The following is a 266,360-nucleotide window of genomic DNA, read 5'->3' on the forward strand; positions in this document are numbered from 1 at the left end:
GGAGATTAAAGCATGAAAAGTATAGAATCTGACTCCCAGAATTTCTGGTGCGTCATAGAAGGTACAAATTGTTTCATGGCTTGGGAAGGTACCGAGGCGTTGAGAAGCGAGCCCAGAGTCAGCCCTCTAAGAAGGTTTTCTAGAAAGGCTGATGAGCTGTTTCTGAAAGTACACAATGAAACGGAATGGGGTGAAAGTCCAGCGTGTGAGGAGAGGGGCATATATGGGACATACATACCTGGGCCTTTGTGGACAGCAAAGGACGTCAGCTTGAGAGTCCTTACTGACTGTCATCTTGAGTGACATTTCTCCCAAGAGTGCAGCCTGGGGTGGATCTCAGAAGATGAGGAGCGAAGAGAGCACGGAGCTTGCTGTCTTTGCCAGGTTCCCCTTCCTGTGCCTGTGACAGTCACGGAAATGCAGAGGGGACAAAGATTTCCCGGTTGTTCTGTGCTGCAGCAAGGCAGCCGTACTAAGCAGAGTGATTTTTGACTTATGCACATTCTCCAGTTTCCTCTCAGTGAGACACATTCTCTTTGAGTTTTGGCAGGTTTTCTTTTTGTAATTTGAAGTTGGTTTTTACAGGTTTTCTCTATGATTTTTCTTGTTTTGTATGTGCAACCAGTTATGTGCAAGTTTTCTGTCCAAACCAAATAAGTGCACGCTGGCAGAATGATTGGTTCTTCCCTGTTTGATTCCTGACCTGGAACTCTTCAAAATCTACCTTTTTGCTTCACTGACTTTCCCCCTTCCTTGGCAATGAAAATACGAGCATTGGCTCATTTGTTTCTTTGCACCTCCCTCATCTTTCTGCGCTTACGGTACCGGGTCTTCCACAGGAAGTATCTGACGGGGCCAGCTGTTTGCAAAGCTGTGCCTTGTGTATCTGATAAAAGGCAGAGTCTGTGTGGGATGAGATTATGCATTTTCCTGTCCGAAGAGGGCTTTTGCCTGAAAAGACTCAGGGCACTGAGCATTAAGACGTTTTTAAACCCAGCAATAACTTCTACTATGCTAGATTATATCTGTTTTTACCAACTCTGGTGCCATTTAGACTCACTCACCAATATGGTGTAGAATCAAGCTTATAACTGAACTGCAGTTAACATTTTTGTCAACTGATGGTCTCTACGTTTTTCACTTGCACGTGTGCCAAGTTCCACTGGGCAGTGCTGGACACAATGTTTTTTATTGAGTGTTTGTCCAGGCTTGAGTTTGTCGTATGGGATAATCACCTCTAACAGTCAAGTACTTTTAGCTTTCTCTATTGGGTACAGATGTTACGTAATCTAATTTATACAAAGAGCACATTAGAATGTATATACTAGGCATTGCCAGATTTGGACATGCTAATATTTAAAGATTAACATTATTAAAATGTATGATGCAAAAATCTGTGTAATATTTCTAATAAATCTTTGTCTGTTTCTGATGTTTGTTGTAATGTTTCAAGTATCTACGTACAAAACAGATTCTTCTGCAGTCTGCTGGGAAGCAGGGCTCCCAGGAGAGTTTTTAAAAGATACTCATGGTTCATTGAGTCTCCTAAGCTGGTAGCAAAGAAAATTTGGTCAGAATCTTCTTTTCATAAATACATCAAGTTCCATTTTTTAAGTAACTTAGATGCATTTGGATGCCTTTCAGGAGATTGTCTTGGGGATAAAGGAGTGCAAGAGATCTCTCAGTTTCTAAAACAATAGTATTGAAGAGACAGTAGGAAATCATCCTAGTGCAAAGGCAAGGAAAGAACACAGAAGAGACCAATTATGTCTCTACATTAGGAGCTCTTAAATGACTAGAGGATTAAGAAAGATGTAGTCACAAAGTGGAAGCAAGGACTCGTGTCTGAAGTATAAAAATAAGTCCCCAAGTAAGCTGAGAGGCAAGAGGAGTTACAGCTCACGGAGTACAGCCCACAGATAGCAACAGGCTGTTAGACGTGATGCAGAGGATGAGCACAGTATGTGATAGTGCTAGAAAGATCTTCCTCTGCTCTTCTGTGAAACAAACCATACACACGTAAGGTACTGAAATCCTGCGGGCGTGCTGGTGACCAGGCCTGGCACTGTTCTGTTTCCCGCTACGGAGAGGACTAGCAGTTGCTGATCTTTTGAAAAGAAGCCAGAGCATCCTGATTGAGTCCACATCTTGCAGACTGAGCATCACCATCCGACCAGTGACACTGCCAGGGAAAATGAAGTTTGTGTTGGAATGTCAGGTCAGGCTGAGTTATGGAAAAGAGGGCAAGAATAATGACTCCCTCTCAAAACCAGAACGCCAAGCAGTGGCGCTCATGGTGACATTTATTATAAACACTCTCCATGGAGTAAAGGAGGACTTCCTAAATTCTAGACTGTATCCCTGGATAGAATTCCTTTTTCCAGCCAGCACAAAGAGGGCTGTGGAGCCCTGCCTCAGTGCTGAGGAATTCAGCCCCGTGGATGCTGTGCTCCAGCCCCTATCCAGTCTATGTACAGAGCTTTCAAAGATGCTGAGATCAAATTCCAGAATACTTTCACAGAGGCTGCTTTATGTTGTGATGGTAGTGGCAACAGCAGAACAATCAAAATTGCTGAAGAAAACAAGAAGATAAAAGAAATGGGCGTTTGAATCTCTTCAAGCCTCTCAGGTATGTTTGTGTCCAGCTGCGTAGATGAAACCTTATGGGAAAAAGTTCTCATTTACATAATCCAAACTAGTTTGCCTTTCCCCACCTAAGTATCTTGTTTCAGCCCTGGATTTTTAATGCTGGGCTGATCCTTCTTTGTGGCAATGTCACAGGCAAAGCAATGTTCTTTTGATGATTTGTCTGATCTGGGCAGCTTTATCTCCTGGACAAAGTATGACCGCATGAAATGGCAAACTAGAGTTCCTTATTTTTTCAAGCTGCCACTGCACTTTATGTTGCAGGTTTGCTGTAGCTCACTTAGAAAGCACTAGACTCAATATTTGCACCTCAATTGCCTTCTGCAAAGGAATTCTCAGAACCAGCCCTGTCTTGCTATCTGGAAATCTCACCATCACCAGGAATGCAGGCTCGTATTGCGCTTAAAATGTAACGGCAGGACTCTGAATACTTAAGTTCGTTGGTTGTGTGACCTTGGAATAAGGCAGTGCATGTCTATCTGTCCATATTCCCAATCCTTCGTTGATCTATTTTCTCTACCCTTTTACCTGTCCTTGTCTTTTTTAGCTATAGAACCTTTAGGGCAACAGCGGTATTTGATAGGTGTTTGTACAGCCTCCAACCACAAGCTAGAGTTTATATGCAGCATTATAATAGAATTAATTAATAATCAGACCACATTGGTTCTGTAATGCTGTTTAGTCTTGGTGGGGTGAAATCTGGGCTGTCTAGCCCTGCTCAGGGAAGCTGTGATCTAGCCAGATTCCCCACCTGTATTTGTGACACAAATAGAAATGATCATGTAACGTGAGCTGGTTACAGGCTGGCATTCAAAGCTCTGTGGGACTGACTGCCTCGCTTCCATCTTCCTGCGACCCGGCCAGATCTTGGCTGAGAAATGAAGTTGGTAATTTCTGTCTGTGTGTTACAGTAACTGCAATAAGTGAGGTTTTCAGTTTTGTTTTGTTTTTTTTTCCCCCGAATCAAAGTGTTAGGTATGCTTGTAAGACGTTATCCTTCACGTCTGGTAGCACCCAGCAATTTTTTGATGGGGATGGATAGACTCTTGAGTCCTGGGATGTTGAAAGGCAAAAATCCTTTCTGCCTTACAGACCAGCGAGCAAAAACTGCACGTGATGAGTCTCAGTCCCATTCTCTGTCTGTAAAGAGATATGAATCTCCTGAGACATTGCTGTCAATCTGTTCTTTGTACAGTATGGAGTGGGTAGCACGATACCTGTTACTGCAGCTACTTTGGTTCATGTTTGCTTTGGTTTTAAACAAATGATCAAACAAGATATCTCTGTTTGTTGGCTCTTGAAAAACATGTGCCCATAATCCTTGCTTGAACTGTAATTGCTACAAAACACCAAGTCACAGACTGTGACTCAAAGCTTCAGCCAAACAACCACTCATAAAAAATATTCACGTTAAAATGGATCCACTGCTCTGCTGCTTGATTTCAGCAGGTTACCTAAGCTGTGCCGGTGCCTTTGCCACGGTAAGCATAGGCCGGGAGGCCAGCAAAAATTAACAGCCCAGCAATCAGGATCCACAGTTGGAAAGGATGTAAGACAGGTCTTATTTTTGTCAGAATTTGCTATATTCAGCTATTTGCAAGTATTAATGCTTGTGAATTTCCTTGTTATCTTTCTGAAGATAGGTTCTGCTCAGGAACAATTGATTCCAAAGCCCTGCTGCCTCTTACTGCCGGACTTGGTGTTTCCACTACTGAAGTAAGCTGTTTGTTAGATGCTTACAGGCTGTGCTGTCTCAACTCTTTTCAGAATATACTCCAGATGCTTTGATTTATTGGTTGGAAAAAGCTGGATTCTCTGTGGAGATTGTCAGTGAGTAATATATGCTGATATGCTTGCAAGTGGTTCAGCAAGAGTCCAAAAATGAGAGCTGAGGCCAATATTTCCCCAGGATTATTTGTGGCTGGGTGTAGATGGGGTGAGATGACAGGATTCAGGACTGCTTTGCTGCTGAGTTTGGTTTCATTGCCAAGTGTCTCCTAATGCTTAGAGAACATAGATTGGGGTGGAAAGAATAATTTCCCTTCCTGACTGGTGCACATTCTCTTGTTTGAGATGGAGAGGTTTGTGTTTGTATCACCACAGTGCCTCTGACCCCATCATGAACCAAGACCTCTCTGTGAACACGGAGCTGCTCCAAACATGGATTGCAGCATTTTGAGGTTCATGTTCAATTGGAGGCCCCTGGCAGAGACAGATGAAAGTGAAGTGCCATGACCTGGTCTATATTTGAAGCTGAAGACAGCGCAGACACTGTAGTCTAAAGTTTAAAGCCCAGAATGAGCACTGGGAGTCTTGCATTCCCAAACTGGTCAGAGACCTTCCCTGGGAACAGAGGCAGGTGTGCTAGTCACAAACGTGGTTTCAATCTATGTGAACCCATTTGTGGTTCCATGAGATGTGATGAAAGGGAAATTCTTGGTTTCAGGAAAAGCTTATTAACATATTTTTCAGCCTCCCCCATCTCTGAGCCAATCCTTTCATGTATCACCTTAGTCATTAATAATGCTCATTTTACCCCAAATTTCCAGGCTCCTGCTACCTAAATGGACGGGACCTCAGATCATGGTTCTATTCTAAGTTCTGAACTACCCTGCTTGCCTACTTTGAATGGCCATTCTGACTCCCAGCAGGTCTTCCTAGAGACACTGGGCTTCAAAATCTGTAGAGACATCATGCTTTCCAGAGACCACCTCCACCAGAAATTTTCCTGGAAGAGCAGAAGTTTCTGTAGTGCTGTAATTCAGAATGGCCGTGTTTTCAATTCGGCTTTTTAAAGAGCATGTGGCTCGGGAGAAAGGAAAAGGGACGCAAGCTGCAGTATGCAGGAAGCGGTTCCTTCCTGACCCCTGTATTGACCGGCTTCCAGAGCCAGGAAAGTGTCTTACCCCATCTTGTTGGGCTGTCCAACTACCAGTGTCAGCAGTGTATATACTATAAAGACTTTATCTCTCCTGGTTTTAGGCTGTAATAGCTGTAGGGATGTTTGGACAGGAAGTCAGTGTGGGTGAGCATTAATTGAGAAGTTGTCCTGGTTATCCATCTGCTTGAAAGATAAAAGCCACAATAGGTGGTAGAGAAGCATAAGCAATACGAGTAGAACAAGAAGTCTTCCAGATGGAGACCTGATGGGCTGCAAAGGCCAGAACCAGGTGGCTGAAGTCTCACAGGTATAGTGTTTCATAATTTGATGCTGGAAAACTACAGACACAAACTCTGGGTAGCAGGACCCTGAAGTAAATGTCACCCAGGAAAGATGGCAGTCAGATTATGGGGGCAATCAGCGGTTTTTATTGAGCATAGCAGGAAGAAAATGAAAGCTGTAAAATACCAATGTGGGTAAACATTATTCACATATCTAGAATGTGAACTGCTCTCCCTTCTTAAGTACATAGCAATGACCGAGGTTTTATCCTTACCCACACATCGTGAGTTTAAGCTGGTTAAAGAGAAAGAAACAAGATTAGAGAATTAACATGGGAACAAGTGCTTTTCCTAACCTGCTCCACACAGACAGCTGTACACCTTCTGTGGAAAGCTCCACCTTACCACTTCTCTTGGCTTAAAAAAAGAAAGAATATATAGCAGTTCAAACCCTTGTTCCACCTGGATGTGCTGTAATTTTTGTCTTCTCAGACAGCTCATCCTTTCTCTCTCATAGTAAGCCACTCCCATACGCTAATCAAGGAAGGGAACGAACTCCTCAGGTTAGCGATTCAGCAGGACGTACCAAACATTCTTCCAACAGGATCAAGCTCCTGGGAAGCGAGGCTACCCCCATTGCTCTGCTTGGCTTTTTCAGTTATGGAATGTCTCTTATTTTCCTTGCCAAAATAAAAATTACAGCCAGGGCAGTTAAGTGAAAGCAGTGAGCGTGGCCTCTTTCTTATTTGTAATGCAGCTACTAGTATTCTGTTCAGACAACCCAACATATCTGAATAGCACAGCAATGACAATAGTAATAATAATAATAATAATAATAACAATATCATATGCATAGCTCAGCCCTTGAGAGCAATTGTACTGCCAAGGCCCTGGAGAGCCATTCTGTAAAGGGAGAGTTCAGTCTGAAGCTTGCAAAGGGGCTAGTAATATTAATAATAAATAACATGCTATAGGATAGTGTGGTCCGGGTTCCAGGTTCTTCCCCTTCAGCTGTGATTAAGACACTGCTTTCCTAGCGACTGAGCCAGGAGGGTTTCTGAAAAAGTCTTGCAAGGATGGAAACCTCACTAACCAAGCTCTTGGGCTTTAACGGTGTTTAGCACCAGGTTTGCACAGCACTTTTGCCAGTAGTTACGGAGACTGGACAAAACCATAAGAATCTCATGGCTTTGTGATGGAGCAATAGAATAGGGGCTGCACTAATATTCAAACAGATTGTGAGCACAAATTCAGTATTTGCTGGCAGCTGAGTGGGGAGCCAGAGCGGGACAGGAAGGCTGTCCCTTCCTCTGCATTGGCTGACTTGAATTTTTTGTGTGTGTTCTGCAGTTTTCCCTTTGCCACAGCTGAGCTGCCCTTTAACCCCTTAGTGACCTGCGTGCATCTGCCCGTGAAGGGAGGTTAGCTATTAGAAGTTGAGGATGCTTTTCAGGGCTCTAGCTGGGACCTAGGACACCACAGGTCCATGGCTTCTCTGTGCGCTATAGCTCTCCTCTGGCAGTTGGAGATAATCATAATGACAGTAATAACAGATACTTACAAATCTTGGTTCCATCTTGCACAGCGAAAACAGGCTGAAGGCTTTGAATTAAACCTAGCTTTTCTCTAGAATTTGAGCATAAGGCTGTATTCGGAGCAGTTGTGTTGCACTAATTCAAATCTTCTCATCGTATTCATTTGGAGCTCCAGATGTCACATTTTTGCGTAAAGCAGAACGGCTTTGACCCCTTGGGATAAGAGCGCATTTCCCTGCACTGTCAGGGTTTGGCAGGGAGCAGAATCACTTCTCCTTATTGTTGCTGTGAAGTGTTGATTGGGAGTGAAGCTCTGAGTCACACCGGAGGAGCAGGCACTTGGCAAGTTTGTTTTCTCAGGGGCATGAAGTTGTGGAGGTTTCGCCCAGGAAGCAGCTCTAGCTGTGAATGAAGCAATCGCAGGTTGTTTGAATTGCAAAGGGCATCACTGCCTGTCCAGCTTCGCCCTGGGCTTTCCACTACTGAGGTTGGCCTGGAAACGTAACAACGCTGCCCATCGATGTCTCTGGGGAAATTGGCTGTACCAGCTCCACCAACATAAACGAGGCAACTGGGCCCAGTACCGGCCGGGAGCCCTGTGCAGGAGAGACCTTCCAGCCGGGGCGCAGCACTGGAGGGCTTCATACGCTCTTAGCTTGAGCTGCAGCTTTCATTTAAAAATCCTGCTGGAAAGAGGTACTTGGCTTTTCATCATAGAAGGTGGTTAGTAAATAAAATCAGAGAGATAAATTAAAAATGTCTTCAAAATGGTATCCTCGTACCCTTGCCTCTGCTCAGCCAAAATCCTTCCTTTTTAATTTCGCCGCTGTTTATCATTTCTTTTTTTTTTTCAGTCTTGTGGTGACTTTTTTGTTTTCTAATGAAAGGTGTAAGACATAACCCACAGTTTATAAAGAATTCACACACCTGCATTGTTACAAGGTGAGCTCTTGCAGATAATTTAAGCACCGGTTTTAAATTCCAGGATAATATACATTTATTATCTGGCAACGGCCCTGGGTACTAGGAAAATCCAAGTTTGTTGATCTGCAGTTTACGATCTTACCATAATTATTCTGTTCTGTTTTCCAAGGATTTTGCAGATTGACTGAAGTCTCCAGTATGGAAATAGTTTTCTCTGGAATGTCACTCTCCGCTTTCCTTTCCCAGTCTCTTCCAGAAAAAACGCCTACAGCGATACAGTGGCAAACCTCACCTTTGGCCATTCACCTCCATCATTGTTTACTTCAGAGCTCATCTGGAATCTTTGACATGCTAATGTTCAGCACAGCAATGCAGGCAATAAATATTCAGGCAGAGCTGGGTGCTTGTTTCACCTGCCTGCATACCACGTTAGCCTCAAAAACTGTGTTCCCTTCACCTAGCTTGCTTGGCTGCGTGTTGTAGTTCAGCCCGTCATTGGCAGCACCACTTTGAAGAGGGCTTTTGGACCTGCTGCGTGGTTTACAGGTTATATTGTGTCTTGGGAATCCTTTCTTGGAGTCAGGTTCAGGACAAGCTATGTCTTGTCCTGCAAAACAGCTCAGAAGTACTAGTGAAGACTTGAGTGGTAATGGGGATTCGGTTGACGAGGCAGTGCTAGCTCGGCTAGGCTGATGGCTCCTGTTTAGCAAGTTGTGGCTGAGGTCTGTTGCCCTGGCAGTCAGGCATGGCCACAGGACAGACACGAGCTGGTTCTCAGTCCAGCTCCTCACGTCCACCTTGCGAATCCCTGCCATCACCCCTCTCACTAGCCATTCCCTTCGCCAACAGTCCTCGCAGAGGAGACAAGTAGTGAGAAGAGGTTAGAAGTGCGAGTGCCTCCCGGGGACACACGTGTGTGGAGGCTTGTACTGAGGTGTACTGGTGAGGTCCGGAGGAAGAGAGAACCTCTGAGCCTCCATGGACAGAGAAGGGCACATGGCACGGGACTGTGCCACAGCCTATACTCCAAAACAGGGCTTGTTCGGAAAGCCCTGGGGACTGCCCGTCTCCTCCTCATTTCCCAGTCTCCCCTCCCTATGGGCAGTTTTGGGATGGAGCTGCCTCTTCGCAGGAGGGGATGGCTGGCAACTGCTTTGCTTGCGAAGCCACGAGGTGCAGGGCTAATGCCCTCTACCCACCAAGAGCCAGTTCCGCTCAATACCGCAGCGCTCTCGGTTGGATGAAGGGTTGCCAAAGTCAGTACGATGGATGTGCCTGTAGCAGCAAAACAGGCGAACTTTCTGTCTGGCATCCACCTTTTTTTGTTTTCCCCCTCTTTTGGATATCCAGAAGGTGCCTTGTCCCTTTGAAGCAGAGACACTCCCACTTCTGTGCTTGTTACTCCTCCCTGTGTTTAGTGAGGGAAGAAGAGCTGTCAGGGTCATTGTCTCAGGAGTGTCTGAGATGGCAAATCTGGCCGCAGGACCAGCAAGAACATCTCAGCTGTCACTCACTCAGGAGCTTTTCTTTGTGTTTCTAGACTTGACCCGAGGGCTGTCTGGCCCCCCTTGTCCGCTGCCTACGGAGAGATGTGTGTTAGTGGGGCTCCTCACCCATTCTTTGTGGCTGGGCCAAGAGCACTGAAGGTGTCAAGACAGAGATTGCTGGGGAAGTCCTCAGTGAAGCCCGGGAATGCGCAGAGGCACAGAGGCCTCACACAAAAGAGATCACAGAGGGCTGCAGGAAACGCACGGCCTCCGAAGCGGCAGCTCTGCTCCCCGGGGACTGCAGCGACAGAAGGAACAGCACGTACGAGGTTGGTGGGCTTCTGCCAAACCACAGAGACACGGGCTATGGCCACACCAGGGCGCTGATCCTGTCTCCCACTGCATCGCCATTCATAACGTGGGATCTGTTCAAATCAGTTTCCCTCTGAACAAAAGAGCCAGATGAGTTCTTACACTTGAAAGAAGCAGATCAGGGCTGGTGCTGTTTCCTACATGAGTCTTGAGAGGCAAATCCCTAGAGTAAAATAGAATCCAGGAAAATAATGGTAATGGTGATTCATTTGTCTCTGACATCTCAGCATCCAACTCCAGTGACCTGTTGCCATGTTACTATTACGCTCCGGTTCTTGAATGGATTCCACAAGCTGCAAGCTTTGGGCTATATTTACCTTGCTAATCGTGTGACTTCCTTGCTCCTTTACAGACTCCAGTATATAAATATGCACATTAGCACCTGCGGATTCATCATCCTCAGAGCCCCAAGAACTGCAGCGTTTCACACTGCCTGCTCAGATGATTACTTTACAAGGCCAGCACATTCGGTTGGTATTTAATGGTAGGGTGTACAGTGCCATATATTTTAAAACAGGGCTCGAAGAATGCGGCTGGAGGGCAGGGTCGGTATCTCTAGCTGGGAATGGGCTCATCCTAATCTTACTGCCAGCGGGATTTAACCACGCTTGGTACAACGGAGCTGAGCATGCTTGTCCTTGGCTCCGCTTGCCGCTAAGTTGCATTCGGAATAAGTTCAGTTGCATCAGTTGATGCCAGAATAAACCACTGGACCTTGGCAAAGGCTTCACTGCTTTGGAGAGCCATGAATCTCCGTGTAATGCAAAATCCATGATATTCACAGTGCCTCACTACCTGTCGCACGGAGGGCCCTTGCCCAGAACAACCTATTCATCAGAATCTGAAATAATGGTTCCTCTGTCCATGTCTGACTTGATAAACCACAATTTCCCTCAGATTAGCTTGTAGAAAGTACTTCCATGATCACAAAAGCAGATCCTTTTCTAATGAAATGTATCCACTGCAAAAAGTTAATTCTCATTTCACTGAAGTGCTATAAAGCAGCAGAAGGCTTCTGCTGGCACATGTTTTAGAACTAGGAAAATAATGTGTGTAAAAACCCTGATGTAAATCCATTGCTTTGGGGGAAAAGCGCTTTTCCATGATAGTTTACCGTCGTTTACATGATTATAACAAGCTCTGCACGAGGGAAGCTACGCTCATCCCAAAATAATAAATAAACCAAACCAGTGTAGGCAAGTTCAGGATCCAGCCAGTGCTGAGAAAGATGGAGCAGCCTGACACGGGAGGGCTGCGTACCGGCAGCCTTGAGCTCTCCTCAGAACGCTGTCGTTCCTTTCAGCGCAGTCCCAGGCGGACGCCGAAGTTTGAGTCCCAGACATCTGTGCTTGCCTTTAGTGCCGTCGTGAGAACCGCTCCTTTCTTTGTGCTGGCAAAGTGCTCGGAGGATACGAAGTGCAAAGGTGTTAGGGGGAGGGCAAGGGGCAGCGACACTCCCAGACGCAGACCCTTTTGTCTAAAAGGAGCAAGGGCACCTTGCTGTACGTCCCCATCAAATTAAATACACCGCAGGCACGGCTTGCCTTCCGCATCCTAGTCATCCTGAAGCATTCTGTTCCTGAGATGTCCACCTTGGAAAAAAATGCCTTCGTTCAACATGAATTAGGAGTTCCCCCTCATATCTGTCTGGTCCAAAGCATCTCTAGTCAATGAGAGTGTTTCCATTTACGCCACGGCCGTAGAAATCATTTTGAGCCTATTTTTCCCATGTGTTTTTGCTCTGCTTTAACTTCGGAGCCCCAGAAAGCCTTCCCTTCCACAGGATTTAATTTCCAACTGTGTTTGAAAAAAGCAATGGCAATTTCTTTTACTTTCTGTTTGCTACAGAAAGGTTTATTTTGCTTAATTGTTTGGATTTTTTTCTAGTTTCTGTCCTGGATTATTTAGTACTGCTGAATGCTACAAACCGGTGTGAAGTTCAACCTCTGATCTGGTTGTGTTTTGATGGTGAACGCAATACAAAGCATGAAAGCCGTGATGAATAGGTAAGCAGTTATTATATTTATCTTCATATTCTCTGCTGGTTTTAAGATCCACCAGTGCAGCCAACCCCTTTCTTTGGTGACTGCATCAGGTTTTATTTTTTTCCGAGCTCCTTAGACCTAATCTCGACTACTGTAGCCCTGTGAGTAACAGCATTTGCTAATCCGTGGTATTTTGCCATTTTCTTGCATCAGGCAATGTCATGCTGCGTGATAACTGTCCGCAGCCCGAGTGCTGTCAGGATTTTTATGAAATCTCTTACTTTCGGCCCGCGCACTGCTGGTGGGGGTTTTTCTCCCTGTGGCAATCCCCCCGGCGGTGTCCCAACCGGCTGTAGCAATACCGGAGTCGCGTTGGGGGAAAGCGTGGGCCGAAACCCTGCGGGGAACTTTTCACCCACCCTTCGGCAAAGCGGCCCTGGGGGGGCTGCAGCCCCCCCCCGCCCCGAGAACACCCAGGGCCAGCACCCAGCCCGGCCACCGCGCCCGGGGCAGCGGCGGGGGGGGGGCGGCCGGGGCCGGGGGGTGCCGGGGCCGGGGTCGGGGGGGGCCGGGGCCGGGCGGTGCGGGGGGGCTCGGGGGATGCCGGGGTCGGGGGGGTCCGGGGGGTGCCGGGGCCAGGCGGTGCAGGGGGGCTCGGGGGATGCCGGGGCCGGGGTCGGGGGGGTCCGGGGGGTGCCGGGGCCGGGCGGTGCGGGGGGGCTCGGGGGATGCCGGGGCCGGGGTCGGGGGGGTCCGGGGGGTGCCGGGGCCGGGCGATGCGGGGGGTCCGGGGGGTGCCGGGGCCGGGCGGTGCGGGGGTGCCGTCGCGGGCCCCGCCGGTTCTCGGCCAATCGTCTCGGCGCCGCGCACTCCCCGCCCCGCTGGCCCCATGTGCAGAAATAGCCCCGCCGCGGCCGGCAGCCGCTTTCCGCGGGGCGAGCGGGCGGCGGCGGAGCATCCCCGGGCGGAGCGGCGGCGGGGACGCCCCGTCCCGCCCCGTCCCGTCCCGTCCCGTCCCGCGGCCCGAGGTGCCGGCGGATGGCCCCGCGGCGGGCGCAGCGGCCGGGCCCGGCGGCGGGCGGGCGGTGAGCGGTGCCCCGCGGGAGCGCAGCCGCGGATGCCCCCCGGGGCCCGGGCGGTGCGGGCAGCGGGGGGCCGCGGCCCGGGGCTCGCCGCACCCCTGCGGCCCCCCACGCCCCGGCGGCCGGGCGGGAGGCGGCGGTGAGCCCGGAGATGGGTGTTTCTCTCCGGGAAGCGCTGCCCCGTGGCCTGTTGGTACCTGCGGACGGGCGCCCGGTGGAAAGTACCTTTTTCTCATGAACGGTTCCAGCTCCTCGCCCTGGGCTCTCGCCATGGACACGATGAAAACCACCTACATCGTGCTGGAGCTGATCATCGCTGTGCTGTCCATCGCCGGCAACGTCCTGGTCTGCTGGGCCGTGGCCATCAACAGCACCTTGAAGAACGCCACCAACTATTTCCTGGTGTCCCTGGCAGTGGCTGATATCGCCGTGGGTCTGTTAGCCATCCCCTTCGCCATCACCATCAGCATCGGGTTCCAGGTGGATTTTCACAGCTGCCTCTTCTTCGCCTGCTTCGTGCTGGTGCTGACCCAAAGCTCCATTTTCAGCTTGCTGGCGGTGGCCATCGACAGGTACCTGGCTATTAAGATCCCACTGAGGTAAGAGACTGGCGTGGACGCAGGTAGCCACGGTCCCTGTCAGCCCGGGCTGGGACCTTCCTTGCCTTAGCGTGCAGGACCTTCTAGTCTCCGGTCTTGCCCTAAGAGGTTTGCTGCTCGCAGGTGGTGATGAAAATAACAGAGCTTTTGCACTCGCTCGCTGCAGGACTGGGATCAGGTGTTCGGTATCCTGCCTCTTACTCCAAAATATACTTGGGAGCTCAGTTTCTTGAGGATGTTTGTCTTGGGAGGGTCAGTGGCTTCTTGGGGGGGCTATGCAGTGATGTAGTAGGGTGCTTGGGACAGTTGTAGCTAATCTATGTAGGTATTTATACAGCCCCCATTATTGTGGTGTCTCGGCGTCTCCCAGGCAATTTAATATAAGAGCGTCCACTCTTTTTCCCACTTCCAGCCTATTAGAGAAGCAGTTTTGCAGGCTGTTCTGTAAGAGTTCTTGTCTCTTCCTGAGCTCAGGACACAATGCTTTCAGAAAGCCTGAAAGTCATCTTAAATACATCTTAATATGACTTTGTACATGCCTCATGTTTTCAGCTAGGGCTAGAGTCTAACTAGGCTGTCTTCCAGTTTTTAGAGGGATATAAGGAATGGACCGAAAGCCCCATTTGTTGCATCTACAAATGCTGAAACCGTATTTCAGTGCTTGCATACATACCTTTTCCTTCTGAAAGCTTACAGCGAGTGAGTGTATAGATGAGCAAATGTCAGAAGATGTCGGCTCTGTACATACGCTGTGAAAGGAGAAGGGGGAAGGAGAAGGATTCATACTGCAGTCTCCAGAATTTTACAGTTTCGGTTTTCATCTAAGTGCAGTATCATAGAATTGTGTAGGTTGGAGAAGACCTTTAAGATCATCAGGTCCAACCATAAACTGTATCAAAGGCATAAACTGTTTTCCTTCTAATTCACGGGGCAGTGCAATATAGTGGGGCAAAATGTATTGAATATAATTTACAGGCACTTCACCAGTGGGTTGGTGCAGCAGCTTCCTTAAGCTTCAGTGCACCAAACCCCCGGCTTTGCATTGCAAATGACCCGAGTCCGTCAGTCTCAGCCTCTTTCATGTCTCTGTTGTCCCTCCCTGAGAATAAGACACGGATGGAGCCTCGCTGGGGAGTCCAGGACTGCTCAGGGGACTGGTCAGAAGTGGAGGCTGGGGGAAGCAGGGCAGATCTGGCGTAGGGACCTCAGCTGAACTGTGTAAGCTGCAGCTTTCCTAGATTCTGCTTGTCTCTGGTATCTCCCTTGCCTGAGCGATGAATTCACCCTAAAATGACTTAAAAAATCCTCCCTTCACCCTGTTCTGGCACCTTGCATTGGAGAACTCCCATACATTGGGCGAATATTACTTAATCATCAGGCAGATGATAAAAACTGGTAGTGGAAAGGCATGTATGCTGAGCAACTGCGTGTGTCATCACAGCACGGAGCATGGAAATTCCACGGGGTGTGGAGTTAGCGGGAGCCGAGCCGCAGCAGGCTGGGAGGGAGCCGGGGCAGAGCAGCTCAGGCTGCTGCCAGCATCCCTGGCACCGGCTGCTCACCTGCCCAGCCGCCCGCCTGGACCCAGAGGCGCACGCTGCCTCCGGATAACGCTTTCGTGCCTTTTCCATTCCTTCGCTTGGGGCTTTCTCGGGATGGGGGCTAGCGGCACAGCAGCAGCTATGGATTTTTTAAGTTTCAGTTTAATCACGCCACTCACCGCAAGGAAGCTGTTCAAGCATGGGCTGTTAATTATAACTCTTTTCCTTTGGACCACAAGTGCTTTTTGCAGTGCTTGGCTGAAGAAGTTGAATCTTGTGAGATCAGTTTCTACTCCGCTGGAATCCGAGATGAGAGTAGCAGATCAGGAATGCTCTGAGGGGATCGTTTCAATGTTTGCAGAAGGGAAGTGGTTTTGCTAACTGACAAAATAGCAAGTAGTTCCTCCGCTCTCTTTGTTTTTTTCACAATCCCGGTCTCTAGCAGGTTTGCTCGACTCTCCATGAAGTCAGTCTATACACCTGTGTGGGAAGAAATCCCAGGGCAGTTTGGCCTTGCTTCGGGATCCTTTCCCAACATTGCTTTTTCACCCCATCTTAGGCCAAATCTTTTATTCCATTTGCACAAACATCTTTATTCTGATGAGCGTGTCCTAGCTGGACACATACAGTAAAGGGAGATCCAGGAGTGCCATCCCAGGCTGGTCTGAAGTGTGAAGTTTGGGTTAAACTTGGTCTTGGCATTGAGGCCCATTTCATTGCTCTTAGAGGTGACTAGTGAATAAAACCCTTTAAAGGACGGGGGTTTCTCACTGCCCAGAGCGCAGGGCAATGGACAGGTCATTGCTTCGGCAACGGGAGATTTAGGGACTGGTACTGAAAGGCTGTTTTTATTTGTACAGCCAACATCAAAAGAGGATAGAGGAGCTTATAAAACTACGCTGGCAAAACACTTCTCTACGGCACTAGGGTTTTCCAACCAAGGCTTAGTTAGAGCTGTCTCGTCAGCATCATTATTCCCGAGATGCTCCACAGTGCTGCCGGCGGCGAGGAACTGGTCCAGCCGCCCGCTCTAGGTAGATGCACACACCGTTTCTGAAGGAGGTTTGTGCTGCGGAAAGGGAGAGCTGGTCATCAATTTGTAGGAACGGCGACCTTAGGAAAAGTTTCTTTCTCACTAAAACACTCGTTCTGGAGACCAGTGCAGAGGCTGATAACAGGCCATGAAGTATTAAACGTTTAAGAAAATGATTTGTACCGAGCCCTGTCTAGCAATTACAGTAAGTAACGCGGTTGTTGCAGAGCGGACGAGCGTGCCTGTCGCATCCACCGGCTCCCCGTGGAAACCTCTGCAGGGACACTGAGAACTGCGTGCGCCGTATTATTTGATGCTATTTCAGGGCTTTTCAAGCCCACTGAGAGGCTGGGCAGGCCTGCAGGCTGGGGGTGCGCAGGAGAAGTTTGCATTACAGCCAGGCTAATAATGGATTTTTCAGTTCTGTGGCTGAACCAAAAAATCCCATGGGGAAGAGGAAAATTGTTTCAGTCAAACTGAAACAGTGATGTTTGGATGTTTCAGTGAAACAAAGTGATCCTGACCAACCTGGCAGATTTTTGTTTGAGTTGCTTAACCCTTCTGATGTTGCTGTGCCGCTTTTTGAAGCGGAGGCATCCTCGCTGGAAAGGAACTAACAAATTCTCATCTAGACAATTGCAGAACAAAAATCTTATAACGTTTAAAAATGGTGTTTTAGAACCCTCCCTCTTCTGGCTAAAAATATTTGCTGAATTTGACCTGAAGCCACGAATTCCTTCTGTCCCTTGAAACTCTTATTTTGTTTGTTTGTTTTTGACAAATTTACTGTTTGTGGAGGAGCCCCCACCCGCGCTGCCCACTTTGTGCAGCTGCAGCTCTGAGCCCTTTCCCGGGTCCCTTCTCCCCTGGCCGGCGCACCAGGACACAGCTCCTCGTCTTCAGACACGCTCTGGCCCTGCCTGGCTTCCCACACCCCTCCTGCACCCCAGTGCTTCCCACCGGGCTGCCTGCGTGTGCCCGTCCCTGCGTGTGCCCGTCCCTGCACCGCCCCGGGTGCATGGCACTGTCCCTGCTCTCCTCTGCCAACCTGACCCCCCCTGCCCGAACGCTCGCTCCCCCGCCGCGCAGAATATTCCCAGCAGAATATGAAAACCAGGCATCCGAGCATCCTTCGGCAGCAGTAACTCCATCCGGCAGAGCGTTTGGCACAAGAGCGGTGCTAGGCTTTTGCTCTCTGGCTTTCTCCAGGGCTGGATTTCACCCCACAGTCCCATAGCTGCGAGCCAGAGAAGATTTGTAGGTGGAATAAAATCTGTCCCTTTTATTTGCATTAACCAAAATCCTTTGGTGTGGCTAATAATTGTAGGTACGGATAGATGCCTGGAACGAATGTGTCAGGAATTAGGGAGGGAGAAGAGTATCTGGATTTAGAGAGCAAAAGGAGAATGAAACACCGTACAACACCACGCTATGTGTGCCCTTGTCCGGCTGGTAATCTGCAGGACGGTGAATGTTAACTGCTGCTGCCTACCCGGCAAACACCCCAGCTGAGACCTGCCGAGGGAAAATTGGCCCCAGCTCCCTGGGGTTTGAGCTGATCCGGTGCTTGTTGCTCCTCCCTGGATTTCCTTCTCTCCCGTCTTCAGTTTTATCCCTAGCAGAAGTGCAGGACTGATGTTCCCACCGCACAGCTTTGCCCTGAGCTGGAAAAGGGTGTCCCTGACCATGCCCTCTCCCTTTCTGCGCCTTGCTGAGCCCTCGCTGCGCCCCGGCAGCCAGAGCATCCTCGCTTGGGTGAGGATCCGTCGATGGTGGTGTGCTGTTCTGCTCCGGGTGCTGCCAGCCTCCCCCATGAGCTGCTGTCCCTCTTATCTTTGACATGATGAAGACAACAGTCCGGCTCTTTTCTGCTCTCCTCGTGGGGACAAATTCCATTCGGATCGTGGTTGCTCTTATCTGATCCTTTCAGCTGTGCAGTGTGCTTTCCTGAGGTGGGTTGGCTGATGCTTTACGGCTGCCTGCCCTCGCTGTGTCCTGCTGCTGCAGGGGAGGGGGGTCCCTCTGTGTTCTCCAGCAAATAAGTGTTCCTGGATTCCTTTCAATTCCCAGCTTGTCCCTCCACAAAGCAAACTGGTGGGTATTTACAGCAGGTGGGAGGGCCGGAGCCACTGGGGAGGAGAGAAAATCCTCTTCAGAGCCTTGGTCTTCACCTGCCGTTTTCCGTGTGCCATCCTGGCTTCAATGACACGCAGAATTGCAGCTGCTCTTCCTTCTGCCCTTGCTTCATTTCCTTTCTGAAGGGAAATCCTTGCGTCGCCCTTCATCTGAACTCCCAGGCGTGTTCTGCCATTCATGTGTGGCTCGCACGCGCTGTGCCCGATCCTGAGATCCGAGCAGCACGGGAGGCATCATTATTCCGGAGCAGTGGATGCTCTGCCTTCCCCTGTCCGTCCCATGGCCGTGCCTGGCCAAGGTTACCATCAGTTAATAAACTTAACGCACAACAAACCTGGCTAACGGGCTGAGTGCTGCGGGCGGGAGCGCTGGCGTGTTCGCTTGAGCAACAGAGCTGTGACGTCTTTAAGGAAGTTCGTGTCAGCTGAGCTCGACTCAGGCAGAACGTGGGGGGTTTGGTGCTGCAGCCGGGGGCCGGCAGCGCCCGCTCGCCTGGTCGTGGGTCTCGCAAGGCTGCCGCTCGCTCCGGGCTTCGGATGCAGCCGACCCTGGATATGGAAGCACAATAAACCACTCAAGAATAATTGCCTGTGCCTTCATGGCCATAAACCGGAGGGGGGAAATCACAGCTATTTTTAGTTGTGAGCAGCCTGGTTTCCTTAAAATGCGTGTCCCAAATTTTTATATCCCCCCCCCCCCCCCCCCGCCCCAGGGTCACTTCCCTCCGAAAAAGCAAAAATCCTGACAGGAAGGGAATTAATTGTCTTTGAGACCTCTGCCCTGACGCAGCTCCCGCAGAAGCTGGGGATGGCAGGGATGTCAGCGAGCGGTGGCTGAAAGCCTCATTTCCAGGCTGTTGGCTCAGGGCACCGACCTCTGGGCTGAGCCAGAACCCAGAGCTTTGGGTTTAGGAGCTTTCTTCCGTTTTGGCCACCTCAATCTATAGAAAATACAGGTTAATTTTTAGATGAGAAAAAGCAGCTTTTGCAATCTGGCAGAATTTTGCTTCAGAAGACCTGTTGAACCTCTCTGCAAAAAATGTATTAAACCAAAATGTTTTGACAGCAAACTGTTTTATTTTGCAGTTAAAAGTTTTTGCTTCGCTAATTAACAGGCTTGTTCTTGGGGGTTTATGGATTTGCTGTTTGTCATAGCAATGAGCACAGACCGCACAGCTGAGTCTTTTTAGGAGTGTTGTGCCCCGGCCCGTGGCTGCGCCGGGCAGTCACTCGGGGGGCGTTGGGGCTCCTGTTGCTGTGGTACAGGCAGCTTTGGTCCGCAGGATGCCAGGAATCGGTGGCACCAGCTGTCCCTGCAGATGTGTCAGTCGTCTCCCCTCCCCACCGTCTCCCGCGGCTTTGTGAAGTCCGACGTCGGGCTCAGGGAATTTGTACGTGCCACAGAGCGGATTATCGCCTAATCCTATGGATGACATCAGGCCTGGGCATGAGCCACAAATAACCTGCGAGTACCTCAGTGGGTGTGTGTCCGTGCCCTTACACTCACCCTTCGGTGCCATGTGGGCTCCGGCGTGGCGCTGGGAAAGCAGACGGTCACCGAGCACCGTGACCAGAGCTGCTGGACCCGCCAGGGACAGGGACAGAGCACAGCCCCTTCAGGAGCAGCCGTGCGGGCGGACCAGTGCCACCGTGGCTGGGGCTCTGCCTGTACCCCCTTCACGACGCACTGTGCATCAGCACCCATCACTCCGTGCCCCGGCGCCCACCTCCTCCCTCCCTCCCAAACCCCAGTACCAGGCTCCCCGGGAGCGCGGTGCTGCAGGGGCGGCTGTTGGCCACATCCTCCCTCTCCCGTGCTCAGACCTGTCGGTCTTTTCCACGGGATTTGCCTGTCGTGTTGCATCGGCGTAGCTGGCACGCAAGGGCTGGACGCTGTGTCGCCAGCTGGTTCGAACCCGGCTGTGCCTGGGCAGGGAGGCGAGGACAGGACGGGCTCCTCGGGCTGCCGGAGCACGCTGGGACAGGGTGCGGGTGGGTGAGCGGTGCCGGGCTCGGTGCTGACCACACAAGATCCACCAACCCTTGGGAAGGTCGGTCAGGGCTCTGCAGGGAAGGCAGATGAGTAGCAACTTGCTGGGGCTGGTGGATGGAAAGGTCAGCGGTTTGGGGCCTTTGGGAAGGGCTTTAGCACCCGTTTCATTACAGAAAGAGTGATGCAGCAGAGATCTGCCATCTCCTCACCGTTATCTGTTATCTGAGGGAGCAGGGCAGCGGGTGCCTGGGAGGGGTAGCGGTCACACCGCTGCTCTACATACAGGATCACACCCAAACAGCTTGCTGTGAATCATAGCTCCTATCTCACCTCTACCAGCCGCCTTCAACTCAGCCGCTGCTCCGCATCTGAGGTCTGACTGCTCTGGGAGGTTTGGAATGACAAAAATTCTCAGCCCCAGGCACCCTCAGGCAGATAACGTGGGGCTTCAGAGCCCTGGAGGGAGGGTGGTGCTGAGGAAGAGCTCGGGAGTGCTGAAGGCTCGTTAGGCTCCTCTCAGCCCTGCGGTCTGGAGTCGGGACAACCAGGTTTTTGTGCTCCGGGACTCAGAAACACCCTATGGAGCACAAAGGGCGGGCAGGTATCGCACGCTCCCGCTTGCACATGGGCGTCTTGAGGCGGCTGCTTGTGTTTTGATGTCACCAGTTGTTGGGGTGTGAGAGCTGGCGTGCGGAGCCCTGAGCTCATTTCCTTCCTGTGCCGCAGGGGCTCTGCGCACCTCTAGCAGTCCCCCAGCATCCGTCGTGGTCACAGGAGCGTGGGGTTGCCCAGCGTGGGCAGGGAGCCCACAGCCCGCCTTGCACCCCGCTCGTACCCCGTGTGTCTTAGTTCAGTTTTCAGTCACCTTTTCTCACCCCGTCAGGGGGACAGCTGGCCCGGGTCGGCTTCCGCAGACAGAAACCAGGGGAGCGAATGCAAATTCTTGCCCGGCCGCGGGCTGCTGTGAAAGCGTGTCTGTGAGAAAAATACTTACACATCCACATCGCAGGTGCTGTTGGTGTTCAACAAGTGCACAGCTCTGCGGCCCCTTCCCATCGCTCCCCACCCCACAGCAGCCCGAGCTGCAGTTTCCCTTCTTATTCCCTTCTCAATCCTCCAGGTTACTCAAATGTGTGCTGTTTGCAGGGTGCTTTGGGCCAAAACTGCTCTCTCCTGCATTTGTCCTTCCCACATTCCTGGTGCTGCAAACCCTTCAGCCCGTCCCCTGCCCTGAGCCCTGAGCCGGTGCTGCGCTGGCCGTGGCAGGGCTGAGGTGTCAGCCCGGGGAGGGGGGTGTGGGGATAAACCGGGGTGAGGCGGGAGCTGGGGGATGTAAAGGGCAGCCTGCGCTCTCCCAGCTGCTCGGCCTCCACCCCGGGGAAAGGAGAGGTACCGGAGGGATAAGCACATGGGTATGGGTATCTTGCTGCGAGGGTTTTAAGCCTGTAGGCACTCGATAGTCCACGCTCACAGGCTGCAGGACCTGGCGTGGTTGTAGCCTGTATGGGGTAGGCTGGGGCACAAACCGGCACCTGGGGCAGAGAACACTCCCCTCCATATGCCTGGCTCATCCCAAGAGGCATTGCCATGGCCGAGGGTGGAGCACAAGTGGGTTTTGTCCATTTTTGTCCTAGGAATTGTAATTTGGAGGCTTCCTAACTGGGGAGCAGTTAACCTGGGGGTGCAAACAGCTTTGCTTCTGACTGGCAGGCATCCCCCATCCCCGCCTTCCTCCAGGAGCAGCAGCAGATGGCCAGTGTCCACCCAAGGGCTCATCTTCAGCCAGGACGGCTTCATCCTGGTCTCCGTGCTGCTCTTTGCGCCTTTCTCTGCCTCACGTCTCTGTGACTCTGCTCCCAGGCGGAATTGCTTCCCAGCGAGCAAGCACGGCAGGTCTGGAGCAGCCCCAGCCCCTGACAGCCTCCGATCACACCCTGGGCTTGTCTTCTTCTCCTATTAGTTCAAAAGCATCTAGCTTTTATTTCAGACTAAGACTGAAAATGCTGTATAACATGAGCAAAGCAAGCCCTGGAGCAAGTTAAAGCCTTCCAGCCTTTAACTGCTGTGTAGCGATCCTCCAAATCTAAAAATGAAGTGTTGCAGCCTGTGACCGTGCTGGTTAGCTGCCTCAAGCAGGAATGGAAGCCTAACAGCCCCGGGAGGCGAGCAGCCGGTGGTTCCTCCTCACTCTGTGAGGATGGGAGCCACGTCACGGCTGGGTGCCCCAAACATCCAGGCTCAAAGCTCAGAGCAGCACCCCCAGACCGGCCTCCCTTTTGAGGAGCAGCAGCCTGCAGCCGGGCTCTGTGTTGCGAGGGCCGGGTGTTCTCACTGGCATGTCACTACCCAGATTTGCACAACAGCGGGGCCGCCTGCGGCGTGGGGTGCTGCCCGGTGGGTGGGGGTGCTGCCCGGTGGGTGCATGCTCTTGGCACTGGGAGCTGGGGAGGGCTGTCGCCCTGGGAGTGCTCGCTTCTTCCCGTTCAGTTTTTCCTGACAGGTTAAGGCTGGCCGTGAGCCAGCATCTTACGGCGCATTCAGGGCTGTCTCCAACCCCTGGAGAGTGGGTGCGCAGGGGCTGAGCTGCTGCAGCTGCCCAGGCTTCCCGTGAAAGCACCAGGCGGTGGGAGCGGTGCTCCCGGCAGCCAGAGGTGGAGGGTGCTGAGCGATGAGATGGAGGGTGCTGAGCGATGCCTCCTGCCCCTCCAAGTAACCCCGGCGTGCTCACCTGAGCTGTGGGTGCTGGCGTGTTTGCAGTCACCCCTCCAGCGGAAGGCCGGGAGTGCGAGCGGGGGACGCTGCTGCTGTCCCCTGCACACAATAGGGACAGATGCGGGAGGAAGTGATTTGTCTACAACTGGACATGGACAGACGCAGATGTTCTGCTTCCTCGGCTGCTACCATAATCGCTAATCAGATTTCTCACTCTCACCGCCAACTCCTTCCTGGTTAAAAAGCACAGCTTTTTCTTTTCTTCTTCCCCCCCCACCCTCTAAGGTACAATTTGTGATTCATTTAAAATGTCCTGCCAGGGTGTTTCAGCTGGTGTGTGATTTCCATTCCATGGCTGTGCACGGCGCAAACAGAAGAGCAGCAATGGTGCTTATTTCATGCTGTTATAGCTCAAAAAAAAAAAAAAAAGAGCAGCAAGATGCAAAGTACAGCTGCAAATAGATGACAAGGATACAATGCTTGGCAGCCAAACTGCTCTCTCCCCTTGTGAATGGAGGTGTCTGTGTATTTTCCTTCACGCTTAAAATAGAAACATATAAATTAGCATTGCTTGTTTGTATCAGAGCACCTGTGTAGTCCGCGTTCTGCAGACTCTCCATCTGCTCACCTCCCTGCATCCGGCAGCCGTATCAGCCACCGTCAGACTCCACCAAGCACCAGGAGAGCCGGTGTGTGGCACCGCAACGTTTTGAGTTGTTCACCCCTCTGGGCTGTTCAGGGGTGGCGGGGGATTCTCCCCCATTCCTGCTCTCCGAGGATAAATATGTGGCAGTAATAGTCCCCTGCCAGACTCCAGGCTGTTGCTGCCTTCCGGCCCACGTCTAATGGCCCCAAATGCCGACTGACCCCTTGGCTGCTGCTGGACGCTCCTCCTTAGGCGGGAGCTCAGGGGCAGCAGTGCCTCTGCTTGGGTGATCTCCGTGGGGTCGCTGCAGGGGTTGGCGAGGAGATGCCAGGTACGTGCAGGACATGACTCAGTTCCTGCCAGTCGGGAGCCAAACTCCTGCGCGGGAGAGGCTGGGCTGGCTGCAGGCTGGCAGCGCGTCCCGCTCTGCTCCAGCTGTGCTCAGCAATGCCTGCCTGGGTGTCTTGGCTGGTATCCAGCGCTAGTAAATAGCAGTAGAAATGCGATGAGACCTGTTGGAAAAAAACCCTCACCCTGACCATCCTACCAACCAGAGGCACAGTGCCTGGAGAGTGCAGAGAGCCTTCCCACACCCTGCGCTAATGTACGACTCTGTCGCTTTGGTGGTGGCCACGATGCTCTTCCCAGAAAAGCTGTGCACCTTGCTGAGCCGTCACAGAAGTGGAGGGGCCGCAGGTGACAGCGATGTCTGCTGCGTGAAGGACACCATCCCCAGTCCGCGGGCCAGCTCAGGGGACGTCTCCTCCAGCCTCAGCGGCAGAGCGGTTGCTCGCTCCCCGGCACGGCGGCTGGGCAGAGCTGTGTTGTGCCCTGGCTGAAGCCTCTGCGCTGGCCCGTTTTGGTGACGGCACTGCAGGTACAGACCCAACAGCCTGGCACTTGTACCCGATCACACCGGTGGGTCAGAGCCACGTTGTAAAAGCAGCTGAACTTTTCTTAAAGTATTTGACCTGCTGCAACCCGGGCTGTGACACTGGTGCCTGTGACGCTGGTGGCAAACCTATAGTTAGGTATGGCAGAAGAACGGAAACCCGAATCGCTCCACGATGGCGGCACAGTGGGGATGGCATCGGGGCTTCTGCAGCATGTCCACGGCGGGGGCACTGGTGGGAGCTGAGATAATTAGCTGCTTGATGATGACTACGCCAGTAAAGAGACTTTGCCTGGCAATGTGAAAGGAACTAATGCATTGCCAGGTTATTTAATCTCAATAAATCATTTTAAAATATTCAGCTGTTATTTACATTAAAGCAACATTTGATGCCTCTGGGCAGAAACCTAGAGGAGATTCAATATTTGTTATACATTAATTGAGCAGACTTAGGTGAGTAAATTTACTTTAATAGTTTTTTGCCTAATAATATTAAGCCTAAAAGAGAATGAAGGAGGGGTTTGCTGGGCCATTCAGAGCTGTGAAAATCTGTTGGTTCCTCGCTGCCTGATGATGTGTTAGAGAGCTTAGGAAAAACGTTGAGTCTCAGTTGTCTCACAGCCCGTGCCTGCTTTTCTTGATGGTGGGTTGTAACAGGGGTTGCAGTTGTGTGCAGCGGCTCACTGACGAGACTCTTTGTGCCTCGATCCGGTAATAGTCATGCACTTCTTTATTTTCAAGCACATGCTTAACTTCTGTTAACTTAAGGCAGTGTCCCACCAAATAAGTGTATTAAAGTAATAGGAAGGTAATTAGTGCACAGTTTTAGAACGCTGAACTCCAGTTTCTCCTTGGCCTCTTCTGGCTGGTAGCTCAGTGACCAGCTGTGACCCTTCTTGGTAGTCACAGCAGCGACCGTCATCGCTACCTGGGATCAGTCCACTGAACGGAGAGATGTTGGGAGGAATTTGCAATGCATCCCTGCGAAAATAAAGAGCTAATCTAAGGAGTGCGCAGTGAATAGCTATCTCCACTTTAGTGAGCACCATCGCTTCCCTGCGGGACAGGCCTGCAGCCCTCTCCATCGCTCAGCTCTGGCTCTTGCAGACCCGGAGCGCAGCACGTTTTTCCATCTCCTCCTCCTCGCAGAAGGGGCCCCCGCTTAAACGTGATCCTGGCTGCAGCTCTGCTGCGTGTGCGAGGGAAGAGTGAGCAACACTAAAATAAACATGCCACCATTACAGCCACTGGAAAATGAAGTAACTTCTTAACTGGTTTTGTAAACCTCTAAGCCAAGCCTTATCCTTGCAGAAGAGGTCAGGAGAGGAGCAGATGGAAGAAGCCTTATTTGGGACCATGTGTTTTCAGCAAGAGGCAGCACCCAATGTCACCAGCCTGGAGCGGCGCGATGGACACTGGTCTCAGCACGGCGCGCTGAGCCGCCGCGGCTTTTCCTTGTGTTCCTGTGCGCAGCCTGATTCAGACACACAAAGCTCTTGACCCGTCAGTTTCTCTTTCTGAACAACGGTCCCTTTTGCATTTTTCTGGTCTCACTACAATAGTTCTCGGGATGTGACATGACCAAGGCAGCAGAGGAGCAACTGAAGTGATCAGCTAACCGTGAACAGCACAAGCCAAGGAGCCCCGGTTTTCTCTCCCCACGTGCAGAGCTGTAGGTCCGCAGCAGCTCTTGGTGCTCCTGCAGCACTGACTAAGCTTGGCCAATGTTGTAGCTTGATACTCGGGCTTTGCCAAGAGATCGGATTTCTGGGAACTTGCTCTGAATCGAATCTTAACATTTTCAGCTCCTACAACCCCAGACCAGCTCCGGCTCGTGAAAAATTAAGAGAGGGTTTTGAGAGCAATGGGCTTGGCCTCACTGACACCCCATCTGATAATTCCTCATCTTCTGAAGCAGCGAGACTTAGTAATAATGAGAGAAAAGTGCAGGAGAAACCCCTCAGTGCCTGGACCTGCCCTTTAGACGTCTACCCCGTGGAGCGTGTTCACAGTTCAGCGTCGCCGAAATGTGGCTGCGGCTCCCACATCCTCCCGGCCGGCCCCGGCCATGCCCGAAGCGAGCCCTGCTCGCAGCGGCCGCGCAGAAGGAGCCGAGGGCTCCCCCCAGCCCCTCTTTGCCGCCCGGTTCGTGCTGGCAGACCCGCCACTTACCCTCCTGTCTTTGTAGCTTGCAGGAGGAGAGGGACAGACGGCTCGCACGGAGGTGACCGCAGCGTGATTCACAGGCACAGCTGCGGTTCTGTGGGAATAAAACCCTCCCCTGCCTCACGGGCCGGAAGAAAATCAGAACAAACGTTCTTAGGAAAGGAGGAGCAGGGTATCCAAGCCAGAGTAAACAAGCACTGAGAGAAGGGTGTGGGAAGGGGGGGACATGTGTCAGCCAGCAGACGCTAAATGGCTGTGGAGAGGACAGTAATGGGTTTCTCATGTTGTCTTTCTGGCAGTCGCCGAGTTCTTCCTATCTCCAAAGAGTGATGTGACGGATGCTTTGATGGTGGCATCTGTTCTGGTTGCACCCAAACCAGCTCGACTTGCGCTGTTTTAGGTTCCAGCTCCGTTTGTGTCTCTGAGCAGCTGGGGGCTGGAGGGTCACCTTTGTTTTCTTGGCCATGAAGGCACCCAGTCCGCGGGATTTGGAAAGGTGTGGAGCAGCGCATGTCCCTGGGCCACTGCGGAGCTTCTTTGTAACGCATGTGAGAGTAGCAGGTGCCCAAGGAAGGTGTTTGCTTAAAAATCTGGATCTTTACAGCCAGTTTTGGTGGGTCAGCAGTGCACAAGCATCGTTTGACAGCAGCAGCCATGCACGGCTGTGTGGTTTAACCGCACTGACAGCTTCAGCAGCTGCAGGTCCGAGTCTGTGTGTGGCTACAGGACATCCCGATGGTGCGTCCTACAGAATCGGCACGTCACACACCTGAGCGGTGGAGGCCAACACCAGCCCTGGGAGCCAGGCGAAGCAGCCCACATCAGCACTGTTGATGGAGGATGCACAAAGAAGGGACATCGAATGGGGGGAGAAGAGCCCGGTGTTCCTGGCTCCCAGGTCCGTTCCTGGCTCCCAGGTCCGTGCCTGGATGCAAGACTCTGAATGGAGACACAGACCCTAACTTGTAACTCTCCAAAGCAATCCGTCGTTAGCAGTTGCTTTCAGATGCTGGCTCAGAAAAGTCTTTCAGGGTATTTGTTATCCAGCCACAACAAGCTCGCGTGGGCTGCAGTCTGGCATGTGTAAACCAGCAATTGCAATGTTTGGGAAACTGGTAGGATCCCTGGTTTCCACACACATAAGGTGTACTTCCCACCTTAGTGTATGAGGTAGCATGGGAAGGGACAGCACATTACGGGATTGCTGCAATCTCCAGTGAAAGCCAGCATTGCTGCAGGCATAAGAGCAGCCCAAGTTGAAGCAAGTTGGCTGTGGTATAAAGGCTGTAAGTGTGTGGTGATGCTGGTGAAGTCTTCAGCTACCCATTACAGTGTAGAATTGAGAGCCAGCATTGTCTCAGCTGTAATAAGTCAGCCCAGAAGTTCATGGAGCCCAGCAACATGCCCTGGCGTGCCCAGTAATGGATGCTTAGAGCAAGAGAGTAAGTTGGTGGTTACAGAGTGAGCCTTCCCCCTGTTCTTGCCCTCCTTGTAGTTGGTGGTTTAGGCTCGTGCAATGATAAAGCCTTTTTTAAGACTCCAAGTCCTTACCTCCTATTCGAGGATGTTCGCGGGCAGGGGCAGTGCTTGGCACCTCTCAGGAATAGTAAGTGTATCACCTCCCCAAATCACTTTGCGTAGGCATAGAGCACAGGTGAGATTTTTTACCCCTCCGGTGATCACAGAGGTGAGGTTCCTGCGTGGGTGTGGGTGGGGCTTTTGTGGCATTAGCCAAAATGCTGATGACTTTAACTGCAGGGAAGTCACGAGTGCTTATTTATATAATGGTTCTATCTTGGTTTTGTTCTTGATACTGTAGGTATAATAGTCTGGTGACTGGCAAGCGGGCAAGAGGACTCATTGCTGTGCTGTGGCTCCTGTCCTTTGGAATTGGACTGACTCCGCTTATGGGCTGGAATAAAGCCATGAGCGGTTGTCCCAATGCCACCAACGAGACAGGGACTGACAGCGGGACAGAGCACCATGGCTGCTTCATCTCATGCCTCTTTGAGAATGTGGTAACGATGAGCTACATGGTGTACTTCAACTTCTTCGGCTGCGTGCTGCTGCCGCTCGTTATCATGCTGGGAATCTACATTAAGATATTCATGGTCGCCTGCAAACAGTTGCATCAGATCGAGCTGATGGGCAACTCCAGGACCACACTGCAGAAGGAAGTCCACGCAGCCAAGTCTCTGGCCATCATCGTAGGACTTTTTGCCTTCTGTTGGCTGCCCCTGCATATCTTGAACTGCATCACTCACTTCCACGAGGAGTTCTCCAAATCCAAGCCTGAGTGGGTGATGTATATGGCCATCATCCTCTCCCATGCCAACTCTGTCATCAATCCCATCATCTATGCCTACAGGATCAGGGACTTCCGCTACACCTTCCGCAAGATCATTTCCAAGATCCTCTGCAAGACAGATGACTTCCCCAAGTGCACCACTGACAACAACCAGCACCTGACTGTCACCAACGTTCACTCTGCAGTAGCCTCTGTGACCATATGACCGTGCACGTCCTGCTCCTAGGATTTTGCAGTCGGTCCCCGACACTACGCTCCCCTGTGCCTATGTGAACAGTTACAGCTAACTCCTAGAGGAGTGCTCAGAGATGACCACTATGCAGTTATGCAGCTGTATTTTTTTTATTTTTGTAATTAACATAGTGCCTCTTAGAGGAATAACCTGATGGGGGAGACTGAGTGCAGTTCACCCTCGACTGTAAACCCAGGTTGCGTGAGTGCTGGTGACCGTATTGTATGTCCTTTCCAGGTCAGACATTGACTGTGGAAGACCCACCTGCTGGGGGTGTTTCCCTAATTGTGCTGCTCATGTCAAGTCCTAGGACCTTTATTTTAATTATTATTATTATTATTATTTTTTAATCTTTTGATTCATTTAGGAATAGTAATTTTGTGTCTGGTTTTGGGTTGTTCTCTAAGTCCGTACTTGACAGCACTTTGGTAATGCCCTAATTATTCCATCAATTGTTTGATGCAGCTAGTATTCTCTGATGGGAAAAAGTCTTACTTAGCCCAGTTGCTGGTGTGAAACTGAATCTGCGTTCCAGTCTCTGAGGGACGTGACCGTGTTGATGGGAAAACAAGATCAGAACTGGCCAGCTATTTTTGGCCCCAGTATGGAAGCCCTACTTACTGAAAAATTTCAGGAAAGAGTTGACTGAAGTTGTAGGACAGCAGTTTTATTGCCTTTAAATCACTTTGGTCTACAGGATTGTGCAGAGCAATGCTTCAGGTTTGATTTCAAATCTGTTTCTGGCTCTCAAAATGCAGAAGGCAGATCAGAAGGTCTGATCCAGAGTCACTGAGGTTAGTGCAAACACTCCCTTGGTGACATGATCTCTACAATCAGATTTTTGCTCCCAAGTCAAAACTTGACAGCCTTGCAGTTCTTCCAGAAGTGCAGGTTTTAGCTGTGATAGCTGGACACTGCAGCTCGCCTGATTCCTAAAACTTGGTCTTGCTGGGGTTCCTCTGTAGCCCAGTAACCCCCAGAAGCTGAGAGTGCTTTTTTTTCTAATAGTGATTTTTATTTTCTTATTTTATTAAAATCCTGACCTGCATCAGTAGCAAAAGGGACTGGAAGGGCGCTTATTTGCTTGAGATGCTAGAATGCCTTGACTTGTGACCTGATTTTTGGCCAAGCTCTTTGGGGAAGAAGCTGACCTCGCAGAGTGCCGCAGGGGCCTGCCCCTTTGTAAGTACAAAGCCCACTCAACAGCGGAGCAGTCTTAATTTGTACTGCACGTTAATAACTCCCTGCAACCACAGCTCAGTAATTACTGCACCTGATTTCACATGTGGCTGTGATATGTAAAACTGGACCAAGGTAGAAAGAACAGTGCATTAATTTCTGAAGTACGAGCTCCACTTCTCCAGACTGCGTGACGGCACGTGCACTGCTGTAAACGAACCAGTGTTTCTGGCCTGTCCTTTATTTTGCAGGGCAGTTTCATTCCACAATGGAGAGGAATAGGGAGGGGAGTCAGAAAAACACCCAACAGCCTCCCTCCTTCATGCCCAAAAGCCGATTGTGGTACAGAGACAGCTGTTCTTGACTAGCTCAGACCTGCTATCGCCTTCTGGCCCCCTTACAAACAGGAGTCTTGCCTGAAGGTCCCTGCATGGTAAAGAGGTACCAGCTCTCCCCAAAGCACTCAATGCCAGCAGCATCACCATGCGACCGGTGAGAAGCTGGAGTGCAAGGATGGGTATTAAATGTGGTTTTCAGTGGTAACTCATGCAGGGAGGCAGAGATAGGGAGCAAGCCTGTTAGAGCCAGGTGGCAGGGAAGGACGTTTAAACACAGCCAGTTCCTGAAGAACGGGTCCAGTGGACAGACTGTGATGCCTGGAGTAGTTCGTCCCTGATAAATTGTACTTGAATCATATAGAAATCAGCTTTGTGGGTTTTTAAACTGCATTGCACTAAAAGGGCGGGTAATACAAGACCCCAAGAGTTTCATTTCTCTGGTGTATGTAATGACAAATATGGTGTAAAATCAGCTGAAAAGCTGATCTGAAGAAATCCTGTTCCTGCAGCATCGGCTGTGCCAGCTGGTGTGACCCGCAGGCAGCAGCTGCAGGTATGACTTAGGGCCCACCACGCAGAGGACGGTTCACTAGGAGCGATGGATTTCGCTACTGTGTGTGTAGCAGCTCAGTTGTAAGAGCCAGCCCCAAACCTTGGTGAATCCCCAGTAAGCTCTGAATGTGTTTGTCCATGTTTATGCAATGTCCAAATTTAGCTACAGCTCGGTATCTCAGATACTGGCATTTCCAAGACGAAGCTGAATAGTTAAAAGTTACTGTCCCACGTGTTTCTCCTTTAACAGCCCCATTCAGCTTTGCTGCATCTGCCTTGGTCATAGTCCAGCTAACACATGTAGCCACCTCCTGCCATTTGGGCAGGGTTTGACTCTCTCCTCCTTTCATTCCTTCCCTTCTGTATTATCTTTGGCTGTGTTCCTTCTGTTAATCATGGCTGGAAACAAGCAGGGTTTCACCTGCAGGTTTGGCAGTGTTGCGAAGTGGTTGCGAGCCACATTTATCCTTACAACAAAGAATGTAATCTCTCCCCTCCTCCTGGCTGAAAACTCTGGACAGCACGAACAGACTGAAACACGCAGCGCTGCAATACAGAGAGAGATGGTCCCAGAACACTTGCTCATATGTGACAGCTTGCACTGCAGCTCGGCATCCACTACTGCTACCTTTCATACGCCTCTTATGAGCCAGAATTCCTGTAGGCGGATGTGGTGTTTCCTTAGTATGACTGTGCCTTCGGGTTGTTAGCCCTTATTAACTATGGCCCGGGTCACCACGGTCTTTAGGCACATTAAGTGCCTTTGTGGATCTGAGCCAAAGTCATTTTAAGGCAAAATAAAAATAGGACACCTCCCTCGCCCCCCTCAAAATAAAGCTCTGAAGGTTTCTATAAAAATGTGAAGTGAAAATGGCAGAGGAACTTTCTGTAGCGAGTGCAGCTGTAGCTATTCAGCTATCACTCATTACTGCTCTGATGTACATAGGTTGGATGTGTTTTCCTCATGTTGCTCAGATTTTGTATTTGCAGTACCTGTTATTTACATACAGAACGCTTAATTTACCACCTACACAACCTGGCTCAGCCTGTGCCCCATTATTTCTTGCGGTGTTGTGTTCACACGGTGTATCATACGAGGCCACGCTGTACTCGAGGAGGAGCCCAATCTCAGAGCACGGGCAGGGAGCCACAGAGCTGGAAGGAGCTGGCTCCCAGCTCACCGGCTGGTGCGTGGAATGGGGGAGCAGCAGCCTCCTTTCCCCCGTGGCTGACGTGGACAGCCTTGCCTTTGCCTGCCAGCATGAGGTGGTCAGCTTGTCTGACATGGGTCAGTTTAAAAGCACAGCAGTCAGGGTGATGCTTCCAAAGATCCTGTATTACAGTAAGCACAGCAGAAGCCCAGACCTGTCACCAGTCTCGAGGTGCTGAGGGGTCTCTGCCCTAGTCCCTATTACAGGTTTACCAGTGATGAATCAGAAACTGCTCCGAGCAGCCAGCTGCAAAGAGCCACTGCAGCATCACTCTGTCAAAGGCCACCTCCACAAAGCCATGCAGGCACTGGAAGGGCGGTGGGGATAGTCAAAGCATGAGCAGAGTTAATAGGTTTTAACAGATCACTAAGAGAGCTGCTGGACTGTTCGTATCCCCACATCACAAGCACGCAATATTACAGATTAGTTCAAACATTTTCAGCAATCCCAAGAACAGCCTAAATAAGTGAAACTGAAGTCAACACAGGCTTCTTAACATTTATTAATTAATCCATCAGTGCAAGGCTGCTAATTAATGTCACGCTTGGCTGCAGCACAGGAAGAAACCTACCAGCCACAATGAACATTTGACAGCCTTGTAGATATGAAAAATGCCAACTACACAGCCGGGAGGGTACACAGAAAACACATCCACCTGTGATTCAAATCCTTCATCCTTCATCCTCTTCCTCAGCCAGTAAGATGCTTGTCAGCTGCTCCTCAGAGACAGATAGTTCCTGGCAGGCTCCCATGGCCTGACTGAGGTAGACGGCAAGTATATGTTTGCACTGCAAATAAGAGCGCAGCCAAGTTAACAGCAGGAGCAACGCAGGAATGTCATGCTCTATCTGGAAGCCACAAAATCCATCCTGGCCAGAATGGGTCCAATGAAGCGCTCACCCCTCCCAGGAACATGGTTCCCTCATGGCACACCAAGCCTTGGCACAGGCTGGCGCTCCAGTTGCCCCAGGCGAGTTCTGCCATCAGGATAATGTAATACAGGGATCTGACACACAGCAAAGCATTACTGGCTCCTGATGCCCTCCCCACAATTGCAGACCAATTGGTTACCCTGAGCCCTTCCTCACTGGCACCAGGTGAACTGCACCACTTCATCAGCCAGACTCCATGTGGCAGTCCCTTTAGTGGCAGTAGCCCTTGTTCCAAAAGACCAGGGATTATTCATCTCTTGAAAGTCAGAAGAGTAATGTGTAATTAAGAACAAAAGCCCTCCCTAGCCCTTGTAAGGCCTAGCTCCACCCAAATACCGCGACTCCCAGAGGCCAGATTATGCAGTGGGTCAGGCACAGACTGCGTGGCCAACTCAACACTTGTGTTTGCTCCCTTGGCAACTTCAGGCTGCTCAAATTCAAGAAGCAGAGCACAGCCTTCTCCCCTGCTCCCTGTCCCGGCCCCAAGTTAAAGCAGAAAACTTACCAGAAGGCTCTCGCTTTTCTGCAATACAGTAAAATCAAAAGCAGGGCACGTGCAGAAGTGGCAGGAACTGTAGCAGGTGTAGAGTTTGCCTGAGCTCCCAAGGACCTGAAACAAAGGCAGCCGGAGGGGGCCGGAGTCAGAGACAGCATTCACTTTTGATTTCTCTAACTCAGCCTGTATCTGGCCTGATGTCCTCTCCACAGTGACTCACAGCGTGCAACTGGCGAGCAGGTGCCACAATACAAAAGCGTTCCCAAACACTGCAGCGACGCATCTAAGCTTGAAGCTCCCCAGCTTTCTCACAGCCTCTACACACTTCTCTCTCTACAGGCGAGGAAGCACTCCTGTACGTACACCCCTGCCTGCAGCAGACCTCAGCTCCAGTGACTTGGCTGCTGCTAAGCGATCAGGAAAAGGGTAGTGGCACCAAGCACAGAGCCTCTTCCCCTGCTCTCCCAAAGCTGGCAGCACAGTGAGCTGCCAGCCCCTCCAGCGAGCTTCCTCCCCTAGTACTGGCAGACACAGGATAGCTGAAGATGACGAAGACTCTCTTGTCACAAAAAGCCCATTTGTGAATCCAAAGCCACCACGGGCCTGGGGATGGAAGGAGAGCAGCCGCGAGCACTTGCAGTGAGGCCTTTTCTAACCAGCTCCAGTGGCTGAAGGCTGCAAAGGCTCTTGCTGTGCTGCTCCCAAAACCAGCTGCAGCTATTGGAATCCAGTTTTGTCTGAATAAATGAAGTTGAAGTCTCCAGAGAAGAAGCCTCCCTGCCCCATCTCTGGTTTGGGAACAGCACTGCCTCCTTTTCCCACATGCTGTTCCACTACAAGGCTGGTACTGAGGCATATTCCCTCTGCACCATGGGCACAGGATGCAGGCAGCCAGGTGAGGGAAGCATGTTTCCAGCATGGAGAAGCTGACAGGCAAACAGTGAGCTGCTGGAGCTGACTGCATGGTATAGAAAAGCCAACCTATGGATTATTTCTCTTTTGCTTTCTTCAAGACTGGAAAATAGCTTTTAGAAAGCTACTTTAAGAGCCAACTGCTCTGCCTGCTCCTATTGCAAGGGAAGGGTCTGCAGGAGCAGAATGCACTCGCAGACTTTAAGCAGAAACCTGCACTCAATAGCATGGACTTCACTAATGCTCTGAGGCCTGACCTGCGTGCACCCCACGGCCAAAACACTATTACCACAGAGTATTTGCCATGATGTGTCTCGTATCTGCCACAGCGAGAGCAAGCACTTTGTGTCAGCCCTGTGGCCTCGACAGCTGGCACTAACTCTTCCTGGATATTCCGGAGAATGGTGGGGATTTACATGGGTGTAATCACCCAGGCAGAAGAGTGCCCTCTTCTGCACACAAGCCCCTGGGCTCTGACAGCACACCACACTCTTCTCCCATACCAGGCTTTAGAGTCTGTTTGGGTTTGTGGTACGCATACACCTAAATCCAAAAAAAAAACCACAAAAAAGTGAAAAGACAGTGGAGCTGTGCAGAGTGCTGCTCCCCTTCAGGATGCCCCTGGCACTCCTAAGTCCCTCCAGGGCAACATCGTCCCTCCCGGTCCAGAGCTGCACTTGCAAGGGGAGCCTTCCCCTGTCCCCTGAAGCTCTCTCTGCACCCCTTGCCCGACAGGTAATGTCCACAAGTTTAAGCTCTTCCACAGAAGCATCTATGCCTCATAATCCCCCACACTCCCAGCAGATTCAGGACACAAGACATTCCCATTTCAGGGCAAACCATTATTTTTTCAGTCTGGCCTTTACCCTGGGCCCTTCTTATACTCCAGGCTGAGTTTGTTTCACTTGTGATAAGTTTGTTTTTCTCTAGCCCCTTTGATTGTTTTTTCCAAGATGAAGTATTCCAATGGTGCCTTTCCTTCAGAAGTGTTTTCCTTTGAGGAGGGGGGGAAGACACAGACACTGCCAGATTTGGGCTGAGTTTAGCGTTCCCCCATCCTGACCTAGATGGCAAGAATGCAGCTTCTGCCTAATAAGGCAGAATCTAAAATCTAAAGACCAAGAGAAAAAGGTGCCTCTGTTTCTGGCTGGCTGCAGCCAAGCCAGGCACAGGGGTGCTCTCTTGGCCCTGAGATGCTGTGAGATTTCCTTCCGCTGCCCTCATCTCCAGGCACTTGCTGGCGAGGAAAAATCACCTTGGTGGTGGTGTCCCTGCCAGCGTGTGGGGATGCAGGAGGGCCAGCTGTGGCACCATGGCAGCTGCTGCTGCCACCAGCATACAGCTAGGCAGCACCACAGCCTGTGCCAGGACCTGATGCTCAAATCCTTCACGGTGGGGCAAGCTGCCATGCAGTTCTAGGAAATTAATTAAAAAAGACATAAAAAAGAAGAATCCAATAAAAGTGCAGGATGTGAGCAATGCAAGCAACAGTCGGCAGGAGGGCTAAAGCACTGCCTCTCCCCCTGCTAACTGGCTTCACTCCCACAGCTCACAGCATTTCTGCAACTCAGGCATAGCTAAAAGGTGCCCCAACTGCCGCCTGCTCACCACCTTACACTTCTGCCAAATCCAGCACAGCTCCACCATCAGCAAGCATCCACCATCTCTGCAGTAGGTAAGACCTATTTATCCCTGACCTGGAGTTACAAGGCTTGGCTTTAGTCTGCAGCGTAGGCAGGTATTATACAAGCTCTTCTGGGATGATTAACAATTCTGAGGTAACATCAGCCCTTGAATACCCCATCAGTGCTACTCCTCTATTAAGTAGCAAGGGCATTAATGCCCAGGCATTAAATGACACATCATAGCTTTCACTTGACTGAGGGCTCTTTCTTCTCCCATCTCAGTTCCTGAGGGCAAAAGCTGCCTACATTACAGGCTGCAGTCCTAGGGCCTGTCTGAGCAGAGCCATATTCCCCTGAAGCAGTACCTAAGGTGTGCTGGGTGATATAGAACGCAAACAGCATTTCAGCCTGTGAAGTATCAACATCTCAGATTTGGCTATGACGACCCAAAGGAGTTTCACAATAGGACCAGCCTCATGGCCTCAAAGAGAACAGTTCTCCAGATCCAGCTGCAAGTGAAAGCACCACCTCACATTCCAGCTCAACCACATCTGGGTGCAAATGGCAGAGCTGACTTTCTGGGAAATAAGTGAAAGGGATGACTGTGCATGTGTCCAGGCAGCCACGGATGCCCCCCCCCCCCCCACTGCACTGGGCCCGCTTCTGTGCTGAGGGAGAAGGGCACACAGCTGGGATATGTGTCTACATCGCATGCACACATGAATGAAGAGCCAGTGACACTACCCAGCTACTCGTAAGTGCAGTATCCCACTCAGTGTTTCAGGTTGCTATGGCCCCAGATTGTCTTCCTGTCGCTGCTCCAGCCAGTGGCCTCAGGGGAGGTTCTGCTCTTTGTTTCTGCATCTCAGACAGCTGTGCTGAGGAAGAATTTCACAATGGGACCAGCCTCACACCCCCAGAGAAAATATCTCTTCAGATTCCTCTGTTAATGAACTCATCAGCATGGCCTTAATCAGCAATCAAGCTCCACTAAAGAGGAATGCTGCTCAGAAGCACACACCTGCAGGCAGGCACTGCTTCCTGTAGGCTGCCTGTCAGCTGGGAGGACACAGGCACAGACCCTGGGTGGTGGAAAGGCCCACTCACATCATACCCATCAGCTACAAAGTCCCTGGCTGAAGGCTGGGCTTGTCCTACATTAACTCCTGGTGATCAGCCCTGATCTACCTGTCTAGGGGTTCCTTCCCCGCAGGGGAACCGGTGGCTCCCTGTACCTGCAGCGGCAGGAGGAGAGCAGTTCTGACACTTGCTCTTTTTCAATGGGCACCAGTTGAGCCGACTGGTGGGGCCATCAGCAGATACTAATCAGTCAGCTCCCATTCAGCTCCCATTCGGTGACTGCAGGACTGCCTCCAGCAGGAATTTTTCGCCTCTCAGTTCAGTGGGAAGAGGGCTGGGCAGTGTGGAGGGGTGCCTGCCTTGCTGCAGCACACGCAGTTTGATGCAGCACTGTCCAGCAATGACCCTGCCCAGACCAGAACAGGGTGTCAGGGCAGAACCCAGCACATCAAAGCCCTCTCACCATCATTCTCTGAACTCCTCCATGTCTCATGAGGCTTCCTGCATCTAAGAGATACAGATAACTCCACTATGCTGCAGAAAAGCTGTGAGCAAGTGAGCACGCATTTAGGCTCCCTGGGAAGACAGCAGTTCCCCTCATCCTTTACACAAAAGGGTGCTAAGTGAAGACTGCGCATCCCACCCTGCAAAACTCTGCCTTAGCCTGCATGGCCCGACAAAGCTCTGCAAGGAGAACATGACCATTCTCTGCCCAGTGGCATATTCAGCTGAGCAACAGCAGAAAAGGAAAAGCCTTTAAGCATTCAATTAGTGAGGCAGCTGCTGTCTAAGGGTCCTGGAAGCAGTGCTTCTTAGGCTTTACCAAATATCCACAGGCAAGGCCTCAACTAAAATCAAAGGCTGTGTTCCTGAGCCCTGTATGTTTATGAATCGTGCCTCTCTGGAGGGGCCGATGTCCTCTCCAAGGCCCCAGAAGCGATAAAGACTCCATGTGCAAATCAAGCAACGCAAGCTCTGAACACGTGAAGAACGTTTGTGTCATTACTCAGGCCTAGCTTCACAGCTCTTCTCTTACCCTAGATGACCCCAAAGCATCTCAGCACCTCCAGTGAAGGAGGGAAGGCCCTTTGCAGGGAGGATATTTGGAAATATTCCTCTTGGCTGCTACAACAGTGAGCAAAGAGATTCCCCCTTCTCTGGTGTGTGAAAAAGCACAGCACGAGGTTCAGCAATGGAGGGGGCTGTGGTATCTGAGGGGTTTAGTAGTGCTAAGTAGACGGAATTGAGTGCTTCTTCACCAAAATCTTATGGGCACAGGGTCCCTCTGCCTTAGCTAGGACACAGCACACAGTGTCTCTCTGACTCTGTGACCCCATGGGCTGGATGCAGCTCATCAACAGCTCACAGAACGGCCAGACTGTCCCCATAAGAGATGCCACCGGTGCTGTGGCACAGTAGAGCAAGGGAATTGTCCATACCACAGGAAAGTCAGAAAGAAGTGCCAATGGCTCCTCTCTTCACCTAATGAGCCTCAGCTCCATCTCCGGTCCTTGTGCTGTAAGAGGAGTTGGATCTTTAGGGCTAAGGTGAGCACTTCTCCCTAAAATGCCAGTTTATGAAGATGTTTTTGTGATTCGCAGACTTGGCTACAGCGAACTAGAATGAAACCCACGGATTTGGCCTGTATTGCTTCCTCCCAGGCAGCTAGGATCCTATCACCAAGTAGAGGTCAAGAATGTTTAGGACACTGAGGATTTGGAGTGCAACAGGGAAAGAAATGCACTGATGGCAGATAACACTCCATGTGTACAGTTTGTCAAGAGGAAGAACTGCCTTTGCTAGATAGGATGAAAGTAATAAAGCAAAATTAGCAATCCCTGGAAAACTTCCTTCTGACCATGATACCCACAAACACATAAGAAATTGTCTCTGACTGGCTAGGAGCCACAAAGAAAATGGTAGTGTACCATGCTGTTCTAATTCTAGTCCGTGGCTACTGCTCTCCAGTATCACTTTAGGAGTTTGTAAAACACTGATATTCTCTCTGTGTTTATCCAAGTGCCCTTCCATGTTCTGCAAGTTAGGAAAATACTGGCTCACGTGTCAGCTGGAAACCATCAGAAAGTAAGAGTGAAGAGGAGAAAAACAGTGTGTACCTGGTATGCAGTTCTTCCGCTGGGGGACATGACTCGGGTGACAGAACGCTGATCCACCAAATCCAAAGCTGGGACAGCAGATGGGCCAAATATGAACTTCAGCCTGAAAGAGAACGTGTCTCCAGTTAGGTCACACCACAAAAAGATACCACCTGGCTTAGCCTTAATCCATGCGATTTAGCCCTGTGGAGTCCAGAAGGCCTGGAGCCAAAAGTTCCCATTGCATCTCAAAATCCCACCAGTTACAGCTCCATTAATTATGCTACCAAGCAATGAAGTGCATTTGTCATTCTCAGCTTTGCTGGCTTTCACCAAGTGACCACCAATCCCTGCCTTGTCCCTCTGAGAAAATCCTAGGACTCAGTCCTTAAGGACAGCCTCCACGCTGCCAGCTATTCGGAGCTGGTTTTTTATATTCTTAAGAGAACTTCCAAATTTCCAAGCTGCTCCCAAACAGTCCCACATTTTTTTGCAAAATCCCACTCAGATTTAATTACAAGGCATTTTAAAGATTTTTCTTACAGAGGACATTACAGCTTATGTGTTTCTTCTTCAGCACTATGACCCAAACACTATTCTGGCTGCCTGCTGCACAAACAGGGCATGAAGTGGTTCCTGTCCTGAACTAAAATGAGACAAAGTGCACCAGAGGCACAGAAGTGAGATGTTTTAGTCAGTCCCTACGACTGTGAGACAGTGTTAGCCATGTAGGTAAGGAGTTATCTTTGAGCAGCATTTCTGGCTTGACAGTCCCTTTACAGATCACAGATTATTGCAAAGGGAGTGTAGGTGAAGCAAGAGACACAGGTTGTCTTTACAGTGATCTGATCAGCCTTTTTGTTAGTATTGCCATAGTTCTTCCGCTACAGACTCTGTGTAGACAGAGCACTGGGACTTAACCAGTTTAGACTCTAAAGCTGGAAATTTTGCTTCTGCCAAGCACCCTAAATACGCTAGGTCTTCTTCAGGGGAAATTGCACCTCTGGCAGCAAAAGCAAGATAGGCTGGCAAAGAGAAGATGCAGGAAGAAAATCCTGGGGGATGCACAGTGCTGAGGATCCAACAGAGGTTACAGGCAACAGGCAGTGTCACACATGCAGCCCAGTTATCCTTGTTGCAGTAAACCATGAAACTGTCACACGAGCACAATGAACATAGACAGGGATTTTAGTGGGGGCAGCACCAGGTAAACAAGAGCACATGGAAGCAGACTTGCTAATGCTAAGGGGAAAAGGGGTTCGTGCTCTGGGACACCTTAGTTGTACATACAGGCTGTCCTGGATGAGTTGCCCTGGATCAGATTATTGATCAGTTGGTCTTGAATCCCACCTCCAGTCATGGCCCACACACCATGCCTCAGAGCAAGGAGAGAGCAACGATGATAAATAGCTCCTTGAGCAATAGGAAACGCAGCAGTAGGGCTCCTTCCTCATCCCAGGGAAACTGGTTTAAACCCTGGAGAATGAATGAGTCATTTTGTAGTGATCGCATCTCCTCTATCACACTCACAACGGAAGTATAAATTATTCTTTCTCTACCCACCAAACTGCATCAATAGGAAGCTAAAGACCATAAGGGAAATACATAAGACAGTCCACTGCACGTGGAGCCACGAGATAACAGTAGTTTTACATCTGTAATCCAGCTACCAGCAGGGCTCAGAGACAGCACATTTATTCCAGATGAACACCCAGGGACAGCACATGCCTTATGTCACTCCACTCTCCCTAAAACCCTTTCCCTTTCCTTTCCTTCCAAGCAGGACTCATTGTCATGCAGGGATGCACCACTGCACAGCATTTACGTATCAGAGAGTGCCTGGGATGGGGTAAAGATGAAGTTAGCCAGGTTTGCTCAGGTACATATTTGCTTCCTGCAAAACATGGCCTCTACACAACTCCCTCCTTGACCTTGGTCCTGTGAGGCAGCACCATGGAGGCACATGCTGGTGTCTGGCCGCTGCTGTGCTCAGTGCTGTAAAATTCCACACCAGCAAGTGGAAAAATAAAGAGCTGTGAGTCCTGAAGGCACAGTGATTTCCACCTACATACTCACTGTCTGCACATCCCCTGCTATACAAGGGTATATGATAAGCTGTATGTCAAGTATGGACATCTGTACCTTTAGCTCATAGGCTTAAAAGTTATTCTAGACCTGTATATCCAGCTGCTCTGAATGTGTCCCAAAGAGCTCAGGGGCAACTCAGTTAACTTTACAGACCTTTTATCCACTGAGAAGAATCTTTGTAGTCGAGATTAGTTACAAGGGTAAACAACAAGAAGATCAGCAGTGATGAAAAGATAGTACAAAACATAAGCAGAACAGGAGAAAGCAGAGGAACATTCCCAACTCCAGTGAAGACACAAAGAGCCAAGGCAGAGCCCTGGCGTCTCAGCAGCATGGCTGACCTATGTGTCTGAGTCAACCTCATTGATAACAAGCCAAGCAGACAGACTTATTCCAGGAAGACCAAAACTTCAGTTGCACAAACTCAAGGCAATAAGGATTAGCTTCATCTGAGGACTAAGAGGAGGTGGGTGGGGGAACACTCAACGTAAGACATTCCTTAATGATTAGGTTGGGGACTATAAGAGGTCGGAGTTTAATGACTTTCAGTAACGCTTTCAAATTTGGGGAATTCTTTTTACATGTATATAATTCGATCAATCTAACAGGAAATAAGTAAGGGGAATGCCCAAAGGAAACTCAAGGACTTCAGAGATTTGGAAGAGATTCAGAAACTAAATCAGAATACTCTGAGCCGCTGGTCACAAGGAATTGCTGGAAGTCTGACTGCCAAGAGTTACCACCCAACCGTTATTAAACTTAACAAGGGAATTTCTTTCCTCCTCTTTTCTTTTATGACAAGAAGGAAACAAAAAGCTACGAGCCTTGTCAAATATAATCCCACCCTTCAAAGGCCATTGTGGTCCCAGAAGAGGGAGCCAGCATGCATACCCTTCACAAGTGTTATGTTAGATAACTTTAGACCCAAAGACATTAAGGCCTGAAGGCTTCCTCGTGATCTCCTGTCCTGGCTAAATTACAGGCAGGCAGGAATACAAAGTTAAAGACTAATCTGAAAAGCCTCTCTCTCTGTGATGGCGCCTCTTCTCTACCTTCAACACCAATTAGTGAGGGCTGCAGAAGTTGTGAAGCTTGGATCTCTTAGGAGACTGCTTGAGAATGGCTGACATATTCACAGGCTTCAATCAATGAGAGGATGATGAAGCTGACCTGAGGCTTCTTCTAAATAGAAGAAAACTCTCAGGGTAATCTGCAAGTTAACAATCCCCTTGTGCAGAGAGATGATACATTCACTTCTCCCTTCCTATCACACACGCCCATGACTCAAACAGAAGAAGGGATCTCAGGATGCTGCTGTGCTCACAATGATATGAACGCAGCAGAGATACAGCACTTCAGTGGCATGAATCACTCTGAAACACAGTCCGCTCTCACAGAAAACTCATTCCAGATCTGAGGGTGGACTCAGAGCTCAGGTTAAACATTCTGGGTTTCTGCATGTTTAATCCACCCAAATTAGAGCAAGTCATCACAGGAGATTCAGTGATACAGAGATAATTTCATGAATCTCTGGAAAAATCCTTGAGATCGTCTCTTTGGACCTTCATTTCCACCACCAGCAAAAACACGTAGCAAGTGTGCATGAGGAACATGTACTGGTCAAACACAGGAAAAAAATAGCGGTACGATGATGAGAGCAGATTATCAACTGCCCTTTAGCAGGACACTTGGGACAAGAACTGAAGCAAAAGATACTTACCCCAGCAGCAGGTCATCGGGGACTGCAACAAAAAGAAAACAAAGCGTGATTTTGCTGAACTTCCCCACTGTGAGAGACATCAACATCACAGGGAGGCTAGTGTCTCCCTGATGGACCCCCAGAGGCCACACAGGACTGCAGTGCTCTAGCCATCCTTTCTAGCCACCAAAAAGCAACAAGGAGCAGCAAAATGATCTGCTATTGTAGTGCTAAGGCACTTATCAAGTACAGCAATTAAATATACATTCAGAACCACAGGGATTAATTTTAAAAGGAAATGCAGAAGCCCAAATATACTTACTTTTATAATAGCCTACTTTTAAAAGCATGCAACAAAAGGCATGCGGCCTCAACATCTTACTCTGTCACTTTAAGAAGTCGGTTAAAAATATATATATTGGTTTCCCTGAAACTCTCTTGGCATGAGTTGAAAACTCTGGCATCAAAACTTTAAAAATGTTGTTCTTTTCCCAGCATAGTCTTGCAGGGCGCCACTAGTTTATAGCTTTTAATACAGCACACAGAAACATAATGTCTTCACTTATTAGAACTTCTTGTTAAGATGGAAAATTACACTTAAGAAAATTAGCCTGTTTGTTGTAGCTAACAGCTTATGCTCTGGTCACCCAATCTGATCTTTCTGTTATCACTAATGGGACACAGTGTACTACATCTCTGTATTCCACTGGAAGATCGGTACTTTTGACTTTAAAATCCTTTGTCCCAACAATTCAAAATATTCTCTATGACTTACACTGTTGGTTTGACTTTTCCAACTTTATTCTAATTTAATTCTCCAAAGTGATTGATCAATTTCTTTCTGCAGTTATGACCCAGTGTACTATTTTGGTGCTTTAAGGAGAAGTATACCTTAAAAGGAACATTGACTTTTTTGTTCTAGTTTACAACAGGATTTATAAAGCTCTTTTAAACAGTCACATGTAGATTTTGGATCTACTCTAACCTGACAGGAGCCATACTGCAAGTATGCCAAAAAGCTGTCAATGTAGTCACTCTGGCAGTTTAGACATGAAGTCTCTGCCCATTCCGCACTCAAATGTAGTGCTCAAACAGACTTCTCTGAATGTTTATTTGGTTGGTTTTAGTGCAGTTATAAACATTCCTTAAATAGACACTTTCCTTAGGAAGAACCATTCTGCGCTACTTATCAAGTAAACACAAACAGTAATATTCTTTCAGCACAGATTACAGAACTACATTAGTAATCCAAAGTGCAATGAAGGTAATTGTTCTTAACTAGCTGCTAGAATTGGCCAAGATTTAACCGTTGGCTTATGTTTGCTTCCTTCAAGCAACTGGAAAGTTGTTCTTTGCCCTGGGATCACTAACACAACACCCTCTGCCGGTCAGTGATAAAACATGATCGTTTTTATGAAGATTTCCCTTTCAGCTCTAGTTTTTAAATGAGTGGGTCTATAAAAACAGCAGTACAGTAGGCACAACAAAATGCCTACCTAGAAGTATGTAAATTATCATCCCTCAAGTGCAACCACTTACGCTACAAGCTCTAAGCAAGCAGCACCGCCCTAGGTCCACGTTCAAAAAAGCGTCCAACCTGGTCTAATTTTTGGAAGGGCCTGACTTTTAGAAGGTTACACATTACGTGTGCTTCAAACCCCTTTGTATCCAGACAAGTTGTATCAAGTACAGCAATTAAATATACATTCAGAACCACAGGGATTAATTTTAAAAAGAAAAGAGGAAGCTCAAATAGACGTACTTTTATAAGTAATAGCCTGCTTCTAAAAGCATGCAAGAAAAACCATATGGCCTCAACATCTTACTCTGCCACTCCTGAAAGGGAAGGCCACCCCTTATGTGACAGAGTCTGCAGAAGATGCAAACAAGGGGAGGCCCACAACCCTCATTGCTACCTGAAGGCTTGACAGTGCCAGTATTACTGGCTCACTGCCTGCTGGGATGGTTCTGTCTTTCCTTTACGTACCGTGTGAGGTCTCCTGAAAAGCCTTTTTGATCTCTTTCAAAAGCTCTTCTGCTACTGCGGGCAAGGTACTCTCCATCTCATTGGGACTGGCCTCACGACTGGAAGCAAGACAGACAAGAACAGGAGACAGTGGGAAATCAATAAGGTCACTGCAGATGCTATACACCGCGACAGTTTATCTGGGCAGTACTCTATTTCAACCCTGCATGAAGCCAAGGAAAGGGCATCCTCAGCACCTTTTGAAATGTGTTTTTTACACTTTCTCAGAACAAAGGGTTTCTCAAAAATGTACGGGTGCCTCTCAGATACCCCCACGTATAAACAGATCCCGTGGAAGGACGGGTGGAGGGGTGATACAGCCGGCAAGAGGAAGAGGCTCTGGCCTGGAGCGTCTCGGCGCTGGGCCAAGGCGGTTCCTGGCAGAGGAGAACGCACAGCCCACCCGCCGCCGCCCGCGACCCTGCGGCAGGAGGGCCTGGCTGCCCCCGGGGCCCGCGAGCCGCACTGGGGGTCTCTCAAGGAAGGGCCGGCGGCTGCCAGGCCCCGGCAGCGGGAGCTGCGCCAGCGCCGCCCCGCACGGCGGCTGCTCTCTGCTGCGGTCCCCGGGGGCTCCCTCGGCACGGTGGAGCCGCGTCGGAGCTATTTAGAGCCGCCGGTCCTGGGACGGCGACCCCGGGGCCGGGGCCGGGGCTGGGCCTACCTGTGGCCGCGCAGCCATGAGGGCGCGTCTCCATAGCAACAGGCGCCCTTTGCCCCGGGTGACGCACCGGCCCGCATCACGTGGCGAGGGCGAGCTCTTAAAGGGCCCGCGGAGGAGGATGCTGGCGGCAGGGCTGCCGCGGGCCCTGTGCCGCCTGGCCGCCCGGCGCTGCCCCGCGGGGCTCCCGCCGCCCCGGACCGCCTGGCGCGGCGGGGCCCGCGGGGCGGAGGGCGGCGGGCCGAGTTTCGCGCAGCGGCGGCGGTGGGCGCGGCCTGTCGGGGGTACCCTGGCCCTCCTGGGAGGTGAGGCGGGCCGCGGGCCGGGGCGGCTCGAGGCGGGGCGGGCGGCGGTCGCCGGTGACCCTCGCCCCGCAGCCCTCTCCCTCTTCCCCAGGGACGCCGAGGAGGACGGCGAGGACGCCATTATCCTCCTGCTGAAGAGAGCCAAGGTGAGGCGCCGTCCCCTGCGGGGCCGCGGACATGGCGGCCGGGAGCCCGTCACGCGTGGGCCCTGGCGGGTGACGGGCCCCTCGGCTTTCCCCTCTCTCGCTGCAGCTCAGCGTCATGAAGGGTGAGCTGCGGGAGGCCGAGCACATTCTGCACCAAGCCCTGCGGCTGTCGCAGCAGTCGGATAACAGGAAAGCCATCGTCTACACCTACAGCATGGTAAGGCTCCGGGGGCGGGGGGGTGTGACCTGGCCGCCCTCCTGCTCAGGGCTGTCCCGTGTCGTGTCTGGCCCAGCTAGAAGTCGCCGTGGGGCTGCAGTTCCCTTCGGGGGTGGGGGGTGTAGTGCCATATGCTGGGGCTGCGGTGGAGCCGGAGGTAGAAGGAAAAGCAGTTGTGTCATGGCTGGTCCCTGCAGCCTTTGTGGAGCCTCAGCATTGTCTGTCTCTTCCAGATGGCAAACGTGGCCTTTATGCAGGGACAGCTGGACAATGTGAGTAACTCTGGTTTTTTCCCCTCTGAATTTTAAGAGGCTGACATCTTGTGCAAGGTCTTGTCATGTCCAAGATAATCAAGGTGTGACAGACTGCATGCTGAGAGTTGTGAGGCAGAGATCGTGCAGTCCAAAGCAGAATAATTTGCCTTAGGACTGCAGTCCCATGGAGCACATGCTGCTAAGAAAGATGCTTTCAGAGTTAAACTTTGAGCTCCAACATGGTGTGCAAGGGAAGGAATACTTCTTACTGTCAAATGCCACAGCCAAGCATTTAGCTGGCTGTCCCAAGGAGCATCCGTGAAAGCCCTAAAAGTACACAGATGTGGTAAACTCATGGCTGGTGTAGCAGTCCTAAAGTAGAAGTTGAACAGACCCTACTAGTGAGCTCTGGTTAGCTTTTCACTTCTAACTGGTCTTGACATACAATGTAAATGCCACAAATTGTGAGACCAGTTTCTCCCAGGAGCCTGCCTTGGTAAAGGGTAGAGATCTTTTGTTTTACATGCCATCCTTGCTCAGTATTCTCTTCAAAATTCTCATTTCAGGCAGAAAAGCTCTACAAAGCAAGTATGAGCTATTTGCTTGCAGGGGACACGAAAGAGGTATGTTCTGATAAAGGCTTTCAGCTGCAAGTATTCACAGTGTGGTGCACAACTCTTTAGTCTATTTCTTGTGCTGTAATACCTCCTACTGGAAACTGGCAATATTAGCTATGAGCTTCCCAGCTTCTCAAGAACTTCCTTTAATGGATAACAGCTCTGGAGACAACAGGATGGGGATTTTTAAGGTCTAAACTTGTTCTCTGACAAAATAATGTTTCTATTGGGGAGATGCAAGAAGAGTAACAGTTGCATTGTGTGTCCTCCTGGCAGGATGACAATGCAATCCTTGAGATGTCCCTCAAGCTGGCCAGTATCTATGCTGCTCAGAAACAGTGAGTTCCCTGCTAAAGGCATCTTTTGCTTTCACCTCAGCTCCACAGTGGTGGTAGTGGCCAAGCAGAGGCTCTTTAAGGATAGAGTGCCTGAGAAAGCTTTGATGTGACAAGATACCATCAACATAAAGGTTCTCACAGGCGTGATATTTGCCTACCCACTGTCATGCAGCGCAGTGATTGCTGTTATGACCTGCCCAGCTTAGGGCAGAAGTAGCCATAGAGGACATAGCTCTTTAGTCTTAAATCCATACCTTGCAGGACAGAAGGCTTTTGAAGCAGTTAGTGGCTGGTAACTTCATTTTTTCAGTGGAGCATTGGCATGGGTTGCCTTAGCTGGCCTTGTCTGGTGGGAGAGGGGGCCCTCTCCACCTCTTAGATTCCTTTGCCCATGGGGTCAAGAGAAGGGCCCAGGCCATGATCATGAAGAGAGCACTGAGGGCAAGAAGGGTCTGGTGAAGGGGAAAAGTTGTCTTACAGGCCCTTTAGAATGAGGGATTGAAGGTGTTCACATCCATCCCTTCAGGGATGGAAGAAGCCTTGCTTTGCTGACTTGTTGTACTTTGCAGGCACAAATTAGCCCTGGCTGGCTATGAGTTCTGCGTCCTGACCTTAGAGGAGAAGATTGCCAAACAAAAGGACTTGCCTGAGGATGTCTTACCAGGTGGGACTGCCTTGTCTGCCAAAGGCTTCTTTCATTATCTTTTATCCATTTCTCTGTCCTTGATGTTGCTTTCCATATTGTCTAAGCACCATCTTCATGTCAATCCATTGTCTTCACATTGCATGAGTTTCCTACTCTTGGAGGATGGAGACTCATGCTTGATCTTGTAAAAGTGATCACTTCCACTCCTCTCTCTATTTGCAGCTGAAGAAAAGGCCAACACCCGTCTCTTGCTTGGGATGAGCTTAGACTCGTATGCTCGCTATCTCCTAAACATTAACCAGCTCCCAGTGGCCCAAAAAATGTATGAGAAGGCTCTGCAGATATCAAATGATGTTCAGGGAGAGACTCATCCACAGGTGACGTGTACAATGGTAGTAGGACTACTAGGGAAAGAAAGGCTAATCTTCTAGGGAATAAGGCAGCCTTAAAAGCAGCTTTGCTGACCTCAAATGTACACAGCACTAAATTAGGTTCTGTTTTCCTGCCAGGAAGAATGAGCATGTGGCATGCTGATATACAAAGACACTTTCTTACTGAAAATTTCTCTGGGAAATACTACTTTTACTAGTGTGATGGGGTATGAATGCAGTGGTCCTGCTGCCCCAGATGTTTACATAAGTCTTGCTCTGAGGCTTCCTTTTCTGTCCTCGTGCAGACTGTGGTCCTGATGAATGACTTAGCAACTGTACTGGATGCCCAGGGGCACTATGATGAGGCATACTCCTATGTGAAGAGGGCAGCTGAGCTGGCGAAGGAGACTCAACACCCTGAGGAGCACATGGTGCTGAATAACCTGGCAGCAATTCTGATGCACAAAGGTAAGTAAATAAATGTCCAGCCTATGTCACTGTGCTTGTGCTGACTGCAGATACCTGTATTGTAGGATTGAACTATAGCATTATTTTTTGTTAATATTTTTAGTTTAAGCAGTAGGTCTGCTGACTTTGAGTAGGCAACCTGTGTTGTTCAAATTGAATTCAGCTGCTGAAGGATCCTTTCCAAGATAAATGCAGTACTGGTGCATCTGACTAAAAAGGTTGCCAGGGAATCTAGTTTCCCTTGTCCTGTACATACAGTAACTGGTTCCAAAAGGACAGAAGACATGGTTGAGACTTGTTTCTATGAGATTTTAATGCTGAAGCAGCACCTTGTCCCATCATCACTGTTGCTGTCTAGCTCTCATAGTTGGCACCCTATGTTGGATATTTTCTGAACCTCCCTAGTTCTTGAAGCATTCCAAGTAGTCCTTGCTTGTCCTCTGCATGCGGTCAGCTTCAGGAGGGGACTCTGAAAATGGGTGATGTAATTGGCTAGCCATACCACTTTTTCCTCTTGACAGAAGACTTTCTGCAAGCAAAGCAAGTGTACAAAGAAGCTCTCAAGCAGGCACAACAGAAGGGAGATGTTGCTTCTGTCCAGCATATCCAGGAAGAACTAGCTGAGCTGGCCAAGAGGAGAAAGGGCTTTAAATGAGTTTGGCCACAGAGTCCACCCTTGAGGTGGCTGACAGCAGCAAGGGTTGGTCAGTAGAAGCAGCCTGGGAACAGTTTGGTGCAATTCTCCAGGGGAAGAGCAATGAGGAGTTTTAAGGACTGCTTAACAAGAAGGGCTGTTATTGCCAAACAACTTAGCCCGAAATAAAGTTGTGAAATCTTAACTATGTAAATTTGTGGTGTAGTCTATGGTTAGAGTAACCTACAGTGCTAATAATTTAGCTTTGTCTTGACTGCCAGTGAAGTGCAAGTCTAGCCTGGTATTAATACTTGTAGTTAAGTCAAGGAGTAGTCATTTGCTACTCCTGACTGTTGACAGAAGTATTCTGTTTCAGAACATGGCTATACTAAAGTTAAGTCAGGAAAAAGAGAACAGGCAGGAATTGTCTCACTCTTCACATGCTGGCTAGCACAACAGGGTGTACTTTTGTCAGTGCTACAGTTTGGTATGTATTAACTTCAACAGAGCATTCCCCAGACTATACCCATACTATGACAGAGCTGTAGCTCCATGTCCTTTTCAAACAGGTTGCCTGAAGATCAAGTGTTTTTCTTCACAGCATTTAGTATCCAAATATAGAATATGCCCTCTCACAGGCGGGGTGAGATGATGTTACCAAAACAGAGCTGTTGTCAGAAATAAAACACTCCACTACCTTACCCCAGTCAAGAGCACACTAAGTGCCAAAGCTGTCCTCTGTTCTTGAATAGGTCAGTGCTAGAATGCTGAGGCTTCCTGTTGGAAAAGACAGTATGTACATACCATCAGGTTTGTAAGGTACATGCCTTCATGTGAATCTAGTATGAACAGCCTGCTTATACAGAATTTTTCAGTTCTGCCCTCCAGGGAAGCCTAATGTTAAAGACAAAGGAGAATTAAACCAGAAGTTATCAAATCCATATAGAACTAACTGTAATTCTGTCACTAACCAAGCATCATTTTAACCTCCCATTTGTAAGAACTTCAGCTGCTTGATACAACCCTTAATGTTAATTGCATCATTATTAGTTTACTTACAGTAGTATTAGTGGCTTCAGCTCTGCTTAACTTTGAGCTAAGAAGAGGCACGCAGGTTTTCTAGAGTAGATGTTCATTGAAGCTGGAAAAACTCAAGTCACATATACAGCTTTGTTCTCAGCAAGCTAGGAAGTAAAAATATGGCTGTTACAGGCATGCTTGTACTAACAGAAAGACTCTAACACATTAGAGCTAATCTTCTTTAAAGTTCTGGTTTTTAGTTTTTAAGTGGCAGACCTTAGACACTCCAGCAGTGTTAACTGGGAACCCTGCAGCACCCCTAAGGGAAGTGTTTTGCCTGTTCTCATGAACATAGCTTGATGCTGCAAAACAAGAGGGAGACACAGGAAAAGCAAATGGAGAACTGATCCCCTTTATTGATTGGTCTGAATCCAGAAGTCACTGTCTACTGAAGACATTGTGTGGAAAAAAAAGTTGAGTTTTATGATGCATGGGTTTTTCAAGTCTTAAATGATTTCATATCAGAATCACGAAACATATCAAGATGAAAGCATTGTGAAAGCGCTGATCAGAAATCAGTTAAAATTTGTAGTAAACTACACTTTGTAAACATGATTTACAAACACCTTCCTGTTTGAAACAGGTCAGATGTAATTCCATACTTGAAGATCACTGGAATTGTGGTAAACCCTAACTTAGGCTCTGGAGAGGTTTTTACACTGGAGAAGTTAGAACTCAGATAACAAACAAAAAAGCAGCAACATTTTATGTGCAAATGCCACTCAAGCTGTATCTTCGGAGAAAGTGACTATCCTACTGAGGATATCTTGCTGCTGCAGCAGCAATAACATGAAGCTTTGCAATGAACATGCTATACTTACTGTACAGTTAGCAAAGACATTTGTCTGTACATGCCTCTTTCACGTTGTATTTGTTACACTAAGAAAGTGAGAACAAGTGAATTTTAGAATGGAACTTAACCCTCCACTCCAAATTTAAATCTACAAAAAGGGCAGATCAACTTGTTTTCCAGTATATGTTGCTGTGGGAACAAAAAAGTTAAAATAAGAGCACAGGTCTACAAACAGGATGAAAAATTTACCACTTTAAGCCAGAAGGGTAAAGGATGGGAGGGTGAGAAAAATCTTTCTTAGAGAAAGACTGGAAGGAGATTTAAGACTGCCAACTGATCTACTCTGATGCAGTGTTTAAAAAAGTAGCAAAGTAATTCTGTACTTGCAATGCAGTGTCATGTTTCCAAATGAGTTCCTCTGGATTTTTTTTTCTTTCCCACACTTAGGGCAAAAAGGCTTTCCTCTGAAGTACTCAAAGTAAATTTGCTATCGATAAATAGTTCTGTACTTCTTCCTGTTTGTAACTGGACCATTACAGTCCTTCCATAAGATGTAGAGCTTACATGGCTTAAGGTTACACAGCTACATTATACCTTCCATACAATGTATCGCAAATACAGTGTTAAATTAAAAATATTTTGACTGGAAAATAACTTCAAGGCAAAGACTCTGTTCATCAGTGAGATGCAAAAGCAGTCTGGAATCTGACAGACCATGCCACCCCCCAATTCAGTGCTATCTGTAAATCAGTCCTTCTACCCCAGAAGATTTAAATTCACTTCCTGAGGTCAGTGCAGCAAAAAATAAGATGCTCTTGAAGATGGATGTCAGGACACCCTGTGATATCACTAACCAGATGTATGTATATATGAGCTACAAGCATATCATAGCAGGCATTGGCATTGATAGATGAATGATTAAGACGACTCTTCTAGTACCATATACAATTTAAAAAAAAAAAATCACCCTAACAAGTATTGCACACTTTAGGAGTTAAACCAAGCATTTGTAAGGACTTCCACCAAAAGCTTGCTTACAGGGCTAGGGTTTGGGATGCAGACTTTAAAATAATTACTACATAACAGTTTTAAAATCAGACTGGAGGAAGGTAAAAATCACAGTACCTATTTCAAACTGGTTGTAACAGAAGCCAAGTAGTTGAGTCGTGTGTTGCTCAATTATTCTATAAAAGCATTTTGTTTTATTTAAACTTGGGATGTAGAGGTTTTTCTTCTTAAAGGATTTATCAACCCACCCAGAGCCTCTGTTCAGATAAGCCATTTGCTGTGGTTAAATGTGACAGTAAAATTTAGTAGCCTGTTTTGACTGCATACAATGCAGAAACAGAAAACACTAAGATAGGCTTTTGGGGCACAGTTAAAATTCCCAGTGTGCATAACAGTGAGGTACGCCTCCAGAAGCTGTTCTTTTTGTTTTTATCCTTTTAAAAATGAACCATAACATACCCATGCAATAATATTTCTGCAGTGCTGCTAAATAAAACCAACTGCACCAAAAATTTACAGTGTGGCAGAATTTAAAATTCAAAGAAATATATCATCTTATTCCAGCGAACTGGACTATGTTAATGTACAGAATCCATTAAGGGGTCAGTCTTAAAAATCAACATTTTCACAAGAGCTTGAACACCACTGAGAAAGTGTGTCTAGGGAAAAAAAATTATATAAAAGCACAATGCCTGCAAGAATTGGCACGGCATTAAATGGGCAATGACGCTAGGCTGGCTGGGAGGCTAGGGTTATGGTTAGGCTAGGCTGGTAGGGAGGCTAGGGTTATGAAGAGTACTCTACACTGGAGAAAATGCTTTAAAAAAAATTACAAAATGACCCCCAAAGTTTAGGCAATGATTTGAACATAAGTACACCAGATACTATAGCAAGGGAAAAAACACTGCAAAAAGTACTCTCTATTTACAGAAGAATGATTTAAAGACATTATGGTTTTCTTTACAAATAGATGTAGAACAGGAATAGTCCACATTTTTAAAAACTCTTTACATATTTATCTTTAGTAAGTCAACCTTCTTGATCACGATCCTCCAACACACGGCCTGTGCAGAAGGCATTTAACGGACTCTGCATCAATTCTTCATTGTGTGGCCCTTGCTCTCTTGGAAAGTCTCTATGGGCACAAGTCAAAAATAGATTTCTTTTTTTTGACCTGCAAATTAAAAAAAAAAAAAAAGAAAATCTGCATAGTTCAGTCATCACTGTCAGACAGAGTCTCATATTGTGCTGAAAGCAGTGGTGCAGGCTCTCGCTCCCATATCCTGTTCTGTTGGTGAGTGGTTGCTTGGCTCATGGACGGTGGGGCACACGCAATGGATGTCGGCGGCGTACTGCTGAGCATCCTCATCGTCAATGGGTTGTAAGGAAACTGTGTTGAACCTGAATCAAAGAGAGTTTCTCCAAGTCAAAAACATGAGCTGTTCTAAGAGATCTGTATCTGAAAGATAGTCTGGTTTTAGTTGTGACAACTAGCAGAAAATCTGTTTCAGAAAATCCTTATATGCTGTAATCTAGATGCTGTAATCTTTTGACCAATATACCAGTGTTACAGTATGTCTACATCTGGCCTTTCTAAAAATACCACATCTGGTTTGTTAAGTTTGAAAGAAACCCAGTTCTCACCTGTTGATGAAGGCCTATCTTCCCAGGCCCACACTGGAGTCTGTCTGTGGTAGTCCCCTTCTGAATGTACAGATGAGACAGAAGAAGGTCTTTCGGTTCCCAAATATCCCTGTCCAGGAATCGGAGACTTTGACTTCCTACTATTTGACTTGCCGATTAGCTTCTGCTTGCTGACTCCCCCTCCTGGAAACAAAAAGGACAGATTTTACAAGAATGTTACACTACATTTTGGCCTCTGTTTTTTCTATAAATTATCACGTAGCAGCAAACAGGAGTTTCACACTGGTGCCTTCTGGCATGCTGATTTACTACAATTAGTGACCGTAGAAGGCTAGTCTTCTAACACACTACTGCTAGAAAAATCCCTGTTCTTATCACAGTGGAGTTATATTTCCATTTTTAGGAAGGGAGATGTTTTCAGGTCAAGCTAGTTCCCACTGTCACGTGTTCTTTATAGGTGATGTACTACACATGCATTTTCATCAAACCACTGAGAAGCTTCAGGTATCTAATACACCCTGTTACTTCCTCCCTGTTTCATCAGTGTTGTCATTCTCCAAGAAATACTGGCTAATGCTCCTGAAGTCACCAGCACCATTGTGAAAGCCAGGGCCACTAGAGGGAATGGAAACACCATCTCTGTGACTTCCAGAGGAAAGGCAGCGATTTTCAGTGACACCAAATTTATTCAAACCTTTAATTTATCTTTTTTCTTTAAGACCATGAAATATTTAGGAGCTGCAATACCTCACCTGAATTTGGTGATGGATTAGCTTCTTCCCTACGCGTCTCATTACTTGCTGATACTGCAGCACTGGAACTGCCAGGTGCTACCGCAATGGACTGTGACATTACAACTCCATGTTCCTCACTCTTGTCATCAAAGTTTCCCATCAATGCTTTCCTAATAATGTCTTCCAGACCCAGATTACTGGCAGGATCTGCAAAGGAATGACCCCTAGAACTGACTGCACCTGGGAGAGAAAAGAAAACATACAGGAAAAGGTGGGAGGGGAGGTAAAAAACATCTCTCAGAGAAATTACAAAGGGATGTGGGAAGAGATTTGTGAGAGAAGTAGAAAGGTGGGAAAAAACCCCAAAGATAGGATTTTTTTTTTTTAAATGCAAAGCTACAAGCTCCAAAGTAGCTCACAATGGTACAAGTTAAACATGCCAGCAAACACTGAAGAGCTACATCATTAGTGCCACTAAGTGTCAGACTGTTTGCAAGAGGGTAAATTTTACTTTTTTTTTTCATAGCAAAGGAAGCTGAGCATGCCGATTGTGATAGCATATTAAGTAAAATCTGCAGCTATTATTCAGTTGTAAGAGAAGAGACCAGAAGAATACTTCTCTCGTTAATGATCCATACTAATTTGTCTTATGAAGTGTGATACACGGCAAAAATTTATTCCAAAAGCTTGTCTTCCATGTAAATTAATGGAGATTGGTACTTTCTCCATAAAAGAGACAGAAGCACTGTACCAGAAGGGGCAGCGACTGGCCAAAATCATGTAAAGTCAATCTGTGGTACAACTCAAGATTCAGCTTTGGCAGTTCTTATCTCCCACATTTCAGTTCAATTCTCTGCCTCACTCACCTCTTCAACACAGTAAAATTATGGGTTATGTTTAATTTCCCCGTCTCATAGAAAGTTGTTTCTTTTACTGAAAATCTTACCTGAGGTAGTGACTGCTGGCAAATTGAATATTTCAGTCCCTGGCTGAGCAGTTGCTGCAATTAAAGCACAACATTTCATTGAGTTTTCTGGTCCTGATGATCATTACAAGTGATCACCACTAGTCCTAATGCACAAGGTAAAATTACTTTGAACTATTTGCAATGTTCTCTGTTTTTTCCTTCTCCATCTTCTAAGATGAATGTGCATCTATGTCTTCTCAGGAAAATGATCTATACCAGGGTAAATGTATCTTCTATGATCATGGCTAGCCTTCTTTTAAAGATACTACTTCAGGAAGCAGACTGACTTTTTGAAGTTTCACAGTCTATGTACTTTAAAATGCAAAGCTACCTTTGATTCGCTAAATATGTATTTTAACATATGAACCTTACATGCTGAATATTTGTATGTATTAAAAAAAAAGACAACTTTGGAGTGGCTAAACACCACACCACCACCCCCCCCCCCCCATTAACAATATTATGTCCAATTTGAGAATAAAGATTTTCAACCATAACACTGAATTCAATATATAAATGAAAATAGTATTGGCAGCAATGGAAAGTGTGTTTGTATGCCAAGCATGCACACAAAATTTTCAACAGAGCAATATCTACCATGCACACAATGGAGATCAAATAAAAAGAATACTGCAACTCTTACTGACACAGCCTTTTAATCTCAGAATGAGATTAATTTGTTGCTCAATGCAAATAAACACTTTCTATTAGGTACTGAGTTCACAAACAGCTTAAGCTCTTACTACTGATAATTTTGACACAAGTTCTGTTAAGGTTTCTAGGAGAAAAACAAGAATACAGTTCTAGTATCATATTCTACCATGTCAGTATCCATTACTAAAACCTATATTAAACCATGTCTTTTTAACAGCCATAATCGTAAGGGCCAAGAAAACACAAACAACCAGTTTGTAAGACATCTTTCCAAAAAAGAAAATGTGTAATAGTTAATGTTGATACAAAGTAAACTACAGACACAAAGTTAACTAGAATGGCAGGTTTCAACAACTCATTAATTATGCATTTTTTCTGTAGTTTTCAGAAACCATTTCCATCTCTCAAACATTAAAAAGCCTAAATGTGTCAGTCCTACAAACACCAGCAATAATAATAAATAATAAATAATAATAATAAATAATAATATCTGACAATATTCCAGTTCTTTGGTCATAAATTATTATATATGTGTTTTATATTCATAGATTATATTCATTGACATGTGATTTGAAACATATTTAGGTTAGGACATCTGTGGATGGCAGTCACATAAAGCTTAAGCTGGAAAAAGTCAGTGAAAAGGCAAGTCCTGCATACCCATGTCAGAGTCACCTCCACCAGATGAGTTCAGCTTTCGAAATATCTCCTGTTTCTTGGATTTTACCATTGGTGAAGTGTTCTCAAGTTTGGTGAAAAACGAAGGCAGGTAGCTTATACTACCTGGAGAGCGAGAGTCAGTCCTGCCAAGACCAACATGTGTCAAAGAGAGAGATTATTTTTCAAGATGTACATTCAAATCTTTCCAAAAGCAGTCAGACGGAAATCGCCAACATTCATACAAGTGTTAAGACTCTTTCCTCAGCCTGTTTTCTGGGGACTAGACGAGTCTAGTGACTCTCCAAGAACATCTGCTTTATCCAGGTAACAGGGTTTAAGATTCTACAGCTCACAGAAAAAGTGACCACGTCATTGTCTGTGCTGGAGGGTGGTACGGAGGTGACGCTCTTGCAAATTATCTCAGGGGTACCTACTTCTGCCTTGCAACCTGCACTCTGGCTGAAGTTTGCACTGCAAACATTTCATCGTAGGTGACGAAATGTTTAAGCTAGAAGCCCAAATATTCGTCCTAGCTACTCCTCTTATTTACAGTCTTCTTCTCACTCTTGTCCCCAGTATGCCACTATAAAGGATGTATTTCTTTTTAAGTCTGCTCACCCACCCTGCCACATGTGGTCCAGGCAAATAAGCATTCTTAGAAACCAAGTAAAATAACCTTATGGACTGGAATCTGGCTCTAGAGCTGCCAGTTAGCCATCCTTGCTCTATGGCACAAGTTCAGACTGGGATCCACGTTTTGTATTTCATACCCTTTATCAGTTATACGTTCACAGTAGCTGGCACACTTTCTGTACATAATTTCTGTCACATTAGCGTAAAAACACTGCTGAAGTAAATGTCAAACTGAGAAGGGGTGCATTTTATCTTCAGATCTGAAAATATGCAAGTTTTAGGCTGTTTATAAAGATGATAAAAACACTAGTATTCCAATTACAGAGTTTTAAGAAAAAAACCACAACCCCAAAGCATGAAGAAATTCAGGTGAAAAATCTAAGCTAATACCAGGGTCATGAACAACTTGCACTGTTTTCAAAAATGAATAAAAATTATCAACTGTAAGTTATGTTCACTGTGGCTCTTAGAATACTTGAGTTAGTTTAAGCAGCAGCAATCCGGCAAATCAGTTTTAATTAAAAAAAACAAACAAAACCACCCCATACTTAAGTTCAAAAAAATCATCTAAAAATAAAGTAAAAAAGGCAAAGACTCTAGGTTTCCTAGGCCAAGATCCTTAAAATTCTAAAAAGTGCAACATTCCCTGCTATGTTCCTGAAAATCCCTTCACATCTAGCTAATATCCACCATGGACTGCAAAAACCCTGCCAGCAACTGCAGAATGGAGGGAAAAAAAAAGAAGAATCAATTTCACCAGGACGAGCCTTAAATAAGTACATGGTAAGCACGTTGGCTGCTATTCCTTCTTCAGCAGGCAGCAAAGCAAATGACAGAAGCATTCATTCCAATGTGCATCTGCCAGACGTTTGAAGACACCAGCACTGATACAGTCTGCCAGGGATCCCATGTAGTTTTATGTTGAAGATCTGGCAGACAGACAAATAGCTCTGGGAACCAGGGCTGCCCAACGTATGGACGTCCTGACACCCCACCTTCACACCTCCTGGAAATTAAGCTCCTTAGCTTAGCAATATTTCACATGATAAACTGCTCTAGAATCATGAGTGTTGGAAGTCTGGGTTCCTCCACACTTCACCAGGACAGTATCCGGAAACCAATCAGGCACGAGAAGCCTGAATCATTTTATAAAAATTGTAGAAAGCAGACCTTTCCCAAAAACCACTTCATTTTTATAGAACTGGCACCCATGAGGAGTTTTGTTATAACGTTTTCCATGAGATATGACATAGAACACACTGTTTGCACCAAGAAACTTAAGACAGAACACGTACAGATGACATTTCACTCAGGCTTCCCAAACCATCTCCCAAGTAAGATGTTTTGAATGCTAGTGCAAAAAGATCAACAGTGATTAACAACTTGCCTGTGGTACCAGAGGAAGATCATTAAAACTGCCCTTTATTAAAGATACTGTTTGCAGCACAAAGATCCAGAATAATGTTTTTAAAATTCAGTTTTACACATACCTCTGTTCAGTAGGCTCAGTTCTTTGGGAAAGCAAAAGAACACTTTCCTGTTTCTCATGTACAATCGGGACCTGAGGTGGCGAGATTGGCTCATAGGGCTCTGAAGAGACATGACTCCTCTCTGGAGATTTTCCAGGTCTACATCCATAATTCAGAGACAGATAAGTACTCTTAATGCATGTAAAGCAGTAGTTAACACATGTAATTGCATTGCAGTTGATGCATAACTACTTCTGTCTAGTTATGTATGTTACATGCTTTAGTACGCTTGGCGATCTCAGAAAGATTACTTTGAATTGTCCATAATGACTCTGATAAGTTCTAAGTAATTAAACATCTTCACCCCTCTAAAGACTGCAAATTAAGCATAAGAAGTGAAGGAAAAAACAGTTGTAAGCTACGTTATGAAGCCAAGCAATTGTCAAAAACAGCGCAAGACAGATGTTGCCTAAAAAAACCCCACCAAAAGATACCTCTACTTCTGATCTACATCAAGATTACTGTGCTGTTTTTTATAAATATCATATTTGGGCATTAATTAAATTTGCAGTTAAACTGAATACATGAATTACCTTGCCCTGGACTTGTCAGACAGATTTTCAGGTGACACTCTAGCACCTGGCCGCTGATGGTGGACAGACTGCGACTGTGACTCAGGGCTGTAGCGATTTGATGTCTTTGCCCGGGTAGAAACAGGTGTTGGGGCAGGGGTGGAATTCTGGAATGTAGTGGTGGGAGGCTGCAAAGAGGCCTGAGAAGCTGCTTGGTTTCTAGCAAAGTCTTGTGTAATAATTTGCTGATTGTGGCCAAAAAAATAGAAAAGAGATCTTGGTCAGACATTGGCCAGAGCATACGTATTCATGAACTAGGTGAATATGAGACTGATTGCATCAAATGAGATGATTTTAAGTTCAGACACATTATTGTATAATATCCTCAGGTAAAACTAATAATTACAGAATTGGTATTATGTTCCAAAACATGTGTTTTCATCATCAAAATATAACTTTGCACATCTGAAAAGATGCATGCAAATAAACCTACACAGATGTGATCAGCAAGGGTGATAAGTCGATGGGTCCTGGGCACATGTGCCATCCCTTCTGCTTGGGAAGAGGGAGGTGGAGGTTGTTGGGGTGAAGGGGGTTCCTGTTGTGTCCTATATCGGTGAATCGGCCCCTCATATTGCCTGTTTGGGTCATCTAGTTGAAGAAGAAAAGGTCAGTCTGTTAAGATGATATTACTGAGGCTTCAAGGTTTGAAAGTTTGTGCTTACAAATTTAAAAAGATGAGGTGTTTCTGCATTAGATTTTAGGTATCATGTGTGATAACCACCTTTTCCCCTGCTGTATATAGGGCCTACAATTTAGAATAGATAAATAAAGCTTCACTCCACAATGCAGATGAATTTCAGCTCATTTCTCACCTGCAAACTGAACTGTAATAGTTTGAGCTTTACTAGTAGATAAAAAAATTGTGGGCATCAACACTAATATGCAGTAATTTTAAAGAATATATTGAAAATAATTTTCTTATTAAATCAGCTACACTGTAACGTAAAGGAGCTCTGTTTAATGCCAAGTGTCAGTTCCAATACATTTACTCTAGTTTTTCCACAGATCACTGCAACCACATACTTCCAACAAAAGCTTCTGAAGAGTTAAGAGTGTGGTAAACAGTCACTTAAAAAGACTCCTGAGATACTTTAACTTTATTATGAGTTCATAGAGCCGGTAAATATAAGCAAGATAATTGTGAGAATATTGGCATATGCAGATAAACTTACTCTCTGCCTGACTTGGTTTAGGTGTCTCTTGTTGATAGGGCTGTAGCTTTTCTTGAGTAGGTACAGGTGAATTTGCAGGGCTGATCACCTCAATGGCATCTCCAGGAGCTTCATACCGGTGGGAGGATACTGAATATCAAGCAAAGGTTGTGGAATAAGGTGTAAATACCATAGAAGATTTTTGTTGCCTATACACAGCAACGCTAGTGCTTCCATTAAAATGACACGAGTGAAATGAAAGTCAAAACACTGTCTTTTTCTCACAATAACCATGGTGAAACAAATATTTCCATAAAACAGTGTTCCAGTGTAAACAAAATAATTTTAGGTTTCCTGACTTCTAATGATGGTAGTTTTATTATTCTGCATTTCATGTTGTAGCGTAGAATCTGAACAAAGCAAACAACTCTGATTTTGCAAGAATCTTGAGTCACTATATGCAAAAACTGTATTTGCTTATGAAGTGTCTCTACTGTGCAGAGCTGAATATTTTATCATTAAACATCAGAATCATTTCACAGCTTGTTATCTCCCTAAAGGGCTATGACAGACAGTAAAGAAGTAGATAGTTACTAAGATACGTACAACTACTGGAAGAATCTGAACTTTGAGAGCCCCTATCTCGTGCATCCTTGTCTGAAGCAATCTGTCGAGTGATGATCACATCTATGAAGTTAGCAGCAGTAATTGTGGTCTTTCCTCGAGTTCTCAGCTCTTCCTCGTACCTGGATTTAGGAGGAGGTCCTTTCTCTTTACCAGCCTCTGAATAGACTACTGATGAAGACTGTCCCTGGGACTTGCCACCAGAAAAGTTTGCAGATGTATAGGGGCACTGGACAGGCCTCTTTTCTACCTCCAGTGTCTTCTGTTCCATCTGCTGCTGTTCAGTAACCACAGCTGACCGGCGTGCCATATTCTCTTCTATCCTGGTACCTTCGTGCTTGTTCTCTTTTGCTTTGGCAACTTCCATCTGAGGAGCAGAGGCTGCAGCATCTACTAGTGCTGCAAGGGCATCAGCAGCAGTATTATAACGGGAAGCTGGCAACCCTTGAGTAATAGAGGGAGCTCCAGGGGTGAGCTGCCTGTTGGCAAACATTGAATATTCTGAATTATATCACATGAAAAAAAGAACTAGAGCCATACCATGTGTACAACAAAGTGAAGCTTTTGTGACACTAATTTCTATCCAAACTGGACTGGGTGAAAATGCATTAGATCATTCCTGATAAATTCAAGAGCAATCAGATAGAGGTTATCCTCATTTTGCAGTATTTTCCTCAGGCTAAATATACATTTTAATAAGCTCAAATATTAGAACAGATATCTCTACAACAGTAAGTTAAGAAACATACATGATACGTAGCTGAGCAGCAGGATCCAAAGGTGTGATTACACTTGTCCCATTGGTTCCTTGAAAAATACTAGGCCTTTGCTGCAGTATGTTTTCCTGGCTTCTAACTGAAGGAGATGGGGACCGAACATATCCATGACTGCCAGGTCTGCCAGGCTGCTCTGTACCTGCAGAACATAGAGTGGAGGGGAACAAAGAAAAAAATACATATAGATCACTCTTATAACAATGCAGAACTATGTATCACTGCTGACTCCTCCACATCTCTTCCCAGTTGTCTCCACCACTCTAGATGGGACTGTATGTATTAAAGGTTTAAATGGTAGCGTTCTGTTTATGATGCTCTAAATGACATGCAAGTTGTGCTAACGATAACTGGGATTCACACCATTCCCTAGGTACTACATTGCTGTGAGAGAAAGATCAAGAAGCCTGGTACTTGCTGGAGTTGCAATTATGACCAGAACTGCTAGGTAATAGGAACCTGCCTTAAGTGCAGACTAAAACCAGACTGTGTAGTATGTTGTTAATAAGCTGCATGTTGCTAACAGTGGCTATAGAAAACGAGCAGTTACAGTCTACAAGACAACTGATCCAAATGTAGCAATCTGCACTCACCTGGTCGAAGATAAAGTTCAGCAGGGACTGAAGCTATTCTCTCCCTCTCTCGTTCTCGTTCTCTTTCCCGCTCTCTCTCGCGTTCCCTCTCCCTTTCCCGTTCCTTCTCCCTCTCCCTTTCCCGTTCCCTTTCAGCATTTGCAGCTGCAGAAGCTGCCAGATGTGTAGGGTGTCCTGGAAGGTCCACAAGATAAAATGAAGTAGCAAAAAGAGATACTCAAGTTAAGCATAATTTGATTTAAACACTTGCCAATATATTCTGCCATCCACTTACAGCAAAATTTCCCAAATACATTTTCATTCCACTCAAGACTATCCACTTATCTAGGAAGACAAAAGCTTAACATACAGCGACAGTGGAAGGCTCAACATCTTTTTACTAAAGTGGTTTCTATACAGTTAGAAACTAGACAGCTTATAGACCCAAATTCCACCCTTCAACACATGTAATATGAGGTTAGTGAAATCATAATCAAATGACTATAAAGACCTGACAGAATGAGGCAAATTCTGAATTTGTCAGCGCTCCTTCAGCTGCTAACGTAACTATAAAGGATATCATTAAGAAAACCTTTGCTATCCGAGTGAGAAGTGCATGCAAAAAGCATCACCTGAGAAAACATCAAAACATGACATTAATGAAAGCTAAATAAAGATGGTCAATTATCTCAGCATGTCAGACGATTAGAGACATCACCAAATCATAAGAGGTCTTACCAGGTGACAGAGAAGCAGGATTGTAAGGCCTGGGAGGGAACGTAAGCTGGGTACCAGGGATATATGTGATTCTTTCCATGGGTGGTGTGCTTGTTCCTCCAGGATGAGGCACTAAGATAGTGGGAGCCATATTGTTCAGGTCAATAATTCCTGTTAGGAGATGACACACATGAAAATGGCCATTCAAGGACAGACCAATGGTCCACGAATTATATACTCTGTTCATTGATAACGGTCAGCAGTGAATGTTTAGTGGAAAAAATAGAAGAACAAGGCAAGTGCAGAACTACATTCCAGCTGGTTATATTCTCTCAGATCTGGCAATCAGCAATTTAGGAACATATTAAGTCAGAATTTGCATTTCTAGCACTCCCTTTAATTCCCCTTCGGAAAAACACACTTCACCTCTACGCAATAATCCCATCTTTTAGCAAAATAGTATTTCCTGACATCATTCACTCCCTTTTCCAGACCTTTTATATTCATAAAATGAAACGAAACGTTGAAATGCACAGGTCCCACTGGAACTCCAATATATAACTTCCCCTACTACAAAAACCACTTACCCTTTCTTTTCCAACCAATTAAAACACTACAAGTTCTTATATCTTATCCCCAAGATAATTAGTCTAATAACCAGCTTAATTCCCTCACATTTACTATCTTCCATTCTACCAATAACTGTCAAAACCGATTGAATCAACAGATTATCATATCCAGTAACCACGCTGGCAGATTGCTATTTCCTGTTAAGTTTGTAACTCCTGGGAGAATGCCATATAACTCCAAGAGTTATATTTTACACTTTTCCGAGATGTCTTTTTACTTTTAATAGCTCCTTCCTGCTGCTGTTAAATATCCAGACTGATTTAGGCTTTTCCCCACCCTGCAACAGGTCACACACATTTGCTAACTCTCTAACATGACATCTTTAAACAATCGCCATGTTCTTCACAAACCTTACCCTTTTAGCTGTTGCTTTTATTTTCATTTTGAAGAAGCTCTCATTTTGATATAATTCTCTTTTCTGAAGTTTGAAGATGAGTTAAATATGCTTCTGAATATCAATTTAACCTAGCATAAAACAGTCTAGCTTCTTGAGCACTAAGACTTACAGCCTTCCCTTTAACGATATTGATTACATACAGTTTTCCTTTGTATCCACAAAAGCCAGTTAGATGTATGACAACTCAATTGCAAACACATCTATACATATACACTTGTATGCCTGCATGCATCCATCCAAACATGTATATTTACAAGCAGCAACAACACAAACAAACCAATCAACCAAACCACACTGCATATCCAAAACACACTTTAAAGAACATCAGAAAAAACACAGGCATACCTCTTGCTCCTGCATACGGGAGAGCTAAAGTTTGCTCTCTAGGAGATAACCCTCTTGTTACATCAGGACGTAAATTCACTTGCATCTGCTGTGAGGTAATGTAGTCATTCAGGATTGTCTGTCGTGTATTCTCCATTGCGTAAAGCTGATACTGACTTGGGTAGCCTGGGGTGGGCGAGAGCTGCCTTTGGAACAGGTAAGCAGCAGCAGCTGAGGGTGAAGGAGGGGAAAAATAAAAGATTTAGGAAGCAGTATGGGTGATATTGAATGAAAGTTTCAGATGTTTATATAGCCTCAATGAGAAGTGCTATCAATTGTCTCTAGCCAGTACCAAATGAATTAAAATAGCATTTTAATACTTATGCTTTATTGAATTTATGCACTGTATGCGGACAGAAAAAGCTAAATAATCCAGATTGGAGATACGCGTTAGAGAAGATACTTGATTAAAAATATAAATCCTGAAGTTCTGAAGATGTAAAGGGCTGAAATACCTAAAGAAGGTTAAAATACCTCACAGAAGTGGACTGATGGATAGGTTAAAAGGAAATCTACTGTATTTAATATCACCAGGGATAAGCTGATAATCCCTCAATAAGAGTGAATCACAGTCCTGAACAGAGGTGTCCTGATTACACATTAATTCTACAGCATCTTCCACATCCTTCTTTGCGTAGCTTTCCTGAAAGCTTTTACTATATTTCACAAATACTTTCTTAAAAATACTGCCTGAACTTTTTAACAAAACAGAAGCAACCTGGCAGTTTCTAGAAGAGAGTTACAGTATTAAACAATAATATTTTAATACGTTTCTTGGTTAGATATTACCCCCCCCCCCCCAACTGAAATCAAACCACAACAGTGTATATATAATCTCTTACAAATTATATCTGGCCATTGATAATGCTTTTTAAAGGTATCTTTTCTGTGCATCAAAGCATACAATATTTCTAAAACTAAAAAACACAATACAAACATATTTACCAGGATCCAGTGCCCTGTGAAATGGCATTGCAGGATCTAAATGAGGAGGAAGGTGACTCCTATAGACTTCAGGAGTTGCTCCTCTGTGATGAGGGTCAAAAGGACTGTGAGTCACTACAGGATCAACCCCTGGGACTGGAGATTTTGCTGGCACGCTCTCCCTCTGTGTCGGAGTAAGTGTGTTTTTCCTTTCGTGATTTGCTGACTTCCCAGAAGATATTCCAGCTAAACCAAATGAAAAACCCAAATTAATAAAATGCATATTTTTCAATAGAAAATTCAGCTGTAAGTATACACTGGCTCCCAAGGAACGTTCTAGAGGACCCTGCAATCTGATAAAATAAATCACAGAGAATATTTGATGTCCAAACTATTTCTGGTGAAAAATCTAAATCCTAAAACTAAGATTGCTTGCACTTCACCATATTATCTTCCTCATCTAGATACCACTATAATTCATGAATAGCTTCTGCCCTCAAAACATTACCCTTGTAGGTAACACTTTCCATGTGCTCCATAATCAAATGCAAATTGAGATTGAATTGCCTTCCCACCTCCATGTTACAGTACTTATTTTATTTTCTTATTCAGTTAACAGCTTACAGCCTTCTAGAATTCCTTCTAGCTGCCCTCCAAATTGAGCGAAGCCATTAGAATTAAAAACAAGTAGAATGGATTACAGAAACCATTTTAAAAGTAAGTTTAAAATTAAATTATTAAAACTTCTTGTCTTACTCTGGATAGGAATAACATACCCTCACTAACTCTATTCATCATAGGTGAACTCCTGGACATTGGACTCTGATAGTTCACAGGTGTCCTCCGAGCATTGGTATCATCATAAATCCCAGGGCTCAGCTGTGATTTGGGAGTTTCATGAAGAGTTGACCTGAGAACAGAGGGACCAGAGCTGACTACTGACGTGTGACGGGAACGTACTGCATCCCCGGTCTTCACATCTTCGTATTTTCCTCGCTCCACCACCTTCACGTTTTCTGGCACCATTTCCAGCTGAGGCATTCCACGGGGTAGCTTGCTTGGTCCAGTGATTAAAGATTTTACATTGTGTTTGATGGCAGACTGGCCAGAGTTGCTTTCATATTTTATGGGTGTGCCCTGAAAAGGAGAAAAAGATCAGGTAAGTTTATCCTGCCAGTGTTTCACTTGTGCTAAAAAACTCACATTGCTGATATCGTAGTTCATTGCTTCTATCACATTAGCACAGAATACAACTTAGTGATTGTTACTTGTCAGTTCTCTTGCTTGCAAGTGTGTTCCCTACAGGCGAAGTGTCAGGTTTTTTCTAACACACAGAAAATATTTTTAAGCTTTTTAAGTTGATAGCTTTCTTAAAACAAAACACCCCACCCCCCCATTCGTCATTATTCAAATATCCTGAATTGATTCACTACTGAGTCTGTAAGCAACTGTATGAGTCTAGTAGTGCTTTTTGTATTTACCTGAGATATGGAGCCTTCTATGATTGGCCTGGTCGTCTGCACCATTTCAGGAGTCTTGCGACTCTCCTGGCTTAACAGGTCCTGTCTTGGGATTTCATGGATGGAACGACCCATTTCTTTTATAGTAGTGACTCCATCATATGGTTTCCCCTTAGTAATGGCTCCTTCAAATGTCCTTATGGGAGGTGACTCTCTCTTAATCTGTTTAGGGTATTTCAAGCCTTCTTCAAAACTTTCAGCTGTTGCTCTTGGTGTGCCTTTTATAGAAAGAAAGAGTCACATTACTAGTATTAATAATTACTAAGTCTCTTTTTTTCATAAACTGAGTAACTAACTACATGTCATAATACTGGAACTTTGGCTTGCTACAGTCCGTGATAAAATATTCTGAAGACTAAAAAAATGCCACAAAAATAACACCGAACAAATATTCGATATATTACTGAAAGCATCCCAAGTTATTTCAGATGCTGAAATAAAGGCAGTAGCATACATCCTCAGAGGTCTGGGGAATTGTTAGTGTTGATTAAAAAAGTGCTATTTACCAAGTATTCATATTAAAAACAGTCTATTTTCCAAAAAGAAAAAAAATGCTATGTTTACACACTAGCTTTGTATACAGCATATCAGAAAGCTGCTGATTGATGCTCTGAAAACATGTTTAATAAAGTAAGCTCCACCTTTAACACAGCTACCATTGTTAATAACAGTTTTAAGGTTCAGAAATCCAGATTTTTGAGGATGTAATTAACGTTTGCCTTCCAAACTTGTGATACTTTACCTTGCATTATAGAGCCAGACAACACTGTTCTCTCTTTTAGTTCAGCATGTGGGCTACCCCTAGGCAGTGCACGGCATATTAAACCTAAAATTAAAATGAACATAATTTAGAGAATTAAACAAGTGTTCAAAAAAAACAACCCAAAACAATCCTAAACCAACAAAACCCCTCCTCCGTCTTACACACATTAACAGATAGTATCTGTATCATGGTAGTGCCCAGAGGGACTAGCCTCAGTATGCTAGGCACTGTATCAACATGTTATAAACACCATCCTGCCTTACAAAAAAAGGTATCTTTCAGTTCAAGTATTCATGCTATTACATTGTTGCAAGTTTTAACATATTCAGAAAACACAAGGTATTTTTTATAATTAAGCCTAACTCTTGTCCCAAAAGCAGTCCCTCTTCTCTTACACTCCAATTCAGTTTCCTTACCTAGTAAATAAAGGTGTTCATGATGGGAAGTGGAACAAAAAGAAAAAAACACCCCAAAATATACCTCAGCATCCTACAAATTAATCGAAGTTCATATTGAATCATCTGGGAAGAGCTGAATTTACTGTTCCTGTAGCAGGAATCTAAATCAACCCCCCAAAGAGCTCATAATTTTCCACAGTTTGAGGACAGAAAATGTGTCAGAGTGATGAGACACAGCATAAAAGTATCAGAGCAGCTTCTCATATGCCAGAAGAGTCTGAAGACGAACCAAATGCATCAGCAACTTAAAGGCAACACTGAATTTCTATATACAGTCTATAAACCTCTTATTCATATTGTTCCATCTGATGAAAATGTACACAAAATAGCCTTTAAGGGCTACCCAAAGATAGGACAAAATGTACTTAAGAAGTAAGACTCCAGAGCTTAGGCATGAAACATTTCCTTGCATTTTTATTTTTAAAAAAGGAATCAGAAAAGTTATATAGTGGCCTGACTTGACCTTTGCAGTCTTAGTTTGATCACAGTTTACTAAATCAAAATTTTACTAGGGATGCCGTGAAGCAGGATACGGCAGCTGTGCAAGTCTTCTGCTCGGCATAATCAAAGAGGTTTATTGCAGGAATGCAAAAAGTCACGCCAATGTGTTACCAAGTTACTGTGCCATGGCTGAGACCAGTATTTAACTGAATGGGTGTGTCCATGGAGTCCCTGCTAGTACCACTCCGTGGTGTTTCAGCTCTGCGACAACCCGCTGGGACTATGAAGAGTCAGTTACATGCGTCAGATCTACCGAGAGGAGTAAGTGCTACCTGAACTACCTGCAGTTACGGTAACACACCAGCAAAACAGAAAGGAAAACTAGTATCTACTCCAGCCATATTCCCAGCAGGCTTTAATTGTAGTGGTTATTACGTGGATCTGGTTAGTAGTGTAAGATTTAAATGTATTTTCTCTTTTGGTCTGCTGCATAAAATAACTCTAAATACTTCTACATCAATGCAAAAGGTTTGGATAAGGCACAAAACACCTTGGAAGCAGCTGTTTTTACCTTCCAGCGGTGCAGACACTGGAGACTCCCGCATTGACATTCCTTGCTTTATATTTCCTTCCATTGTATCATAGCTTCTCTTTAAACCAATTTCATGAGCAGTTCTTGGACTCCTTGTTCCTTCACGAACATTTTTAATAGCTGGCAAAATTTACAAGAGTGTGGTTAGGAAACGTGGACAATAAAAAAAAGACACGAGCATTACATTTAATGAGACCACAGGTCATTAATACTTTAACAACACAACTTCAACATAATATTGTAACATTAAATCTCAACCTTAAAAAGATCTTTCGTGGTTTGTTAAAAAATATATTTGTTCAAACAGTTACTAATTTATCAGTATTTCAACTGAAGGTCAAAGTTAAATGATACACTTCTTTTGATTTTAATACAGATCATTTTAAACTGGGTTGTTTAACCTTTCAAAATAAAAATATTCCATGACAAATTGGAAATAAATGGCACTGAAATTAAATAGTTTAACTATATTTTAAATACACAGTACAGGAGACTCTTCAGAATGCAGGTACAATTTCTGGATCACTTTAATTCTCATACCCTCAAAAACACATGCAGGTCAATACTTCTCCCAGTGCCTGAGGTTTATACCCATACACTTGGAAGCAGATATACTTCAGCTATGAATTATAAAAGCAGAACCTGCAGCAGCCTTGACTTTGATCAGATAGAATATACAAATACTCACTGTCATAAGATAAAATATGCCCACTTTTGCCTTCATAAATAACATGGCCTTTGGCTGAAGCTTCCTCTCGGCACTTTTCTGGGCTGCTGTCTTCTGTAGCTAGTCGGGTGATAGTTCCCTTCAATAACGCATCAGCTGCTATGCCAGACTGGGACAGAGCAGGTGTACCCTGCGTTTAAATCAATCAAATAAATAAATACACATGTTCTGAATTATAAGAGAACAGGAAGCAGTGAAGGGGGAAAGAAAAAAAAAACAACATACCCCACATTTTTAGATCTAGAAAACCAATTACTGTATCAAGCAGTAAGGCTTAAACTTCTGCCTCTATTATTAGTCATTTAACCTAATTATTAGTAAGATTATTTGTAGGCAATTTGCTACCTTGTTAAAAAAAATACAGGAAGAAGAATAGGGAGTACCATATTACAAAAGTATTTATAATGACCTAGAACATTTACCCCATAATACCATTTTGGGGGAAGATAACATACACTACATACTTAATGGTGCCATTAGGTTTTATTTCTATCCGAAGTAATGAAACCTACCCTTCTCAGAGGAGAATTGTTACTACTGCTCTCCATAACTAGAGATCCCAAATCAACCAAAACATTTTAAAAAATGATGAGACAAGCGGGCTTAATTTACCTTTCTGGCTTTAAATAGAATCAACTGTAACCAGTCTTGTGCAGATGCTAATATCTGAACTCAGGTGTGTTTTTTCATGCCATTTTCATGGAAGTTGCTAATAAGCCTTCAGCTAGGTATACCAAAGGCTCTGGTGATTTTATTTAAAAGTTTAAAGACTCACATACATGAAGATGAAATCATGGTAATGCTGACTTCAGTAACAGTGGGATTTGACCATCTGATTGTATTAAAATTTCTTTTTTCAAGGCAGTTCCTACTTTATGATATAAATTTACTTTTTGAGAAATGTGAATACATTCATGGTGATAGTTTAAACATGCTGTTTTGCTACAGCCTTCTCAGTAAGGGGAAAAATACCTGAGTTATGGAGCCTCTCAAAGAAGGAATGGTCTCAACAGAAACTTTATTGGTTGGAGTTCCTCGCGTTATACTTCCCTCCTGTATCGTTGTGGTACCTGATTTGAAAAAAAACCACAACATCCTGATAAATAAGAGAATTAAAAAAAAAAGTAGGTACTCGATTTGAAATAATTAAAAACTCTAGTGAGAACTGTTAGTTTACACTAAAATACAGGGAAAATTTCAGTTTAACAGCATGCATTTAAGGCAGTTAGATTATTTCCTCTTTTAACACAGTCTTTTACAGACTAGAAGTCTTTTACAGCATTAATCCATGGTATTTTCTTTTCTTTTGTTGTATTTGGGTATTGCACTGTATTGCTCTGCATATGCTCTAGTGAACAACTTAACTTTGAAATTGGCATGCCTTGAAACAAATGTTTTTAAATGAGACATGGAGGCAGGAGAAGCTAGCTACAAATACACATGCCTCAAAAAACAGGGAGCAGATTAATCATATAATACTTAAAAATAACACTTCAGCAGTTTGAGTTCTAGAAGTTAATACTCTCAGTTTTCTCAGGCGGTGACAAAGTTTCTTAATCTGTATGACTTTCTTTACCTCGAACCACACTTTCATGTTGTGCCCTGACCAGGAGTCCCTCAGGTTGGGAATTCTGACTTCTGGGAGAGAATTCTTCTTGTTTGATATAAGGCAGGGAAGCTATTCAGAAGAAGAAAAAGCAAAAGTTTGGGGTTTTTTCCTTTAATTATAAGTCATTAAATAGTCTAAAAGAAATGTCAGCTTTTCTTTTCTTACCAGATTTGGCTGACTCCTGCTGCCTTGGCAGCCCAAGAGATATAGAACCCACTGATGGCTTTGCAGTTTCTTGGGTGTAGGAGGCTTGACTATGGGATGTTAAGTAAGTGCCAGGTGTTCCCTGAAACAACAGATGTATTATATGTTAATTCTTGTTTCTGGAATGAAGATTCACATATATGTTTAAAGAAGAATGCTAATACTACTATGATCCTGTATGCTACAGTGCACCACTGCAAAGCATCAAAGTGAGTAACACCAGGAGTGTAGCGTCACTGTTAGTTTGGAGATGCAGTTCACCTAAACTGGACATCCTCAACCATGCTACTAAATGTAAATAACTGCATCATGTTCTATTTTCTAAGGCACCTGTAATTCCCGGACTTTTAGAGGTGGCATGTATAGGTTTTAAGCGTTAATGCTGTGAACACATAACCCAGTACAAGATGTTGAAGGTCAGTGCAAGGGCAGAAAATTGATGTAAGCACAGATTTTCAAATAATAATTCTCTTACTTGTGAGATTGAGCCTCCCATGATGAAGGAAGGTTTTTCTGATGGCACACTTGTTTTGGAGGATGGAATGAGTGGCGGTGGTGGTCTGGTGGGTCTGGTTGTTGGAAGGCGGACTCCTTCAGGTATATTGGTTATTACTTGGTGAGGTGCTGGCTGGAGAACTTGGGGGGAAAAATTGTATATTAAACATTACAGTCTGTTTCTGCTCTACTAGTTGTTAGAGAGACAAGAAGAACAGAAATAGCACAGTTCATCTGACAATTTGTCATGGGAATTGCCTCAATACCCCAAAGTTATCTAGCTGTATTTACAACTCTGAAATTCACTATGTCCAAGTGTATGTTATGCACAGAAACTGAATGGAGAATATCTAACCTTGCATCAAAGTTCAAAAAGAAATGGCAAAAGCTGCACTGTAGAATTGCAGAGTCTGAAAACTAAGCTTTTAAAAACAGCAGTCCAGAGGACATTCAAGTTTCATGTTGTTCTCCTGTTTTTAAAGAAAGTTCTTATTCTTTCAATAGAATGCAACTGAGAAGTATAATTTAAGCTTCCCCAATTTTGCTTTTTCTTAGCATGACATTACACTCTGAAGGGAAAAGCAAGAATTAAGATTTGCCAGTTATTTCACTGTTTTATACAACATTCAGACTATAATATTAAGCAATTACAGTCAGAAACTAATGCCAAAGATAGCAGCTTTCCCTCTTCCTCAACTCCCCCTTCATAAGAAAGGCCACCCATGAACATGATGGTCCTTGTATTAAGCTGAAAAACTCTTGATGACTTTGTCTCTATGCTGTTCTAACACTTTTCAGATCATCCTATTTGCTTAATAAAATACATGTTACGCAGCTGAGGCAGCAATAAAGAACAAAACCACAACCTCACTGGACATACAAAAATACCAAGCACCTATTTACATGCACACACAGAAATCAATCTATTTTCTTTTTTTGTTAATTCACGAAGTGGTTAGACAATAATTTGATACTACATCAAGTCACAGAAGTCCAGCTTCCAAAGGAAGACTACGTATCGCTATGACACGTAACAAATTATTTACCTGGCGGGACACTATAGCGAGCTGCATTCATATCAGGCTGGGGAGATGCTTTATTGACTTCTCTTGGGGATAGCCTGTATGGTGATGCTGACCTTGTTGCTGTATTTTGCACTTGTGCTTCCTGTTCTATTGCTCGCTTGACCTCAGCATAAGGCATATAGGCCACTGGTTTTCCTGTGAAGGTTAAAGTTATCAGAAAGAAAAGAACCCTGGATTAGAAATTGGAGTCAAAAGGTCCAGTTTACATCACAATTTTAATAAAGGGCCTACTCCAATGTCAGATGTACTTATCAGGTACAAATGTTTCAATTAAGAAGTAGTATTAAGGTACAGCTTAATTTAATTTGTTCTTATGTCTATACTTCTATATCCCAAGCTTTGAAAAAAAACTTTCTCATACTTTCTATATGTGAAAAACAGTATCTGGATCCTTTAGGTCCTTTAAGTGAAAGCTCTACTATTGAAAAAGATTTCATTTAAAGCAGATTACTTTCCAAATCCTGTGCATCAGCCAGGTTTACATGCAAGTTCAGCCAGACTTACATGCCAATCCCACCAGACAAAAAGCCTCCCTTCCTTGCTTGCTCAGAGAAGTTACAAATCAAATTTCAAATACCAATATTGCCCATCAATGGTGTTTAAAGGGAAAATACATTTTTATCAAATTTAGGAAATGAAAAATCCAGTAGCAGAATTTCAGAAATTCCTTTTCTTTGGCAAAGGACAATTTAAGTATTCATAATTACGAGCCAGAACAAGTCTACTGCAGCTGTAAAGTTATATCTTTAACCTCCATAGTCAAAGAAAGATGGCACTAATCATCCCATAATAGCTTTCTAAAAGATCTTTACTATTTTATTTCACAGTAAAGTATTGTGTAGGTTGTCATAGGCCAATTCAACAACAGGCACTTTAGTTTGACAAGATGCCCCACAACACAGGCAGTGTTCTGATGTATGTAACCAATACAAGGTTTTTAAACAGTCCGTGGGCTCTCTGCTGCACGCAGCAGTTGGTGCACAAGCTTCATAAGCACAGTATATCTTAGGAAGTAGCTGTTGTAATGATCTCGGCCCCTTCTAGTTTTCAGATTAAGGTGTCCAGGCTTGTAGAGCCCATTTACATTAACCATGTTATCCCTCCCTCTCTGTCTGCCTCAATAACCACCTTGATTTTTGCTGGCAGAGACTTCACCCCAGAACTTTCCCACACCTCATAAAACCATACTGCCAATGCCAAGAGTTATTCAGGTAGTATTTCAGTTAAATGGTACTTCCAAGCAACCCCAGACGTTCCACCTAAAGAAGCAACTTCCAAAACCCACAATCCTACCCTCCCCTCCACAAATCTACAAGCTCCCTTCTCACTGTTTTAACAGGCAAAAAAATGGTTATGTTTCTTTCATTTTACTTAGGTAAAAGTAATTAAGGTGAAACATTTTCATAACATAATTTAAAATTGTTATGCATATTGAATACAGAATACTCAAGTTTCAAAGAACATGATAGTTTATGTTGCTAGTACTGTGGAGACAACAGAAACAATGCACGAGAATATAAAAGCTAAAAATGCAGAATTATGCAACTGTGATGATATCTCTAACATTGTAACATTCAGCACATTAATCTCACTCGGTTTATTTCCCTGTTACAATGTACAGTTTGTGAACCTACTCCTTTTCTAGTAAAGAAAGCTGAGGTAAAAGTTACACACTTAGTACAGAACTGGGCCTCCCATAGGGTATGCTTTTCATGCACAAAAAGAAAAAGCAATCTTCTGCTGAGCTGTTTGCAATTTGCAAGCTGTTGATAGAATTAAAATAATTTCAGTTCAAAGAATGAAAATGTAGCCAATATACACAGAGAGAAAGCATAATACAAATGTCTAATGAAAGCTAATAAATGCATCTTTTGGCTCTCACACAGCAATGTGGATGATGTAACATATACACTGTCCATCTGAATCGCTTTCCTGTAACCAGCAATGGTAACAGACACATCCTTATTTAGTCACCCTGACAGATTCTGTGAGCAGTTTTAGCCTTGCTCTGTACTGAAGATCACACTAAGAGTCACATTCAGGAAACATAGGTCCAGATCCCAGAGCTGAGTTCAAACCCTGCTTCCAAGTATCCTCTATATATACAAAAGCAACCAACCATCATAGTCCCACAAGAAAGAACCTTTCACACAGCCCTTCTGCAGCCAGACAGCCTAAAGCATGACAGTTCTACCATATTTTTGTGCCCTACTCCAGGGCTCAATGTCCACGTACGTACTCCAGTGCAGTAAATCATTCCTCTTAGTTGTGCTCATAGTCCTTTTGCAATTCTCTCCCATCTTTACCTTAAGCTTCTGAAAGGGGCTCCTCCAGAACACGCAGATGTCTGGGTCCTCTCACCTGCACGTTTAATCTTTCTGAAGCTTTCTGTGTAGGAACAACTCATTTTTGGATTTCACCCAAATGAAGCCAGTTTTTCTGCCTTATCTAAGTGGGCTACAATGTGGTTCTCCCAACACTGTAACTGCTGCAGGATCTGCAGAGTAGACAGGTTCCTTCAATCAAGTGCCATCAGAAGGCAATAGTTTGTTATCAGTACTCTAAACTTTCATTCTTAAATGAGGCATCAGTGTAACAGGTGGACATAAAATGCAGTGTTATTTCCATGGCCTACCTTCCCACTCAACATTAGGGCTCTTGGAAGTGCCACAAGGGCTTACAGCACTTCGATACTCCATATCCAGCTGCTCTTGCCTCTGGCGTTGCTCCTCCAGCAGTGCTGACTCATGCATTGCTTTAATGTGCCGTTGATAGAGTGCATAACCACTCACCGGCGTTCCAACAGGAACAGTACAGGGACTGCAAGAAACCTACAGGGAGGGGAAGGTGTTAACATCAGGTACGTTAATGCAGGTACTTACTAAAGTAACTATCTTGCTCAATGCCTCCACTGCAGCAACTGTAATCCATGTATGAGTGTTTCAAACGGTCCACGCCTTTTTTTAAGCTATTACTTGCATATCGGTTTGTACTTAATCTACTTTCCCCCTCAAAAGTATTATGATAACAAAGCAAATATATTTTTCTTCATTCGTTTCACAATTTTTTGCTGCTTTAGTGTTGCGACTAGTTTTAGGGACAACAGACACTCCTTCAAACTTAAAACACCCCATACCATAGGTGGTATGACAGCAGCTCGGTGGTGAAGCTGTTGCAGGTCCATCTGCCCTTGCTTTATCGTGGATGATACCAGTATTGACCCAGTGGGATTTAACAGTGAGGGCTTTGAATCCCTGCTGAAGATACTGGAAAAAAAAAAAAAGAAGATGTAGAAGGAAGGGAAATATATCACCAAAAAGACCAAGATTAAACATCTTTAAAAATTTACAGGCAAAAGTATGCCTCTCAACTTCAAAAAAGCAACACATTTAACACACTGAACAAATAGCTGAAAAATCAAAATCATGTTGTGTTTTGTCCCACAGCACATCTGGTAGAATAGGCAACAGATGCTGCTGTATTTTTATAATACACAAAATACCAGAAGCGTTCCGAATCTCCAATACCAGAAACGTATGTATGCTGTTTCTATATGCACAGTACTGCAAGAATTCAGCCTTCTTTATAAAGAATGCTTTGAAAAAAATAGATAGGAAACACTAGATATATTTAGTCCACAGGAAACAAATAAACAGTGGTATACAAGAGACTGCTTTCACATGGTGGGTTAATACATTTGTGAAGTGGAAAGATGATGTCTGAAGAGACAAGAAAGTGCACAAACACTGTCAACTGCACTCTTCAAGGAGCACATGCAGAACAATGATACTGGATACTTTTGACATTTAACATCTATCCTTGGTACTGCGTGTATATTAAGACTAGTAGGAGGGAGGCGGCATTGGCTCCGATGCTACGCTATGGTCATATAGGAATTGCACCAACAGAACACTAAAAAGACTTCAAATATCATCACTGGTATCAGCCATCCCCCAAAACATAAAATGGTTCCAAAGACATGCAGCATTGTCCATTTAAAGCCCTGTATACTCATGTGGGTTATCCACAGTGTTTAGGGCCAAGTTCCCAGGGACTAGTATTTGCATGAAGACATCATACACTTTGGAGAAAGAGATCATCCATTTCTCTAGGACACTTGCCCGTTAGTTTACGGACACTGACTGATAAGAGTGAGAAATACTTCCATTACTCTGTTACTAATAGCCTTCAAGAGATACAGTTCTACCGATTGATAGAACATGGTTCAATGACAGTAATTGGGTACAGGAGACTAAAGGTTATACAAGCAAGTAAACATGAAATGTTAAAAGGTAACTAAAATACCTATCTTTTGTGCCCCTAGATTATTATTTTTTTAAAGCAAGTTTCATCTCCTAAAAATATATTCAGGCTGTTTTCCCTATCAAATTCAAGGAGTTTTGGATGCATTCTGCCAAACTGAGTTTGTGAGAGCAAGAATCAATTAAAGCAACTCCATCTCCAAATTTTTGGCTCTACATTCAAACAGTTTTTCACTAAAGAGAATGGAGAGCCCATGTACACTACACTAACCAATCACACTATAAAAAATATTCCTAATTTACTTCTGAATGTGTAGATCGTGTAAAAGCAACAAACTAACAAAACCAAAGCAAAGAACTTCAGTACAGATCCAGTTACACAATCACTGTTGAGTTTCTCAGTGGATAGATGGGGGCATTTACAAAATTCCCCACATTACTTAATGTTTTTAGTTGGTCACTAATTTTTAAATAGCTGTGTATCAGAAAATTCTGCAGCAGCAAGAAGATCTTCCTCTCCCCACCAGAAGTACCACAGAGCTACTTATCATGGAAACTCATGCCAGGAGCACCTTGAATCTCTTTTCTTGCTTTGGCAAATTTTCATTGTTTCAGTAAGCTGCTGTCCTTTCCAGATAATTGTTTAACACAATTCCCATTCTCTGAATAGATCCCAAATGGCTTGATTTCCCTCATTCTCTAGCTTTCCAGGTAGTAGTGCTAGTTCGCTACCCACCTAGTCAGTCTATCACCATGGAATTTTGCCTTACCCAGCCTTAGAAGACCCTTCTTTTGGCTTTTCATCAAAATTTTAAATCAACACTTCCTTCTGTTGCACTTCCAGCAAAGACTCTTTAGAAATTCTTACCCTAGTAGAAACTCATAACAAAAATGTCGCTACTGATGACACTGTTAAGTAAAACCACTTTTTAAACAAATTCTTAAAGATGGCAATATTTGAATGCTAAACAATTAAACTCACCCCTGTCTGTCAGGTTCTCCATCAACTTCCTCATCAGCACTACAGGTGGCACTCGAATCATTATCTGAATGGGATTCTTGTCTTGCTGTATTAACTTGCTGTGACAGGCTATAGTCCATTTCCTCTGGTTCTGACTTTTCCTTGGGTTTCTCCATATCTCTCTCTTTGGTATCACTCTCTATTTTCACTTGAATATTCTCTGGTAGCCTCATTTCAGTCTCTACAGGTTCTACTTTGGTATGCACTGGAAGAGTAATCACAGGCTTAGCTTCAACTGGATGGCTTCTACTGTCAACCTCCATAGGCTCTTCTGCCTCATTATTTATTTCTTCCTTAACCTGTGGCTCAGGGTTCTGACTTTCAGCTGTTGATACACTTTGGGCTGTTAAGGAGGGAGACGAGCTGGTTGCAGGTTTAACGGTAGATTCTTGTTCTGCTGTCACTTCAGTGGTTACCTTTGAAGCAGCACTCTCAGGTGGAGTTTCTTCACTTGGTTTAGCAGGTTCTGCTGGAGTTGGAGATGGAGCACTTTCTGTATCAGAACTATTTTCAGCACCTGGGAAAAAAAAAGTTTTGGCATAAAGGTTCAATGTTAATGAAATCTAACTAGGCTTCGATGAACTGCTTCTTTAGAATAATCAAATATATGTCTGCTGTCCCAAAACACAGCAAGACAGTTGTCCTGAAGAATTGACTCACAAAGGCAGGGTAACCAAAAATCAGCAGATAAAGGTTAAGGAGGAAGACTGGAATTACAGAAACAAGGCTACTTAGCCAGCTCTGATCTTATAGAGAGCCAGCCAAGTAAACTCTTGTGCGTATGTCAGAGACTTGGTACTTCCACATACGATGCAGATTTATTACAAGATTAGAGTCAACATTCAGAGTACCTAAGGCATAGCTTTAATGATTTAAATTAACATGTTGTAGAAGCATGACTAGCAGAAGTGGTAAAACACTGACTTTACATGAAAATCAGTCACGTTTTATAGACATGCTGACTTGCAATTCTTGCTGTAAGTTAACAGTTCTAGTTTACTTCTTTTGTGAATCACCATTATTTTCTTGAAAATGTCTTCTTTGCTCTGTGAAAGGTGTAAACAGCATCAACAACTGGATACCAATTAAAAAAGGGTATTGATTCTTGTAGTAAAGAACCTTCCTCCTCTTTTTAGCCCAGTTCATGAACTCCATTATATTATAAATAGCTTTTAGATAAATAAAAACATTTGTGAAAAACTATGGCAACATCTAGAACATAGATGTTATATTCAAGTCTTATCTTCTGATAAGAATCTTCATTCCTTAGAACTACATCAATATTTTAAGAATGTTTGTTAAACAAATGGATGCAGTAAAGATCTATCAATTTTGACCTACACATCTGTAAAAAAGTAATTAATTTTTCTTATCATAGAAGTAGACAATTTGCAGAATTACACACACTGCAGCTTAAAACAAAACAAAAACCAACCAAAACCCAAAAAACCCAACACTTAGCCATATTCTGTGATTCATCATTTATGAATTGTATTGCTTACAGCTTCACAAAAGTATCCCCAAGACCAACTGATGTTGAGTGCCTATAATTATTAGCAGCTGCAACCAACACATTTAAAAAACCTAACACTTAAATGAGACTATCAACTAACAAGGTTTACATATCTTTGATTCAACTTGTGTCAGGACACAATTTTTTTTGATCAGGGGCTGTCAGTTTAGAAGATAGCACAGTCAAAGCATCTCAAAATACTAAGCAATAACATCTTAAGGCTGCTCAATACTAAAAATGCTTTTCCCCCTCCAGATAGAAATAGTGAAGTGAGTTCCAATTGCTAAAATCTGAAACGTAGTATTTGAGCACTACATTATGAAGTGGAACACAGCTTTCTGAGCATGTAATTGGCACAAAACATACATCCCTTTCTGTGCCTACACAAGTTTCCTTCCCAGAAAAATTACCTTCACTGTCTTCTGGATTCTCTTCTTCATTAGACGCTTCAATATCTTCATCCTCCTGAGCTGACACAGTTGAAGCTACACTCTCACACTGTGACACATCTCGCTCCTCACGGGGCCTTCGTGAAGACTGATAAAGACATGGCATTTACATTGTACTAAAATTTGCAAGTATTATTTCTTCTTACATGCATTGTCATTTATCAGGTTGAAATGAAAGACAGATTCTCTGTTTAGCACAGATTCATTCACAAGGGCACACTCTTTCAAATTCAGGCCAGCTTTTGCTGCTCCTGATCAAAAATAGGTTTGGGAACAAACCACTCTCTCAAGGTATGTTTGGGGGACAACAGAACTACTGCAGCAAACACAGACACTGATGCTCTTCAGTGAGAGAATACTAGGATAACACTGCAGTTTAGAGAATCCCAACACTCAGGATTCTACTTCAGATGCCCCAAAAACTTTCAGTTCCTGGTCTTCTGCCAATTCTCTTGCTCTGTTTTGTAAGGTTAGTGCTTACTGTGCTTCAAGGTAACTGTTCTACAGCGATGACCTGAACTTCTATAGTTGCCGGTGTACTGATAAGGAACGTGGTTTTCAGAGCACTAAAGAGTTCTTCAGGCTTGAGTGCTCTATCTGATAGAAATCTTTCTATTGTATTTTAAAGCAAGAACTGTGTAGTATCACAGGTCAGTGAGCATCAGCTGCCTTTTCTAGGAAATTTATGACACAACACAGAAAGAAGTAGAAAAGGAAACAAGTGGTGACTGCAAAACAGCCTTAGCGAAGCGTGATGCATGATTCAGAAAGATGCCAAGTTTTCCCCTGCAAAATATTCAATGCCCACTGCACTTACCTTCTGTTTGTGCTGTTGGAGGAGGCTGTCTAGATTGTGTCTCCTTTTATAGTTGAAGTAGAAGTTCTTACACTGAGCTTCGCTTTTCGTCCCAACCATTTTGGCAATCGCTGCCCAGTTTCGTCCATGTTCCACTAGGCCTGTTCAAACATATAAGAACCAATATTTACTATGATAAATAATTCAGCTATCCAAACTCAATTAAATGGAAGAACAATGCCTATGGGAACGTAAGATACAGAAGTACTGCTGTCCTTAAGAGAACAATGTATTTGATAACTACTTATGGGGAAAAAAAAAATAAGCTGTGTTAACTTGAATGTCAAACTTAACTCTTTGCTGTTGCTAATATGTAACACCTCTGCTAACATACTGATTTTATGCATAAAATTTACAGGTAGGAGTTATTGCCAAATGAATAGACAAGTTATAAACTACAATAGCTTTTCTATGAAAGTAATGTCTTATACAAAAGGAATTTTTGTAAAACACATTACTTCAAAAATTTACATATGACATACACACCTTCACATCTGTTTCACAGACTTCCATGGACCAAGTACAACATCAAACAATTCTAAGCAGCCCATATGAAAAAAAAAATCAACGTGTCTCAAAATCTGATTTTGTCTGTTAAAGATGTTTGCGCTTTTTTTTTTTAGAAAAAAACCAGCAAATTTCAAATTACTCATTCAGCGTAGCGTTGCAAAAAAAGCACAGCACTCATATTCAGTAATTCAGTAAATTATTGTAATTTTGTAAATGTAAGTACTCAGAAGTAAGTCAAAAAGCTTTACAAGGTTTACCTTTCTTAGCAACTTCCATTTCTTCTTCCGTCCAGCGGGATGTCTCCACAGGTTCTGCAGAAGCTGAAAGAGAAACAAAGACAATGATCAGAGAAAAGACCAGGATTCACTATTACGGCACCGATCATGCATGCCAGAGTCAAGTAATCTATTTACATTAAGGCTTGTTCAAGTCACTTGGGAAAGCTGCTCTTGTCCGTGGGAAGTAGTCAGTCTCCATTAAGCTAAGTTAAAGATATAGTAGGAACTACCACAATCTCAGCAGAGCAAACTGTTCAAAAGTATTCTGCCTACAAAACTATGATTAAATCTCTGTCAAGGAAGACTTGTAAGTAATTTAGATGTATTTATCACTAAAATTTTATTTAAACTGACAATAATTACCATCAACTACTAGAAGTAGCAAACCAACATACTGTAAGCTAGTTCCGTCTTATTTCACTAACTGCTGTGGAAAGGACTGAAATGGTTATTTATTGGTTAGTGGGTATCTTGTATCCACTGAGTCTCCTACTGGACAAACAGAGAAAAATAAAAGAAAACAAAAAAACAGTACATAAAAACAAGCAGGAAACTAAGGATGATTCAATGCAAAATACCTTCCACTCATTTCTCTGGATTTGATATAATTCTGTTTAAATTTCTGAATGGCATTAAGCTGCAACAGCCTGCATTTCCTTTTCATAAAATCTGCCATTATGCATAGCATGCAACACAGACCCTTCAACAACTTCCATTAAGAAACAATAAAAGTAGGACACTATAGAGTATCTGATCCACTGAAAAGCTATTTTGGATTTTCCAGAAAACCCTGCAAAAATGGTTTAAAAAAACCAAAAAGGCAAAACCCACTATTGCCTTAGTCTAGCTGCTAACAAAAACCCACCATATTAACTGAGCAAGAATGTCTATCACAACCTCTGATGTTTACAGTTAAACGAGAACTAAATTTGCCCACTTTACTCTGTTCTTTAGGATATGCAGAATATCTGAGCAACAAAAGAATTGTTACAAACTCTAGAAGAGCAGCTGCCTGTAACTATCTGATTGAAGAGCTAGGAGCAACAAACTTTGCCACAGCAGAGCACTGCAAGGAAAAAAAAAGACCCAAACCTGCCCCACCATCCTGGATAATTATTTACTAGCCACAAGGTATTCTGTTTGCTAGTATTTCTGCACCACCACAAATTATGTCAGCCTTTTCAGAAGTGCAGCTAGAGATAGCATACTCTTCTAACCATATGTGCCAAGAAAGTAACATTTTATTTTAAACAAGTCTCTTGCCATCTAATGCAGAAACAACAACAACAAAAACAACTTGCTAGGATCTATTTCAGGTTATGAAACTCCCTAAAGTACTCAAATATCAGGCCTACTTATTTAACAATAACCTCTGCGAGCTACAGCCTGTAAGTCAATCTGTGTCAAAGGCATTTGGATCTCTACAGATCCATCATTAACCCTGCAAAGACAGAAAACGTAGTTATCACAGAAAGGCTGAACTGCCTTTTTTTTCCCCCACATGGTTCTAACAGAGTCATCTGATTACACATAGACTATTCATGAAGTTACACCCATGAAGTTTAACAGTACCACACAGTCACAAAATTATAAGCAGGCCTAAGAATAAAGATGTAATACTAAAAAGAAAAAGAAAAGTGCACCGCATGCACAGAAAACAGCCTTATGTCAGTGAAGAGCCCGATGAGCAGATGGGTCCCCAAGTGTCCTATAAATGCTACTCACAAGGTTCTGGTGGGGGTGGAAGAGGCGGCGGTGGTTCTTCAGTGGCTGCAGCTGCAGCAGCATTTGCTTGTGCAGCTTCATTCGTCATTGATCTGGTGATTCGGCCCTTACGACGACCCTGACTATTGGCAGTTTTTCGGCCCCTAGGAGTGGCCTGCTCCCTTTCCTCGGTTTCCTCTGGTGCAACTTCAGTTTTGTCCTTTTCTTTGGTATTCTCTCTGGGAATAGTTAAAATATAATTCAGTCTTATTCAGAGAGCTGTTATGGGCAGATATTCCTGAATATCAATGTTTAAAAAAAAAAAACCAAACCAAAACACAAACAAAACTCCACAAACCCAAAAGACACCTTTAGTGAAACAGAATTCACTTACTGCCCACAATTTAGAGTAGCTAGAGAATAACATAGATATATGATACTATCAACTTCAAAGAAAATACAAACACTGTGATAGAACACATGAAAAAATAAACCCCAAACCAACAAGATACGAAAATTATTACATGTGCAAAAAAATAATCCCATGGCTTTTTCCAACACTCTGATGAGTTCAGCAAGACAAGGAAATTGGTATGTCCAAAAAAATTGTTTAATGCACAAAACCTAGTCTAAATAGGAACAGTTTTCAGTCCAGATCTCACTGTCAGGCTAAAGCGAATCCTGATCCTGATCTTTGCAAAAAACTGCAATCTAGAGTGAATTAATACATTTTCAGTACTTACTTAGATTCTTCCTTCTCATCCTTTTCCTCCTCATCTTTCTTTTCCTCCTCTTTTTTCTCTGCTTTTTCTGCTTTTTCCTCTTCTACCTTTTCTTCTACCTTTTCTTCTTGAGAAGGACGAGCAATTTGCTGCTGAAATGAAATGGGATTTACACATTATAACAATTGGATCACACAAAGGTGCAGCAACTTGTACTCAGAGCAGAAGAAACACTGATGCTGTTTTACCTCCCACTTGATAATATTTTAAGTTATAGTCACTGCACATTGGTCAACATAACAGTAAAACACCTCTGCCAAAAACTGTAACACCTATCTGCACCCTGAAATTATAATGAACATGATGTTCCGGGCATTATCTCCCAGACTTCACATGTCCCCTTTACCACAGAACATACAGTTTCTATATATTAGCTGTATATCCTCAGTACCTCTCAATTTATTTTCTCTTATGTTTCTTCTTGTCATCTGCCCCATTCAGATATGGTATTTTGTCTCACAAATTCCAGGGAGGTACAGGCTTCTTTTGCAAAGTGAGCGCAGAGGCGATAATGTACACATATGCGTGTCAACAAATTCATGCACTGTTGTATGCCACACTAAAAATGAAGAGTTGTGTTTTAAAAGTGCTTAGAGAGGTCTGACCAACATCTTGAGTAGTAATGGTGTTGCTCCTCTCAAATTTTATTTTTAACGTTGCCCATTTTAAAATAGTGAAACCTGATAGCTCACAACTTGGAAGCAGGAGATCTTGTAGCAGGAACATTATGACCAACTCTAAGCCATCTTCTCAAAACTGTCATTAGTAATTAAGAAATATAATTGTTAAAAAAATTGGGTGAGGAATTTTAGACTTATGTTTCCAGTGGATTTACAGAAGGAAAATTATAACCTAGAATTATTTATTTTTTAAACCACAGTCTTTATTGAGATGATAGTTTTACAAGCACATAAGCGCTGACAAACGACAAAGTAATTACCATTACCCATTATTATACTAAGGAAAACCGCACAAAACACTACGCATTCTGTGTTAAGGGACTCTTGCTCCTTATCTTTCAAAGCAATCCAGACGACTACCATGTGCAAGGGTATCTCATTTTAGAAAGCATATAAATTTGATTTAAACTTTCTAGAAGATACAAGCTGCTTCAAACAGGAATTAATGTAAGAAATTTCTGTTACTTAATATGATCACATAGTATTACCAGCATGGTCCCTTAGAGCTGCTAAAAAAAATAAATAAATTTAAAAATAAACTAAAATATGTAAGAAAAATTTGTGGCATTGTTTTTGCTATTCCTTATCACACACACACAAAAAAATAGCCTCCGCATTCCCTGTCTGACTTCGTTGTTAGAGGTGGCCTAACATTAGACAAGCCAAATACCCTGTGATGTTTTAAGAAAGCATTAGAAAAACGTACAGAAAAAAACGCCTAAGTATTAGGAAAGATTTATCAAATGTGGCTACACAAAAGATTTCCTTAAGTTTTAGTGTTATAACCCACCCTAAATATATTTAGGAGCCTAAATATTGCTTTTTGCCATCCACAATGATACAGTTGCACATGGCCAAAACATCTTGCTTTCTAACACTGCCAATTTTTTATGTCCACAGCTCACCTGCAGACTCCTTCCTCTCCAGGTTAAAATACCAAGCAGTAGTTGACATCCACTAAATAAATCATGTAACCCACTCCTCAAATTCCCAGAACCCATTGCATGAAGCAAATGGTAAATGAATTAATTCTCCTGATGGGCCTCAAAAGCCAGCAACCCGCATCAAGAGCTTAATCTATATTGCCCATTCACACTGAATAGTAGCTGTAACAAGGTGGTCTTCCGAGTGCCACAGAAAAATCCAAGCCTTCTGTACTAGGCACCATACAAGAAGAAAGAGAAAAGAAAGCCTGAGGCTGCAGGCGAGGTTGTAATGGGCAGGACTCCAGTTAAAAGCAAGGGGAGAGGGAGGAGAAAGAGCAAGCTTTCTTCTTCTCTTCTGAAAATACATGTTTATTTAAAATGCATTATTAGAGTTTAAATTCTGCCTTAAATATGTTTTCATAACAAACTACGGAACATAAGAGAGGGTGGGGAGTCAGATATGGCCACACAGAAGGAACCACTCACAGGAGTTTACAATGAAGGAGCTTGAACAGGTTAAACAAACCATCTCCGACAATCAAGTCACGCATTCAGAAGAACTGCAATACCCAGATGCTCTCCACTCAAATTTGGTGTGTGCAGAACTGACTTGCTCCTTACTGGGCATTAGGCTCTGCAAGTCAACTTTAAAAAGCAAAAAATACATGTAATATTATAAAGGTACCTTTCAAATAAAAACCCAAAATACACTTAGCAATTCATGGAAAGACAAGGACAGATATCTGCACGATCTGCTGTTCTAGGACTTCATTAAGTCAGATTTTAAAGTCCACTGAAAAATTCCTCAAAATAGGCTTTTCCTTTTCACAGAGGAACCAATCTTCCTGTAAGTGTAGCAGCAGGTGTCACTGTTTCACTAACAAAACTGAGGCTGGAAACAGTCACAAAAAGGACTTGTTTTTGACATTTTAATAATGTGAACTGGAGCAGAAAACCCAAACACTAACCACTATCATCTTGCTGCAAATTATTAGCATTTAAGATGCTTGCATTACTTGGTTATGCAAAAACCTCCTTCAAGCAAGGTGTCAGAAATGTGCTAAGATAAATTATTTCCATCACGCTAGACAGATTGGCCTCAAAAGCAAGGAATTAAAAATTGCGCTTTCAGAAGAAAAAAATTTAAAAAATAAAATCTGTATTTTACATATAATCTATTCACAAAACAGTTGCTGAAAATCCTCTGTTCTTTTTGCCTGGGTAACTTAACATCACACTTTGTAAATAACAGGATTCTCTATTTCACAGTGATTTATTTAACATGCATAATCAATAGGTCAAGTGCAGGTTAACACAAACCTTAAAACAGTTGAAGCCTCAGTCAGCGACGTACCTGCACATTCATCTGTCGATTAAAACTTTTACTATCCAGGCAAGGGGATGGGCTTTAGTTCAGGGTACGATTCAAAAGGACAAACACCACACCAGCACCGACATCACACAGCTCTTTAGCAGAGGCTGCCTGACCCAGCAACGTGTTTATTCCAGGAAATTGTGTCATTCTGCCACTTAAGCTGCCTACAGCAGTTGCCCATCTCACATACAACCTTCTAATCCCACTGGGGTCACCCGAGGTGATCCCCACCGAGCTCGGCTTGATTGGCCATCACAGACATACAGCAAATTTCTGTCTAGTCAGATCACTGGACCGTACCACCTGCTGCAAAGGCACACGGCTCGATCCACAGACACGCGCTTCTGCTGAGCAGGCAGCCAGACCACAGAAACACACCCCTTACCGACTACCGCTCTGCTACCAAATTTCAATGAAAAACTACTTGGAGAAAACCTCCTTTCAGTGAGTTACTTAAGGAATTCTCTATAATCGATGCAAAAGCATCATATAGCCATGCTTTCTTCCGATACTATGTTAAAAACTCTTCATTTGAAAAGTCACATTTAGTTTAAGATGCACTTGTTTAGCTCCCTCTGTAAGCACTCTGGAACGGTTTAGGTAGCATTTTATAAAAAGGCCTTTCTAGACCCATTTGAGGACAAAAATATATCAGAATTCAATAAGCCTTACATATCTTAACTTGACATGCCTTAATCTAGCATTCAGATTCTCTAAAATAAAAGCCCCCACACTGAAACTGGAGTCAGGTTGTACTCACTACCTTCTCTGAAGGATTTCAACATCATTACCATGATTAGTATCTTCTCCACTGCAATACTGCATTTGCTTGCCTTCTAATTTACAAAAATATATCAACTATTAAGAGTTTAAGCTGAAGCATCTGTTATTGGCATAAGCACATATTGGAGCATATCATAAATCTTACACGACTTGTGTTTGCCAATCAGCAAGGAAGTTTCAGGTTGCTACTCAGAGATAGGAAAAATATCAGCTTCAAACAAAGCTGGGGTGTGAGAGGAAGAGGAGAGGGGATGAAATGTATTCTGCAACTGTAAGATAAAAATTCTGGCAAGCAAGACAGTTCAACACTCAAGTTCTTTTTTAGTAGCTGTTATAGATGCTGCTGATTAATCATAAATAAAATTAAGAAATACAAATATGATTTTTGGTACCATGTAATTCCTTACTACAGCATTACTAAACACGCTAACTACAATACTTCTGAATTTAAACTTCCAGAAATGGTAAAATTTCCCATTTATAATGTTAAGAGTATTTCCTTGAGCTTGCAAGTATACCTCAACATTCTTCAGATCTATAAAGTCTGACACTTATTTGCATCCTTAACATAGAGCACACATCAAGCCTGTCCAGCAGTTGCCCAAAGTTTAGTGATCTGCTATAGTACTTCATGTGTATCAACAACTAGCAATTAAGATCTACAACTCTGCTAAAATTCAAAGAGCAAGTAATTTGAGTTGAACAAACAATGACAGCGGCTTCAGTGTTCCAACTCACGTATTTAGTTATTCACATACAAATCAGTATTCAAAGGAGCAGTTACAAAGTCAGGCAGAGCACCTTGGGTTTGCTTTTATAGTGAGCTATGTCCACAAATCTATGTCCTCGTTACAGGGCTGTAATTAAAATCTTTCTAGTTCATATGCATTATCGAAGGAAAGTAAACAATTTATGGATTGAGAAATCCATCCAAATATTGAATTCTACCAGTTCTGATATTCTAAACTTTAACAACGTTGAAAGGCATTTAAATATACAATTATGATCTTCTGAGTATCTCAAAACTTACAGTTACATTGCATTACAGCGTGAGCCAGTTCTGCCTCCTCACCTCTTAGAACAGCTGCGGAAGAACAGCATATGGCAAAGATACTCCTCAACATGTGTATACTTACTATGATCACACCAATCTCATTTTATACTGGAAAACTGATGAGCCACTTAAAATGGCAGTACTATCTGCATTTAGTGTCCACAGTGATTCTCTACAATTTGGACAATCTCGTTTATTTCAATCTTGTTTGTATTTGCCATACATCCATACTTTAATCAGAACCTTTCACCATCACTAGTCACACAACAATACACTTTTCCTATTAAAAAGCATTATTAGGCCTAGAAAGTCTAACAGAAGTTCTGGCAAAATACAGGATACTTCCAGGATTTTCTCCCATCACAGCAGTTCACAATTAGTCAAAGTGGAAGCTTTAACTAAATCCTGTGCATAACAAAAACAACCTTATCCCAAGCAATACATAATTTGTGGGGTACAGACAAGTCAATCTTCTGTGACATCATCTCTTCTCTTAGAACAACAGACCATAATTTAAAAGTTTTAAGTACAACAGCACCATAGAAGCACAACACAATGACTGTTTCTAGTGAACAGGACCGACTTATCAACTGAAGCCATTTGCAGTAATTTTCTTTTATATAAAAAATACATTTACTGGGACTCTCATGAAACTTACATTATTTGAAAAGAAGATTCACATATCCTGAAGTGTAATATTTACTTATCTTGCTGTTTTGCAGTTCAGTACAGATTTGTGCAGTCACAATACCTCAAAGTCTCAACAAATTTTCTCTTTAGTATCACTGCTGAGGTCTGACTAAATCCAGTAACACACAACTCTTCAGATTTTAAGGTCTGCAGATTTCTAAAACCCTGAATTTGAGAGGACCCTCCCCTCCCGCCCCCATCAAGCTTCAGTTCCAACAAAGCACTGGGTATTTCTTCAGCACACCATATCTATACCGGTTTCTAGCTGTTGAATTGATTTTAAGGATACAAACTCAAAATACCTGCAGGCTTGGTTGTTACATCCAGTGCTCTGTTCATGTACTTTATTTCATATACAACCTTCTTTCCTAACCTCATCACTGACACATTTTTAATTCTATTTTCAGTACTTCCTAAATACCTGATAGATGCAAGGGGAATGTGAATGGGAGGCGCAGGGAACATGTTCAGTCAATACACAGCACTCCTGCTTTCTTTAAAAAAAGTCCAAAGTTTCTTAATTTTTTTGTTTTTTTTCCCCAATATCCACATTAACCCCGGTAGCCTAGAAAATGCATTTATATGCTTTTTGTACATAATATGCTATTCTTTTCCCCTCCAAAGATGTCCAAAACTTCTAAAAGAATACTTCCTGAATCAGCAGAATTTTTTATTTGCATGCATTAAATTGGCCTCTTTCTTCTTGCTATTCAGTTCCAGTTTGACTTTGAGCCTGACCACCAAATAAAGATCACTATTAATTTCTGCTTTTTGACAAACATTGACATTATGAAGTGATTATATATTTTCCACTGCAAGTCACATGCTAAACCTAATTTCTGTTGGCTCCAACATAGGATTTAATGATGGATTCGACTTCAATGTCTATGGCAGGGTCCTCAAATAAAATGAATTGTCGTATTAAAAAAAATAGTCACAAATGTGCAAAGGAAGAAGATATTCCACAGAATTAAAAACAAACTAACCAAGAATACCCTTGAGATCAGGATTACTTAAATTTAAAACGGGCAAAAATGCAATATAATATACTTGTTATAGCGGATAGTAAGACAGTTGTAAATATGAAACAATAAAATAACAATATCCAAGTGATTAATAAATTTAAGCTACCTGGTTTCTTCCTCTGCGTTTACCATAATTCCTTCGCACAAGGGCTTTATAATTTTCATTTTTCTTGGTCAAATAATAATATAATACACAGTCGGGAACATTCTAAAGTGAAAAAGCAAAACAAAAATAATTAGGTTTTACTGCTATAAAAAATACATTCTTAGTATTTAATTTCTCTCAACACTTAAAACTATTCAGCCCCTAGACTAAAATAAAACTCTCTTAGATTTGTTTGCTCAGCAGGGAAGTAAATTCACACACAAATATAACAATATAACTATGCATAAAATTACAGTGTTAAACACAAGTCTCATGTATTTATAATATCCCTCAGCTACTTCAGTCTGCATGATTTAATCTATACCACACAATTTGCAAGTTTGAAAGCTTCTATTTATTGTAATAGCTTTACATATTCAAGATTCTGTTGCAAGTCTTAACAAATCCTAGTTCTCCATTACTTCTCACATCAGTTCTGCAAAATTAGTTCTAAAGACAAAAACTAGTTCTAAAAACTAATTCAGCCAGCAGTAGGATCCCACAGACTTGAAGGGTGGTGGCAACGTTTCTTAGAGTTAGCACAGTGATTCAGCAGAGCCAATTATGTCCTTATCTAAACAGTGAGATAGTTAAAGAAGCTTACCTCCATCAGAAAGAAAATAAGATCAAAGCTAAATGAAGTGCCATGTTCTTTATCGTTGTCAATAGTGTCATTTCACTAACTTTTGTTAGATGTTTGCATACATTGATTGTGTTACTGATCAGGTACTATAAAATCCTGCCAAAGCAGTAACTTTTTTTGGACTCACTGTTTTTTCCAGGAAGAGAAAATGATGCTGGGATAAATAACTTACATTTGGAAAGTTAGGGATCCAACCCTAGGCTCTACTTATCTTAAAAAAGGTCTTACCTTTCGTTCCAGGTATGAAGCAATTAGACCAAAGTTCTTGGGATGTTGGACAAACCTTTTATAAATGAGAAATTATTTAAGTTTATAACATAATTCATGATCAAATAAGCAAAGCAGTCTTCTAAACAATCTGTTCCATCGGCAAGCCTTTGATTCACACAACTGAAATTAGACTAAAGAGCCCAGTTTTCAAATTGTGCAAATTTAGAACTAAGCACTTAAAATTAGCTATTAGCTGATACAAAGAAATCATACACCTACTCTTGTCATTTTAATCTTATCATGGAACTGAAGTATTTTTAAGATCATTTATCTAAGGACTAAATGCATGTGAGCCTACTCAGTTGAAAAATAAGTGGAAAAGCCTAAACTTTTACAATGTTTCATTCATTCAACTAATAACATTATCAGATCTTATTGCACAAAAGCTTCAGCATTCCCGATTTAACTGATGTTTACTGTGGGGTTAGGTATTTAACTGTTATTTGCAATATAATAAAAATAAAATATAAGAAAGCCCATTACTTTTCCTTAAAAATCTCTTTCTCATGGTCGGTCCAGACATTCATGAACTGTCTGTCTTTATAAACTTTCATGGGATCCTCCATCAGACCATTCATATTAATAAACTTCACTCGTCTTTGTTCTGCATCAAACATCATGGGAGGAATGACAGAGAGCTGACGCATTTGTTTTTCATTATTCTACAGGCAAAGAATAAAAGAAAAAGTAAAGAATACAAAAAGTTGCTAATAATGTTTACAGTTCTTGAATTACACAACTCTTTAAAGCTCCACCACAGTATACATTCACAGTTAGTTTGAAACTTTTTTGTCCACTTAACTCTTCCTAGAAGTTGTCACTATCCCAAGGAACATTTACAGTCAGCTAAAGGAAATAGTGTCACAAATGATGAAAAACTAAAATGATGCAGGGTTTTAGAAAGGAAGAGTTTTCACATATTTGTTAGAGCTGTAAATAACTAGGTTGCAGCAAGCCTGCAATGAACACAGACACATGAGAAAAATGTAGGATAGATGCAATTACGAAGCATAACCCTTAAAAGAAAAGTATTTGTAAGACCTGTTTCAAGCCAAAGTTCACACAGACTCTCTCAAACTAGGCCCAAAAGGTTTCTCTTGTCAAAAAAACAAACCTTCTGCTTTCAGAGACCTTTCACTGCCAGTAAAAGGATATTGAGTCATTTGCTGTGCTTCTATAGCAAAGTACAGACAATAGCCTCACCTCCTGCTCAGAAAGTCCATCAATGATTTCAGAAATCTCATGTTCACTTCTAGCAATAGTTGCTGAAAGTCCAGCCCCTCTTTGACCAACTCTAGAATCAGGGGAAAACAGAAGTAGTAAGGATAAAGTGGAAAATAGCTGTATTTTCAGATTTTGTACACAACAATACAACCTTCAAAATTTTTTAAAATACTGTTACCGGTCTCCCAAATTAGTTAGTTAAGACTGCTCTTTAAGTAGTGTCAGAGTACAAACTCAGATCATGTACTGCAGTTTCAAACAACTCCTCAGTTTTACAGGTGAATTTGCAAGGTTCAGCAAGAAGGGCGTGCTTGAGTCAACATCAAAAAAAAAGGGAGTGTTACCACCGATTCCATTGCAAGTAGGTGTTTTAGATACATTAATAGGCTTCTGCTGAGTATGAAAAATGTTCATCAGTGGCACAGAAATCATCATCTTAATTAGTACAACTGATACACTGTGAAAGACAGCTTTTTTTGTTGTTTTTTTTTTTTTTTTTAAGAAAAAAGCACATTATAATTGCCTTTCATCAATTCGCTCAAGTTACCAATACAGCACTGAGATTCATTACAACAAAGACACATTTTTACCTTTTGAATTGATGGGGAGAGCTGTAATTTGGAAGAATTTTTCAGCTAGTGATCTTTACACTTAACATCATAATAATATATTACAGCATGTGGGTCAAAAAGCATTTCAGATATTAATATCACTGATAACTAGACAGACAAAACATCTTCATTTGCCCAAAGATTTTACTGAAGTAATCAATTTGCACAAAATCTGACAGAAAACCTTAGTATTTACACAGCAACAGTATTACAAACACAGCTATAGACTAAGATGCCACTACATTAAAGAACGTAAATATAATGTAAAGAGATGGCCCCTTCCCAAGTAGTTCGCAGTTACAAAGACATGATATATACTTAAAGTAAAAGCTTCTTACAGAGAGGAGTTCTATTTTGATTCTAAGAATTTACTTTCTTTTCCTCTTTTCTTGATTCCACAAAGCCAGATCTTGCAGACTTCATGATATATTGCAAACCATCTGCTTTTCCTATGTTTTATGAAGTAAGGGATTTAGACAGATGGTTAGAAGAGATAATGAGATGAAATCTTTACGGGGCTTGAACTCTCAAAGGTGTATTGAAATGATTTCAAACATTAGATAAACAGATTTGAACACAAGTGAATCAAACTTGACCTAATTCTAATTTAAAGCACTATCTACAGTACCGTAGATAAAGTGAACTCTCAAATGAATTGCACTTCATTCCTTATAGGACTCTTTGTACAGTTTCCATTTAACAAATTTCTGATAGACTAAAATTAAATAATAGGGAATTAATTGTTGTAGCTTACATACTTCAAAAAGCAAAAACGTCTGGAATAAAATTGCATGGCAAGTACAACAAAAGATCACTCAAATTGTTAATTATAGAAGTAAAATGATTTTTGAGTGTGTAGGCTAATGAATATAGGGATCATGAAACAAAGGAGTAACACAGACATCCAGTGACCGAAAAATACTAAGCATAAACTAGGGTGTAGGCCCAAAACGAACAGGCTCGCGTGAAGCTGACGCTCCAATTATCTTATGATCAACTCCACAAACCTCTTTGTGCATCTGAACTAACTCATATAGTCTCACTGCACACCACAGCCTAACTAGCCTTTGCTAATTAGCCCTTTTTCTGTATTTCTTTTGGAAAATAGGGGGTTTGGTGGCAGATCTAAAAAGGGGGATAGAAAAGGAACAATTTGGACATCACTAAAGCAGCCCAAGAGGACACCAATCTGATGAGGCTAGCACTGCTGACAAAGCTGATAGGGAGGGACAGGAAAGGGCGAGATGTGAGACCATGGATATACAAGAAGGACAGTCATGAAGATCCTGAAGATGTGAAGAGAATCTTGAGCTTAATGCCATGGAACACAGCGAACAAATGAAAGAACATTTTACTTTATACTGTATGATACACTAACATTCATTTTTACTTTATACTGTATGATACACTAACATTCATTTTTAAGGAATAAAGTGATGAACATAACACTTAACCGTTAAGCTGAACCAATTTTATTGTAAGTAATTTTAAAAATCAAGTCCTAAGAGATATTTTATAGGAATATTTCAAATCCATGGCAGTACCTTTGGAATCGTTCTTGCTGTTCTCTCTGCTTCCGGATTTCTGGAAATTGTTTTTCATAGTACTCTCTTGTTTTGCTCTCCTTAGCTTTCCTGCGTGGATTATTTTCTATCCTGTCAACTTTTTTCTCCCATGCCTCCATCAGCTGATCATAACGTTGACAGATTTTCTGTTCCTGTTAAATTCCAAAAGTAAACCTTGAACTAAACACAAATACACTAAGTGATCAGTACACATAACATGGGTACGCTCCAGGAATGAACAGACATACTTCTCCTGCTCCAGTGGCTTTCCATTTTGAAGATGACATGTATCAAATTTTCAGCAGAGAGAAGGTGAGGAAGTGGATATAAAAATGTAGACTTTGAATATTACACACTATTACTTTGCTTTACACATCACAATGGTATTTGTTAACTGTTATCACTGTCTTCCAAAAATCTCACATCTTCTGGTACCAGGCTTTTAATTAATGGAACTGGTTTAATTTTTCAATTTTTATTTATTTTATTTTAAAATTTTAATTAACAGAATGGGGCTGGAATAATTGCAGTATGTCCTCAATCTCAGCAATATGTAGGGAGCTGCTCCTACATAAAAAACCTAGAACTATAAGAAGAAAATACTTCACAACATTTTCTTGGTGGAATCTTCCAATTTGATGTATAATCTTCCGCTATTCTTAATAATAAAAACTATCTTTCAGACACCACCCAAAACAGCCTTATGACTTTGTACACCACTTGCTACAACAGCATGCAAGAGAAAGCATTAAGTCAGTTTATACTGGTATCCAACATCCACAAGTTTGATTAAAAATGCTGTCTGACTTAAAAAAATCGGAGATTTGACCCATTTTCTTTCATATACTATAGCTACTATACAAGAAAAGCAGTTCAGAGAGAGGCCAGGCATGACAGTTAAAGATTTTCACTGGGTCTCTTCCATTCATACTCTTCAAGAAAAGAAAAAAAAGCTTTTTCCTTACTGTACTTTAAATGGTTTTCAATCAAATAATCAACAAACTACAGTTATAAACCTGCAGTTTATTTTCCAATAAATCAAAAGAATTTTAGCTTAAGATCTTATTTTTCTAATCAATAGGATTTTCATGACACATTTGGGAATGCAAGTCAAGGATCTAGACAGAAAACCAACCATATGCTCTTTTTACAAAAACATGGTAGTATTACCCGTTGTTTCCTTGCATGATTTCTTCTTTTAAAGAATAGTATTAGCTTTTTCCTCATCACCTGGTTTCTGGAAAACAAAATTGGACAAAAGTGAACTACACAAGAATCAAGCACTTCAAAACTACTCAACAAAGCCTATATGGATTCTAGATGCCAGATCATTATTATGAAAAATATTTTCAGGGGTAGAAAACAGGGAAAATCCCTGATGAAACAATCATCTAATACTGTATTTTATCAGAGAGAATATTCTTGAAGATGGCTGGAATAAGCAATTGAGACACAAAAGCTTCCAATTTCAAGCTAGGTGCTCTCCTTCACCACAAGAAAGATAATATGCAGAAATGGGTAAATTTGGCTTAAGGTATTATGCTTTGGGGAAAAAAAAAAAAAAAACTTTGTAATTCAATCCTAAAGTTAAGAGTTTTACGATATATTACTCAAAAAATCAAGTATTTTGGAACTGCTATACAGCTACATTTGAAGGAGCAGAGCAAGAAGTACTTCTCTTAAAAAAGTTTTTAAGGGAGAGCCATCTGTAGGATTTTTTTCTGTACTTACAAAATACTATAAAATGGTAGGAAAAGTTATAGCACTTAGTAATACACACGTAATACACTATGCATTTCTTCACATCTGAAACAGAATTTATTTCTTCATTTGTAAAAACTGGTAGTACAGAAATTGGTTAATGAATAAATAAATCTTACAAAGGCAGTAACGCTCTTCAACAAATTTGAACTGGGATAATCATGCCTCAGCAGTAAAGTTTGTCTCAAAACCATCAGTATTTGAGTTTCAAAGTGAGACATGAAAGTAAGTATTTTCTTCTCAGTTACCGTCCCAGAGAAGCCATGAAAAGGCCTTGGTCTTCATAGTTACAATGGAGTGGGACTTCCTCAAAGAGGATTTGTAAGAAATACGCACTTTTATGGCAGTTACAACTCGGCAATTGTCTTCACCAAAGTCTAGTAGCAATACATATGTTAAAAATAAGCTGATTTTTGTTGCAATAGAATGATCACTATTTTGGTATTTTATAGCATTGCTACAGAGTGAAATCAATATTGGTTTGACATAGCCATGTGAAAAATAAGATTTTGTTCTATGTTATGTATGACTTTCTGTAGAGAAATGAGTTCACCATTATCTTTGCAGAACTGAGACATTGAAAGTAATCAGATGCAACTTAATGAAGATTTGGAGTACAAATAAGCTTAAACACATTTAAAAATTAATCTATTAAAACTTTATTTCCATTTATAAACAATATTTGCTTCAGTGAACTAAAAAAACTAGCTCATACAAATTTGAGAAACAAGTTCTATACTAAAAGAGAAACAAAAAAATCATTTTCCTCAAAATCCACGTTTCTTCCAGAAGACAACCACCAGTTTACTTCAATCACTGAATTTGATTTGCCCTAAATAACAAGTGAGTGTAGCATGCAACAACTCTGCTCGCAGCCCATGACAGAAAATAACTACATGGCTAAGTCAATAAATAAACTGATAATAACAAAAAAAAAAAAAAAAAATCAGGACTCCTCCTACCATTTATTGACAACAATAACTTTTGAAACACTTCTTTGAATAGTACATTCAGAAAAAGTTGACTAGGCATATCAAGGTCAAATCTGGTATTTTAGGCTTTGAGAAATACAAGTGTTATCAACTTAAATAAGTTTTATGATTTATTTTTATCTTCAAGTTATGAAGAAAAGTTACTGTTTCCCTTTGCCTTCAGTACATACAATTCATTTCTTGCAGCACAGATTTACAATAAAGGAATTGGAAAATTACATAGACTGGAAGCTTTTAAATATGATTAAAGTACACACATCCTATTTGGAAATCACAGCAATCAAAAATTTGAGTGAATGTTTGAGTCTAGACCCCTTAAATGGCACAACGACAAGATATTAAAGCACTTACGTTTTGATGTTTTCATGGTAGACCTTCGTGTCTGACGGTTGGTTGTAAAGTGGCTACAATTTTGGATTAGAAAGGTATGCTTAGTACTTTTCAATGCATGTAATTCTAAAAATATATGCAATATATTTAACAATATTTTAATATTCTGCCAACATTGCACTCCATCTGAGATGCAGCAATCTGAAGGGACTAGAAGATACTCAACACAAAGCACAGATTTCATTACTTAAAATTAGATCATTACAACTACTTATGTACGTAACAGTATTTCAAGTTTTTCATATTTCAAACTGTTCTCTCACATAGATGCAAATCTATTTTTAAAAATTACACTTATGCAGCGAATCAGTTCATTCAAGCCCCAGTTCACCAGTGTATTTAAACACGCACTTCTTTTATACATAAACACAGAATTACATCTGTTTACCACAACAGAATTACAGACATGAAAGCAACACTGGCAACACAGAAAATGGAACAAAAGAAAAAAAAAAACCAAAACCACAACTTACCAGTTCAACTTTTGGACCGAGACCTTCAAAAATCTTGTGAGCTTCTTCTGCTTTTTTCTGCAAATAAGATTTTTTGTATAGTCTAAGTAAATAATCTGAAGTTAGTGTCAAAAGTGCATCTGAACTCTTTCACTTATGCTAGCTGCTAAACCTCTGTGTGATCATACTATATCCTTATTAACCTACTTCTGCAGTGTTGCCTCAGCAAATCAAGAAACTTGTACCTGAATTGTGCATTTACTACTCTGATCTCCATGTTGGAAGCTGGTAAGAGCATAAAAGCAGAAACTGACCTCTGCAGTTCAAAAAGAACATGCCTTTAATACATGAAACAGCAAATAATTATTAAGAGGAAGAAAGGTGTCCAGTAAAACAAAGTATAGCTAGCTTTGAAAAATGGAATTAAGAGACAAATTCTCCAATTGCAAAGTCTGGGAGTGCAAATAAATGCGTACATACACACCCAGAGAAGTATGTCAAAGGTAGTCCTTCCCTCACTCTAGGCAAAGACCCAAAAATAATTCTGACCCTAAAGGAGGAAGCACTGGATAAGACAGTTGGCTTTCACAAATTCATCTCAAGCCCGTACGATTTTCCAAAGCCATTTGTCAGCAGACAAGGCTATCTGAAATGACCCAAAATACTAGTTCAAATTTACTTCTTTCCCCCAAGTAGTTGCATGTGCTAGCCCTAAGACATCTGCAAAGAAAAATACAGGAGAAACTAATCCATAAAGCAGTTATTATTAGAAAGTGTTCTGCTAAGTTCTAACTGCTTTCCATGTAATCTCAATCTTTAGAAATTCTTTGGAACTCACAGCTGTACAAAATAATTATATATCAAGGAAATATTATAGTATTACCCTGGTAGAATGTTTTTTCTGGTCTCAAAACATTTGAAACTGAATTCTAGCCCTATTACTTTAACCAAATTTTAGCCAAGAGTATTTGAATATTAAAAGTAATTATCCTAAACTGCATGGTTTGAAGATGAACGCTGCCAAGCGCACTGCCCTCTTGTACAACTGTAGATGGAAAGATACCAAACAAGTGCTATGTACACAAACGGCTTAATACATATTTAATAACCCTTTAAATAAGACAGTGAGTATTGACACGTGCTATTTGTATTAAGCCCCATCAATATTGCCATTCTACAGTACATGCAATTCCTGATACGAGAACTCAAACCAAGTGCTAAATGGATTTACAAATGTGTGAAGCTTGGTAATTCTCCTTGTATATAGAATACTACACGAAGAGCTACACAGACAGAAGCAGCTAATAGATGACCGTACATGGACACATGTTACTCCATCTCAGGCAACATAAAAATGGGTTTCCCCATCTACTTGCACATACACAACATGGGGAACGCAATAGCAACTTCAAAAGTCTGTTGTAAAACCCACCTGTAACCACAGTTAGCAGAGAAAGAGTTGCACAGCAGCCCGCTAAGATGCCTTCAGATTCACATAGTTTTGCCTACTACTCAACATGCAACTGAGCTTGAGGAAGTCTTGTAAGGTGATTGTATGATTTTAATAATTTTTAATTACATTATAGTGTGAAAGAGATTCAAAACAGTAAAACTGGTTTGTAACCAGAAGTAAATGTATTGCTATACATTGGTTACATCAGTTTTTATAACATAATAATTGCCCTGATGTCCTGTATTAAAGTAAATACATCAAATTTCACAGACAACGGGGGGAAGGGGAGAACAGGCTGCATGGAACACTTGGGACACACTTCTACTGTATAAAATATACTGTATTGTGCTGCAGTTTTTTTACCATCTCAAATCTTCAAAAACAGTCTATTGTAAGAGAAGTTAGCTGTTCCTCTAAACTACAAAATAAAATTGGGAAATTAAACAAACAGCAGATATCCAACTCACTAATCTCAAACTAACAGGGGAAAAAAAGGCAGGAAGCACTTTGCTACTGTTGGCGATATTACTGAGCTCCTGTACTTTCCTCACCACTTATGCAACACAAGCTCACAATTCACCTATATACTACTTCTTCATATCTGTTCCTTTATCCAAATCTTAAGTGCCAGAAGTCAAAGTTAAAAAAGAAGGCGTAGAATCTTACAACATATGCAGTTTTTCCCCCTTCAGCTAATTTAAGTGCTGGGTCTTCAGCCAAGCTTGTCAGTATTTATGTAAGGAAAAGAGAATTCAAGATAAATTGCTGAAGCATTTTTTTATATCTATATACTTATACACACACAAACGTTATCTATCTATCTATTTACATATATATATATGCGTGTGTGTAGACAGATATAGATATATAGAGATATAGCTCAACACAGAGGTCTAGGGATGAGACCCATAGATGTGTTTCCCTAGACTGCTTATAAGATAGGAGGATCCTGTGATCAAGAATAAAAATGTCATGCAAGGTGTCTTTCATTTAAAGAAGTAAATTAATATTAAAAGAGGGGCGGGCAAATCAGTACAACAGGAGAAGCAAAAACTGCCCCACGGAAGTGAATTAAGACATAACGAATTTTAGTATACTGGGTCAGATTCACAGCTACACTCAGTCAAAAGCACACTTACCCGATTTTCATCGTAAATAATTTGGACGATACTGCGGTGTTTCTGTTCCACTGGAGGAGGGGAGACAGGCCTCTCTGGCTCTGGAGGCTTAGCAGCTTCTTCTTCAAGTTGTTGCTAAGAGACGAAAGAAAGAAAATCAGCCATCCGCACCATGTTACCCTTACCAGTAATTAGTCACCAGAGAGAAAATATGCATCTGATCAACAGTTATCACTGCCTGTTATTTCTCTTCCTAACTGACAAGAAATGAATGAAATGGTTTTAATGCCAACAGGGATGATGACAAGACTATTTTTTGTACTATTGGTAAACTAAATTAACTGTTTACAAGACTCACCTGCATTGGATCAGACCTGTTTCAGCTTGACATTTAAAGCCAGTGTCACATTGTAATTTATCACTATTTAACTTTAAACAAAAATATTAACTTTGGAGAACAGTTACACCAAAGCTGCCTTCTCACAAGGGAAGTAATCCACAGAAATGTCTTTCTACATTGTAGATATTCAAGTGTCATTATTACTACTGTCTTTTTTTCAAAAAGGTGCAAAAGTCCTTCTAACAATCCACAGAGAACATCATTCTAAACATACTTCACAGCAGAAATAAACCACTCCACATATATTGAAGTTCCAAGATTGTTACAATACCAAACAAGCAAAAAAAAAGTGTAATATTTTCTGAGCTACTCCACTGTTATGATTTGCTTTCACATCAAATAAATCTGATTCAGTGACATCTTCATTTTTTTAATTGTAAATATCCTTCATCCATGCCTGCTGCAAACATACAACAAAGAACTTCAGATGCTAGGGATCCATCCTGTCTTACAACACTGGCTAGAATGTGCTATATTGCTGCATAAGAATTCAAAATCTGAAATTTTTGGAGAATGCCGTAATAAACAGTCTCAATTATTGCAGGCAACAGCAACTTTGTCATTTTTTAAATTCAAATCATACTACAAATGTGCACAAATGAATCTTCACAGATGATATGCATAGTACTTGCTGATTTTGTGGAAAAGTGAACAAACAAAAAAAAAAAAGATAAGCATCATTAACACACAGCCAGGTACTTAGTGACATCCTTTTTTGTTTTTTCTGCTGAAGGTCACTTTACAGGTCATTAAAATTCAGACGTAATTAAATGCTTCCAGACCATAAAAACATACTGCTCCAGAGAGCTGTCTATTTGTCATCCTGGACCTACAAGTTAACAAACCTTATACTATAACTCTCATTTCCTACAGAGTTCCCACTAAAAAAAAAAAACAAAAACCCACCTTAAAGCTGGCACTACTTCTATCTGGATCTTTGAAAGTCATAAAAGGAAAAGGAGACAGGGACTTTGTTTTTGCCAATGAATAACAGATGCCTAGATTGAAGGGTGGGTTTAGTTGGCGACAACAGCTACTGGAAAGGCAACAATACTGCCAGCAAACATTTCCTTTGCTTCCAATGGCTGAAGTGCAGTTGTCGGATGCAAAGCATAGCCAGGACTATACTAAAAAAAAGTTGTATTTCCTCCTTTATTTCTCTGCTTTCTCTGTTTACTCGCACCTCTCCTACTACACTTTCCACCAAGGCTGACCTTAGCTCCAGATGGTAGGATCTCTTGCCCTTGTGAAAGCAGATGATCCAGGGACTTTTGTACAAGCTCTAGTTTTGGAGACGCATGCAAGGGATTCTCCCCTTGCACAGACTGCGAAAGAAGACAGATGATAGCCTCCCCTCACCCAGCAGTCATCTTTAAAGCTGAAATTACAGTCACAGTGCCCTTGTAGCACTAGTCATCTAACAAAAGTTTAAAATATAAAGCCATCTCATGTTGGTGTTCCTATGTGGCTTTCTCTTATTTTCAAAAATGTTTAAAACTACATGATATCCAACCTATTTAAACGTTCTAGCAAAATCATATACATAACCTTCCCTTTTTAACTTGTTCATTTGGTTCATGTAACCAAAAAATTCACCACCAAGAACAAGAAACGCAGTTTTTCCACACCTTTTTCACCAGCAGATAACAACAGTAGTGTCTGCTATGCTTACTTGCTTTTTCTTCAGTTTAAGGATTTGCTGTTCAACTTTCGCAATTTCGCGATCTACGCGGTCCATGCTCTGTATCAATTCTTCCTTTGACAGCTTTGAAGGTGAAGCATTTTGGTCCTCCCCACAAGGCTGACCAGAAATTGGAGAAGATGGTCCCTCATGCTTTCCTCCAAAAGCCGGGTCCTTTCATGGGGACAGGAGGTGGGGGGCAAGATTGACAGAAATCAGTCGTATTGATAACATGCGAATGAGTGTTCAGTAACCAAACCAGCATGCACAAATGAAAAAGAATTTCCAGTTATCTATATCTCTGTTAAGGAGCTACCTAAGTTAAGTTTAGTATTTCAGTTTATTAATGCTCTAAATATTTAGAATTAACTGTCAGACCATTTATAATGCTGTAATTTCCAAGTTCACCTTTAAAAATAACAACACACTTCAATAGTTACCTTGAAACCAAAATAAGGTCAAAACATCTCCCTTTTAGAAATATATCTTCATAAATGTAAACAGTATCTTTTATGTTTAAAGGAAGGGTTACTTGAGAGCCAATCCTCAATATTCTGCACATACATTGATGAGGATATTCTTGAGGATAACCATGACCAGCCTGACAAAATACATCTGGAGTTAGTTGTGGTTATAAATGTTAAGTTCTCTTGAACTTAACGTGACTTAAGAGAAGTGATGACTTATGAGAGGACAGGTCACTATTCATTTGGCTTTAATTTGTCTTTTTTTTTTATCTGTTTCCAAACAACATACTTCAACATGCTTTATGTTCTAACATCAGCACTGTTGTATCTTGTCTTTGTTTATGTCCTCAGACCATCATGCTCCATGACTACCTAGCTAGCAAATGCTAACTCAGTTATACAACCCTCATTCAAGCCGATCTGACTGAAAGATGATGTGCCTGAATGCCACTTCTCCTCTAGATAATACTAGGCTGTATTTCTACATTGAGACAGTAAATTTCTGTATGTAGCACCTGGATAAAAATTCAATTACATGCAAGCATGTTAACATTGCATGCCTTAGCTCCATTTCCCCAACCCCCTTTGATCTTATCTTTGCTATGCAACACAGCAAGTTACTAAGAAATCACATACTACCATAATTTTACTTTACTTCATAGACATTTTATTCACATGATAAAAGGAATCGTAGAGAGTAGGCAAGACAACTTCTAAAAAAAATCTGGTGCCTATTAGCTTTTGAATCCATATGGTGAAACTTTTATTTAAATGATCTGACTTCAGAAACTTGAGTGCTCACCTTCAGAATTCACACCCACTACGCACCACCTTTTTGGGGCGTGGGTCTGTGTGCTTGTGTGTATGCATGAGAGAAGATATTAAATATTCATTTAACAGACATTTTTCTGCTCTATACAAATTGGTCTAATCAATATTCAGTATCTACAATAGGAAATACTCACACCAAACTAGATTGCCCTAGATTCACCCAAAATGAGACAGTGACAAGTATAATTAGTGTTATGTAAATAAGCAGATTCATTTCAAATGCTTAAAAGGGAGAGGGGGCAGAGGGGAGTACGCTGACTGTTCAGTACCAATATTCATTGCAGAAAAAAATGGACTTGCGTGCATCTGCCAGCAGCTTTCAATTGAAAAGCAGAAATATTTCGAGTACTGTACTATAATAATTTTGCAACTGAGATTTTAGTGACTTAAGAATGTAGTGGCAACTCAGAACTCCAGTCTCTTTACTGTGTTTGAGGCAGACTTATCTTCTTGTTCTTTTTATAAAAGAGTAACACTGCCTCATGACCACAGTTTGTGATAACGTGTAAAATTAAATTCCTGGGATTAAAGAGTGAACCTAAAAAAATAAAAAAATTACCTAACAGAAAAAAATTGATTAGCTCACCGCAACATAGGAAGTTACACCTTCAGCATCATAACAGCAAATGGCTTTACCTTCTTAATATCCGCAGATCTCAACCCTTCCTGCAGAGGATGTACTAAAGGCAAGACAGTAGCTGCACTGACACGCTGAAAATGGGAATCAGAGACCTGTTCAAGACGTGGTCGCTTAGATTCCAGTGAATCATGATCTGTCTGAGATGGACCTGGATGAAATTGCTGTTCATATCCAGTTCTCCTTTCCTGAGGCCTAATATACAGAAGAGATAAACTATTAAAATATACATTTTCCATACAAGAAAACTATCTGGAGTTCCTCAACCCTTTTCAAACAAACATACAGGAGATGCAATTTAGTGAAGTTCCTTCTAAACAGTAAGGCAGACAAATGTTTTAAAGTATGATCTTCAAAAATACAACAGTTAAAATCCATTGAAAAAGAGAAGGTTAACTTCAATCTTAAAAGACACTGTTTAAATGCGTGCCTATCAACCCTTAAAGAAACTTACCACTGCTACAATGATATTATTCAAATCAAAGCTCTGATTCAAATTACAAACAAACAAAAAAAAATCCACGAGATAAATATTCCACTGAACATGGATGGCCACAATAGCTCCATTATTTCATTTTTGCAGTCAAATAATTTTTAAATATACACAGAATGCTTAAAATGAGCCATGAGTCTATTTAGAACTTCATCTCTACTAAAATGCTACTATATGACAGAAACAGTCATTGATTCAATCCATGACTCATTTAAAAACTCCTCCTTCTCAGAAAAAAAAGCAAAAGAACAGTATCACTAGCTTCTTTACAGTGCAATGCACAGGATGTCCATAAAAGAACCTCATATGCTTCAACATCTTCCTATAAAGTGCCACTGAAGAGATGACAGTAGTTCTCTGTCTTTTGCCAGAACTACTGAATAAGCTTTTACAAATTTACAATGCGGGAGGGAAATTACTTCTGCTATAAACTGAAGTTTTGAGAACTCTAAAAGCTACTATGATTCTCAGCACTAAAACAGAGCCTTACTGACATTTTGGTGACACAAGATGAAGGCAATATGCAAGCCCCAGATTTCACTATCATCAAGTTATTTCTGGGAATATTCTAATGAGATTTTAAACTAGACCAGTATTTACATAACATTCATCACTGGTATTTGTTCAGAACCAGATACTTCAGTTACAGCCAAAATAAACTGCTAGCAGTAATGCAGCATATAAAGTTGCTTCTAGCAGATATACTTACTAGGAGTCCAAGAAAAAAAGAGGTTGTTACAAGCAATAACACTTGCTTACGACTGTACATCAGCATACTAATATGCTGAAGAATTGAGATGCATAAATCATATAGTAACCTCTCTCCTAAACAGAAGCATATTCTTGCTAACTTACTACAATCCAGTTAATCTTATTCTGATCTGTAGTGGGGTTTTTAATTTCTAAATTTGGTTTTCAAAGTACATCCAATATTCTTCAGGAATATAGTCAAATGAATGCTTCATACAGTCTGAAAACTTTCCTGAACCTATCAACCTTACAGTAATATTAAGGTACATTTGAACATTCATCAATATCCACCGTGAAGTAACCTATTTTACTGAGAAGTAAGATATTACCCATCTGAAACTAAATTACAACATACGATTCGCTGTAGTTGTCCACTATACTTGTTCTCAGTTAACGTACAGGACCCAGATCAGTTGCATCTATTTACACAGAGACAGCAACAGTATACGAGACTGACAAAAAATGTATTTAGAACAGAAGATATGAAGCTGTCAAGTGTCTTGCCAAAAGTGGCATAACACTCTAATTTAGTCCTCTGTGCCTAGAAGTCCGTTTTGTGCCACATTTCAGTGTTTTACAATTCTTACAACTCAAATACCCAATTAGCTCTGTTGTTTCTTACTTGCACAGCCACACAGATACCATCTGTTGAATAAGCAAGACTAATCTAGGAAATATGACAGGTAATATTCACACTGTAACAATTCTTGCACTGGCCGCTTCTGCTCGGGGAGATTAAATTATCCAAAGTTACAAACATTACAGACTTCTAGCCTAAAGAGCATTAAAAAGTCTGCAATATGCACTTGGATTCTCAGAAGCTTACTGACAGCGCTGTTAGGAGAGGTGTGGGAAAAGCAAACCAGACTGTCACTTCCTGTCCGTGAAACAAATGTATTAGTTAAGCCAAAGGGACTGAGGAGTTACACAACAGCTACAACACTCAAACGCAGGAGACTGACAGTTACAACAATGGAGCACCGATTAATAAAGTCAAGTACTTAGACAAAAACTGTGAAACTCAAAAACCTTTCTATTCGAAAGTTAAAGCCAACTTTACAGAAAGCACAGACTCACAGAAGATTCCTGTTCACATACTTCAAAAACAGAATCCCCACCTGTCAGAGCCTGGGTGAAATTCAGAAAGCAAGGAAGGCCTGCGCCGAAGTTGCTGCTGCTGTTGCTGCTGCTGCTGCAAGAGCTGGGTTGCCTGACTGACTTCGAGGTGAGACGAACGATAATCGGGAACTGCAAATTCCTAAATGAAAAACACTTCTGATGTTAACAAGAACAAAGGTGCGAAAGACAGGATCAAAAGCATTTGGTGTCACAGAATGATCATTTCCAAAACTATTAAGTACAGACCAAGACCAGATCACCAAAGCCTTATTCCAGCTCAAAAAATAAAGTTTGTAAATGGCAGTTCTAAGTTTTAAATGAACTTTAAAAGAGACTAAATACTTACGTTAACAATTCCACCTAGCTTATTAACAACTTCTAACAAAATACAGATGAGTCAGCAGCAGAAGAATATCCTTTAAAATCAATTTTGCACATCCAACTACAAAGTGCTAAACTGAGAATATATTTCAGCAACCCCGAGACAATTCCTTCTGTTATCACCTCCAGACATCTTTATATCAGACACTATCAATTAGGACTAAGAGTCAGACAAGATGCATCTTCTGACTGATACAATTTATAATCCAAGTGAGGTATAAGACAATTCATTTGTATATATGGGTCTTAGACCACTTGCTTTTAAAAATTATATGCAGCTGACATTAACTGAAGAGAAGCTCTACAAGACATGCAATAGGTCACTACCCATAAGATTTAGTTTTTATAAATTATCTAAAAATAAATATGGAGCAAGCCAAAAGGCTCCGATTCTTGAATTTCCTTTTGCAAACATGTAAGTAGAACAAAACGTTTAAAGTATCTGTAGCAGGAGGAGAATTTCATTAAAATGAGGGAAACCTGAGCTGTTCTAAAGCTGTTCAACAGCTAGTCCTCCACAGCCTACCATGCCATACAGAGCACAGGATGGCAGAACAAATGCTCGGCAGAAATGACCAAGTAGGAGGTTCTTAGAAATTCATTACCCCAACTCTGGCTAGCAGAACACAGCTAGCACTAGTAGAGCTGCTTCAGAAAAAAAAATTCAGAGTGTAACACAAGTTCTTACATTTCAGATCCACATTTTCCACCTTGCACACAGATTTTGTCAAGAACTACCTTTAGCTTACAGATAATCTAGCCCAACACTCCTTACATAGAAGAAGGAAAGATGACTATGGGTTCACTTCTTACGCTCCTGGGCCTAATAGGAGATTAATTCCCCATAAAAATTTAGTACCCACAAATGCCCCAAGAGCCCAGTCTCCCAAAGGATTTGTTAGACCCAGAACACTGTATTCATATTAAACATATACTAACTGTAGACAGGTTATTTGCATATTCTTGGAAAATTACTGCTATCAGTGCACACAGACTGAGACACACTTAGTTGGCCAAATTTAGTATGATGACTAAACATTAATAAATTAAAGCAAAACTACAACAAAAGTTTATGAACACAATCCCTAGTGAATTTATTCAAACTACGAGAAACCAATGATAAAAACAGGAAGTTTATATTAATTCCCCATGATAAAGCTACAGAATTATAAAACTCAGTTTTCTGTCAAAAAAAAAGTAAAAAAGTAGATACATACATAACCCTGGAGAAGCAAAATGCAGTGCTTTCAGGGGGCGGGGGGGAAGGAGGGGAAAACAAACCAAACCAAAGCACCCCGCAACTATTTACCTAAGCAACACTGGCAGCAGTTCTCCTCAGCAGGCAAAACACTTCCTTTACCACTTTGAGCATTTCTTTATATTTGATTTTTCAACATTAAAAGAAAAAAGCAAAGGAAGTAAGAATGAAAAAGACTCAACCTACTGAGGAGACAAGATTCTCAATGCACAGTCTTTAAGACAGGTCAATTTCTAAAGAAGTGTTTTGCCAGTTTGAGCAGATTTACAGATGTTAAATAATAGGAAAAATTGACAAGCTGACAAGCTGTAGGGTTTTATTTAGGATACCTTCACAGTTTTATAGAGCATTTTTTAATACTAGTCTACATAAAAAGAAAGAAGGGCTAAAAAAGAAAAAGGCAAAAAACTTGAAAAAGCCAAAATTGCAGTCAATGGTAGTCAGGGATTTTAATAATTTCAGCTACAGCATTGCAGGAAGGCATAATTCAACAGGTAATTATATCCTTTCAAGGTAATACTTCAGAAGGAACCAAGGAGCAGTACATGGCTACAGATTATACTTCCCAGAAGTTACACCACAGTCAGACCCTCATTCAAAGACACAATATACTTGAATAAGTAGACCCATCAGCCTTAATGCAAGAGCCAAACTCCAAAGGCACAAACAACATTACTATAGAGATTTCCCCACTCAGTTTTAACTGGGCATATCAGTCTGCAACTCCACTGTTTTCAAATGTGAACAACTCTTATCACATTGGTTTAAAAAAACCCAAACATCCCATTTGGCATAGCACACACCCAAATTATACCCATGCTAAATTTGTAACCCTCGTGTCTCCTTACCTGCTGGTGTCGGGTGCTAGGGAAGGTGTACTGGACAGAGTGAGTAGGATAACGACTCTGTTCTGTGCTGAATGCTCCTTGGTTAGGAGGGTAGCCTGAACTTGACATTATCAGAGAAGAAGTCTTCACAAAGCTGTGAGATCAAGACCAGCAAGCAATCATGTTTCTAGGAAACCGCCTAAAGGAAAAAAGATCACTGATAAGCACTGAAGTACCAGATGTACTCACAATACATTACAGCCATAGTCACCTAAGCAAAACAACCATTACCAGTAAAAGCTTTTTCCTGATGTATTTATTTAATAGGTTACTCTAGTCTGAAACATGTTAACAGGTCTTAAATGGGCTCAAAATGAGACATGTCAGCATTGTCTACACAAAGATTTGAGGATTATATTGTCGGAATACATCATTTTACCAGTTACCAGTTGAATGAGGAGGTTTTTAAAAGAAAAGTTAGTCGCTTTAAATAGATGTTAAAGAGGTTATAATAGTCTATAGATGGACTCTTTATTTACAGTAAATTTCTTTAGCACAACGTGACGTTCACTTTCATTTCTTCTACAGAGTTTTTGGATTCTATGAACTGTTTCTTGCTTTCAGATTCAGGTAGTCTTAGGGCTGCTTTACTCAATGCCACCTACAGTTCATTAAACCACAGTGTATTAGTCAGGCTCTAAAATACTCTTACAATCTAACAGCAGCTTTACAGAAGTAGTTAGTAAAAAAGGCAGTCACGAAGAAAAAAAACCCCACTACTTCAATTGACAACATAGTTTGTCTCATATGGGATGCCAGAAACTGAACATACTATGAAGCCTTAAAACAATCCTGCTTAGTTGACATTCAATGACTACTTTGCCTCTGTTGTATTATCCAGCTACAGATTAACAGTGAACTTGAATGCATACTGATTTGGGGAAGATTTTAAATACTGAAAAAATCCAGACAAGTTCACTAACAAAGTCTGAGCATCTATGAAGCTGTGTATACTTTCAGCTGCTGAAGATCAGAAGACATTGATTAAACACTGCACCCATCAGTGCTTTGAGCAGGTCAATTATGTCTCTAACAAAAAGAGCAGAACACATATTTTTTAAACACAAGATATTTCTCTCTGATAGCTCAAAACATGTAATCCTTGGAGCCTATGTATTAAATACAGAATTCTATGAGACCTGTAGCAAATTCTCAACCACTGGTCCAGAGCCTAGCAGACATATCAGACCTTCAAATAAAGTAACTGTTGATCCCTGCCTGGATGGCTTCATTTCAAAGCACATTAATCTGCAGCCTTTCACAAACATCACATGTAAAGTTATACTTCTGAACTGCATTTTCCATTAACAGTCAATAGACAAAAGCAGCTCAGGAAAGGATCAGACACAGCAAGCTATACCAACAGATCTTAAAGTTTATCTGACATATTTTATCATTCCTGTTCTGTTTGGGGATATTTCCCCACCTCTCCATCAAAAAAAGAAAGCTTTACATGTTGGACTATCAGAATAACGAGACAAATTCAGATTTACCTCTTAAACCTGATTTTCAGATACGAAAAATTAAAGAAAAAACTACAGTTTCTCTTTCGAAGCAATACTACAGATCCCTAGTTGTGTGCTTTAGAGTACCTATATATCTATTATAGTACCTATAATTCATATCAAAGTGACAAGTTCTAACATAGACTTCTTCACCATTAACATTTATTATACTTCATCATTCATACTGCTTTCATTAAAGTACATCTTTACCAACTACGTAATTGTCTAATAGGTCTGAGTCATATGTACTCCATTTAATCAAGAAACAGTGTCAGAAAGCAAGCAGTTTTAGCTAATATACATTGTGCTAGTTAGTTGCAAGCTATAGTACCTGAACACTCAAATGTATTCCTAAGTCCAAGCCACAGCAAAAAAACCCTTTGATTCTTCTCTCTCAACTTGTATGCAAGTCCATGTAAAACTATGGCATATAACTGTCAGCTCCATCAAGCGTTTACTACTCCCATCACAGGCTGCTGAACATATATTATTAAATAAACAACTGGGTCCATAGTATAAGTATGCTCAAACAATTTAAGGTTACAAAAGTATAAATCTTAGTTTGATGAATTGCTGATGCCTAACTTGTGCTACCTCACCAGCTTCATATGCAGCCTCCATAAATATGTGGAAGATGACTTAACTGGATTTTATATATATGTACGTCTGCTACATCTTAAAAACTTTAGTGAGGAATAAAGACAGTAATACTGGATATGATCAAAGCTCCTGTAGCCCAATATGCTGTGACTGACAGTAGCCAGCAGCAGACATTCAGGGAGCACAAACCAGTACTTTCCCAACAAACTCTCCAGCCTTCAAATTGCTCCCGGAGACACAGGCTGTGGCTCAGGGATTCCTTGAGTCAGAGCCCTTCCGTTTAAGATTTCCTAATGGCTTTCTCTTCCATTGGTTTGTCCAGCTGTTTTCTGAACTAGTCTAAACCCTCAGCATCCACAACTGCTTGTTGCAAGAACTTCTACAGTTTAGTAGCACTTCGCATGAGAAACCACTAGCTTTTGTTCACTCTGGACCTGCTACCTTCCTTTGATATCTCTAGTTTTGGCATTGGAACAGACCAAACACCTATTTCCTTTTTTTTTTTTTTTTTTTCCTGTGGCACAAGTGATTCTGTAGACTTCTATCATATACCTTCACCCGTATCTTTTCCACACTGAAGAATCCTAGTCCACTTGGCTGTTCCTTGTCAACCACTTCCAAACCTTCTCTAGTTCTGTGACACCCATTCTGAGGCACAGGGAGCCAGAAAGGTACACCAGATTCTGAGAAAGTATCAATAAATACTGATCCTGTTCTTATTCTCTTCCCTGACATGCTGACCTGAGTCAGGTAGATCTGAAGAATCTGGGGATGCAGAGGGAATCAGGAGAGCAACCACTTGAAAAATCACACACAAAAATAGGCCAACTACTGCACAATTCAAGGTCCTTTCTAGTTTCCCTCTGTCAAGTTACATCTTCTCCTTATTTTCTCAATATTCAGTCAAACCCACAAGTTAATCATTAACCCAGGTGCTGAAAGTTCAATCCACACTCACTTTGTATGATGTTATAAAGGCTATTTCCCCATTCACAAGAACTTCAGTGTACAGACTGTTAGGTTTGTGTTAGGACTATTGGTCTTGAAATCTTTATTGATACAAGAATCTTTCACAACCAACAGCAATGAGAGTTCCTGACCGTCTCTCCAGATTCTGTGCTAGACATGGAAAGATGAGGGAGAAGAGGGGGGCACGGCACACAAGCATGAACATCCTTCATCCATCCAGCAGTGTTAACTCAAACCCTGTATCTCATAACCTACAAGTTTTACATAATACACATGAAAACATTCAGTCTAACGGCCTTCCTACTGAGAACTGCAAGTACAATCACGTTCGCAGCATCATAATAATTTCTTTAAAAAAGTGAAACAAAGAAAAGCTGCCACCTGAGGAAGACAACAGAAACAGCATTAGAGGTTATAATTGTGTTCAATAAGAGAGGTGGGAAGTGAAGAGAGGAAAAAAAGAAAAAATGAAGTTATCAATGGTGCGGGTGCATTCTTTTTCCTCCCCGAGGGAACTGACACAACAGCAGGAAGAGATAAGGGCGGTAACAGTAGATGAAAATACATGGTTACATATCAGCAATTACAAGGTGGGGAGGGAACTAAAGGACAGGGATTCTGCGTTGGATCCCATTTCTTTCAAGACAAAATCACCACGGTAGTACAACAACATGTAAAATGACACTGAAGTACAATATTCCTTCCCTCTAAGCCGCCTTTTCTTGTTACAGACATTTCTATGGGCCTGCATATTCTCCTAATTTGACCTCTCTACATGCCCTGCAGACCCCATCATATCTCCCAGTTTCCTACAGTATAAGCTTGTTTACACTCCGTGCCATATTGGGGTGGGGGGGAACAGAGTTTTGCCAGTATTTGCCTATAGAATTACCACCAATATTCTGCTCAGCTCTGCCTGTCTTACTACCTTAATTCTGCAATTGTGGATGTAAGTACTCGACTTCAACTCTCACTTCTCTGCAGGCAGCCTTATGACCTTTCATCTAAAAGCATCTGCCTCTCTCTTCAGCATCTGCTCGCATGTATCCAGCAGACACAGATTATTCTTCATCAATCTATTTCTTGGTCAGTGAGGGCAATGCCAGCTTCCTGCTGTAACGTCTCCAAGTTCCATACATTCAGATTATGTTTAAATATGGCAGTCGTTTTGCATGAAATTGTAACTGTGTGTGTAGACTGTAAACAATTGCATCTGGGCTTTCCTCACTGCTGCATCCTTCCATTAGTCATGACAAACTTAATCTAGCTCCACTCAAATCCAACTGGAATCCTCCTTTAAAGGTCCTCACTATTAACTCTCTGCCTCTCCAATCCTTCCACTGGCTCCCTCTTCTCTGCCAGAACAGAGGCTGCTCATCTTCATTTTCAGCACCCTTGACAAAGTACAACAGAAGCAATCAACTTCCAGCTCTGTTCAATGACAGTAAGATTCTATTTTTCAGACAAGTATTTTCATACCTTTTCAAGCTATTCTGCAAATTTCAGAGGTTTCTCATATAAACATTTATAAGAGCTGTTATAGACTTTGGAATTCTGTCTTAAATGTCTCGCAAAGATAAGGTTAGGTCGTGAATACTTTCATACAGCTGCCAACCAGGCTGGCAAATTGTCTGTCTCACTGAATACTGACAATTAGAAGGGGCAGAAAGAAATATTTCTTGTTTTGTACTTCAGAATCCAGTCCATTCCGCTATACTGTCCCACTTCACTGACATTCCCAGACCCTGTGGTAAAACATAAGGGATTGGGAAACCCAACAGTGTCAAATGGATAATATATTAAAAAAAAAAAAATTACAGGAGAAGTAGGAGCAAAGAGTCAAAAAGCAACTGTTAAGTCTGAAGGTACCTTGCTGAGCAAAAGCAGTGAAAAGAGAAACAGTTTCAGGAACTGTGAAGAGATACTCGGCCCTGTGTTAATTTGAGCTTCTCAGGCAAGGAAATGATTTAACAATGTTTATTTCTAAAGGTATGATGATATTTTTCTCTTTGGCCAGCTCAAACTACTGAACAGATCCAATTCAGACTTCCCCTTAAAAGCTACTGTTTGCACTTACATTTGTCAGATGTGGAGAATTTTGACTAAGTAACAAATAATTTAGAACTGGATATTACAATGGCAACAGTCATAGCATAATTTCAGATTTGGTTTCTATGAAGCAATACTAATTTGAACAATCTCTCTTGATCTCCAGATCTCAAAACGCTTCAGAAAGAAGCGGAAGTACATACTATCTTCAGTATACACATGGGAAAATGAGTCACAGAAAGGTTAAGAAATTTATCAAAGACTACCCAGGAAATAGTCCATGACTGAAGCAGAAATAAGGCTCAAGTCTTGCAGCACTTTAAGCAGGCAAAAGCTAGCACTGCCCGAGAAAATCAGTTCTTCACTCGGGAAAATACAGCAGGTTAAAAACTGCGACTATTTTTAGCAGGCCAGTTCCCCAAAACCATTCAACACATGGCCACACAGATGTTTACGCCAGCAGAAGGGAAGGGGTCAAGAGGCCAGATGGACGGCGGAGTCACCTACTTGCTGTCTGTGGAACCACGGCCCTGCTTGCTGCAATACCCTCTCTCCTACTCGTACGTTCACCTTTACAGATAAAAGACCGGTCTCATGGGTAGACTGTTTTTCTTCACATACACAAAAGAAGCTAACACTTTTGCATTTAGAGTAATTTTCACGCCATCTTGAAGTACTTAACCAACATTTGCTAATTAAATTTCACATCCTTTTGGGAAATTTCCTCATCTTGTTTTTGAGCAAACTAAGTGTGATATAAAGAGTGCAAAGAATTAGATTACAGTCATATAAGGCTTAAACCGAGTTGAGGGATTTTGTTTTTAAATCAGCAGCCTTAGTAAATTGAGCTCTGATGTAACTAACCTACAGCAGAACAAGGAAGGCTCTGCCTTACGCACGGGATCTACAATGAATCACAACATTAATTCAGGGATATTTATTCAAAGTTTACTCTGGTAAGAAAATGAAGAGTGAAGGGACTGTTTCAGCAGTGGTTAGAAAGGCTTTATCCAAAGCATGATAACAATACTTGTGAATAATTGTTTCATTACATTTTTTATAAAGTCAAATCACAGAAAGAATCTCATGGAAAAAACCAAAACAGAACAGTCCGTATTTCAGGACCAACCTATTAAACCACGATAACTATTTCACGAATTACAGACCCGTGTCTGTCCCTTCAAGACACAATGCTCCAACTTGCATACAATAATACAAAATTACAAGTTGAGAGTCACATAAGTAAACCCCTTCAAGTACATTGCTAGATTTGCAAAACAAATCTTCCTAGTAGCATTTTTATTTTGTCAGATGATCATAAATCTGTTCAAGCACTCAAGCAAAAACATCAAATTTGCATCTTGGGGATATGCCACACACAAGAAAATACTAACATGTACATTTCTGACAGATTTCTAAAAATAGCTTAAAGGGTCCAACCTCCACATAAAAAGTTATTTATTCAAACTAATAGACACAGTGAAAGGCTAAGTATTACTTACCATCTAAAACTCCAATGCTCAGAACATTAACGGTACCGTTACAAGCTAGGACTGACTTAGCAGTCTAGAAGTCTTAACTAAAAAAGCACTAGACACTTCAAGAACAGCTACTAATCCTTCAGTCACTGCCTTAATGTCCAATTATCAACACAGTCATCTGACGGTTATTCAGAAAAACAACAATGAAAAAATTTAGTGACAAAAGAAGTTTGGGTTCAAACTGATCTATGTTAACCCTTCAAGTCTCAATATATGAAGTTCTGCAAAGTATTGTGGAACGGCATGGGATGGTGAGAAAATTAGCTACAGGATCATTAGATAGGACAATCTTGAAAGATACAGGGTTTCCATTCAAGAACCTACCAGAATGTTGATGCCTGAGCAGATTTAAGATAATTTTGTGCTTTAAAACAAGAATTGAAGGAAGCGTATTCCAGCTACAATATCCAAGCTTATAGCTGTGCTTGTAAGTATGAAAATCTGTTGGGCATACCCCCCAAAAGATGAAAGATTCTTTGCATGCTACAAGCCAAAAATGTTAATAGGTCAATGCTGAAATTAAAGACAATTTAAGTAATGGCTATTTAAATACATTCTAGAATACTGTGCTTCCCATTTTTGCAAAACACAGACATCATCCTCAAAGCCCAGGACCTCTTCTACACTTTTTTTAACCTTTTTTCCACTCAGTATTATGTTGCAGAATACTCTGAAGCTCGTAGTGAAAGCATATGGGCATATGCTATTAGAATGAATAGAAACAGTGAACATTATTTTCTCCAAGTTGAGAACAACTAACTGATGAATTTTCCATAACAATTCTGCATGTGCAAATGCCTTTTCTTCTTCTGTGACAGACATTTAAAATATACCATAAATTCCTGAGAACTTTAATCTCGCGTAGTTGCACTCCCTCTACTCACAAGGTTATTGATGTAAAAATTGCTATTTCTATCCCTGCTAGAAATACAGTAAAAAAAATTAACATCTATAAAGCTGTGTTTTACTACCAACACGAAATAACATTCTCTCAATTAATTATTAACATCATATGAATCAAGCCATAAATACAGCAATGGGGGTATTTGAAAAAAGATGCTAAGAGCCTAAACATCTGAATTTTACCTTCTCACACCCTGAAATTTCCACTAGTGTATGATATCGTCTCATTTCTGAATGTTCAAAGCATTAACTCATAATTATGCTATACAGTGTCTGACTCATATTCTACATGACATGGAAGCACAGTGTATACTTTAATTTAGCCAATTACAGCAGTGACAGAAGTCAAGGAGCATTACAGACGTCAATTCAAGATGTCACATTTACTCCATACTAGCAAGACTTTCCCATCTGCATCAAGATAGCTAAAAAATTAAAATAGGATTCTATACTTCAAATTTTAATAGAATAATATACCAACTCCTTAAACTACTTAAGTAATAGCTTTTGGAACACTAAATATTATATAAGTATTAAAAGAGTACTTCAAAGTGGTTTTTGTTGCCATTCCAAAAGGTGAATATTGGCTGCATACTTGCATATGCAATTTACAACCAAACTGTTGCCAAATCTCAGGATCACATTGTTACACTTCATCTTTAAATAACAGTTTCTCCCTCTCCTGCTAGGTAACTACAAATACAAATAGAATTTGTGCTCTACCAAAATGGGGTCAATCAAATTCAGCTGACAAGATACTCCTCTCCAGGAAATTCTATTTTAATCTCTCCTGTAATTTATGAGCTTAAAGAAAAGTTGTTAATACAAGATATCAAGACCCAGGCTATACACAACTTTGCTATATTAATATGGTGGATCACAACAGGAAGAACTAAGACTACCTTAACATCTTAGGAAGTTGCTTCACATAAAAAAAAAAAGGAAAAAATAAAAAAAGGGGTGCTGAGCACATACATTTCAAATAAGAGCACGTATTTTCAACATCCGCTCACCAGTTAACATGCTCACACACCAGGGTACAGAGAATCCCTGAGGGAGGAAACCTCCTCTCCTGAGTTTTATTGAGGAATAGCACTTACTGATTGTGAAGGAGCCTGTCCAGCTCTCTTCTGCCAAGGAGGGTCACAATACCACCAAAACTATCCAAAAGAGGTAGGAGGAAGTCCTCCATTCAGAAATGGAAATTAAGGATGTAGGCATTTCCTTGACTAAAAGTACCACTGAGCAATGATTTAAACCAAAGAAGGGCAGAAACCTTATGAGGTTTTCTGGTTTTAAAAGTATATCACAGAAAAATAGATAGCTTATTTCCTAAAGACATTTAAAACATATTTTGGTTTTCCCAGCAACATCAGATTCTTGTTCCTGGTTGTCCCAATACAACAAATAGCATGCAGTTAATGTACACCACAAAAAATTTTCATGAGCCAAAAACCAGAAACCAAAACTACAGAATTGAATGCCCAAAGCAAACCCTACAAAGTCCAAACACTGCACAGATGAGGTCTCACATTCACAAGGGAAGACAGCTTTTTTCTGTGACAACTGCAGCAGTTCCCAAACCCCAGACATCTACCTCACCCCTTTTGAAGGACTCCATCCCTGCCACAGGGGTAATTCAGCTGGTTACAAAACATCAACTGAAGCATTCAAAATTCACTCATAAAACTATAAGGTGAAACAGAAACCAACCCAAGCATCCTCCAATGTACCGGTCTGTAGCATGCAAGAGGTTCAAGAGATGCTACACAAACAGCGGCGATAAGAAGTATGACAATCTTCCTCAGCAAGTCATCCTCATTCATGAGTCAGTGTCCAACAGCTCACTGAGGTTTACTCAAATTCACCTATTTCATCCCATTTCACCTGTGATTTAGAAATAACCCTGATGATCTCAAGCTTCATAAATATCATACACTATGTATAAAATATTCTTTCAAAATAAGTTTTGCTTCTCCCTCTTGGACTGAAAGCATAGGCACTTTAAAAACAGCTACTGCACATGAATTTATTCCTTCACTGTTAATCCATCTGCAGGTAAAACTGCTTTTGACATCATCTAACATGCAAGAAATTATGCGGTCACAGTTTTAAATTTGCAACCTCTTCCTGTAGTTCATTCATTATCAAAAGCATATCTGTAGTGGCAGCTTTTTAAAGCAGCTTTGGTTTGGAAAAGGAAATATAACTTGACTATTCCATACTGACTAAACCCGTAGCTCCACAAACTACAATGTACTGTAAGAGAAACCACATACTATTAAGAGGGGTTCAGGACAAACTAAATGTCAGCCTCATCACTCTCCTCAGTTGACTGGGTTCAGATAAAATCAAGTCTCGATTTTAGCTAAAAATACAATAAGGTTAAAATAAGAATATTTTTTTTACTGTACCTAATAGCAATGTCTAGGTCTATTCAGATACTCCACAGGAAATGCACCAGGGTCTTCCGGAAACAAAGTTTATTGTCACTACATTTATGATCAATTTGAGATGTTCTACTTCACAGGGAATACAACAATATATAAAAATATAACTCCTAATTGAGGCTCACGCAACAGCCTCTAGGTCACAGAAAAAGGCAGAGTGGAAGAGATCTTCAACTACACATGGTATAAGTAAACTTTTGTATCTGTGAAAAAAAACAAAACAACCAGAACTTAAAGGTTCTAGATATGCATAAGTCTGATCTTTGAGACCACAGTGAAACATCAGCACCTATAGAAATAATGGCTATAATGGAACAGGTAAGTGACCACATTTATTAAGAAAGGTTTTGGGAATAACATTCCAAGAAAGCTAAACCATTAAATTACACTGATTATATGGGAGAATTCCCACCTTCCAGACACCCCTTCTCCGTCAATACAGCTTCTCAGATAGCATAAAAATAGAAAAAAGAGATGAAGAGTATGAACCTGAGACAAAACTCCACAGTGGATAACCAAGTATATATAATTTTTTTTATTTATACTAATTCCCCCTCTTTTTTTCCCCCCAAAAAACTACTATTAATGAGGTGAAGAGTACAGCTGGACTGTAATAATATACCTATCTAGTTTGCTGAGCAGCACTTGAACTTGTAATGAACTTACACAGGCTTAACTTTCTAACATTGACAAACAGGACAAGAATCAGTAGGTTTCCTGCTTGATTTATGTTCACGTTTGTTAGACATCTTACTTGAAACGTGAATGCATTTTAACCCATTTAGGAGAGCGTAGCTTTTCAAAGCAGCCCCATGTTCTGCCCAGGAGCCCCACCAGTAACGGCCCAGCGGATGTTCCACGTGGAGTGTGTGGCCTGTGCCCTGCAGCGAGGGAACGCTACTGCGGCTGTTTTCAGCTCTCGTGGGACAAGTGTGCCTCTGACTTCATGAAGACTATAAAGAGAATTAGCCAAATACACTTTCCCTGCAGCACAGCATAAGGCACAAGTGAATGTATGGCACAAGAGGAGGTATTAAAAGAGACATCATACTAGTTTAAGCATATTTTATACTTTACCTCATGCTTTTCCATTTAGAGGTGTTCTCTCCCTCGCCATCTTTGTGAATGTATTTTCATTTTCAGTTTTACCCAAGCCTAGTCACTCGACATGCACAGAATTTTTAAGTCGTGGTCAACAGTTTGTCCAGGTAGTCTGTCTGCATAAAGATTTCATTTCTGATTTTTTTACTGCTGAGAGTTATGAACAACAGAATTTTTCAGAGATGGCTGATGCATCTTTGTACCAATACAGTATCTTAATTTTGCAATAGCCTTTGTAATCATAAGCAGGTGAAGTCACTGACTTCAAAACCACATAGACCAACATCCTCCTTAAGCCTGAAGAAAAAAACTGCATATCAAATCAGTCTGGGAGTGGCAACATTACACAAGTGGTTTAGACGCGAAGCTATTCAAGGACATAGAAATCTCTCTTAGGATACTGGGAGGAAACATAGCTCCAAGGTAGGATTGAGCTTTCTGTACGCACACCAACTCACTGCTGAACTTAAGCCCCAGTAGGCCCAGACTGTGGTAGTCATTTAACAGATGGCGGATAAACACTGAACTAGCACGGAAGAGGAAGGGAACATCACAAAACATCATTACTAGATGGAGAATCACTGAAGGAGAGAGAAACTAAAATGGAAGACATATTCAGCATGTTCCTGGCTATTTGCATAATTTAGAAATAGCACAAAGTAAATATTTACAGACAGCAGTCCTGCATAGGTCAGAATTTTTATCTGGAACATTTACAGCAGAGATACAAGGTAACACATTCAGTTAATAGTTTGTCATCTGAAACACTGATTTAGATTTGACTAAAGAACATAAATGACTTGAAGAGTTCAAGACTGGCATCCAGGAAACGTCTGTTTGCATTATGAAACCACTGTCTGGTTACTAGTCTGTTCTCAGGATTGTACTGTGTTGCACTGCACCTGCACGAGGCATAGATCCCTTCTAGCTTAAACAATTGCTAAAATATTAAATTTAAGTAGTTATGCACACTAGAACTCTGAATAGTATTTTTGATCATGCAAGAAAACCTTCATTAAAGCCATTTTCTAGGCAAGCATAAAAGAAGAGGAATAAAACATTTCACCAAAACTTTGGCTGAGAGCTTTGAAAGTGTAAGTTAAATGCCAATATAAAGAACATAATAAAGAAAAAAAGAAAATATTTTTCTCTAATACAGAAGACTCTTTCCCTTACTTTTATGCATTTAACAGCAGTTGAAGCAGAGTCAGTTTCCCTTCCCTGTGAGCATCTCTCACTCATACTGTAACCAAGAGATTAAATAACTCGGAAGATGCAGTTAGAGAACCACAAGAACTGTGAAAGGGGACTAGAGGGAAGAAATTGAAAGGAAGCTTTAGAGTCTGTCCCTACTTCTACCACAGTTTTTGAGAGTTTTAGATCCCTTTAAATCATAATGAAAAACACATATGCCCAGAAAGAGCAACTAAAATGAGTGGTTGTAGGAGGTAAAGTGTATTTAAAATAAATAAGCAGCAGCACAATGTAGAAAAGTGAATACACTGATTTTGCGCATGTAATTTCAATCTGGAGAGTTACTTTTAATTGATTTGTACAATAACTAACAAGCTAGAGAGAAGTAACACTTGTGGAAGCAACACTTGCAATATCCTCTCCATACATTAAGAAGTGCACATTATAATTCTTAGAAAGAATATTCCTAAATGCTGCTCTTTCCCATGTTTCAGTAACAAGTTTAGGTATTTTAGTGACCAATATCAAACAGTGTATTTCAAATAGGCAAATTATACTGCACATAAGCACAACAGAACTTTTTTTCCTTAGCAGCCTATGCTATATCACATAGAAAAGCGATGTCAAGAAAAAATTAACCATGCTTTCGCAAAAAGGGTCACTGTAGTTGGCTTGTTTCCTCTGAACTTTTGAATCCTTGGGATAAGCATGAAGGTCTTTCATCCCCCAACACAAGACACTAGATTTCAGCTAACTAGAAATCCACTTGAAATATTTCATACTTCCTTTCCAAATGTCAAGGCTGTTTAGTTAATCAGGAATAACAAAATTCTGCAGAATAAAATTCCAGTGCAAAATTGCAACAGATCTGCATGGTCCTCATGTGCAGTGACACAATGCTATGTGTCCACTTATTCAGGCACTTACACTGTGCCCATGGCCATACTGCTTACCACAACAGTAATGTTTTTTATAATAGCACCAGGTTTTTTTCCCCTCAAATCATACTGCTTGGCATAAAAATCCCTGCCTAAGCTCCAGCAGTTCATAACTGTAGTGCTATACCTAAAAATACTGCATAATACAAGAATGCTGCCACAAAACCAAGTCTTCAGAACTAGACATCCCCTTCTCATTGTAATAAGTTGTCCTTTATTTTTAGGTTACACCAATATTTACAGTCATGAAAAGGTATAACAGTGTTAGGTTAATGGTTGGACTTGATGATCTTAAAGGTCTTTTCCAACCTAAACTATTCTATGATTCTATGAAAACACTTGTTAAGACCATATCTGTGAAACAAGAAGAAACAGGTTTTGGACAACAATAGATTGTTCAGACTACCTACTTATTTACTTACTTGAGCCTGTCTAACGCTAACAGTACATAGGACCATCTAGAATCTTGTCTAACTGCAACCGATGTGATACCCACAGGTTTTTTTAAGTACAGAAAAATCAGTAAGTACAAAGTTCTTTACCATCAAGTCAAAATAATTCTAGAAAAAGCCACCTCCATTGTGCCCTGCAGCAGCCCAGAGATGACAGAAGCTGGGGATGTTTACTGGTCCTATATGAATAATTCAGCGTCAGCATCAGCAACAACTCCCCACCACTGACAACCTCAGCGTGGGGCTGGAGCAGGCGGCCGCGATGCACCTCCAACACGCGAGCTCTGAAAGCAGGACATCTTCAGAACTAACGCACTCCTGGCCGAGCGTCCAAGTGGCTGATTTTGAAGAACTGGCCCCTTTTTTTTTATTTTTTATTTTTTTTTTTAACTTGTACTTCTCCTACCTACAGGACAGGGGTGAACACCCAACACACCGATGCTCTGGGATTTCTACAAAAACTTCCCCGCCAGGGCCATCTCTCACGGCCACCCCCCGGACCTTCCCACACACAAACAGCGTAAATGAAGAAAAAAACCCCGCGGGCACCGGGCACCCCCCGCCCCAGCCCACACCTGATCCGCCCACGTCCCACACCCCCAGCGGCTCCCCCAAGGACCCCCCGCCCTCGGCTCCAGCGCCTTCCCCACGGGGACGAGAGCGGCTCTCGCCCCGGTGAGGAGGGAGGAGGAAGGGATGGCCGGGGCCCCCGCCTCTTCCCCCTCCTCCTCCTCCTCCTCCTCCTCACAGCGGAGGCGCTAGGCCCCGCTGCCCCACCGGGCCGCGCTGCCCCCCCGCGCCGCCCCGCCGGGCCCCCTGCCCTTACCGACGGCGCGGCGCTGGGGCGGCCCGGGCGGCAGGCTCCGGTGGGGCTGGACGGTCGCGGCGTCTCACCTCAACCGCAGCGCCACCGCCACCGCCATCTTGCCTCCCCTCCCCCGGCTCGGTGGGCTCCGCCCCCTCCCGCCAGGTCCTGGCAGCTCCTGAACAAACGGCCGCGCCACGACTCGGTGGTTTCTACCGGCCGCGGGCGCTCAGCCCTTCCTCTCGCCATGACGGTGGCCAGCGCTACCCAGGCAGCGCCAGCCCGCGAGGAGCCGCGGGCGGGCCCAGCGGTGAGAGGGCGGGCTGCTATGCTCCTTCCAGGACCCGCTGGCCGGTGCGGCGGGGAAGGATTCCCTCCCCCTCCCCGCTGAGGGGGCTCGGGGGGGTGGGAGCGGCCGCCATGAGGCGAGCGCGGGGCGCGGCGGCGCTGAGGCCAGCGGGTCCCGTCGCCACCGGCGGCGGCTGCCGGCGGGCGCTGCTGAGGGGCCCGGCCCGGCGGCTCTCCCGGTGATGCTACTGACCGGAGGGGTGGGAGCGCGGGAGAGCCGCAGCGCCTCGCTCTCCCCCGCCGCATTACGGGCGAATCGATATAAATTTATAATAACTGATAACGGGCCCGGAGAGGGGCGCGGGGGGCACCCGCGGTGCCGGCAGGCCGCGGCCGTGCCAATGAATGGGGCCTCTGGAGCCGCGGCGGGGCGGGAACCCGTCCCGGGCCCCGAGCATCGCCCGAAGGGCGCCGGGCCCCCGCCGGGCCCTTCCCGCCCCCCGGGCTGCGGCACCTCCGCCGGGGCCCCGTCAGGCTCCCGCGCTGTCACTACCGTCGTGCCTCTGCCTCTAGCGACGAACGGCTTCTGAAAAATGTGAGAGAGGTCTAAAATCTCGAACGTCTTTTTATCCCCCCCCCCGAACGGGGAGTGTGTAAATTCTTCCCTCCTTTTCCAATAAGGTGTTTCAAATCCGCATGGCGTTTTACCTGCGAAGAGGTAATTCCAGATGTGCTAAGATCACAAATTAATCTCTTACCAGATTTACTATGGGGAAAAAAAAAAGAGATAACCATTAGACAAGATTAAATTATCTCATTGTTGTTACAATTTCCATTAAATACGAGCAGTCATATCCCACATTTGCGGGATGTGTGTCCACACAATTATTTATTCAGACCAATAAACCTGTGGCAAACAGGATTACTTAGAAAACACGTACTGCGCTAAGTATGTAGCTGTTACAGTGGCGGAGGCCCACTCGGTTAAGTGCTACGTTAAGGTGACAGGACACGTCTCCAGGCTGAAGTGTTTGCAGTCTTTAATCCCAACACATGCCGACGTCTGCCTCTATGCACTTGGAAGCTAAACTGTCCAAATAAAAGTCTGTGAAGACAAGTCAGGCATACAATTTGTGAGGTGTTAGCTGCTCTTCAGACACTGAATTCCTCTGAATTGCTTTCCTCATTTTATTCTTTAAACCTACCCAGCTAACATACTCCACCATCGCTGACTTAATACACTTGTCTTCCATATTGCCTGTTTGTCTTGAAAAGCAATGTTTCCAAGCCATCGTGTATCCGATTGCCTTTTTCTTGTTTATTTTACTACTTCCTGTCTCCTTTTGCTCTGCAACCTTCTCCAATGGTGGACTGCACTTCTAAGACGTACCCAAACATGTTTTTTTTTCCCTTGCAGCCATACTTGGGATAGCCAGCAGATCTGCAGATAGCAGAACGAGTCTGAAGATAAGCTCCTCTTGCCCTGCTTTTGAGGTTTCCCTTAACCCGCGTCTCTTCCACAGTACTACAGCGCAGGGATAAAAGGTACTACACGCTGAAAAGCTCAGCTTTTGTCACTGTTAAGTTATTATTTCTTAGCGTACCAGCAGCGTCAGCTGGTGCGCTGCAGGCCCCGGGCAATGAAGGCTCTCCCCACGGGAACGGCCCCCGTTCAAACCCCGCCCGCGGGGCCCCGCTCCCCGCCTGGGGCCCTGCCAAGCCTGGCGAGGGCAGAGCGGCGGGAGGCCTCCCGGTGCGCCCCTCCTCCTGAGCAGCCCTGGAGAAACGGAGCCGGGGCACGTTTCCGCGACAGCGGCCGAGCGGCCCCGCCCCGAGGCGGGGAAGAGAGGGGAGGGGCTGGGGGGGGGAACCCTTTCGTGCCGGAACCTTCCTGCCGCCCCTCCCGTTTCCTGCCGGAGCAGCGCGGAGGGGCGCGGCGCCGGTCGCCATGGCAGCGGGGCCGTGGGGCTGGGGGCCGGCGGCGCTGGCGCTGGCGCTCGCGCTGCTGCTCGCGCTGCTGCTCGGTGGCGCGCGCCGCCTGCGGCGCCGTTACGCGGTCGACGGAGCTCGCGCCTCCCTGAGGGGAAGAGCGGCGGCGCGGGCGGATGGCGTCCGCGCGTTGCTGGTGACGGCGCACCCTGATGACGAAGCGATGTTCTTCGCCCCCACGGTGCTCGGCTTGGGCAGGGCCGGCGCCCGCGCCGCGGTGTTGTGCTGCTCCGCAGGTGAGGGGGGACGCGCCGGGAACGGCGGGGCACCCACCACCGCGGTGCCGCCGCGGCCGCCCCTGGAGGCCGCGCTTCCCACCCCGTGACGTCATGGGAGGGCCGCCATGATGTCTTCCCATGTGTGGCCTCTCGCTGTGACGTCAGCCCCGGGCTATGACGATGTTGCCAGTGCCTCGGAGCAGCGGGCGGTGGCTGTACCGTGTGGCGACCCCGCTCATCTGTGACACCATGTGTGATGTCACTGTGATGCCACACATTATGTCATTGCTGTGCTGAACCTCAGGGCCCTCTAGGCCTGTGCTGCCATGACAGCGTGGCGCTGCTGTGAAATACTGGTGCAGTGGAGGAGGTGCTGTGCTATCCATCTGCGGTTCGATGGCACGGTTCGGGGTCATGGCGCACTGCCGTAACGTCCCGAACGCCCCAGAGAGCTGCCGTGCATGGGTGGCTTTTGTCAGAATGTTACATTCTGCAGAGTTTCAGCAGCAAAATCTCCCTCTGTATCTGAACCTTGCACAGTGGTTTCACCATCCAATCTCCTGTTGCAGCACTGAGGTACTTTCAAACTGTGCGGAAGCGTCAGTAAGTTCTAAAAAGGCACTGTTCAGCACAGCCTTTTGGCATCTCCTTGTAATTCTGCCATCTTGTAGAGGACTCGCTTGGATGATCCAGTTTTAATGTCATAATGACACATTTGCTGTAACACATCTAAAAAGAACAGTTGCCTAACAATCCCATCATGGGAAAACAGACCGTAAGGGAACCCAAGGTCATCTTGTCCATCAGTCAACCTGAAGGCAGCACCAGCGTGTCTTCATTTGCTGCAGACAAATGTCTAGTTTGTTCTTCAGAACCTCCAGGGAGGTTCCTCAGCCTGTGCGGTCCATGTCAGTGCTGCATTAGCTTTTCTTCAAATCACTTTTTCTTGAATCATTGACATAATTTAAGCTTGTTTGTTTATTTTTCCTATCTGCCATGAACATGGACATCAGAGCCTTTGTAGCAGCCTCTTACATATTTTAAGGCTGTTATCTGCCTCTTCTGTCTTATCTTCTCCAGACTAAACCCCATTTCTTGTAATCTTTCCTCATAGATCATGTTTTCTAAACCTCTGATCATTCTCATTGCTCTCCTTTGGACTCTTCCAGTTGGATCACATCTTTTTTGAAGTGCAGTGATCAAAACCTTGAAGCAGTACTCCCACTGAGGCCTTTCCGGGGTTGAATAGAATGGAAAGATTTTCACAGGCGCCACTGTTACCAGGACAAGAATTTTTCACAGCACGTGACACTCTTGTCTTGTGTTCTTCTCGTGATCTACAGAAGCTCCAGATTTTTTTTTTCTGTGGAACTGATACCTAATCGATTATTACAATGTTGATTTTTTTTCTGCGTAAGAAGCAACCTCTTTTTAATTGATCTTTCAGACCATACTGCTATACCAGAATTCATGAGTCTGTGGTGAAAACTAAGGATTTTTTTTTTTATGTTTGTTGAGAGGAGTATCTAAGGCTACAAACATTTACATCTTACACTGACAGCTACTTACATTTGGGAAAAGGGCCCTCTGTGTTTTTGAAAGCCCCGACTAGTTCACTGCCAACTTTTCTGTTCTTTGTTCTCAAAGCTTTTTGTCATACAGACCATCTAGGTGAGAAGACAGGGATTAAGCTATTGTTGAAGTCCAGTGGTGTAATGGCTTTACTGATCACACCATACCTCCCATTCAAGATTTAGTGCAGAGCTTTCAGTTGTCTTTGCTGAGGGACAAAGGTCTGTGGATCCCATTTGGCTTTTTCACAGCTATGGAGAGATTACTGAAGTGCAACTCTGTCATTTCAGTGTTGGAGACTAATACACTCCAGCTATTAGAGAACCTGCCAAATAAATGTTGCATTTCTGTTTATTTTGTTAAATTTTCTTTTTTATTTACTCCCAATTCAGTGACATGAAACATTCAGTGTGTTTGACACTGCATTCTATGTACTCTCTTGCATGTGTTTGTAACGGAACTACCAGCCCGTATAGGAGAGTACATTGACTGAGCTAATAGGTTTTTCTGTGCCTCTTATTAGTCTTTTGGGCAATTCAGATGGTTCATCCTCTCATTGTTTGTATGATTGATGATGACAAGTGAGTGGAACAAAGACTCTGCAAATCGTAACTGAGAAGAAATCATTACTTAGAAAACAGCGTACTTGCAGTTTTCAGATATCAATCAAAATGCCTTAGAAATGAATTAGAATTACAGCACTGTGAAAAAAAATCAGTCTTTTCCACACTGAATAATCTCCAGTTGAAATAATAACTCAGTATAAATGTGCTTTGCTCTCTGTAGTAGCTGACGCTCTATTGTGAGTGCTCCGTGGATAAGGTCCAGCAGCATCAGCTCTTCAGCTGTTTTTGCTCTCGATAGCTGCCCGTTTTTTTCTTGTTAGCATTTATGTATTCCTGATGTCCTGACACATTTCTCAAGCTCTGGAACATGGATCTGTTACTTTGAGTTCAGTAGAAGTTAGGTATTTTGAGAACAGTGGTACTATTTGGATAAAACATTACCTGCAGTCAGCTATTACACTGCATTGCAGCAAAAGATATGTTGTCTTAAAACAGTAGTGTTGTTAATGGCCTTGCAAAAAAATCAGTCTAAAATAAGTCCCGCTGTACTCATGTAATCCAAGTAGTGAAGGTGCACACTTGAATTAATTGTACTGAAGCTGGAACTTGCAATCTACGCTGCAGAGTACCAAGCTGACGTATTCCTCGGCAAAGCCACAGATAGTCATTGTCATAGTCTCCTAAAACCATTCACTCACAGTCTGCAAGAAGAGGGTGGTTTTTTTTTTTTCTAATTACTCTTTCCCTCTTTGAAGATTTTACAAAGCTTGCTAGTGATGGCTTGGACTGCAACACTGCTCAAGAGAAATGCTAGATTTAGATGACTCACACCCACAACAATAAAAAGTTCTCGTGTAATTCAAGACAGCTGACTATAGACTTGAATCATACATCAATACTCAGCTGTATTTTTTTCATTTTATTGCTTCAAAGTTAAAATTGGGTTGCAAATACTGCCCTGCACAGGGCAACATTCTGGAAGGGGCCATCGCAGCTCTGGCATGGACTTTGCATGGCTGATGCCAAGGAAAAATAAGGGAATGTCAGGGCAAGATGAGAAGAAAATCATTCAGTGAAGAAGGAGGCAGTGTTTTAAGATAATGGAACCCGTTTCCCTCCTAGTTGTTGGTCTGTCTGTTGTAACTTTTCCAAAATGCCTTATCTAAATTAGGTTTTCTCTCTTCTTTTGGTTCTGTAAGTTCTTTGCAATCTTGCCATATTAGTTTCTGCCTGAATTTCCTCTGTGAATGATGCAGACTTCTGAGAAATCTTTGTCTCAAAACACAGATTGTTATGATGGAATTCCTCATTTCTTCAAATCCTTTTAGTTCAATCATTGTATTCTATTGCAGCGTCCTAGTGTTATATGACAATTACTGCTCATTAGAAGTGGCCCAGAATATACTATGAACTTCAGTCACTTATAGAATACCCTGTGGGACAGGCTTTCCATGTGTTATCTCAACAGTTCTGTTCCGAGTACTTTGGACTTGCTGTTCAACTTGGCTCTGTGAGCCTATGTTGTTAAGAATACAGGAGGGAGTTCACGGCAGCATGTCTAATAGTGAAGGAGGAGTGACTCTTTGGCCCTTCCTAAGGAGATTAATGATTACTGATTTGTCGTGAATACTTGTTTTTAAAAAAGCGGACTAAGATCCCACTAACCTCTTTCACAGAGGCAACCTGGAAATTTGCCAGTGGTAACAGCTTTTAGTCACCTCACTGCAAAGGCAGTTTCTCCTGTGTTTATGAAAAGATCTTGCTCAATTGGTTTGTAATATATTGGTGAGTTCCATTCACATAATGTGTAAGCGGTTAGTCCATGTATATGCATATTAGAAGACTCCTTTTTTTCCCCACAAAGCATGGTCAGCCTATAGAATTCACCAAAAGATATATTAAATCTTGCTAAAAATTTAACAGTGTTCAGAAGTGGATTAGGCATATACCAAAATAAAACAAAAAGCCCAAACAAAAAACTCAGAAGAGTTAGAAATTGTGATGTTTCAGGGAATAAGACAATCAAACAGGTGGTTGAAAGCAGTTTCCCAAGCAAGTTATTCCAGAATTGTTGTTTGGAAGATCTCCTACATCTTTGGCAGAAGTATTTAACTTTGGCCACTCTTAGGATGAGGATACTGGGCTGTTTGGACCACTGATTTGATTCGACATGGCAATTTCCGATGCCCTTGCCAAATAAGCTCACGAACGGCTCCAAGCCACGGTCAGTGCATAACCATGAGGAATGTAGTCAAGGTGGGCAGAACTTTGCCTCAGCATTTTACCTTGAGCTAAGCCAGGTGTTGCTCAGGTAAAAGCTACGGAGTTTGTCCCCTGCAATATATCTGTTCCTCAAATGATGACCTTTTATTTAGTGTGTGATGCTCACACTTAATGCTTTGAGAAAGAAAAGAGGAATTCTTTCCAAGCTAACCTAAACTAAATTAGATGGTGTTGCTGTGTTTGGTTTTTCAGGAAATTATTACAATCAAGGAGAGATTCGTAAGAAAGAGCTGGAACAGAGTTGTTTTCTTCTGGGGATTCCTGCTTCTGATGTAACAGTCGTTGATCACAGGTAACTCGTTTTCATTTACAGCATAATTTCATTGCAGTTTTAAATAGGGGGTAAAGTTCACTTTAAAGTTCAGTGAAACCTTACTTTATCATTCTAAAAAGTCTTGAGGAATCTAAAAAAACAATACTAGATATTTTTGTTATTTCTTAACATAAGTCTAATTAACACAGAAGACAATTCAAGTGTATAATGGGGATCATAATCCCTAGGTTAAGCTCTGTTGATACAGCATTTAGAATAATGATAACCATACTTGTTGGAGTCTGGCACAGTGTGTTTGGGCACCATGATCACTTTTTGTTACACTTGTTGCAATGTTATACAGACAATTACAAATTCTCTGAATTGCCTGTGGCAGGTTTGTCTGTAGACTGGTCTTTACAGGGATAGCGTGGAATTCTGTTATATTTATAATCTGCTTTAGTCCTGGCTAAAGAGAGAAGTGAATTTCAGTGTTAAAGACAGTCTGTAATAACATGACAGTAAGATTCTTTCAAATTAAGCCATGCAAGATTTCTGTTTTTCTAAGGTGTGATGTTGTTTTCTTTAGTTGTGTGTACATACAAAGGTAGGTGATAAAGTTGACATATCTTTGTTTTGGGATTAATTCAGGAAGACTCTTCTGGGAAGGTGATTTAACACTTTGAATCAGTGAAACTCGGAACTAACATTGTAAAGGCCTCTTAAATTGCCTGATCACTGTCTGTCTAGGGTTGATAGGAGCTGAACTAGATACCGATTGCTAGGAAACAGGGTACAAGTGGTTGTTTCAATTGTAAACAACTATCATACAATCCATAAAGAATATTTTTGTTTATGAAGAAATAACTTTAATAGCAACAAATTGATTTAAAGCCATGCCAACTAGAAAAGTCGGACTTGACAAAAATCTGGCTCCAGGCAGGCCCTTTTCCCATGAACATATTTTCCCTTGAGCTAAGGCAACAGAAACCACAGTCCAGAATATGAATCTTGTTGAGGTCTTTGCTTTTTTTAGCTTTAGGTTTCTCTCCAAGTTTTCAGCTCACTTAGGAAAACAGCATAGGAGTTGTTTTTCCTTTGGAATGAAAAGAGATGTTTCCGTTCACTTCTTATGAACTGGTTTTGGATAACTTCAAGTTTTGTAGTACAATCATATGACAACGCCCAAAACATTTTGGGGAGGGATAAGGAAAAAAGCTGCTAAGCTTTGCTAACCATAAAGTCTGCTCAATGAACCATCTTTTGAACTTAACACAGAGCCCAGAAGCCTACTGGCCTTTCATCCTCTAATGCAACGTGAGGTTGGTTAGTATGTGATGCAAGTTTCCTGATACTGCTCAGTCATCCCCCAGCGTACACAGTCCAGAGGACTGCTTTTTGCAAGTAATACTTTGGTTTGCTCTGTAGGAAGGTGAGCACCATTTCAAAGAAATAGCTTGGATCGTGCCTATCTATTAATTTCATTACTAGTATTACACATATTTATGTAAGTAATGACTGATACGTGATTTCCCCTAGTGAATGCACTGCCTGAGAAGACAGATCCATCCCATTGCCTGGAGCTTCTGGGCATGGACTAGAATGTACAATGTTGTTCTAAGAAACAGGTTTAGGTTTCAGGTCTTTATCTCTGAGGTTAGATTGCTATGAGATAGCCATCAAATCATCTAACTTTATTGTGCATTCAGGGAGTGAACTGAAGTTCTTGCTGAATTTTGCTCAGAGCTTGTTTACACAGTGAAGTTAAGTGTGTTTACAGTGCATTATTTACTCTGCAATAACTCACCAAGTGGATACTCTTTATGGAAAACATCTGTGGATGAGGTGTTAGCAAAATGGTAGAGGATCAGGAGTAATTTCTAGATGACACTGAATTTTTAGAGTAGCTAATTTTTAGAGTACTATTTTCCAGTGGTTTAGACAAAGCACTGGGTCTCAGGGTTCTTGAAACTTACTCAAAGTTCCTGGATTCCTTAAGGTCAGTAGCTTTCCTATGCCTCTCTTACGACTTCTGTAATTTACAGATTATACAAAAATATTTGCCAGTATGGCCTGATGCGAAACTTGCTAAATTAATATGTTATCTAGTGCTAGATTTCCATGTATATTCATGTCTACGGAATACAGTTCAGGAGGCTGTTCCTCTTTAGCATTTTGTCTTCCGTATGCACTGTTTAAGACTAGAGCCCTTTGGCTTTTTTTGTTCCCTTCCTAACTCTTCAGAAGATAATTTTCTGTCAATGTAAAGAACTAGCACATTGCTTAAGGACTGCAGCTGGCATGCTGCCCATCTAACATTTCTTACACAAACACTGGATGCTTTACATTATCCAAGCTGCAGATTTGTATTTTGGTAAGGAAAGCCCAAAGGATTGCTAGGTCTGGATCTGCTCCAGCCATTGTAGTGTGGAGCTGAGTCATGCTGCTTCCTCTTTCTTTGTATGATCTACAAGTGAGTGAGTAGAATTTTCAAGATGTAAAAGGGAAAATACATCTGAAAAGCAAGGTGATTGACTTGCTCTGTGATCTCACTTGGCCAGGCAGGTATGAAATCAACGTGACATTTTGAATTGTGTGTGAACTTGTGAAGAGAAAGCTTCAGTCAGTCAGCTTATGATGAAATCTGTGTTAAAGACCAAATCTTTACTAAGCAGTCCCTTGCCTTAAACAATGACTCTCTCAAGTGTAGCCAGGATTCCTAGGGCAGGACTAGTTCAGTCTCTATCAGACAACTGCTTTGCACTGATTCTTCAGCGGGTGTTTGATGCTGTTACTGTGTTTGTTACCTCAGTTAAAGACAACTCAGATCTTCTGCACAAATACGGTCCCAAACTGCACCCACATTTCAGCCCTGGAGACTGGAGGTCCACATGAATCTCCCGCAGAAGAGTTCTTTGCTGTAGAGGGCATGTCCAGGAGTGGAAAGGGGCACACATGACCATGCAGCACCCAGTTACTGTAGGTGAGCAGATGGGCATGCAGACAGCCTGTTCCATACTATCGTAGATTAGAGCATTGGACTCATCCCACCTCTGAATAGTACAGCTCAGGCACCAGATTTGCAGAGGTGTCCCCTGAGCTGGCATGTAATTATCGTAGCGCCAATACTACACCAACTGAACGGCTGCTTCTAAAGGAGAAATGTTTTACAGTCTGCTTTTGTTACCATTCCCACACTAGGCTTAATACTTGGAGCAGCCCACCTCAGAACTAGGACTTTTATTGTTCAAAATTAATTTCTGTACTGTCACAACTTTTCCTGCTGCTGGGTGAGGGAGTAGTAGCAAGAGAGTGGGGTCTGAAACTCATGTAAGATAAAAGTCACTTCATTAATGATATAAATGGTAATGTAAACTCTGTGCATTTGGTACATTTTTATTGTCTAACGTGCTGTAACAATGGACTTTTTGTAGCTGTAAAAATGAGAGATAATTTGTTTTATCGACTGTGCCATGACACCAGTTTAATTTTCACAAAGGCTGGTATAGTTCTACGGATCTGCAGTGAAGGTAAAATGAGCATAGCTAAAATATGACTGGTATAGATACCTCTAATGCAAACACCAGCTAACTCAACTGACAATTCTGCTACAATGATATGTCAAAAATAGCAGGTAAATCAGATGCTGGACATTTCTGTGGTGGCAGAAGGGTCTAATTTGTAAAGCATTTGGCTGCACTGCAAACAAAAAGGGACATCCATTTTCACCCAAAGTTCTGCTGTTCTTTAGGCATGTGTTAGACTTTACTGCCAGATTTACCTTAAAGTTTTAATTGCTCTGGTAATGTATGGGCAAATGATCCACTTAAAGGACATGGGTACTTGCAGAGCAGGGCAGACCTCCCTCCATCTTGAGAAGAACAAGTCTGAGTAACTGATTTGCACTTGAGATGTGTTGCAAAGGCAAGTTTCAGCTTAGCAAAAGGATATCTTGTAAACAAGTAGAAAGCGAGTCCTGCATTATCATAAAACACTGAGATGGCTTCTCTTCCCTTCTCTTTAGAATATACGGAAAAGAATGCTTCAGTAGCAATGTGAAGAGAAAAAATGTTCACGTAAGAGCTGTTTTGGGTGCTGTTCTTTGATGTGGCAGTGCTATGCTTTTTCTTGGTTATTGCTCTGTCTGGTCTTGAGAATATAGTGAGATGAAGGTGCTCTAGTCTCCAAAACCAGTTATCAGGTCACAAGTCATTGCCATGGTTTTGGACTTGTAAGTGTACTTTGTCGGGAATTTACTTATAGGTGAGAAAGCTATCTGTAAGGAATTAATCTGTGAATACATGCTCCTGAGCTAGAAAGCTCTCTCTCATGGTATATGGAAAACCAGGAGTTAGTATCTAATTGATCTAATATTAAGAGTTAGTTAAGCTCTCATTAACATTGGGCACATCTGCCAATGCTCTGGCTCTCTACTAGTCTGTAACTTTACACGTAAACAGGAGATGTTTTCTAAGCTGTTTACACTTTCTGAAGCGAACAGGCAAAAATGGAGCCCAAATTATTCTTTTTTTCTAATATCTGTTTTGGGTTAATGGAAAGATAAATATCAGGCATTTTACTGCAGCTTCTGAAGCTTTTGTGCACGGTTGTACTGGACAGAAAGTAAAACTGACTACTTGCATTTTTAATATGACAGAAAATATTTGGTCCAAGTCTGCGCTGCAAAGAAAATAATAGCCGAGATTTGTGTAAACTAGAAAATTTTCCACTCACAGTACAAAGGCTTACTGCAAATAATGTTACATCTGTTTCCAAGTTTCCATGGAAATTGCACTCCATTTGCTTTTTTATTATTATTATTTCACTTAAGTCCAAAAGGGCTCTGATTAGACAATGCACAGGAGAGAGGACATCTGCCTATGCAGAATCACATGCAATCAGCAAGTTTTTTATGAGGCTGCAGAGAGGCTCAAATTCTTTTTTTTTTTGTTTCCCATATAATAATTCTTTGTTGTTGGGCTTTTTTTTCCCCCCTACAAGGTAAATAGGTTTTATTGCACTTCCTCATGTTTAACTTGTAATGAACTTCCTTCCATGAGCTCCCCATGTCAGAGAAGTGAGTCTGTAAGGTCATGGGAAAAATATATCCTTAAATAAATAGTGTGTGTGTCTGATTGTGATGATCAGAAAGACATAAAAACACTCAGACCCTTCAGAGAATGAAATATGTAACTGGAAATTTGAACCTTTTTACTAAAATTTAGAAGCATGTATACAGACCGTTAAGAAGTGTATCCCATTGATCCAGTTTCGTTTTACTGTACTGAGGTGGTTCATTGGTGGCTTTATTGATTTGAATGCAGGGCGCTAAGCACATGAAAGCTGAAGATGCAAGCTATATAGTGAGAATATGTACTACAGTTAAGAAAGCTTGCCTGAAAACTGAGGGCACCAGGAGAAGTGCAGAGATAAAATCCTGGCCTCAGTGAAGTCTGGTGGCAAAGTTATCAGTGATTTCATACCAGTTTCTGACTCACTCATTTGCAGACCTGCATCATCTTGCTGAATGGGATTTGTTTAAAATGTATTTATCTTACTTACGTGGTTTTGATCAGAAAGGTGATATTACTCCCAATGTTTCTCCTTTCCCTGTTCTTATATTTCATATTTTGGAATCAGTATTTAATAGTTTTAATTCTGCTGAAATAATTGTGGTAATTAGTTACATTTTGTCTTCCTAAGTTCCTCGTGGTATTATAGTTTGACATTTTATTTTATTGCTAATTCTAAAGAGCTGATCTATGTGCTGATTAAAATTGCTGCCATGCTTTATTCTAGAAAAGCTGCATATTTATTTAAGTAGTGAGTGACAGGATTCTCTTCATCTTACTTATCCTGGCAACGCTGTAAAGGTCTTTATTTTTTGCAGAATTTTCTTCAATTAAGAATGGCATCTGTGGGACCAGAAAATCTTAGATATAAATTGGTTGCACATTCAATGTGTATTACAGGGAAATCAACCTACACCTTCTGAATCAGTCAAATATACTCATAATCTTCCTGAATACTAACACGCTTTACCATTACAAGAAGGCATGAAGCCTTTGTCAGTCAGGTGGTTATCTTGATGTGTTTGTAATCACTGTAGCCAAATTTCACTCCTGTTTAGTATAATTTTTGAAATTTAAATTGTTTTCTTTCTGATAAGACAGTAAAATATTTGGCCACCTATTTTTATTTACATTTCTAAATAAACAGACAATTTTTCCAAAATGCTTAGCACATGGCAACTCAGATATTTTAGATATCTGAGATATCATGGCAGCAGATATTTTAGGACATCAGAACTCTTTATAAAAAGGCTTATATCAAAGTCTGCCTTCCAGCTTCTGCTTTTATGTGTTGTTCTATGCAATAATTTAAGAGGAAATTCTTCTGGGGATTGAGATGTCTCTCTGCCTTCCAGGAAAGTGGCTTTCTGAAACAAAGGCTGGTATTGCAGTAAGTTAGGCTTAGCTATTTTGTCCTAAGTTAGATATTTTCCTCAATAAGGAAATCTTCCCTTTTGCTTCCCTGGGGCTTCTGTGAACCAGGTCCTTTCTCAGCTTTCTAGCATAATTAACTTCCTTGCTGTACAAAAAGGGGGAAGGGTCTATGGTGAAAGGGAAAATGATCCTTTCAGTGCTAAAGAGGCATGTCCCCCAGATTACCTCTGTAGAGCAATGAGCAATGGTCCTTTTCAAAACATTCAAGGATTCTCCTTCAGATGTCAACAGAGACCTGTCAAACCACGTCAGCGAAGTCACAGCAGGGTTTGATTAAAGCAAGAGTCTGGCCAGAGAAGCCAAGGGCTCTGAATAAATGCAGGGGGAAGTGAAGGAGTACTGCTAAAGGACAAAATGTCTTTATGGAAATCGAATCAAAATACTAAGCATTGAGATTTATACTTTTAGTGCTAAAGATTATTTTAGCAGAACAAAAAGCATGAAATACTGATCTCAAAACATGAAATATGAGAACAGGGATTCCAGCCATCCCCCAAAGCTGATGCAAGTTTGATTCAACTTAAAAAACATTGGCACTGGTAAGCTGATAGAAAGAAGAGAAATAAGGCTGTGCATAATAGCTGTGTTTCAGGAGTCTGGGAAAACTGGCTAGGGCTGAAGACAGGGAAATGCACTACAACAGGGAAATCCACTAGAAGTCATATTTTTTTTTTTTGTTCTTTCTTAGTTCATACCTTCAGAAATGCCTTTTACTGTCCTTTTATTAATGGCTTTTAAAAGTCCCCCACATACGTTAAAGATAGGCATCTTCTTTGGAGCAAAGAAAGCTTCAGTGACCCATCCTGAATTTGCGGATGGTTCATGTCCCAGTATTGCTGTCTCCTGGTAACACAGATATGCTGACTGGAGCGATTCTGTAACTAGACCACTTGTGTCCATGCAGAAGGAAGTGTCTTTGGGTTTGCTGGTTTCCAGTATAAAATTCAGGGTTTCATATTAAAATATTTTGGGTGGACTTTCTTCATGATGCTGGTAAGCTACCAACATAGAAAGATACGGTCATTAGATTAAAGCTATTTTCAACAGTTATACCCAAGAGTCCCCTTTTAAATGTGACAAACTATAACAACCTATTACCAGTTACACAGTGGAACAATACAGTGTGTTTTGCTAACAGACACCCTGAGGAACTAAGGGAGAATGACAGGCGTTTCCCCTTTGACCCAGCAAGGTTGCCTACTTTGATAGCCCAGCAGCATCTCTGTTAGTCACTCATTTTAACCTGCAGCTGCAAATGCCTTGCTGTTAGTTATAGGCAGAGTAGGGTCTTGTATCAGAGAAGAGAAAATGGTCAACTCTTTTCATTAAAGAGTAACAGTTATACCAAATAGTCACAGTAAGTTAAGCAAAGAGGAGGAACAAACAAAAAAATCTAGCATGGATTCAGCTTAAGCTTTTGAATCTCCGCATTCCTCCCAGCTTACTCAGGGAAAATATATTCCTATTTCTACTAGGAACACTTTTAGGAGCCTTCTCACAATAATGGACTGGGCGTTAACGCCTTGTTCACAAGAACTGTGTGGTTTCTTTGTGTGTTCTTGTAAACTTATTTTGTTTGTAGCTACAGTACAAAATGTTGAGTGCCTCAGTTAAAATAAAGCTGTGAGATCTGAGACTATGACATGGTTTGGAAACATCATTCAGTTGCATCTGTAATGGCCTTGCATTTTCTGCATGTAAGGCAATTACTGTGCTGGAAAACAGAGAAAGGGATTTGCAGCCTCTCTTGGTCAAATTCCCCTTTGGGATTCAGTCTAGAGAAGTGCAGTTACATCAATTCCTACTTTTCCTAAAGGTCAGGATCCTACATGTACTAGGTAGCTCCTGCAGTTAGTGTGTATCTGCACTCACATTTTAGTTGGAGGTAATTGCACTAACTTCCCCCAAGTTGCCTCAGTCTCTGGGAGACAAGAAGTTCCAGTGTGTCCAGGGGCCTCATGACGTTAAAACCAGTTGTTGGTTTATTCCTGTTCCCTTCATCTAATTTTGCTAGTTCAAACAGTCACTAGAAAATTTATGGAATAATCAATATCTGAGCCTTGGGAGCAAAGATTTCATTAGGTTCATTAAGGACAGAATGTTTCCAATTACAAGGCATAGTGTCAAAGGCTGTCACTTTAAATGCCACGACATGCTGTCTTGCTGAGTGCCAGCAATATAATTCTAATTTCTTGAGTTCATTTTCAAAATTCCCATTGAAGTTGGAAGGCATCTCTTATGCTGGCAGCTAGTAAGAGAACATAGGAAGCAGTGCATACAGTGCCTGAGAGATGAGTGGAAAGCATCCCCTCTAATGGCAGACTCAGAGGGTTGAGTTGATGAGCTGCAGAAGTAAGGTGTCCTTGGGGCCTCTGGGACAGGACCATGGGGTGAAGGACATTCCCGAGAATTTCACCTCCGCCTAAAAATAATTACAGGGCATTCAGTGGGGACCCTTCTGGCTTTTTTAATTGAAAAAGACAGTGTCAGGATAGAAGAAAAAAATATTTGTTTTCTGGACATCACTCCTGAGTAATAAAAGGAGATTAATTACTTTCATGTGGATTGAAGTATTTTATTTTTCATAGGAATAGCAGCAATGTTTGGACTGCAGGCACTGTAAAGACTCAGTGGATTTTTTGTGAGGAATTTTTATTCCTCATTCCATGTTTTTATACAACGTATGTCTACATCAACCCAATTCTTCCGCATACGTGGTAGAACTAGAGCTGGAGAATCTTGGATGTCTTAATTTGTTTCTTTCCTCAGAGCCACCTTCTGGTCCCATCAAAACCAGCGGGGGTTGGCCATTGACTTCAGTAGGACCAGAAATTGTCATTGAAACAGTCAACAAGAGAAGACAAAGTCTTGTTTAAAAAAATGTTAGTATGGGGAAAGTTGGAAAAGCAACTGTACAATGGATGTTGTGTAAAATGTGTTTTCTCTTAATGACCTTCCAGTTCAGATTGGCTCTGTTTACATACAAATCAAAAGCTGGTTTGTCTAACTGCCAGCACAGCAAAACTCAGTTTGGGATCTGAATATCCAGCTGTGTCTTTTGCCTCTGACATCCTCCCAGTAATAAAAGTTGTGTGGCTGGGATTTGGCTAGAACTGCAGATGATGTGTGAGCCAGAATTGAATTCAGCCTGCTCTTCCTCTGCAAGACAATAGAAGTTAAAACTTGTTTGTGTCAATAAAATAAGCATATACAACTCATAACCCCTCAGGGATCAGATATGATGAATAAGATGCTTTTTTTCCATCATCACATTTCTAACTCTGACCAATGTTAGCAATAAGTCTGTGAGAACTCAGCTTTTTGTCTTCCTCATTTCAAAGTTGGAGCAGAAGCATTTACGGAGTTTACCTGTGAAGATGCAGCATCCAGAGAATAGAAGTAATTACGACAACCTTTGCAGAGCTATCTAATCCAGGTTCTTTGTTCTTCACTTTCAAACTCTGTGAAGGCTACACTATGTTAAGCGCTGTCTTTGCTCTGTAAGCCTGTACTCTCTTAACAGCTTCCCCGCAGATTGACAAAGTGACAGAGACAGTAACTTCTTCACAGGTAAAATGGTACTGCTAGCATGTCTGTTAGTTATCATTTTCCTGTTTCAGTCTTTTCTCCAATGGTATGTTAGTAAACTAGGCTGCTTTGTGTAGCAGAGGCTCTCAAACTTCGCCTTACAGAGGTTTCTATTTGGTAGCTTGTCAGGAGCTTGGGTGCCGCACCTTGTGAGACAGATGTCAGTGGAGCATGTGGTGATGGAGAGGTGTCAGGTCCTGGGGTACTGTCTGGATGTAGGCAAAGCTATCCCAGTTCATAAGGGAGTAATGCATGATGAAACTGTATTTACTGCAGGGTCTTCTTTCTTATAACAATGGTGAAAGCTTTGGCTGCAGTACAGAGCTCCTTTAGCAATTTCACTTGCAGGTTGCACTTTGGCCACCTCATTGTAAGAGACTGCTTGTAAAGCTATATAGCAATTAGGCACACTTTGTTATCTCCACTTTTTCCATTAATAAAACCCTATTTGACAGATGATTGAAAGCTCCTCCAGTTGACAGTATCAATGTGGACCAGCAAAGGTGTTCTCAGCAGTCTAGAATCTGAGGCTCCCCAAATGCATCTAGCTGACTGCAGTGGGGTGCTGCTCTGCAGCAGCATGAGCCAGGGCTGCCTTTTGAAGCATCCTACAGCAAGAGAATTCCCATTTGTATTTTCTTGGCTGAGTTTGTTGTGACATGTCCTGTTATTTTTGCATTCTGTGTCCATGCTGAAGTTCCCCCAGGCATCCCTTCAAATGAAACATTGCATCACTGAGGAAGTGAAGCCATTAAAAGTTAATGCTTTCGCCAAACACTTGGAGCAAATACAATCAGCTCTCATCTACCAGAAATGGACTTACAAGTTGACATTGCAAAATTTGGGAAGAACAATAGTCCTTTCTTGAGTAGTTTGATGCAGTTCTTCAAAAAGCTGAGCTGTGCTGTTATTTTTTTGCCACATCATGAATGATGGTTTTATATTTGCTTAGAGCAAATGTAGAAGGGTTACCAAGCAAAGTAGTTAGAGCATGGAGCTTCACACTTCAAAATCCTTTTGAAGGAAGAGAAATTTTATGTTCTCTGCTGAACTCTGCCAAGGTCTCTGACCTTCTCTGTGTTTTACTTTCATCCTCTAATAATCCTGCCTTTTTGCAGAGCTGTGGCAATGGACCAATTACTGTTTACATACTATTCTCACGGTGTGAAATGCTGTATAAGTGTTAAGGATCATTATTAAAGTTTTTCTTGCTTGTCAAAGGGTTAATTTCTTCCTCCAGAGAAGGAGATCTGATTTAGGTTTGGCAGGGGAGGAGGGAAGACAGAGGATTTTGTTCTGCAGGAAACTAGGTCAGCAGGTTTTTATTATCGTGCTCGACAGCCCAATGTGGTTTGCATTTAGGAATGAACTTGGTTGACATTGTGTATGGTCGATTTCCTCTTCCCAGAAAGCAGGCCTCAGACATCGCTCCATACATTATGGCTTTCCCAAATTGAATGCAAGAGAATGTTTAGCTGAAGAAGCTCAGGCAGTTGTGAGTTTGTTAGATACGTTTTTAGAGCTGTCAGTCAGGAGTGCCTCAGGAACACAGAATGAAGTCCAAGATATTTTGGAGAGGAGGAACAATAGGGCTGGAATCTTTTCAGTTACTGAAGTGCATCAGAATCACAAAGGTCTTCATTGTTTTTACACCCCATCTACTGATGATTGTTCTGATAGCCTGTAGCATTGTTTGTTTTTTGTTTGGATGTGGTCAGATTCTGATCTTGGTCCTGCCAAAGTAAATTTGGAGTAATTCCCTTGCTTTCTCTGAAGCTACTGCCATGTGTGGGTGAGATCACAGTGTGGTCCTGCAGATAACCTTTAGATGGGGAGTTTTCCATTATAAGTTTTGGACCATCATGACTGATAAAAGATTTGAATAATCCAAAATCTTGTTCACATCTTCCAGCTTTCTTGACTCTATACCCTGGAGTGTATTCTTTTCCTGGGCAACTGAAAATAGATGTCTGTGCTCTTTACCTCTGCCTATTGAAGACCAAATTGTGGCAGATGTCATGCATGTTGGAGAACTCAGGCTGCCTTTCTTTACAGATTATTTTGACTTTACTGAATAATGAAAATCCAAGTACTTATAACTTAAAAATAAATCTATTTTGTTTTGATTGTAGGGGTCAGGTAAGGGTGATGGAGCTTAGAAAGGCTATTGCTAACATCTAGGAAAATTTCTGAGTAATAGGATTTAAAGCTGAGCATCTATTTCCAGTTTTAGACTCTTGTTGTTTTACAGACTTTAATGTGAGTTAATGGCTCTTCACCGTAATAAAACCATCTAATTCTGTCCTGTTCTCGTCTTTATTCAGTTCTGGCATCGAGAAACCCAGACATTTTTGCAAACCAAGTTTAGCTTTTAAAGCTGAACAAGGAAAATACAGGCAATACTGAGAAGAACAGACAGCAGTAGGTTGCCAGCAATTCCTGGAAATAATGGAGTTTCACAACCATTCCCTGCAGATTGGACGTTTAGGGAGGAAAAATATCCTTGTGGCTTACATGCGCAGAATAATGAAAATGCAAAGTCTGTTGAGACAGTTTATTATGGTAAAAATTCAAATGCCATTCTAGGGTTTAAACCAAAGAGCAGCATATCAAATGCCTCAAAATGATGACAGCATAGAGGTAATACAGGTCAGAAAATTGTATACGGTCTCTCCTGAACTTGCTTTTAATGTCGTGTTAGGCTGTACATTTTGGTTGTCCAATGCCTTTGAATCTTTAGACAGTCTCAGCTGCGATAAACATGCTTATATAATCATATTTCAATCATCTTTTGAAATATGAACATGTTAAACAGGGATGAAGAAAGTTGGTATTTCTGTAATATCCCTGTGCTCTTACACTGTTGGCATCTGTGACTGAGAGCCAAGAAAACAACAGCGCATGTCAGAATGAGAGGCATAGAAAGGACTTGTAGCAGGCAGACACGTACACACAATAAACATCCGAGCTGAGGCAGCATTTTGAAAATTGCCTTCTACATAATGAAACAGAAGGGGTTGTAGGAGAATCTCCATAGCTTCATTCAGCGATGACGAATGATTTCATTCAAATTCGTAGTGACTCAGAAAATGTCACTATGTTGCTGGAAGACTTGGATTGTATTCCTTACTCCCTAAATTGAACTAAGTTGAATTAAACTCAGCTCAAGAAATGAGAGATGGAAAAGACTCTCTCTCTCTCCTTAGTGGCTCTCTGGAATGTATATTATATCTCTTGAAGCTGTCAGCCATGTGTAGCTTTTGGGATGTGACTCGTAGGATAAATAAGTTTGGTCATTCTTGCTGTGAATAAAAAGGGTAAAATCCTGCATTTTTATAAAGGCTTTTTCTTCCCTGAAAGAGCTCAGAAAACATCACAAATCATCAGTGTATTGGAGCTGTCACTAAAAATGCAGTAGCTTCTGGGTTGAAACAGCAACTGTGAATAGCACTCAGTAATGCCATGTGTATGAAAAATGTCTGCTGCCGTATATTTGTGCTCTTTCAAATGAATGAACTCGAGAGTTTCTAGACTGAAAATGAGGTTGGTAATGCAGAAGAGCCGTGCATGTATGTCAGCGAATGAACAGATGCTTGCAGAAGACTGTGGGATAAATAGATGCTGAGTAATGCTGGTGTATGAAATAAGCCATTTGTGCCCATTTGGGAACTCTGCTGCATAAAGGATGCAGCCTGCAAATTGAAGAAGGTTATGATGTTCTCCCCTATGCCTGGGGTTAGAGGCCAGTCCAGGTAACTGCAGAGTAGTCACTTTGTGGAACAAACATGAAGGCACTGAACTAAAATCGTCTTTCAGAGAGCAATGGCTTCATATGGGTGCATTCCTTTTTTGTTTTTAAACCAGTATCTTTACCAATTAAAGTAGCTATTTAATGGTTAGAATATGATCTCTGAGCTATCAGCACAAACCCTGCTTATCCCTTTTGTGGGATAAAATATATTTAGTCTTGTTTATTTGTAGTTATTATTCCTTCTTAGTGTTTTAACCAGTAATTAACCCTATCCGTTGATAGTTGTTTACAGCTGGGAACAGGCGGACAAGAATGGTGCTCTTTGTTCTGCAGTAAGGAGGGAACCGTGCCAGGTAGCTATCCTGTATCTGTTTCCCAAAGCCAGTTAGCTATCTCCTGGGGCAATCCCTGCACGAGGAGAGAGTGAACAGCAATTGAACGTGGCTGCTCACTGCTGATCTTTTCTGAGAATGGCAATCGGCTGGTTGATTAATTTTATTGACAACTTATTGCAGGCAAAAGGTGCCAGACTGAAAGCACTGGTAAACAGTAGACAGAGGTCCCACGCAATATTACTCGCCACAGAGTAACTCTACACATTAGTGCGCGTTGGTACACTTTTTTGTTGCTTCAAATTGATTGCTTGTATCTGCAAGAAGATTACTGTCCAATGTGATACAAGTTTTGGCCTCTTTCCTTGGATGCCAATAAGAAGATTAATTAGAACTGGGCTAAAAATGTGTTAGTATTTAAGGGAGATACATTTTTTCCATTGCTGCCTCATCTCTTAATCCATCCCAAACCTTCATGCATTATGCTCAAAGAGGTACTGTAGAGCAGAGTTGAAGACCCTCTGTACAGAGTCCTCATACAGCTTCTGCTATGTCTAGTGCTCTTGGTATCTACAAGGAGGTGAGGAAGGACTTTTTGTCTCCATCCTTGTTAATCCTATTGCAGGAGAACGGATATGCTTTTGCAAGAGCAATCTGGAGCAGCACTCTGCCAGCACAGGATGTTTGATATACAACGTGTTCAATACCCTCTCCTACAGTGGCTCATTGTGTTGACACTCGCAGTATCCTTCCGCACTACCCTTGCTGGGGCCTTCTCACAACTCACAAGTGATCTCTGGCTCCACAGCAGCTATAATACTCGAGTAATCTCCAGCCAGTCTTGGCGGTTGGACTTTCCCGGTGACCTGTATTAACCAGAAGTGTCTTGGGAGGTTTCCCAGTTCCACCATTCTGCTTTTGGTGTTTACAGCTACAGTAACTAACTCCTGACATTTATACCCAGCTTGTGGTCTGATTGCTGCAGCTTGGTGCCTGTTTGCACATGGGGCCTTCTGATAAGGCAGGCATTTGACCTTTCTATTCTTAACCCATTAACATTTAGAAGAGCTGCTCTCCTCACCTCTAGAGGCTGTGTTCCTCCCCCTCCCCCAATATCCCTGTTCCTGCCAGATAAGATTACGCCTGGGTTATATATTGATCTAAAAGCAGAGTGCCAAATGCAGCCCACACCAGTTCAAGGGCAAATACTGAATCCATATGAGTGAGTTCACATGCTTCGGTTCAGTAGTGGAAGGGTAATGACCAATGTCTCTTTTTGCCCTCTCAGCAAAACCCGAGGGCAAACGCAAGGGTATCAGTCCTTTATCGTACCAGTAAAATGAACATCATGGCTGCAGTAGGTACCAGTCCAATTTGCTGATGCTGCATCTTTGTGCTGTTTCCTCTTCTTCATCTGCACTTAAACAGATTAAGGGGTTGAAGTGATTGTAACACACTCGTTTGTTTGAGGCAGTGTATTCAGTAACCTGAACATGGAAACGAGAGCCAAGATTCCTTTGTTTTAAGCCAAGCCTAGCTCAATGAATACTGCACTGTGTCACCTGAACAAATCTCTTCACTTGTGCATATGCATTTCCCAGTTTTTGAAAGTGGGAATCTATTAGCAACCTAGTGAATTATAAATAGCAAAAACTATTATGGGAAAGTGACTGTATTGACAAATGTATATAGCCATTTATATCCAAATACAAAGTCAGTCATTCTTTGCTAAAAATTAGTCCTTGAAGTATTACCAGATGTATGAAGTGACACTAAGAAGCTCTACAGGAGTAACTGCAGATAGCCAGTTAAACATCAGCTCCCCATGCCATAGCTATCACACAGCATGTGAATGGAACTATGTGAGCAAGGGAAAAACAGATAGGAGTAAGGAGATGTTATTGCCTCTTCACATATCGTTTGGGAGTCTTTTGTTCTAATTCAGTATCTTGGTATAAAGTCTACATTTCCAAAAAGATGTTGACGTTTGGAAAATACTTGGGAAACAGTCACCAGAATGATGAAAGATGTGGAAAACAGGCCTAATAATGGATGTTGAAAATGCTTGAGCTGTTTGCTTTGTCTATGCATTGACTTGACAGTGATACAGGAGGATCAACATGGGGAAGAGATTTGTTGGATGAGGTCTGTTGAGCTGTTACGTAGCATGTTGTATGAGAATAATGAACACAGTGGTCCCTGCTGGCTTTAAAAATCTATGACAACGGTGATAACTACCATCAATCATAAGAACTAATTAGCTGGCGAGCCTGATTTTCCACTGCAAAACCAAAAGCCACTGGAGCAGGACAGATAAAAATTTATTGCAATTATTAATACTTTATTATGTTAAATGGTTTAAAATAAAACATTGTGATTTAATGTGCATTTACGACTATCTGTAGTAAGAACTAAGCTTCAGGTAGTCTAATAAGGTAACTTACATGAAATTAAAGGCAGGCAGTATGCTTTTTCCTGCCAATGTTTAAGAGAAAGTAAAACCACTGAATTGATGGAGGTCTCTGACTAAGCACTGGACTTTTTTAGAGTGAACAATAACTCCATTTTAGTTGTCTTATCTTACCTAATTCAGAAATTAGGTAACTCAGGGTTGAGAAGCTCGTTCAAAACTGAAGGAGGACAGCTTTTTTCGTCTTGCAGTCTGTGAATAAAAATAGATGTGAAAGTCTGTTCTACTAATTTTTTAGATGCCTGAAGAGCATGTGTGATCCAAAAACAACTGCATTATCTCCTTAACTACAGTTAATACTGTCTTTGTTTACTAGATATGTTAGGTTTTAGTACTACGTTTTGGTAAGCTTTTCCATCTATTTCTGTAAATTCTAATATAAGTTACCCAGTTTTTAGAAAACAGTTATAAAATACTGTTTTAATGACTTTGAGCTCCAGCTTCCATCTTAACTTAGAAGTGTACAAACCATGAATAAAAATTCATTTAGCGGGGAAAAATACATCACTCCCTGCTTAATTAATTAAATTAACTTCCATGCTTAGCTATCGAGTTGTTTTAGAAATAACTAAATCACTTACTTAAAATGAGTGGATTGAAATCAACCTGTCCTGCACTGCAAGGACTACAGATAGTAGCAATGTTGCTGTTCATGTACTGCTGGATTGAACCCAGCATTGATGAATTTCCTTGGAAGTGAAAAGTAGCACATCATCACCAGGGATCATTGCTGTGTTGGGCCCTTACCACCTCCTTGTTTGAGTTTGCCTGTAAGGCAGTCACTGTTGTCATGTCAGAGACAGTCACTGGTGATTTGAGCAGCCGAATTGAGAGAGACAAGGCATGGGAACGGAAATGCTCCCTGCCAATGCTTTTAGAGGTCCTGATTTACGTGGCTGTTTTTCTATCCCCCCCCCCCCCCCCCCCCCGCCCCCAAATGTTCCATAAAGTAAATTTTTTATCAGTGACTCAGAGCAAAAGAAAATTTCAGATTTTTGTGATAAGGTATTAGATGTCTGGGCAAGCCTTCAACTTAACTTAAAATGTTTTTTTGGCTTATCCAGTGTACTGTACATGCTAAGATGTGAGTGTGTGAGCCTCTGGTTATGATTAAAACACGAAAAGCATGGACATAGGAAGCAATAAAGTATTATGTAGGAGAAGATTGATCATTTTTCTGACTTTGTTTAAAGAAAGCCCAGATGTGGGAGTAGATATCTACTGAATCAATCATTTTCTAAGCCACAGATGACCAGAAAATTAATTAAAAAGAAAAAAAAAAAAAAGAGAGATTAGAGAAGTAAACCTGCAGAACTTAATGTTTAAACAATGTAGCCCAAACTAGTTTGGCCTTAAAGTGATGTGCATTAACGGTAATTTATTTGGGAATGTTTAACCCTCAGGATTTAAATTCAGGAGATATTCTTGTTCAGTGGTTACAGACAAAGACTGTGAGACAGGATTGCTCCAGTTTGCTTCTGCTGCAAAGTGTGTCAGGAGAGACAAGTTCCTAAGCAGAGCTCCAGCAAGGAACAGGATTTTTGCCATTGGCTGCAGTGGTGCCAGCATCTTCTGTCCTCTCCATGTCACATACAACTATGTCCATAATGTGTGTTATACCTCAAAGGGAGGACAAGGTGGCTGCTGTGTCACATGTTTAGAGAAGAATTGGAGATCTTTCAATGAAAGATTTGATGGAGTGGCACATTTTTATTAAATCATTCTCTATTCATCTCTTATTCAGCAGAGGCAGTGAGAAATTCTGAGAAGATTGTCCTCCCTGAGATGAGAAGGAGGGGTACATGTGTTGCTGTGCAGGGATACTGCCGGGCAGGGATATCTCACGAGGGTCCCCAGAGCAGTACTGCTGCGTTAGCACAGCCCTGTGCCTGGATGAATTACCCCTGCCTCTCAGCTGGATGGATGAGGGTGAGAGCTGCTCTGTGCTGATGCAGCAAAACTGCTTTTCTTGCAAGAGCTAATTATGCCATTAGCGTGCAGATGTCTGCACCTCCCTTCTTTGTGAGCTTTTTACATATTCCGTGTGGTCTTGTGTGTCTAAAGCAAGGCAGGCTCAGAAGATGTTAATTTAGATATACCTCTGCGAGCAACAGGTGACCAGAGAAATAAAATACTTAAGAATACTTAGGCTTGCAAAACAGCATGAGGGTCAAGGTACTTTCTAACAGCTCAATAGAAACTCCTTTAATAACACCTTAAAAACTTTCCTGGCTGCCTGGCCTGTTTACAGTCCTTGTCCTTACCCCTAATCCGTTTCAGAAGATGTGTTTCCATTTTGATTCAGAGATTGCCTAGCAGGACATTTGTCTTAGCACACAGGGACAGCTGTGTTGACAGTCTCTACTGCCTCAGGGCGTTATAGGCTCTCTGTAATCAGATGAGACCTATACATGCTTCAGTGCTTTAGCAGTGAACTGAAACAACCTTTGTCTGTTTGGGATGGTAAAGGAAGTGACCATGTTTAGAGGTTTGGCAGTCATTTTGTGAGATCCTCTAAAGGATATATAAACTGCAAAACCAAATGAAGGTCCAGGAGTCTGTTTTACTGTAGCAGTTTATCAGGCAGCATAAAAAAAGGATGGTCTGGTGTTGGAGAAATACATATAAGAAATGCAGATGATTTGAAATGAACTTGTAAAAATATGTTTAGTAATTTTTAGATAGTGTCTATCCCCTAGATCCCTATCCAGTGTTACGGTTTTACAGCTGTACCTAGCTATTTTCTGAAACGTTTCTTTTTCTGCCTTTGTGCTGTGTGACAGACATAAATATGCAACTCTTTCTATCTGAGGAATCCTAGGAGTTACTGGTAACAATAGTAGATAAAAGTTAGCCAGAAATGTGATTTTTAAACTGCTAGCATACCATTTAAAATGTAGTTTGCATAGCAATAGCAATGACCAAATCCTTGTTAAATACTAGCCAAGAGTATCCATCCGTGTGTTTTATTCATGCAGTGTAACAGTGCAGTTAGCTCAAATCTGTATTGATTCTATTTATTTCAATTTAGAAAACACCTTCACTGAGCATTCAGTGTAATTATTTTAAGGACAAGGAGTAACCTTTAGGACTGACAGCCACACATGTAACTACAAATCTTTTGCAAAACATTCTGTCATACTGCTTCTCCTAGGAGAACAAGTCAGACTTAGACAGAAGCACATTCTGCTGTCAAGGTTCTTGCTGAAAATGCCCTTCCTCCAGCTCCCTTATGATTCCATCAGGGCACCATTTGTTTTAGTGTCTCAGGTGATCTCCAAAGCTGCATTATTGTACAGAGAGAGAGAAAGACAGGCTTTAAGGTAAACGGGTTTAAACACACTTACTAAGTAAAACATGCACTTTACATTGTACCTTGTAACTAACAGACTGTCAGTTAGAGATCCTAGAGTATTGACACAGTGTAAATAGGTGTTTATAACCTGACTGCTTTTTGTGAACCACAGGGCGTGCGTAGGTAATAAGTATAAACAGATCCATGGTACATAGTAAAAGGCTGTAAGTTACTTGGTTGTCACAAGTACCTACACAGTCAGAATTGTTTGAATGCTTAGGCAGGCTGAAGGTTGTGAACATGAGACACAGAAGTTTGAGAAAGTCCATTTAGTTAAGGAACCTACATTAATTAGCTCCGCCAGTTGTTGCAATTGTTTCCTTCTGCTTCTGATGATTAAGTCACCCTGATCTCGTCAACTGGGGTCAACCACAATGTTACCAAGACAACTAAGTAAACTAGTCACTGCGCTTGAGTATTGCCTGCCACAACACAGAGTGTTGCCAGCATTTGAATATGGCAGCATGCAATGGCTCACAGTTCCCTACTCCAGCTTTGTCTGGATGTTGGAAAGGTGATGTGATGGAACAGAACCTCAGTTCCCTGTACAAAAAAGCTCTTGATGTAGCTGAAGTGTTGTTCAGGTCTCCTCAGCAGCAACAACCAAGATTGATCAGATACTCAAAACTGGACTGGATGGGACCACACAAAGATTCCAAAAAGCGCAGTATATGCTTGGCCATGATCTCTCTAACATGCCAGAAAAAGAAAGCACTAGTAAGGCCCTAGCTATCATTAAAAAGGAAAGGAAAAAAAAAATTCTAACCATATAAATCCCTGTAGTTCATTTCCTTTTAGAAGATCTGTGCTCTGTAATTATATTGCCAAAAAAGCCTTTCTGTTTTTGAGTTCACGTGAAAGCTAAATGGTTTTATTCCCTTTGGCCTTAGTTCAATCAGTGTACATGAAATGACAAAGTTTTTCAGTTCCAGTGTAAGCTTGAATTAGAAGTTGGTGGGTGCGGTACTTCAGATTAGAGCAAACTATTAAAAAGAAAAAATTCCTTAAAGGGACAGTTGCTAGGTTGGGAGCATGTTTAACGTAACCCCACCACCAAATAGGAATTTTGTTTAAGAGAACCCAACCCACCACCAAAGAGTGACAGCAATCCAGAATTCCCAACGTATAACAACTATGAATAGAACAAGATACTCTGTTAGGAGGTAAGTAATGCTGAGAAATTGTTAAAAAAATGTATAGGTATTTTCATTATAATGACTAAAACAGTTTAAAAGATACTTGAAATAATATGTCAAAGTAGTGGGATGGGATTTACTAGTTTGCTTATGGAGTTTACTGTTGCTCTTGGTGGAGATACTAAAGCCAATTTTGAGCACTTAAGATAATTTGTTCTGTAAGAAACATAGCTGGTTTGATGATACAAGACCAACTTTTTAAAAAGGAGAAGACAGAACTTGATGAAGCAAATAGGAAGTGTATGTTCTAATTTGTCACATATTCACCTTTTTTCCTAATGTACACTAGATTTTGCAAATGCGGATGGTATTTTATGACCCATAATCTCAGTTTTATTGCACGAGAGATCAGGAACAAGGGAAATGAATGCTTTGCTGGACATTGTTGACCATCTTTTGCCTCCTGTAGCGTCTTCAATCAGTTTTGGTTAAAAGGAAAAAAAATATTTTTACTGCAGTGCAGGAAAATGAAATATTTTTTTAGAAACTGAAATGGGATTTGGGATGAATAGTTATCTGATCCTTCTATACCAACTGAAGCATTAAATGAAAACAGTTTGATTACAGTTCCATGCCAAGCCATGCTCTCTCTTCTAACAAGTCACATATTAACTATCTCATTGTACCTGCATACTCCTTATACAGTAATTTCAATACCCTCTCATTTCAGTGTTGCAGTTTATTTCTCTGCAATTACTATTTGCATTGAAATAATTAATTACATAGCCTTCCCTCCATGCACATACGTTCTACATTCTTTATAGTTTTTGTGACTGTAAGCTTAACAAATCTTGTCTGAGTTATGTGCCATTTTCTCTTCTTTGATAGTTAATATTTAACTCAATTTCGCTAAGTGTGTAAGTGTTCAGTCTGTTTTCAGATGAAGCATGAATGTTTTCCTGTAAATTAGTTTTTAAGTCTTCTGAGCATGAAAAGTCTGTCAAACAATGCTTGAAAGAAGCAAAATTTGTGCTTATTTTGGGGTACAAAATGGCAGGGGATAAAAGAGGGCAATTCACAATTTAACTTGGACATATTCTTCATTAAGTCAATTCTACTTCATGTCGTTACATAGCTTCAGCAAGATTTAAACCCGTCATTTTGGAAGGAAGGGTCACATCTGTAGTAAATTATGGTGTCTCTTATTTAAACAGTAGCATTATTATAAATATTTTCATTCTGTGTTTCTGTTTCGTAAGCCAAATACTCAGCATTTCTCTTATTCTTCTAAGTAGCCACGTGATGGGCTGCCAAGGCTGGTTTATCATTTGCCTTGGAAAAGACATTGTATAATATTGCAAGATAAGACATTGGCAGACAGAGGTTTGATCTGTGGCGAAGAGAGTTAAGAGGTTTGCAGAATCTGTGATGCAGTGGTCAACACTTCGGCTATTGACAGGTTTTGAGGGGTACTTTTAAGCAGCTCCTATGATGTTGGTGTAATGGTGGATAATTTGCAACTGTTAATGTGTTTTCTACTCAATTCAAGTACCCAGGAATATATGAGGCTCTGCAGAGGACCTGTAAGAGGCCTGTTGAAAAATGGATTGTTATTTGCCCCAGGCAATAAAACATATTCCTGGAGTGAGTGTGGGTGGTGCAGCGCTGGGCTGCGGCCCTGCTGCAAGCCGGGAGCTCACACGCTCTATTCCAGGCTCTGCCCCTGAGTCAGCTCTGTTGCCTTGGGCTCTCAAGGGAGCATTACCTGAGCACTTAATTCTCTCATTCTAAAATATGGAGGTTATTACTTGCCTACTTCCCCATACCAGCCTCACAGGGGGGTTAGTTAATGAACATCTGTTAATGTGTGGAAATAAATGCTGTAAAAGTGCTGAAGTAGTAGCAGTCCTGCTCATACAGCGGTGGCATGAGTGCAGGTTGGTAATCTGCAGCCTTTTCTTACAGGATTGTGCTGTAAGATTAAATAACCACTTTAGCAAGGTGTCTGTAGAGCACAGCTTCCCTGTCTCCAAGGTACTCCCTGTGCCGCCGGTACTTTTAAGGTGCTCCAGAGCCCAGGGCTGGGACGCTGCGCCAGCACAGTTCTGTGCTACTGGAGGAGTTTCATGCACCCCCATGTAACCCAGGTACGTGCAATTCATAGCACGCAGCACTTGATGAGAGTATTATGTTCCCGGCTCCAGTTCATTATCCTCACTCATCTGCCACTCATGAAGAAAAAAAAGATACTGTTCCTTTCTTTAAAGCTTATTGATTTCCTTACCCCCCCGCCCTCGCTGAATGTCTTAATCCTGCTCGGTTTCCTGCAGTGGTGTTGGGAGGGGGAAGCACCGCTCATGCTGCGCAGAGTGGCCTTTCTCCTTGGCCAGTGCAGGCGGCTGCTGGAGCGTGAAGCCCCCGCTCGCAAGAGTTAATCGTTTGCAGCCTTTGCCAATCTTGGCCTGGTCCTAGAAATCCGGCTGGATGCTGGCGGCTGCCAGGAGCCTCCCTCTCGCCCGTCATGTGAGTAGTGTAAACAGGCCGGCAGTGCTGCCGGGCGAGTGGGAGGCTCGCTAGTGGGCCAAAGTTCAGCGCCTGCCTCACGGGCCCACAGCAGCACCGGCCCAGCAGGCAGCGGCGGGGTTACTGCCGATCACCCCAGCTGTTGCTATAGCAAAACCATTGCATAACGCTGGCATTAAATCAGAGCACGGAGGAGAGGAAGGCTGAACGATAAAGTTTGTTGCGTTTATACTCGTTTTGTTCATTGTTGATGAGTCCCACTTAGCTGTGGCAAATTGAGTTCCAAGCATAGTTCTGGCTGGGCTGCTGTGGAAGCTGGTGCAGGTTTTCACCGGTTGCAGAGAGAGAGCAGGGCCTGGCCTAGAGCTTGCTCATGTAATCATGTAATTGGGGCATTCACATGAATGGGGCTGGCAAGACAGTGCCTGCAAGAGGATTGTTGGCATGAGTAGAAACTTTGCATGTCAGTAAAGTTTGTGGGATCAAGCTCACAGTTAAGATAGATGTTTAACTTCTTGATACAAGCTGTCTTATAAAAGGAAGTGATTTGATGGTAGTAATAAAATTTGCACCCAGCTAGAGAGCTCAGGGCATCAGAACCTCAGTATTATAAAGGGTGGGTACACCATGACTTCAAGAAGTAATGCTCCCATATCATTGTGTAGATCAAATGGATTGCTAGAGACAGTTGTTTGTGGGAGGCTGAGGAGTCAGGAAACCTCTTTTTGGATGGAATTGGTACAGGGAAGCTGGAATGTTGTGACATGGGAAGCTGCATTTGGAATCAGGCCATCATCCTCTTGAGATCTCTGCTGAAGTTGCATCTGCATTTACATAAGTTTTGGCATGAGAAATAAATGTCCATGAAGTGACTATTCTGTGCTTTCTCTTCCTAGATGATTAATTAAAATGGCTGTGGGATTGATTTGGCTACAAGCTTTTTCCTGAGGTTTCTGACTGCAGTTTATTTGTTACATGGAATAGACCACGATCTGTCTCTTTGGTAGGAGTGATTATGCTTTTGGCTCTCCTTCTCTTTGAGGGTTTGGCCTGTGCCATTAAGTCAGTGGCAAAGTTCTGTATGACTTACCTGAGCCAGAATCAGAACTGCAGTTTTTGCCTATACAGTATGAGGTAGTTATCATTCCAAGAGCAAACAAATTAAGGTTGTGATGAAGTGGCACTAGGTTTATTTGGCATATACAGGTTGTGGTATTTCAGTCATTCACCTCTGAAGGGTTTTGCTGGCCACTATGAGAGACTTTCTGTTCCTTCCCCTTGGGTTTGTACCCATTCCACTGTGGAGTCCTGGGCATGTTATGATGCATGTCAGGAGCTTCATGTGCCAGTACTGCAGTAAAAACCTAGCTAGGAAGCACACGCTGCATTCCTCTTCCACCTGTCCGCTTACTGCTCTTCTGCCAGGAGAGTGAGACTTCCTGCCCGGCAATTTGAAAGTGGAAGTCTGTCCTTCTTGAACCAGTGGTGCCAGGACTCATGTTAGCTGGACATGGCTTCTTGGTGCATGGGTTAATGTACCCTGTCCCAAGCTCTACCCTGCTGCGCTGTTCTTTTTTTCAAAGCGTTTTACAGAACAAAAGAAATGAGTAAGGGAGGAGTGAAGTCCTGTGGTCTGCTCCTCAGAGTCCCGGTTTTGCTGGTGATTTGTATTTCAATTTCAAACTGTAAGTTGTGATTGTGGGATTGCTGGGCTTTTTGTTCTCACTTGAGACAACTTAGACTGTCCGGCCACAGGTGAATTCCTAGGCAGTATGGCAAGGCCAAAAATAATAACAAGGAAGTGAGCACTGCTATGAGCTATTCTGGGAACTGCCTGATTATTTCATATAGGCCTGACGATGCTAATTTCTTATAGTACAGATGGTGCTTTTGGAGAAATGTGGTCCGTGTTCTTCCTCTATTACTGTCAGAAATATCAGAGTGGCCAGAAACATGCTGAAGTGGCAAGTAATTGAGCCCAAGGAGAAGTGAGATGTTAGTAGAGGTGAGTCCACCTTTTTTGGTTTCAGGTCAGTTTATCCCTCCTCTGGGAGCTGACATAGACAAGAGTGGATTGTTTTGGGAATGTGGAGCAAAATTCCCAAAGGCCACCAACTACTATAGTCCGTGTGTGCTGTTCAAGCTTTCCACTGAGCGTTTCCATCAAGTATCTTCTTGGCCTTAGGAAGGTGTCGAGCTGAAGTGCTGCTACGTATATTCCTTTGCCCAGCAATTGTGCTCTAAGATGCCAGACAGTTGCAGTTTTGAAGATGTTTCTCTTATTAGTCTACCAATGAGATTGCCGGATGTTGCTAATAGATCTGTTACTTGTCAGTCATTTGGGACAAATACCAGAAATGCACTTTGCCAACAGATATGCAGAAGAAGGTTGGTGAATTCGTGTTTTCCTGAACTAGGTAGGGACTTTAATGGTCTACTTTCCTGCATACCTCTCCAAGATGGGAGTGGAATTGACTTCATTTCACACTGCACTATTGTCTGCTGCCTGAACCACATTTCAGTGGGCTGGAGGAGGAACTGCTGACTCATAATTCAGCATGGCAGCCCCAAATCTCATGAGACTACTAAGTCTAGCCTCTGACTGATGCTTTCAGTGAAGTCTGTTAATGGCCCTCAACAGATCACACGGAAGTCCAGCTTCTATAAAATGAAAGGGAGGCTTCTTGCCTAGCACTTGCCAAGTCACTATTGGCAGTCTGTAGTGCTGGAAACTGCTGGTTGCGCTGCAAACAGGCTAAATGGTGGCTGGCTGAAAACGCGTCACTGTTGTGGGATCTGTGGGCCCCACTCAGTCAACAGGCACAGAGTATGGTCTGGTCATGTAACGGCGGTCAGGGACAAAGGGCTGTAACTGGCCTTGGCTTGGCATGTCGTGTAAGTGCAAAATTAATGCAACTCAAACATGAATGAAAGCTGGGAATAAAAAGTAGCATAAAACACAGCACCCAACTTGAGGGTGAAAGTTAAGGGGGGGAGAACTGCTGTATTTTTAAAATAATTCTCTTTAGGGACTTGAACTTAATTGTTTTGTTACTGCCAGTTTCGCCAGGGATCCAGATACACTCCATGGCACTGCATGGTTCTTGGAAACAACCTGTTGCAGACTTCTGCTCAGATTGAAGCTAGGGCTTCTCAGCATGGGTTGGAGTGAATGAACTAGAGGCCCCTCCTTCCTCTGGCAGCCGAATTCAAAGCTGTGCATGACAGCAAGGTATTCGGTGCTCATTGTCGTGTCTGACTGATCAATCGGTGATGATGACTACACACAGGTTCTGATGTGTTCTTCACACTAGTTCCAGCAGCACAGTAATAACATGAGTGTCATACATGGAATGTGATATTTGCATGTGAGACTCCCCAGTCAAGTTTCTCTTCTTGCAGGTCATAGATTTGCAGCAAGGAGTTGGGTCAGTGCTGCATACTAAGTGCATGTCAACCACAGATGTGATTTGCTGTGTGAGACCAAGGATCGGACAAGGACTTGTAGACATATGCTGGAAATATTGTTCTCCACCAGTGTGACCCTATTAGAAATCATGTTCCTTAGCTGCAGCACTGCATGGTGACACCTTGCCACTACGTGACCAAAGCAAGGTGTCCAGTAGGTGACACACCCAAATACCTGTCATGTGGTTTGGCAAACAGGTTCTCCATTGTTAGAATAACATTTGGCCCAGATGTCTCAGCTTTCTTATGTGCACTGGAGAGTCTGGGGAATTTTAAACTTTAAATATTTTTGTGTTTCTGCTAGAAAGGGTATGTTCCAAGGAGTATTCCTGGTATTTACAGCTGAAAGCAAAGCGGTTTGTGATGACATTTGATTTGGGAGTCCATTCGCTGTTTGGCACCAGCCCCTAAGGAAGTCCTAATGGCTCCAGAAGACATTATCCTTGTTGCAGAGTTCCTCTGCACCATATGGGCAGAGCTGTTCACCATATTCATCATTTTGGAGGTTTATGCAGTTTTTTTATATTTTGGGTCAGACCTTCAGGTCAGGACTAAAATGTTGAACTTGATTCAATACTCCACGGGAAGACAATGCGGGGAGTAAAGGGCAGGTTTGGGGGGTTCCCAGTACCCAGGATTGCCAAGACATGTGTTTTAGATTTCGATCTAAAAATCAGAGAACAAACGCTTTTCTTAGAAGGATCTCAAAGTTCTTTACATAGGTGTGAACATATAATTATTTCCATTTTGCAGGTGTGAAGAGCAGAAGATAGGAAAGCTGTGACTAAATCAGCGATCAATTCAGAATTAGTTGAGCTGAATTTTGTTTCCTGTCTTACACAGCAAGGCCCGATGGCCTCTCCAAACTAGTTTTGAAAAGTAACTTTTTAAAACTAGCTTTAGCCACTGTAGTTTCTATGCATTTCTGTTCTTGAAAGGCACCATCAATTGTTTTTGTTTAAAGACATTGAATATGAACTTGTTCCTACAGAGCTTTGTGCTGTAATTTATCAACAAGGCACTGAGGCACAGACGTCAAATGAATACCAGATTTCAAATTATGATAAGCAATTGTGTCATCTTTGTGAATAGACATTAAACTCTGCTGAGAAATCATCAATAATTCATTAAAAAAATAAATTAGTACAGGGACATTTGGATAGTTCTTTGCAAACAAGCAGTCTGTAATAATTCCTTTGAATTTAAACCCAAAGGATGCTTATTTCTCAAACAGAAACACATGATCATGGCCAAGTCTAAAAGTTTGTTCCCTAGACATCTAATTACCATTTACCTTTGGGGAGTTATGGAGGTACTTGGAATATTATCTGTCAGAGGTGCACTGTGTTTTTACATAGCTCAGTGGAGCATCATGCACAGCTTGCCTGGACTTTGGAGCAAGCTGCACGGAGTGCTCTCTGTCTTTGTGTTCTTCCCCTTTACGCATGCCTTCTGCCTGATATGGCCACGTTAGTGACGTCAGCACTTACCTGGCATCTAAACTTATTTAATTTACCTTTGAAGTTTCTATAAAGTATGTCCAAACTTACACATTACAAAAGTTAAGGGTGGGAGAAAAGGATTATGTCCATTCTGCTTTTTTTTTCTTTTGTGAAATATTTGAAGTGTATTTTGTTTTTAATATTCCAGTCATTTACACCTTCACCACTTCCTTTACCTACACCAAAACATAAGATTCTTATTTCCAATCTTAAAATACAAATCTCAGAATAATTTGGGTTTCTTTACTATGGGGAGAGGGAGGAAGCTGCTGGTGTAAAAATTTCAGCTTGAGCTTCTCTGTAGTAGGTGGCTTTTCATTTGACAGTTAGCATCCTGGTTTAGTCCATTTCTCTCCAAAATTGTAGATTGTTACATTCCAGTAAGCACATAGCATCTGTTCTCTGTATAACATGATGTTGCAAGATGCTGATTGTTTATCTAAGTGGGCTCTTTTCAACTGAATCAGAGATGTGTATGCAGCCTAACAGCAATATTTCCCTCCTGTCTGTAATTGGCCATTATAGGAAATAGTGATTAATGTAAGGATTTAGAGGCTCTCCTTCAAGATCTAGGGCTAGCCTGTCTTAACTTATCTTAGCATAATCTTAAAAATAAAAATTCTCTGCTCTACTTTAGAGAGCGGGAAATAATTTCTGTTTACACAGTTTTTTCAATTACTTCGATGCTATGATATAAAGGTCACAGATTGCCTCTAGTCATCACATGGCTTTTTCACTAATGGTGCACTCACGTCATTTTGTTCTGTGGGATCTTTTGATTTTTGATGCAGTTTCAATTGCCCAGATGTTCATTTCATAAAGTTAACTTTATACAAAGGGCATCCTTTGTTCCAACAAACACATTGCGGTCATTGTACTCAGCTGGGAACCTAGTGCACAGCAGTTCACCTGTTTCCTATGTAATCCACCATCAATCTACTGACCTTTGTGCTGATTTAATGTAAAATCATTCACTGGGGAGAGGAGGGATAAGGAGGAGAAATTATGCAAAAATATTTCCTGGTCCCTAGCCTTGGATTGATTAAGGTCATGCTGCAGAATAAAAAGGCAATAAGGAATGGGAAAGCTCTTTCATCTTGACCCTTTTCGTGTGTAGTGGAATGGAAAATCACATTAGTACCTTGAAAGTTTTACTCTGGTGTCTCAGAATGTATTAACGGAGACCTAAGCATCTTGGAGAAAGGACCCTATTGCCAGTCCACTCCCTTCCCTATTGCCACCTAAAAGGGCTTCACGTCAAGGCAGAGAAGGTACTTGCCAGTCCCCGTTAGGGTAACTGTCATGTAGTAAGAGGCACTGCTTCATAATGCACCCAGGGGCCTGAGGATTGCCTGATTCTACAGATTTCAGGAGGGACAGATCTCAAGGTTATTCTAACTGCCAGTGTCCCATATAGGACAGCCCATTTGCTGTTTGTTAAGCCACGTGGACATCACATAGACTAACTGTTTAGCTTGACTTAACCTTTAGAGCAGTCATGAGAGCTTAGTTCATGAGCTGAATAAATTCCATGGAAGGCTTTGAAAGAAGATTGTACGTATAAATGCACTGGCTGTTGCTAAACGACCTGTGGAAGATGAGCAGTGGAAAATTGGACAGAGTTTGAGCAGTATATCATGTATGAAGGGTGTAACTTGGCAATATATATCAGTGAAGGTTTTTAAATCTCTATCTTGGCCAAAAGAGACCTTCCAAGTGACAGGAATCTAGCCATCTTGAGCCCAAACGTTCCTAGAAAGATGACCCTACAAAATTGTGCAGGCTACTGGCAGGGATACCATTACTGGCGACATGCACAGTGTTTTAATGGCCAAGGCTGAGGCATAAGAGGAGCTATGCTCCACAGCCCACAGCAGGCAAGAGGAGGAGGCCTGGAGAGGAGCTGGCATCAGGCAGTGATTTTTAACATTTCTTTCATTCAGCCAGCTGTAAGACTGCTGGGCAAGATCTGCACAAGGTTGTTTCTTGGTTTAACGTGCTGATGTGATTTGCTGTGGCCCCCTTGTAGCTCTCTGGTGCCTGGGCCAGGATATCCAGGACATCCACCGTATTATTCCTATGCAAACTATGGGAAGGGGAACTGCAGTTGCCAGTGGCTGCTCTGTCTGCTCAGCTTGGCAAGGACGAAAGCAAGGAGATGAGAAGGAGAAAACCAGGGGTCCTGCCCAGTTCTCAATACTAACAGTGGATGGTTAAATAGGAAGGTACAGGGTTTTGTTTTCAGAAAACAATGTTGCCCATGACTGGTCCTGGTGAAGTCAGTAAGCAGAGACAGACACTACTCCATACTGCAGCAACTGCAGCACCATAATTCTCTGTTTCTCTCTCTCTTCAGTCTATACATCCCTTGGCAGAGCTGTAAATTCCCTGTACAGTGCACAGCATGGCTTTCACTGAAAATAGCTGGGAAAACAACATTTCTGGAGCCTTATTCCATTAAAAATATTTTTTTTGCTTTTCTATGCATCTCCCTGTTTTTCCCTGGTCAGCAAGGAGCCACCAAGCAGCCGCCCGCATTCAGTATCAGGCACGTGGAATGCCCATAAACATCACTTCCAGACTGTAATAGTTTGGTGGAAATGAGACCAAGTGACCAAACCACGCTACCCTTCCCACCAGCACCCTCCAGCAGTGTGACCTGGGAGGTCTCTCCAGTGCAGGATTTATATCTTGATCTGTCACAGTGACCGACAGCACCAACAAGGAGCTCTCTAGGGCAGAGGACAGGGAGGGCGGGTGTGGAGAACCGTGTCTCCTGGGACAAGCTCCGGTCTGCTCCAGGGAATGTGCTAATTTTCACTCCTTTATAGTCCTTTATCTCAGCCCTGCGACCTTGAGCTCAGAGGCATTATCAGCCTTAGCTAGAAAGGCAGTGTGAAGTTAACCATTTAAAAGCTGAATGTTTCTGATACTAAGTTTTGAAGGTAAAAACGCAATTAAGGCAACTTATTCATAGTGCAGCAAGTCAGTGGACTTTTCAGGTTAGGTGAGGACTGATTTATGATATTAAAAATATTTTGTACTGAATAGATGATTTTGTGACCTACAGCAGTTTTCAAAGTTTGTATGCCCCTACAAAGTTCTAGGGCATCTAGAGACCTCCTGTTAAGAATGTGTCTTGTGTGCATTGCTATATGGTGTATATGAACTTGGTTTTCTTAGTCACCTTTTCATCCTTACCTGGACGCAATTATTGCTATCCAGAGCACAGGCAGAAAGTTATTGGTCTCATGCTTTCAGTGGGGTCCCTGCTATCATGGTAATGCTTAAATTTTCAACTTTTCAAAGTATTATACAAACTCTTACCAAAAAAAAAAAAAAAAAAAAAGTAATTTCCCGGAGCAATCTAGATTAATGTATTGCCAGTTCTGCTACTGACTTCTCTGGGTGACTTTGGGCCTGTCATTTAACCTGTGTGTCACTTCACGTGTTTGCCGAATGAGCTAAGAATACTTCAGTGGACCATCATGGCTATTAATGAGTTATGAATGTGCTTATGTACATGTGTGTCTTGTTTGGCAAGATCAGCTTCTCTGTCTTTGGTGCCTGACAAATACTATGCAAGAAAAATAATTCCTTTTCCTTACTGGGAGTGAGTGGTCTCTCCATGAGCAGCAGTAAGTGGGTAGAAGCAGATTTTTTTGCAGAATATTCCTGCTTAATCAGTTCAGTGTTCATGGAGTTAATTCGCTCATGCCTTCAGATTGTTTTGTTTCCAGGGATTCTAAACCGTTGCCTCCAGCTGTTCATTTCCATTGAACGAGGGTGATCTTTATCTGTCTAAACTAGTTAAAACCTGCTCCACTACCCGGCAGTCTTTTTGGAGACAGCCCAATAAAGCTGAGTGCAGTGGCTGTGACACCAAAGCCTCCTGGACATCATAAATTCCAAGCCCTACTTTTTTTTCTGACCTCTTACTGTTGGAGCTCCCCTCCTATTTTAATGGGACTCTTCACTTCCTCCACAGCTCTGTTTAACCCCTGTCCAAAAAGGGGAATGATATTTGCATTGTAAGTGGCCAGTGAGGAATCCCTTTTAGACTAATTTACTACTTCAATATTATCAGATTAAGCCTTGACATAACCTCAAAGGTACCATTCGAACAACTGAAGCACTGTTAGACTTGCTCTTAGACTCTGCTCAGTGTGCATGTTGCTTGGGATGTTTTAGTTGAAGCATATTTTTTAAATGTGCTCCATTTAAAGCTTGCTGTGATGTGGTGGGACTTGTAGTACCTTCAGGGTCAACAGGGCCACGTCCTCTTTAAACATCACATGTGAAAGTTTTTGTCTTGAGCCGGTGAGATTCAGGTTTGATAAGCTGATGAGACAACCACCAGATGTACCAAAGAACCTTTCCTGTGATGAAATTCCAATGTCTTGTATACATCAGGCAAAGATGCTGTCTATACAAGAGGAAATTGCAAACAGCAACAAAAATTTCTGTGGTTGTTAATACCACTACAGGGACCATAGCTAAAATGTGTACACTAATGTAGACGTGCTTTCCCTTGTTGCTGGGGTTTCTAACAGCACATTATTTTGGCCTGTGCTGAACAGGAGTACATAACACAACGGGTAAAATGCTGATGGTCTGTTTGTACTTCAGGCTCTTCCTTCTCCTACTAGTACTGTTAACAGCAGTGGGAAAATTTGTGGCCAGAAGACCTCTCATGAAGACCCAGGCTGAGCTTTACTTTGGAATGTGCCAAGGAGACATTTTCCTGTTTTGTAGCAGATGTTATCATCCTTGCTGTCTGGGGAGTCAGCAAGGCGTGAAGAGTATTGGGAGGGAGCGCCCCTGCTCTCTGCAGCAAACAGCTGGATCAGTTCAGATCCAAACCCATGCGGCTGTGTGAGAAGGCTGTGTAGTGACTTTTCTGCTAAACCACCTCACAGCAATTATCAGACTATCAGAATACGGAAAAGGTCTGAGAAAAAGACCAGTTTAACATGACATTATTGGTCTTTAGCAGCTGCGTGTTATCCTATTGTTACTAATAACCTTTTTAACTTTGCAAGCAACGTTTTCTTGGCACCATTCCAACATAATGGGGAAGGGGGTGGGGGGGGTGTCAAATTCAGCTCTCAGTTGTGTAAATATGGAATAATTCTGTTGGCTGCCTGGTGTTATTTTGCATTTGGCTCAGGGTCCCTGCCCCTAGAAGCCTGCAATCTTAAATACTCAGGCAGAGTGTTCAGTCACAGTATGCTTTGCATACCCAGTTGGTATGCAAAGCATAAAATAAACAGGTGAAGAACTACTATCAAATCTATGCAATATAATTATGGTCCTGTTGTCCTCTGGTTGAGGTTAGTGGGTTATTCCTGTATAAATGACAGCAGGAGTTTGCTTTTTACTTTTCGTATGTAATTCACCAGTAGATTATGATTGGAAAGTCTTTCAGGAAAATGTGTTTTTAAAGGGGTTTTAAATAAAGAGAGAAAGGAATTTGATTGGGATGAATAGAGAACAAGAATCATTGAACAAAATAGATGTTGCTTAAAGTAAAGCAGTCAGAAAGTCTACCTTAATGTGTAGAAGAAAGGGAGACCTTGGCAAATCTATGTGGAGGGTGTTGGAACTGCTGTTACCCTTTCAACCCGCCAATATACAAGCTTGTAAGACTCTAAATAAGACTCAGTGGTTTAATATGGTAAATAAATTTATCTTGATTTCATTCTCTGATAAGAGAATCTCTCTTTTCTAGTATGGTCTTTATAAAGTTCTCAGCAGTGAAGTGGCTAATTGCAGTTCTCATTTTCAGGGATCTTCCAGATAATCCTGCTGTTGAATGGGACACGCAGCTCCTCGCCGCCTTTGTGCTAAAGCATATAGAAGCCAATAACATCAACCTGGTAATGTGAAACTTTCTACAGCATAGGCAATTTCCACATTACTTTTGAGCTAGTGTTCTAGGCTATTTCCTTCCCTCTGAAAGCTTTCTTTGACGTTTTTAAAGTTAGGATTTTGCTTCTAGAGTTTCTGTGAAATAGCCTAGGATAGGGAAAAAGTATACTTACATGTTTTGAAATATTTGCTTTATAAAGTCTATCCGTTTCTCTAGCTAGATCTTATGAATCCTCTTTTGGGTTGTAATGTCACCAGCCTTCACTGAAATAAAAGTTTCAAATTGGTTAAAAACTGCGAACTCTGTTGGAACTAGTAAGTTTCACTGTAGTGGATCTTGGGGTTCGTTAATTGTAGAAGACCCTCTGAATAAGCCCAGCTGAATTTCAGGTCTAAAATGATACCTGAAAGCAATTTTGCATTTTGTAGTTTAAGACTTTTTGTGAGTATTTGTACAGCTCTTATATCTTGACAAGTAAGACATGGTCATTCTGATCCTCTTTCAAACACTTTAAACAACTGGTGGAAGTTCAGAGCAAATAGAATTGCTTCACTGAAAAATACAGAAAAAGATGATGGTGTAGTTTGGATGTATCTTTCCTTTCTAGACATCTTTCTTTGCTTCCCAGTGAGAAATGAACAGTGGAGGAATTTTGCTTTACTAACTCTTCAAATGTTTTCTACATTTTAAAGCAACCATTTTGACCCTGTTGCTAGGTTTCATTGATGAAGAGAGCCCGTCTGGGATTTAGGCTTACGTTTAGGCTTAGATTTGAAGTACATAGGCAGGCGCGTGTTAGAGAGCTAGATTAGCAGGGTTATAGGTCAGGATTGAAGACTATTAAACCGTGGAGATTTCCTACCACTGGTATAGTGGTGGGTTTTTTTCCACAGAACAGGAATAAGGGCCTAAGCATGGAAAAGGATGTGTTCTGTTCTTTTCTGCTGAACCTTACTGTGATCAGGCATGTCACTGTCACACTGATTGGCAGTGAAATCACAAAACTCTTAAAGCCTTTCAGCAATTCACAAAAAAAGAAACCGTATCTCCTGTAGCATGAAAGCCCCATGAGCACAAAAAACAGTATCGTGCATCCAACTCTGTATTGATTCTGAGGCTAATTTTCCGTGAAATTCATTGCTGTGCACAGAGACAAATGCAGTTTTCTTGGACTCCTTTTGTCCCTTTTGGCCCCTTGAATAGATAGGTTTTAATCTAATCTGAAAGCTCCTAACACAATAGGATTTGTATTGCGTGTTTGTGACTCTCACAGGCACTAGGACAAGTGCACCAGAATCCCTGTAGAAATTCTGAAAACACTGTAAGTCCTCTAGATGGTTAGAAAGATCTTTGCCTTGGAGGAAATTAAACTTAAGCTGTTTGTGCTGGGGGAGGCAGGAGTCTGCCACTAACATAGTGTGAGCTGAAAAATCAAGTGTGGGGTTTTCAAAGCAAGGAACATGCACAATCACTAGTGCTTTCCCTGCTGCTCTGTGGGTGTCGGGTGTAGCTGTCGTAATGAGGAACACTGCGGCAGGGCCCACTGCGTTCCCCTCAGCACTTCCCTGAGCAGCAGTGAGGACAAACTACTGTAGCAGAACATGTCAGCAGTACCAAAGGCCACTAAAGCAGCTTCTCAGGGATGCTAGTAATGAACTGTTCTGTAAACTTACGTTATTTTAAGTTTCTCAAGTAACCACACAGATCTCAGATGTTTACTATAATACCTTCCATTTAGGAGCAGACCTAGTTTGCCAACAGTGGCAAGGCAAGTGCCTAATTACCTTTGTCCAACATTCTGCATTTTAAAACTTCAAAGCTTGCTATCTGTTAGCCACTCTTAAAGCATCTCTGCTGTCCTGAGGCAATGGCCTTGCCTTGAAAGGTAAACTGAGTCTATTTTTCAGTAATGTTGAAATTGATAGAATTGGCTTAACATGTTAAAAGAGCCTTGTCAAAACGTAAGCTAACAGGGTTTCAAACACAAGCTAACTCAATGGAGTTAACATGATTGGAAGACGTATATTGTTTTAGCTATCCCAGTGGGAAAACTTTCCCCAGTTCTCCCCATAGTCGTAGCATAGACAATGGTATCTTTTATTTACAGAACATATGTGTCATCTGGCAGTGGAGAAGTAGGCAATGCAATTCCAACATGTCTGAAAGGAAAGATTGCAAGGCAAGGAGTCACACCATGTTATGCGTAGTTTTGTTCCATTGCATAGTTACTCATTTCCTCAATTGCTCTGGAAGTCCATGAGTAACTCAATCTATTTGAGAGCTACAGGGACATATTTCATCCAAGCTCTACATTAAATAGTGCAGACACAGAAATTAACATTTGGTGTACTCAAAGCCAAAACTAATTTATAGACTTTGGAAATTATTTCCTGCCTGCTGGATTTATAAGCACAAGCCAGTGTTGCTGGGAGAGGCAGCCAAAGCTAGTCTGTCTCCATCCAGATTAGAAAGTATTTGGTGTCTAAAAAATAAGTTCCATAGTATTGTGTGAGTCCCAGGCAGGCTCTAGATTATGAAATCCTACTCTTCAGGTTCTCAGGTCTGGTGATAGCAGAGCTTGGATTAGGAGGTGACATTCAGACTGTGTTTGGGGCAGACGCAGTGCCAAGACCGGAATTCAGCAATATCGTGTTCTTACAAGCTGCTTTCCACTGTGGATTGATGGAAACATCATCCATACAACTGTTTGTGGAAGAGTCCCATTGTCTTGGGTCAGCTCCAAATCAGCCTAGAAAGCCAGATCCTTCTACTGGAAGGATCTACTGGATCCTTCTACTTCTAGCTCAGGTTGGAGCTTATATTTGAGAGGGGGAGTTCAGCTCTTATGTTTTGGATCTTGTCCTCCACACTCTTCTAAAATTCGGGAGCATTTGAATATGTGATGTTTGTAGAGGATTTTAAATGCTTTTGCAGAACGCCAGATAGCGAGTGCAGCATGTGGAATTTGCTAGAGCAGGCAACAGAGCTGGGACAGACTTTGGCATCCCTTTTCCTCCCTTCCTCACCTATGTTCCACTCTCCTCGGGTGTGATTTGGGGTACCTGAGTGGGAGGCCTCCAGTACCTTTCATTCTAAGAGCTGGTGCATGACTTACACACTTGCAGCACAAACCCAGTGGACACTGGGATGTTGATCATGATCAGATTTTTCCTTTTTCATCCAGTTGTTCATTCTTTTTAATCTTTAGCTTCTCTGATTTAGTAACAACAAGAGACATCTCCAAACACACAAGAGACTTAAAGGGAGTTTGAATGTCACGGGCCTCTGCATGTGTAAGTCAGGCCTATGAAATGATGCTCAGAGGACAGCCATTAGAAATGGAGTTGCTTGCTATGGCATTTTATGGCATGGCCCTTCTTAAAAAGGAAAGAGACCTTTCCCTCCTCACCATTTCTACTTGAGCAGGTGTGTGCTCTGAAGCACTGGATGACGCCAGAAAGAGTGAGGGAGACCCACAGCTTTGAATGCTTTTTTCCTCCAATGCACATGGTGTGTAGAGGGAGCGTGGACTCCAGACCTCTTAGGAGTTCTCTTCTGCTAGTAATTGAGTAATTTCCTCTGTGCTCTCCCCCCCTCCGGAAGGGATTTCTGGACCTGTTTGTCTTGGCTGTTGCTCTGGCTTCCACTAGTGAAAGCTCCATTTCCTGAATACCAAGGTCACCCAGAAGAAAACCCAGCAACACCAACGGCAGCGGCTCCCATTTCAGAACAGGTGTGGGGAAGGAACTCCCTCTTGCCCTAAAGATTTCATTGAGCAATAATTTCCACATCAAGTGTATTTCCTCTCCCAGCCTTTTGCTCCCAGAACTGGCTAAGCCTGTTCTTAACCCAGACAGTTTCAAGATGTTCAGGTTTTCTCATCCTGCCCTCATTGTTTGCTTGATTTCATCATCAGCCTGGGTCAGGTTATGTGCTAAAAGCAAGCACACCAGCTAGCTGCACTGTGTGGAAGAAGTAAATGCTCCCGTGTGAAAATATCTTCAGCATGTGAGAAAGAAATTCAGATTTGTTATCAATTAAATGAATCTCTGAAGCCAGATGAATATATTTACATGTGCTTGCTGCCTGCTTTTAAGTCATGAGCACCACAGTGATGCTGTGGAATCAGTGCCCTGTTCAGACAACAGACGTAGAAGCTACATACTGGATAGGTGGGACATCACTACTGTGTCAGAGCCAGCCTGTGTGCTGGGAGGGATCTCTAAAGGTGAAGGGCCAATATTTCAAAGGTGGCCTCTTTGCAGGTAAAGTGAATGCCACCGTGGCCAGGTCAGTGTGCAGATACTTTGGGAATTGTACTTACAAATTTGTGTATTTGAAGAGACAGGCAATTCAGGTGCAAATGTCCTAACAGTAAATTAGACAACATCAACTGAAAATTAACTCCATGCAATCTCTTTAGCTAGTTCAGATGTTACATAAGCCCAGCAGCACTAAGAACAGCAGCTCCTATTTCAAAACAGATGTGGAGAAGAAAAACCTCCAGAGGTGTTTCTGAACAGATAATTTCCACGTCAAGAATATTTCCTAACCCAGTCTTGTGCTCCCACAGTTGGCCTGAGCCAGTTTTGTCAAAATAACGATTAGCTTATTTAGTCTGCTCACTATAGTTTCTTATCTCAGTCTTCTGGTTTGTTCTCTTGTATCGTCCATAGAAGGGAAAATGTGTGTTTTGGCTTGCCTGGGGTTTTTAGCTTGGTTTCGTAAGGAAGTAAGAATAATGCAATTGTATTTATATGTGTGTGCACATGCATGTTTCAAAAGACTCTCTAGAGCCCATTGGCTAATTTCAACCACATTTGACAGCAGGTTAGTAGTCTTAAAAACGTTATATTTGTACAGGTTACATGAAAATAAATGATGAGGCAGAAGAGACAAACCCTCTCTCTGTGCCCATTTAGTAAAAAGGTTTAGTGCAAGTCCAGCCCTTAGCAGACTTCACACTATTATTCACCTGCATAGGAATTTATTCTGCCTGCAGTGAGTGGGTAAATTGTCATCTTAGGAAAGTGCCACTCTAGGTAGGAGTGACTTCAGAACATGTTTTTTCTTATCTGTAAAATACAGGGTGCTATGCTGGTTCCCAGAGCTGTACGGAATTTAATAATGTCTTTCCCAGATGAGCTACTCAAAAAGCTGATATCCTTAGGGAGGGCTTAGCACCATGCCAGACCATGCAGTCCCTGCAGAGAGCCTCTCAGGTAATGCTGACGTACAGCAAAAGCAGCCAAAGCCGAAGACATAGTTTTTATCCTTATAAAGTAGGGGTTGACCAGAAAATGCTTCTTTGTACCTGAACAAAACCAAATTGGGTCCCACCGCTTCCTGCCAGCAATGAATAACCCCACTGCTTGGGGGCAGCATTATTACAGCCACTGGGCAAACTGGAAAGTCTAAGTGTGGACTTGTTCTGGATGGATGGGTTTATAAGCAGGCTGGTCTGGAGTTTGTGGTGTTTGAAGTATTTCTTATCATTGTCTTTGTGTTTCCTCTCCCTCTTTACACAATATCCCCTGTGTTTGAGAGGGCCTCTCCTGTTGGAGGGTGGAGTAGCAAGTTGCAGGGTGGGCAGGGTAGCTTTTGATCTTCCCTCGATCTTTAACCCAGTACTTCAGGCCCGGTGTATAAAATAGATTTTGAGAAGGGAGCTGTGGTGAGTAAGCAAGGCAGTAGCATTTCCTTCCCCGAAGAGAGAACAAGCTGGCAAGGAAGCAGACATTGATTGAAATGTAGGGAGGTTATGATTTCTTCCTGGTCATAGAGAAGGGAACTGTGGAGAGCTCTGCTGCCTGGCCTCTCCCAGAGCAAAAACCTAACTTCAGACTGTCCAAGCACTGTCACTTTCACCATCTGGAAAGCCTACCAGCACACATACCCCATCTGCTCTATACTTTGCGCTGCCAGTTTGTCTTCTAGGTTGGAAGCAGGAGCCTCTGAGTACCCACTTCACTGTACTGTGCAGAGTGAGCCCTTAGGGTGGATGCTTCACCCCTGACGCATTATTGGTAGGTCTGAGGGCAGGAAGCCAAGGGTAGTCTATACTTTGGACCATGACTTGTTAGTGCTGTGTTCATACATTACTTCTGCATTATGAATTTCCCATTTCTCCCTGCAGAGAAGCAATAAACAATATGATCTTCTCATTCAGCGAAAAGCCTGACTTGGTTGTACAAAAAGTGCAGTCAGCTGATTCTTTAAAAAGGCTTGTTCTCCTATCAGATTATTTTATCACTATGTTATCCTGTGATGAAGCCTCATTACAATCAGGACAGTAATACATGATTGTGTTGCTCTTGTTAAAGCAGTATGTCCTGATTCACAGTACAACAAACTATAGTTTCACCTTGTAATCCACAGACATTCTAGTATGTTCTCAAATCCAGGAGAGAGTGATTCATAGAGCTGGACCTCTTGGGTCAGGAACAAGTTTGCAACAGATCACTCTGAAAGTAACCTTTTGGCCCCATAATAAGTAACAAGTGCATCCTGCCAGTGGGAACATGGTATTTGTCATCTTTCTGTTGTTCAAGCTGTTAGACTGTGTAGTCATCTAGTTCCAGAGTGTCTTGTTTGTTTAGTTGTATTGCTGTAGCATGAGGCCACCCCAAGGCATCATTGTGCAACACAAAACCAACTCTTTAGATACAATGGGCTGGGACAGTGCTGTGTTAGATGTCAAAGTTGGTAACTGCACAGTCTCCTTCAAAATTATTATTGTTCTGTGGTTTTATTGCAGGTGGTAACCTTTGATGCGGGAGGAGTGAGTGGCCATGCTAACCACATTTCTCTTTACACTGCTTTAAGGTACAGTGTTCTGCACGCTTCATTGAATGCCTCACTGTAGTGTTACAGAGTGAACATGGTGTTTGTGTGCAAGCAGAAAACTAATAGCTAGAGCCAAAAGCAGTATTAACTTCACTGATATAACTCAGTGTCAGGCTGTGGGACACGATACTGTTTGCAGAAACTCTCACAGTTCTGTAAGTGACCTACAGCATCCTTTATTATTCCATCTGCTGGTGCTTTGCCAGTTTTCCTTTCACTGGGCCCTCTTTGCTCTTCCTGTCCTTGATCCCACTAAAATATGCCACAGATCACTTTGCACTTCTGGTTTGAGTAGAGTGTGTGAATAGCTGATGCCTGAGCTGGTAGTAGTTGGATTTTGGAAAGTTCTGCACCATTGTTCCAGAGGATATGGCCATCCTGTCCAGGTATCTGAATTTACCTCTCTGACCCAAGGATGCTGCTCTTTCACTGGAGCTGCCCCTATTTACCACTCTTCCTCAGTAAGTCAATTTGTTCCTTCACCACTTTATTCTTTAAATTCTGAGAAGCTCTGTCTCTGTGCTGTGGTGTGGGAAGGTTGCTAGACAAAAATCCCTTATATTAAAATCACCCAAATTTTGCTGGCAAGACAGCAAAATTTTATTTTAACCCTTTGCTCATTCAGACTTCATTGTATCCTAGAGAGATCTCCTCCAGAGTTGCCCCTGCCTTTCCCAGGCATGAGAAGAACTCTTTGCAAGTATATCTTGTATTTATAGCATCCATTTGTTTTCTGAATCATCTGTGCGATTCAAATAAATCTCTGGCTCTCCCTGCTAACAACATCACAGTGATTTGCCTTTCTCACTTGCCTAGAGAAAGCTGCAGTGCCACAGAACCTGTACTGTTACCTACTGAGCTCCTCTGGGAAGATGCTGAAAGTCTTTGATGGTATCTGATAGCTGGAATTCAGTGTTAGAGGGGATCATGGCTTTTCCCAGCAACTTCAGAAATAGCCTAACAGAAGGAAAGGGGGTGGAGTTAAAGCAAACAGTGTGTTTGTTTGGGCTAAGCAGGGAGATGCTTTCCGGCACAGTGTTATTTGAGGAGTGAGTGAGGAACAGAGGTTGATGACCAATGCTCACACCATTGGCACAGAGGGACTAGAGAGCTTCCAGCTGCCTGGACTTCCGTTTGCTCAGTCAATTGCTGTACAGCCTGCAAATTGGAATGGAGGGCAGATTGTTAGGTGTCCCCCTACATCCTGAAGAGATAGAGGGAAAACAAGCTAGCATCTGAATTGTGTATGAGAAAGTTAAGGAAAACTCTCGATTTTGATCCCAGCCCTACTGTTGTCTCACTTTGTGGCTGTGCAGAGATCACTTTCCCACCTTCGTGCTTTAGGTTTCCTGTGTGTCCAGTGGGGATGTTAACCCTCTTCTTGTCTCAGAGTATGTTACTAGGAAGTATTCATTATCTGCAAGCCCCTTGAACTCAGACCACTGCATTAGTCCTTAGCCTACAGCAGAACATTGTCCTGGGCTGATGAGATACATGCTGATAGGGACACCAAATTATAAGCGGCTCTCATTAACGAAGGGCTGGTTTGTGTCTTGTCTCTCTTCCAGTCCTGAATCAGCAGAAATAAGCATGGTGGCCCAGTCATCTACAAGTGGCACGAGTGATGCTGTGGCCACTGAAAGGTTAAGTTTATTTTTAGTGGCTTGCTTGCCCTCATTATTTTTCTGTTTGTGTTGTGGAGGAAGTAGAGCGTGACTGTATCACTCCTGATTTTCAGTGCCCTGATGAGTTTTCACATATTGGCTAGTACAGGCAGCACTGGGAGCATATGCTGAGGCTTCTCACGTACCTCCCTGCCAGCAGGGCTTTGCAAAGCAGCAGTTGCTGCCCCTGGGGCCCCAGCACTACATGGCAAGAAAAAGGCAAATGAACTCTCCCCTCCAGGTATCATGTGCAATGTATTTATTAACCATCTTTAAACAAGGTCTGCAGGGTTCTGCCTCCACTGTGGTTGTAAGTGGAAAGGATGAATCAGAGGGCTGGTGCAGTGATCCTCAGCTCTTTTGGATGCTGCTAGTCTATGGGAGAAAGACTTGTGCCCACTACCTAAGAGATTACTTTCTGCAAGAGCAGGGGTAGAACAGGCTGCGTGACCCATCCCACAACTCCTTGCTTCAGGAGGTGCAAATTATTGAGCGCTTCAAGGAACAAAACAGTTCAGGAAATGGTCATAGCTGAGCAGATGCTCAGTATTATCTGCTAAGGGCATAAATATTCTTTCTAGTGTCTGGAACAGAAGTTATGTTCAAAGGAGCAGGAACTATTCAGAAGAAATGTGCCCTTCCCATTGCAGCAACCTTTCTCCTGACAGCTTGCAGGGAGCCCGGCTGCTGCTATGTGTCTAGGCTTCAGATCTGGGAGGAACCGTGAGATGCCAAGGTTTGAGGGTGGATTTGTTCTTCTGCAAGGGAAAAATAAGAAAAAACAGGATGGGAGAGGGACACAAATTGCTATTTGATTTCAGTCTCCCCAGGAGTATTTCAGTTCTGGCTTCCAGACGGAAAAAAAACCCAGCCCAAAACCAAGCAAATCCCACTATAGTAAAGAAGGGAGAATTGGAAGCAATCCTCTGTAGCTCTGCTTCTTTCTCCATCACCTTGATTTGGCAACATCATTCTTTCTTATCCCCCAAAATAGGAGCTTTCCCTGTGGCCAAGAGAGGCTGGATCCTGTACCTGTGTCCACAAGGAAGAGCAGGTCTTGAGTGACATCAAGGTCACTTCACTCCCCTCTCAGCATTTGGCCAGTCACTAGGCACTACAGTAATAAGCATGATAAATACTACGTGACAGGAATATTTGAGAACCTTTCTTTCCTGCACTTTGAAATGACAGTGTTTGCACTGAGATCACATGTAATATTGAGGTGGTTTAGTTTTGCATGAGTCATTGTGCCTTTTGATTTTAAACAAGCCCTCTTGCGCAGTAGCCTAGCAAATGGGGGGCCGTTGGTTTTGTTGTTTCCTTGCTTGCTTAGGGTGGAGAGGAATGGTCTTTGTGAGGGGGAGGAAGGACTGTACCACTTATTTTCTTCAGTGAGCTATCAAATGCATTTCATCCCAGCTAGAACAGAAAAGAATAGTCCTTGTCTGCTTAGGGCAGAGCAAACTGAGTGGAAAATAGGAGCTGCTATATTTAACCACTGTGCATTATGTTGTTATAGCAACTGCATCCATAAAACTTATATCAATGATGCCATATAAAACCTACATCAAAGGATCATTAGCTGAGCCTATTCTCGTCAATTCCATTTCGAAAAACACCTCTCAGTCCTGCAGGATGTTTCTTAACATTCACCAACTCAGTGGTAGGTTGTAAATGAGACTGTGCAGAGGTGATATTTGGGAGCTTAGTGCTTTGTCACTCTTGAGTTGATTGTGATGCAGCTTGAGTGCCACCGATGCCTTCTTGCACTTACATGTCACAGCCTGACTATTGAATGCCCCATTTATGAATGCCATGGGACATAGCATTGTGCAGAAGGTTTGCACTGAGGTTCCCAGAAAGAGGAGGATTGATTAAATGCCAGTTTCAAATAAGTATATTGAAACAATTAACAGTGAGTTGTCCAGCCAAATCCCACAGACTCAGTGGGTACAGTTCTCAAAAGCCACCAACTGCATTACATCCCTACAAAGCACAGTTCTGCTTGTATTGAATTTCCAAGGTCTTTAAGGATGTATTGAGCAGGAAGGAAGCTGTTTCTTGGGTGATTAGCTTGATGATAGTGAATGGTATCCCATCTACCATTTTTATTTGATGCCTTCTTACAGCGTGGGGCTAGAATGGGACTCTGATCTCTCACTCCTTTTAAGCAGCTGTAGCCTGTGCATTTCGAAAGAGTGGCATCTCATTTATGTTTTTAAAGCAGGCTGCTGTTTTGTATTTCCCTTGCCTTTTCCCAGAAAATAATTTTTTCAAAACTAGTTATTATTTGCTCCATCTTGGAAAAGGATTTCCTGTGCATTGATGTGTTTGTTTGGGATTGTTTAGCCCCTGCTGGAGTTCTAGGTTCCCTGCAAAATAAAGAAGAGTGTTGAAGAAGTAACAGGTTCCAGTATCTTATGTTTCAGCCTGTCCTTTCACAGTCCAGCTCACTTCTGGTGTTGTGTTTTACTGATCTTAAATGTCCCAGGAGGAACTTAAGAGTGGTGGCTGTGATTGCACCCAGACTGCCCCCATAAGGTCAAGACAGAATTGTCCTCCTCTGTTTACCCTTTGAGACTCTGTCCTTTCCCCTCAGAGGGCTCTGCCCCATGCCTGGCATATATCCCATAGCTGGGTATGTTGTCCTTGATTTTACCTCATTCCTTCACCCCTGCTCCATCCTTCCTTAAATTGACTAAGTTTATTCATCCCAGTGCCCTTCCATGATACCGTTGAGAGCCGTTAGGATAAAGTGGAGCACAGGGCACCAGCATTGCAGGGATCCCCCCCTCCAAGAAGTCTTTTTTCCAAAGAAACAGCCTCAAGGAATGTCCTTCCCAGCATCACTAGGCTGCTAGCAGTATAAGTGGAGCAGTGACACTGCACATTCTTCTCTGAGACAGTGCAGGGACCAAAGCACAGAGCCACAGAGCAGCTCTCTCAACTGGAAGATCTCTGAATCGACACCTTTTTTTCTGACTGGCAGAACCATCTTTTGCCACTGCAATACATGTGAGTACAGAGTGCCTGAATAGTGTTTTACAAACTGCATGTTGCTACATGGTGTAGTTCAGGGTGCATGGAAATGGAGCCAGAAAGTCCGGTTAGGGAGGGAGGAGGCGTTCCAGATAGCAAACATTCAACATCTGGCATGTATATCCCTCTAATGTCTCTATGATTCCTAGGAGACTGGCTGTTCTTCCTCTTTCACATCTGTTTCACCAGATTAATTGGGCAGACTAGAGGTTAGGATCCTAAATGGAGCCCCAATGCATCTTTAAAACATCCATTCTTTGCCATGCTCTTCAAAATTGTGTTTCCCCCATGCTCTACAGCAGCCAGCACAGTCAGTTCAGTGAAGGGTTTTGCCTTTGGCACGGGAGACTATTTGGAGAGTGAAGTCATTGATTTCAGTGAACAATTTCTCATCAAACAGAACATCACCAAAACTGTAATCCACCCACCAGGGCGTCAGTCCTGCTACACTAGAGGAGTTCTGTGTTCCCCAAGACCAAGGTTTCAGGTCCATCTTGACTTGTTCCTTTTTGCCATCATGGGGAGGTATCAGTGGTCAGTGCCTCTTAGGAGCTAGCCCACTCACTTTGCTGGCATCTTTCCTTGAGGATGACTGAATAAAGACAGGGAATTTGGGAGCTAGCTCAATCCTGCAGTTTGTAGAATGAGGACTGTTAGACCATTTCAGTTTTTCTGCTGAGCAGATGCAGCTGATAGCTACAGACACTAATAGCTTTCAAAGCAGCTGGTCCTTGAGGGAGGAGCCGGTGCTGAGTCCTTGCAGTGCAGAAATGGTGGGTGCCTTCAGATGTCTCACAGCCTTTTGAAGTTCTTCATTGCAGAAGGTCTCACTTTCCTTCAAATGTGGATCTGAACCTACCACAGGCATAATAAAGAGGGTGTAGTGAGAGGTGCCCTGTAATCAGCTGGCCTCTGGCACTTGGTGGGTGGGTGGGAACAAGCCATCTTAGATCACTTTATGTTAAAAAGAAAAAGAATTTATAAAAAGTTCCTCTGGAAGAAAACACATGGAAAGAGCTCCTGAAAAAGAGCCTGTTTGTGTTTGACTTTGAGATTTTATGCCAAACTCTCTCATTTCACCCAAACCACAGCAAGTCCAATCTATAAAACAACATTCCCAAAACGGCAACAACAGAGAGCTGCAACCTCTCCCCTACTTGGAAGTGTCCCATGGAGACAGATCCAGCAGGGTGGAGATGGGAGCAAGATAGATTTGGGAGAGGATTGGCTAGTTTTATGAACGTGTGCCGAAGGTAGAGTTTTGTGTTTCTTTCTCTCTCTCTCTCTCTGCAACCGCAGTTCATTGCCATCTCTTGCCTGAGAAATACAAATGAGCAAGGCTGCAATTCCTCTGCAGCATTCCAGCTGGGTGGAGCCCATTCCCATAGCTCTGCACTGAGCCTTGCTGAGTACTGAAGCATTTGGCTCAGGGCAAAAAGGATGAGGAGAGAATCAGTTTCTTCATGCCTGTTCTTCCAGATCAGTGTCAGGTCTGCCTTGAGGACCTTTCAGTAACCAGAATACAATTTGTGTCTCCCTGAACCTTTATACAAGCACAAACTTCTTAATTTGCTGCTGGATCAAACTTTCCTTCCCTGCTGAAGATGCTCTCTGCTCCTGCTGAAACGTTTCCTTGCTTCTGTTTCTAGTGGCCAGGAATGGTTATTATTAGTTCACTCTTGGAGCAGCTCTTCACATCCTTTAATTTGCTGTCAGTCAGTGCTTTGAAGGTCCCTCTATGACAGAGCAGCACACCAGAACAGACACTAGGACTTTGGATAGTTAGCCAGATTTCACAACCACTCACTGCTTTATCTCTCCAAGCTTGTTTTAAAAAGTTCCCACCCTGCTAGCTTTACCAAGTGCTGAATCACTTTTTTGGGTGGCCAGATTCTAGTTGTGGGGGAAGAAAACTCTGGCAGAAGAGCAGAGCAGATGTTAATGGAGACACTTAAACGTTCCTCCCCTGCCACTGCCCCCGAAAAATTGCTGGTAATGTTTACAAGGCAACATTTACCAATCTTTGTCAGAACAGTAAGGCTTGAATAGTGGGGTAGAAGGTGGCCAAGTCAGTATTACAAGGCCATTGTTTAGTAGAAAATGGTATTGCTTGCAGATCTTTGGCTCTGGAGAAGAGGAGACTATTGGCAGGAGAATCTATTTAAGGCATATGTCTTCTGATTGCTGATTTGAGTTCTGCCATGACCTGCATTTCTGGCTTGACTTTTGCTTTGAATTGCTTTGGGTATTCATTACTCCGTGCTTCCTATTTTGTCTACGCTTGTGTAGCTAATCCTTTTCCTTGAACTTAACCAATAGCCAGAGATAATCCTAGTTTGAAAGTGACTGGAGAAACATAACAGTTTACATATAATGTATGTTTTATCCTGGTTGATTTACACATGAACTGTCACATTGTCCTTCATTAAATACACCACTATAAGATGATAACAATCTCTTTAAATATTACACAGGGTTAAATAACTTTTTTTATTTCCTTTCTCCTTTTGGCAAATGTTCCATTGTTTGGATTTTTTTTTCCTTATGGAAGAGCAAGCCTGGGTGTGGGACAGCTCCGAGTGCCATCTGCTGGGGACCAGCTTCCTCCCATCCCTGCGATGGGCCAAATGTGGAAGCGATGCAAATGGTGATGTGAGCGTAAGTGCTCTGAAGGCATGAACCACAGGCTAGAGCAGGAAAAAGAAGAGAATTAAAAAGGAATTGAAGCTAATACCCTCTGATACTTTCACCATACCAGGATCATTTGCTTACACTTCTTGATGGAAGTACCATCACTGTTCGCATCTCCTGCACTGGCTCCCTCATTCTGTTTCCAAGGGATGCATTTTTGCTACAGAGACTTGCCAGGACAAAGTCATGAAGGGATCAAAATCTTAGTGAGCAAAAAGTCAGAGCAGCTTCTCAGATGTCCCAGTGCCAGCATGGGTTAGAAAGAAAGAAGCTTGTCCTCAAACAGGAGCTGCCGCTGAGGCGATGTCCCTGGTCAGCAGACACAAAGCTTTAAAGAGCCAGTGTTCTGGGAGGTGAATAGCCTTTGGTAGCCTCTTGCAGTTTCCCTTAGTGCAACATGAGGAGTTTGAGAGCAAGTTGGATTTATGGAGCTTATTTGTGCTGTGTCCCAGCAGCCAGGATGAGGAAAGTAATGGAAGAATCGTGTGGGGAATGAGGCTTGCCACTGCCTGACATGTGCATCCAGTGTCAGCTCCTGAACTTTCTTATAAGGTTGGCCATTGTAAACGTGTGTGTGTATTAAAAGAAAAGGGTTGATTTAGCATACAGAGTTTATACCTGTAAAATCAGGATTTGAGTGACTTCATTGACTGTTTACCCCCATGTATCTCTTCATTCACAGGTACCTTCATTCAGAGCGGAAGTTACCTGAAGGTATGTCACATTAGGCATCCATGACCCTGCAGGCATTAGGCAATCGTTCACATGAATGTTCTGTCCAGGGTTTCATCTGCCTAACTCACCTCTATTTGCAATGCAAATGAAACCCGCAGCTGAACTCTTCCTTGCCCTTTTATCTCCCTGCAGTTTTTTACCAGCTCAGGCTTCTCTACAGTCACTTTTCTGTCCTTTGGGGTTGTCCTGTCTCGGTGGTGTGATTCAGTGTCTGGCCTATGCCTCTTGCTGTCTTGCGTGAATATGAGTGCTATTTCCAGGTTTCTCAGCTCAGTCCCAGAGTTTTTGGTCACATCTTACTTATAAGCCTTTCTTTTTTCTTCTTTTTTTTTTTTTTGTGACAAGGACTTCAGAAACCATTACCAGCTCAGCCAAAAATGGTTGCATGTACCAGGCTAAGCTTCCATCAAAATGTGGTCAGTATGGGAAAGGTATCTGAAATCTGCACTAGCACAACAAATTGTTGTGGCTTCTTTCAACTGTAAACAAGCAAGTATTTCTGAGAAACTCTCAGTACAAGTAGGGAAAAGAAAGAAACAAAGTACAGAAGCAGGTTGTTCCTGACCCCCTTTTCTAGCTGCTGTCCTAGAGTAGATCTGCAGCCCTTATCTCTAGCAAACAGTGCCTGACTCAGGGACAAATTTGTGGAACTAGTTTAAGCACAAAGCTGTCAGCTGTTTGGACAGAGCATAGGAAGGTGGCTCAACCAGGCCCACCCAGTCAATGTCCTGCTCCCTCAGCAGTCATCTGGACTGTGTTTCTTTAATGCTAATTCCTGAATCATTGTAGGATTTGAATGTGTCACAGCAAATCAGTTTTAATTCCCTGCTAGCAGCAAGTTACAGACCAAGATCTGATGGAGAGACCATGAGCCAAGATGGCAGAATGCCCTTTAACTGAGTTCTGACTCTAGTCTCTTCAATTCCCCCGTCTATGAAAGAGGAGTATTAATGCCAACTTCTTCCCTAGGACCTTTGTTCAGCTTTGGGATGCAGCAGAGAGTTCTCTGTGTGCTGTGTGCAGTACAGAGAAAGAACAAGGAACTGCAGTGGTAGATGTCACTGCTAGATGTCAGGCCTTATCTACACTGAACCACCTTCACGTGCTGTTCATGCAGGTTTGTTAGATACACTGTGGTCCTGAATATGGGCTGTGCTCCAAATTGTATCAGGTTTGAAACAGGCCCATGTATAGACAACATTTCCATTTCTCTAGCAGCATCAAGAGATTCCTGAAGCTATGTGAAAGCCTTGCTGCTCTGATTACATCACATATGACATGACCTACAAACACCAAAGGAACGGGGAGCTCCCATGCTGCTGCTTACGCTAAGCCTTTCCAAATATAGTTCCAGTCTCATTGAAATTCCCAGTATTTATAATTCGATCTGGCAGGCGTGCAGGGCTGTGCATCAGAGGGGCTTAATGAAACAAGAGTGATGCTGGGATTGAGGCTGTCTGCATAGAGCTGAAAGGCATGTTCAGGCCATGGAAATGTGCTGCTCTCCTGTTGGTAAGAGGGAACTATTTGTGGGTGAACCTGTGTAAGCCCATGTGATCAGGGAATCCAGAGAAAATCTCTCTGCAAATGCAAAAGCCAGCTAAGCCTTGCATTGCCTCAGTGATATGCAAATGAGCACCCTAAATATCCTGCTTCGCTTTCTAATGCCTTTAGCCAGAATAAACACAACAGGCTTTTTATAATCTGTAATCAAGTTCTCCAGCCCAGGCACAAGCACATAGGCTTGTTTCAAGAAGCCCAGACAGCTGCTGGATATGCATCCACCCCTACTACTGGCCCCATCCAGCTATAACCAGCGCTCTTCCAAAAGAATTGGTGTGCTAGCATCTGTCAGGAGCAGTGCAAGCCTTTAGCACACATAGATCTGCTAATAATCTTCTCATTCTAGGCATACTTGCTGCATAAGTGATTTGGAAGTAGAAAGCTAAACCGAACAGGCTGCAGGCTTCATGCACTTCTATTCTAGGCCTAATCCACTAGCTATATTGATCTTGCCCTTTCTGCCAACCTAGAGAGGTTGTATTACACTGTTAATCCCATCCTGCCCAGGTCACAGTCACAACAGGCTCTGAAAATCTTCACCTGCTGGTGTCACAGGAGTGGACTCATCAATGGCAGCACTTCTCTTACCCTGCTTGGCAGGGAGCAGCCTGTTTCTCTGAACCCTTTTCCATCTCTCCCTGGACTGTACATTCCTTCCCTGATTCATTTCATCTCACGTTCCCATGCGGAGCAGCCTTTGCTGTCAGCGTGTGGAGATCCTTGTCATATCACTAACACAGAAGACTCTTACAGTGCCCTTCATTTTATGAGGCTTGAATGCCATTGCTTTGCCTGATCTGACCAATAGGGGCCCAGGAGGTCAGACTGATCAATACCGAAATCGCTTGCAGTCGTTTTGAGCCCTTATTGCTGAGCTTTGGGGAACAAAAGGGCACAGTTGCTGCATGAATTAATATTTCTTAGGGAAAAAATTATGAGGAAAGGGAGAGCACATTTTCTTAACAGAGCAGCCCAGGCTTCCGAGATTGGTGGTGGGTAACCCTACACGAGGCCTCTCTTCCCATTGTTGCAAGTGGGAATTCGCGTGGCATCGCCAGGGTCCATTAACAACCGTCCAGGAGAGGGAAAAGCCATTGTCCCATGTTTTCTCTAGCCCTGTCCTCCCCAGTAAGCACTGAAAAGCAAATAGGTGGCCAGTGGGAATGCTGACTACAAGAGCAAGGGGATCCATATCTATTCCCTTCCTGTACTGTGCCATAGTGCAGCACCGTACTAATTCTTTTCTCTGAAACTACCCACCAACAGATTGGGCTTGCCAAGCAGCCCAGAGGATCTCTGCAGAGAAGAGGGGGAAAAGCCGTTCCCCTGCTCATGGCACATCACAAGTTTGCTTCCAAGTTTGCTACTTGGAAACAAGAAATGTCTTTAGTGGGAGTAAAAGAACTGTCAGGGCACTTCGGTGTGCAACTGCAACACTTGTCACTGCAGAGCATCCTTTGCAATAGCCAGCTGAAACCTTGTGGCAGCTTAACTGCAACTGCTCTGTCTGTCACTTGTCAAGGTGGACCATGAGCAAGACAGGGGCTCAGGCTTGCAGTCAGGAAGTGGCACAGGCCATGCTGGTCACACAGCTGCCTGCATTCCCTCACGTCCAGGGGACTTGCTGCAGGGAGCTTGGCAGAGCCATCGGTCCTTCCAGATGGCATTGCACAGCTGCTGCTCCGCAGGGGCGGGCACGATGACCTTGCAAGGGTTGGATGGCTGAAGCTGCAGTAGGACGGGAGTAGGGACATGGTACAGCACTGACATAGTTAAGACAAGACAGGAGGGCCTTGAAGGCAGAAGGGTGCCAAAAGTGATCCTAACCTGGGCAGCCTGGGCAAGGCACTGCTGGCAGGGAAGCGGGCTGTGGGTCCCGGCTCCCTCCGCAGCTGGCAGACACCGCCATCTCCCGGCAGCTCCTGGCAGGCCGGGCCTTCAGCAACTGCCCGTGAACTTCAGGAGGGCTTTTCCTCCGGTTCCTGGCACAGCACAGACTTATGTCAGCGTTTGCCTGGATGGAAGTGCTGGTGATTTCCCTTGAGGCCTCTAACCCTGCCCACTGCTGCCCACAGCAGGAGAAAATAACTCCTTTGAATGCTCTGTCCACCCTGCTGGGGAGTCACGTCCCAGGATCAGTGCAGAAAGAGAACTGGAAGGGGAGCGTGGTCCTGGCACCCTCTGTGATACTGAAATAAAGAGTTACCAGTTTTGCTTTTGAGAGTGGAAAAGGCCTTTGAAAAGTTGGAACAAATTGTACATCCTTCTCTTGAAGGAAAGAGAAGAAAGGAAGGAATTGAAAGATCCTGGAGATGTGCTGGAGGGAGTCCGTCAGGGCTGCCATGTCCTGCCATTGCAGGCTTTGGCTGGAATAAAAGCAAGACCTTTCCTTGCAGTGAAATGAGTTAGTGTCAGTGGGAAGAGGCAGGGGACACAAATCACTTGTGAGGGGATTTGTGGAGGACGTCCTGTGCATGCTGTTTGTTCCTGAGTTCCGTGCTCTACCTTGGAGACTTTTGGGGGCTTCTTCCCTTGCGTGTCCGGGAAATTAATTCACCATAAGCCCAGAAAGCTTTGGTTTCCTATCTTATACTTGATAGAGGCTAGACTGAAGGATCTACCAAATGTCCAAAGTAGGGAAGTTAGCAGCAGGTTGACTGTTCGGATCCTTGTGAGATGAGATTCCTTAGCAGATCTGCACAGAGGGCTCCTAGCAGTGGCATCATCACCTATCTCACAGAAACCCACCTCCTGTAGTTACTCTTTTCAGAAAAGAGGTTTGCTTCTGCCCCTGTCCTGGAGAGTCTTTTCCCTTAGGAGGACACAAGTCCTGCCTACATTTTAGAGCCGAGAGGTATTTGAGCACCACCAGTTCACTTTGTGCTCAGGACACAACAGCTTAAGCAGTGTTAGATGTGAGCACAGGCTTCACACATTAAAATAGTCCATTAGGCAGCCTTTGTAGCAATTCAGCATTGTTCTTTCTCTCCTTTGTATAATTGCACTGTTTAAGGGCACACTGAAGAAACTCTCATTGCAAATCTAATTGCATATCTGACCACAGTGTAAACTGTGACTTTGGCCTCTTCTGTCAAACTTTAATACAATGTCTGAACTGTGGAGCATATTCACAGCAGCTTCCAAGCCCCAAGAAATCCCAAAGCAGCTCCCTTGAGAGCTACAGGCTCTTAATGGGACCATCAGTAGCTCTGAGCCCATCAGTGAAGACAATTTAGCCATGGTAAAAAAAACAGCAATTAACTTTTGAGTTCAAGGGGCTCTTTAAAAAAACTCCACACCAGTAGAATCTTTATACGTTACCTCCGTCTGCTTCATCACAAACATCTCAGCAATGAATTCTGGAACGCTGTTAAAGTGTAACTGCCTGCCTGAGTTAATATTTGATGTAACCGTTCCTGAATCTTGTAAATATTTTTTCTGTAGCTAAGACTCAGAGTAGAAAGAGGAAGTTTCATTTTTGTAGCTGAACCAAAGACTGCTGTTTTAAATTTCCATTATGTGATAATAGTGCCAGCAGAGAGCCATCCTGTGCTTTTTCCTTTGAGTCTAACTATGTAGGAATAATTTAAATTATAAGCAAAACAAACCCCAAACCCTCTGCTATTCAGAGCTAGCTTTGCTTTCCACAGACCACATACAGAACAAGAACCAGTACAAACGGTCATTGACATGCACTGGGCACAAAGAGGTCCTGGTGGAAGCATGAGCAGAAGTTGCTGCCCTTTTGCACAAAAAGGATCCCCATGGCCAGCCATAGAGGGGAGCCTGCAAAGCCCTGCTGAGCCTGGAGAGGTGGGAACCTTCAAAGTATACTGTTGTTTTGAAATATTTATCCTTTCTCTGTCTAGGGTGCCATGTGCTCGTGCTTGAATCAGTAAATCTCTTCCGGAAGTACATCTCCATCCTGGATGTACCTGTTTCGTGCCTCCTGCCCAGAGATGCACTCTTCATACTCACAGAGGAGGAGACTGAACAAGCCAGGGTGAGATGCATGGTACCTGCTTAACCTGTTTGAATAGCTCATCATCATTGTGAAGACTTTGGTCAGAAGTGTCATATTCACAGAGACCTTCACAAATAATTATATACATGGATTATAAATGTCACTAATGAACGATCTTCAGTGATTTGTAAAACATGAATGAACAAGACAGATTGCTTCATGTTCTGTGTGGATAGCAGGACAGGGCTGAGCAGATTTGCAGCTCAGAGATCTTCAGTAGTCACAGTGCACTGAGTTTTACACTGTGGCCAGGATGTAGGATGCATTTCAAAGGAGACTGGATCCAACCTAATATTCTGAACATGTGAGTGGCCTGTCAAAGAATGGCATGACTGCATGCCAGGAACAATGTTCTTGGTTCATAGCTCTAACTAAAGATAGAGACAGCTTGTGAACTTGTGGTCCAAAGCTCTTTATGAGTTCCCTTCTCTACTGTGTATTTTTTGAACTATTCTGCTGCATGAGATCTCACACATTTAGTTCACAGTTCCCTATATCAGCATCTGATTAGCTCCCCTTCCATAGCATGAAAATATTTGCCCAGCAAACAGTCCTCTTAATGCACAAATTACAGAACTTTCCTGCTTTTAAGGCTGCTAAAAGCTAAGAGTTATGTATGGAAACTGCACTGATAAAGGTGGCGTTATTCCCTTGTGTTCTGTGTTTCTGAAATCTGACCTTTCTAAGCTGGGTTACTATAAATAGATTAAGTTTCAGCTGGCAATCTATGATCGGAAGCAGCATGCAAAGTGTTCTCAGATACACACCTATCAGGTTTCTGCTTCCCCAGCATGTGAACGCCCAGGGATCAGATAGGGAGGAGTTATATGTGACAAAGAAACTGTCACAGCACAGATCTGCAGCTGATAATGTCCTTTCTAGCAGGATCCCTCTGAACACTAGGCAGCACAACACCAGCGACATAGGGCCAGACAGGCCTCTCCCTGCCCTTTGGCCCCATAGAGTAGGCAGCCTTCTACTTCCCACTACTTCTTCCCTGCTCACCGAAAACAGGCTGTCCTATAAGTTGGCAGTGAACCTCACAGGAGGCCTAGAAAACTGTGCTCACATTAGGTCTAGAAGGTTCTTATAATGCTTTCTCAACTATTTTTCCTTCTAGAGAGCCATGCGGTGTCATCGCAGCCAGCTCCTCTGGTTTCGCCACATCTATATGCTTTTCTCACGTTACATGGTGATCAATTCACTCCGCCTTCTGTAAAAGAGATGCTGCTCACAACTTCAGGAGTAAAAGAATGAGCAAAAAAAAGACCATGTCAGGCCAAGGACTAAAAGAAAACTCAGCTGTTACGTACTCAAGAGGACAGGATTCTCTTTGTGTAGCATTCTTTCAGACTACAAAAAGCAGGCTGTATGAACTTGCTTCTGAATATCTTGTTGCCTGATAACATTGAGATGAACAGGGTTTAACACCTACTCTGTTTTCTCACTGTAGAAGCTTAAATAGGATAAGAAATTTGGATTAACCTAATTAGGAGTAAAATGCAGGAATATTCTGCATTGGAGAAGATATGGTACAAACTGTTTTTCCCCAAGAGGGTATAGCTGCAAGGACTGCTTGGCAACTATCTCTTGGTGCTTTTGTAAAATCTAAATATCAGGACTGACTTATCAAAGATCGTGCTATCGCCACAGATAAAACCAGAACCACAAAATCTGTCTTATATAGTCAGAACTTTAAAAAGCCAAAGCTTATGAATAAAACATCAGAAACCATACAAATTTTTATGATTGCACTGATATTTGCTGCTACTGCTGCTTCTTTCATACATACTGTGTTGCAGGCATGTCCCTCATGAAACACGAGCATTTCTTCTTGCTTCAGAACGTGAAGCTTGAGATCAACTCACAAGAGTCTCAACAGGCTGTAAGAATGAGGCGCAAAAGACCCAGACTATAACTAGGTCTTTTATAGAACACATGCGGAGAGAAAAATTGCAAGAGATGGTTCAAAAGCTGTTCCGCTTATGTAAATGACAAGTGCAAGAGTTAAAGATCTCCTCCCTTTACATTTAAAGGTAAGTGAAGCAGCTTTCACTGGTTTCATTTCTTAGTCTATACAGAGATTTTACTAGTGATTTGGGTTTCTGTGGTGTCATGGTGGAGCAAATTCAGCAATACTTAACATTTCTGTAGGCCTTTGCACTCCTTAATGTGGGCCCACATCTGCAGGAGGCATCTTTCCTGGATCCACACAGCTAGTCATTGCATCAGAGCCCAAATTGCGTGATCTGTTGCTGTAAGCACATCCTCATCCTGAAGACAACAAACAAGTTCCTGGTTGTACTGAAGTACGTGCTCACTGTTGTAAGAGTATGAGAGTGTTGAACTCTGTTCCCTGGCCATGAGTCAGTGCCTAAGCATATGCCTACTCAGCTTTAAGACCATGAGTAAGTCCAGGCTTAAGCAAAACAGCTCTTTCAAATCCCCTTTAAATCCATGGTCAATTCATTGAAGTCAATGGAGAAAAAACAGTGTAAGTTAGTATTAAGTCCTAAGCAAGAGATTATCTTACATAAGGCATTTTTACAAGCCAGACTTGAAATACCCATACAAAGATTAGATGGGGTTTTTTTTGTACTTTGCTCTGTTTATTGTGATTTAAACTTCAGCACAGCTAAGGGCAGAGTCCCAAAATAGCAGCCGTGGGGTGGTTTATGGAACAGAGGTAGTTTGAAAACTGAAAGTCAGAAATGAATTGGACAGGCAGCATAGAAAGATTTATTTAAGAAACAGAGAACAGATAACAACAATATAGAGACTGATTTTGCCAACCCTCACCCAGGAAAGCCCAGACTACAGTTCCACAGCAGTGCTCCAAGTTCAGCTGCTGGAAGGATATATCAGGGTTTTGACATGTCTCTGATGGTCTTATGTTCCTTTACGGCCTTCTCCCATTCCTTGCCATTGATATCCTCTGTGACAATGGTCTGCACGGTGCCATCATCCAGACAGTGGGGAGCTATTCCTGAAGAGAGACAGAAACCTGCTTTTCATAGCTAAAGTGTGGGAGATGCCTGCACCACTCTGTGGATGGGGCATCTCAGGGAATGGTAAATGCTCAGTCCAGCTATTGCTGTAAGGCTGAGGAGCCTAGATGAGAATCCATGGGCAGAAGCCCACAAGTCACAGTTAAGACTGTTCCTTATGGAGGAGCCACAGGTTCAGACTGCAGTTCCAGATGTTCAGCACTTTAGGAACAAACTCTTAAGACACATGCTGCTCAGGGCTGTCATGTTAGTAGCCAATGGAGTCTTTAGCCAAGGTTTGCTTGGTGGTTAGCTTTGGTTGCTACAATTTACTCTTTCTACCTACCATAACCATCTGGATTAGAACGAGGAGTATAAAAGCTCTGTACACCACAGGTCTTGCAGAATGTATGCTGGGCACAATGTGTGTTGAAGGTGTATGTTGTCAAATTATCAGCACCCTAAGCAAATGAAAAGCAATGTAAGTTTTCCACATAAATAGATGTATGTATTACTTTCTACGGGCCTGTAGCTCAGAAATGTAAAATAAAAATCCCACCTTCGTGTCTTTACTTGAGATAGAGTTCTGCATTCATGCTCCTTTTCTGAACCCCTGTGCTTTGTATATACACGCATCCATCCCAGTCAAGCCTGAGAACTGCAAGAGCTCTAACATCAACTCACTAAATAAGATGCACTAACACATCCACACCAGACTGCATAAAATTCAGCCATTTTCCCCAACCAGCCATAGACAACGTTACGACAGAAAAGTGGCTGCCACTTGTGTCTTTGAGGATAACACTGCTTGTGTTCATGGCCATGCTCTTACTGCATTCTTACTCTACCTTCAGCAGCTTGAAACGCGACGCTGGAACAATGAAGTGTCTGTTCTGTTTCTTTGTGCAAATGCTGCAACTGTAAAAGAAAAAGCAGACCTTTCTAGAAGCAGTGGACAAGTCGTAGTACAGCAATCAGATTTAACGTGGACCTCTTGACTACAGAAATCCCACTGACAGCTAAAATGGCTCCTGGTTAGCATCACAGAGGTAAGCGGCAAAAGTAGACTCGTATCGGTAGTGTTTGGCTAAGCACATCCATGGAACAGACTGACCGTACACAGGTACACCAATAAGGTATTCTCCTACACCAAACATTACATGCTAGTTTTTTCTTCACATACACAACTCTCAACAGACATAACAAGGACAAACTCTAGCCCTGAGAAATCCATTTAATCTTTCAGACCAGACTTTGCCAATTTTGCCAACATTAATTACCTTGCAAACAAGAAAGTAAGATTCAGAAGTTTACCCATCAGCTAGAAACAAACTAGTTGCAGGCGAAGGGGTATCACTATCGAAATCAGACACTGTTGAAGTTCGAAGCACTTGTGGTCAGAGATGTAATGTTCACTTGAGAAGACCAAGTTAAGAAAGGATTGATGTGCTTTGAGCACACTGCACTTAGAGGAAACACAGAGCAGATGGCTGAGCACCTGTACTCATTAGATCTCTCCTGACACGTTCTGCATGAACATGGATGTGAGACCTGAAGTCCTACCCAAAGAAGCAGCACCTGAAATCACCAGCACTGATCCCATATTCGATCAGGACATAATTAGGGGTATACCCTATGGAAACAGCTCAGAGGATGTTCTGCGGTTGTGTCATCTTCTTTTAGCTCTAAGGTATTAATTAGAAAAGCATACAAGCTTTTATTCATCTATGAGAATAGGGAACAAAAAAAAACTCACTTGCAGTTAAAAACATGCAGATCTGCTGAAGCCCAGACCTCAAAGCGGACGGCTCCACAGTGACAGCCTCCTGTGTGTTTGACTAAACCTCTGTATTCACTGGAGAGAAAAACAACAGAAAGGTTTTGTGATCATACTTTTTTTTTCGGCCAAGGAAACAGTAAGGCAACATATATTACATTATTCAATTCTGCTTTGAGCAGTTGCAGAACACCAGAAGATGTATCCACTCAAATGTATCTTAATAAAATGTGTCAAAGTGAGGTAGAGAATGGCTTTTGTCCTCTGCAGCAATTGCATTTCTGGTTTAATTAAATGGTGAAAAGGAAAGAAGAGCAACAGATCAAGTAAAGTACACTCTGCATGTAACACAAAACATATACTCCCCTGCTTCACTGTCCAGGTGAAAATGCTGACCCGGGCTACAGCATTATCCGTGCACAACAGTACATGGACACCAGTGGTATTATCACAAAACAAGCCTCTTGGAACTGGGAACTGAATTTTCCCACAGCTCCTCCAGCACTACTAACATTCCTCCATTTAAAAGCTGGGAAAAGCAGAAATAAGTGGATTTTACGTAATATTTAAAACGCATTTTATTTTGTATTGTAATTGTAGAGGAACTTCAAGGAATCTCCGAGCTTGTGCTTCTCCCTCTCCCCTAGGATGCCTCCATAGCAACTGGGCAGAATCACCATGCTAGGTCAAACGCAAAATGCAAAGGAAAAACCTTTTCCTTTCAGATTTCACTCCCACGGACAGTTACTGATTACAGCCCAGTGATGATGTGCTGTGTTCTGGAAAGAAAGAGCACAGGAAATGGGTGGAGATTCAGAAGCTGAGCCTCACAGATCCCGCACGGTGCCCCCAAGGGCATTTTTGGTGGGAGAGCCCTAAAACACAGGAAGCTTTCGCATAAAAAGCCACTTTCTCCGTGGGGCGTGCGGGGGACAGCCCCCCCCCGCCCCCCCCGCTTTTCTGCAGCTCTCCCGAAGCCCGTGTTTACTGCTGTGCAAATCCTGCCAGGAGAACGATGATCTAACGGGAGAAGGGCCGCCGGGCAGGGCGGCTCAGCCTGGAAGCTGCGGGAAGAGCCGCCCCGGCCCCGTACTCACTAGGCGTCCAGCAGCAGCCGCGCCGCCTCCTCGCAGCTCAGCCGGTGCCGCTCCTGGAAGGCCGCCCAGCGCCCGCTCTGCGCCCCCAGATCGAAGCCTCCGGGGCCGGGGGGCTGTGCCTGCGGCCCCGGCCCGGCCGGGGGTCCGCCCGCCTTCTTCCCTCGGCCCCGGCGGCTCCCGCCCGCGGGGGAGCTGGCGGCCGCGCTGCCCCGCCGGGACCGCCGCGCGCTGCCCGCCGTGGCTCGCCCCATGCGCCGCCGAGCGTCGCTGCGCCGCGCCCGCCAGGGGGCGCCGCAGCGCCGCGGCGCCGCGCAGCGGGACCGGGGGGTGTCCCGGGCGGAGGGCGAGGGGGCGGGGCCGGCCCGGGCCTCTCCGTTAACAGCGGGGCCGCAGAGCACGCTCCGCTCTCAGCATCGGCCCCGGCGGCCAGCTGTAACGGGGGGCGGAGGGGGGTGGGCACCGTGAGCGAGCAAAACTGGAAAGCACGGAAAATTCACGCCCCACGCTGTTCGCCGGTTTGCCCGGAAGGAAGGCAGGCTCTCCGCCTCCTTGTAAAGTCCCCTGTCGTGGCAGAAATGCCAATTATCCACAAGCATTAGCGTGAGGTTTTTCCTTTAATTATAAACATACGATGCCTCACGTATTCAAGGGTGTCAAGGTGCTTCGCAGACCTGAGGTGCTGTTAAAAGTATATTGTTTCACATCTCGGCTATGCCCCCATCCTCATTTAGAAATAAGACTGCTGTTTCACAACACTGCAGTGTATCAGGCTGCACCTTCGGAAGTGTATTTAGTCCTTCCTGAGGTTTGAAATCATTATGGCCGCCTTGCAGAGAAGGGGGTTCTAACACAATTCCCACTAGACAACTTTTCACAAATTCTGTCACCGAAGTCTTAAAAAGGAAAACAAGATAGTACATACCTTTTTTTAAAAAAAAAAAAACAGCTTAGGAAAATGCAAAAGCACCCCTCTAGTGGTAAATATCTTAGAAAAGGTGATTCTTGAACATCTGAGAGACAATGCTGTTTCTCAAGTAAAACTATTCAATGCAGGGGAGAAGTACAAAACTTGTCTGTGTCCAAGTCACATTTGGTTGGGGGGAAAAAAAATCACTCCAAGGATGAATCTTTGTGCCCTGTGTTGCAGGACTGGAAATTTATTTTGTTTGAGTTATAATCACGAATTTGTATTTTCAACAGGACTTAATGTCTTGCTCTTCTCAAGAAGGGGAACAGGGAAAGATGTAAACAAGTGAGCTGCCAGTCTGCTGTGGGGTAGAAGAGGCACAAAAGGGTCGTGTCTCAGCCAGGAACGTAGCAGAGCAACTGGACAATGATGAAACAGCTATCAGCATTCTCTGGTCTGGAAAACAGCTTTAAAAACATGCGACTACAGTGTGTAGGCTGCCTCCTGAGATGGCACATACCAGAACTCACATAACAATCCTGTGGCTCAGCACCTCTCTTCGCTGATGACAGGAAAGGGCACCGAGTTACAATTTCCTGTTACTCCTCATGTGAACCTCTGTACTGGTTACTCATCCTAATGGAACCATTTTAATACACCGTATGTGACAAATTCTGGCCCATGCCAGCAAGTTCATCTGTAGCTCCTGATCTGAGCCACTCCCAGACCTTTAGTCACACTAGATTTCATGTTAGTCACCTTGTATTTTGGGAGGAAAAGTCACTGAGCTGAAACTGGAGACCACAAACTGAAACTGAGACTGTGCAGTTTGCAGCATGTATTCATTTGCCTTCGGTGTGGGGTAAGGCCAGCAGCAGTTGCAGGTTTCAGCCTACATGGTCTGTCTTTTTCTAAAAACAGTTAACTGCAGTAAACTGAAAGCCAGAACATATTTTAGGAGCTTGTTAGCGATGAGTTCACACAGAAGACCTCCCCTCTGCAAGACAGGAGAGACTAGCACTTGTACACTCTCAAAAAGCAGTTCCAGTGAGAAAACTGGAATGAGTATGCAGTCCACGTTAACATGTGCAAATCTATCACTCTCTGTGCCCCTCCACAATTAGTTCAGCATATTTTAAATGCAGAAAGTGTTTTGAGAAGCTAAATTCTGTTCCCCTATCATGTTTCAGGATGAAGAACTGGAAGACAAAGATGGAAGAACAAAATGCAGTTTTGTTTCAGAAGGCTATAGTAAAGAAATTCTTTAATTTGTTTCATATTTTATTTCAAAGGACTTTTAAGGCTCAAAACTGGGTCTCACATAGATAATCAATTCAAGAACTTCACAGTGAATCTCTGGCTGATGATAAATTTCACTGGTATTCTGATTTGCAAGCCCTGAATTTCAGTGGTTGCACACTGTATTGTCAGTGTACCTGGGCAGCAGGCATTTCCCAGTGCGCAAACAGTTAACAGCTTTCACTGGTACTTTACTTCCAAATCTGATGCAATGTTTGCCAAACTTCAGTAGAAGCCAATAGCCTGATGAATGCTTTTGCTCTTCAGCTTCTGAGACAAAACAGAGAAGGAAGAATTATTCAGAAAGATGACAGGATGGACAAAAGGAAAAGTCCAGTAAATCACTGTTTGTTCTCTTTAGGTATCTTGTGATATTCAAAGTTCAACAGCTGACATGTTTTAAAGTACAAAGGTGTTTTTCTGTGCCATCTCAGCTCTGCTTGTATAACAATGACTCAGCTCTGCAGACCTGGCTTGCAGCCCGCATTGAGATTCTGTCTGTAAGGGCATTTTTATCACAAAAGCAGCACTGAAAGCAGCTACATGTTTGTGGGTTAAAGAGAATTAGGAACTGTAGATGCTTTTCATCTAATAAGCAGGGAACCAGAAGTAGTGTAATAGCTAACACCACACTTGTAAGAACTGAGGTAGTTAAAACTACACCGTTTGTGCAGGGGAGAAAAATGTCAGTGCTTGTATTTTTGTCTTAGCATTGTGCAGGGGGGAAGCATTCTGGGCATTCTCCTCACCATCGAGGGATCCAAGCTGGATCCGAAGCCAAAATACAGGAGGTATCGCCTCCGGGCCAATGGACGAAGGCTGTTCAGAATGGCCTTGACAGTATTTGGTTTTGTTCACTGTTAGAGAGGTTCTGTTGAAACATACTAATAATGATTAACAGCGTTCTAGGACTTAATTCTTCTCTTCTTTCTGTTTTTCAAGGTGCTTCTTTGCTATCCTGCTGAAAAACCTCACCCCAGAAACCACATGCTAAATCAGCTCCGACACAGCAGAGAGAACGTGAACAAAGAGAGCTCCTTCACTGCAGTGCAGCTTGGATCAGATCCAAAAGTCTCACAGGCAGAAGGCAGACTGAAAAGATGCAGACAAGTAATTTTTAGAATAGACCTAGTTATTAATTGTTGCTTTCACTGGCATAGCATGCAGACACAAACCTGTGATTTTAAGCTGATGGCGTCTTTATAAAATGCCCTTTAGAAGTCTCCTTACATCAGAAGCCTAGTGAATTGCCACATGTTCCTCTGGGTCATTTAGACCTACAAAGATGTGCCCAAGCCTGTTTATCATGGCAGTGCAGATCTTAAAGCTGTATCCCATTGTCCTGCAAAGTCAAAATACGCTTTAAACAAACAGGGAGACAGATGAGTATTGCTCATTTTCCCCTTTTTACTGCAAGTCTGGATATCTATTTCTTAAGCTTTCAGCTCCTGAAGTTGGTAGCTTATTAAAAACTTTGTGTATCTAAGGTATTTTTAGCATAAGGCTTAAAAAACAAAACTCAAGATAGTTGTCTTTTTTTGGTAATCTCATAATATTACAGTCAGTCTCACAGTACTTTGAATTGTGACTCACTGTTTTTGTAACCCTTGAGCTTGGCAGTACAAGGACAAGCAGTAACATGCCACAGCTCTGTTTGTCTTGTGGCTGGAACTTCAGCAAAGACTGGGCCTTACTGCAGTGTTACAGGTTTGGGGAGAAAATATTTATCTCCACAACTGTAAATAGGTAAATATAATTATCTTGTGTCATACACAGTGAGAAAGACATGAGGTAGGTATGAGTAATATTATGAGATAGAAATATACATTGTTTTTTCCCTGTGGCAAGTAGCCCTATTTTTATCTTAACAAAGGAACAGTACTGAACTTGCTACACATACTCAAATCGCCTGACTGGCTGGCTGTCCCAAGTTAAACCCTTGTAGCTAAAGATAAACAGATTGCTTCATTTGATATTGCTCATGTAGAAATGATATGCTGTTGCTAGGGCATTAGTGTACATAAAAAACAGACCCAGCTTGTGTTCTAGAATGTACAGATTCGTTGGAAACATTTCTTTGACCCCAGATTCTTCTCTTCTGAAAGTAGGTTGCTTTGTACTACTGCCCAGTGACCTACTTTTGAAACCACTTGGAAAGAAATACGTGTTCCCAATTGCAGGCCCCATGCCCTGGCAAAGGCTGGAACCACCTGTGCAGTCAGGCCAGTCACAAGATACAGATTTCTGTTTTTTCAGCTTTGCATTTATTTATATACAGTTCACAGTCAGCTGCTTGATGATTCTTATTCCCCAAGAGCTACTGGAGGAAGAGAGGCATGTATGTTAAATACATATGCTTTGTACAACCACAACAGTTACCACACCATTTAAGAATAAACAGAGCTCCTTTGTCTATATCAAATTCAGGTAGTAAAATATTTTCTAAAGAAATTCTGAGGTAAAGCTGAAATTCAGTAAAATGAAGTCAACAAGGCCATCACCTCCAGCTTGGGAGATTGTTCTGTACACATAATGTGTGAAAATGTGGCAGAATCTGGCCCACAATATATAAACACTGCATTCTGACTTTTAAAAATACCTTTCAACTTGATAATAACTATCATTGAAGTGGTATAAAGAATCTACGCAGATATGAAGTGCGTAACATTCAGGCCAGGAGCTTACCATGCAGAAAAAGCCAAAGGACAGGAAAAGAGCTATTTAAGAAGCTCTCTGTATTCAGCCCACCCCCCACCCTGGAAACAAAAAAGGTGGGCTCTGTACAGGCATGTAGATGGCTATTGCAGATTAATCGTCAGGAGAATTAAATGAATCCAATCAGTGGAGGCTGCAAAATGCTAATGGTGGCCTGTGTACTGTGCCCATGGGCTATGGAGATTAGTTTAATTCTGCTAGGTGCTGGAGTTGTGTGCACAAAGCCTAACTCTTTTGTTTCTCTCTTTTGACAGAGGGATAACTGAGGAAAATAATGCAGCTTTTTGCATGGAATTGATGAATTTAATCCACAACTGTTTTTAAAATAGAGCCTGCATTTGATGTCAGCATGTTGCTGCCCGCGCTTGCTTTGGATAACATCATTTCCCTGAAGAATGAATTTTTCAGGAGCCATTATTAACAAGGTATTTAAAGAACTACCCATGGCAGACCCATCTTGTTGGGACTTTACTCTGATCTGTTGATCTGAATACTTAAATAGAAACCGAACAACAATAGTGAAAACAGGTTAGTCATAGGATTTAGCCATACTTAGAAAAAAAACAAGGGAGGGCTCCCATGTTTTCTGGTTTACATAGAAAGGAAAAAAATTGACAGAAATTTCTCCTCCTCCATCTAGAGGGACATTAAAAAATAAAGACATGCACACTCAAATCCTTAGTACAAGTCTGATGTGCTCAAACACAGACCAGTCTTTAGATTAGCCTGTGTAATTTCCAGTTTAACAGACGTGGCCTTTCACATTTCTAAGTATTAGTTACTCGTGGCCTTCCTCTCCGGACTCTGTGGTATTGGTTGGCTGGGGGACACGGTTCCTGGAGCACTGCCTGGGATAGACAGCATACACAGGCCAACCTTGGAGCAAACAGTTAGTCACCCTGGCACCATGCAAACAAAACGAACCTATTGGAAACACGAAGGAAAACTGGCAGCATAAAGAAAACAAATGTGGTATTGCCTAAATCTGCCTTTTGTCTTAAATTTATGTAGCTGAGTAGTATTTCCAAGATTGGTTATTGCCATGGAGCTGCCTCTGAACTTTCCAGTTACCATTTTTCTGTTTCTACATTCTGAATAATTACTGTTGGGATGATTTCTTTCTTTTTTACTGTAAACCAGGAGGTGCTAGCAGACACAAGCCCTGTTAGGAAAAAGGAAAGCAAAAGGGGTTTGTTGTAGGGGTTTTTTTGGTGGTTTTGGTTTTGTTGTCTTTCCTGCCATTCACATGTGTGCTCATGCTTTGTGAGGCGAGGATTTAACAGCAAGTTCATCTGGCTTCACTGAAGGAGCTAGCAGCAGATAAAACACTACCACATAAAAACCTTTCTGGATTTTGTATACTCCAGATATAGTATGATATAAAATCAATGAAGAGCCAGCCTGAAAGGTATATTGAAGCTTAATTAACATGAAGCACATTCACACATTCGCAGTTCACAGAAGGAAGTTGCTCCATAACCTGATCAAATCTTCCTGTTGTGAAGGCAAGTAAACAGCCATTTGAATTTCAAATGTCAGCATTTCATCCCGGGTTGTTTTGCAGCCTCACATGAAAGAATTGTCAGCTGGCTGAAATTGCTTCAAAGGGCTGCTCAGGAAACAGGCCGCATGACGAGGGGCACGCTCAGCCTGTAGCAAGCGTGACGCACCAGGAGTCACCAAGGCTTGCCCAATTTCTAAATAACACCTTTTTCCAGCTTTGCTAGCTCACTTCTTCTCTTCCCAGCTTTTCCTCACAGCCACAGACGACAGGACTAGCCCTACAGCCTACTCCAGGCTCTGCCATATATGCTTCCCGCCAGCCCAGGGAAGGGGGTCACTCGGATGTGCTGGTATCTCTCTGCGTCAACAAAAAGCTGGCACCAAAGGCAACCCCTCTTTCTCCGGGGCACTTCTCCCCCTATCCGTGCCAGGCTCTTCCCTTAAGCATTGCCTGGGGCTGAGGCAGGGACTAAAAAAAGCGCCCCAGCCCCATCCTCAGTCCCATCCCCATAGGGCTCCAGGCGCTTCTCCTTCACCACCCCTCTCCCGCCGGCCACTACAGCGGCGCTAGCCCGCATGCGCACAACCCCCTTCCCGCTGAAATCTGCCCCCGCAAGGCAGCTCCCCCCTAGCAACAGCACTGACCTCACCGCGCACCAATCAGCACCGAGCAGCACCCGAATCTTCCAGAGCTTTCCTTACAGCCGCCCCCCCCACCCTTCTCTAGCTTCCCCCCCGGATCAACCAATCAACACCCACTCTTCTTACTGCTGCACCAATCAGTGGCGAACTTCCCGTTCTTTCTACTAACCGCTTCACCGCACCTCCAGATCCATCCGCACCCTCAGAAATTTCCAGATTTTTAAGGGTCCGAGGCTTTACACTAAGACTCCAGGACCCGTTTGCCCCCTGGAAGAGCGATTGGAGAGGGAGGAAGGCGAGTATTTTTCACAACAGTGGTCTTTTACTTGGGACTACTTTGGGAGGCGGATGGACACGTCAGCTTACGAGGGCGGGGACTGTCTGCGTACAACCGCATAAATACGGGTGGGGCTGCGTCATACAGTAGCTTACGGCTGCAGTGGAAGAGAGTGGAGTTGTTGACGAGCAACGTTCAGGGCCGGAGACGTGAGTTGAGCGGTGGGAGCGTTTTGGGGGGTTGTAAGAGGAAAAGCAGGACGGGTTTTTTTGGACAGGAGGGTATAAGGCGGGGAGTGGGTGCTTGTCCGGCAGTGGTTTTTGGTGGGGGTGGGAGGGAGGGGAAGAAATTGTGCAGAGTCTTGTCTTACTCTGACCCATGTCGTTCGGAACTGAGGGCAGATTGAAAAAAAAGCTTCTTTGCGAGAGGGAGGTAGTATTGCGGTGAAAATGGCGGAGGATATGCTTGTCTTCCCCGGAAGCAGGTTGCTGAGTCACTGCCTCGGGGGAAGACGCACAGTGCTGTTGTCGCAGTTCGCCACCGTGAGGTCCCCAGCAGCTGTGCGGGAGGCTGCGGTGGTGCGTCCCGCTGCCGCATTGCTGCAGTGGCGGGGGGGGCGGTAAGGGGGGATCTAGGAGCCGACTGGTGAGAGGCAGTGTAAGGTATACGTTATAAAACGTGGCGTACCGAGCCTCAAAAACAGATGTAGTTAGTCAAGAGTAAAGAGTTGAAGAATGATTGTAGGAAACATCCATAAAACACAAACTAAAAATCCCAAATGGTATTTTTATAGTATGGAAGAGTAGCAGTAATGCCTTTATTTAGAAATCGTAAAGGCTGTGTTTAGCAAAGTAGTTAAAGCTGACATTTCTGCATGTTTTGCAGTTCAACATGCAGATCTTTGTGAAGACCCTGACTGGCAAGACCATAACCCTTGAGGTTGAGCCCAGTGACACCATTGAGAATGTGAAGGCCAAGATCCAGGACAAGGAAGGCATTCCCCCCGATCAGCAGAGGCTGATCTTTGCTGGCAAGCAGCTGGAAGATGGTCGCACCCTGTCTGACTACAACATCCAGAAAGAATCCACCCTCCATCTTGTGCTGCGCCTGAGGGGTGGCATGCAGATCTTTGTGAAGACCCTGACTGGCAAGACCATCACCCTTGAGGTTGAGCCCAGTGACACCATTGAGAATGTGAAGGCCAAGATCCAGGACAAGGAAGGCATTCCCCCTGATCAGCAGAGGCTGATCTTTGCTGGCAAGCAGCTGGAAGATGGTCGCACCCTGTCCGACTACAACATCCAGAAAGAATCCACCCTCCATCTTGTGCTGCGCCTGAGGGGTGGCATGCAGATCTTTGTGAAGACCCTGACTGGCAAGACCATCACCCTTGAGGTTGAGCCCAGTGACACCATTGAGAATGTGAAGGCCAAGATCCAGGACAAGGAAGGCATTCCCCCCGATCAGCAGAGGCTGATCTTTGCTGGCAAGCAGCTGGAAGATGGTCGCACCCTGTCTGACTACAACATCCAGAAAGAATCCACCCTCCATCTTGTGCTGCGCCTGAGGGGTGGCATGCAGATCTTTGTGAAGACCCTGACTGGCAAGACCATCACCCTTGAGGTTGAGCCCAGTGACACCATTGAGAACGTGAAGGCCAAGATCCAGGACAAGGAAGGCATTCCCCCTGATCAGCAGAGGCTGATCTTTGCTGGCAAGCAGCTGGAAGATGGTCGCACCCTGTCCGACTACAACATCCAGAAAGAATCCACCCTCCATCTTGTGCTGCGCCTGAGGGGTGGCATGCAGATCTTTGTGAAGACCCTGACTGGCAAGACCATCACCCTTGAGGTTGAGCCCAGTGACACCATTGAGAATGTGAAGGCCAAGATCCAGGACAAGGAAGGCATTCCCCCTGATCAGCAGAGGCTGATCTTTGCTGGCAAGCAGCTGGAAGATGGTCGCACCCTGTCTGACTACAACATCCAGAAAGAATCCACCCTCCATCTTGTGCTGCGCCTGAGGGGTGGCATGCAGATCTTTGTGAAGACCCTGACTGGCAAGACCATCACCCTTGAGGTTGAGCCCAGTGACACCATTGAGAACGTGAAGGCCAAGATCCAGGACAAGGAAGGCATTCCCCCTGATCAGCAGAGGCTGATCTTTGCTGGCAAGCAGCTGGAAGATGGTCGCACCCTGTCTGACTACAACATCCAGAAAGAATCCACCCTCCATCTTGTGCTGCGCCTGAGGGGTGGCTGTTAAGTTATTGTGCATCTTGCTTGACAACAAGATTGCTAATAGCACTTGTGTTTGCACTGTAGTTCTTTAATGTCTTAAGTTAAATGCAAGGTTAATGCAAGCTTCAGTAACTGCTGAGAAACTGTGTTGAAATGCTAATAAAGTTTTCTGTTGCACATGACAATTTGTAGTCTGTCTCAGTTCAAGCTAGTAAAACTGGTGTATTTAAGTGATGTGCTTACTTCAGCTTTGTTCCTTGGCGGTTTAAGCCTCTTTGCATGTATAATGAGGACCTGTGGATGAAATACATCTGGATTAAAGTCTTAATTTAAGCACTAATACCATGTTATGTCTTCTTCCTAGAGTTTAACACAACTGTTTACAGGAAGGATAATACCTTTTTTAAAGACCCCAGGAAGCTATAAACCAAATAAAGGTGGGGTGGTTGGTGACTGTTCAGAGTAAATCTTACGTGGGGTGTTTCTCTGGTTGGCTAAACTGTATGGAATGTGTGATCTGGGGAAGGACTACCTGCTGTGAGAGTTACTGCTCGTGCAGGGGCATGCAGTGGGGTGTTTGGAAGGCTGCCTTAATACGTTGGCTCTAGTGAAAACTCTTAAATACTGCGTGGCAATACATGACTGAGCAGTGCAACAATTTTCTGGTTTGATGTAGATAAATGTTTTTTTACATGATCATTTAATGCCAAAACCTAGGGAGGTCCCACCACAGTCTGGGTTGTATCTTGGATTTTTTTTTTCATGGGCTGGGTTAAGGAAACTTGCTGAAATGGGTGTTGGGAGATTTATGGTGGGGGGTAGAATGCTTTAGTTCAACTGTATAGTGGGTCTTAAAAGGTGGATGTAATCGTGTGCCTTTTCATGAGAAACTTAACCAGGTTGTGAGGATCGTGGCTGTCAATGCCTTCATCCGTTGGAATTTTGACAGCTGTTTAACTTGAAATGGGAGTCTAGAGATCTGTGTGTACAGTGTTTCTGTGCTGGTGCTCTTTACTGATAACCCTGTATTATGCACCATCTTGATTGATGTTTTTGTCTACTGTAGTGTTGCTGCGAAAGTTTGTTCGTCTTGAATTTCAGCTTTCAATTAACATTACTGAGTGTCAGGTAGGTAATGCACTTGTATTAGCAGTGCATTCTTAGCGTGGGTGCAATCATGGCCAGAAAGTTACGCTACTGTTTCCATAGAAAACTGCACATTGTAACTCAGTGTGGTTTTGATGGCTATAACCAGATAGCTTTTTTCAGCAGCACGACTTGCTTCCCTGTCTGCTATATGTAGCTGTGCTAGCAGAAAATCTAAAGTTCTGTGAACAACTGCTGTTTCTACCATAAGAGATACTTTCCTCAGATTACTTGAGGTTTCCTGCAATTGCTTCTTTGGCCTTTCCTTGATTTTTTTTTTTTGGTGGTTTAGCCACTTAGCCATGTTTTGCTTTTTCCAGTTTACCCCCCTAGGCAGGTTGCACAGAGGTTGTGAGCCTCCTTGGAGAGGCTGAAAAGCCATCTGGACGTGATTCTGGGCAGCCAGCTCTAGGTGGCCCTGGTTGAGCAGGGGGCTGGGCAAGATGACCTCCGGAGGTCCCAACCTCAACCATTCTCTGGTTCTGTCACTTCTGTCCGAGTGCCTCATAGCCTGCTGTCTGCTCAGTAGTGTATAGACTTCCTGAGGTATTTATAGTCCAGAGGAGATCTGGCACTGAATAAATTTACATATCTCTTTCTGCTGCTGATTTGCTCCATGGTAAAAGTAGCTGCTTTATCTTCCCTGGCTCATAATTAAGGTATGTCCTTTCTCAAGTTCTAATAATTAAGCTATGCTGTGTGGTAACAGTTACAGACACAAACTGGTCAGGGAGTGCAGGCTGTGGGGCCAGTTTGTTGTAGGTGCAAGTCTGTAAATGGCAGGTAGCCTTTCTCCAGAGTCGGTTACTGACCGAGAGCCATTGCAGAAGTGTTGCTCAAATATGGTGTGGAACTCAGACTCCCTAGGCAATGTTGGGTGCAGCTGGCTTTGTGCAGAGCTATCTTTGGGGTTTGGTCTTCTCTGCAAGAACGGGGACCCTGGGAATGTGAGGTGTAGCTGTCTGAATGAGTCTGCACCAGCTTCCCAGCGCATGCCTACTCTAGCTTTATTCAGCCTGAGCCAGACCTATGTTGAACCATTGCCTCTCCTGGGCTGTCTGGTGTTCCTGTGTGTGGACGGATCCATAAGCGGAGCCCTGCATGGAGCCTGTGTCAGTCTGGTGTTGCACCTGAGGTAATAAGCAAGGGGAAGAGGGGGGAACATTCAGGCATTTGTGGCTGTGGGGAGCAGCTCAGGCCTGGTTTAGGCAGCCCAAGCGGATAGTGTGAAACTGAATGTGTCTGTGTGCTGTTTTCCCCAGCCCTGTAGGAAGGTTTCCTTAGGTGAGGCTTGTGCTGAAAATCAACTGACTGACTTGCTAGAAATGGTACAGAACAGCACATCCTTAAAGCCGAAGTACAAGGAGTGAAATGCCCAGGTGCTGTCGTGTTGCAGCACTGCCTTGGGTGAAGCGCAGAGCCAGACTCTCAATGGCTTGCTGTGAGGATACGTGGGGACTTGTGCTGGACTTCTGCTTCTCTTGTCGGAGCTGTGTTAGCGGGGCTTCTGATCCCCCAGCTAACGGAGAGGTGGCACTCACTAGCTGGAAGAGGTGACTGCAAGGGATTTCTTCATTAATAAAGAGAAATCTTTGCAATTTGTCTTAAATGATGTGAATTAGGGAAATGTATATAAATTACAAGGAAATTGAATTTGTATAACATGCATCGTTTACACTGAAGTTAGGAACAAAAGACGAAGTAAGAGGTATCAGGCAATATGAATGATTGATGTTGTTGAGATACAGCATTTGGTTTTCTTCTAAGGTGGTGGTAACTCAATTCAATTTGTTTAGAGCCATCTATTCATAACTAAAATAAGAATTTAATAGGCTTTAGCCAGACTCTGTATGCTATTAAAATGGAATAATCCTAATACTCCCATATAGACAACAGATGCTGATAATGTCTTTTAATCCTGCTGCAACCTGAGATTTGTGGCTGGCCTTTGTGGTTTTTTCTTATAGCTTCAGTGAATTTCTAGTTTGTTCTCTCTTTAAAAAAAAATTGAATTTCCAAGATTTCAAGGGTTTTGTCTTTTGTGCTTTTAAAATACTTCTGTTTTAAGAAGACAAATGAGATAACTCTATTATACTAGGTTTTGGATATGTTTAGTGTTTTGCTGTGGTAACAACTCCCCCAAAACATAATCACGTAGGGAAAATGAGGGGTAGGGCAGAGAAACATTCGGAATACCTCTGTTTTTGCAGTCTTGTCTGCAGTTCCAAAGGCATTACACAGTAGCTGTGTTCAAAGACCCTTGGCTGCACAATTTTATATTTATGGAACATTGCTGCATCATCAAAACCAGCCTTATTTGGAACTCGAGTTTTTACACTAGACACGTTTCTGTTAACTATTTGATGCAAACAGTAGGTGAATGATGATAATTCTCACAAGTGTATGCTTGCAACTCCTTTTTGCCACTTCAGAAGAATTTCCTGTAGAGGCTGTTTTCGTAAGCAGCAGGAATTCAGGTTTACTTAATGGCCACTGGATGTCACTGTTTCTCCACAAAAGCATTATTTTGTAACTTGGATTTCGTATCTTGCTGCTGTTTGATTGTCAGTGGAGCATTGATTCGGGCTGTAATCCTACAGAAAAGGATGCATCAAGTAGAAAGATACTTCCATTTAAGGAATAAGAAGTGGATGGTTCCTGCAAAGGACCGAGAAGTGTATAGACAGGAGCCTTTAAATATTATGATATAAGTGTAGTAGTTACAGAAAGACCATCATGTAAGTTAATTGAGTCCCCAGGGCTATCAGACAAGTTCTGACAAGGAATTATATTTAAGAATATTTGGATTTTAGATTGGGCAGTGGCTGATGTCTCTAGAGGTGTACAGGATTCCATCTGTCTAACTATACCAAATGAAGCTGCTAAAATTCATCCCTTCAGCGTGGGTTTTACATAAGTTGCATGAAAAAAGAAGTCTGGCCTTGCCAAAATACTTGATATTTTCCCAAGTGTGAAAGTACACCTTTAAAAGAAACAGTTTTCTCTTTTTGCTGTGTGGCCTTTGTGAGGTTTGAATGAAGCCTGGGCTAACTGTTGTGCTGGAGAAAGTGTTAATGGTCCACCCCTGCATGCTGTTGTTACAGGCTTCCCTCCTCCTGTGAAGATGATTTTGAGCTGCTACCCCTTAGAGTGGCTACAGATCGATGCTGTAATTAAATTAGACGTATGTAAGTAACTTTGATCTTCTAGTTACAGCATACAGAAAACGTGATATTAAATCCTAAGCATATTACATTTTTCAGTATTTGGTAAAAATGGGCACTTATGTGAACAGAGAATATATATTTTAGGAAAAGTGCTTGTTTCCATCTTTTCAGAAAGCCATCTTCCTTGTGCTTCCTTTTGCCTTCTGTTTCAGGAGGTTTCAGTAATTGCTTTTCCTGCCATGAATTATTGTGCTTTTTTATATATAATCTATGTAATCTATAATTATAATTATGAAAATATTTGATAATACTGTAAAATGAAAATTATTGATTTGACTTAAAATTCCATTTAGTAGTTAAGAGTCTGACTTCTCTTTTCCTAGATTTAAGGTTTCCACAGAATGTGTCTCTCCTGTCAGGAGAAACTTAGTGCCATCAGACCCATTTTCATCAGCAAAATAAGCACTGAGCAACTGCAGGATTCCTCCTTGTTCCCCCAAATAAAAGCTTCAAAAGGCAAGAGAATCACAAGTTGCTTTTGAAAACTCAGGCTGGCAGGTAGGTAAAACTAAATTGCTGCTTTGGTTGGCTTTCTCCTGATTCCTAACAGCTATCAGGATTTTAAATTCTGGTGGCAAGATGCTTGTTAAGCATCATAACCAGCCCAGCTGGCTAGTACACAGCAGTGGCATAATCCCACTCCTGACCTCAGAACGCTGTTACTAGCAAGTGCACATTTCGGCAGATCTTGTCTTTTTCTGCCTTTCTTCTCCCTTCTCTGAGATAGAAGTACAAGTGTTTACCCTGGTGCATTCTCTGGGAAAGCATGTGCGCATGTGTGTATGCATACCAATGTTCCTGTGTTCCCCCAGCAGCTCCATGTTTCTGTTTTGCTGTGGTGACCTCTCAGCTGGCAGTGATTCCTTTCCCAGCAAGCTGCACATTCTCCTTCCTCTGTGTAAGCTATTAAAACCAGATGCGCATAAAGAACTGTTATGATGCACTTCTGTGGGCTGATTTCATTCCTTGGCTAGAATGGTGGGCTGACTCCCATGAAAGCTGGGGGAAAAGCCCAAGAGGATTTAAATCCGTAAGTCTGAGCTAAACTCCCAGGCCTGAATCTACATCTGTTGATATCACAGTAAATTAGGTGTAACATGACGAAAGCAAACTGATCTAAATCAGTGCGAGGCTGGAATGAGGGAGAGGAGAGATGAGATCTGGTCTTGCATTTATCTGCATATGTTTGTTCTTTATAGGCTATTCTGTGGGTCCTAATAAATCATTAAGCCTGGAAAGAATAAGTAGCTTTTCATTTTTCCTGGAGCAGCTTAATTTTGAAACACAGGAATCTGAGAAATAAGCTTATAATCTCATGCAAAACCATGAAGGAGGAAAAGGCACTGCCATTTAATGGGTGTATTTATAGGAAGGTTATCTCGCAACCTGCATCTGACTCAAAGTAGGGAGCCATCTGGGAATGTTTCTGTGGGTGATGGCCACATTCCAGGAAGCCCCACATCATCCTGCAGTCCTGTCAGATGAGGATTGCTTTAGGCAGCAACACTGGGGAAGGCCGTTGAGACAGTGGGTGCTGAATGTCACCCTGCGCTGATGCTGTGGGAAATAAAGATCAGGCCTCGGCCTCTGTTAGGAGTGGGAGAGAAAAAACTAAGACACTTAGTGTGGGCTGATGTCCTCTGTTTTCCAGCGGTCATGTTTTGTGAGTGACAAGCGCAGGGGTATTAGTGTACGTGCATGGTCTTAAGTACAATCAGTTGTAGGGGTGGTCAGTCCATGCTCCCAGAACCTCCAAGGCTTGCAATCCTTTTGGAGAGCCAGCCAATTAAGAAATGGGCAATGGTGGCAAATTAAGTAACCAGTGGCCAAAGTGTTTTGGAACTGGGGCTGCTTTGTGTGGTCTCCGGTGCTTGTGATGAGCAGCTGACACTGTACTTTGTAGGGTAACGTTCTGGCTGGTTTATAGTCTCTCATGGTTTGTGCTGCCTCATAACTGGGGTGTGTGAAGTGTGAGGAGAACTGGCTTCCCACAGAAACAGTTGACCTCAGATGTTTCGATGCATACTTGCTTGTCCTGGGGCTAACTGAGGGAGCCCTGTGACAAACCTCACAAGTAAACCACGGGCTCTAGCACTGTCAGGGTCAAATCAGCCGCCTCCCTTGAGATCTGAGCGGGCTGTTGTTGAAAGCCACGAGATGTCGCCTCTATACGTGCAGGCAGGGGTTAAGCGTGATGAATTTGCAATAGCCAGCCAGCTTTCCCATATAAGAGCACTGCACTCATTGGCTCTCTCTTTTACTGAGAAATCTATCTAGTCATTTCCTGTGCAAGCCCTTCTTCACTTTGCAAAAAGCTATACAGTTGAGTAAATTACTATAATCTGTGGTTATTCCTTCGCACAGGCAGCCTGGATTCTCTCATGGACCACCACCAACTAGGAGTTCAATGTTGTGCCGTTAATAGAGTGCTAATATGAGCGTGGTCTTCTCTGCGGAAGAGGAGGACTCTCACCCATGGACGTAAATAATTTGGGGTCCGCTTTCATGCTTATTAATGCTTGTTGGTATTTGACTTGATTTCTACTGAGAGATTATTTACGTTCTGAAGGATCCGTTGGGACTCCTTGTCAGATCAGTTCTTGGGTGGAGCTTGCAGCAACTTGGGGTAAGTGCTGTGCTCTTCCTCTTTTGACAGCAGGGCTTTTTTGTGTTGCGCTACTCAAAATGGCTTGGTAAAGTCGCAGAAAGAAACAACTCAGCACTTTAGTAGAGAAGTGAAAGCTGAGCTAGCAAACAGAGTGCTCTCTGTGTTTCCTAGGGACACACAAAGTGAATGTATGTATTATAGGGTCTTTTTTAGGACCATTTTGCTCTTGCTTTTAAACCAGACAGTCTGTCTGTACAAGGCTGACAATAAATAACTCTCTCGAGTGCTGTGGAGAGATGGAAACTGCAGCTGAGAAATGATTTTGGGGAAAGGAAGACAGAAAAGCACAAGCAAACTATTATGGAAGTACAAATAGACCTCTAAAGGATCAGCAAATGTACCAGTAAGTGTTTTGGGGGAGGAAATAAGTCTGAAATGGGATTATGGGGTGTATGTCTGTGTGTGCAGAGGAATGTTTGTCATTAGAGCACAGACTAAACTGAATGGCTGAATTATCATAATGATTTCTCTTGAAATCAGCCCTTGGATTTCTTGCTGTGAGCTGCATAAAGATGTTTTGTGGCTGTTTTCTGCCTAGAACTATGTTTCTCCACATCCTCATCTAAGCCAGAATGCTTATGCTGTGTCAATTTACCTCTTTGCTGGTACAGGGTATGGAGTCTGGCTGTAGTCCCAGCAAGGGAGATTTCTCTTCAGAGAAAACCTGTTAACCATTTGGAGGGACTACATGTGAATAAGACGGAGTTATTAGAAAAAGCTCTGCTTCAGGTTGGTAATCATGGATGTTTCCTTGCTGTCTCACAAACTGTGCATGGATCTGCAGTTACATGCTGACTACAGACAGCTTGCATTGGGTGTGGATCTGAGATGTATCCAGATAAATATGAAGACATGTCTCAAAAGAGTAAAAAAGGAGTACAGGACATATTAGATGAGAAGTGGGCTGACTGGGTGCTCTGATGAATACTGATGCTCTCTGTACAGCAGATCTGGATCAAGCTTTGCTCTTGGGAGAGCTGTGCTGTGTGCAGGCTCTGAGGGCTGTGAGTGTCCGCATGGCAGCTGGGGTGTCTGCTGTGGAGCTGGAATTTCAAAGTGTGTGTCCACATGGATAGCCAACAGCTCCAAACACTGGGGAGATCCCACTTGTTTTGCCCCAGGATGAAATGTGAGCGTGCATGCACGGAATGTAATTTGTGCATATGTTATCCCTGTAGAACTATTGTCGTTCTTACCAAAAGAGAACATGAACAGCCTTATCACTCTCTTCCAAAGAAGGCCTACTTAAGCCTTATCTTTTTGGCCACTTGGTGACTAGCCTGTGTTGGCTGCACTGAGACAAGAACAATGATTGTAGTCTCCTAAAGATCCACTTTCTTTGCCTTTTATGTAAGGACCCTGTGCTGCTGCCAGCAGGTGAGGTCATCTCATAAAGGGGGTTCAGATGTTCTGCGGACAAGTTGCCTGTATTTCACGAACAGCTTTTGAACTTCTCCAGTGGTACCCTATTTAAGGCCTTGATCCTTTAGTCACTTACTCCCATTGTTTTCAGAGTTTTACTGAATCTCTCTCTCAAGGGACGCATAGTCAACTCTAAGAACACTGGACCTGGAAGCATGCTTTCCTCTGTGTGTGCTGTACCATACACATTCTAGGTTTGTGAACAATTGTGTTAATTCCCCCTCTCCCTTGCAGGTTTAGTCTCCCAGTGGGGAGCATCTTTGGTGATCTGCAAGACCATCTCTACTAGAAATGGATAACTTCACAAATGGGCAGCCAGGCCCAGGTCAGAGGAACAGGTTGATAGGATTGCTAGAAACAGATGACAGTATCCAGGATGATAAACCTGCATCTAGTAAAAAAGGAGAAAGATCAGGGCTACATGGAAAGAAAGGAGAGCCACGGCCCTTGGAGACACCTTATCAGAAGGAGAGCAGTGACTTTCCTCCTAAAGTCAAGATTAATCTGAACTATCGGCCAGGACTTGTCAGCAAGTGAGTAACTTGGATATTTGACAAAGGTGGGATCCCTGTTGATCTATACAGATCCCTGCTTGTAGGGACCTGTAGACTTGACCAAAGTCTGAACTAAAAGTGACAATACAGGAATGTTACAGGAATCTGGTGGGAGGTAATTAAAGGCAGAAAGGGGACATGTTAGCCCTTTCCTTCTGCATTTGGAGGGTATGTGTGTGTTGTGGCGTATTTTGGTTATAGCTGAACTAGCACCAAATATGCTAAGTTGGGTGTAAGAGCAGCTTAGTATGGAGCCCTTTGTTCTTGCCAGGGAGGGATGTAAACTAGCTCACAGAGTGCTTCACACTATGTGATGGGACTGATTCTGGTCCTGCAGCTATCTTGGGCTTCTCTGTCTTTGTGCTCTGGATGTGTTCCAGGGTTGCACATCAGACTGGATCTGGGAAGAGCTCCAGCTGATGGGAAGAGCAGCCACTTAAGAGAATTATGGGAAATAACTGTCTATTTTTCCCTTGACTCAAAAATAAAATACTTGTTTTTTCTGACAAACTTTTCTGTCTCCCTCCTTTCTTACACCGTCCCTCTAGAACTTATTGCACACTCTTGTCTTCCACTCTCCAGAACTTCTTAACGCTTCACATTTCTTCCGTAGCCAAAAGGACCCCAATCGCTTTGACAGAGACAGGCTCTTCAGCGCAGTCTCAAGGGGCAGCCCTGAGGCACTGGATGGTTTACTTGAGTACTTAAGGAGGACCTCCAAATTTCTCACCAATTCTGAATATACAGGTAGATTCCTGCTCAGTGTTCCATAAACAGCGTTAGCAGAGGCAGTGCTTGTTAATGTAGGAGGGAAGCAGGGGAACCTGCTCGTGGTTCTTTGCTTTCTCCAGCTCTCTGTCCATTCTTTTATTTTCCTAATGTCCACCTGAGGATGGAGAATGCCATTAATTATATATATCCTAAGGCTTTTGCCTCTACTGCAGAGTAAAAATACTAAGAAAGGCCTTTAGAATAATTATTGTATTTGGTCCTACAGTGAAAGTTAAGTTCTGAATCAAGTAACACAGATGTGTGCAAAGTACATGCGCAACCCATTCAATACTCTTTTTTTACTAGATGCAAAGACTGGGAAGACCTGCTTAATGAAAGCCCTGTTGAACCTAAAAAATGGAAAGAATGACACAATCCCACTTTTGCTGGAAATAGACCAAAAGACACAGAATCCCAGGCCGCTTGTCAATGTGTCATGCTCTGATTGTTACTACAGAGGTAAGGTTTCTTTTCTGATGCTGTGTCAGAGCAGCCTCCCCATCAGACAGGTGAGATGTGCAGATACAAGGAAAAAGAGGGGAACTGGAGCTTATGCAGCACTGCAATTCCAGCAGTTCCAGAGTTCTGGTGCAGTTACAGTAGCAGCCTACTCACCTTTTGGTTCTGATATTTGATTCTGGTCTGTGTCCTCTTCGGCCCTGAATTATACACTTCACTTCTGCAACTTTGTTCTCAGTCTATAAAACAGAAATGATAGACGTTTAATAACCTAGGAATATGAGAGGATTTGCTTTGGAAAGCTTAAAAAGCATGTCTAAAAGTGAAAAAGAAATAGTATATCACTATCAAAGAATGAGTTCTGCTGGTTGGATTATCCTTTTAATAGCAGACATGCAGCATGGTCATGTACGTGTATAGTTGTCTTTATCCTCTCATAGCTGCTTGGGATCTTAGTGCCAGGCTGGGTAATTGCCTTGTCTTGTGTTGAATTTCTGACAGTCTTGGGGCTTGTCTTCTGACTTAGTATTTCCAACTTGCTTTTCCAATGAACATTGTTAAAAGTCATCAATTGCCACTCACTCCCTGCCTAGCACTGAGACTGCAGGGTTGCTACGCAGAACATACAGCGATTGTTGAAACAGTGCTTTGCTGAAGAGTACTTTGCCTGTTCCCTCTGATAGTGGCACTGAGTGATAGGTTTTGCCTGTTTCCTTAGGTCAGACAGCACTCCATATTGCCATAGAGAAAAGGAGCCTAGATTTAGTGAAACTTCTAGTAGAGAATGGAGCTGATGTCCATGCCAGAGCCCATGGTGAATTCTTCAAGAAGAAGAAAGAAGGCGTTTACTTTTATTTTGGTGAGTCAGTGTGGAACATGTTCCTTCGCTTTTTTATTGCCTTACTGTATGAGATGCTGCTAATTCTAGTTGGGTTTGCCCCTTTGTGCGTGGGTTGCTGTCTCCACTGTCCTGTAATCAAACTCTTGACTTATTTGAATGTCAGGATCCTTTCGCAGGCTGAGGTGTCCAATGAGCATTTGCAATTGTCTTTGGTTTTATGTGTTTAATCCCATCTGAGGGGTTTCAGACAGAGCCAAATACTTGGTGAGTTTAGCCAAATTAGGGGTCTGGGAAAGTGTTTCAGCTGCCCCTGGAAATAAGGAGTAATTGTAAACTACAAAACCCTTTCTGAATATAGAGACACTGAGAAAGAACTTGTTCTGTGTTCCAGTGGTAAAACTGTAGGCTAAATATATTTCCCTAGAATTGCTTTTTTTCTTTAATTTTTTTTTTACCCCTTTCTGCTTCCCCTCCAAATACTGTCCTAATCTCTTCAGGTGAACTTCCCCTCTCCTTGGCTGCTTGTACGAACCAGCTTGAGGTGGTGGAATATCTTCTAAACAATCCCCACCAGAAAGCCAGGCTCCAGGAGCAGGATACACAGGGCAACACCGTCCTCCATGCCCTGGTGATGATTGCAGATGACACTGAGGAGAACACAAAGTTTGTGAGCACAACATATGTTGAGATATTGAAGGCAGGTGTGAAGGTTGACCCAACGTGGAAACTGGAGGAGATAGTGAACTATGATGGATTAAATCCTCTGCAGCTTGCTGCCAAGACAGGCAAAGTGGAGGTAAAGACAACTAGAGGGAACCCCTGGGGTTGCTGAGAAACAAGGAAGACTGCAGCTTACATCCTCAGCATAGCAGTGGGGTTTGATGTAGGAGCATCTTGCACCCAACCCGTAGTAATGCTAGTGGCAGTGCCACAGGAGACAATAAAGGGGAGGCCTCCTCCAGGCCACTCCAGTTGGTGTCCTGCAGAGTCTCAGCTGGCTGCTGCTGCTCTGTCCCAGCCAAGAGAGCTGGTCTGGACCAAAATTTGTTCTACTCCTGGAAGAGCTAATACAAGGTGTAGTTAGATTGCCTGCTCTTTGCCAGATAGTCTGGTGTTTGGATATATCAAAGTGTATAATGCAGAAAGCCAGGTGTCCTGTATTTGAAGGTGATTTGGGTGTGATTGTTTCATTCTACACCTTCATTACATACACATTTTTCTAGTGTGCATCTGGTTTCTCTTCAGATCTTCAAGCACATCATCCAAAGAGAGATCAAAGACCCAGTGTACAGGCATCTGTCACGCAAGTTCACTGAATGGACCTATGGACCTATCCATGTGTCTCTCTATGACTTATCCTCTATAGACAGCTTTGAGGAAAATTCTGTGCTGGAGATTCTGGCATACAGCAGTGACACACCGGTGAGTGCTTTCAGTAAAAGGCAAAGACAGCAACATTTTTCCTGCCTTTCTATAGTGTTGCTGTATAATTATGCAAATCATTTCAAGTTAATGTGGTATTTCACATGATCATTTCTCTGGAAAAGAAACACATGATGGAAGTATGCATATTTTATTATTTATAGTCTACTTGGTATGCCTCTGATAATCTATAGTATGAGAGAAATTTTTGATCCTTTGGTTGTCCTAAGGCTTGATGAAGCCAAGTAGAAGCAACTTCTTATAGGATAGATGATTTCTTTCATACTGAAAGGCCTGACTGAATAAACCCTTAGGGATACCCTAATTGGAGCCACTGGACTCCAACCCTAAAAAAGACAATTCTCTGGGGAATTTGCATTCCTGTTGACACATGGGTACATTTTTGTTGGGTTTTTTCCACAGAATCGGTACAAGATGGTGGTTTTGGAGCCACTGAACAAACTGCTTCAACAAAAATGGGAAACATTTGCTTCCAAGAGATTCTACTTCAGTTTTGTTTCATACTTGTCATTCATGATCATCTTTACAGCCATTGCGTACTACCAACCCCTACGGGTAAAGGTAGGCCCAATCTTTTATCTGGAAAGACCTGAATGGATGGAGCTGAGTTTTAAAAGGCACAGGGTGGTTATCATCACTACCTCTGCCTGTCTTCAGTGTTTTGGTGTTTTTTGTTTTCATCTTGCAGCCTTCGTTTCCAGTGGAGTTCACGGCTGGAGGCTTCCTGTGGGTCTCTGGACTGATCATTATCTTGCTAGGAGGTGTTTATCTAATATTTGCTCAGGTATGGGGATCTCTTGTGTAGTTTCATTGTAAGAAAGAAAAAAAGGAAACCATCACTGACATGGAGGCAACAGATTCGGTTCTCCTGACATCAGGATGTGCATAAGTGGATGGCAGGAGGGAATCCTGCCCTGAGACACTTACGGTATCAGTGTGATCTAGCAGTGACGGGGTGGCGCAAGCCAGGTTGCTGGGCAAGAGGAAGAATAGGCTCACAACAGTAATTATGAGACTTCTGTGATTTATGGTACTAAAATGCATCCTTGGCATTTAATGCAGTCTATTCATGAAGACACAGGGATGAACCATGTTTCAGCCCTTGCTTATCCTTGCCCTTTATAAATAAGGCCTTTTTTCATCTTGGAAGGATGACTAGCTGAAATTTGGGATCTTGAAAATGAAAGCATGAAGAGGAGCTTATGAAGCAAACTTCTCCCCTGAGCGATAGGCAGGGGGAGGAATAGCCGGGATATAGCCAGGATAGCCGGGCAGGAATCACTCTCTAGCATGCCCTGTTTTAATGAATGGCTACCACTGATTTTTCTCTATTAGAGCCTGTACTTGCGGAGGAGACGCCAGTCCCTGAAGACTATGTGTTCTGACAGCTGCATTGAGATCTTGATGTATGTCTCTTAAGGTTTTTTGCATAATGAAAGCACGGGTGAAATTGGTTCTCTGCTGTGTGCAGCTAAGTTGCCCTAACATTGCTATAGAGATGGTGAGCAGGAAAGATTGATTCTCTGCCACTGCTTCCTCTTTCTATCCCTTCCCTGCTTGCTTCTCCTACCTGCTGCATCCTGTCATAACTCTTTGGTGTAATGGCCTTTGCTGGGTAGGGGCTGTCCTTGGATTTGTAGCAGAACACAGTGAAGGTCAGACCTTCATTTATTCTACAGTTAAGAACATCTACTTGTTAGAAAAAGAGCTCAAGTTCTTAATCATACTGTCACTGTGGCTCAGATTTGGTTGAAAGGAAAATAACTTCTCAGTTTTCTGAGGAAAAATGTGTATAGATGCATGTGTGTGCATGTATGTGTGCATGTGTTCATAACTTAAAATTATTTTCCATTTTATATCAGTTATGGGAGTTGCATTAAGCAGTTGAGAGTTTCCATACTGTGAGATTAACCAGTTCATAACAAAACTGCAACAATTTGTGGGTCTGGTTATAGCAGGATTTGCTAATATAAACTATGTGTCTGATTAACTGCCACTTCATATGCTCTATGTAGCCTCGTAAAATGTGTTTGCTTTTCCTTGCAGAACAGAACAGATCTGCAAATGGGCCTTTTTGTTGAGGTAAATCACTGTGTCACTCATTCTACTTCCCTCCAGCTTCATCCAGGCTTTCTCATTGCTACTGTCAGCAGTCCTGTATGGTGCAAGTTCAGAAAACTATGTGGCAGTGATGGTGTTCTCCCTGCTTCTGGGATGGGTGAACATGCTGTATTACACTCGGGGCTTTCAACGCACTGGGATATACAGTGTCATGATACAGAAGGTCAGTACTCGGGGGAAAAAAACTTTGCATGAAAAGCTTTTGAGTGTGAGGAACTAATAGAAGTCCTGCAATTTACTTTTCTCTCGGGACCATGAAAACCATAAATAGAAATGATATATTGACTGTGGAAGTAAAGAAATTGCAGAAGGAGATTAGATCAGTGTCTTCAAGGAAGTACAATTGTGGCAAACTACTAGTTTGCCATCTTTGAATATAGCAGGTGAGAGCAGCTGACACCTGTTTGTCATAAAATGACTCAAAACTAGCAGTCAAAACCAGTGCAAGTTCCCTGGAACTGTTATGCTTGGGCTGAGAAGTGTTTCCAGGTCCATAAAGGAGTCTGGGACTAAAAGGCAAGACAAAGCAGGCGAAATGAGCTGCCAGGGAAGAATTCTGATCACCACTTGTGTGAAACACAATGGAGATAGAAAAGAAAGATGTGTGTCAAAACAATTTGGAAACAGCCATACTGGGGAACTGACATGATATTTATTTGTTTCAAAGAACCTATTCATACAAACATAACAAAGAAGCTCATGTAGTACTCTCAGATGAAGCTACCAATGAAGCTACTTACCCGAGGAAGTAATTTGACATGTATTAGAGATTTTTTAAACTGGATAAAAGCATTTCCCAACTTGTTTTCAGTATTGTTACTGGGAGTTGGTTTATGATGTGTGAGAACAGGAGATCATCCTGGTGATTTCATGTGAGATAAAGAATGTCACTTCCTCCTGATTTGTGTTTTAGACTATCCTGAGAGATCTGCTGCGTTTCCTCTTGGTTTATATGATCTTCCTCTTTGGCTTTGCTGCAGGTAAGGACTTACTCAGCATTGTGGTATAGGCTGGGCTGCAAGAAGTAATTTTTTTTCTGAGGAGGATTCAAATTCTGTTTTTCTCATAGCTCTGGTTACGCTGATGGGGGATGCTCCTTCGGTCTCTCAGAACAAGTCTCTTGCTCAGATGGAGAGCGCTGGGAGCCATGCTATGTATGGCGGGCTGCTTAGCGTCTCCCTGGAGCTCTTCAAGATCACCATTGGGATGGGCGACTTGGAGTTCCAGGAACATGCCAGATTCAGATACTTCGTCATGCTCCTGCTGCTTCTCTTTGTGATCCTCACTTACATTCTTTTGCTCAACATGCTGATTGCGCTCATGAGCGAGACTGTCACAGATATTTCTGGTTATAGCAAAAGCGTCTGGAAGCTGCAGGTGAGACATGGTGCTGCTCAGCATTCATGTCATGGACCAAACTCCTACTTGAGTCTCATGATATCAGAGATGACAGTGCTTGTTTTTGTCCTAAGCGTCAGCTATAAACTTCTCTTTTACATAAATTTGCCATTCTGGGGGTAAATCCTAACATCACTTTTAGATGTATTTAAAGCTCATGCTGTTTGCATGGCTACCAGCCAGTCCAGGTCCACTTGCATAAGTAACTTGAGACAGTAACTAACTGACTGGTGCTATTAAGCTAAGGAGCAATTTGGGATTGAGTTCCAAAGAGATTTTCTAAGTCAAAGTAGTTGCTAATTGGGGAAGATATAATCAAAAAGAAGGGCTGGGCTCTGTATGGCCTGTTTTCTCTCTGACATGGACTTCTTTTTTCAGAGGGCTATTGCTATTCTAGAAATAGAGAAGGCCTGGCTGTGGCGCCAAGGTGGGAAGAGGAGATCTGGCTGCTTCATGTCAGTGGGCCTCAATAAGAAAGATGAGAGATGGTGTTTCAGGTAAGACAAACGTACCTTTACTTCTTACACCCCAGCCTAGTAACAGGTTCCCATAGCTGGTAGCCCTGAACCGCCACGGGGAATTTCAGCACTGAGTTAGTGGAGTGACTCAACCACATGTTCCTGGGTACCTGCATATTGGTTGGTGACAGGAATGCTGGCAGTCTGAGAGCTAGCTGAGCCACCACCGTTGTCACCAAGACACGCTGCCACCAAAAGATGTCCTGTTTAACCCACACCTATGGTGTGGTTATGGTGGCAGGGCGTCTGCAACGGTGCTTTCTTTGCTGCGAGCATAGCTGTGTGCCCGGAGCAGGCTGTGGTGGGAGGGATGCAGGCTGGTGGCCCTTTCGCTCTGGAACATGCAACTGGAGTGCAACACGAGGGGGCAGCACCCTTCCTTCCATAGGGGGGCTGGGAGAGCAGATGAACCTTTCTCTACCCAGTGAACCGAACTGCCGGCAGCACTTGAACTCCAGGGTGTTCTGGGCTATGGAGCATGTATAGAAAGTAGAATCTTCTCCTTTGTATTAAGTATGTTCCCTGGGAGGAACTGGAAACAACATAGACCCGCACACAATATGCAGGGGAAGAAGGTATTTACCTTGTGGAGCTTAGACTCCAGAAGATCTTTACTCAAAAACAAGCTCTGTAGGGTGTTGTTGCTATAACCAAACCATTAGGATTGTGTTGGCAGGATGAGCTGTGTTGGGACGCTGTGGGACAATGAGATATGTACTGAAATGCTGTGCTCCGTGCATCAGTGTCTGTTGCATTTTGTCTCTCCAGAGTAGAGGAAATTAAATGGACGAATTGGGCAAAGGAGGTGGGAGTTCTTAAGGAAGACCCTGGAAACACCAGTGATTCAGAAATAAATCCAGAAGGTAAATTAAATCATGAAGAAAGGTCTTCAGTATCCTTTTAGCTTCCTCCTCAGCAACTACTCTTGGCATGTTACTTTGTCTTTGGTAACAGAAACTTTAGGCAGGCCAGCTTGCACATGAAATTGCTTCCATACAGCATCCCTCAATAGTAGCAGCAGCACTTGTGAGCTGAGAAAATAAAGAATTAGAGTAGGGGTATGGTCCTGGTCAGAGTTTGGGGACAAATAATGAGAAAGAAGGAGATGCCATTCCTGCTTACCTCTGGTAGAAATGGGCAGGAAACGCTGCTGAGAAAAGCAAGGGCTGTTCCTCCCTTTGACTCAGTAGCCCAAATGCGTGGTGCTTTTTCTAGGAAAGGTAAAATTTAGGCCCACTCATACTGCAATTGTTAAAATCACAGAGCTTTTATAGCACAAATCAGGACATTAACACTGGCAACTTTGTCAAATTCTGCCCAAGATAGTTATGTTTGCTTCCCTTGTTACACTTGGGAAGCAACTCTACGTGAAAAATGCAGAGCTGTTACTTCCTCTAGAAATATTTTGTTCAGCCTGGCAGACCTTGGGCAGAAGCTCCACTGGATTTAAACATGGCCCCATGCTCTTCTGATGTAGGTTCTTCCTAGATGCTGGTTTTCTAGAGTGGGGAGGTTGCAACACTTAAAATACTATCTGTTGTATGTTGGGTTTTCCCTAAATCTGCACTCTTCTTAAAACTGGATCCCTTTGTCAGCTTCCTGCTGACAAAGGGCTGCTGTTTTTGTCTCCTGCTGTAGAGACAAGATCATGGAAACGGATGCCACAGAAACAGCTGAGATCAGCTGTTCCAGAGGAGCAGTCACTATTGCAGCCCCAGCTATCTGCAACTGAGATGATGCCTCTAGAGGGACAAACCAGAAATCTTTAGCAGGTTTTCTGGATTGCAACCTTGCTTCCAACTTCAAAGGAGTAGTTCTTCCTACAGCAGCTGGAAGAATTGAAGGCATTATTGGTGTTAAAAGTGTATTTCATCAAAGACTGTGGTTCAGCCTGTGGCTTAAATATTTTCATGCACTTTAATCATTAACTTCCTCTGAAGAAACTATTTTTACTCAACTTTCTCTGCCTGACACTTTCTTATTACTATGTCTAAAGGTGCAAGAGCAAGATCATACGGGCAGTGCAGAGTTGTCTTTGGGAAGGCAGTGCTTCTTTCTGAGCTGTATAGAAATAACGCTGTTTGCCATAGAGAAGCAAAGGATGGAGTGATCTATCTAAGAATGGGTTGACTGTTATTTTTGGGTACAAGAGACTGTACTGAAGTGCTTTGGAATAAAGAGTGTTGTAGAGGCATAAAAAGTTGCTAAGGATGGAGTTGGCTTCTGTGCAAAACACTGTCGGTGTGAAACATGAGTGGACAAATACTCAGTCTTCAATCATCAAAAGCCATAGTGAGTCTTTGTCAGTACCTGCAGTGCTCGGTGTTTAGCTCACATCAGAATTCCCATTTCACAGTATTATAATGAAATCGTGTGCACGATTGGTGTTCTTAAGCAAATGCACACAAGTGATGTGCATTTCCTGGACCTGTAACTTCACATGGTGAATTTCTGAAATGTCTGTCTTTCACAGGTTGCTTTGTCTCTGTAGAAGACAGCAGCAGAATCCTGCACATGGCTTCTAAGAGACAGATGGGCCAAAATGCATCGTGCGCTTAATATTTCCTGTCAGTCTTAGTGGGCGTCCTCCTGTCTTGCTGTAAACAATTACAAGGACCTCATTGCTTTTTGTAATGTGCACACTGCCTCAGGCAGGATGGGAAACAAACTTTAAACTCTGTGGAAAAGAGATAAAAATGAGCTGTCTCACTTTCAGCCTATATTTAAAAATAGTAACATGTATTGCTGTACACTGTCAATATAGCAAGTTTACTTAATAGAAAACGTTTATCCTTGGATGTATTTTCAGAGCTTCAGGCTCTCAAAAAGGAAGAGAAGATGTGATCAGTGTGGACCATAAGGCCTTATCAAATTCCTGATTACCTCTCACCCAGCACTGTGCTGACCTCACTGGCATGCGAGTGAACTCTTGTTTTTCATGACCTCATGTCAGTTCATGCAGCCACATCTGAACCTGTGACAGCTGATGTTGCATTGGATGCATCTTTCATAGAAGCAAGGGCTAGTGATAACCCTGAAAGATCTGCAGACTACAAATGTTGGCAGCACCTTTCATTCAGTAAGATAAATTATGCAACTCAAGATCTTCCGTCTCTCATTTCTACTCTGAGCAAGAGAAGCTAGGAGGTTTGTCTTTTAGAGACAGCCATCTTAATCCTGTTGCTTACTACATGCATGGGACTGGCAGCAAAAGCATTGCTTTTAAACTTATTCCCTGTCACTTCAGACGGGTTCTTCCCCTGTGCTGGGCAATTCCCTCTGCAGCTTCACTGCATCGGGTCTCTGAATTGTAACTAACTTTTTTTCACTCCAGCTTCTGCTGTTTTCTTGCTTTGTGAAGCCTTCAGCTGCTTTTTCCATCTATGGCTTTGTCCTAAGTGTTCCCCAGATTTGGCAAGGTGCTCATATTGCACAAAAGGATCATCTGGCATATGGTAACCTCTTGCTGTGCTTGGTGCTTTGCTGTGGTGGGGAAACTGAGATTCTCAAGAAATGCAGAATCTGATCTGCCATCCCTTCCTGGAGTCTTAATAAACAACAACAGAGAAATCTTGCTTGTTGGTAGTGTTTTTGATAGCTGTGGGCTGTAACAACTTGCTTTCAAGATAACCTGCCTCTTCAGCCATTCCTTGAACCTTCTTCTCTTTAAATCCCTTTCTTAATCTTGCAGTGTTAGTTTATCTTTTGATCTGCATCAAAAATGTTCTTAAACATCTAGTGTCTGCTGTGAAACAGGACCTTAGCATTCCTTGTGCTTCACAGTCATGCCACAGACTGCCAGTCCCAGCCCTCTCAAGCTCATGAATGAAGGATGATGGACAGCAGACAGGGACAGGCACATGCAGCAAACAGATATGTCAGGTTGGTCAGAAGATTTAGCAGTGCCCAGGCTGTTGTACAGTTCTTTGATGTGCTATGGAAAAAAGGAGATTTTTGAGGAGTTAGACCCTCTCTGCAGTGAGAGGTGAGTCAGCACTATTGAGATTAATATCAGTAATCTCCCAGTTTTCTGTATTCTTAATGCATGAGGCTTGTCTCTGGTTTCTGAACCACTTCCCATTTTGGTCACGTTACAAAAAGGAAGGCTGTCTGGCATTTGTTTTGTGGAATGTCTGCAGTTCCTTCAAAGCTATGACCCAGCTTGTGAGGCCCAACAGGATTTTGGAATCCACTCTTAATAGATCACAATGTTTTGTCACGAAACACTTCAGTCATTTACACAAGACATTATCAATAGAGGAAGTGCCCTCTCCCTTCTGCCCCTCGTGACAGGTAAACCCACCTGCATGTGAACCCATCCCTAAGCAAATGGAGAGGCTTTGCAGGGCTCTCATCTGAGAAAACAGAAACCTTTTATAAATGTCAGTGAAGGAATAGTTGCAGTTTCTCTACTCTGTATGTATGAGCCACAGAGACTCCGAAGGCCCAGCCATGCCATGAAGACACCAGCAGCTCTCATTACTTTCCAGGCAGCGTTATGGAAGCTCAAACCCTCCCCTGTGGGACTTGGTCAAAGTTGCTTCTTTCCTGGCAGGGCTGGGAGATGAATGCAGATATTGTTGCTTCCAAACTCATCCTCCGCTCAAGCACACTTTGCCTGGCCATTGCTCCCTGTGGCCTCTCTACTACAGTGCTCCCCACTGCACAGTGACCTATCTCACTGCTTATCTGTGTAATTTTCTTAAATGGAATTTCATGTCTGGTTTGTGTGGTTCCCAGTTCCCCATAAGGCCATTTTCCTCAGGGGTATAGGTGGAAGCAAGACTTTCTCGTTCCTCAAATGCTTTGCACGTTTTATTTTATTGTTTTTTTCTTTCCCCTGTTATTTTCAAAGCGTGCTCTGAAGCTGAAGCCAGTACGGGGAGGTGTATCTGTGTCTCAGTTGATTCCCTCTCTCTTCATCTCTTTGTGACCCCATTTGCAACTGGGCATACTTTCCATTGCCTCTGTAGCTAGTAAAAGGAGTCTTTGAAATGTGACAAGCAAAAGGGCTCAGACGAAGAACAGATGCTTTATTTAAGTCTACATAAGCTGCAAAGAGCTATTTCTGAAGTGATGCAGCTGGCAGGTTCCTCAGCTGGACTGTTCCTGTGGCTAGCTATCAGTTTTGTTCTTCTTTGCTGTATTTAAGAAACTTCATTTGTTGCTCTGGGACTAAAACAAAAATAAAAATGGAGGGGAAAAAAAAAGACATTTTAAAAGAAAACTGTTCTACTTTGCAACCTCACATCTGCTTCAGCAGCACGAATAAAAGTGGGGCCAGACAGGACCAGGCAAAGCCTCAGAAAGGCATGACTGCAGCTTCCTCGTGGCTGGCACCTAACTGTTACTAAAATCTGAGTGCAAAGAGTGTTTTCTTCGTAGATGTGGAGTGCTACAGCGTTTCTGGACTGTGGGGATGGTTGTCAAACGTTGTTAAAGACAGGGAGTCCTTAGAGGAAGAGAGCTGGAGGTTAGCTAGAAAGTGTTGGTGTGATTTGTTGCGCTCTTTTCTGAGACTGCTTCGAAAATTTACACTTTCTGGGCAAAGAGAACCGCGTCTCTGGAACGGCTTCCTCCCCCCTTCCCCCAGCTTCCAGAAGGACTTGCTATGCAGTTAACTCTTCTGGTTACTCAGCATTTGCTAGTTCAGCTCATTTAGCACTTGTAATAACAACACACTTGCTACATAGTACTCTGATAGCATGAACTATGTGAGAGTAATTCTGTGCTAGTCTGGTCTAGACTAGGGTCAACAGTACAGAGAAACAAGGGAGCAATAGAAACCAAAGAATTGTTGGTAGAGGGGAGGAGACATGTGGAATCCCTTAATGTACCCTAGACATCCTGCCATAAAATATCACTTTTTCTGGCACCAGTAATACACAAAATAAAAGAGGAACAGCAAGTGCTCTGTGTGTGTGAGGGGGAAACTCTGCATTAAAAAAAATGACTGAAGGACATCTGAGAGCTGACATCTCTCTTAAATGCCTGCTGTGAGTTCACTTGAGTCAGTCTGCTTGCACGTTTCGATGGGATGTGGCACGTCCACGTAGCAAGCACCAAAGGACAAGGTAGGCAGTACAAACATAGACCCTAGTGGCTTTTCCAGACAGATCCTGTTGTTCTAGGTATACTAAAGGTGCTGATGGACAGAAATGGAGACACTGCTGAAAAATTGCCTTTCAGTAACATAAATTTACCTTTTAGTAGGCCTTTGCATCTGCAGTTTTATTAAAATGTCACTAGTGTACGCCTTGAAACCTCAGTTAGGAAATCCACAACAGAGTCACTTTGTCTCGTCAAGTGCAATGAGACATGCAGACCTGGAGAATCATCAGAGGAAGAGAGCAGCTTTTGCCTGGTATCTCCAGTCCTCCTCCTTCCTTCACCTTAAAGCTGGGAACAATGAGATTGCTCCTGTATCTACTCTTCCTAATGAGTGAGTCTTATCTCTATATTTATTTTACATATATTAGAAAATAAGCGTCTTAGTCTGGAAACAAAGTAATTTCTGGAGACTCGGACTGGTCCTTTAATGTGAGACAATAAAATGATTCTTATGTAGAAATGTCAGGATGTTTGGACCTGCACGGGAAGTCCTTAGTTTGTGATGTGTTTTTCTACTATTTCAGAGAAATTAATACATTTGGGTGGAGAAAGTTTTATAATTCATCCTTAGAGGGAGAAAAGTGACTGTCAGTTGAAATCATACTCTCAAATACAAAGCTAACAAGCTATGTTTGGCCTTTTATCATTTTTTATTTGTTTGTCTGTTTGCTCCTAGTGAAGTAGGTGGCAGTAGAATATAGGTGAGATTTTTTTTATATACTTCCCTTTCTAATGTCATTTTAGATACACGTTAGATTCAGCAGTATGTGCTTTCAGAAGTATATTTCCCACAAGTTTTTGGCTCGTTGATCTCCTTAACAAGAGCTCTAGGACATGTAGGATTTTTTAAAAAGAAAATTCAGAAGACCTTTATTTGGGAGTAAGTTTGTGTAAAGTAAAGGATAGGTATGGATTAGAAGGAATGTTTCCCGAGTCGGAGTGTGTATCCGCATCGTTCTCTCCTGTAGCCTCATGGGGACAGTTCTGTCATGAATTTGTCTTTTAGCTGCCCAGAAAGGGTAACACCCTTGCACTGCTACTCCAGTAGCTTAAGCAATGGACAACTGCACTGGGGATGTTACTGGCCCCTCTTCTAGCAACTCCACAAATAAATGCTCATTTGATTCCGTATGATAGAATTTCTGTTTGTCTGATTCCCTTTTCATAAGACTCAATACTGTACATACCTGCTCCATCTGTACAGAAAGAATATTATTAGAATATTATTCTTTGAGTATTCATTTTGTGCCCTCACAGGCTTCCTGACAAGCTTTACGCTTCCAGTGTGTTTGAGAAAAAATTATTATTAATTTTATTCTTTTAATGAGATGCCCATCAATGTTCTCTGTAGCTTGCTTTGCTGTGATTTTAGATTTAACATCAAGATTTATGCTCTTCTGTTTTCCTTATTTGGGTTTGACTTCTACATGTTGTATGATGATGTATTATTTCTGCTAATATCTTTCTTCTCATGTTTGTCATTACGCTAGGTAACTCCCAGCTCTGTAAAACATAAATCCTTAATGGATATGCCCACAGAAGTTACTGATATTTTTTCAAATCTTGACCTTTCTTGATTTGGCTTATGCAAAATTAAGGTGGAATCGTTGGTGGAGGCTTCTATCTTTGTGTGCTTCTGTCAATCTTTTCTATCGCTCTTCTCTAGCAACCTTTTTCTTTGCATTTGTGGATTTTACTGATGAAAGTGGCAGTGCAGAAGAATGTAGCTGTCTGACCTGGTGGGTCTTGGTTACGTTCTTAGAATGAATCTGCAGATGTGTGCTGAGCGTCCAAACTCTACAGATAATTTGTCTGTATAGTTGGCTGATCAGCAGCACGCACCTTTTTTTTTTTCCTCAGTTTAAGTACAGTGCACTTAATTTCAATAACTAAAGTGCTAAAACCCCCTGAGTCATCTGCGTTGGAAATCCCTGTGAGCAGGGAGTCAGGAGCAAAATGTTCACATAACTTGGCTCGGCAGGACGGCAGCAGCAGAACTAAGTGCAGAGCTGAGGAGCCTCCGGTTCCCAGGCCAAATGCCGGACAGGCACAGGAGGATTCAGAGGAGTGGGGTTAGCTCCCTGGCCATCGTTTTTTCTTTTTGTTGCCTGCTTGAGAATTGTCCCTTACTTCAAAGTCGGTTGAACTTTCTGGGGAGCTTGTTCCAGCATATCTGGAATTCTGGTTTTGTTTTAAAGGAAGTTTGCTGGAAGCTTAGGAGCATCTCTGAGTTAATTTACGCATTTTAACTGGTGAAGTGGGATTTGCAAAGCAAGGCAGTAGTTCAGGATGAGCTGCCTATGCTCTGAAAGGGATGCGTGCCATGTGCCTGAAGGTATGGGACATTTCAGGAAGCAGAAGCAAAGACTAAAAGTTCACGCTATTGGCACGTTTCACGTCATTGCTTCGACTGCGGTGTTTCACTACTTCTTTCACTGGTGCTTTCAGGCTGGGAAATTACATGGAATTGATGGCATAAGCTCGGATTCAGCTCTGACTAAAATTAGAATCAGGAAAGACTCTAGATGGACACAAGAACAGAATTTGACCTCTTGTTAGTATATCAGAGGAGGTTATATTGAAAATGCTAGACTGTGTGTTTAAATGCAGGCTCAACCTACAGCTTCTAGAATTGGAGTCTGGGCATTCAAAGCAAGGATTTAGGCTGGAGTAATTTGTAAAATTCAGATTTTGTACTTTTGTTCTAGTTTCAAACAGGGACTTAGTTTGTGATTGGAGTCACTTGGGCTTGTTCTTGAGATTAGTGTGAAGTTTACAAAGCTGTCGTATGATTGACAGAGGTTTGGTGATACAGTACAGCTCAGTGCTTGAATTTACAGCATTTATCATAGTAGCTTTCCTTTCGTGCATCCTACTTGGTGACACTTTCAGTCTGTCACTTAGAGTCAAGTATATTTATCTTCCAGCCTGTGCATTTACTGAAGTGTTAACACGCTTACAGAAATCAAGAGCTGAGGCGTGAACAGCAATAAGGGTTGACTCACCACAGAGTCTTACAGCTGAAACACCAATATTAGCCCCTTTTTTTGTGGGCTGCCTTGCAAGAAGGAAGTGCATTCAGGCAAAAGAAAAAAAGTTACCTTTAGCGTGCCAATTCAGTTATGGCTCTGTGAATAATGAGTAGAAGGTTTTCTTTTTTTTTTTTTTTATGGCTGTTTTATATCTATTTTGAGAAGTTATTGGACTTTTAGCAGAGCTGCATTCTCAGCAGAGTATCCATCACATTTGGCACTAATTTGCTCCCTTGCTGCCAAGCTTTGAGCTTTTTGTTAACATCCCACAGAATCTACGTTCTCTTCTTCTTACCAGATTTATGACAATGCTGTTCTTGTGGGGAACAATCCCTGCTGCTACCTAAACTGCTTATTCTTTAATTTAATGGGTTTCAGTCCTGGTGTGTTGAATATCAAGTTAAAAGAAGTGAATCCACTGGTGCTACCCTGAAGTCGCACACCACTGGCACAAGCCCTGGACTTTTGTTTCCTCTCCTGCCTAAACGCAGGCTTGTGAGCTTCAGCTAGTAGGAATGTTTTGTCATATTCAAGATGGACTTTCATAACAGAACAACAGGACTTGTGTTACTTTATCTTCCGTTAGGTTGGGCAAAAAAATACTTTGTTAATCTAAATCAGTGAAATCTCCATAGCTTAGTATCTCCCTCTGCTGCCCCTGCTGTCGTGGTGGGCAGGGTTCAGGGATAGCTGGCTCAAGAGCCTGATAACTCTGACTCTACAGATCACAGTCTGTGCTCATTCATTTATTTGTTTTCAGTGGTCAAGTCCTTGAGGAGCTTTAATGTTGACACTGGCAAGACGTGGATCACACCACACGCAGCCTCTTTGTTGTGGCCCACAGTTCTTCAGCACTCGGATGGGAACACAACCATGTAAGGAACAGAAGAAAGAAAATCATACCCAAACCTCCCAGGTCTTTATGAACGAGTGTTGCCTGAGGTCATGTAGCTTCTCACTTTCTACAACTGTTAGCACAGGTTCCTCTGCCTGAGACCCAGAATTGTTTCTTGGTTCTCAGGGGCTGATAAGCAGAGTTAGAGCTTCATCAGTGTGAGGTGTACATTGTCAGCCTGTGAGTCTTTGCAATGCTTCTGCCTTCACCCACACACAGTGGGTACAGTCATGGCACTGTACAGAAAGGATGTCAGCACATTTAACCAAATGGCAGAAACAAGCAGCTGGGTTTTTGCAGTACTTCCTGGCATATTGCCTCATTGCTGGGGCTGCAGCAGTCACGGCAGCTGTCAAGCGTTATGTTGCGAGCTTGGTCTGAAGACCATAAAGAGCTGGAAACTGCTGTATTTCGACTATCGGGTCTGTAGGGGAAGAGGAATGGATGGCTAGGTTGGTGAAGAGAAGCCAACCACAAGTGGTTGCTATAGAGATAACCTACATTATGCTGAGCAGATTGCTCACATTGTGTAGCAGACAGTGTATTTTAAGTTTCAGAGTAAAGAAACTTTTCTACCCCCTGAGCAGAAGTTGACTGACTCAAAGAACAGTCTCCATTTCATACAGCAGTGCTGCCATTTCCTAGTGTGGAGGTTGAACTTTCTCACTGTGCCTCCAGCCTCCCTTTACCTCCAGTATTTTATGGGCAAGTCACTTCCAGACCTCTTCCTTCGTCTGGGGTAGCTCTCTTGATTTCATAGTTCAGATAACGGGAAGGATGATGATTTGTAGGAGAAAATAAGTGTTTTCCTCTTAGTGGCTGATTCAGCTCAAAACCACACTGGAGTCCAGTTAATTAAGAGACATCATCAGAATAATGGGTGGCCACCCTGCCACACAGATGATTGTTTTGCACTGCACTGCCAAAGGACTCTGCCTGATTGTACCACCTTCCCTCTTTTCCACCTTTTTTTCTTGTTTTACAGGATTTTGGCTACTTCCTCAGTAGACAAGGGCCTGGGCAGGCTGAGGAAGTGCACTGTTTTGCAGGAGGAGATCCAGTGCCAGGAGATACCTCTGCGAGGTACAGTCCCGCTTCCCCTTCCCAACACTTGCTTTGCCATAGGCATGAGGGGGTGCAGAGGCTGGGTGTTTCAGAGAGAACTGGGCATGCTGCTAGGTCCCGTAGATCTGCACTTCATAGAGACAACGTGAATCCACAGTCCCAGTGGTTGGGAGTGATGTGTCTGGAGGCTGCAAGACCTCTTCTGCCACAGCTTAAGTCTTCACCCAAACTCTGTTGAAATACAAGGCAAATTTTTTTGTTTCCAACATATTCATTACTGCTACAGTTGCTGGTAACATTAATTCTGAGTCCTCCATCTAGGAGAGCAGATATAGCTGACCTCAGTTGTTGTAGCCTTTCTCTATATTGATTCTGTTTGCCCAAGGCTGACAAGTACCGTATCCATTTCAATTCTGTTCTCCTTCGTCATTCATTCAATCATTCATTCAATTTCAGGAAAGATTAAAGGCTCCAAAAACATCCAGGATGGTGGCATAACTATTGACAGGAATTCAGATTGGATCCTGGTAAGGGACTGAAAATATCCATGGCTGGGAACAACTGTATTTTTCCAAAATGTTGTGTATTTTTGCTGGGAAATGCAAATGAGCAGGCATAACAGAAGGATGAAGGCTAAAAGCTCTTGGCTGGATACTGGCTGTTTGGAAAGCCAGCTCGTGCATTGTCAGCCAGGAGGGGAAATTGAGAAGGGCCTTTCTCATCAGCTGAGGACTGCAGTGGACCTTGTACTTCACTGCAGCCACCCCCACTCATAGGAAAAAGGAGCATTGGCAGAGGAGGCTTAGGAGAACCACTGATTTGGAGGCTAACACCTCAGTCTGGTGACCCCCCCCCCGGGGGGACTTCAGGGCTGAAGTCCTGGGTAACAGGGGAGGTCCCGGATGACTGGAGGCATGTCCCCCAACGTGACGTCCATCTACAAGAAGGGCCGGAAGGAGGATCCGGGGAACTACAGGCATTGTGGACGAGGCATTGTGGGACATAGTTTAATGGGCATGGTGGTGTTAGTTGATGGTTGGACTTGATGATCTTACAGGTCTTTTCCAACTGTAGTGATTCTGTGATTCTGTAACCTGATGTGGCAAGGGTCACATCAGGGAAGGTTCTTTTTTACTCTTGGTAGGCTTTCAGTGCTGTGCAGGGGATGCTGAATGTTTGCCAGACGGCGTCTTCAGTCATCCTCTGTCTACAGCTTTGTTGCCATTCAGTAGCCTTCCCCACCACCCCCACAGGCTTGCTTGCAGAAGAAGCACCGCCGAGCCTTCACCACTACCGAGGACTTGAATGGAGTCTGTACTCTGCTCACCGCCGACTTGCGCAGCACAGCTTTCCTCAACCTCACCAAGATCGGTATAGGAGCAAAGCCAGTACTGTGCCTTTGCAGAGGGACAGAAACAACAGCACGAGGCCCTGATCTAACAGCAGGGGCCCTCTGATTTCCTAACCAGCAAGGTCTATGGTCCACTGCGAGAGACTAAAAACTGAGTTTTAACATGTATTATAGTGCCTTCAACAGGGTTACAAGGTTCAGCCTTGAAGACCAGAACACAGCAGCAGGTCTGTCCCATGCATCCAAAAGATCCAGCTCTTAAGCCAGAATTTAGAAAAGCATTGACATTCTTAGTGGATGGATGTGACAAAATCCACTGGGATTTTTAAAAGTGCCTCGGCTCTCAAGGCTGTTCCTTCCCACTTAACAGGGCTACTGGGCATTTAATCAAAGGAGCGGAGAGCTGGTCTGATTGTCTAGCCTTGCTCTGCTTCTTGCTGTCACTGCAAAGAAGCTGAGAAGTTTAAATTAGACATCTAGATGGTGTCTTCCCATCTTCAGTTGTCTAACTGCTGTTAACAGACTGATCCTCAGGTTTTCTGCAAATTTGGGAAACTTGGTTGAAACAGATCCTGAGTTTAAGATGTGCTAATTAGAAGACTATTTTCAAAAGGTGGAGTGTATTTTTTCTTGCTTTTTAAATTCCCTAGTTGAGACCAAATTAAACAGCATTCAAAGTAAAAGCAGCAGAGACGAGATTACTGATACCAGCAGCTCCGTCTGCACAGACGACACCAGCAGTGCTTGTGGTGAGCTCTTTGGCAGCACATGGAACAACCGCCTGTGCAAAGGTAGGTACTGGACATGAACAAGCATTGCTTCCTTCTGTATTAGCTGAGTTTGAAGCAGCTTGCTTTCATCTGGTGGGAGAGAGCTGGGGAGGGAAAAGGTTGAGGTTTTGAAGGTTATTTGTAATGACGCATTTTGCTCATTATTACAGTCATCATTCACTGAGATTTTTAAAAAATAAAACCTGTCACTACAGCGTAGACCGCGCCATCAGCTAGACCTGCTTTTGGAATGACTAGATGGTGCTGTAGTCAAATTTTTGATTGTTTAATAATATGTCAATGTTCTTGAACCCTTGCTAAACGTTAGGCTGTTTAGGCGTTCCTTCAAATGTCCTTTTATATTTAACTGCATTGACAGAAGTGGGAACAGAGATTGCTGTCATTCTGGGTGGATCAGAGAACACCAAGCCAGATGGTTTCGAAAATGTCAAGACGTCTATCCTCAATATGATGAAGTCAATGTGGCAGAAATGCTCGAAGGTGTGTGAACCTCCTCAGAGTCTCATAATCTCATAGGCAGGATGGATCAGAGATCTAATGAAAAATGGAAAGTCTCCTGGTTCACATAATTATTGCTTTTTAAACTTCACAGTGATGCTAGTAATAATTCCACATACTCTAATGCAAGAGTTAAATGTTATTGAGCCAAGGAGGAGGAGTAGCTGAAGAGGGAGGTGGAAGAGCTAGGAATGGGTTTTCATGCCAGAAGCATGCTTAGATATTTTACCAGGCAAATCTCTCAGGGCACCTTGAAACAGTACACATAAAAATAAGAGGTGAGGCTTATAAACCATTACTTTATTTAAATAAATCTGGGGACAATGTGAGGCTGAGCCATGTGGTCACAAAAGGTCTAGCCAGATAGATAAATACAGGAAATTCAGACAGAGAAATCATTGTCTTGAGCCAAAGAAAATGAATTCGATTCCTGGAGCTGATCCAGAAGGGATCACCAGAATACAAATGTGTGACGGAGACAGAGGGATAAAGACAGTTGATCTACCTATTACTTGCAATATATGTTTTCTGTGTTTGTGCAGTAAAGTTTGGGACTAAACCTGGCACTCTGAGGGACTTAGGGATCCTGCCTTAGATCTTGCCTAACCAGCTCTGGCTTTGCCATCTGCTTTCTCCAGATCAGGTTTGCTGTGGTGCAGTATGGAGCAGAGATCCAAACTGAACTGAGCCTGCAAGAAAGCTGCGACAGACTGACTGCTTTCTTCAAAGTCCGAAACATCAAGCAGCAGAGTTCACGGGCTGACATTGCAGCCACGCTGCAGCATGTGTTGTGAGTTCACGTGTCTCAAGAAGCTCCAGGAACACTCAAGTGATTCCTTGTGTTTCACGTGCATCAATCCAGCCTCCCACGCCTCTGCTCTACTCTTCTTTATCTCACACCCTCAAAGCTCTCACTTCCAATGCTTCTCTTAGTGACAGGCTCTGCCAGCTGTGAGTGAGTCCGGGGGACCGTCAGGTCCACGAGGAGAAATTGCCAAGAGGCAAAGTGTGAAATCCTTCCTGGCTGACATAGGAGCCTCAGAATGAAAATTCAGTCACCTGGATCTTGCTTTGAGCATGTGTTCATTTGTAAACCCAAGGCCTTTCCCATCTTTTTCACTGATCTGCTGCATCTCTGGGAGTCACGCGTTCCCTCTTGACTCCATTTTCTTCTCAGTAGCATGACTCTAACAATACTGACCCACACTGTAAAAATGCCCCATATGCTGCTTGTGAAAGTGCTTGTGAAGTCAGAGCTACCCGTGGTGGACAGCCAATGTCCCAGGAAAGCATAAATCCTTGTGCGTGTGAATGTGCATGTTTGCCTCGCACGTCTGTACTCTTGTGGGCTGAGAGCTCAATGAACATCAGCACCCTGCCACCAACACTGACATTTTTAGCTCTGCAGATACAGCTTCTGTCCCATGAAACATCTCTGGGCTTCTGTTTCCACAGGGATAAAGTATTTGATGAAAGCCGCGACTGCAGCCAGACTGGTCACAAGATAATCATTGTCATGGCATCTGGACAGGTGTTTCTGGAAAACCATAGGTTGAGAAATGTGATGAACTCCCTGGAAGTGGCTATGGTCAAACTCTATGCTCCTGGGGTGAGTGGGAAGCAGCATCAAAGCCACACCTTTTTGCATCAAAGCACATATATAGGGGGGAGTTTCCATCCATCCCATGTGTCTGCTCTTATGCTTTAGTGGTGGCTGGAAGAAAAAGTAGTCGTGCCTTAGACTTGCAGGATCTCCAATCTGAGATGCCCTGGCTCCCTTGATTCACCCAGGCCTCCGTCTTCTTGATGCCAGAGAGCTTATTTTCAAGGAGGTTAAGGAATGTATCCTGGAAACAAAGATGCTTAAGTTGTATATGTCTTGTGGCTCTAGAGCTTTTATTAGTTTTTTCTTTGCAAATAAGGGCTTTCTGTGGGATCTAGTATCAGGGTTGCTTTACCAAGCTTTCAGAAAACTTCCCTTTTCAGGGCTTTCAAGTTTTTAATGGCAATTCGGGAATTTGTTGGGGTTTTGGTCTGTGTATGAAATGTGTTCAATCTCCCAGTCTGATGGCATTTCTCCCTAGATTGGAGAGTTCGTCAGCAACCAGTGGGTCCCGGAAGAGTTGCAGAAAGTTGGAAGCGACTGGTTTGTGCTGTCCACTTATGAAGATTTTGACAGTTTCCTTTCAGAGTTGGAGAGAGAGAGTCTGAGTGATTCAGGTAGAAGAAATCTCACTCCCAACACATCTATCTTCTTTGTAACTTACAGGGTGGATCTGTGATGGTGGGTAGTTTCATTGCTCAAGGAATGTAAATACATCTCCAGATCTTAGCCTGTTCTCGTAGTCACTTGCTCAGCAACAGCAAAACAAATAAAAGTGATTTCTGTTACACTAGTAACAGTCGTCCTCAGCCAGCCCACCAGGAGGACAAGAGATCATATTCTGTATCTGTGACCTGCAGCCATAACATCAGCATGGAAAGGCAGATGGGCTGCAATAGGTGCTTTACAATACGCACATTCACCACATGTTCAGTGTTTCTGTTGTGATACTTACACTTCTGGGTGTGCTCAGAGCAGTTTATTTCTATTGAACTGTAACTGTAGTTTTAAGATGGAGTCTTGATCCCCACAGTCTTCAAAACTCACAAATATTTCCATAGTACCTGTAGTCTGAAAGCAATGTTGACTGCAGGGATGAGGAAGAGTTCAGCTGCCAGGCAGCAAGGCACAGGAACACTGCATAGGCAATAGTGCAAAGTTTTAGTTCACCTTTTGCTTTCTCTCCCACTGTTCTGTCATCTACGCTCAAACTTTTTTCCTGTTTCAGCTGAAAATATTCCAGCTGAAGCACCAGAGCACAGAAACACTAATGACAGTGGTGACAACAAGCTCCCTTCCTGGATGGAGGAAGATGAGGAGGAGGAGGAGGAAAATGGCTTGCGTACGTGGTGAATTATCTTTTAACAGAATCATGCCAGGGATTGACAAAGTCCAGGGGTTGCTGTACTGTGAGCTTTCAGACTGAGCTGTAGCTCCTGCTGAAATGACAGCTTGGTGCAGTTCCGTTGCTTGTTTCAGTGAGATTACTTGTGCATTGATCGGTAACACTGGATAAAGAACTTGGTCCTGACCAAGACTGCTGATTGCCTTCTCCTCATTCCTTTACTTCCCATATCCTGGGCAGGTTCTGGAACAGAGATTGCTTTTATTCTGGATGGATCAGGGAGCATTGAGCCAGAGGATTTTGAAAGAGCAAAAGCATTCATCCACAAGATGATGAAAACACTGTACGAGAAGTGCTTTGAGGTACTCTCTCTCTCTTTAATAGGCACCAGAGTTATGGACAGTGCAGGTTTGTTTCCATTAGGATGGAAAAGCACTTCCACAACTTGTGTGTGTTCTCGACATAATTTTGCTTCCATCTTAGCAGTACATTCCCAGTCTTGATCCCAAGAACACTGTAGACATAAAAAGTCTGTGATTTGTATGCTCAGAAATCCCTAGCTCTGCTATGCTGCCATGCTTGGAGCGCAGTGAGCACCATCCCTGCTTTATTGTAAGGTGGCAGTCATGACTTTCTTCTGGTTTCCTGTCTCTATTCCTGTATTGTAATATCCGTACCTGCAATCGCAGAAGCGCCAATTAGACCACCTCTTCAGCCATGCACCTTACCAGTCTCCTTAGCTGCAGACACATATTCTGCATGAAGGAACCTACTGCTTTCTCTGCTGAGGCTGAGAAGTGTGATCCACACACTGACTTTAGCAAAGTCTCTACCTCTCAAATGCTCCAAGCATCAGCATATTTTAACTTGTTATTGGAATAAAGTGGAAAAGTGAAACATAGTGGAAAAAAGAAACATTATGTTATGTGTTGTGCAAATACAAAATGAAGAAATCGTCCCATTCTCCAGACTGTCTTTGATAATCAGGTTGTCCTGGAATAGGAGTACTCCAGGGAAAGACAAAGTGCAGCAGGGACCAATGAAGGAACAATTCAGTAATATCACAGATAATTCCCTCTGCAACCTGCACATGGACTAAACACAACAGGAAAATGCAGGGACTTAAAAACAAATCAGTGTTTCCCAAAATAATTTTTATCTCTGTACTGATAGCACTTTCATTTTCCTCAGTTATAATACACTTAAAACAATATCTGTGTCTGCACTAGACATATTTAAAAGCCACTTTCTCCTGAAAAAAAAATCTTCCTTTCTACCTAGTCTGGCTAATGTTTCTGTTGGGATTTCTGGGCTAGTTGTTGCAAAGAACCCTCTTTCTCTGAATCAACAGTTGTCACAAGCAGGTGCTTATCTGCTGCTTCCTTCCAGTGTGATTTTGCAGTGGTACAGTATGGGTTTGAAATCAGAACTGAGTTTGACCTGCGAGAAAACTGGGATCCTCATGCCACACTCCAGAAAGTACTTGATATTGTACAGGTGTGCAATGTGACAAAAACAGCATCTGCCATGCAGCATGTCCTGTAAGTAACAAAAAAAGAGCACAAGAAATGAAAGGGATGAATTTTTGGAGCATTTCATGAGTAAGGGAGTGGGACTTCTATGGACATTCAGGTCCTGAAAGCAATCATTTATCTGGCAATGGTTGAATGGCAGGCAGCAGTTCCTGTGCCAGGTTTTAGAGGGTTATAAAAGCCAGCTGTTGATGCCTAATTCTTCATGTGGCAGGGCTCAGGAAGCAATAGAAAGGGAGACAGCACCTGGTGTTTTTAAGATGTGTGAATATGAAAGAAATTCTTTTGCCTCCTTACTGTGACTTAGTTGCAATTGCATAATTCAACAAGACTCTTCCTTCTATCCCAAGGAGGGAAGCTTCAACGTTCATCCCAGATTCTTTGTTTTGATGTTTTACCAGGGATTCTATCTTCACTGAAAGTCATGGGTCCCGCAAGGATGCAGCCAAGGTCATGATTGTGCTTACAGATGGGGAAATACTCCTGGATGAAATGAACTTGACAACAGTGATAAATTCACCCAAAATGGCAGGAATCGAGCGCTATGCTATTGGGGTAAGTTGGGAATATACTTGGATCATATTTTCCCTCCATTTCTTGGTAGCACTGGGGGCAGAGAAAAGGAGAAACTGATCCATGCATGGTTCCAGTAAATAAGGGAAGAGGCATGTATAAAATAAGGAGGTGAAAGATAAAGCTACGGTATGAACTGATACTATAATCTACGTAGTGTCAATTACATGCCCATGTTTGTTCCTTCCTACACCTACTACATTCAGCGCCCTGTATCCACTTATTCTCAGACTTTTCAGAACAGAGTCGTGCTTTCAGGAGATCTCAGACCATCTTGTTCTTCCTTGTACAAAGTTTAGAAAAATCTTTCCAGAATGACTGAATCTGGAAAAGTAATTAACCTTAGTTAAGTCTAGCTCCACAAAGTGTGATTTATGTTTCCTTATGCAGGTTATTCTGGAAAATGTCAAAGGGATAAATAAAAATTAAAAGGTTTTCTGACCTACCCACTCGAGGACAAAACAGCAACACCGAGGGGTTGTTGTTCATTGCTTATTATCAGCTGCAGTCCTCCTGACTCAGAACGAGGCCAAGAATTTCAAGCTACCTTCTAGATGAAGTGCATGCTTAAAAATTTAAGTTTTTTAGAACAAAACTTCTGATACATTCTTAACTTGGCCAGCAAATTAGCCCGTGTGTTAGTTTGTCAACAAGGCTATGTCCTGAAGTCTGAAGTTTGGTTTCAGACATGCTATATATGTCTCCTCAGATAGTCTTTCTGCTATCTCTTTTCATTCTTTCAGGGCAGGAAAATGTTCAATTTTATGATGTCTGGTAGCTTGTTGATTTCCAAAATTAATTGTTGGGTACAACAAAGGTATATGGACCGAATACAGCACCAGCTGCAAAGCTTTGGCACCAGGAGACACTGAGCCTGTCCAATTCGTTGATTGCCAAAGCAATTGCTATTTCTGGGTTTACACATAGTGGCTGAAGCTGAAGTTTTTACCACAAACTGTTGAATGAAGTAGGTGGGGGTAAGGGGACTATAAAGGTTGCTTCTTTTGATTGATGATTTGCATCTCTTCTGCAGGTGGGAGATGCATTCAAAAAACCAAAGGCCCTAAATGAATTGCGGCTAATTGCATCTGGTCCAGATGACACTAATGTATTTCAGGTGACCAATTATTCAGCATTAGATGGGCTGCTTTCAACCCTGCAGCAGAGTATTATTGGTATAGAAGGTAAACAGCAATCTTTCTATTTCATTAGTACCTTTTGAGAAATAAGGAGAAAGTGGCTTACCCTGTTTCTATTGCATCCTCAGGTACGCAGGGTGATGCTCTGGAATATGAGCTTGCGCAAGCTGGTTTCAACGTGCAGATCTTGGATAAGGTAAGTATTCTGCATTTAACCCTGCTAAATGGTTGTACGCTGTGCTGCTGCTTCGATACTTGTAAGGATTCAGGAGGCCTCCCACAAGAAACTATGGTGATACAAAAGCATGAGATCCATGTAGTCAAATCTCCTTTGCAAATCACTGCTTCCTTTGAATGTGTCAGATAAGCAAAAATATGACTTTTATATAGTCAGTCAGTACTGAATTTTATTTTAGGATGGGATTTATCTCATTTGACCACTGTTCTAACCACTGGATGCTTTTTATTCCACTGGGCAAAAGAGCTATCTCCAGTTGACAGCTTTGATTTTGCTGGCATTCACATCTCCAATGGACAAATCAGGGGCTCTGCCATGTTGCAAATAAAATAACTCTGCTCTTTTGGAATCCTCTGGCTTAAAACCTTGGTCCACCCAGGACAACAATGGGAGGGGGAAATAGTGAATGCTGAGAAGACTAATGAACGTTCAGCAGCCTTGGCTGCGAGGACAACACTGATCCAGTTCTGCAAAAAGCTCATGTAGTGAGCTGGGAGATGTGCAGCAGCTTCTCTGATGCTGGGCAGTCACCTTGTCTTTCTTCAATATCTGGCAGGAGCTGGTAGAACTGCCCAAGCTACAGGGTCCAGGAAAGAGTGCAGGACTTCTAAGCCAGAGAACATTGCTCCTTACTAAACTGCTTTGCAGAGTGCTAGAGGCAATTGCCCTGTGTTCATCTCTTCTAATTTGCAGTATGTTACTTCTGCAGCAAGTCTTAATGTTTGGTGCGGTGGGGGCCTTTGACTGGTCTGGTGGAATTCTGCTGTATGATCTGGCAACCAAGACCGCTGTTTTCCTGAATGAATCTAAAGAAGAAGCCAAAAAAGCAAAATACAGTTACCTAGGTAATGAGCTTACCCCTCTCTGAGATCAAATGACAACCTGACTGCAGTTTTGCTTTGTCTGTTTGTGTTCAGTACGGTCTGCCCACACTGACAGCATTTACCTGAAGAAGGCCACCTTCTGCAGCATCTTACTGGTTTTGGGGTATTTTCTCTAGCAGGGAGTGAGATTCTGATGAAAACAGTCTGTCTCTTTATTGTTGGGAAGATACGACTTGTTTTCTCTTACAAGTTATGATGCCTTGTGGTATTATTCTGTTAACACACGCCCTTTGGTTTTACTGTGTAAGAATACTTGCAATGAAGGGCATTTTTGAGAGCTGATAAGGATAAATATTTCACTTATTGTGAGTGTCTGGAGAAGAAATAGCTTGTGAATCAATACTGTTCTTGGCTTGCTGACAAATAAAGCCTTGCTTATTCACCCCAGTGCTCTGTGGCCTCATGAGCCCTGTATCTCCTGACTGTAGCCTTGGCCATAAAGTCTTACCAGGTAATATGAGGTGCTGTGGACCGCTTGTGTCAGGATAACTCTTCTCCCATTACCTCCCTGTTACAGAAGCTCCATAACAGATCTCTTCTTGCTTTCTATACAGAGTATAGAATTTTGTTCACTTCTGTGAAGGGTGATAAACCTTCCAGCTTGCAGACATAATAATTAAAAAAAAAAAAGTATGTATGTGTGTATGTTGGATAATCACTCAGGAACTGTGACAAATGCTAAGAAAAGTCATCAAGAGTTCAAGCATGTTTTTCAGAGCAATAATTTATTCAGTTACCCAACAAGCTACTAAGAGAGGAAAACCTCAGCTTTGCTGGCTTTTCTCTCAGAAAAGTTACCTGCTGTTTCCTAATTAATATTTTAATGAGATGGTCTGTAATGAAAACAGACCACAACTAGACATGTTGCGAACTCTTGGATCTCATTGAATATGTAGATCCATGTCTCAGTCCAAACTCTGTGGGCTTTTTCCGCCAGGCGAAGAGTATGGTACTGATAATGTATGCTATTTTCGCTCCTTGTGTGAATGCACCAGGATACAGTGTGGCAGTGGTACGCACAGAGTACGGACCCTTGTATGTGGCTGGAGCTCCACGGCACAGCATGAGAGGGAAGGTGTTGGTGTTTCAGGACGGCCGTTTAAAACAAACCCTGCAAGGAGAACAGGTACTGTGCTTCACTCATCCAGGGGCAGCCAGGTCAGTGGGGGTTAGGTGGGCCGCACACATCTCGTTTGCTGAAACAGCGGCTGCATTTTCTCCTCCAGACACACTTACACCCTTACACAGGCATCCGATTTAGCCAGATGTGGATTACATGATCTTTGTTCACTCCATAATGCTTTGGGAACATCAGAAGAAATAATGAAATTTGGAAAAAGACTGGGAAAAAAATTAGCTAAATGGGGCGTACTATATTTATGTTCTGTTCTCATGGTTCACGGGGAAAGAGGTCATCGACTGTGGTATTCTTTTTCCTCTGTCAAATTGTTGAATAATGATTTTGTTACTGCTAAACTGGTTACAGGATCTGTCCCAGAGGATGGCTGTAATAAAATAAATAATAGGAAATGATCCACATATAAGTAGATATGTGATGTTTTGTTCTAAAAATTGCCTTACTGCTGCAAAGGACACTAATTCTACAAAGCTATATATAGAGAATTCCAGTGAAAGAGCTGCTTGTCTTTTTCTGGAGCACAGGTTGGATCTTATTTTGGATCTGAGCTCTGCCCACTTGATGTGAACCGTGATGGCATGACAGATCTTCTCCTCGTTGGAGCTCCATTTTATCACATTCGAGGGGAAGAAGGAAGGGTTTACGTCTATCGCCTGGAGACAGAGGTAAAAACACTGGTAGCGTAAACACTCCATGTTGGGGATTTTCCAACCATGCCTAAGTAGTGACAAATAAAACATTCCTCCTTTGTGCTCTCACTGAATGTGCTCTCCCTGTATGGTAGAGGACCGCAGGCTGAAGCCAGCGGTCCTGTCTTAGTCATTAGAATATAAAAGAGAAATAACTAAAGAAATAAAACCATTCTGTACCTAAGGTATGCTCTCATTACAGTGAGATAGAATCGTGTCTTCGCCCTGTACATAGGCAATTTGTTGGTGCAGACCTTGCTCTGCCAAGCAGTGTTCTTTGCAATGCTTGCAATAAACGTGTGCATGGGTAGCAGCTAATACTTTGCTTCCCGGGACTTGTAGAAAACAAAATGTTTTGTAGGCCTACCTACAATATACAGGATATAAGTTAATTGCGTCATTTTGAATGAGAAGTGAACTTTAACAGCAGACCAGGAGAAAACCCTCTTTGGTGCACTGCTAAAATTTGCTCAGGGCACGTACGTGATGGTTGGAAGCAGAAAAAAAGAGTCCAGGCATATGTTAGAATTCAAATAACGTACACCCTCTTGTGGCTTATTTCTGTAATAGGGTGGAGAAGATGGGATGGTTTCTGTTGTGAAACAAGCTGGGGTTCAACTCAATCTGCTGTTGATTTAGGAAAAGGCAGTGCTTCAGTGTGTCCGCTTGCATAGGGCTGTCCAGAGACGCTGCTTCTGTGGGAGAATTAGCATGCTCTCTATGCAGAAGGATCAAGCTTTTGTTCCGAGAGTCAGCTGGTATCTTGAATTTCTTATTACATTGTTTAGGGCTTTATTGTTCACCTTTAAGCATTGCAAGTGTGCCGTAGGAATTTTTTTTTTTTTTATGTAAGAGCTACTCATGCTACATTTGCTGTAAACGGATTTCCTTGTTGGATGTTTTTCAGACTGGTTCATTCACCATGAAAGGACACTTAAACGTGCAGGTGACCTCTCCTTTTGCAAGATTTGGGTTTACAGTGGCCAGCATTGGAGACATCAATGGGGATGGATATGAGGATATTGCAGTTGGAGCCCCCCTTGAAGATCAGCTTTCGAACAGTTCCTCTTTTGGCAGCATTTACATCTTTAATGGTGATAAAGACAGGATCAAGAGCTCTTTTTCTCAAGTATGTGTCTTGTTGGGAATTGGCTCCCCTACCCCTCAAGAGGGAAAAGCTTGTGTTTTTGTAGTAAGAGGCTGGGAGGAAGGACTTCCACATTTCATTTGCATTGATGGGTGAGAAATTTGCAGATGTCAGACGGTTTATGTGACTCCACAGGTTTCTGCAGCAGAGCTGCTCCTTAATTGTAATTATTCACCTTTCTGCTTAGGCAAGGGAGCTGGATTCATGTGCTGCCTATAGAACAGTGTAGCCTTTTGCAAGCCTGCCCGTCCATTACAGGAGGTTAAGAGTCAATATTTTGCATCTCAGAGGTGTTACAAAATCATCTTTACAGCAGTCTTGTGAAAAGAACTATCTTTTCCCAAGGACAGGAGAGAGATCCTGACTTATATTTGTTCATGTTTCCCCCCTTTTAGAGAGTAAAAGCCTCTGAAATTTCTTCAGGACTCCAATATTTTGGACAATCCATTGATGGTGGCTTTGATTTCACTAATGATGGCCTCCGAGATATTACAGTAGGGTCACTGGAGAATGTGATTGTGCTGCGGTAGGTAATAAGTGCTATTTTTTAGTGTGCTGGGGAAATGCTTCAAAGACAAATATAGAATCTGTGTTCCAAGCACCATGTAATGATTCTATTTTTAATTCAGCATCAGAGGGACATAAAGAAATCTTTCCCTGTGCTAGAAATTATACAAAATGTAAAGCCTTTAGTTCAAGTTGCAAAGGCTTTTTGCCTTTGTATGTCTAAAGCTTTGAACAAGTATGAGAGAGTGAACATCAACTGATTAACATAGATCTAGGTCTAAGAAGACCTTGATGTCTGCAATTCAGCACTGATAATACAGGTCATTCAGACAAAAAAAAAATTCTTGACAGACCGTACCTCATTTTCAGTCAGACATCTGGTAGCTGAGTGACCTGTGGAGTTCACAAAGGCTAAGACATGGCAGACAGATTTGATTTTGTTCTTGCATTTTGTACTTGAAAACAAATTGTAGATAACGAGAGAATTTGAACAGCTAGATAATGCGTTTATATAATGGAAACATAAACACTGTGTTTAATTCTGAAACTCTAACCATATTGGTGTATTTTGGCTGTCTATTCCTTAAGACTCTTGGGATTTTGTACGTTCGGAACGTTCCCAGCAGCAACTGGAACTTCTGTAAATAGGCCAGCTTGGTCCAGGTGAAATACCATGGAAATACTGAGCAGTTCTTATTCTTGCTTGCCAGGCTTTCTTAAAAAGTTTTTCCTGTAATGTTTCAGTTCAAAAATTTATATTTGATTCTGTTCCTTATCTGTTCTTCACTGACCAGCTCAAGACCAGTTGTCCACTTTCTCACCAGCATGAGATTCAACCCTGAGAGAATCCTAATTTTCCAAAATAACAGCATTGTTAGAGCAAAACTATGTTTCGATACAATCTCAGCTTTACCAGTGTCTCAACAAGGTAATAAATGGGAATTGTGATCAGATTGAAATCTACAGTCCTACACTGTCCTTGGAAACTTGGCACTGAGGACAATTTCTGGTACATCTAACAAAGGATTTTGAAAATCTTGCAGTGTTTTCACAGCTATACATTCTCTACATGGTGGACTTAGATGTGAAAATGGCAAAGAGGAGAGTACAGTTTGAAGATCAGAACACCACAAGAAGTGGAAAGCTGTTGGTCAGCAAGCACATGTGCTCTGAGCTGCAGCTTTACACGCTGGTAGGTGATGTTGGTCAGATTTACCACAGAAAGAAGGGTTAAGAGGATAGGGTTTTTTAACAGAATCTGCATGATGATGAGTCTTTCTTGAAATGCAAAAATACTGCAATGGGGTGGGGTTTTCTCAGTGTTAGACTTGCTGAGCGTGTTTTACAGCTGAGGCAGGAAATATGTCATGTGCCGTTTTGGTTTGTATTGCTATAAATCAAACTCTCATCCTTCTGTGTGTATGTAAAGTATTTCTAATCCTAGAATTGTTTGTAGGAGAGGCACAAAGCTCTACAGGATTAAAGGAAACTGTTTTTCACAATGCGCAACTGAATCACCGAACACATTATCCGGTGGATGTCATGGGAGCCAAATGTATAAAATGATCCAAAAAACCATTCGACAAGCTTGTGGTCCACTGATGGCTATTAAACACAGTGGCCCAAAGAAAACATCTGAGCCAGAAGGTCCCTAAATGTGCCAGATGACAGAAGCTGGAACAGAGATGACATGTGTGAAGACTTTTGTATTTTAATGCCCAGATACTTTCTCAACTTCTTGTTCTTCCTTTCTTGTAGCCATGTGACTTTGACTGTTTTTCCAGTGTTTTTCTGAGAGTTAAACACAAGCTCTATAAGAAAAATGATAACATGGAGTTTGCTGTTCCTGTGCTGGATAGATACAAGCCATCAGAAATGCATTTTAAGGTAATAAAACAAAACACTAGCAAATAAGGTTCTCTCTTTCCAGGATGCAAACCTTTTACTATTAAAAAATAAATAAATAAAATTGTGGTTTTCTTAGCTTTTGCATGTCGTCTTCTGCCCTCTGCTCCCTTTTGTAGTCATCAATACTGTATTCTGGGTAGACTTTGGGCCCAGGTTTCCCCCAAACAGATACTCGTATCTTGTTAAGAGAATCTCATCTCTGAAGTCCACTCTCAGATCTGCTAAAACTTGCTTTACTTTTGATCACAACATTTCTCCTGTATAAAATGAGATTAGATGCTACCTGTGAAGAAGGCAGATGGTTTGTGTGTTTTGTGAAGTACTTCTCAGATATTGAGATCTACATTGGAACTTGTATTAAGACGTATTATTTGAATGGTGTATTTGGTAGTAACAGCTATACAATTTTCTAATGAAGTAATTAGTTAGTCTGAAATCCAAATCACAGCTTCTGAAAAAATTCCCCAAAGCTCTGTAAAGAGGCAGCTTTTTGCTACTTAATAGGAGTCTTTACCACAATTCAATATTTAATTAGCTGTCCATAAAGCATAAGACAGAGAAGTTAGGAGAACATTTAGCACTGAGCAATAATCCACACTAATTACTATAGTCGCGGTACTCTTAGGGATTATGATGTTGATGGTACATTTATTTCCTAAGAATAATTAATGACATTCTTGAGTGTTGGTCAGCATTTCTTAGTACTTATGCACCCAACATCTAATTATTAATTATCATTGAACTTCTCCAGAAACATCAGCCACAGACAGTACATTTTTATTGGTGAATAAAACTATTGCTAAAGGAAGTAACCTCATCTTTACAAAATAGTGTGCCTATAAGCTGGCACAGCATAAGAACGTATTTATTCAAGAAAAACATATCATCTCTGAAAAGGAATTAATATTATTGCCCTGTGGCAATGCAGGGTTAAACAACTGGCACTTCTTTAACAAGACCTTGTCCCCAGTGAAAACTTTTCATGTTATTGCTAATAGACCTTCTCCTCAGAGTTGAATCACAAAATATCATCAATTTAGGACTGACTTATCACTAGAGGGTCTTTTATTTCCAACTTCTCCTTAATTGAGGTCATGGGAATTTTGGTTTTCAGAGAATGTATGTGTATATGTAAAGATACCTGAATCTACTGCCTTAGAAAAATGAGGACTGTTAAAATTTTACTTGATCTGTTTGCTTTCAGTTGCCTTACAAGCAAGACTGCAACAACAAGACCATCTGTACTGCTCATTTAACTTTGACAAGTCAGATTCAGTGAGTCATAGTACTTGTATTATCCAGATTTTGCATTTAGCATTCATATAAAATGCCATCTTTGTGCATAAGATGTTTTCTTCTCAGATAAGATTTGCTGTCTTTTTGTTTACGTTACTTTCGATGCAATTCATCCTTTCCATAACATCACATTCATACAATGCTGTAACTGTATGCCTCCGTGGGCATCGCTGGGCTGTTCTAGGAAATCTCAGAAGAAAGACCAAGGTTTAAACAACTACAGTCATCCTAAAATCACAATTCTGGCAATTGTGAACAGGTGATTTTGTTTTAGGCTGATACTACAGCAGAGTTGCCCAGTTTATGTAGCCTTAGACAAAACAGTAGGCATCACTTCATGGTAAAAAGCCACCCTGGAGATTCACTGAAAAGCTAATAAAGTGGAACAAAGTTTAAAATCTATCTTGATGTAAAACAGAAACGATAAAATGTTACATAAAGTTGGGAGATGACTGCCTTCAATATTAAGAATTCAATATTCACACCCTGAAGAATACTGAATAATTAATTGGGCTGTTGCATTACCCTGTGTGTGAAAGCACTTGGAAGGAGTAATTACCAGAATGCTTCAGGCCTCTTATTTAATAACAACCCTTAGAAATTACACATCACCCATCTCATTTTTCTGTCTGCTTCTAGAAAGGAATTAGTGGTGGGCCACACTAAAGAAGTAACCATGAATGTTTCACTAACGAACACTGGAGATGACTCGTACATGACAACGATGGTCTTGAACTATCCTAAAAACCTACATTTTAAGAAGGTGACTGTCGAGGTAAGATTGTAGAACAACTCTTCAGCTAGCAGCAGACTGCTGAAAGAAAACCCAGCGCAGACTCCTATTCATTTACTACCTAAATAAATCTTGAAGTAATGTCCAGGGAAGGGAAGGAGCATTTCAGTTATTAGGACTAGAGCCTGAATGCTGGATTTATCTGATCTAAGACTCCCAAGCTTTTATTGGGCTATTTGTACCTAATTTGTTTTATGGGAGCAGACAGAGACTGAGGTGAATTTCCCAGTCTGTTTTTATTCAACATTAAAGAGCATTCCTATTCTGTTGGCAGCCATCCTCTCCTGCTATTCACTGTGGCCAACCAATACCATTAACTTCTGCAGTCTTATCCTGTAACTGCAGAATTGGGCATCCAGTATTCAAGAAGACAACTGTAAGTAGAGATCATTATTTTCACTTTTTCCCTACCTCTAAATGGTACTTTGAGTAGCTGCTCTTGCATCCTCTATCTCTACAATTAGGCCAGAGCTGCTAGTCTTTCTAATTCAGCTTATGGCTGGTGTGCATTTCCTCAAGGCAAGAGCTAACTTTCATATTCCTGCACTTTACTTAGCATCTAATTTCTCCAGAAGGGAATGATGAGCAGAAAATACATTAGCCATCATGTTTTAACAGTACCCTGGTGAGTTAAAGAGTATTCACAGGGTAATCGATATTTTGTTGTGTCTTTCTCTTCCCTCAAAATAGGCAAAATTTTCAGTGATTTGGCAATTAGATGAAAGCGTATTCCAAAATAAGTCTGCAATCACCGTTAATATCACCAAGTGAGTATTGCTATTTTCACCACAAAATACACTGTGAACTAGAAAGGAAATACCAGAATTCCAACTCGGTGTCTGTACTATTTACCAGTCACTGGTTACACAAAACTATACTTGTTCTTTTCAACCTTCTAAAGCATTTGGATCCATGTGAAAAATTTTCCCTTACGATAATTTTAGCTTTGCTCTTACTTCATTATTTTGGTAAAACGTAGAGCACCCTTAAAGGTCCTAATTTAAGTGTAGTACATATTTAGAAGCTTGTGTTTTCTGAAATGGCAAACAGTGTTCTGGCACCCTCCTTCCTTAGCAGAGAGAACAGATGAGTAAAGTATATAATCCAGCTCTGTTCCAAGTAAAGCTTTCACTCCAAATGATTGGGATGAGAACATATGTTCAGGGCATTTTTCTTGATTAGGGGCTTTCTAATGGGGGGAAGTTACCATTCAGATTCCTTTCCTGTCACCTGCCTCCCATTAAAACTTATGGGGACTGACTAGTATACTACATTTTTTAAACAGAGCATCTTTAAAAAGGAAATGAGAACTCATCTCTGGCAGCTACACTTCCTTGCAAGTTTAAGGCAAAGGTTTCTGTATGAATTTAATGTCGTTTTGTGAGGGGTAGAAGCTTTAAATTATGATTAATGAAAGCAATACTACATATGCACAAATTAGCATTTGCTTGCAGGGAGACATTTCAAGGCAATGGCAGCTTTCAAAATCTGTAGTAATAAAGGGCTACTCTGGCACTACTGTACCATGTCACCCAGAGGGCCAGCACCTCTCCTTTCATTAATCACTGCCACTCTGTCTCCATCCCTCTTGTACACCCAATATTAGCAGTTCTCAAACCATAGACATAAAGGACCAAGGCAGGCAGATAATAATGTAGTTTCATCCATCCTTTTTTTTTTTAAAGCATAAATGAAAATAGCACCATTCTGACTGAAGAACATGTCCTTGATGTCAGATATGCATTCACTGCAGTCCTTTCCAAGTAAGTTTTAGGAATATTCAATTATATTGCATTACTTTAGTCAATTAGAGGAAAAAAGAGATTGAGAGCATGCCTGGTAAGATTCCAATACAATTTCCATCTTAATAATTTCAAGCACTGCAGATTGTGAAGTCACTTTCTGTGGTACGAGACAGCAAAAGTACAGAGTCTGGAAGACAGAAAAATAAAATCCTATCATAGGCAGGGGGGTACCCAGGCTCTCTAACTGCTTGTAAAAAGCAGACTTCAAGGTAGGTTCAAAGATGCATCTAATTGATAGACTGCATATATACACGCATATATAGCCAGACTTTACAGGCAGCGTTCCAGTTACAACAAATCTGATGGTGCCACCTCTTAATTACTTAACACATCTGGGTCATTGGATGTACTAATTTTTAATAATAATCTAATTCACTTTTCACTTAGTTTCATTTATCGTTCTCTTTAGACCAGTTGCTTTAATGTACGTGAACGTTAGCGAAGGACTTCTTGAAAACAAAGAATTCAAATTTAATGTAAGTATAGCTTCAAATTTAGGTCATCTGATCCATCTGCAATCAGGACTAAAGAACACTTATTAACTTCTGCATTTTCTTCTGTAGATAAATGGAGAAAATCGCTTTAACGCTACCATCAAGTTACAGATTTGGGTTCCTATCAGTATACAAGGTCACAACGTAATAACGGTCAAAAATGCATCAGGAACACAGGTACTTTTTTCTTATATTTTTCCTAATCCAATACCTCTTCACTGGTCCTTACAGAGAAAAAAAATCATGTTACAGATTAGAGTGTTTTTAAAGCCTACACTACAGAAACTTTACATATTCACATTTTGTAGCATCATTCCATGTACAAGTTTTGCCAAACTGAACAGAAGTTCATTTTTAAAATTAAGTCAAAAGGTGGGTTTTTTCCCCTCTCTCTCCCCAGCTAAGAATACTTACCTTTGTCCTCACTGTCCAGAACTGTATTTTCTTTAAGCAAAAGAATTTGTAAGAAAGACAATATACTAAGGAAAGAACTTTTAATAATCTAAGACAAAAAAGGTAAGAAAACTTCTGTGGAATTCAAAACATTAGTTGAGCCTGTAGAAGTCTCTTTGCCCCCCCCTTCTCAAATGTCAACTCTGTTCTCTCCTTGCCATCGCCCCTCAGAAAAAGTACATGTGGAAACATCTTAAAGCAGAAGACTTGGTTTTTTAGACATTTTGGATAGCATATCATTCACATTGGTAACCGATCATAACGCTTCATTGTGCCAACATTTAAAAAGATCATACATAAAAAACAGCAAAGGAGAAAGGCAGTATCAGTGACTTAGTTCTTGGAAACATTGCACTCCCCTGCTCACTGGAAGAGGCTGCTGTTTTGTAAAACTTCATTGGCAGACTCAAAGGTCAGTACTTCTTTGTGGAATTTAATGAGCTGCTGCTTAATTTTCCTCATGGCAGAAGTTGATTCCCTCTTCTTGTAGCCCATGTCTTTCAAAAGTTTATCTGACAAGTAGTGCAGCCAGAGGACGTTGCTGTGTGGGTGATAGTCAGTCCAGCTGTTGGAGTTCTCTGCTTTCATTTGCCTGTAGACATCAAACTGGTAGTCCCCTGTGCCTTGAAACAGTTCTTCATCAGTGGAAAGGTCACAAAACACAGTTAACCCGTCCTTCTCCAGCCGAGACAAGGTATAATCGATGATGTTGACATGAATCCCTGCTGTGGGGATTGTGTGTGTTGACCCATTCAACACATAATTAAGCTCCTTTACATCAGTCTTCTTTACCAGCACATTCCCCCAGTGCAAGTCTCTGTGCTCGAAGTGCAGCTCCTGTTCTGCCACAGCCAGGGAAGCAGTGACCTGGTGCAAAATGCTTTTTGCCGATGCCACTGAACTGAACCTGTTCCTCATATTCTCCAAGTCACTGCCTCCAAATTCAAACTCCAGAACCATGAAGAGCTGCTCATCCCCAAAAAGGTCTGGCCGATCATTTTCTGATCCCGTTACTTTGTGGTATTTGTCCCAGGCTTCCAGGAGATACTTAGGATAGGCCCCTTGAACACAGTGCACAGAGTACAAGCTGATGAACCCAACAGTCCTATTCACAGACTCTTCAGACAGAAGACTGAGTTCTTTTGAAATTATTATCTCAGGCAGAATCTCTCCAAAGCTCTTCTGAGCTTCACCATTTACTTTTTCAGTCCCTTCAATGGGAATTATTTTTAAGGCCACGGGTCCTCTCTCACTGTCTATCTGGAAGACCTCTCCGAACACCCCTTCTCCAATTTTCTTGCAATCTTTCATTTTATCTAAAGGAATGCATTCCTCAAAAGCGATAGGCCCTTCCTGGTGGCATTCCCCAAACACCTTCTCTGCATCTGTAAGCATTAGCTCCAGGACAGAACAGGAATTCCTGGGAGCCAGCAGGACCATGGAGGAAGCAGACCAAGTGCAGCACTGGGCCTTACCAGCAGATAGGGTTGCTTGGTGCCCTGAAAGCTGGCATTTCACAGAAGGCGTACAAAGGATGCTGTTGCAGGAAGTCTCTTCTGTGGTAACTTTCTTCTTCTTATGGAAGGACAAAGATGCTTGAACTCTACCCCAGGAATGGGAGCTATTGAGGAGTGAATAGTCATCATCTCTTGTATCTACAGACATCTCCAGAAAACCCTTCTTCATCGTTTTTTGCCTCATCTGTGGTCTGAAAAAGGAGTTATTAGGCTGCTGCTGTCTCTTATTTCTGTGCCTTTTTGGACGGAGCCTTGTTGGCCTCCCCCACCGGCTGGCACTGAAGCCGCTGATGCAAGCTTTTCGACAGGTACTTCCCTCTCCGGAAACAACTTTGATACTTTTATGTTTATTCTCCAAGATTCCTTGACGGCCTAAAGGGGATACTGGCTGCTGGCAGGCAGGTTGAATATCTGCCTCTTCGTTGCGTTTCATGCTCATCAGCCACACTGGCACTTCTTGAGGGTCCAAGACCACCACTGGCATAAGCTGGTACTTCTTGCTTTTGCCTCTCTGACCACGCAAGCTTTCTTTCCTTGAATCTCTCCTTGGATCGTCGCATGGTTCGTCAGAAGTGGCACCGTCACGTGGCGCGGAGCGCTGTGGCTCACCGTTAACGGGAAGCAGCGCTGCCCGAGCAGTGGTTGCGGCTTTCCGTGGGGACAAGGGAGCTTGTGCCCGGCGGGGTCCCCGCAACGATGCCCTCAGAACCCTGCCGGACTTGCGCAACACCGAGCCCGGCTCGCCGCTCCTTTCCGCGCCTTTTGGGCAGGACCGTCCAGCCCGCCCTTCCCTCGCCCTGTCGGCCCCCAGCAGTGGCGGGAGCTGCTCCGAGTCTCCCTGAGATGACTCCAGCGAGCTCAGGGTGCTGCCAGCCGAGGCAGTCCGCTGCCTGCGCGGCGAGGAGTAGAGCTGCAGGCTGCCGTCCAGCCCCGAGCCGCCCTCCACGGTGGTGCTGAGCAGGACGAGGGAGCCGAGCTCGGCCGGCGGGGCCTGGCGGCGGCGGGGCCGGCGGCGCGGCGGCGGCGGCCACTGGGGGGTGCTGCACAGTAGGGGGCGCTGCGCCCCGCAGGGCGGCCCCTGGCGGCGGCGGCGGCTGCGGCGGGCGGCGCCGCGCGGCGACGGTGAGGGCGAGGGGGAGGCGAGGACCGCCGGCCCCGGCGGACGGTTCTCCTTCTCCGCGGCGGCGCCGCCGCGGCGGGTCCGCAGGCGCCAGGGGCGGGCGGGGCGCTTACCCAGCGGCTGTCGGCGGCGCTTGCTGGGCGGCGAGAAGTCGGGGTCGTCCGAGGGGGCGGAGAAGGCGCTGGAGCCGGCTGAGGCGGTGCTGGAACCGGCCGAGGTCGAGCTGAAGAACCGCTTGCGGTCCTGAGGCGGTGAAATCCATCGGTCGGGCGGCGGCAGCGGGCGAAGGTGCCCGCGCCGCGAGTAGGTGCGGAGCAGGCGCGGCTGGAGCAGCATAGCGGCGGCGGCGGCCGCCACGGGCCGGGCCCTGCCTGAGGGGCAGCCGCGGCGCCCGCCCGCCTCCGTTTCAAACGGGGTATCGCGAGAGCGGGGGTGGGGGGGGCGAGAGGAGGGCGCGGCCCCGCCCGGGGAGGGGAGGGCCCCGCGGGCAGGCCCCGCCCCCGGCCCCGCCCCCCGCGGTTTTTACAGGCGTGGGGCCGGCGGCCGCCGCGCTCCGCTGTAACCGTTCAATTTCAGGTGGAGACGGAGTGCGGGGTCAGCGAGGAAGGGGTGCCGGATCTCCGGGAGTATGCCGGCGGCACAGAAGCAGAGGTGAGGGGTGCTGGCACCGGCTGCTGCTGTGGCGACAAACCCACAGAGCCGCGGACACCCGTGGCAGCCGGGGACTGAGCCGCTCCGTTGAATTGCAGGGCATGCGGGACGTGCAGTATCAGTACGTGCTCTGCTCGATCCAAACTGACGGCGACAATATCACCGTGACAGCAGAACTGTCTTTAAACAGCTCTCACCAGGTACACACAGAAGGCAGCGCTCCGCTAGCACTGTTTGCTAAAACCTGTCACCTGCCAGAGGCCCAGGGTAAGGGTTTCTTCCACATCGCAGTGGAGATGTTGCTCTTCCACGCGCGATGCTATTTCCTGACCCTGCAGAGCAAGAGGGATGTTTTATTCATGGCAGCATCTCTCAGGAGGCACTCGGTGCTTAGATCCCGTGGTCCTCTTGCTTCCTGCAGAAATTGCCCCTTGTGAAATGGCTCTTACAGTACCGCAACCTTTCATCGCTCCGACAGTTTCTCATGAGTGATAGTTACACGTTAAGGTTATATACACAAGACACAGCTTGGTGGCGGCACTGTACAGGGTGATTTTTACAGTCTGAATAAGGATTTGCTATTGCAACACATTTTTCTGAAAAGCAACTGATACTTTGTTCTTTTATTTCTTTTTCCATAGTTCTTAAAAAGCAAAACGGTTCTGCTGGTCCCTGGAAAAATCACCTTCAACAGACAACTATATGTGGGCCTGACAGAAGAGAATCATAACGCTGAGGTATCAGAACATCATTTAGGCAGCTTGGTCCTTTTCTTGGGGCAGGAACAAGGGAGAAATCCAGATATTTTTGCTGAATCTAGAGAACTGATCAAGTTCCCAGAGTTAAATCCTGGACCTTTTGAAACAAACATCTGTTCTGCCATTGAATTTAGTGAAATCACATTTTGACTATAGGATAAGAGCACAGGGAGGATATTTGGTAGTGCATATCAGAAAAGTTTTTAGGGTTCTGCATTGAACTCTATGTATCTGACACCTGGGGCTAACACAGAGGCCTCCTGTCCTCTCAGGGATTTCAACATGAATATTCCTTCTCTTTCCATGGTGAAGACATGCTCTTTAATCTGAAAGATTGTCACTGGTGACTACTGTAATCACTGTAAACTCCTAAAGAAGACTCAGTAAATTGAACTCCATTGACTAGGCTTGCAATGAAAAAAGTTACTTCATATTGTATTGCAAAGTTGATGGAGCATACAGCATAGTTTAAAGGTTGAATGCTAGCTCGAGCTATATAGCGTTCTCAGTTAAAAGCTGACAAAGAAAAAAATAACTGGGCTTCAGTATATGCTGAATTGGCCTTGATTCTGTTCCAGATTACTCTTGTCTTGCTGAAAAAGGAAGTGTTTTATCATCTGCCTGTTATCATAGGAAGCTGTGCTGGTGGACTTCTTTTGCTGGCGTTCATTATTCTGCTTCTCTGGAAAGTGGGTATCGTTAATACACACACACCAAAATAAAAACCTTTTTGTTAGATGTTTTAACATTTTTTTAAGATTTTTCTAAGTATGAAAGCAATTTTTTTCAAACATGTACTGAAGAACCTCTGCTGCTTCCTGTTGTAAAACCTTAGTGTTACATTTTGAGCTATTCTGAGTATTGCAAGTCCTGTTTTAAAGTGCTTTGCAGAATATTTGAATGGTATGAACTCTTTATAGATGTTCTGAAAAGTTTTGAACAATGTAGGCCTTCAGGCTTACAGCTCTGCCGGAAGTCACACCTGGGTTGCATCCTGCATTCACGCATTCAGTTACTGCAACCCTGAGAAGGAAAAACTTGAAATTTGCATTTTAAATTGTTTCATGAAAAAGCAAAAATTCATGCATATGTAAAGATTTAATAAGTTCTTTTAATTTTTTCCCCAGTGTGGCTTTTTCAAAAGAAACTATAAAACTATGATGGAGCAAGAAGATACTTCCTGAAGACTAAGCTGGCCAAAGCAGAAAGCTCTGTATTCTTCCACCGGCTTTTTGGAAACAGCAGAGTCAAAGTCGGATTAAGATGCAGAACGATTCATATTCCTATAATCTCTGAAATTGCTGTTTTGACCATAGGGCCCCAGCTCTTTTGGGCAATCCAGTTGCCTGCTTGTTTAATTTGAACTGACTATTCATCATAGAGGGACTGCCTGGTATTGATAAACTAGACTCCCCATGAGAAATTTTGCTTTCATGTAGATATGCAAGGAAAAATTCATCTTGGAGCCTGTTAGATTTATGTATTGGATTGCAGTCTTAATTGCTGTGATGCTGAGTGGCTCTTAAATTGATTTTAGTACTGAGTAGCTTCAGAATAGATTGAAATAGAAACGGATTAGGGGAAGCTTCCCATCCTGCTATTGCTAATGAAAATGGAGTGACAAGCATTTTGTATATATGTGCATATACATATATATGTATATATACACACAACTTTGTGCATTGTAATACAGTAAAGTATGTCCCTTGATGTCTCTGGTTCTTGGAATCAGAAGCGTGTGTATGTGGCAATTAGTTTTTTGTACCTCACAGTCTTATTTCTGATTTTCCATTTTCAGTTGCTTTCAAATCGTGATTTGTCACAAGTGAAAACTTGTATCATGGACCTCATTGCCAGTTCAGACAGACGACTCCTATACCGGGAGATATTTCCCCAAGTTAGCATGGTTCCCCACACCTGAATCGAGGGCAGAGCCGAGCAGTGAGCTGCAGTGTTGCCATCCACCCTGCTGGATGTGTGATGGGAAGTAGGGTGAATCGTGAGCAATCTCAGCTTATCAGCTGCAGATTATCAGTAATGGCAATTTACAGGCTTTGGGGGAAGATAGTGCCCAGCCAAACCCTGTGGCTCTCTAGCCAGTACCAGGTGTTTCCTTTCCTGAGCAATGAAATTATCTCAGACCCTCTCAGGTGTTTGCTGTTTCCAAAGGACAAGTACAGACACTTAGTACTATTCCTCTCTTTGGCTTTCTCTGTCCCTAGTTGTGTAGCTGTTTTATCTTTGTCGTGTTTGGCTAACCATAAACCCTACAAATCTAATGTGTATTTACACACAGCAGTAGATTAAACACTGATTTTCATTCCGACCTTCAGAAGGCAAAACGATTCCTGTCTCCTTTGGCTTAACCAATATTGCCTGATGGAAGAGTAAAGTTAAGCAAACCGTGGCCTTCGTTGAAGTTTCCTTGTAAAATTTCTATCTGGTACCTGGGTACTGCTATTAATACATCACTTCAAGACTCTTACAGGGATCCCCTTCATGATGGGATGGACATCCTGCAGGCTGTATGACCCTGGGTGTGTCCTAGCTCTAAATTTGGCTGCCAAACAGCCAAAAAAGTTAAAGGTGCTAAGCGCACTGGCTTACCTGCTTAGGACAAAAGTAAGAGGTACCACAGCAAGATACTGTCTGAGGAATACAAGGCCCTTGTGTGACTTTCAACAGTACGAGAGAGGTGCAGAGATCTTGTGCTAGCATCCAGCTCAATCAGCAGCTGCAGCAGTTCTTCTAGCTTGAATTTCTTTCTCTCTCCTGCCTGGCTGGTTGTAAAGTTCCTTGGAGCTGCATACAGAGAGTGAGTCGCTCCACATCTGCTTACAAGTGCCAGGGGTTGAGGAAATGAGGCTTCCTGGGTGAGAGCTCAGGAAGGAAATTATTGCCTGAACCAAAGAACCACCTGTGTCAGGTTTTTTGTCATAACAGCTCTGTACTCTTTGGAAAGAAATGTGCTTTGCCTGGTCTGAATGGCTTTATTTGTGCCCCGCTTTGTGTAAATCCTCTTTTTTGTAGTGTTTTTAATTACACCTTCTTTGAAAATAAATTCTTGTAAGAGAAGCCTGACTGTGTACTGTACTCGCTGGCTGAAGGAGGTTTGAGCATGTTGCTGTACCCTTTCCCAGGTAGTATAGCAAGTCTCTGGGGCTACTCTTGATCACTTGGTCCGGATTTTGGCAGAGCCATTACAAAGTTGTTCTTCTTTGCGTGGAAGGACCTTTATGAGGAATTAAGTACACGGAAAGCAGAATATGCTGGGCTAAGAGAGAGCATCCCTTTGAAGAACTTCAGGCAAGAGAGCTGCTCCTCTGGGGCAGCTGTGCACAGTCATGACTGAGGTGGTGGCTTTAAATGAAGACACTTCTTCAAAGGTTCCTTTTTTATTCACTTATTTATTTATTTTTAAGTTTCAGGGCATGTTGGATTTTCTTATGGGAGATAAATGTGTTGTCTGCTTTTTCCACTGCTATAGACAGGTCCTGCATTGAGTGACACATGGTCAGTGAAAGGACTGCAGTATACCAGCAGTTGTGGTCTCGCTGCTTGTCCTCCCTCCCACACCTTCTCCATTTCACACTAAAGTCCTACCTGTTCTGAAGCACCTGGACATCTCTACAGTCAGATCAGATCATACTTGGTAAGTCTGGGCACAGAAAAGCTGTTTGTAGTTTTTTGATTACTTTCCTAAGAGAAGGAGTGGTAATTGTAGAAGCTGTGCTAAGAATAAGGGGTTGCAAGGAGAGTTTTCTCAAGGCTAAACGCAGCTCCTTCAGCCGAACTTGTTACTCCCCCTCTTGCTCTCCTTTTTTTTCTAGTTACTTCTCTGAATTAAGTATCCCTCATTACTTGGATCCCTTTTGTTGCCTCTTATGGCTCTTAAGGAGGTCAGGTCTTGCAGTGGGTGATGCTATTTTCCTTTTTAGATGTTTTTTCTTGAATGCATTACAGTGTTCTGTGACTTGTAATTTCCGATGAGTGCCATCCGACCATTTAATTCTTCGCAATTGCTGTAGTAGATGCCAAACACATTTGCAGTAATTGGATGGCACTTAAGGGATTAGTCAAGACTGCCAAGACTCATGGTCATCCAAACCACAGGTGGGTTTTTGTGCTGTTTCCATGGAAGCCTTGCTGTGTCTGCTTCTAAATTTATTTGCAATCTGCATTTTGAATAAAATCCCCTGTGCAAAAGCCTTGTCAACATTTGTGGCCTTGCTGTGTGGCCCTGACTTTAGTGCACTCTGGCAGTGGCACAGTTATGCCATCTCCCTGAATGGCAGAAGGTTTGCAAATGACTCAGAGTCATTAAACATCTGACCCCAGCCAGCCTAGCGTGTCGGCAGGCTGTTTGGCATCCATGTGTCATGGGCAGGCACAGAAGCTTCTGCAGACATCCTAGAGCCCTCTGAGCTGTAAGGGTCATTCATGATCTTTATGCAACACGCAAAGACAGCAGAGTGTCTGCAGACCCACAGCTTCTTGGGGAAGGGAGGATCCCTCTGCTCTTGAGTAGGAAATACAGGCTAGTATGGATTGTGTCCTAAACTCTTTTCTATTCAGGTCTGTTCTCCCAACACTGCTTATTAGGCTGGAGGGACTTGTTATTCTACCTTTGTCTTGCTCTGCTGGGGACAGACAGCTCTCAGTGCTGCTGGTAGCCCAGGAGAGCAAGAACAGCTGCTTGTTCTCTCCCCACTGACTGGTGCTGATCATCCGTTCCCGTCAGCTGTCTTAGCTCTGAGTCCTGGCTTGGCTCCATCACTCCAGGTCTGGATATTAGCTTCTGGTAGGTGAGCTTGGCCTGGTAGATTTGGGCTATTTTTGCGGTGATCTGACCAAGGAGTAGGAGGTGTGAAGGTGGGTGGTGACTGACAAGAGCTGATGTATCTGAGATAGCTTTTTAATTGTATCCTTGAAGGGAAGGGCAGGATGCATTCTGTGATGCTATTTTAATCAGGGGTGATACCAGCTGCTTATGTCTTTCTCACATGCCAGGAAGATTCGCAAGCCTTGGGTTATAATTCCCTCAGCGTGTTCAGAAGCTGACAGGTTCATGTGTTGAAGTGTGGGAGTGCGGTGGCCTGGTGGTTAGCAGCAGAAAGTGAAGTGGAAGTCTGCTGCTGAGGAAAGCTTATTGGGAAAAAGGCATAAGTAATTCTTCATTATTAAGTGCAGGGTGCTGATGTAAGAGAATCAGATAGGAGCCATGAAGTGCTCTGCTGGGCTTGAGAGCCTGTTGGGGCAGCTTTATTTGGAGACTAATTGGGTTGCAGCTCAAAATGAGAAATGTCCTGTCTCTTATTGTAACAGGGTGAATGAGCTGGAACAGAGCTGTGCTGCTGCAAGCAGGTTGCTCCGACTCTCTGGCAGCTTGGCTAACCCAGCTCCAGTACGTCTGTGCAGCACAGCTGGGACACATCAGCCTCTTGCTGGTGGTAACACGTAACTGGCTTGGAGCATCACCAGCCTGCAGAGCTAAGGCGAGGTCAGGTGCCAGGCTCAGGGTGTTGCTCATGAAACCTTTTCCTCTGGGGGTCAAGTCTGAGTAGAACCTATGTTTTCCTATGGCTGGGAAGAGTTACCAATTGGTAATTCCAGGGAGGAAAGGGTGGAGGCCTCCGTCTAGCCTTCTTAGCTGTTTACATGATGAAGGTGAAGGAAGGGGATGAAGGTGTCTCCTCAGCACTTGCAGCAAGGTAAGCTCTGATAGAGCTAGCAAGCCAGGACCAGTTTCATATCTTTCCAGGTCAGGAATGATACGCATTGGCAAAGAAGTAAAAAAGTGTTCTGTCAGGTATATTCAAGAGCAGGGTTTCACCTTTAAGTCAGTGGTTAATGTGAATACACATTTTATTAAAACTGTTCAGCTTTCAGGCTTTGATTTAACATTCTCCTCTTATTCCCCAATGATGCTTTTATTGGCTGACTTTAGAAGGTGGAAACATTGCAATACAGCACTGAGTAATGCTCCTGTTCCAGCTATCATTGCACTTAATCTCCTAGCGATGTTTTATGTGCATTTTTATTTAATTTCTGTTATCTGACTCAGTGCCAGCTCTCTCACAGAACAGGGCATGATAAGTTTAATCAGATGTGCAGTATTTTTCTTCCTTCTCTTTGGTCCTCTGCCTCAAGCACTTTCACTTCTTGGGTTGGGGGAGAGGAGTGAGTAAATACTATGGCTAACAATACCAAGTCCTCCTGCACACTGTATAGGAGACTCAAGATTTAGGGGAGCAACCTGGAATGCATTCAAAGGCTGAAAATTGCTCTACTGGAAAACATAAGCTAAATCAAAGAGAGAATGTATTCTGGAACTTCAGCACGCTTCCATTTTTCACTCCTACAGACTGGTTTGTACGGTCCTGTGGATAATGACAGAAAGACTTTCCACAGATTCCCTTTCTAGGCAAAAAACCAGATCTGAATGCTTGTCTAATAACTCCTGGAACAAAGATTTCCATTGTGGCTGGGTGTTCAGGGGTGCTAGTTAGGAGGACAAATACTGAGGCTGATTTTTGTCAATTTTTCATTGGCAAGTAGCAGCCGCCTACTTAGTTTCACTGCAAAGTCACAGTGAAGATTAAAAGAGAAGCTGAACAGAGCATTTTTCACTGCAGGCTGCACACATGTTTCTTTGTTCTTGCATCAAAACTCATCATCTTCAGAAAATAGCTTATACTTGATGTTGCTCATTTCTATGTGTTTCCGTGTGCATGAGCTGTGCTTTAAAAGCAACTTCCTCTTTCAACCTGTTCAACTCTTCCGCCTTTCCCCCTGTTTTTATTTTTAGATGTTGACCTACAAGTATGATACTATGAGAAGAAAACACTAATGGAGAGAGATGACTTCTGCCTTTTCCACTGTTCATTTCCTTGCCAAAATAGTTTATCTCCTATTTACATCCTCTGCTCCTTGTCTCCTTTCTATTTCAGTAGCTGGTCTGGCGCCTGTTTCTAAAGGATGATGCATCTGCATCACTCAGGCATTTGCTGCAGGAGCATTTCCAGTGCTTCAGAAATGTCTCAGCGTGTTATGAGTCAGCTGTCATGCGTTTGGGAGCCGATGTTTTCTGTTGCACTTGATAGCTCACTAAAGGGTGGAGCGGGGATCACTGAATTAATGCCTGGGGGTGATCGTTTGGAACTGGAAGTGAACAGGAAAAGTGCCTAAAATGGGCATCTCCAGCAGTCACTTGTGAATCACGCCTGCACTGGCCAGGGCTGTCTGCCATTGCCTGGAAAATGTGTGGTCTCTTTTGGGTGCGATTTAAAGATATTATTGGGCTGATCTTGAAATGTTTCTATGCTACAGTGCCATAGAGAGACAGATGTGACCTTGCTGTGTTTCAGATGCCACTGTGTCCGAGCAGGGCTCTAAAGTTTAATTTCCACAGTCCCTTTACATAGTATTTATGGGCTTGTGACTGGGCTGAGTTCAGCTCTGGGGCAGCTTAACACCAAAGAGCTACTGGCAGATGGAGAGAAATGTAGATGAGGGGCAGTCTGGGCAGACAGGGACATGTATCCTATGACTACATGTGAATAATGAGAAAGCAATTACAGAGAGCAGTATGAGGAGTTACGTATAGGTGTAACATGTCAGGAATAAAAAAGAAAAGAGAGAGAGAGAAAGGGAGAGTTTCGGTACCGGAGGAGAAATCCTCCCTGTGAGAATTCCCAGGCTGAGCAAATAGCCCTCATGGGAAAGGAGCAGAACTGGTTTTTTCCATGGGAAATTCAAAATACTGAACTCAAGAAGGGAGATGTCTTGCAGAAGAGATCCAGCCTCAGTCTCTTGAGAAGGACGAAGAGAAACTACTGGTTTTTTGTCTTTAAATGATGATGATTAGATTTTGTTAGGTTATTTACTCCCCCTCTGGGAATGAAACTGCTTATGTTCGAACAACGCACAGAGATACTTTGAGAAACACACTAGTAATCTTGATTTCCAGGCAAGAAAAAAAAATAACATTGTGAAAACTAGAAGGTGATAAGAACAATATCTGCAAAAGCACGCCAACAACACTGTTGTTATTATGAATCTAGCCTGTGCCAAGCAGTATTCAGACTATTGAGGAACATTTGATACAAATTGAAGCTTTTTATTCAAAAATGACTATTGCAACTGTGCTTCTTCATGATGGCTCTAAAAAAAAACAAAACAAGAAAAGTATCAGTTTTACATCCTCTTTTTTTTTTTTTTTTTAGTGATCAAACCTGGTTGACATCTTCAGGTCACACGTATAACAGGAACACTTCTCACTCTTAAGGAACATTTTTTCTAACCTGTGTAAATCCTTTCTCACATTAATTGACCTGGAAAATAATTGCAAAAACTTACAGCAGACCTGTGTCTGTGCCACTAAGTAGAACCAGGCCAGGAGGCAACACGCTATTTCACTGCTAGCAAATTTCCTGGTCTGATTTTAGCCTGTGCTGTCACCCAGACAGATAAGGAAGATGGGGATGGAGAGGGGGGTCTCTAGACACCACCAAGGGCTGACTTGTCTCCACTGATACTTTCTTTGTCCATGAACTTGGGTGCCCTTAGTGCAGCAGGAGCAATGGTGGAGGCGGTCCTGAGACATGGGATATACTCGCTGTTTAGTCCTGTCCCTGGAGCAGTTCCAGCAGGGTCAGGGCAAGCAGATGGTGTTCTTGTGGGACCAGACCCATGATCAGAAACAATACTCGGCTGTCACCCAGCAGCTTGTGCTTGCGAAGTGTCTCATCTAGGAGCAGACTGGGCAGATCAGGTGATGGATCCTTTAGGACACTCCTGTCTCCATACAGCTCTGGTTCCTGGAGCTGGGTCAGTCTCCCTGTGCCCAGCCCCAGCTTGGCTCTGGGATCCAGGGAAGTGGCAAGGGAAGATAGGCTGAGCCTATCTTTCTTCCTTACTCATTTCTGGCCAACATGGACCACTGTGGTCTCCTTCCTCCCTGCAGAAATGTGTTTTCTTGGAGGGTTTTGTCTCCTTTGGTTATTATATGTTTTAAGAGTTTATTTGTGCTTCAGGCTTTCACACAGAGGATCTTTAAGACTGGAACTAGTGACAATCGGGTCTGTAGGCATCTGGTAAGGAGGGATGGATACAATGGCAAAATACTGTTTGAGGAAGAGGAAAACCATGAGTAGCAGCTGTTTGAGTGAGAAAAAGGGCTCCAGGAGGGGCTTGGGGAGCAGCCAACATGTTTTGTGAGATAAAGTGGGATTGCCCATGTCGGGTGTGCAGATAAGGAAAGGAGGGGTCATGGGGAGTGGGAGAGGTGAGCAGGACCAGCCCTTTGTTTGTGCTGAGGCTGAAAGGCAGCTGCAATGTTTGCGAGCAGAATTGGGGCTAACCCTGAGCCAGAGGAGTGACCAGGGGGGTGCATGGGAGCAGGGTGCTCACTCCCTCGGCAGCCTGCCCGTCACCCCAGGAGCCCCATGTGAAAGAGCCACGTGCAGAAGCAATCTCCTGCCCTGGGGCTGGAGCTGGGGAGCTCAGCAGCCGTCGGGTTAAAAGGAGGCCACAGGCACATTTCTGTTCTAGTTTTGCCATTGCTGGAGAAAGGTTTCCTTCGCTTTGCAGAATGAAACTCTGGGGATGGCTGTAGGAGGAGAGACGAAATGAGGTATTTTGAGGATAATGTTTTGTACATTATTATACTGTTTGTGATTCTCCTGTGATTTGGAGCAACCTTGTCACATATTCATTAAAAATCTGATCCATCTGTTTAAATTTGATACAGAATTTAAGGAGGATGAAGGATAAAATTTTTGTAAAACCCGAGGTCTTGAGAATGGTTCTCCCTGGGAAGAGAGTTGCATAGGGCAGAGATGTGTGTGCTGGAGCAGAACACCTTGCTGCGCTGCCTGCTGCCTCCATAGTGTGACCCACTCTCTTGACCTGTGTTCAGGCGTGTATCACAGTTGCATACTGTGTAATCTCAAGAGCCTTCCCGGTCCTGACAAAGCCCTGTGAGCTAATGGAGTGCTCAGGTGTGAGCTAATTGGGTGCTCATGTATGAATGCCCTAAACCCTGCACTTTATGCCTGATACAACACCTCATGTCTCTGTTTAGACTCTCTCTGATAGATGTGGACTGCCCCTAGGCTGAATCTCCCATCAGTGCACAGGTACGGGATCCGCCTGGA

General features: G+C 43.1%; 10 protein-coding genes across 16 annotated transcripts; 6 read left to right on the forward strand and 4 right to left on the reverse strand.

Annotated features, from left to right (window-relative positions):
* Window positions 1–13,388: 13,388 nt before the first annotated feature.
* ADORA2B (adenosine A2b receptor) lies at window positions 13,389–30,129 on the forward strand. Its single transcript, XM_059829178.1, has 2 exons — window positions 13,389–13,792; window positions 28,730–30,129. Exons 1-2 carry the CDS (start codon window positions 13,428–13,430, stop codon window positions 29,421–29,423), a joined length of 1,059 nt encoding a protein of 352 aa, XP_059685161.1. The 5' UTR covers window positions 13,389–13,427; the 3' UTR covers window positions 29,424–30,129.
* A 3,079-nt stretch (window positions 30,130–33,208) lies between these two features.
* On the reverse strand, window positions 33,209–46,367 carry ZSWIM7 (zinc finger SWIM-type containing 7). The gene is made up of 6 exons (XM_059829225.1): window positions 46,346–46,367; window positions 45,646–45,743; window positions 43,680–43,701; window positions 39,893–39,995; window positions 34,168–34,272; window positions 33,209–33,518 (listed from the first exon to the last, which is right to left on the reverse strand). Exons 2-6 carry the CDS (start codon window positions 45,719–45,721, stop codon window positions 33,402–33,404), a joined length of 423 nt encoding a protein of 140 aa, XP_059685208.1. The 5' UTR covers window positions 45,722–45,743; window positions 46,346–46,367; the 3' UTR covers window positions 33,209–33,401.
* Window positions 46,368–46,463: 96 nt separating this feature from the next.
* Window positions 46,464–50,543, forward strand: TTC19 (tetratricopeptide repeat domain 19). 3 transcript variants are annotated; one of them, XM_059829222.1, is made up of 10 exons: window positions 46,464–46,647; window positions 46,720–46,793; window positions 46,900–47,010; window positions 47,244–47,282; window positions 47,831–47,887; window positions 48,158–48,219; window positions 48,789–48,883; window positions 49,088–49,242; window positions 49,542–49,704; window positions 50,226–50,543. In XM_059829222.1, exons 1-10 carry the CDS (start codon window positions 46,464–46,466, stop codon window positions 50,357–50,359), a joined length of 1,074 nt encoding a protein of 357 aa, XP_059685205.1. In that variant the 3' UTR covers window positions 50,360–50,543. The 3 variants fall into 3 exon arrangements, with proteins under 3 accessions (XP_059685205.1, XP_059685207.1, XP_059685206.1); XM_059829224.1 differs by having other exon boundaries at window positions 46,611–46,647; window positions 46,739–46,793; XM_059829223.1 differs by lacking the exon at window positions 46,464–46,647 and having other exon boundaries at window positions 46,760–46,793; window positions 50,229–50,543.
* A 3,866-nt stretch (window positions 50,544–54,409) lies between these two features.
* NCOR1 (nuclear receptor corepressor 1) lies at window positions 54,410–112,224 on the reverse strand. 3 transcript variants are annotated; one of them, XM_059829219.1, is made up of 46 exons: window positions 112,079–112,224; window positions 109,591–109,730; window positions 107,229–107,424; window positions 105,286–105,468; window positions 103,235–103,348; window positions 100,664–100,720; window positions 100,152–100,204; window positions 98,218–98,284; window positions 97,027–97,199; window positions 94,851–94,941; window positions 94,131–94,309; window positions 93,606–93,660; window positions 92,696–92,797; window positions 86,018–86,145; window positions 85,296–85,513; window positions 83,550–83,612; window positions 82,744–82,883; window positions 81,888–82,014; window positions 79,926–80,433; window positions 77,818–77,947; window positions 77,317–77,512; window positions 73,577–73,737; window positions 73,063–73,183; window positions 72,865–72,966; window positions 72,261–72,358; window positions 71,250–71,418; window positions 70,541–70,681; window positions 69,050–69,133; window positions 68,269–68,525; window positions 67,564–67,924; window positions 66,809–67,033; window positions 65,825–66,034; window positions 64,474–64,623; window positions 63,899–63,930; window positions 63,757–63,844; window positions 63,140–63,305; window positions 62,373–62,869; window positions 61,788–61,916; window positions 61,046–61,203; window positions 60,574–60,797; window positions 60,002–60,139; window positions 57,879–58,021; window positions 56,544–56,597; window positions 55,616–55,837; window positions 54,864–55,043; window positions 54,410–54,620 (listed from the first exon to the last, which is right to left on the reverse strand). In XM_059829219.1, exons 1-46 carry the CDS (start codon window positions 112,184–112,186, stop codon window positions 54,433–54,435), a joined length of 7,326 nt encoding a protein of 2,441 aa, XP_059685202.1. In that variant the 5' UTR covers window positions 112,187–112,224; the 3' UTR covers window positions 54,410–54,432. The 3 variants fall into 3 exon arrangements, with proteins under 3 accessions (XP_059685202.1, XP_059685203.1, XP_059685201.1); XM_059829220.1 differs by having other exon boundaries at window positions 62,721–62,869; window positions 79,926–80,481; XM_059829218.1 differs by lacking the exons at window positions 107,229–107,424; window positions 109,591–109,730 and adding an exon at window positions 74,643–74,816 and having other exon boundaries at window positions 54,864–55,046; window positions 63,757–63,930; window positions 79,926–80,481.
* Window positions 112,225–128,860: 16,636 nt separating this feature from the next.
* Window positions 128,861–190,130, forward strand: PIGL (phosphatidylinositol glycan anchor biosynthesis class L). Its single transcript, XM_059829429.1, has 7 exons — window positions 128,861–129,137; window positions 133,733–133,832; window positions 168,213–168,303; window positions 175,054–175,121; window positions 183,219–183,250; window positions 188,704–188,837; window positions 189,979–190,130. The coding sequence occupies exons 1-7, from the start codon at window positions 128,861–128,863 to the stop codon at window positions 190,075–190,077; spliced, it is 801 nt and encodes a 266-aa protein (XP_059685412.1). The 3' UTR covers window positions 190,078–190,130.
* Window positions 190,131–191,574: 1,444 nt separating this feature from the next.
* Window positions 191,575–194,970, reverse strand: CENPV (centromere protein V). The gene is made up of 5 exons (XM_059829390.1): window positions 194,720–194,970; window positions 193,602–193,700; window positions 192,694–192,763; window positions 192,192–192,306; window positions 191,575–191,844 (listed from the first exon to the last, which is right to left on the reverse strand). The coding sequence occupies exons 1-5, from the start codon at window positions 194,968–194,970 to the stop codon at window positions 191,720–191,722; spliced, it is 660 nt and encodes a 219-aa protein (XP_059685373.1). The 3' UTR covers window positions 191,575–191,719.
* Window positions 194,971–202,225: 7,255 nt separating this feature from the next.
* Window positions 202,226–204,642, forward strand: UBC (ubiquitin C). The gene is made up of 2 exons (XM_059829189.1): window positions 202,226–202,271; window positions 202,948–204,642. The coding sequence occupies exon 2, from the start codon at window positions 202,954–202,956 to the stop codon at window positions 204,325–204,327; it is 1,374 nt and encodes a 457-aa protein (XP_059685172.1). The 5' UTR covers window positions 202,226–202,271; window positions 202,948–202,953; the 3' UTR covers window positions 204,328–204,642.
* Window positions 204,643–211,131: 6,489 nt separating this feature from the next.
* LOC104257995 (transient receptor potential cation channel subfamily V member 2) lies at window positions 211,132–223,098 on the forward strand. 3 transcript variants are annotated; one of them, XM_059829533.1, is made up of 17 exons: window positions 211,132–211,301; window positions 211,955–212,072; window positions 213,000–213,298; window positions 213,933–214,066; window positions 214,397–214,549; window positions 215,268–215,408; window positions 215,888–216,186; window positions 216,636–216,812; window positions 217,236–217,394; window positions 217,522–217,617; window positions 218,169–218,239; window positions 218,952–219,117; window positions 219,868–219,934; window positions 220,024–220,331; window positions 220,731–220,849; window positions 221,639–221,733; window positions 222,509–223,098. In XM_059829533.1, the coding sequence occupies exons 3-17, from the start codon at window positions 213,057–213,059 to the stop codon at window positions 222,637–222,639; spliced, it is 2,358 nt and encodes a 785-aa protein (XP_059685516.1). In that variant the 5' UTR covers window positions 211,132–211,301; window positions 211,955–212,072; window positions 213,000–213,056; the 3' UTR covers window positions 222,640–223,098. The 3 variants fall into 3 exon arrangements, with proteins under 3 accessions (XP_059685516.1, XP_059685515.1, XP_059685517.1); XM_059829532.1 differs by lacking the exon at window positions 211,132–211,301 and adding an exon at window positions 211,472–211,686; XM_059829534.1 differs by lacking the exon at window positions 211,132–211,301 and adding an exon at window positions 211,472–211,686 and having other exon boundaries at window positions 222,466–222,544.
* An 8,171-nt stretch (window positions 223,099–231,269) lies between these two features.
* On the forward strand, window positions 231,270–257,399 carry ITGAE (integrin subunit alpha E). The gene is made up of 33 exons (XM_059829517.1): window positions 231,270–231,334; window positions 231,894–231,991; window positions 232,430–232,500; window positions 233,227–233,344; window positions 233,975–234,115; window positions 234,474–234,595; window positions 235,252–235,403; window positions 236,069–236,222; window positions 236,698–236,833; window positions 237,445–237,552; window positions 237,802–237,923; window positions 238,951–239,102; window positions 239,495–239,648; window positions 240,700–240,850; window positions 240,934–241,001; window positions 241,753–241,888; window positions 242,923–243,053; window positions 243,590–243,730; window positions 244,662–244,883; window positions 245,297–245,427; window positions 246,203–246,336; window positions 246,452–246,600; window positions 247,167–247,295; window positions 248,521–248,591; window positions 249,252–249,387; window positions 249,680–249,781; window positions 250,096–250,172; window positions 251,620–251,686; window positions 251,774–251,881; window positions 254,745–255,011; window positions 256,087–256,182; window positions 256,782–256,892; window positions 257,331–257,399. The coding sequence occupies exons 1-33, from the start codon at window positions 231,270–231,272 to the stop codon at window positions 257,385–257,387; spliced, it is 4,077 nt and encodes a 1,358-aa protein (XP_059685500.1). The 3' UTR covers window positions 257,388–257,399.
* Window positions 252,231–255,130, reverse strand: HASPIN (histone H3 associated protein kinase). The gene has a single exon (XM_009812939.2). It carries the CDS (start codon window positions 255,128–255,130, stop codon window positions 252,521–252,523), a length of 2,610 nt encoding a protein of 869 aa, XP_009811241.2. The 3' UTR covers window positions 252,231–252,520.
* Window positions 257,400–266,360: the final 8,961 nt, after the last annotated feature.

This window comes from Gavia stellata, chromosome 25, assembly GCF_030936135.1.
Source record: "Gavia stellata isolate bGavSte3 chromosome 25, bGavSte3.hap2, whole genome shotgun sequence".
Classification (NCBI taxonomy): domain Eukaryota; kingdom Metazoa; phylum Chordata; class Aves; order Gaviiformes; family Gaviidae; genus Gavia; species Gavia stellata.

Coding starts and splice junctions, on each gene's coding strand:
- TTC19 (XM_059829222.1), top strand. CDS start 46,464: ATGCTGGCGGCAGGGCTGCCGCGGGCCCTGTGCCGCCTGGCCGCCCGG. Junction 47,888..48,157: donor TTGCAGGGGACACGAAAGAG/GTATGTTCTGAT, acceptor TCCTCCTGGCAG/GATGACAATGCAATCCTTGA. Junction 49,705..50,225: donor AGCAATTCTGATGCACAAAG/GTAAGTAAATAA, acceptor TCCTCTTGACAG/AAGACTTTCTGCAAGCAAAG.
- NCOR1 (XM_059829219.1), bottom strand. CDS start 112,186: ATGTCAAGTTCAGGCTACCCTCCTAACCAAGGAGCATTCAGCACAGAA. Junction 83,613..85,295: donor TCCACCCCCACCAGAACCTT/GTGAGTAGCATT, acceptor TTTCTCTTTCAG/CTTCTGCAGAACCTGTGGAG. Junction 70,682..71,249: donor GCATATTTTATCTTATGACA/GTGAGTATTTGT, acceptor AAATTTTGCCAG/CTATTAAAAATGTTCGTGAA.
- PIGL (XM_059829429.1), top strand. CDS start 128,861: ATGGCAGCGGGGCCGTGGGGCTGGGGGCCGGCGGCGCTGGCGCTGGCG. Junction 133,833..168,212: donor GTAACAGTCGTTGATCACAG/GTAACTCGTTTT, acceptor TCTCATTTTCAG/GGATCTTCCAGATAATCCTG. Junction 188,838..189,978: donor AGGAGACTGAACAAGCCAGG/GTGAGATGCATG, acceptor TTTTCCTTCTAG/AGAGCCATGCGGTGTCATCG.
- UBC (XM_059829189.1), top strand. CDS start 202,954: ATGCAGATCTTTGTGAAGACCCTGACTGGCAAGACCATAACCCTTGAG.
- HASPIN (XM_009812939.2), bottom strand. CDS start 255,130: ATGCTGCTCCAGCCGCGCCTGCTCCGCACCTACTCGCGGCGCGGGCAC.
- ZSWIM7 (XM_059829225.1), bottom strand. CDS start 45,721: ATGGAGAGTACCTTGCCCGCAGTAGCAGAAGAGCTTTTGAAAGAGATC. Junction 43,702..45,645: donor TTTTCAGGAGACCTCACACG/GTACGTAAAGGA, acceptor TTTTTGTTGCAG/TCCCCGATGACCTGCTGCTG. Junction 34,273..39,892: donor GCGGAAGAACTGCATACCAG/GTACACACTGTT, acceptor CCTTTGTTTCAG/GTCCTTGGGAGCTCAGGCAA.
- ITGAE (XM_059829517.1), top strand. CDS start 231,270: ATGTTGCGAGCTTGGTCTGAAGACCATAAAGAGCTGGAAACTGCTGTA. Junction 232,501..233,226: donor GGAATTCAGATTGGATCCTG/GTAAGGGACTGA, acceptor CCACCCCCACAG/GCTTGCTTGCAGAAGAAGCA. Junction 255,012..256,086: donor CGGTGCTGGAACCGGCCGAG/GTCGAGCTGAAG, acceptor CTTTTTCCATAG/TTCTTAAAAAGCAAAACGGT.
- LOC104257995 (XM_059829533.1), top strand. CDS start 213,057: ATGGATAACTTCACAAATGGGCAGCCAGGCCCAGGTCAGAGGAACAGG. Junction 217,618..218,168: donor TTTATCTAATATTTGCTCAG/GTATGGGGATCT, acceptor TTTCTCTATTAG/AGCCTGTACTTGCGGAGGAG. Junction 220,850..221,638: donor GATGAGAGATGGTGTTTCAG/GTAAGACAAACG, acceptor TTGTCTCTCCAG/AGTAGAGGAAATTAAATGGA.
- CENPV (XM_059829390.1), bottom strand. CDS start 194,970: ATGGGGCGAGCCACGGCGGGCAGCGCGCGGCGGTCCCGGCGGGGCAGC. Junction 192,307..192,693: donor CGCGTTTCAAGCTGCTGAAG/GTAGAGTAAGAA, acceptor TCATTTGCTTAG/GGTGCTGATAATTTGACAAC. Junction 191,845..192,191: donor TTCTAATCCAGATGGTTATG/GTAGGTAGAAAG, acceptor GTCTCTCTTCAG/GAATAGCTCCCCACTGTCTG.
- ADORA2B (XM_059829178.1), top strand. CDS start 13,428: ATGAACGGTTCCAGCTCCTCGCCCTGGGCTCTCGCCATGGACACGATG. Junction 13,793..28,729: donor GCTATTAAGATCCCACTGAG/GTAAGAGACTGG, acceptor TTGATACTGTAG/GTATAATAGTCTGGTGACTG.